At 55.2% G+C, this 269272-nt stretch overlaps 25 protein-coding genes and 3 long non-coding RNA genes across 56 annotated transcripts; 12 read left to right on the top strand and 16 right to left on the bottom strand.

Annotated features, from left to right (window-relative positions):
• The first annotated feature begins 34988 nt into the window (after positions 1 to 34988).
• PSMD7 (proteasome 26S subunit, non-ATPase 7) lies at positions 34989 to 38291 on the top strand. Its single transcript, XM_014889538.2, has 7 exons — positions 34989 to 35174; positions 35693 to 35784; positions 36044 to 36136; positions 36582 to 36679; positions 36964 to 37044; positions 37579 to 37670; positions 37806 to 38291. Exons 1-7 carry the CDS (start codon positions 35101 to 35103, stop codon positions 38242 to 38244), a joined length of 969 nt encoding a protein of 322 aa, XP_014745024.2. The 5' UTR covers positions 34989 to 35100; the 3' UTR covers positions 38245 to 38291.
• Positions 38292 to 38824: 533 nt separating this feature from the next.
• Positions 38825 to 70043, bottom strand: WWP2 (WW domain containing E3 ubiquitin protein ligase 2). The gene is made up of 24 exons (XM_014889533.2): positions 69983 to 70043; positions 67949 to 68032; positions 67241 to 67388; positions 66890 to 67008; positions 61698 to 61835; positions 60901 to 60997; positions 56395 to 56618; positions 54241 to 54457; positions 50047 to 50136; positions 49599 to 49773; positions 46846 to 46900; positions 45368 to 45449; positions 44991 to 45119; positions 44792 to 44870; positions 44608 to 44679; positions 44438 to 44526; positions 43254 to 43413; positions 42213 to 42346; positions 41985 to 42125; positions 41342 to 41462; positions 40946 to 41050; positions 40756 to 40852; positions 39887 to 39959; positions 38825 to 39752 (listed from the first exon to the last, which is right to left on the bottom strand). Exons 2-24 carry the CDS (start codon positions 68016 to 68018, stop codon positions 39653 to 39655), a joined length of 2715 nt encoding a protein of 904 aa, XP_014745019.2. The 5' UTR covers positions 68019 to 68032; positions 69983 to 70043; the 3' UTR covers positions 38825 to 39652.
• Positions 70044 to 70114: 71 nt separating this feature from the next.
• Positions 70115 to 72867, top strand: NOB1 (NIN1 (RPN12) binding protein 1 homolog). The gene is made up of 9 exons (XM_088172182.1): positions 70115 to 70272; positions 70354 to 70486; positions 70595 to 70728; positions 70803 to 70871; positions 70951 to 71085; positions 71193 to 71402; positions 71606 to 71703; positions 71782 to 71926; positions 72334 to 72867. The coding sequence occupies exons 1-9, from the start codon at positions 70195 to 70197 to the stop codon at positions 72601 to 72603; spliced, it is 1272 nt and encodes a 423-aa protein (XP_088028308.1). The 5' UTR covers positions 70115 to 70194; the 3' UTR covers positions 72604 to 72867.
• A 514-nt stretch (positions 72868 to 73381) lies between these two features.
• NFAT5 (nuclear factor of activated T cells 5) lies at positions 73382 to 127099 on the bottom strand. Of its 11 annotated transcripts, none has more exons than XM_014889532.2 (14): positions 126990 to 127099; positions 109798 to 109923; positions 98586 to 99144; positions 94444 to 94636; positions 91041 to 91231; positions 90047 to 90219; positions 86953 to 87087; positions 86746 to 86798; positions 86002 to 86134; positions 85421 to 85498; positions 84459 to 84571; positions 81506 to 83945; positions 80587 to 80829; positions 73382 to 79759 (listed from the first exon to the last, which is right to left on the bottom strand). In XM_014889532.2, the coding sequence occupies exons 1-13, from the start codon at positions 127060 to 127062 to the stop codon at positions 80591 to 80593; spliced, it is 4506 nt and encodes a 1501-aa protein (XP_014745018.1). In that variant the 5' UTR covers positions 127063 to 127099; the 3' UTR covers positions 73382 to 79759; positions 80587 to 80590. The 11 variants fall into 11 exon arrangements, with proteins under 11 accessions (XP_014745018.1, XP_088028298.1, XP_088028299.1 ...); XM_088172172.1 differs by having other exon boundaries at positions 84459 to 84568; XM_088172173.1 differs by lacking the exon at positions 126990 to 127099 and adding an exon at positions 99627 to 99688 and having other exon boundaries at positions 109798 to 109873.
• A 6297-nt stretch (positions 127100 to 133396) lies between these two features.
• CYB5B (cytochrome b5 type B) lies at positions 133397 to 142970 on the bottom strand. The gene is made up of 5 exons (XM_014889570.2): positions 142731 to 142970; positions 136721 to 136849; positions 136254 to 136280; positions 134935 to 134966; positions 133397 to 134072 (listed from the first exon to the last, which is right to left on the bottom strand). Exons 1-5 carry the CDS (start codon positions 142890 to 142892, stop codon positions 133982 to 133984), a joined length of 441 nt encoding a protein of 146 aa, XP_014745056.1. The 5' UTR covers positions 142893 to 142970; the 3' UTR covers positions 133397 to 133981.
• Positions 142971 to 144798: 1828 nt separating this feature from the next.
• LOC148222430 (uncharacterized) lies at positions 144799 to 146640 on the bottom strand. The gene is made up of 2 exons (XR_015806373.1): positions 146510 to 146640; positions 144799 to 145637 (listed from the first exon to the last, which is right to left on the bottom strand). It is a non-coding gene; the product is annotated as an uncharacterized LOC148222430 (long non-coding RNA).
• An 84-nt stretch (positions 146641 to 146724) lies between these two features.
• Positions 146725 to 152621, top strand: TERF2 (telomeric repeat binding factor 2). 8 transcript variants are annotated; one of them, XM_088172167.1, is made up of 10 exons: positions 146725 to 147066; positions 147172 to 147267; positions 147761 to 147891; positions 148087 to 148173; positions 148694 to 148840; positions 149048 to 149577; positions 150184 to 150414; positions 150856 to 150941; positions 151200 to 151246; positions 151707 to 152621. In XM_088172167.1, exons 1-10 carry the CDS (start codon positions 146880 to 146882, stop codon positions 151863 to 151865), a joined length of 1701 nt encoding a protein of 566 aa, XP_088028293.1. In that variant the 5' UTR covers positions 146725 to 146879; the 3' UTR covers positions 151866 to 152621. The 8 variants fall into 8 exon arrangements, with proteins under 8 accessions (XP_088028293.1, XP_014745042.2, XP_014745041.2 ...); XM_014889556.2 differs by having other exon boundaries at positions 151197 to 151246; XM_014889555.2 differs by having other exon boundaries at positions 150028 to 150414.
• A 625-nt stretch (positions 152622 to 153246) lies between these two features.
• TMED6 (transmembrane p24 trafficking protein 6) lies at positions 153247 to 155270 on the top strand. The gene is made up of 4 exons (XM_014889559.2): positions 153247 to 153490; positions 154174 to 154300; positions 154435 to 154586; positions 154743 to 155270. Exons 1-4 carry the CDS (start codon positions 153296 to 153298, stop codon positions 154965 to 154967), a joined length of 699 nt encoding a protein of 232 aa, XP_014745045.1. The 5' UTR covers positions 153247 to 153295; the 3' UTR covers positions 154968 to 155270.
• Positions 155271 to 155443: 173 nt separating this feature from the next.
• NIP7 (nucleolar pre-rRNA processing protein NIP7) lies at positions 155444 to 156685 on the bottom strand. Its single transcript, XM_014889560.2, has 5 exons — positions 156562 to 156685; positions 156294 to 156380; positions 156072 to 156210; positions 155854 to 155994; positions 155444 to 155781 (listed from the first exon to the last, which is right to left on the bottom strand). Exons 1-5 carry the CDS (start codon positions 156615 to 156617, stop codon positions 155662 to 155664), a joined length of 543 nt encoding a protein of 180 aa, XP_014745046.1. The 5' UTR covers positions 156618 to 156685; the 3' UTR covers positions 155444 to 155661.
• A 20-nt stretch (positions 156686 to 156705) lies between these two features.
• On the top strand, positions 156706 to 160815 carry COG8 (component of oligomeric golgi complex 8). Of its 4 annotated transcripts, XM_088172169.1 has the most exons (6): positions 156706 to 157047; positions 157298 to 157505; positions 157638 to 158456; positions 159111 to 159279; positions 159419 to 159617; positions 160580 to 160815. In XM_088172169.1, the coding sequence occupies exons 1-6, from the start codon at positions 156734 to 156736 to the stop codon at positions 160707 to 160709; spliced, it is 1839 nt and encodes a 612-aa protein (XP_088028295.1). In that variant the 5' UTR covers positions 156706 to 156733; the 3' UTR covers positions 160710 to 160815. The 4 variants fall into 4 exon arrangements, with proteins under 4 accessions (XP_088028295.1, XP_088028296.1, XP_014745002.1 ...); XM_088172170.1 differs by lacking the exon at positions 159419 to 159617 and having other exon boundaries at positions 160552 to 160815; XM_014889516.2 differs by lacking the exon at positions 160580 to 160815 and having other exon boundaries at positions 159419 to 159648.
• PDF (peptide deformylase, mitochondrial) lies at positions 159730 to 160627 on the top strand. Its single transcript, XM_088172171.1, has 2 exons — positions 159730 to 160270; positions 160489 to 160627. Exons 1-2 carry the CDS (start codon positions 159730 to 159732, stop codon positions 160521 to 160523), a joined length of 576 nt encoding a protein of 191 aa, XP_088028297.1. The 3' UTR covers positions 160524 to 160627.
• Positions 160816 to 161259: 444 nt separating the features above from the next.
• On the bottom strand, positions 161260 to 165046 carry VPS4A (vacuolar protein sorting 4 homolog A). The gene is made up of 11 exons (XM_014889558.2): positions 164917 to 165046; positions 164485 to 164596; positions 164254 to 164401; positions 164081 to 164142; positions 163711 to 163830; positions 163452 to 163608; positions 162669 to 162817; positions 162493 to 162574; positions 162200 to 162419; positions 161958 to 162098; positions 161260 to 161668 (listed from the first exon to the last, which is right to left on the bottom strand). Exons 1-11 carry the CDS (start codon positions 164935 to 164937, stop codon positions 161567 to 161569), a joined length of 1314 nt encoding a protein of 437 aa, XP_014745044.1. The 5' UTR covers positions 164938 to 165046; the 3' UTR covers positions 161260 to 161566.
• Positions 165047 to 165746: 700 nt separating this feature from the next.
• On the bottom strand, positions 165747 to 172772 carry SNTB2 (syntrophin beta 2). The gene is made up of 7 exons (XM_014889557.2): positions 172321 to 172772; positions 168702 to 168912; positions 168096 to 168306; positions 167544 to 167686; positions 167211 to 167407; positions 166956 to 167137; positions 165747 to 166762 (listed from the first exon to the last, which is right to left on the bottom strand). Exons 1-7 carry the CDS (start codon positions 172748 to 172750, stop codon positions 166670 to 166672), a joined length of 1467 nt encoding a protein of 488 aa, XP_014745043.1. The 5' UTR covers positions 172751 to 172772; the 3' UTR covers positions 165747 to 166669.
• A 603-nt stretch (positions 172773 to 173375) lies between these two features.
• UTP4 (UTP4 small subunit processome component) lies at positions 173376 to 178191 on the bottom strand. Its single transcript, XM_014889571.2, has 16 exons — positions 177941 to 178191; positions 177462 to 177653; positions 177300 to 177384; positions 177110 to 177199; positions 176733 to 176941; positions 176435 to 176606; positions 176263 to 176354; positions 175807 to 175903; positions 175584 to 175648; positions 175373 to 175495; positions 175100 to 175259; positions 174760 to 174866; positions 174448 to 174543; positions 174114 to 174299; positions 173926 to 174036; positions 173376 to 173602 (listed from the first exon to the last, which is right to left on the bottom strand). Exons 1-16 carry the CDS (start codon positions 178097 to 178099, stop codon positions 173486 to 173488), a joined length of 2061 nt encoding a protein of 686 aa, XP_014745057.1. The 5' UTR covers positions 178100 to 178191; the 3' UTR covers positions 173376 to 173485.
• A 564-nt stretch (positions 178192 to 178755) lies between these two features.
• On the top strand, positions 178756 to 179539 carry CHTF8 (chromosome transmission fidelity factor 8). The gene is made up of 3 exons (XM_014889521.2): positions 178756 to 178915; positions 178992 to 179109; positions 179178 to 179539. The coding sequence occupies exons 1-3, from the start codon at positions 178893 to 178895 to the stop codon at positions 179391 to 179393; spliced, it is 357 nt and encodes a 118-aa protein (XP_014745007.1). The 5' UTR covers positions 178756 to 178892; the 3' UTR covers positions 179394 to 179539.
• A 1215-nt stretch (positions 179540 to 180754) lies between these two features.
• On the bottom strand, positions 180755 to 183177 carry HAS3 (hyaluronan synthase 3). Its single transcript, XM_014889522.2, has 3 exons — positions 182557 to 183177; positions 181933 to 182034; positions 180755 to 181821 (listed from the first exon to the last, which is right to left on the bottom strand). The coding sequence occupies exons 1-3, from the start codon at positions 183175 to 183177 to the stop codon at positions 180898 to 180900; spliced, it is 1647 nt and encodes a 548-aa protein (XP_014745008.1). The 3' UTR covers positions 180755 to 180897.
• Positions 183178 to 186191: 3014 nt separating this feature from the next.
• TANGO6 (transport and golgi organization 6 homolog) lies at positions 186192 to 205659 on the bottom strand. The gene is made up of 17 exons (XM_088172162.1): positions 204952 to 205659; positions 204607 to 204723; positions 203749 to 203875; positions 202952 to 203076; positions 202347 to 202509; positions 201747 to 201829; positions 200234 to 200346; positions 198762 to 198938; positions 197179 to 197305; positions 196468 to 196647; positions 193882 to 194016; positions 192175 to 192642; positions 191937 to 191994; positions 190340 to 190492; positions 188215 to 188366; positions 187196 to 187309; positions 186192 to 186524 (listed from the first exon to the last, which is right to left on the bottom strand). Exons 1-17 carry the CDS (start codon positions 205651 to 205653, stop codon positions 186348 to 186350), a joined length of 3171 nt encoding a protein of 1056 aa, XP_088028288.1. The 5' UTR covers positions 205654 to 205659; the 3' UTR covers positions 186192 to 186347.
• Positions 205317 to 211667, top strand: LOC148222429 (uncharacterized). Its single transcript, XR_015806369.1, has 2 exons — positions 205317 to 205659; positions 210587 to 211667. It is a non-coding gene; the product is annotated as an uncharacterized LOC148222429 (long non-coding RNA).
• Positions 206164 to 214682, bottom strand: LOC106861285 (cadherin-1). The gene is made up of 16 exons (XM_014889564.2): positions 214554 to 214682; positions 214325 to 214439; positions 211036 to 211265; positions 210804 to 210935; positions 210557 to 210712; positions 210338 to 210482; positions 210050 to 210222; positions 209537 to 209665; positions 209247 to 209432; positions 208923 to 209167; positions 208676 to 208818; positions 208351 to 208578; positions 207630 to 207851; positions 207413 to 207543; positions 207175 to 207318; positions 206164 to 207094 (listed from the first exon to the last, which is right to left on the bottom strand). The coding sequence occupies exons 1-16, from the start codon at positions 214608 to 214610 to the stop codon at positions 206882 to 206884; spliced, it is 2649 nt and encodes an 882-aa protein (XP_014745050.2). The 5' UTR covers positions 214611 to 214682; the 3' UTR covers positions 206164 to 206881.
• A 3850-nt stretch (positions 214683 to 218532) lies between these two features.
• LOC148222428 (uncharacterized) lies at positions 218533 to 236927 on the top strand. The gene is made up of 16 exons (XR_015806368.1): positions 218533 to 219593; positions 219744 to 220779; positions 220930 to 221965; positions 222116 to 223151; positions 223302 to 224339; positions 224490 to 225525; positions 225676 to 226711; positions 226861 to 227898; positions 228049 to 229086; positions 229237 to 230272; positions 230423 to 231462; positions 231613 to 232648; positions 232799 to 233834; positions 233985 to 235020; positions 235171 to 236206; positions 236357 to 236927. It is a non-coding gene; the product is annotated as an uncharacterized LOC148222428 (long non-coding RNA).
• On the bottom strand, positions 236885 to 242733 carry LOC106852109 (B-cadherin-like). Its single transcript, XM_014874523.2, has 15 exons — positions 242591 to 242733; positions 240729 to 240925; positions 240544 to 240654; positions 240269 to 240424; positions 240042 to 240186; positions 239754 to 239929; positions 239540 to 239668; positions 239274 to 239459; positions 238920 to 239164; positions 238692 to 238834; positions 238144 to 238368; positions 237833 to 238051; positions 237610 to 237740; positions 237389 to 237532; positions 236885 to 237315 (listed from the first exon to the last, which is right to left on the bottom strand). The coding sequence occupies exons 1-15, from the start codon at positions 242727 to 242729 to the stop codon at positions 237103 to 237105; spliced, it is 2559 nt and encodes an 852-aa protein (XP_014730009.2). The 5' UTR covers positions 242730 to 242733; the 3' UTR covers positions 236885 to 237102.
• A 1109-nt stretch (positions 242734 to 243842) lies between these two features.
• Positions 243843 to 246892, top strand: LOC106852108 (5-hydroxyisourate hydrolase-like). Of its 2 annotated transcripts, XM_014874521.2 has the most exons (8): positions 243843 to 244206; positions 244298 to 244453; positions 244528 to 244672; positions 244748 to 244923; positions 244992 to 245081; positions 246130 to 246272; positions 246466 to 246601; positions 246735 to 246892. In XM_014874521.2, exons 1-8 carry the CDS (start codon positions 243940 to 243942, stop codon positions 246822 to 246824), a joined length of 1203 nt encoding a protein of 400 aa, XP_014730007.2. In that variant the 5' UTR covers positions 243843 to 243939; the 3' UTR covers positions 246825 to 246892. The 2 variants fall into 2 exon arrangements, with proteins under 2 accessions (XP_014730007.2, XP_088028287.1); XM_088172161.1 differs by lacking the exons at positions 243843 to 244206; positions 244298 to 244453; positions 244528 to 244672; positions 244748 to 244923; positions 244992 to 245081 and adding an exon at positions 245384 to 245542.
• On the bottom strand, positions 246874 to 253351 carry DRC4 (dynein regulatory complex subunit 4). Of its 2 annotated transcripts, none has more exons than XM_014874520.2 (11): positions 253288 to 253351; positions 252752 to 252844; positions 251820 to 252017; positions 251472 to 251678; positions 251106 to 251160; positions 250504 to 250709; positions 250140 to 250307; positions 249765 to 249851; positions 248595 to 248804; positions 247490 to 247555; positions 246874 to 247263 (listed from the first exon to the last, which is right to left on the bottom strand). In XM_014874520.2, the coding sequence occupies exons 1-11, from the start codon at positions 253288 to 253290 to the stop codon at positions 247114 to 247116; spliced, it is 1443 nt and encodes a 480-aa protein (XP_014730006.1). In that variant the 5' UTR covers positions 253291 to 253351; the 3' UTR covers positions 246874 to 247113. The 2 variants fall into 2 exon arrangements, with proteins under 2 accessions (XP_014730006.1, XP_088028283.1); XM_088172157.1 differs by having other exon boundaries at positions 253047 to 253309.
• LOC148222427 (uncharacterized) lies at positions 251920 to 253430 on the top strand. The gene is made up of 2 exons (XM_088172158.1): positions 251920 to 252042; positions 252851 to 253430. Exons 1-2 carry the CDS (start codon positions 251997 to 251999, stop codon positions 253393 to 253395), a joined length of 591 nt encoding a protein of 196 aa, XP_088028284.1. The 5' UTR covers positions 251920 to 251996; the 3' UTR covers positions 253396 to 253430.
• Positions 253431 to 253834: 404 nt separating this feature from the next.
• DBNDD1 (dysbindin domain containing 1) lies at positions 253835 to 257107 on the top strand. 2 transcript variants are annotated; one of them, XM_088172160.1, is made up of 5 exons: positions 253835 to 253958; positions 254909 to 255036; positions 255896 to 256042; positions 256358 to 256498; positions 256586 to 257107. In XM_088172160.1, exons 2-5 carry the CDS (start codon positions 254988 to 254990, stop codon positions 256744 to 256746), a joined length of 498 nt encoding a protein of 165 aa, XP_088028286.1. In that variant the 5' UTR covers positions 253835 to 253958; positions 254909 to 254987; the 3' UTR covers positions 256747 to 257107. The 2 variants fall into 2 exon arrangements, with proteins under 2 accessions (XP_088028286.1, XP_088028285.1); XM_088172159.1 differs by having other exon boundaries at positions 256358 to 257107.
• A 354-nt stretch (positions 257108 to 257461) lies between these two features.
• On the bottom strand, positions 257462 to 262773 carry DEF8 (differentially expressed in FDCP 8 homolog). 6 transcript variants are annotated; one of them, XM_088172152.1, is made up of 12 exons: positions 262721 to 262773; positions 261345 to 261463; positions 261151 to 261233; positions 260919 to 261068; positions 260571 to 260712; positions 260331 to 260495; positions 259659 to 259786; positions 259110 to 259223; positions 258602 to 258682; positions 258382 to 258522; positions 258174 to 258283; positions 257462 to 258098 (listed from the first exon to the last, which is right to left on the bottom strand). In XM_088172152.1, exons 1-12 carry the CDS (start codon positions 262744 to 262746, stop codon positions 257996 to 257998), a joined length of 1362 nt encoding a protein of 453 aa, XP_088028278.1. In that variant the 5' UTR covers positions 262747 to 262773; the 3' UTR covers positions 257462 to 257995. The 6 variants fall into 6 exon arrangements, with proteins under 6 accessions (XP_088028278.1, XP_088028282.1, XP_014730024.1 ...); XM_088172156.1 differs by having other exon boundaries at positions 261151 to 261228; positions 262721 to 262769; XM_014874538.2 differs by having other exon boundaries at positions 261345 to 261460; positions 262721 to 262732.
• A 484-nt stretch (positions 262774 to 263257) lies between these two features.
• TUBB3 (tubulin beta 3 class III) lies at positions 263258 to 266642 on the bottom strand. Its single transcript, XM_014874533.2, has 4 exons — positions 266425 to 266642; positions 265766 to 265874; positions 264867 to 264977; positions 263258 to 264558 (listed from the first exon to the last, which is right to left on the bottom strand). The coding sequence occupies exons 1-4, from the start codon at positions 266479 to 266481 to the stop codon at positions 263483 to 263485; spliced, it is 1353 nt and encodes a 450-aa protein (XP_014730019.1). The 5' UTR covers positions 266482 to 266642; the 3' UTR covers positions 263258 to 263482.
• A 753-nt stretch (positions 266643 to 267395) lies between these two features.
• Positions 267396 to 268340, bottom strand: MC1R (melanocortin 1 receptor). Its single transcript, XM_014874534.2, has one exon. The coding sequence runs from the start codon at positions 268338 to 268340 to the stop codon at positions 267396 to 267398; it is 945 nt and encodes a 314-aa protein (XP_014730020.1).
• Between the last annotated feature and the right edge of the window lie 932 nt (positions 268341 to 269272).

The following is a 269272-nucleotide window of genomic DNA, read 5'->3' as shown; positions in this document are numbered from 1 at the left end:
GCAGGAGGCTGACAAGACTGATGGAGCCACAGACAACAGGGAAAACTGTCTGAGACCTCCATGGAGAAACAACAGCCACCACTCCTGCATGGATGGCCAAGCAAGGGCTGAGCCAAGAAACAGCCCCAGTGGAGATCTTCTGGAGGAGATCCCTGGCAGGAAAGGAGATCTGGAAGCTGCAAGGCACCAGCGAGCTGAGCACTGAAGAGCAGCCAGGAGACCTCTTCAGCAACAGGTCCCACATTTATCTCTGGCAGAGAGAAGCCACTGCCCCTTGTCCTGGCACTCCAGGCCCTTGTCCAAAGTCCCTCTCCAGCTCTTTTGGAGCCTCCTTGGGATGTGGCCCAAGTGGTCCAGAAGTATCATAAGACACAGCACAAAGTAGGAAGGAAACATGACAATAAGAATGTGCACCCTGCAAGGGGAGGCAGGAGCTTATTGTCAAATATTAAATGTTTTCTAACTGCAATACGGAGACTTAAAATAATTTCTACATAGGCTTTCTGGGTAAAAAGCACAGTCAGGGAAAAGTTACACTAATTTAAACAAAATTAATAAAGAAATGTTCTGCTTCTTTTTATCATCTTTCTACCTCTCATCATTTATCATGCAAATTAAATTGCAGTAATAGAAAATGTAAAGAAAACAAACTCTGCAGTATATTGAAACCTCTATCCAGCAAGAGATAAGGTTGAGTATTAGAAGGAAAGGTGCAGAAAATTAGCTGTCCAGACAATAACTGGGAGGGAAACTGGTTTATTTAGCCTGGAGGGATTTTTTGTTGCAAACTGACTAAATTAAAATCCAGACTATTATACCCAGTATCACACCAGAAAACGCCTTTTCCTTGCACTTTTAGATAAATTTTCATTGATCTCATTTTATGCATGATTACATTTTTAATGAGATGTACAGTATTTCGAAGCTAATTTTAAATGCCTTCTCCCTCTCCTTCCTCTGCTCCCCTCCCTCCTCCCACCACATACACACTTATGCTTGTTGGATTAACATTTCTGATAAATTGCTCGGCCAGAAAGGAACATTACTGAGAGGAAATAAATTACTTCCATCTTTTGCAGCTCCGGCATAGTAAAGTAACCTTTAAAACGGCCACTGTCTAATTCTGCCACCTTGCAATTCCTTCCAAAAGTCATCATTTTATGTCATGGAATGATTGTATTTGTTGCTGGTCACGCTGAACAACATATGGAGCAAGGGAAGAAGTCACTTTCCTCCACTGGCAGTTCTGGCCAGAAGAACCAGCAATGCCTTGAAACTCAAAACTCTCCTGAAATAAAGAGTTTTATTGTCAGGATCTTTAACTCCTGTGAATAAAGTACAAAGCAGGTGAAGGTGGGTGAACTGGCCCGATGCCAGAGCACGGGGGTCTCGCCTTGAAAATATTGGGAAATAATTGATTTTCAGCATGGAAAACTTGGCTTGCTCCAAGAAGTTTTCAATTTTATTTTCTTCCTTTGACTATTTTTGGTAAAGTCACACCCTGTAAAACAAAGGGGGAAATTGCAGGGACAAAGTATGAAATAAAATGCTGCCTCCAGCCCATCATTAAGGACCCAGCAGTTTATTTCCCTCTTTGATTTCAGGCTGCTTTCTGCGAAGAGAGGCTGGTTTGTCCTGCCAGTTTCTCTCCAGTCTGTGCTCAGGACTGGAAAATAAAGGAATAAATAAGTATGGAGGCTTGGGTCTCTCCTAAATGAATTTCAACTCTGTAATTTGCAGATGTTTTGCAAACTCTCCAAGGTTGTTGTGCATTGCTGCCTTGCTCTCCTCTTTCCTTCCCCTGCCAGCCTCGCTCAGGATGCTCTGGAACTGGGCTCACTGGACACCATGTGCATTTTCCAGTGTGCCCTGTTGTGTTTGTCCTTGTGCCTGACAAGGGCCAGGAGCACCTCTGGCACTGCACCTGCACTGGGAGCTGCCTGGGGAAGAGCAGGGGAACCCGGGCTTCGAGATGGGACAGCCCAGTAAGGCAGCACTGGAGAACAGGAGAAAACTGGAGAGGACTGCAGGGGAAGGGAAGAGAGCTGAGACAGAGCCTGGGCTCTGCAAGCACGGAAATGAAGGAGTAACAGAGGAGTATCAGCTCCAGCTGAAGCACCAGGAGAGGGGATTAGGAGTTTAGACTTGGGACAGTGGAAATGAAGCTGAGTAAAATGTCCCACAGACAATGGGAGCAGGAAAGCATCTTAAATGCAAATCCACGTTTCACAAAGGATTTATCATTATCCAGCAGTGCTTTGAGAATTAAGTGTTTCCATCAGAATTCTTGTCCCAGTGCACTAACACGACAGACGGCGTGAGCCTTTCCAGATGTGCGAGTGCAGATGGGCTCACAGCCCTGCAAAGCCAAATCTTCCCACTCTCCCCAAATGCATGAATGGGACTGTTACACAACCTGTGAGCAATTATCACTGCCGAGAAGCCAGCAACAGACAATGGCATCTCCAGAGCAGGACCCGTGTGTGAAAACACACCAAACAGCTCCAGAAAAGTAAACAGCTGAAGAGAGGGAGTATAGATCATTGAGCAAAATATGGCCCTCAGGCTGCACCCCCAATTTTTGTTATCATAGAACCAAAGAATCCCAGCCAGTGTGGGATGGAAGGGACCTTAAAGCCCATCCAGTGCCCCTCCCTGCCATGGCAGGGACACCTTCCACTGTCCCAGGCTGCTCCAAGCCCTGTCCAACCTGGCCTTGGACACTGCCAGGGATCCAGGGGCAGCCACAGCTGCTCTGGGCACCTGTGCCAGGGCCTCCCCAGCCCCTGAGGTGGTTTAAGTTGTGTTATTATTAAGTTGTAGGTGTGAAGATTAAACAGTATCAGAGTTTTCTATGAATAAACGACAGGTCTTTGTGATGAAATCAAAAAGGTAACATTTCCACAGGTAAATGACTGCAAAGATCTGTTACTCCAGGTCAGTGGGTACCTCAGGGGAGCACAAACCCTTCCCACACACAAAAAGCATTTTAGTGTTTCTCCCACCAAAAAGGCTTTTCTGGCCCAGCTGCATCCAGGCCCAGCATTTTACCCCACTGCAGGGGTGGATCTCAGACTGGGGCTGCTTTCAACAGAGCGTGTTTTCCAAATAATCCCAGACGTTTGGCAGGGAAACTGCCAAAGCTGCTCGTAGGCTGGATGTAACTTTTAACACTTTTAACACACAAAGCAATGACTGCCTTGGTTTCCCTGGCTCTCCAGAAGGATCCCCTCGGTGTGCTGGCAGTGGCAGAGCACCAGGCCAGCATTCAGGAATGGCCAGTGCTGGATGGAAGGCTCATCCCGCACGGAGGGCAGCCCCTGCCTGGGGACAAGGGGCAATATCACACACAGAAACTCCTTCTCTGGACTAGGCACAACCAACTCCCCCCTGGTATTGCTGCTACTGCTTTATTAAAATGCATAAAGCAGCCAGAAGCAAAGACACCAATAAATTCTTCTGTAAAAGCAGAAATGTTTTTTTCAAATGGCTCCCCTAACACTAATAATCACAGCTCTCTTATGTGTACTTGACTCTGGTTAACCTTTTTCTGGCACTTTTTAACTTCTCCAAGTCAGGTACTAATATGGAACTAATGTGGGGTTTATTTTCCCTATAGGAATAGCAGAAAGAGCACTGCACATTAGCGTAATCACGCCGGCTCCTTCCAGAAACTGCAGGACTTTACATCAAAGCAGCCGCATTATGGCACAGGAAAAGAATTTAATAACAATTGGGGGACTAAGCATTTTTTTAATGTTAAGGGGGTTTTATTGAATATTAATCCTATAAAATGCTCCTGAAAGTTGGCAGGAGGAAAACTGATGTCCCAAATAGTTATGGTGGCCTTCCACGGTGCCGGCATGCAACTGCAGTGTAATCAGAATTCATCATGCCATTAGCAGAAGGACAACAGCAAAGGAGACACTTCCTCCTGCATCCTGGGGCTTGAACAACCAGAGCTGAGAACAGGCTCAGCATTGACAGCCTCAGCCAGGTTCTCTAACTTTACATGGTTTGGGGTTCAGAGCTTGCAGTTTCTTTCAATCCGATTTGATATTTGCACTCTGGATTTTATCTTGTGCCAAAGATTTCCATTATATTTCCCTCTCTGAGGGGGTCAGAGGTGCTGGAAACAGGTCTGCAGTGAAAAGGAACTAGAAGCACACAGAGTTTTTCTCCCTCTATTTCTAACTGCTGTATACTTTCCTTTTCCTTTTTTTTTTTCCAGGAGGAGGTCACTGCACTGCCCAGCACGGCTGCAGCCATGCTCCAGCCACATTAATCCCTGCCCTGCTGAGCTGCTGCAGAAACAGGAATTCATCTGGCACCAGTGGGGTAAAGACAGAAGGAAAAATGAAGGGAGGAAAAATGAATAAATAAATAATTCAGGCAGAGGATGAATACTTGAACAAAGCAGGGCCTGTGTGCAGGGGAATGCCGGGCTGCTCTGGAACAGAGAAGAGCAGCAGCCCACAGAGGTGCACGTTTATCCAAGCAGAAGCAGCGCTCCTGCCTGGGCACTGGGCAGAGCTGTCCCCAGGCACCACCTGGACACACAGACCGTGCCCTGGCTGGGACCTGCTCCCACTCTGGAGCTGAGTGCCTGGCACAGACCCTCCTGTGGGCACTGCCCAGGTTTGTGCCAGTCAGGGCAGCTGCTCCTGGATGGACTCGGCATGACTCCTCCTTTCCTAAGTGTCTCATGGCCCCCATTCCTGGCCTTAGGATTTTCAGAAAAACTTCTGAGGGCCACCCCTGAGGCTGGGCAAAGGACCCACATGTGGAAAAGGCCCTGAGCTTTAACCTCCATCTCAAATACCTCTCTTCTCTCTTTTTCCCGGGCCAAGCTCTGAAGGAGTGGTTCTTTCCCACTGCACATGCCAAAGCAAGGTCAGGAACAGAAACCACTGGTGCAGAGCCTGATGCTGGAGGGCAGAGCAGCACAGAGCCCACAGGGCCCCCCACACAGGGACAATGTCGAGACACACTTGGTGTTAGTTTCTTGCTCTGGGATGCCTCCAGCCTCTCCTTTGCTGGAAAAGGAAACTCGTTCATTATGCATCACAACAGTGTGTTAACAGCTCACAGCTGAAACGAAGCAAGTGCAGAAAACACTTTCATCACCATTTCCTCTCGTCAGCTGGGAGTTTGCTGGCACTCGGTGGAGATGTTTTCCCACCCGTTTACCATTCAGATACCCCAAAACAATGAGTGGAAGAGTGACTGACCAGGTGCAGTGCAGAGGATCAGGTGTTCCCCGTCCCACAGCCATGGTCAGTGCCATGAGTGCTGCTGTCACTGTGAGCTGCTGCCCTGGTGCCTTTGAGCAGCCCTGGCCCCACGGTGCTGGTGCCTGATTGATCTGTCAGGAGCATCGAGGCTGGGGTGGAGCAAAGAACACATTAATAAATCTTCATATCAGTGTTTTATCAATGTGGTCTTGTAAGTTTACGAGCATTTGGCTTTGTTTTACACCAGACAGCTCCACCCTGCTCCAGAGCAGGCTGCCAGATGTGCAGCATTTCCCTCTGCAGCTCACTGCTTGTGACGGGTCAAGTCCAACAGGAAGCTCCTGGGGAGCCCCAGTGCTCCCCTGGTGCCCCACAGCTCCTCTGGGCACTGCTGTCCCAACAGGCTCACCACACCTGGGACCTCTCTGGGATCACCGTGCAGACAACGTGCTGCTGCTGCCCAGCAGCTGGGCCTGGGATGCAAAATGGTGGTTGGAAAATGTGAAAGCCCAAGGAAGAGATGCTGCAGTAGGGAGTGAAGGTGTGAACTCCATGGGGATCCCATGCAGAGGCAGTTTCCATTCATATCCAAGGTTCTCAAGATAAAAAAGTTAAGCTTGCACCCGTGCAATACCAAAACAATCTGTGTGCTGCCAGGTGCCCACAGGAATCTCTGCACATTTGGCATTTGGGAATGGTGGGAACATCACATGGTTATGGACATCTCAGCTGCATCCAGCAACCTAAAGGTAAGAACTTTATTGTAGTGGGGAAAAGATCCAAAAGGAGATCTTGGCGATCTATGACAAAAACCCTCCCAAGGGAGAGTTCTTGCCCAAGTCCCTGTTTCCTGTTCCATAGAGCCCAGGTGGGTTACAGAAACCACAGACCCTCAAAAGCTGCCGACAGCTGAGTAGTTTAAAGTTGCTATAAGGCAATTTTTTGGCAAGTGGTCATATAATTGTTTGTTCTGGACATCTGCATTGACTGCAGGAGTAGTGAACACAAGATTGTAGGAGTTTTGCTTAAATGTGGAGCAGAAGGCAGGGAATAGCCTCTGTTTCCCAGCAGTCTATCCCAGCTTGGGCTCAACTACAAGAAATCTCTATTTTCAGAAATAAATTTTAGTCTTACAACAGGTGGCTTAAGGCAAAAGCAGGTGTTGGCTCTTGCCCTTTTCATAAGACCTTGGGAGATGCCCAATCCCAGACTACTGAGCACCTGAAGGAGAGGAGAGGGCTCTTGGATTGGCACATGCTGTGGGCAGGCCCTGCAGATGGGCAGGGAAAAGCTTTGATGGATATGTGCATCCATGGAACGTCAGCAGCTCCAAACTGCCTTTTCCAATGACAGCTCCAGACCAACTTTTGTTACAAGGTGTATCTTTTGTGACACCTCCTTGTGTTACAAGGAGGGACAAGAAACAGGAATTAATAGAGCTGTGGATGTTTGAGATGTCAGTCACTGACAGAAGAAGGCAGAAGTCTTGGCTGCCCAGACTTTGGACAGCAAGGAGTGTATTCAGTATATATTTTCAGTATATTAGGACCAAAAGAAATTCCAAGAACTGGTTTATTATTGGGTGGATATGATTATATTATTAATAAAGAAGCAGACAGGGCAGAAGTGGTCAATAAACATTTTGTTAGGAAACTCAGCCAGTGCACTCAAATCAGATGAAGACAGTGAACCCATCTGAGAATTTCTAGGCACAGGGAGCATTAAACTATCTGAAATCAAACAGCCTCTGGGTACCTTGTGCTCAGGAGAGATCCCTAAGCTGTCAATAGGAATGGAGAAAAGTTACCAGAGCAGGAAAATCGTGGAATTCTGGAAATGCTGTAGATTATATCCACACTCAACCAGAGCAAGCAGGACTTGTAACTACAGGTTACTTAACCTGACATCAATCTCAGCAGAAAGTCAGGGAAGTTAATATAGAATTTGATCAATAAAATATTAGAGGATGGGAATAAAATTAACTCAAGTCACAAATGTTTTGTACAGAGCCTTGTTGAGCAAACATTGATTTTTTTTTAAGTTTCATAGTGTTGTTTCAATTGACTGACTCAGAGTCGGAGCCTTTGGGCAAACAGGGCTGCTCCAACAGCAAAAGCCTCCCAGGACTTTCCCTGCCCTGGCCCCAGGTGGCCAGTGACAGCAGGTGACTGTCCCCAGTGCAGGGGCTGAGCACAGGGGTTGTCACAGCCCACCACTTCACCTTGGTTTGAGGGCAGCAAATCCTATCCTTGCCTTAGGATGCTCTCACTGAATCTCAGGATGGGGCACAGGATTGCATCCAGATGGTTCTGGGATATGTCCAGGGAGGGAGACCCCACTGCCTCTCTGGGCAATCTGTTCCAGTCTCGAGCAGACCTTGGAGTGCTGGGTTGCACCACTGACACAAACACACGGCAAAACCTCAGAAAATTGGAGCTTTATCACCTGATTGCAGTAGGGAAGCCCCCTCAAAGAACAGGTGGGACACTCCTGACAGCCACCACTACTGCCTGTGCCGCCGATCCCGCGGGGAAAACAAGGAGCCAAACAGAAGCCTGGCCTCGGTCCACTGGAAGCAGGGGCTCCTCTGTAAGTGCTCCAAGGTGCTCCCATCCCACGTTGTGGCTGGACTCCAATTCGTGCAGAAGCTGAAATCGTGGCTTTTACTAAGGGAGGCCGAGGCCAGTCCTTGGCTCACTCCTGTGTGAGATTCCAGAGGAGCAGAGGGGGGATGCTCACTCACAGGACACTGGAGCTCATGGAGCCACAGAGCTGAGCCTCCACTTGCTCACATAAACCCGGCTTTAGCCAAAATTTGATTGAAGTTAAATTCTCCTTACACAGATTTACAAGTGACCAGCTCAAAATTTTAATTGCAAGCAGAGAATGATTCAGCTGCTTATTTGAAAGGTAAGGCAGAGCAAGTCTGGTGGCCCTCAGGTAGCCCAGTAACAGGACAGGGAGCCTGGGCTGGCACTGGGCTCTGCAGCAGCCTCACCTCGGGCAGCACAGGAAGGATAAATATCTGCTGGAAAGGCTCCAACACTCATCTGGGCCTCCAGAGCCATTACTGCCTGGAAAACAGGGAAAGCTGGGGCAGCCAGGGAAGCCACACCAAGTGTGGGGTACCATGGTGAGCCGTGCCCTTGCTGGAGGGCTGAGTTTTGGTTGGGTTTTTTTATTTAAGAGCATTTTCTGATGCTGCAATGTCATATAGTCATTTAAACCACTGCACTTTTACTGCACCCACTATTGCCAGTCTATCTGTAAATTATTTAGTAATACAAAATAAAAACTCCTCTGCAATCTCCATCCCTTCATCCACCCCCTTCACCTCCAGCGTGACACAAGACACCCACTTCCAAACAGGCACAAATCCCCAGAAAACGAGATCCAGCAATTGTAAGATTCAACTTCAAAGACATTAAGAGACATAACATTTTATTTGCCTTCTGCGTTTTAACTTTTGGGGTCCACTCAGGTAATGCTTTTGAATTTTTAATTAAAAATAAAAGCAAGGCTGCTTCTGCTGTCGTTTCACTTTGAAGTTGGACATTTAAATATAAAATCTGTTACCTGAAGACTCTGCTAAAGCTAGGAGTTTAGGAAAACTGCCCAAAACATATGTTTCAGCAGATCTGGACACTTATTATGGTTTGAGCTGGTTTTATTTTGCCTAAAACTCTTTCTGTACATTCTTTCAGCAATTTTAAAGTGATTTTGATTTCCATGCAGTTCTTCTTTCTGCATTTTAAATTTAAGTCTGAATCATAGGATCACGAAATGGTTTGGGGTGGGAAGGGACCTTAAAGCCCATCTCATTCCACCCCATGCCCTGGGCAAGGACACCTTCCCCTAGTCCAGGCTGCTCCAAGCCCTGTCCAACCTGGCCTGGGGCACTGCCAGGGATCCAGGGGCAGCCACAGCTGCTCTGGGCACCTGTGCCACAGGGAGGGATTTCATTACATTTAATGTATGCATTAAATAAATAAATATCATGGCGATGAATTGCCTCCACTTCCATCCAGTCCCGACCCCCTTCCCTTGTGGCTGTGGCAGTTCCCGTGTGCAGAGGCACCACTGAGGACCTGCTCCCACTGACACCTGGGAGAAGAGCAGGGCCAGGGGCTGTGCTCTCCTAAGACCTTTGCAGCCAGGTGGGGATGGTGCCCACCTTGGCAAAGCCCCGCAGGTCCCGTGGGCCCGTCCCCAGGCAAGCAGCTGTGGCTGTGAGAGCCAGCCCCAGCCCCAGCCCCAGGGCTCCTGTCGTCCCCAGCACAGCAGCTCTGTAATGGGATCCAGCAGCTCTTGCTGCTGCAGCACTGCTGTATTTCATTGCTGAAAGAACTCACAACTTTTGAAGCCTCTCCTTAATTTTCAATGAAAAGCATTTGGTTCCAGGGTGACAGACGAGGCTCTTAAGAGCTGTTACCACCTCAGGTAATTATAAAATGACGGAAGGGGAAGGGAAAAAAGCGAGCGAGTGCCAGATTAACACTCAGTGTGTTTGTGCAGGGCTACAAAGGCGCTTGCACGGCTGCCTGAGCTGAGAGCTCGGCTACAACAGCTTCCAGTTGGAAAGAAAATTGAAAGAGGGTGGAAGTGAGGAAAGAAGAAATTGCAATTAAAAACTGAAATGAATTCCAAAATAACATATGAACTGGAACGCTACAAAATACTTTCAAAAAAAAAAAAAAGAAAAGAAAAAAGAAAAAAAAGAAAAAGAAAAAGGAGACTTTTGTAGCAAACTGAAACCAGCCCAGATTGGAAGGAAGAGTCAAAAAACTCTTGTGCAAGATTGGGGCTGGCTCAGACCCCAGGAGCTGGAGGAGGGCTGTCCTCTCCCTGGGAAGCAGGTAAATCTCAGCAAATTGGAATTTCACTTTGACACTTAACTTAATATACTCGATGTATAACTAGGGGGAAAAAGAATTAAAGCAAGACAAAACCAGGCAAACAGGCTGAGCAAAGCCCTATGAAATGAGATTAAATGGTTCCAGCAGTAATAATTAGTTCTTTAACTACAGAATCCCAGAATGGTTTTGGTGGAAGGAACCTTAAAACCCATCCAGTGCCACCCCTGCCATGGCAGGGACACCTTCCCCAGCCCAGGGTGCTCCAAGGCCTGTCCAGCCTGGCCTGGGACACTGCAGGGATGGAGTATGGTGAAACCCAGTGAAGTGAGAACACACAGACCATACAAGAAACATCTGGAGTAGAGGCACAACCCTTCGGTAAGAGAGAAAACACAGCAGCTCTCAGGGAGGAGAGGTGAGCCCTGATGTGGGATCATGCACTGAGGGACTGAACAGGGCAGAATCCGCAGACAAGAGGCATCATCAAATTCAGTAGCCTTCAACTTTGGATACCCTGCCCCCAAATCGAAATTAAATCAGAATAAAATGCAAGATTACTAGCCTATAGGTCCAGATAATAAATTCCTCCTGAATTCTGCCTCCTGCCAGCAGAGCGTTTATAGCTGCACAAGGAAAAGTTTGGAAATTCTGTATTTTGAGTGGCCGTGCCCAGTGCCAGCCCAGCAGCTGTGCCACCCATCCCAGCCCAGAGTGGCATGCACAGGGATGGCAAAGAAAGGGCCTTTAATAAACCAGCAGCATAATCCACGACTCTGTCCTCTTTATTTTTTAATAGAAGCCTTTCACGATATGGAACTAATTATCGCCATCTGCCGTCCCCGGTCTTATATTTCCTCTCTCACAGCTCATTCTTCAAAAACTCAGTAGCTTCCTCCCCTTACATTTGTAAATGCTGTTGACTATGGATAAAATCCATGTTTACTTTGTATTCAGGGCCCATAGGAAAGCTTGTTTTAATCATCAACAGATGTTACATTCTGCTCTGCTGTGCTTGGCACACAACTTCAGAGGGAAATAGAAGAAAAATCTTTATTTTAAATTTAAATTGTAGATTGTTACAGACTAAATAAAATGCCAAATTGTTATTGGAAACAACATGGCCACTGTAATAACTGTAACTGACATTTACTTTTTACAATTAGGGTTTTTTTTCTGGTGCTGTTTAACACAAGATGGTTTCCACATTTTGCAAAGGACTTTCTTTCCCTTTGCTCTGAAATGATTTGCAATCAAGCCACAGACATTTGTAATTTATTTTTATTTAATACTTTCCTACGAGCTTATGAAATACTGGGATTATTATGCTATATACAGTAGATAGTTTTTGAATACGTACTCTCCCTCCGGACTCATATTTCAATACACATTATCCCCTTGAACTCATTTATAAACACCCATTATTCCCCCAGACCCCGCTATAAACATGGAATATCTCCACGGACTGTTCCAGCCTTATGGTCCTTTTTATCTCTGGCTCTTTTCCTCTCTCTGTTCATCTTTGATGTCTCCCCCGCGGTGCCCTCGGGAGCCGCTGGCAGCGGGACCCGCAGCTCCGCCCGCTGCCTCCCCATCGCTCCTTGGGCAGCCGCCGGGAAAGCCTCGGGCACCTGCTGCCCGTGAGCGGATTGCAGCACGCCGGCATGGCCCGAGATGCCTTCACTTCGGGCAGTGAAGACAAAACAGTCCTAGTCCAGCTGGGGACTCGAGGACAATTTCTCCAAACTTCAGGCCCTGAGCATAAACAACGTGAAAAGAGGAGGGCGGGCACGCAAGCAAGGAGGATGAAACTTCACGATTTGAGGCTGTTAATTGGACAGTTCTGCATGCAAATGGACTAAAATCTATAAAAATGTGAGATCTCGTGACCAACCCCTCTTTTGTTTCCATCTTAGAGTCATCCAGGCAGGGGCCACGACTGCGGCACTGGCACTGCCAGGGTGTGACCTTTGAAGGCCCCTCAATAAATATCCATTTATTCCCCTTTAACTCTGTCCCAGCTCCTCTAGGCATCACCTGCCTGTGGAATTCCCTGCCTGTGGCATTCCCTGCCTGTGGCATTCCCTGCTGCTCTCCATCACTGTGCAAGCAGCACCAATACGATCCTGGAGCCTCCAGTGCCTGAGTGTTCATTCCTCACCCAGTTACCAAACTGGTGATTTCTTTGAGTGCTAACTTCTCATTTCAGTTTTATTTCCACACCAGTGCAGAAACTAATTATGAAGTTGTTTAGAGGTTTGGTATTGCTCAAAAGCAAAATGGAATAAAATGTTTGAAGAGGAAAAGCTGAAATATTAGGCAGGGTAGCTCTTCATTGTACCTGACTATGAGATTGATTGTGAGGGGACATCTTCCCCTAGACCAGGTCATTCCAAGTCCTGTCCAAATTGGCCTTGGACACTTCCAGGGATGGAGAAGATGGATTTCATGCCAAAAGATGTTTTAAATGCAAGCTTTGTGCATCCATGAGCTTCAAAGCATGCATCAGAGCGTCCTGGAGGTTTTAGAGCAAGTGTGTGAGGGAGCAGAAGGAGCTGTGCTAGACCTGCATGACATGGTGACACTAGTGGGGCTCTGAAGGATCAGAGGTGGGGACTTAGATGTAAGAGAATTAATTTACAAAAACACAGTGGTGCACACCAAGGTCAGACATCGCACGTATTTGGGCAAATATTGAGCACAAACAAGTTTTAAAAATTTTCCTCATGAAACTTTGTCATCTAAAAAATAAATCTCAGAAGGAAATAAATCCTTTTCCTTTAAAAATTGCAAACTCCAGCACAATGCAAACCAGCTTGGAAAGCATCAGATGGCTATTTTACATCGCTGGTGAATACTGTTATGAATTAACAGCTCATTAAGAAAAAAACCTTTGCAAACCATGAATCTCAAAAGAAAGTCAGAGAAACTGTCATCTGCAATCTCCAGTGTGTGAATAAATCTAAAATCCATCAGGGGACGGAGTTCTTCCGAGAGCCAAACAAACAGGTGTCCCCTGGCCTCCTGACCCCGACATCAACAGTGCAATAAAACTCTTCCCAGCCCAGCACCAAAGCATTTGGTACCAGTACATGGGATAATACCTGCTCCTTCAGCCACGGAAACGTGGATAACAAATGCCTCTAAAGTCCCAGAAGAAACAGAGACGTGCACTGTGAAGTATCCCCCCAGGAATCCTGTAAATCATACCCAAATTTCACTTGTCCTGGAACAGGTTTGAAAATCTGTTTGTGGTTTCTCCTACATATTTTGAACTGTATCTGGTCAGTTCAGAAATGAAAGAGTCCTTCAAACTCCAGTGGAAAGATCTCTGTACGTGTTATTTTAAAATAGCCTTAAACTGCAGACAAATTTGCTCTGCAAACTCAATTATTTTTATGGTTTTAAAAAATTTACTCCTTTTTTATCACATTTGATTGATCTGTACAGTCAAGTGCCATTACTTCATCCATTCATTCCTGTGTGCCAGATTTGTTCACGTTGGCACCCAAAGGGCAGTGCTGTGCTATTCTCTGCTGCCTGAGCTCCAGCTTTCCCAGCACAGCTCACATCACCTTTGGGCACCTGAGGGCACCTTGAGCTTCTCCTGTTGGCTTCTATGAGCCTAGTCTCATCTCAGCACCAGGGGGATGAAAACCTCTGCTTATGCAGAGGGTCACCCACATTTAATTTCCTTGACTACCTTTCCATCCATCCATCCATCCATCATCCATCCATCCATCCATCCATCCATCCATCCATCCATCCATCCATCATCCATTTCTCTGCACTTGAAATCTAATTCCAGCTTGGAAAGCTGTCCCAAGATAACTTCCAGTGGCATTTCCAAAAGGTCCCCTCTGAGTGAGGGTGAGAGCTCAGCTCCTCTCTGGGGCTGCATCTTTGTAACTGGCTGGGTTCACTTGGCACTGCAGCACAGCTCAGCCAGAGGAGGATTTTTAGGAGCACAAGTTTATGGGCAGTTTATTAACATATTAACATATTAACATATTAACATATTAACATATTAACATATTAACATATTAACATATTAACATATTAACTTTGTCTCCACTGTCACTTCTCCCAGCTCCTTGTGGTTTATCCCATCGCTACTAACACAACATTTACACACAGGTGTGGTCAGCACCAAATAATAAAATAGACAAACAATAAAACACACATTGTGACATGCACAGAAGGCAGCAGAATTAGAGCTGGGAATGTCACTCCAGGCCTCCATCACACCACGTGTGACACGGGGTGCCACCACCACACAAAGCATGGGAGAGTTAAAGAACAACAGGTAGCAATATACAAAAAAGACAGAAACTTCTTTTTTAATTATGTTTTCCTGACATCTCCTCACATTTATTTTTCTGTACTTTGTTTCACCCCTGAAGAAATCTCTGTTCAGACAATTCACAATGATGGACTAAAACATCATGAAAAGCTCGAGCTGGTAGGGCTGAGTTGTTCAAGAAAAAGGAAATCATTAGAGGTCGTGTTTATGCAGAAACAAAAGTGCCTTGTTAATTCACAGGACTCAAGATAATGTGATTATGTGATCCAACACTTTGCATAATACAGGCCACCAGAATTTTCTGTATTACTTCCAGTTTAAAGCTCAATAGTTGCACTTGAACTACAGGTTTAGAAAATCATCTGCTCTTGATATTGAAATATCCACCATAACAGCCATTAAGTTGTTCCCGTGATTAATCACCTTCCCTGATTAACACGTACATTATTTCTAGTCAAATTTTTGTCTACCTTTAATTCAATTCCCTGAATCTCTTTGTATTTTTTTCTTCTATTCTTAAGAGCTCTCTGTTTGCTAATTTTTTTGCCAGTATAGGCACTTACTGACCAAGCATCTCTTTAGTGCCTTTCTGATAACAGAAGAAGCTTGATTTTTTTTTAAAATCTGTCACCATAAGGTACGTTTTTTTACTTATTTAATCCCCTCTGTGGATTTTCAGTGCATCTGTTTCAGTGCCTTTTTCCAAGTGTCAGGGCAAGAAATGGACAACAACACATGAAGGCACCAGAGGAGCTGCAGGGACTCCCAAGATTAACTAAGGGAAATTATCAGCATACAAAAACTTTTCAGCAATTATTTTTAATTTTTCAAAAGAGCCATGTACTTTTAAAGTGCATTTCAACAAAAGGCTGTTGTCTGTTATTTAAACAGACAACTTTGAAATGCATTCTCTTTAAAAATTATACCACTTCTTCACATCTTAATTAATGCCAAAACTTGGTTTTCTTTCTTAGCAGCGTATTAGAAAACTGTTATTAATGTAATTTAATTTTTGTAAGGAGCAGCATTTGTTTTCTATTTAAAAAAAATAGGTGGTTCTGTAATGTTGGTCTGTCAACATCACTTAGAACATTCCCATTCCATGCCTCTATGTAATAAATTAAATCAGTTTTAATTGTGCCCATGCTTTGTGGTTCCTGGCAGTACAAAAAGATCTTCTGTGAATTCACGTCTCAAAAAGTCCTACTGAGTGATTAATTACTGGTCTGGAAGATATAAATATGCTTTTCAGGGAAGTCAGTATGGACTGCTGGAAGCTTTGGTCTTATATATGGCTGTAGGTGTCTCTCGCCCAGCAGACATCACCCTAATTCAAACAAGATTCCAGTTCCAATATTTACTGGCAGTACAAACCCCTTTCCTGTCCACTTGCCCTATTTAATTAATACAAGATCTATAGATCTGAAAGGGAGGAACATGAGATATGTTTATTCATATTTTAGATTTCTCTGAGTTTTCCTCAGCCTGGAAGAAGCCACCAGCACGGTGTCTTCAGTCCTGCACGCTGTGGACAGTGAAGTTCCTCCAGAACCTTGTTCTAATCAGCCCAGCTCAGCTGTCAGTCCCAACCCCACGGATCACTTTCCTCCCCACCTCAGGGCTGTCACAGCCAGGGCTTTGCCCTTTCCTCAAACTCTTTCTGTGCTCCAAATCAGCTCTGGGGGCAGCCCGTGGTGTTTGCAGCCAGAGATAAACACACAAGGAGAGGAGCTTTATTTCCCTTCCCACCAGAGCACCATCAATATTAAAACCAAAACCATCCCACTGCACATCTGGAGCGAGTCAGTGCCACCTGAGCCGAGTGACAGGGTCCAGCTGGAGCTCCCATCAGCCCAGGGCAACATCTCCCAGCAGGGTGAGGAGCAGCAGGCAGGAGATCAGTCAGCAAAAGGAAAACTGATCAAAACCAGCAGCAGTTTGGAAGGACCTGGAACCACTAATGCCACGCTGAACTTCTCACAGTTGGGCCACCAACACAAGCCACAGCAGCCCAAGTGGAGATTAGTGCCTAATGGGCTGGCACAGGCAGTGAGGGATCACAGTCCAGCTCCTGGCCCTAAGGAACACCATTTATGTCAGTACAAGCAAGAACATGACAAACAAAGACAAACAAAGACTAACTCCATCCTTCCTCTTTGAAAAGGTCTGTCCATAGTCAAGGAACAGAGTGAAATGTGAAAGAGAAATGTGTTCCTGTTTGGGGGATAGAAGACAAGAGCTTTGCAATCCTCTGAGCACCAAAATTCACTGAAATCACCGGGGCCATTGTGATTGCTCATTAACAATACACATCTTCCAGCTGACATTTTTCACTTGGACCTTGTGAAAACCACAAATCAAACATACATAAGAAGGTAGCCAACTTCAACCGAGGAAAGGTCTTTAAAAAACAAGAAAGAAAATAAACCTTTGATAAAATAATTGCTTCTACTGTTATTTTTTTTGCAATTGCTTCAAAAACAATTTCTCTTTCTTTCTTGTTCATCTATCTGGTGTCCTGCTGGTGTGCAGATGAAAGGTCCAGTCTCTTTAAAATTTCATGCAGGGCTCTTCAGAACATCTCAGTTTTAAATGCCCATGGCAAAGACAACAAAATGTACCAGTAAATGGGAAGCAGATGAAACCCCTGTTTGTACACTCTGTAAAGGTAGTGTGTGTGACAGGGTCTGTGTTCACACCCACGCAGACTGGCAAGAACCATCTGTAAAAATCACTTAATCACATCACTCATATTCACCCAGTACTGACCACAGCTCAGCATCCCAAAAACTACCTGGGACTTAGCAAACCCAGGTGGGTACAATTCTATCACTTGGTAAGGAAAGTTTTTTTCTCTTTCTGCCCTTTCAATACCTGAAGGAGCCTACAAGAAAGATGGAGACTATTTACAAGAATGACAGACAGGGGAGAATGGCTTCACTCTGCCAGAAGGCAGGATAGATGGGATATCAGGAAAGAATTCCTGGCTGTGAGGGTGGGCAGGGCTGGCACAGGTGCCCAGAGCAGCTGTGGCTGCCCCTGGATCCCTGGCAGTGCCCAGGGTCAGGTTGGACAGGGCTGGGAGGTGTCCCTGCCAGTGGGACTGGATGGGCTTTAAGGTCCCTTCCCAAGCCAAACCATTGTGGCACTCTGTGCTATCACTGACATTTCCTTAAGTGATTTTGCCACTCACTAAAAGCCTGTTCTGACCAAATTCAAGACAACAGATTCTCACAATGTACTTCAAGTTTCTACAGCTCGTGAGCCAGCAAGGTAACCACCATCATCCATGGCTGCAGTGCTCGAGTCTGACAGGTTTGTGTGGGTTTATAGCACCTTTTTCCATCTAATAAGTCTAAAGCATTTTGCCAGAACAGTCACTGAATTTCCAACCGGAAGCCACAGCATCTGTTTCCTATCTCTGTGCTGTTGCTGCTCTCATTTACAGTGTTCACAACTCGGAGCACTCGTGAGGAGATTTCTCAGCTCACTGTGGAGTTGAAGCAGATGATTCACATCTGTGGTGCTGAAGCAGCTTGGGAGAGACCACTGGACTCCCCACTCCAAAGTGGTAATATGTATAATTAAAAAAAAAAAAAAAAACAGAACAAAACGCAAAAAACCCATCAGAGGAACCAGCTGTAAAATACTGAGACACTTGAGGAAAAGCAGAAATTTATTGACTATTTTTCATAGAACTGATCCAATATCTAATGGCAATCTAAATTCCCTTAGGAATAGGGTAGTGTTGGGTGCATAAACTCATTATGAGTGGAGTTATGTTTTGTACACTAACAATGAAAAAAAACCAAAAACTGTATCAAAGTAGGTGAGATGGAAGGTTTGGACTCTCAGCATCCTGACCCAGAAAATGCTAAGGTGCAGGAGCCACCTGCATTAATCAAAGCACTCTGGCAGTGAACTGCACACTGAGAACAAAGGCCAACCACTCAGTGGGCCCAGGTGTGCGATGGGGATGGCTCAAAGTGAGGATGATTGAACCACCACACATCTCTGCTGCAGCCCAGGGGCCGAGCCTGGTGAGCACTGTGCATCACCCACAGGGAAACGTCTCAGTATCTGAAGGAGCTGCTGATGAACAGGCTCATCGTGGATAACATTGTGCCAAGGCAGTTCCAAGGAGAGAAATCAAAACCATCAGATGTTCAACAGAGCAGCCTTGTAGATGAAGGGTGGTATCACAGAGTGACACACAACAGTCATGGGCTACTCAAGGTGCTCTGGCCACATCCCTTTGTCACACAGTGCTAATGAGACCAAACCCCACTAATTGCATCAGCCAGGGCAGAGGAAATGATAAAACTCCTTCAGCCAAGCTTGAGCTCCTGCATGCAGAGCACCACCCCGAGGGATTTCACAGCCTTGCTGTGAGGTTATGAACAGGGATATGAAGCACAAACCACTTCCTATATTACCAAGTAACGACAGGGGTGAAAAAGCCTGGAGAGCCCCAAATGGGAATGAGCCCACTGTGATTAGCTCCACAGGATTTAATACAAGTCCTGCAGAATCACTCTCAGGAGTCTCTGCCCCAGCTGGGGTGGACACACTTCACTTTGGGCTTTTCAGGCTGAAAATAACACAGGTGAATTTACATGATAATTGGACCAGTGCAATATTTCCACCCAAATGGCATCTGTCATAATGGAAGGTGTAAATAAAAGGAAATCTGTACTCATCCCAGAACTTAATCAAATGAGAAGGATAAATGGTGTTTTCTGTGACAATCATGTCTACAGCACATGACCTACTGTCACACCAGAACAGCACTAAAACAAAATGAGCAACTCAGGGCTATCTTGTGTAAGTACTGAAGTAACTGGGGTTATCCTTTTAGCTCACTCATGCCTTATGGACTCAATAGCTCAGTGTTGGTTTTTCATGTGTTTCTGCTAATTAGACACCGTGTAGCCAGAGGCAGAAAGCAATCAGAAGCAGCAGCAGAGATGCAGAGTAAATATGTGCCCACCCCCCGTGCCCAGTCCCTGTGCCCACCAGCCCAAGCCCCAGCAGAGGGCTGGCAGGAAGGCAGCAAACCAGCCCACCTGGGCACAACCACCACACCCAGCAGCATCCTCATTAGAATCCTCGTTAGCCACTCCATGGAATTAGCTCCAGGTAGTTGAAAGCACATTTTTGCTTGGCCTTTCTACATCTGTGTTTTCCCCAAAGACTTAACTACCTGGTTTAATGCTCAAACACTAAAACTCAGCTCTCCTTCCATAAAATATTTTAATCTAAAAATAATTTGAACCATGTTTATTTTTAAGAACTTTTACCCTCCCAAAAATAATGTTTAAAAGAAAGCAACTTTAACCATGAATACAGAGTAAATAATTGCTGTTGCTTTCCTTGCAAATAAATCACTTTTACTCTGAATTTTTTTTTTTAAAGATCAAAAGTAACATTAATCATGCTGGCCAGGGAGCAAAAGGACATTCTCAGACATTAACTGCCTTCCAAATATGAAAAACATATTAAATATCTCTCTAAAACAAGATGTTTTCCTCATGTTTCCTTTGAGGGAAAGCTGCTGGGCACATTTCTGCCGGGCTAGGCTGGGGGGCACCTGCAGTGTGCCACCCCTCAGCACACCTGCCCCACAGGGCTGGCACCCAGCAGGCTCTGGGCCTGCCATGAAGATGCTCTGGTGGCACCAGGCCACCTTGCCTTTACAGGAAATCTGCACTCAGACTCATCCTGACTGTGCAAATTGGTTTTTCCCCAAACTTGAGCATGGAAACTCCCACTCATCCAGCTGCCACCACAGCACACGTGGATCAAACACGGCAGATTGTGCATTTATTTAATCATGACCTGTGATTTCCGTTGCTGCAGGATCAGAGGCACAGTGAAGAGAAACTGCTTGGGCAGTGCAAGGAAATACAGTCAGAGTCAGTCCCAAAAAAGACCCAGGAAAGCTGTTTGTCCCTCAGCCCAGGCTGGCCCAGAATCCCAGCACACCCAGAGTCAGCAGGAAGGCTCTGGCTGGGCCCACAGTCCCGGCAGGAACCCTTCACCCCACAGGGTGTGTTTGGTACCAGGACAAGAGCAGGGGGACCGTGCTCAGTGCAGGGCATCGCCCAGGGAGTGAAGGCCATTAGGAGCACTACATCTACACAGGGGCCTGATCATTCCCTTCCCACCTCCACAGACTTCTCATGCTTTAAAGACACATGAAGAGACCAGGAATGCTTCCTTCCCTGAACGGGAGCCCAGGAACTGAGTGGCCAGTGCAGCCCCACGCTGGCACACAGCAGATGCTGGCCACAGGAGATGCCACAGCCTGCCAGGCGGGCACACCCAGTGCCAGTGCCATTCCACAGTGAAATTCCCAGCTCCTGGCACACCTCCTCGCCCTGATCCTGGCAGCAGACACGTGTTACACCACTCCTGCCAGGTGCCCGCTGCCACACCACACCTGCACGGCGAGGCTGCTCCAAACCCAGAGCTCTGCCTGAAGGGACAGGGATGGGTTTGGTGCCCCAGCAATAAGGGCTTCTCAGCACCATCAGGACTCCTCTTCCCCTGCATTTCCCTGCTCCCCCCGCAGCAGGAGGGACACACAGACGGGGAGCCTGCGGAGCAGCAGCCAAATCTCTTGTTGGATTTGCTGTCTGTATTTCTTTGTTACTGAAGTCCCCCTAATTACTTTGAAAGTCTGTGGATTCTGGTGGCAGGAATGAGAGGTTTCTGTCAAAGCCATTTTCCAGAAAAAGCTGTTTCTCTGGAATAAGCTTCTCATCTGCTAATCCACCAGTGCCGCAGCTGTGGGCTGGCCCAAAACAAAGGAATAAGGTTTTCCTCCCAGATACCCTGAGGAAGAATTTTATTAGCAGCATACATGTATGATTAGAATAACAGAAAGAAGAGTTTATTTGTGAAAGAATTGACATCAAACCAATACCCAAGTCCTCCAAGGACAGGGTAGATGCCTTAGAGCATGAAGCTTTTAAAAAACTACCAAAAAGCACACAGGTCCCTCACTTTTTCCATCTAGTTTCTTCTCTGTGTCCTACTAGAATCCTTTTCTTTTAAAGCAATAGTATTTGAACTTGTACCAACTCCTAATACATCCCTCATAAGAAGCAATGCCCATATATCCAAGTGGGAAACAGCACACAACACACAGCGATAAAACTTGGGAAGTTCACAACTGTGAATCTTTAAAACGTTCCGTGTGAAAGAGCCGATAATGCAAAAGCAGGATTTGTAAATTGAAGCTGTTTGGCACCTGACAGGCAGCGTTCCAGGTCCTGTCAGAGCAGGAGTGGCTGTCCCTGACTTACCTGCGTGCCCAGAGCACCGTGCCACGCAGCCAAGGCGGGGGCAGAGGCTGCTGCAGCTCAGGGGTGTCACAGCACCAGGGCTGGCAGCGAGGCTCCCTCGGCAGCCCTCGTGTCCCCGGCGGTCCTGGCGGCACCGATGGAGTTCGGGAGGTGTTTGGGATCACAGCAGGACAACCTGACAACGCCTGTCCTGGGCTGTGGCGAGAGCACAGTCCTGAGGGGACCAGCCCAGTGCCCGGGCTGCTGGAATGTGTGCCCTTCACTGAATTGTAGCACCAAAAAAGGAGCCTACAGAAATATTGTTTTCTGATTCACTCTTAGACTAATACTCAAAGATATACAATCTCAAGTTATTTTCCAAACACTAGGAATATAAAAAACAAATATTTAATAAATTGATTAAACTTCTGTTGGGCAAAAGTACTTCAGAGCATACCCTGAGCTGTGGGGGTGTCTGTGCCACCCCCAACACTGCCAACAGACCTTGTGCAGAAGTGCTACAGTAAAAAAACAAAACAAAAAACCAACCAACCAAACAAACAAACAAAAAAAAACCAAAAAGAGAAAATATAAATACGTGAGACTTCTCCTCAACCTGTTTTCCTTTCCTAGGAAGGAGACAGTTATCCCTGCTCCAGCAGGACGGAGATAAGCACACGCAGAATGCCCACAGGCTACAGTTTTTCATTTTCCTCTTGGCCGATCTACAACTAAGCTGCCAAAATAAACAAACTTCGCCTTCCAGTCAGGCTCAAAATGAACCAAACTGAATTTTTATATCATAAAAGGAAGCAAAAAAATAAGCAGGAACAGTTAAAATGCTTAAAATATCAACACTTTTTTCCAGAAGGGAAAATAAATTTCTGAAGACAAGCTATTAAGTGCTGATTTCAGACACTAATTACGCAGTCCCCAACACATCCAACACAGTATCTCGGTCACAGTTGCCTTCCTAAAGTCAATGAGGTGGGAAAGCTTCATGACATCAGGGACCAAACCCAGACTTTTTAGGTCAGAGGAGGACCAAGCACATATTTTGACAGCTACCTCATCTAAACTTGTTCTTTGCAGAGGAACAGCTTCATTAAATGACAAGGTTTTTTTGAGTGACATTTCTGTGGCCCAATGAAAGCTCCAAAAAGATCTCAGAGAGAAATCCAAAGTCTCCTCACTGACTTAGAGCAGCAGGAATGCCCAGGGTCACCTGAGCAGCCAAGAGCCAGCTCAAAGAGCTGGTATTGATATTTTCTGGAGACACTGAAATTTCTCCAGAGGATCCAGACGACTTTCAATTTTAGACCTAAATGAACTTTAAAACATTAAATGTTTCATTGCGTACTGAAGACCTGAAGGATGAACTTTTCTAAAGTGCAGAAAACACAGTGAGCACGATGAGGGCTCAGACCTGGGGACTCCCCACGGCCCTGCCATGCTGCCATCAGTGCATCTGCATTTCCCAGGGCTCGGGACCAGCTCTGCCCCTGGCCGGCCAGGAGCCACAAGGAGAGCTCAGCCCAGCCTGTGCAGCTCACACGTCCTGCGTGGCCAACTCCAGAGCTTTCCCTGAGCTCTGTGTCCTGCACTGCCTCCTGCAAGGGATTTCTCCGAGCACCCAGCAGGACAAACTGCTCCTTTAATCACCTGGGAGGGGCAGTTCCCAGGGAGGAAATGCCCGTGCTGGCCACTCTGGCAGGAGCAGATGCCTGTGGAGGGTGAGGGCTGCTGTGTTTTTGGCCATGGCACAAGGGGAGAGCACTGGAGATTGCTCCAGCACTCCTCCCACCTTATCTTGGAGCAGCCCAGCACTGTTTTAACTTACCAACACTAAGGCACCAGGGAAGTTGTACACAGGCAGGAAATTCTCTGGCAGCAGATTATTTTATAGGATATCAAGGGAAAGGAACCCGAGGAGCAGCCAAGATCCCAGAGAACCCTTCAGAGGCTCCCTGCTCCTGGGCTGACTGTCCCCAGGCTTCAGTGACCTGCCAGCCGGCACAGGTACACCAATCCACCACGATGCCACATAAAACAGTGCAAAAATACCTATTCGAAAGAAAAGCCCATTTTGTGAGCTACGTAGACAAAAGTACAGACCCCAAGTGCCTGCTGTGTCAAGCAAAATACATAAAGCACAATCAGAAAAAAACACTGGAAAAATATGAATGCCACACAGAGCAGTCTGGAAGAGTAACTTAAAATGACTGATGTCACTTTTGTATGTATTCTTACTCTTCTTCCACTCACTGCACTCATTTCCCTTTTTTAAAACCCTATTCCCCTTATACAGTGTCTCTGATCCTTTCAGAGTATGACACAACATTAATAACAGAGGTACACAAACATCCAGACTAAAACAGAGCGTGCAATCTATCACACTTGGTTTCTCACAAAGTACAAACTTTAACTGGAATTTGTCTGGCCAGCAAGACTGAATTATCAAATTAATTCGCATTTTGCCATTTTTCCCCTTGCTATTCTAAAAGAAAAAAAAAAACAGAAAGAGGAATTATTTCCACAACATATGACAAGTGCAGATCCGGGCAGACAGCATGCCAGAAGGTTGGAGAGCAGCGAGTGGAACCAAGGCAAGTGTAGCCTCTCCTCTTTCCAAAAAGAGAGTGGAAGAACCCAGGTGCAAGAGAGAGGCAGGCCATGCCAAGCAAGCAGCATGGCACACCAGGAGTGAGCAGCAGGGTGTGAGCTGGGTCAGGCCCTGGCACCGGCGCTGAGCTCCAGCCCCAGCAGGGACACTGTCACTGCACTGCCCTACACCAGGGCCAGGCTGCTCTACCTGGGACAGGCTCACAGCTCCAGCCATGGCAGGGCTGGTGGCCGAGCAGTTGCTCCCCAAGGTGTGGCCTGTCTGTCCCTGCACGTGTCCAGAGCCAGGTCTGGCCCCGTTACAAACACGGCTGTTGACCCACGATGTCACTGAGCTCCGGGAGGGACCACGGCCACAGCTGGTGGCTCCTCACACTGGAGTGTCCAGAGCTTTGAGTCACACAGTTGGGATCATTTTCTATTCAATCTCATGAACATTCCAGCTGACCCCTGCTCCTGACATTGCCATAATTAGAAGCATTTGACATTACACTTGAACAGCATTCTTCTTAGTTGGCATTTTTGCGAGCAATTAATAACCTTGACTAAAAATAAAATGTATGTATATATACACTGCACCATGAAACCCACAATATTTCAAAATAGTGTTTCATCTGAATACTTTCTTGAGGTCATGTGGAACATCCATCTCTTTATATGGATAACTAGAAGCAAAGAGGGATCTGTCGTGATAACATGCAAATAAGTACGGTGCATTCATACGAGACCAAACGCTCCAGTAATAAAAGGGAAGGAAAACTACACAGCAGGACAGATATTTCCAGCATTAATGTAGCATTTTCACCTGCTGTGCAGACACAAATTCTGTGTACATGAATTAACACTTGCTCTTATTTGTTTTCTCACCTTCTTTATAGACTAGAAGCCCTATGTGCGTCTTTACTTTCAACTAATATTAAGAAGCATCCATGGCTGCAGAGATTATTTCCATTTATTCATGTGAAAAATGGGGCTGTTGTGTACACTTCCTGAGGGAAAAAATTTAAATAGTTATGCCAAAAACTAAGACGAAAATTCTGTTAGACTCTCATCATTTTATCACCAAGATACCTTTAAAAAAAATGACTCTTACATCCAAGCCTTGGTCACTCTATTGCCAATAATAAGGGCTAAATCAATTTAATCACAGAGCTTCTGTACTTGCTGGTTGAGCAAAGCTCAGCAGGAGCTCCTGTGCTTCATGGAGGTAGAGACTGTCCTCTAATTTCTTATCTTAATGTTTTACATTAAGATTCTTTGAATATTAACAGGAGCCTGAAAACAGCCCTGCATGTGCAACTGGATCATGTGCTTATTTCCATCAGCGTTCCTCTCACAAACAGCTCCTTGTAGATAAGATTTCTAAAATAATTAATACTTTCATGGAGTCAGCTATGTTTTAACGTCAGAGACACACAAGGAGATGGCTCTGAGAAAAAAAAAAAAGCCATTACCTAAACAGGTAATTTTTACTGAATTCCTGAGGGGCTGCAGCACACGGAATTCCCTCAGCTGTGCTGTTTGCTATCAGAACGTATATACCTCACTCAGCTTGGCTCATAAAATCCGAGTGTGTTAAATCTCTGGTGATAGAACAGTCCTGATTGCCTTTGTTCTGCTAATTAGCAGGGAAAAAACCCTTGGCACAAGTTTTTCCCAGTGAGTGCGTTAGGGCACACACAGTGCAGTAATAGCACCACAAGAAACTTGTGTAACAGAGAATTCTGGCTTCCTGCTTTCTTAAGCCTGACACAAAGCTGGAATAATTAGGGTGATAAAGTCGAAGCAGCCCGAGTAAATTCAGCTAAATCTGGTATCACCACAGTTGGGACACTTATTTGCATGTTTAAATTACTCAAGTGACTAATTTTATAATTTCCTTTTCAATTGCTGAATGCCTTACGTCTCAAACGAGTCTCCTGGGAGGCAGAGGCACAGCGCACGGTGTGTTAAACTTACAAACTTGTTATACTGCACCAGATTAGCATAATATTGCATACGTTATTCCTTATTTAATAAAAATTTAATTGTGCATATAATTTGATAATTCAATACCAATAATTTGTTGTACAAATCTAGAATACACTCATTTGGTTTCTTCCTTGGAAAAAAGTTACCTGTGAGTTCTGTGTGACTAAACATTGTCACTAGAACTCCCAATTTCGCCATGTTTTACCCGCAGCCTCCCTAAACAGGACACAGCTCACAGGCAGGGAAACCAAAGCGTTTTCTTGGCACTCAGCTGTCCTTAAAGCAGCCCCCTGGGCTTTGTGTGGAGGATGCAGAGCCCTGGGGCTGCGGCTCTTTGTTGATGATGTTCTGGTGATGCTCCTTGGCAAAGCCAGGCCATGACCATGGAACGTGACCAGAGCCAACAGCATTCGGTGGCCAAGTTCACTCAGTCTCATGTCATGTGAGGATTTCAATCACACACTGCAAACAGCCACTGGAAACATCTCGAAAACCTTTGGAAAATCCCATGGTTACATCATTCCCAATTACCATCCCTGGCAAAGCAGCCTCAACACTGATTTGTTGACATGCAATTTGGTTTTCCGTGTCCTGGGGAGAAACGGTGATCTTGGGAACCTCCTAATGAAAGTAAAACTCACTCAACAGGATCACAGCAATGACAAATTCGTTCTCTTCTGTAGAAAATGGCAGCAAATATTTGTCTCAGGTGTTCTTCTAACCTGTTATTTCTTCCCTGCTTTCCGGCTTAGCTCTCTGGAGCTCCTGCAAAGCTTGTGACACAAAAAGGAGGGCAGGCAGCAGCTCTGCAAGCCCCAGGGCAGCCCTGGGGGTTTAACACCCACTCAGCGTCCCCCTGGGAGCCACATCGAGTCCCAGCAATGCATTTTAATTGAGAGCAATCACTCCACCAGCAGAGGAATGCCAGAGAATGCATTTTTCCCATTGAAAAAGAAGTCCTAGCTAACAGCCACCTTCAGACAGGTGTTAAAGCCATTAACCCCCACAGCTGAGAGAGGAAAGGCTTCCTTCTCTCACATGAAAGCAAACTTTTGGGAGCAGGCAGTTTTCGCAGAGCTGCATTAATGTGCTCCCACAAAGGTCAGTGCAGCTGAGCCCGGAACCTCCCGGAGCCCGCTGAGAAACCCTTTCCATCTGCCGAGCCTGTTTGCAATCTCGGTGCACCACACGGGTCACCTTCCTAAGCCCCTCTACCTTCCCTGCATTTAAATTATTGGTATCATTGTATTTCAGTTTCCAACTTGCTGTGGTGTATTAGCATATTAAAATTAACTCTGCTGGCTGTAATCACTTTACTTTAATAAAACAACTTACGAAGGCAAATTTGATAAAATTATAGTACCCCCTTGTGGTGTTACCTTCGTGCCCCAGTAGAACACCTTTTAATATTATACTTTTAAAAATCTTTTTTTATCAAGCTCAGTGGAGAACTAATTAGCCTTTTCTAGAATGCAACAGGAGCAAAGGGAAGTAAAAGGACTATCACTGGAATCCAAGAATGGATGAGCTAAAACACCACTTTTCCATGAGCCGAGGAGGGAGTAATCTTCACTAAAACCGACTCATTTTTTACATCAACAAATACAGCTTATGACACTTTCATATGAAAACATCACTTGGGCAATTGTGTCCCTGATGTAAAATCAGTAAAGAATGATTTCCATTAAAAAAACCCACCAAACTCAACAGCCAGAACACAATCAGCACGATTAGCTTACCAGTTAAAAAGCAATTTGGGAGTTCATCAGTGATTATACCCCAAAGAAACATCTCCCAGCTGTACACACAGGTCTCAGAGGCACCTCCTGAATATCCTGTACCATTGCACCGCTGCTTCCAGCACTGTAAAAACTCACGTGGGACAGGTTTGTACCCAGGAGTTCAGGTGCCCTCCAGAAGCTGAAAATCTGGGAATGTGGGAGCACCCAAGAGCCTGCTCAGAGGAATTCCAGAGTCAGGGAACCTTGCCTCGACAGCCTGGACACAATTCACAGCTATTTTAAACCCATCACCTACCGAGCACGACCCATAACCTCCCATCACAGCACCCAAAAGTTACTGTGTCCTGTTCATGACAAACGGAGCTTTGCTGACACAACGTTCCCAATGTTTGGCTGCAGTCTGAGAACGGAAAAGAGAGCAAGTCTGGCAGAAACACGCCTAAGGAGATTTTATTCAGGGAAGGGAGGACCTCCTGCTTCACACACACAAGCCATTAAGAATTTTACAACCAAATCACATGGAGCTGCATGTCCAGAACGTGTTCCTTCTCCCTTCCAGCAGCCCTGATGAAGGAGCCTGGCTCTGGGCTGGATGTGTTTCCTCCTCCTTCAGGACTCGCTCTGCCTTTCTTTTCCCTACTGCCTCTCTGAAATTCCATGGCAAGCCACTGTTGTTAAACAGCAGTAAGTGTTACTCTCCCAGCAGTGTACACTAACAATAATTCAGCCCTGTGTCAGGGGAGGCTGTGAGTTCCTAGCTGAATTTATTTGAAAAATAAAGTTTGTTCTTTTTCTCCAAGATCTTTCCTAAAGCCAGCATGGAACTCTTGTAAAAGAAAAGTGCCTCTAAGTACCAACTACCCAAGGAACAGCCTTTTTATTTTATTTTTTTATTCCTTGCTCACCATGACAACATAATAAATGAGCCCTGAGAGACTTGCAGTGCTTAACTATTTAAAATTGTGTATTTTATCTTTCACTGTAGGCTTCCAGACATAACATCCACGATCTGTTTTTCAAACCCTCTTCAGTGTCTCTGAGTGAAATGCGTCAATTTTCACCTGCAACACGCAATGATCAGAAGGACACCTTGAGCAGGGACTCTGGCAACACTTTACAGAACTACTCTTACAGTATTTTTGTGATCTCTTAATAATTACTCGCTCCTGAAAAAGAAAGGCAACAAGGCAATAGTTTCACCATCTGCTTTTCCCATTTTTGTTTGGAATTCTGCTGGATGGCTCTGTATTCTTTCATACATGACTAATAGGAAAGATACAAGACTAATAGGAAACACAACTGCAACTTCACTTAGGGTTGGTTTCAGTTAACAGATGGGCTTTAAACTATCCAACATAAAAGCATTCATTTCAGAAAAACTGACCCCAAAACTGCTTCATAAAATGAAGTATTTCCATTTTTTTTCCCCCTCAAAGCTTTAGGATCTTTCATGACACTACAGTATAAGAGGCCCCTGGGTTAAAAAAAAAAAAATAGCGCACACACACAATTTCTGACCTTAAATATCAGAGACTAAAGGTTTTGCAATAAAAGTATCAGCAGTAACATACACGGCTCTACAAAAAGCCTCCACGACCACAGCTTTCCTTGCTAAATTTCGAGTGCCAACATAAAATTACAGCACAGACATCTCCAAAATCGCTTTTTTTTGGGTCAAGTGAAGCTCTAGCTTTCCAGCAGCTGCGGTGGGGCCGTGGCAGGAGCAGTTCCCTGCGGAAGTCCTGGGAGGCAGCCGTGGGTCTACATTTACCATTAGACATGTTCAGAATCATCCTCCGCAGTATTTCTTGCAACTCGGTTCTCCGACTTCTGTCCAGGTGCCATCTGGGGCTTCCCAGAACTTCCCGGCACAGCCCCGTAGGTGGCGGCATTTCCGTATGGAAAAACCAGAATTCCCGTTTCACAGTCACCCTTACACTCACATCCTGAGCCCGCTGGGATGGCAAAGGTTCTCCCCGGGGCTGGGCAGTGCCCAAAAGCAGAAACATCTCCCTTTGCCCAACTTTTCTCTCCACTGCTGCTAAGGAGCAGCATCGCAGAAGTCACCAAAATACAAATTTAGAAGCAGAGGAAGCAAGTGAAGCTTTCCAAATCTCACTGTAGCCCATGAGCATGGCTCCTCATTTTGAATGCTTTTATTACTTCCTAACCAGAATCCTCTGAGCCTTGCAGACAGGTATAGAACCACTCAAAAAATAATAATAAAAAAAGAACACACCAAACAAAACTCCCCAAAGCCCGTGCTTAAAAAAATGCTGTTAAAATTTCATACAAGAATTAACAATGGAGAAAAGTCAGCAAATAAGACTAAGTAAGTTCCTGTGTTTCCAACAGTGGCTTTGCCAGATGCATCATCACATCTGCATGTGAGCAATTTTTCATTATTTATAAATGCGTTATAGGAACACAGCCAAGCTACAAACCAAGGAGTCCAACACACATTAAAAAAAAAAAAAAAAAAAAAAAAAGAAAGAAAAAAAAGGAAAAAAAAAAACAGGGAATGTGTCTTGGTTATAGAACAAAAGAATTCATTTTATCACTTGGCTTTAGCACTGGAGAAAATGGCTCCTGGTGCGCTGAACCCCGTGATGAATGTGCCCCCTCCAGATCTTTATTGCCCCTGTAAATCACCGCACTGACAGCACTTAATAAGAAAGCTTTGGAGTGGGTTTGAAGTTTTGCTTTGTACAAATAAAATCTCATATTAAAGAATTTGCTAGTCCTCAAGGTGTGGAAAAATAAGTATGACTAGAACCTGTTGTGCTTGCTTTTTTTAACTGTTTGTTTCCACTATTATTTTTTAAAAAAACATTTTGTAGCAAAAGGACCAAAATAATATAAGGAAAACGGTCTGTATTAAAATAAAAAATTAGAGTCAGGACTTAGTTATTAAAACCCCATATTTCTGATATTTCTATACCCTGTGATGTCTGGACATGGTAACAAAATCAGAGGCATAGACTCTAAAACATTAAATATCTTCTATGGTGTGATATGACATGTTGACATTACTCCTGGTTTTTAACTAAACAAAGTGAGGATTCAGTGTCCACAGTTCTCAGTCAAAATCCCACTCTTTGATAGAGGGCAGGATTATCTGAGTCACCTGTTACCCCCCAGGTGGGAACAAAAGGCTTTAAATCCCTTGGCAGCAACTGCAACAATATTCACAGATGTGGTCAGTAACAACTTCTACACATATTTTATATATATATATATATATACACCACAGCTTTGGCCAAGCACCCTCTATAAATTACTACAACACAAATATTTAAAGTTCATATCAGAAAGTGAATAGACTCATTTATAATTACAGATTTAGTTGTTTGGAGGTGACGTTCTAGAACAGATATTTGAGGGGGAAATGGTGATTTGGAGATGGTCAAAAGCACTGATAGACAGTGTCAGCACAGCACTGAATTATACTTTAACCAAAATAAATCACAATTCATGTGCTGGTGGCTTTCTCTTCTGCCTCCATGGCTTGTGTTATCTTTGCTCAATTCCAGGCAGCATCATTCCTTCTAAACCAGTTTATGGCACACCCTGGCTGAGGAAATCTTAACAGGAAACTACAGTTATTCGGACAGAGCTAAATGTATTTATAGGGAAATAAATGTATTTCCTGTTCAAACTGGGAGCACAAAGGTTTTATGTGACAAACTATCAACAGGTCTGGAGGAAGTCCAGCTTCTCCTGACGGACAAAACACATTTGAGAAGGCACCTCAAGGAAAAGGCACACTAGTGGACATGGTCTGTAAGCATAGGAAAAATGAAGGGAGGTTTTTCCCTAAAAACAAACCCAACCAGTATGAAAGGAGCACATTAGCAAGAGTCCTTTAGGATTAGGAGCCAAAGTATCAGGTATCAATCTTTCCCAGCTGCATCGATCTTTCCATGGATCTTTTTCTACCTCTCACCACTGGAAACATCTGCAAAGCTGTGGCCACTGTGCCACCAGAAAGAGAAACCTGGCACTGGGGGCCAGTGCATGACCCCAGATCAAGCAAAAGGAGGAGAATGAGGGATTGTGGATTTGGATTTGGAAGGAAGTTTCCCCCGGGACCCCCTGAGCTGGACAGGGACCCAGCACAGCCCCCTCCCCTTCCAGGGACATTTCCCTGCTGCCCACTCCCCCTGCAGCTCACCGAGGCAACAGCCAGAGCCTCCTTTAACATTTATAATCATTACTTCGATTTTTAAACTACTTTAAGATGGTTTAGTCTTATTTTCCAAACCGGAAGCCATCCTTAAACCTCTGAGAACAGTTGTGGGTAACTTCTGGGGGCTGTGTATGGGTTGGATTGGGGTTTTTCTCAACAAAATAAAAGCCCAACAAATATTGCAGGAATCGCTTGTTCCATTTTAAAGAGCAGATCCCAGGTGCTCTCCTCCCTCCATCCCCACTGCAGGAGAGGTGCCAGCGCTCAGGGACAGTCCCAGCTCAGCACTCCAGGGAAGGATCCCCTCTCCGTGTGCATGTTTGCCACTCCACAGCTCAAACACCTCATTAGCTGCTTTTTATTGAGCACCAGCACTCCTTACTTACTTCAATTCTCTGATTAAGCATCACACTGCCGGGATCTCCAGCCTGCATCTGCCAGCTGAGTAGCTCAGTAATGGGAAGGGAAGGGAAGGGAAGGGAAGGGAAGGGAAGGGAAGGGAAGGGAAGGGAAGGGAAGGGAAGGGAAGGGAAGGGAAGGGAAGGGAAGGGAAGGGAAGGGAAGGGAAGGGAAGGGAAGGGAAGGGAAGGAACTGCGATCCCTGGGAGCTGGCTCCTTTTAAACCCTTGTGTACAGCATCAACACCCCGAACTCCAGCAGCACAGTCCGGAGAATCCAACCTCAAACGCGCCAAGAGTAATTTCAATAAAGAGCCCCAACAGGCGATTAAAATGCCCTGAATGCAGGTTCTAAGGCTGCTCGGGGAGCCGGAGGAGCCCCGAGGTGGCCCTGGCACAGCCCCCGGCCCTCTGCCCCCAGTCCATCAGCTCGCTGTCCCCCGTCACTGCCTGACATGATTTAACAACTGTAATTCCTTATTTAACGATGTCAAAGGTTTTTAGGAAATTGACTGTATTTCACCAACGATATATTTCTTCTCGATGACAGAGTGGTTAAAATGATTTTTAAACCAAGACAGCAAAAATAAAGCAGTAATAAAATCAATAAAAGGTGCTTAAAACATTCCTTCTATTAGGTAATGGCATTTAAAATATCCGTAGCTTGTAATGGCACTTAGGATATGCCCGAAAATCAATGAGCTAAATTACTTATTGAACTAGTTAATTTGAACATTGAGTTTTATATGTATATTGATAAAACAAGCGACAAGAACCCTGGCTGCGTTCGAATTCCACGGTCAGATATCTCCCTCTGCCGGGAAAAAACCTCGGAAAAACGCCACTAGAGACTTTTTTCCTTTTTTTTTTTTTTTCTTTTAAGCAGGAACACTAAAGGATGTAACAACTGAGAACTCCACGAGAGGTCTCAGACTCTGCAGGGTTTGGAAATTATTGTTGTTTTTGCCAAAATCTCCGAAGTTTTATGATGCTGAATAGCAACACAAAATGTTTAATTGCACCCAAAATACCATTTGGTATTCTGAAATACTAAAATATTACCACTATATACAGAAATATACAAAAAACTTGTGGGGATGGTGTAAAAAATAAGGGGATATAATAGCGCTTTAAAAACTGTCAGATCACTCTTGACAATTTTTGGTATTTTTCATGTTGGGAACTCCTCCGTGTAGACTCTGAAATAACAGCCTCAGGTAATTCTTTTTTTTTTTTTTTTTCTGCTAGAAATAAAGTGTGAAAGACAAGTTCTGTGTCAGCTCCTGCTCCTGAGGTGCAAAAACTCTTCTCCACAGTCTCACCTGAGCCTGTTTCTCCTTCACACGCAGCAAAAACCTCTACAAAATCTGAGACGCTGAAGGGCATTGGCTTTACCTGACACGGTTCCTGGGAAGAAACACAGGAAAACAAAGATTTCTACCTATTTTCGTGGGCTTTTATGGCTGCGGCAGCGGCATCCCCGCCGGCCCCGGGGGCTCTGGGGCGATGGCGCTCGCAAGGACAGCACCTGGAGGGAAGGGGAGGATTAAAGGCGGTGATGGCGCTTTCCACTGTGTGCCAGGCTCCCCCCCCGTGAGGGAAGGCAGGGCCGGGACCGGAGGGGGTTCCCGGAGAGGTCACGGTGATGCCGCCCGCACCTTCACGGGAGCCCCGGAGCCCCGCAGGACTGGGGACACTGAGGGGAGGGATGGGGGAATGAGGGGGAAAAGAGGAGGGGAAAGAGGGGTTTTAAAAAGCGGGGGAAGGAAAAGAGAGGTTAAAAAAAAAAAAGCGGAGGGATAAAAAGAGGGGAAAGGAGTGGAAAAGAGAGGAAAGGGATGAAAAAGAAGGGAAAGGAGTCAAAAAGAGAGGAAAGGGGGAAACGGGAGGAAAAAAAGAAAAGAAAGGGGAGGAAAAGGAAAAAGAGGAGGGGGAAAAAGGGGGAAAAGAGGGAAAAAGGTAGAGAAAAGGGGGAAAAAGGTAGAAAAAAAGGGGAAAAAGGTAGGGAAAAGGGGAAAGGGACGGGAAAGGGGCGGGACCGGCCGTTGAGGCCCGCCCCCTCCCACCCTTTCCCCGCCTCGGGGCGGAGCAACGCCCAAGATGGCGGCGGCACCTTCCCAAGATGGCGGCGGCATCGTCCCAAGATGGCGGCGGGACCTCCCAAGATGGCGACGAGACCCTCCCAAGATGGCGACGAGACGCTCTCAAGATGGCGACGGAACCTTCTCAAGATGGCGACGAGACCCTCTCAATATGGCGGCGTGACCTTCTCAGAATGGCGGTTTCCACGCCCCAGTGTGGCAGTCCCCTCCCAAGATGGCGAGAGCACTCTCTCAAGATGGCCGCGGTCCCTCCCCGGCCGGCGGTGGCCCCGCCCCGCGCGCTGCACGCCGGGCGCTCGGGGCGGGCTGAGGGCGCGGGGCCGGTCGGGCCTGGTGCGGGCGCGGGCGGTCGGAGCGAGCGGGGCCGGGCGCGGCCGGGCCGGGCAGGGCGGGCGCCATGCCGGAGCTGGCCGTGGACAGGGTGGTCGTGCACCCGCTGGTGCTGCTCAGCGTCGTGGATCACTTCAACAGGTGCGGCCGGGCGGGAGCGGCGCCGCGGCGCTGAGTCACGGCCGGGCCGGGAGCGGGGCCGGGCTGGGAGCGGGGCCCTAAAGGAGCCCGGGGCCGGGAGGGGAAGCGGCGGAGCGGGAGGGCCCCGGGACGGGGAGGGGACCCGGTCCCTCTGGCCCCCGCGGGTAATTCGGGCCTAACTCCGCTCCCTCCCGCCGGTGCCGAGCGGTTTTGGAGTCAAAAATAAAACCCTAAATGGCAGGAGAGGGCCGAGTCCGCGGTGGGTGACACTGGGGTCGGTCGCCGCTCGCTGTTCGCAGGCGGTGCCGGGGTCGCGTCCCCCGTGAGTGGCGTGGGCCCGTCCCTGGGGACAGGCTTTGGTTCCGAGGGCACCCAGCGCCCTTTTGTGGCTGTAAACACCGGCAGTGATAACACAATCATCACCTCCTCTCTTCCACCCTGCTGTGTCACCCCCGACAGGGGGTGGGGGTCCCTTCTCCCCGTTTGTGGCAGAGACTGACAGTCGTTTTTCCTTTCAGGATAGGAAAAGTGGGAAATCAGAAGCGAGTGGTTGGAGTGCTGCTGGGCTCCTGGCAGAAGAAGATCCTGGATGTTTCCAACAGTTTTGCAGGTGAATTTGGGTGTCCTGCCCTTCTGCAAAGCCACAGAATTATTTAGTGGATGGATTGTGTTGGGTTTTTTTGAAGAAACCCTTGATCCATCTACATACAAATCACCCCATATACAACAACAAATGCAAACTGTTGTTGACACCCAAGTAAGCCTCACACTCCTTTATCAGCCAAAAATATCCAAAGCCAGAGCATTTTGATAAACATTTTAATTCAGGAGGTTGGGTTCTTAAATGCTGGTGTTTTGTTTCTTTCCAGTACCTTTTGATGAGGATGACAAGGATGATACCGTGTGGTTCCTGGACCATGACTATCTGGAGAACATGTATGGAATGTTTAAGAAGGTCAATGGTGAGTTGAGACCTGTCAGTCAGGGATAAGCTCCCAGAAACTTTCAGGGCCGTGGAAAAGGGAATTCCTGTTAATCACAGAATCCTTAAGGTTGGGAAGGATTTATAAGATCGAGTCCAACCGTCAATCAGCACTGTGTTCTTCACTAACTGTGTCCCACACCCACGCAGTTTTAAACACTTCAGGGATGGGATTTGTATCTCAAGATGTCAGAGACCCTGAGAGCAGCACAATTAACACAAGCTGTTAATTACCCAGTGAAGGGGCCAGGAGAAGAGCTGTGGGTCAGTAAGGGTGATGAGTGAGTGTGGTCATTGCTCAAGCCCTGGCCTTGTCATCCACTTCCCTCTCCTCCACACGGGTCACACCCACCCAGTCTCTGCCCAGGTCTCTCTGCTGGTGCCTCCCCATGGTTATGATTCCAAATCCTTCCTGTTTTGCTCAGCCAGAGAAAGAATCGTGGGGTGGTACCACACGGGCCCAAAGCTGCACAAGAACGACATCGCCATCAACGAACTGATGAAGAGATACTGCCCCAACTCTGTAAGTGGGGCCACCTCTGGCCTGTGGGGTTCTTCTCTTGCTTTCCCTAAAAGGGGCATGTGGGAAACCTTGTCCCCCACCTTTTTGGCTGGTGACACAGCATGGTGGCTGTAAAGTGTTTGAGGAACTGGGATCAGGAGTTTATTGAATCACTGTCTCAGCGTCTGAGGTTACCCCTCTGAGTAGCCTCGTGCTGGTGCTGAGGAGGGAAGAGCTGGCTTGGGTATTTTTTTCCTACTCCTTGACCAATCTCCAATTTTCTGCACGTTTTCTTTCTCCCCAAGGTGCTGGTGATCATTGATGTGAAGCCAAAGGACCTGGGGCTGCCCACAGAAGCCTACATCTCCGTGGAGGAGGTCCATGATGTGAGTGTTGACTCTGAAGTGTCACAGCCGGCACTTGGAGGCTGTCACTCGTGGGTGTCACTGGCTGCAGGTGCTCCCAGGTGTGCCCAGTCATTGTGGGCCTGCCCTGAGCAGCTCACTCCCCACTGAGCCCCATGCAGACAAACAACACCCAGCAGTGAGTCATTGTAATTGTTGCATTTTAATTAATTCTGGATGCCTATAAAACACTGGATCCTTTTGCCTTTTCTGAGGCCGTCAGTACAGAGCAGGAGCTGCTTTCCCAAAATGCAGTGAGGGAAGAGAGAAGTAACTGTGATATTTAGAATTTGCATTGCTCCCTCCTGGGCACAGACCAGCAAAATGCAGAAATGGGAAGTTACCCAGAGCAGGAGAGATTGCTGGGGCAGTGGGTGACACTGATTAAATCAAGGACATCCCAGCTAGAGCTGTTCCTCTCAGATCCCCTGTGGCCTGCGTAGGGTTGTTTTTCTGCTTTCCTTGGTGCAATCCCTCGCCCCCTGGCTAAAACCCCCCCTTTGTGTGTCCCTGTAGGACGGCACCCCAACCTCCAAGACCTTTGAGCACGTGACGAGCGAGATCGGTGCTGAGGAGGCCGAGGAAGTGGGTGTGGAGCACCTGCTGAGGTGAGGGGGCAGCTCTGCTGTCCTGGGAGCCAGGATCCCACCAGCCCTCAGCCATGCTCACACAGAGCTGGAAAGGGCCCAGGGGACGGTGCCCAGCAGGGTGAGGTTCTAATCCCCGTTCTCTCTGGGTTTCAGGGACATCAAGGACACCACGGTGGGCACGCTGTCCCAGCGCATCACAAACCAGGTCCATGGCTTGAAGGGACTGAACTCCAAGCTTCTGGACATCAGGAGCTACCTAGAGAAAGTAGCCCAGGGCAAACTCCCCATCAACCACCAGATCATCTACCACCTCCAGGATGTCTTTAACCTGCTCCCAGATGTGAACCTGCAGGAGTTTGTCAAGGCCTTTTACCTGAAGACCAACGACCAGATGGTGGTGGTGTACCTGGCCTCGCTCATCCGCTCCGTTGTGGCCCTGCACAACCTCATCAACAACAAGATTGCCAACAGGGATGCGGAGAAGAAGGAAGGACAGGAAAAAGAAGAAAGTAAAAAGGAGAGGAAAGATGAGAAGGAGAAGGACAAAGAGAAGAGTGATGGCAAGAAAGAGGAGAAAAAGGAGAAAAAGTAAAAGGTGTAGTTTTTTTTATTTGTAAATTAAAAATCTTGTAAACTAAATCCCTGGTGCTAGGGTCTTGTATGTTGGCCTCAGCACTCTGCTCCTCCTCACACAGGCAGGGGTGGGGGGAGCCATGTGCAGGCTTTTGATTTGATTTGATTTGATTATATTGTTACACAGCACTTTTCCTTCCCCCAGCCTGTCTTTGGGGGTGTTGAGGCCTCAGCTCATGCACACTCTGCTCTCACTGACCATGTTCCCGTGTTCCAGGGCTAATCCTTTGCTATCGCCCAATTTCGTGCACCACAGCCCATCCCTGTGTTTAACTGTCTGTGCCTCAGCCCCTCGGGGTGGCCCTGTCACCCCTGGCTGGGACCAAGCAGCTCTAGGGGATGCAGGAGGCTGTGAGTCGAGGGAGGCACTGGGGCCATCACTGACACAGAGCAGGCAGGGACAAAATCCACGGCATTTGTGATCCCAGTGCTGAGCTCCAGGTGCCATTAATGCCCTGGAGCCCCAGAGCCCTGCACAGAGGCAGGGCAGGCACAGACAGACCCGGGACACACACAGGGAGCCAGCACACAGGCACAGCTCGGCAGCTGCTTTGTCGTTTATTGCACACGAAGCCGCGCGGGGCAGGCGGGGCCGTGCGGAACCGGCCGGTTCCCAGCCCGGAGCCTTGCAGGTCCCGTCTCCACAGGCTCCAGGACACACAGACACAGCCACGCCGGGTCTGTCACCCGCACACACCGGCAGGGACACGAGTGACATCCAGGTGATCTTGCAGGAGTGTGGGCAGAGCCCAGGATCCGAGCAGGGCAGGGCCCCGGCAGTGCCCGGGGCTGCTGTGGAGCACCAGCTCCGAGCAGGAACTACATCACTTAAATACAACGGCCCAGGGGCCACGGGCTGCACAGTGGGACACGCCATGGACACGCTCGGCCAGGCTCTGGCTCCAGTGGCTGCAGGGCTGGCCTGGGAAGGGGCTGTCCTGGTGCCCAAGAGCCCCTCACAAGCATCGCCTTGGGGGTCACTGTCACTGTTGCTGAATGGTGGGTGCAGGATGGGGCCCAGAAGTCAATCTGAAGCATTTTCCCCCTCGCTTGCAATGACCAAAATGCCATGAAAAGGCAGAAAACAGGAGGGGGAAGAAGAGCCTCTACCAAACACAACTGTGTCAAGAGAGGGAGCCCTCTGTGCTGTCCCCCAGCCCTCACAAGCCAAGCCCTTTTGTCCTCCTCTCCATCACACCTCGGATTTCCTTAGGGAGGGAAGCAGTGCCCCATTCCCCCAGGGCCGTGTCAGTGCAGACCTCGCCCAGGAACAGGAGCCACAGTGTCCACAGGGGCCTGTGCACATCCCGGGGAAGGCTCGGCCCTGGGCAGCGGCCACAGCGCTCCGGGAACGCCCCACAGCTCCATCACTCCTGTCCAAACCCTTCCGTCTCCTCGATGGCGTAAAGCAGCTTCTCCTTCAGCTGTTCATAGCTCTTGTAGGGAGGGAGATCCAGGCGGTTGAAGCTGGGGAGAGAGCGGAGGCTGGGACAGGCCAGAACAGCAGTCCCAGAGATCCCAGGGGATGGAGAGCCCCTGCAGCCCCACAGAGCTCCCCCTGTCCCCACATCCCCCAGCCAGGCTGAGGGACAGTCACTTACCACGTGTGGCTCCGTGGCAGCCACGTCTCTTTGCCAACTTTATCGATGCAGAATTTCTGGGGCCCGTTGCTGCCTGTTAATGACGAGCACAGCAAAGCTCTTTACATGACCAGGAGCTGAAAAATAAACCCCTCCCACACACACTAAGAGCCACTGTAATGGCCCTACGATCCCAGAGTTACACAGGGCATAAATCCACGGCATCAATCCCTGCCTGTTTGCAGAGAGGACGTTGAAAAAACAAAAGAGAAAGCAAAAAGCAGATTCACAGCACAGAGGGGCAAGAGCACCATCTCTGAGTATGGTGGTTCCATAGCAAGTGCTAAAACTTATTGATCTGTAAACCCTCAGGACTGTGCAAATCCATCTATCCAAGAGTTTTAAAGGACCTGGAACAGGAAGTCTGAGTCACTGAGGTGGCTTTTTTAAACACTGGGAATGCTGGAGAGGTTCCAGGGGGTGGAAAAAGCTAATACGACAGCAAGAACAACTGAGTGGGTTAAGCAACCTGGTTGGCTCGACATGAACACCAGGAAAGTCAGGGAAAGGCTGGTACAGGCCCCCAAAAGCAGTAAATTAAGGGTAAGTGGAAGCACACTGCAGTTTTCTGAAAAAGAGACTCTGTCGCACAGGAATCAAAATTGAATCAGAAATCCAATCTCACTCGGATCGAGATCACAAACCAGCCCCACAAAGTTAACCCTGGTGGGACAGTAACAGCTAAAGAACGTGTCTGGAAATGGCACAGCACCAGCTGGGAGCACTGATCACTGCACTCAGACCTCACAGCTGCCTTCCTGCTCATGTGCTGTGTGCCCTGTGTGGGGACAGGGACAGGAAAGTGCCACCCCCCGGTCCCCAGGACGCACCAATGAGCTCAGCAAAGCCCCCGACGGGCAGGCGGCAGGTCCCTGTCACAAACTGCAGCAGCCGGATCCTCTTCTCATTGTCCATCTCCTTCACCACCTGCAGCAGGAATAGCTCAGTGGGATCCTGGTCCCATCCTGCAGGATGGCTCCTGCCAGGGCACCCCACACCCTCAGCTGGGCTCACACTGACCTGCCAGAACCACTGGATCTGTTTGCTGTTCTTGGTGTAGTGCCTGTAGATGGTATTTTTCTGCCAGTCGTTCATGTCGATCTCCTGCATCCCGCACAGCATCAGCTGGGGACAAGGGACACTCAGCAGAGGACAGATGGGGCCCCGTGCCCACGCTCCGAGCACCAATCCCTCTGGTGCCAGCCTTCACCTGGCCCAGGCACCAGCACTGAGGTGTCTGGCACCAACTCCTCCCATCCAACGGGATGTTCTCTTGCTAATGGACACCACAAGCCACCCCCAGACCCAACACCCAGGGCTGAACCCTCATATCAGCAGAGCCGATGGGCACAGAGCATGAGCAGGGTCACCTTGTGCCACTTCCCGTCCCCCTGCCCAGCCCAGGTGCCAGCTCACCTCTAGCTCCTTCTCATCGAAGTAGCGCAGCCACTCCAGTGGCACCACCTCGTTGAAGCCATCCAGGAACGCCTTGGTCTGCTCCTCCACGCCCCGTGTGAACCTCCAGTCTGTCAGCAGCCTGGGGAGGCACACGGGGTCAGCACACAGCCAGCACTGCTGGCCTGGCACGGGGAAGCCCCAGGATCCCTCCCACCAGCAGGGAGGGCTCTGGGACCGTGGGCCATGGGAGAGGGGCTCCCTCAAAGCACCAGGGTTCCCCTCAGTTCCCACTGGTGGGTTTGTGTCTGCCCCCAAACCCACGAGCAGCATTCAGCCCCGACAGCGGCCTTAGGAGCTCCAGGGGTGCAAACCACATTCCCTGGCTGGAGCTGAGCTGGCCCTGGCAGCCCCCAGGCAGGCAGGGGGAACAGCCATGGGACAGGAGAGCCTCAGCCTCTCTCCCCTCTCCTTTTTCCTGAAAGTACTGGCAACTGCCCAGCCCGCAGCAATCCAGACCGCAGCAGAGCTCGGCCAGCCGCGCCAGCCCGGGCTTGTCACAGCCACGTAGCCCAGGGAAGCGGCCACGTCCCAAAGCCCACGGTCCCACCCCTGCAGCCGCTGGGGGCGGGTGCCTGACAGGACCCCTGGGACAGCCACTCACATGATGTACTCCTCCTTGTTCTCCTCCGTCACACGGATGCTCTCACCACCCTCCTTCAGCTCGTGGGTGGTCACCTTGCCCAGGATCTCCATGTCCTGGATGAAATACAGTTCCAGGCCGCACTCCTCCAGGCTGTTCTCCCTGTGGGGGACACCAGGATGTGATTCCTGACAGAGACACCGAGCAGCAGTGAGGGGAGCTCTGCAGGAGGGAGTGCAGGGCACTCACTTGGTCCAGACGATGGAGTTGTAGAACTCGGGGTCGATGGACTCCAGGTCCTTCAGTGTCGGGCGCTTGTTCAGCATCCGTTTGTAGAAGGGCAGCGTGAAACCAGTATCAATGAACTTCCCGTGGTACAGAGCCTGTGGCAGGGAGGGGAGGGGACATCAGCTCACAGGGGACCCTGGGGGACAGCCCTGGCGCAGCCACGGGGCAGAAGGGACTCATTCAGGGCTTCCTGAGCCGTGGTTTTGCTCCTGGCTGGCACACATGGAAGGGTGGGCTGCCCCACCAGCACTCTCTGGGCCGGGTGGGCTGCAGCCCCTCTCCCTCCCCACCACAAATTCCACTGCATCTCCCTCTCTCCTCACAGCTCTATTAAGAGCACTTGTTTAAACAGAGCTGTGCTGTGGCTTCCCTGAATCCCTGGCTTCCAGGAGCCCCGAGGCAAAGGCAGCCAAAAATAATGCAGACGCTTGTCTAGAACGGCCCAGCGGTGAGTAATAGTCTGGGGTTTTATTGGTATCCTGCGAGGCGGGGCAGGGCAGGGCAGGACAGCGGGGCCGGAGCCGCCCCCGCACACACCCCACCGGGCTGAGGGCCAGGGACCCTTCCCCGGGCTCAGGGAGCCCCCCTGCCAGCCCGGGGCACATTGGCCTTGAGCAATCCCAGACAAACGGGAGGAGCTGCTCTGGAGCTTGGGCAGCTGGAAAATCTCACACTGCTGGGACTAAAAATAGTCCCTGGAGCTGCAGACCCGACAGCACCTGGGGTGACAGCCAAAGACCTGGAGCCATCCATCCCCGCCACAACGCCTGGGAAACCAGGTCTCCTCTGGCCCCACAGCCATTCCAGGGATTTAAAATGCATCACCCCACCGCACACCCTTGAAAGCCCATCTCCCACTGACCCACACGTGGGCTCAGGGAGGGCAGCAGTGCCGAGCCCAGCACAGTCACGGCACGCAGAGCTGCCCCTTGCCCTGCTGACCACCCTGTCCCCTGCTCCCCACGGGGACACCAAGCCCCGGTGCCACCCCCGGGCTCTCACCATGGCGATGAAGCGGCCGATGAAGCGGAAGTAGGTGAGGTGGTCGGGGTTGATGGAGGAGGCGGGGTTGATCTGCAGGCAGTAGTTGTTCTTGCCCGCGTACTCGAAGAGACAGTACATGGGGTTGAGCACCTCGTGGGACAGGAGGAAGAACCATTCCCTGGGATGAGACAAGGTGAACATGGTGACAAGCAGCTCAGGGAGGGGACAGTGTGTGTCCCTGCACCAAAGGGGTGCCCATCTCCTCAGGGTGCCAGGCAGATTGGGCACTGGTGGAGCTGGGGAGGCTGTTCCCCTCCCCGGAGAGCTGTGTGGGGTTTGTGAAGTGTTTCTGGAGACACCAGCTTGCTGCAGGCCCCGCTCAGATCATCAAGAACCTTGGCAAATGCCACACACAGTCCCAGCTGGGCTGTCCCACACACACACCCCCCAGTGCCCCCAGCCCCTCTGCACACGCTGCCCCGGGAGCCCCACACCAAGCTGGGGACAGCAGCATCCTGGCTGTGCTCCCCGGCCGTGCAGGCAGACAGGAATCCTCAGACGTGGAGGCAGCCCCGGCATCCCGTCCGTGGTTCTACCCTGTGGTAGAACAGCATGACGTAACCTACCATAGGGTAAAACCACTGGCAGGACACGGAGAGAGCTGGAGCAGGAGCAGGAGCCGGGGTAGCAGCAGCCACACCAAGGGCACCAGACGAGCGTGGCGTGGCAGCAGGCAGGGACACGCCAACCCAGCCCCAAGGAGATGTCCCAGGTGAGCCAGAGGGAGCTCACAGGGACACAGCACCCCTTCCAGCCAAGCCACAGCCCTGTGGTAACATCATCCCAGGGCAGCAGCAGAGATGCAGCAACCACATCACACCCTGTCTGCCCTGGCACACACTGACTGTCTGGGAACACCAGGACCTGTTTACTGCAGGGAGAGAAAGCCACTCAGCCCATCATCCTCACATCTAGGGGCAGCAGGGGAGCCCCAGCTGGGTCCCCGGTGCTCTCACTACCAGGGACAGGTTGGTGGGATGTTTTCAGGGTGTTCCACCACTCCTAAAACTCAGTTTCCCATTTGAATGCCCCTGGACTCCCCTGCTCAAGGCCTGGGAGTCCCGAGTACAGCTGCCTTATTGCTGTGCTGCCCACAGGACACAGGCAGGCCATGGCCCAGTGGCCCAGCATGCCACACTCACCTGGCAATGCCACCGTAGTCCAGGCCCTCCTCCCCTCGCATGATGATGTACAGGCGGCGCCGCAGGTCGTATGGCTTCATGTTCATGATCTGGGGACGAGCAGGGCAGTGTCACCATGGCTGGGGCCAGCTCCCCTCCTGCCTGGCTCCCCAGCCCTGGCACCTCCTTACCTGCTGGAAGGAGTCCTCGAAGAGCGTCTGCCGAGACACGCTGATCTTCACGTGGCTGGGCAATGCGTTTGACTGCAGGCAAGGCAAAGGCAGGGCGCTGTGTGAGGCTGGCACGGCTCTCCTCACCCACAGTGCCCACGGGGCTCAGGGCACCCACACAGCTGCCCACAGCCGCTCTACTCACGTGGCAGAGGAAGCGGAACTGGTGGTACTTCCAGCGAAAGCTCCGGTCGTACGCGCCTGGGGACCCGCCGTGCTTGCTCCTGCCAAAGCAGCAGGGCCTCGGTCACACCCCTGTCACCAGCCAGGTGGGATGAGGTCCCTGGGGTGCAGCTCTCCTCTGTCAGAGCCCACACGAGCTCCCAGACCCACTTGGGGCTTACCCAGACTCGAAGCCCGGGCGCGGGTCCTTGAAGGTGGTGGTGCGGGTGTTGTGGTCCACGAAGTACCTCACACTCTCATTCGTGTACTTCATCTCCCAGCCCGGCGGCAGCGGCGGCTCCTGGATCATCCTGCTGGCAAGGAGAGGCTCACCACACAGTCCCCCCCTCACCTACAGCTCTGTGCCAGGCAAAAGGCAGGATTCGTGGCATGGGACTGGCGAGCGACTGTCTACACACCGGGAGAGGAGCTCTGCCTGGGCAGAGCCACGGCCCTGTCAGAGCTTCGCTGTCCATCTGTGGGGCACACGGCCTCAGTGCAGGCCAGGTCCCTGGAGAACTGCACCTTCCCAAACCCTGCTCCCCCCATGGCCACCTACCCCTGCGTGCGAGGGTCTTCCCACTGCGTGGTCCGGGTGTTGTGGTTCACGTAATACACTCGCCCGTTGTCCTGTCTCTTCTCTAGGAGCAAAGGGAGAGGAAGCGTTAGCTGGAGTCCGGGGAAAAGCCCTCCCCTTGCCAACTCACAGGGAAGCTGTCAGCTCCCCCATTCCACCTCCCTGGCTCGTTGGAAAAGGCAGGATAAACCCCACATTGCTTCCGCGTGCCCGAGCTGCCTCAGCATGGCAGTGCCAGCGTGCAGGAGGTGCCAGTGCACAGCCAGGCCAGCACAGGGGCTGTGCCCAGCCACACACCCTCGTGGCACACACACAGCAGTGTCCCTCCTCATGGATCCACAGGTGCTTCCCCAAGCTCCCTGCATTGCTCCTGTGCACACGTGTGTGAACACACACACCCTCCTTGTGCTGCACACAGGCACAAAACAGCTCCAGCACACACCCCAGGCACCCCTGCACACATCCCTGCCTCCCCAGCACTGTGTGTGCCCCACACCTCCTCCATGTGCTGTGTCACTCCCACATGCCCAGCCCTGCACCTTGTCACCTCTCTGCCACTCTTCTGACCAGTGCCAGCCCCTTGCTCCATCTCACTCCTGGACTGTGGGCAGCAGCCCACAAATGGTGGCCAGGACTGAATCCATCCCAAGGATCCCATCCTGGGCACCCCCACCCCAGGGTGCTCAGGCCCACGCAGAGCTGTGCCTCCCCAGCCTGCCCAGCTGGCGCTGGGGATGGCTCCCTTCTCCTTGCTGATGGGAGGTGGGACACCCAGCAAGGGCTCCACCACTGTCCCCATCAAGTCACTGCCCCTGCAGACTGCCTGAGCACCCTTGGCCCCTCTGTCCTGCTCCAAGCCCCCACAATTTTAACCCTTCTCCTGCCCAGCTGCACCCACAAGCATCCCACCCTGCCCTCTCCAGGGAAGCTCTTGCCACAGAGATCTCTCTATCCTGGGGGTGGCACAGGAACTTTTCAAAGTGTCCTGGCACACAATACTTGGGCCATGGGGACGACCAGCTCTGCTCCTGCCAGCTCCCAGCCCTGCTCCAGACCCAGGCAGAGCATCCCAGGAGGCAGCACAGCAATGGGACAGATCACCACAGGAGGGTCCAGGAACAAGCAAGGACTTCGATCCCCAAGTTGGGGATCTTCCCCAATGCAAAGAACAATCACAAGCATTTCTGCATTCAGCAGCTGAGAGAGGCTGGGAACTCCTCCAGGAGAAAGGGGAAAAAAGGCTGAATTTCACACCAGAGATTGTGCTAGTCACAAGCAGAGTCAGCCCCACGTGCAGCCCAGCACAGGGAGCAGTGCTGGCTCCAGGGCCACCCTTCACCCTTCCCAGTAATGCCAGGGAAGGGAGCCACTGGTGCTCCCCGCGGGATGGGCATGGTCCTGCGGGTGCCAGGAGTGTCCCCTGGGGCCATGCAGGGCAGGTGAGGCAGTGCAGTACTTACCCCAGCCGGGAGGAAGGGGCCCCAGAGGATCATTGTCCGACGGGGCTCCGGAGGACTAAAGACAACAGAGAGAGCAAAAACACGGAATAAACCCCAGAGCCGGGATGGCTGGGAGGAGCAGAACAGAGGTGAGCCAGCCAGCCCCGCTTCCACTCGCCTCTCTTTGGCCCTCAGCTCCCAGAGAACTAAAAAAAAAAAACTTGCACACTCAAGGAGAGTTAAAAAAAGAAACAAAACAAAACAAAAAAAGAAAAAAGCAAATTTAAAAAAAAAAAAAAAAAGGGAAAGAAAAAAAAAAAAGCCCAAAAGCTCAGGCTGAGCAGGGGCTGGGGCAGCCAAGGGGCAGCGGGGCAGGGGCAGGGGCTGTGCCGGCCGAGGGCAGCGGAACCGGCCCGGAGGGCTCCGGACGTGCGCGGCTGCTCGGCTGCGCCGGCGTCCCCTCCACATACACCTCCAGCCTCCTCCAAGAACCACACACAAGAGGGGAAAAAATATCGCAGGCCTTTCCAATGAAATCATTCCCACAAGCGCTGTCCACGCCCCGCGCTTCCTGGCGGGATGGCGGCCCCCTCCTCCGCGGGCAGGGCCGGGTGCGGGATGCGCTGCACTGAGCCCGCATTCAGCCCCGCACAAAGCCCCTTTCTCCCCAGCCGGGGCTGCTGTCTGCCCCGGGGGGTGCAAACCCCAGCTCCACTGGCCTCCCTGGACATGGAGAGTCCCCGGGGTCCAGGGTAGGAGGAGGCCTAGAAGTGCTTTTAATGGTTAAATAAGAAGCACATCGTTCCCCAAAAGGTAAAAATCCGTCTGCTGGAGGGAGGCTGTGTCCCAGCTTCCCATGCTGGGATGGATCTGAGTCAGCCTGGGCTCAGGGAATGCCACCCACAGCCAGATCCGACCCTGTGCATGGAACCAGGGGCAGCCCCGGCCCCTGGGGTGCCAGGGCCCCCCACTCTCAGCAAGGCACCAAAACCTGTGTGGGTACAGCTGACGGCAGCCCAGCACCCCGAGGATGGTCTGTGCCCCTCCAAGCTCTTGTACCAGCCCATACTGCCAGGACAGGCATGGCCAGCACAGCTCGGACTCGGGGCAGTGTCCATCCCGCCCCACCAGGACAGGCTGCCCACACACAGAGCTGAGTCGTACCCAGGGGTGCCACCTCACTGCCACCTCAAAATTGCTAATTAAAGCTACCAGAGCAGAGCTCCTGCAGCTCCCACAGCCCCTGGGAACACCCTAGACCCTGTGCCAGAGACCCTTTGTGCAAAGGATGTGGCACTGGGGCATCTGCTGGGAGATGGTCCCTGGCTTCACCCGAGCCCCCCAAACTGTGCCTTTCCCAGCCTCTGCCCCACGGCTCATCACCCCCTACCCTCCCCTCCAGCAAGGAGGGCCGAGGGATGCTGGGGGGCAGGAGGCAGAGCAGGAGCCATCACTGCTGGCAGCAGAGCTCGAAACAAAAAGTACAATCGTTTCATCAGGCTAAATTTGGAGCCCGAGTCCCTCCCTCGGCAGAGCACGGCCAGGGCGTCGCACGGCGCTGGAGCAGCTCCAGGGCTGGTGCTGGCAGGGAGAGAGGGACGGGCCAGGAGCCCTGCTGGGCACGGGGGGAGCCCCTCCCCGGGGAGCCCCTCCAGCACAGTAGAGGGGATCCAGCTCTGCCTGCGAGGCTTGGAAGGGTTGCAGAGACAGCCAGGGAGGGACAGGCAGGGGGAGACAGGGGCTGAGCTGCTCCCGCAGCCCCGGGAGTGGCCTCGGTTGTGTCCACACAGAATGGACTTTGCATTACACCCCCCAGAGAGCAGCTGAGCTCCACGATTGAGCCCTGAGCTCACTCCAGGTCCAGCTGTGACTCCTGGCTTTCTCTGAGGAGACAGAAGTCAATGAGAAGCTGGTCCCTGTACGCTGCCCACCTTCCCTCCACACCTGTTCACCTGCCTCTGGCACGAGTGCAGTTCCACCACTGCTCCAGGAGGCAGAACTGCTCCAGCCTGGCCCTGTCCCAGGCATTGTTCTCCCTGCAGCCCACGGCCACCAGCACTGCTCAGGTCAGCAGAATTGCTCACCCCCCAAAGCTGGGTCCAGATCCACAGCAAAGGTATGGGCATGGTCCCTGCCCAGGAAAAGAATGGTTGACACCATTCCCTGAGCAAGGAAACACAAAGACTCAGCACAAACCAGGAACATGGGGAAGCAGCAGAGGAAGCAGGAGGATGCTGGCCAAGTCCAGCTCATCCCCTGCACTCTCTGGTCCCTGGCTCCTGCAGCGCTCCCTACTTGTACCCCAGGCCTGCAGCTCCTGCTGCACCCAGGACCCAGCCACGCCATCCTCAGCCCAACAGAGACCCAGGGCAAGACAAGCTCCAGGTCTCAGAGCCTCCTGTTCCACTCACACCAGGCTGCCACGGCTCCCTCGGCAGGTTCTGCAGCCCCACAGGTCAGCAGCAAGGCTTGTGTGATGGGAGCCACAGGACAATGTGTGGCTGGCCACATTGGCACTGCAGAAACCTTGGAGACAGGCTGCTGAGGGACACCTCCACCCTTCTGGTCTGTGCAAACTGCTTTATAAAAAGCAAGTCACTCCCCCAAGGCCTCTGCAGGCAGCTGAGGAGTTTGCGAGCTCCCATCCATGCTCTGAGCTCACACAGACCCCACACAGCCCAGCCAGTGCCTTCCCACGCTCCGTGGCTCCCTGGTGACGCCAGCCAGGTGACATCAGGCAGGTGAGGCCCTGCCATGCCACGCCCAGCTCTCACCTGGTACAGGAACCTCTGGCTGAACTGCTGCATGGCCCCTTGCAGCTGGTTACGCTGTGACTGCCACTGCTCGTAGTTCCTGACGTACTCGGCCGTGGGGCGCTGCCACGTGGTGGTCCTGGTGTTATGGTCCACGTAGTAATACCTGCCCCGAGGATCCACGCGCTTCTCCCACCTGCAAGCACCCCAGGAAGCTGTCACACTGTCACACAAGTTCTCACACTGCTTGGTGTGACTGGCACCCTCCAACACCAGGTCTCCGTGCCCAGCTCCAGCACAACCACTGCTTTCACACCTCAAGGGGCTCTTCTCCACCAAAAGGAAATACAAAGGATGAGTAACTCTTGGAGTAGCTCCTGCAAGGGCACGTGAAGCCTGACAGGGTGCTGGGACACCAGCAGAGCTCCCACCAGGCTGAGCCAAGGCCTGGAGCCCCCCAGCCCCTTACCCTGGAGGAAGGGGTCTCTCCCACGTCGTGGTCTTGTTGTTGTGGTCTACATAGTAGACTCTACCATTCGGCAGCTCCCGCTGTTCCCACCTGCAAGAAAAGTAAAATCGTGAGGCAGGTGACACTTGGTGGCACTAAGAACATCCAGAGAGCTGCCCCTGGTGGGTCAGGGAGCCCAGCCCCACACACCCTTGGTATTCCAACCTTTATTTAACAGGTCTGTGTGGCAGCTACTGGGAGAGGGGCTGCAGCACTCTGCTTCCTCAACAGGAATAAGTGGAGCATAAATTCCTAATTTCCCCCAGAAAGGTCGGCATAGGATTTCACATAGGGTCAGTTTTATGCCTTGTGTTTCTGATGTTTTTGTTTGGTTTCTCTTAATACATCTTCAAAGGGGAGTGTTTGAGTTTGGGCTGGGGCTGGGTTCTCTCCCTGGCAGCCCTGGGCTTGCTGCTGACAGCTGTGGCTTAAACACACATGTGGCCACGGCACTGGGGCTGGGGTGGCCCTGAGGACAGCCCGGGTGACAGCGAGCCTGGCTTTACAGGGCCACACTGCAACCATTCGTTGTGTGAATTCATTCATGAATTCACCCTGGCAAAGGTAAATGCTCTGTGGAGCCTGTGCTTTCTTGTCAGCTTTTATCCTGCAGCAGAGGAGGCGAGCCAGCAGCTGCTGACAGATAAAGTGTTCTCCTGCCACACTTCTGCTCCCACAGGCCTCCCTCCCCATTCAATCATCTGTCTCAATTAATCACCACAAAAAGCTCTAGGAAATTAATACACCAGCTTCTGTGTGACAGCAAGGGAGCCAGCCCAGGCTGGCAGGGAGCAGGCAGCCCTGGGGATGGAGCTGCTCTGAGTGCTGGTGCCCCACGGGCTGGGCTCATCCCAGCTCAGCCCCACAGCTCCAGGGACAGCCATGCCATCGGTGACCTCACCACAGCCACCCCTGCAGAGCCACAGCTCAGCTCAGCCTCCGTGGAGCCAATGCAACACCTGCACATGCTGCAGCAGCACTGAACAGTTCAGAGACACCAGCGGGTACCCCTGAGGGACAGAGCTGCTACGACCCTGCACCATAAGGGTGATGGGCTGCCAAGCCTGGCACTGCCTGGTTTCCTGGTCATAAACCATGAACTTGGTGCTTCATGAGCATAAAAGCACCAGGACAGGTAAAACAAGAGTGAATTCTCTGAAGAGAAAATCAGCACAGCTGGGGTGCCCTAAGACATGAGCAGGTCTGCCCTATGAGAGGAATGGCAGAAGGTGCCAGGCACTTTTAGGGCAGTGGAATTGCCCTGGACAGCTCCTCCAGTCTCATTAACAACAGATTTTCTGATCCATACAGCTCTGAGGACTTAGAAGGTACCATTCCTGTGGCTATAGAGACCAGAATTCCCATGATGAGAATTCCTCCAGGTTTCTGGATCCCTCTGGATGCATTCATGAGGGAGAGCTGCTGGTGGTGGCAGCTACTGCCTGATGTCCCCTGTCCCCATCTCACCCCCTGTAAAAGCACTGATGAGCTCACAAACTCCTCACCAGCAGCTCCTGGGTGATGCGAGGAGTGAATCTGTTGAGGGCTGTCAGATTCCAGTGAGTCATCACTGGTGCTGATGCACCGTGGTTACTGCTGCCACACCAGAGGGGACACTGGGGACAACCCATCCTTGCTCAGACCACCTTGCCCAGCTCCACCCGCCCCCCAGCATGGGAGATCCATGGTTTTGGGAGTTCTGGATGGTGGGAGCTCTCCCCACAAGCACCACACTGCAACCACAAAGCACCCAACGTGCCAGTCCCCTGCCAGCTCTCCTCCAGCTGCCCACAGGCTGAGGATGGCCATGGATGCAGGGAGCCACAGGCACTGGGAAGTGGCAGAGCTGAGGCAACCCTGCAGTCCAAACAAAACGCCCTCCTTACGTAAGAAACCACAGCCCGTGGGTCCTGCCAGGCAGCATAAAGCACCTCTTTGTGCAGGCAAGACAGCGCCACACACCCCCTGCTCCGGCTGCCTGTCCCCACATGGGATCATCCCTGATAGGATCCAGATGCAGGAGCCAGCAGCCCCCTCCCCTCCCTTCACTGCCAACCCAGTCAGAAAGCCCAGCAGGAGAGCTGGGACCCCCGAGGGCTCGGGCTCTGCACACACACACTCCCCGCTCTGCAGGGGAACTGCCCGGAGGATGGGAAGAGGGTTTTGGGCACTGCTGGGGCTGGAATTACTCAGAACTCCTTCCAGCCCTCTCCAGCCCCTAGGACAGACTCCCAGTTGTGTGAGGGATGCCTTTGAGCCGCCACACCTGGTGCAGATGTTGAGACACAGAGATCTGAGCACAGCAAATCACTCGGGATCCCCACATGAACCCAACCGTCTGTCACAGCCTGGAACGAGCAGGGAGCCTGGGGCCACCCTCCAGAGGCTGAAGTGAGTGCTCCCCGTGCTCCCCAGGAAGGAAGGAGACACTCAGAGAACAGGGCAGGGCAGGGAGGGACGTGCCTGGCAGCTCTGCAGGGGCTCCTGTGCAGGGGCTCCCCATGGGCCCCACAGTGCTCTCACAGCCATCCCAGCACGGGGCAATCATGCATCCCCATCTCCCAAACTGGGCCCCAAACCACCAGTCAGAATAATTCCGTGGTGAGGTGAGCTCGCCAAAAAACAGCCTCTCTGGATCAGGGCTCAAGAGAACTGCAGGAGCTCATTCACCCCCACCCCAGGGACACAGCTTTGTGCAATCCCAGTTCAGCAAATCCCCGTTAGCCCAGGACCTGCTCTGGCAGCTCTCTGGAGACCTCGATGGATTCAACTCTCCACTCTCCTCCACTGGGAAGCCTTTGATCTCTGGTCTCCCCCTGCCCAGGCCAGCCCAGCACACCACATGCTGCCTTCTTTCCCCCCACAGATCCCACGGCCAGCACAGAAGGTGTTAATCAAAGGTGTCTCCAGAGATGCAGATTCCAGGAGCTCAGCCTGGAGAATGCCTCACTCCCCCTCCAATGTTCCTCTCCATCAATCTCCCAAAGCACAACAAAGCACAAAAGCTTTATCCTCCTCCCTGCTCTGACACACCCTGGTGTGTGAGCTCCACAGGGAGATGAGCAAGGACGGCATGGCCACCTTTCCACCTGGCTGGGCCAGGTAAACCCAGCCCGGTGTTAGAAAGCAGTGCCTGCAGCCTCCCAAGCCTCTGGAATCCTGAGGTATCTCAGGCTTCCCCACCCCAGCAAAGAAACAACAGCCTGTTTCCAACCCCAGGTGGGGAAAAGGAGACCTTCAGTCTACCTGGTAGGAGCAGAAAGGGGCACAAGCTCTGGCTGGAATAAAGGCCTTTTTGAGAGCCCTGGACTTTTCCAGCTGCCTGGAAACAGGAAGCGCCCAGGCCAGGAGAACAGAAACCCTCACACACCCGAATAAAGGCACAGTGAGCAGTTAACCCTAATTACCTGTGACTGACACGCGAGCAGGGCCTGACCTTGCAGGCATCGCCTCAGCCAAAGCAAAATAAACAGCTCCCTTCATCCCAAACACAGGCCATTCACCCCTCCCCAGGATTCAGGGCTCTGACACAAGGGGAGAACGGTGCAGCTGCAGCACACTGGGGGCTGAGCCCAGACTGCTGCCCCCCACCTCGAGCCAGCAGCTCCCACTCCCCTCCAGCCCCTTCCCAACATCCCCTGCAGGAGGAGGAGGATGATGAGCATCCACACCACAGAGACTGAGCACCACTACTCGAGAGTCCTGTCCCCAGCAGTGGCCAAGGCCTCTGTGCTGTCCCCAGAGCGTGTCCCTGCCCTCCTGCTCAGTGAGAGCTCCCTGAAAATCCATGCTCAGGCTCCTGGTGTTTTCCTCTGACTGATCCTGTGAAAGAGGAGCTCTACTGCTCCACGGGCACAGAAGCTGAGAGGCTGCTTGGCACAGAGATGCCACCCCGTGTTTAGTGCCCCAAACACCCAGCGGGCACAGGCCAGACCCCGGCCCAGACAGGCAGGACAGGGAGCACTGGCTGTGCCAGGCAAGGGGCACAGGATCCCTGGCACCTGCCCCAGGCTCTCCCTGCTCTGCTGAGCACCAGCATCTCCCCCAGCTCCTGGAGCAGCACTTTTCCTCCCTGGAACAGCCTCCCATCCCAGCACTCAGCAGTGCCCCAGGTGGTTCCTGCCCCCCTCCCCAAGGGCCACAGGCAGAGCTTACCCGGGGGGCAGAGCATCCAGGGCCAGCACAGCTGCCCGTGCTGGGGGAGCACTGGAGCCTGAGGCTGCCTCCTCTGCCTCTCTGGAGCTGCTCGGGGCAGGAGGGGCAGGAGCAGCGGAGCCGTCGGCCGTGCCGGACGCCGCCGGGGTCGGAGCGCTGGCACCTGCTGCTGGCCTGTCCTCATCCATGTCCACGGCACCCACGGCGTCCCCGTTCACTGCAAGGACACAGGGCACGAGGTCAGCACCAGCGAAGGGGCCAAGGCTGCCTGATTGTCCCAGGAAGCAGAGCACAACCCAACAGGGTGACAACCCAAGCACGGCACTGTCAGTGCCTGCTTCTCCCACACCCCGCTCTGGGAACCACTGCCACTGCCCCCATCCCGACACAGAATTTGCAGTTGTGCCCAGGGTCTCTTCTCCCCCTGGGAACATGCTGCATCCTGGATGGGAACTTGGGGAACGAGCAGGAGCTCCAAAACAGTGGGTACAGCATCTCCCCTGAGGCAGAGCAAAACCCAGGCTCCACAAGTCAACAGCACTGGAAAGACCTAAATATTGCTGGATTCCACTGAACTTCTGGAAAAAGGAAGAGACAGAGCAAAGGAAAACTACAAAGAAAACTAGTGAGGAGGAAAAATGCAGAGCAAAAAAAAGGAAAGGGAGTTTGTTAGAGGAATATTTATTAGATAGCCAAAATCCCCAAGACTGGGCAGCCCAGCCGAGGAGAACCTTTAGTACCAGACATCCTGGCTGGAGTGGTAAAGCAAAAGCTTTATAAAAACCCACTAACAAGGAAGAAAGGAGTGAGGGATACAGACAGATTTCCCTGAGTTAGAGGTGAGAAATGTAAGGTGAAGGCACCATGGTCAGTCTGATCTCAGTCCTGGACTGCCCAGGGAAAAGCTGATCCAAAGTCCACCTGATAAGGAAGAGATCCAGGGGGAACATAGCAGGGGCTGAACAGTGTGGCTGTGGGGAAAACACACTTGGGAATAATTTCCTTTTACTGTCAGCTGAAATTGCAGCTGTGAGTGACAAATGCAATGGTGATGTTCTTGCAACAACCTGCTTGATAAACATGGCAGTGTCACCAAAACGGACCAAACTGATGGGGAAGAGGCTGGTCTCTAGAGGCATTCCAGAGTGTCCAACACTAATGCCAGCCACACAAAACACTCCTCTCTCCATCCCAAGCCATTGCTGACAGGACCTGTGGGAGGCACGGAGGGTGGTAAAACAGCAACAAGGATGGCACAGTCATAAAGCCACAGGGGAGGCTGTGGCTGGGCCAGTAAAAAAGTGTTTTCAATAAATCAAAGCCAAGGAGTCAAAAGTTGTACTTGGGATCAAAATCCCTGTCCCCAGCCTGATGGACTGTGCACAGAGCAAGGAGCCTGGAGAGCGCTGGACTTTGGCAAAATTGAAATCACATTGCTCCAGGTTTTCCCAACAAAACATCAAAAAATACCAAGCTCTTTCTGGGTTGAACAGCACATTTCTTTCTATCCAGAACAAAGCACTCTGCCTCTTCTTCATCTCTCACAAAAGCAAATGCAGTGCAGAGAAGCAGGAGATGCACCACAAGAGCCAGAGAAAAGAAACAGATCAGCCATGTGTGACTTCATAGTCAGGTACTCAGCAGGTCCCAGTTCTGCTCCACAAAGGATTTATGACTTTGTGAACAAATCCAAGAAACAACAAGAAAAATATTTCCAAAAACAACCCTGGTTGAGAGGTGGGTTTGTGCCTTGTTTGGTGCTTGACAGGCGGCTGCTCCTCCCCACTTCAGAGCTCAGAATATTTTCACTGAAGATTGATGGGAAATTCAGCTGAATCCCGAAAAAAGTCCATTCAGTGGTGACCACTGCCCTCCTCACAGTGACATTAGTGACAGTGCTGTCCCAGTATCCTTATAAACACCTGGAGCTGGTGGCTCCAGAGTGGAGTCACAGAAATCACTCCTGACAGGCAGTACAGATCCTCCCAGTGCACTCTGCAGAGCTGCCTGGCTCATCAGAAGGAAAATCAATAAAAACCCATCAACCCACAGGGATGGAATTCCCGGGCACTACAAGGTGCATTATCTCAGCAGAGATTCATTTTCTCACAGTAAACAGCCCCGAGCTCTGTCCCCACCTGCCACGAGGCTCACCTGTGCCGTTGGCCATGCTGGTGGCCGTGCCGTTGGCCGTGCTGGTGGCTGTGCCATTGGCCAGGCCGTTGGCCATGCTGGTGGCCGTGCCATTGGCCATGCTGGTGGCCGTGCTGGTGTGCTGTGAGCTCTTGGCCTGCTGCCTGTGCCGGCTCCTGGCACCGGGACTTTGCTCTCCACTCCCCGCGTTCCCCCGGGCTGCTCCGGGCGCGTGTCGGTGCGTCCTGCGAGGGAAGGGAGACCAGGAGGTGAGAGACATCACATGGAAAATGCCACTGCTGTCTCTTTTCACCCTGCTCTTCTGCTGCTGCCACCCAGCACAGCCAGCAGTGTCCCCTGGGAAGGGTCAGGATATGGTTCTGTGCTCTGCCTGGGGCTTCATGCTGCCTGCTCAGACCTGCCCACAGTCCTGGCACACACCTGCTGCTGGCAGAGACCCATGGAGGAGTCACCTGGGTGACACAACCTTGCTCTACATGCCAAGGAATGGCCCTAGATGCTCACAGCCAAACACCTGCTCCCCACAGTGGATCCCAGCTTGCTCCATCCACCCCTGCAGATCCCAGGAGATCCCACACCAGCCCTGGGTCCTGCACCACGGTGGAGACCCTGTGCTCCAAGCCTAGCACAGAGGCAGGTGAGGAAGGGGATCCCAGGACAGCTGTGGCGTCCAGACAAGGAAGGAACAAGCAGTCGGGAAAGATGGGAGCTGAAATCACAGCACGAGTCGTGAGCAGCTCAGGCGCAGCTGCTCCATCTCTTGGGGGTCACTGCCACCCTGGAGCTCACCTGCCACCACTCTCCACGGCCAGGGCAGCCCAAGCTTCACTGGCAGAGCACCTGCAGCTCTCCCAAGCAAAACTCACTCCTTCGGACCATCCAGGACCCCCAGAGCAGCACAAAGGCATTCCCAAAAAAGCTGGGTTTCACCTTAAGAATTCATTCCTGCAAGCGAGGAGGGGAACAGGGCAGGAGGGGAGATGCTGCCATTACAAATCTGGGGGGACTGAGGAGCAGAGGCAGAGCCCAGGCACCTCCACCCAGGCTGGCTGCCCAGGCAACAACCACGGAGAATAGAGACTGCAGAGAACAGGAAATCAGTTTCTCCCAGCCAAAATCTACCTTAAAAGGGCAAAACCCACAAACTGTCCCCAAGTCTCAGGGCTGGCGCTGGGAGGGGACAGCAGCTTGGCAGCAACAGGGCACAGATCAGTCATGCCACTCTCAGCAGCTCCAGCAACTGGAACCCTCCCACTGCTCTCCTTGGGGAGCAGCTCACGGCAGGGCTGGGATCAGGAGGAGACATGGGAAAGCGGGAGATGGTTGTTGAAAATAGATTAGATGAGAGCCACGGGCAGAGCAGGAGCTGCTGTGACCATTTGAATGAGTCACAGACCCCTAGGAGGGCAAACTCAGCCAGGGGCTCCTCAGACAGGGAACTCCCTGAAACCTCAGCTGACCCCAGACACGGCTCCATGCTGGGGTTTCCTTGGGCCACCAGCACCCAGGAACATGGAGCATCCGTGGCTACAGAAGAGGCTCCTCTTCCCCCATCAGGAGGTGAAGGGGGCTCCTCACTGCCGTGGCTCAGCAGGGCACAGCTCCCAAAAGCTGGCTGGGACCTCTCCCCACAGTTCCCCCCATGGTGAGGCCAGGGGCAGCACAGCCCCCAGAGCCCTGGCCAGAGGGGAGCAGGCAGGTGGTACCTGTCCCACAGGGAGCAGCCTCTCTGGCACGGGATGGGTCTGGTCCCTGCCCTCCTCAGCACAGATGAGCTCAGAACTGCTCAGGGAGTTTTTAGAAACCAAAACAGGATGTTTCCAGGCTGCCAGCCGGCGGCACAGGGTTACCAGCCTGAATTAGCCAGCCCGCCCAGCCCAGCCCAGGCCTCCTACGAGTGCTCCCATCTGGGCATTGTCTTTTAATAGACACTGGAAACAAACCCAGCAAGGCCACAGAGCACGGTGGGATGTGAGCAAGCGCTTAAAATAGGAGCAAGGAAAAAAACAGGCAGAGCACGGACGGAGCAGACAGGGGTGGGATGGAGCGGGGTGTGGGGATGGCAGCCCCTCTCACCACACCAAGGACAAGCCCCTGCTGTCCCACATCGACTTGGGGACCTTGTCTGGCTGCCCCATTCCCCCTCCTGGGCTGGGGCAGATGATGCCGAAGAGTAAAGTGACATCAGCCAGGTGACATCAACCTTTCCTCTTCCCCTTCTGCCAAGGCGGAGTCCCCTCGCCATGGTGGCCAACACGGACCCCAGCCAGGAAAGCCAGGAATGGCCAGCTCCTGCAGCTGAGATGGCCAGGAGGTCCCCATGAGATGCAGCATGTCTCAGTCTCACTCGGCACACCAGACCCCAAGCTGTGGCCGAAGAGGAGCGAGGGCAGAGCACTGGGGCCAGCGCTGGCTGAGGGGAGCAGGGCACGATCTCAGGAAACAACCAGGAGAGCCTCAGTGCCACGCAGGCAGTGAGAGCACAGCTCCCAAAACACGGAGCTGAGAAATTCCCCCTGTCCCTGCCAATGTGGGGGGAGGCAGCCACATCCCCCAGCACCCACATGAGAGAATCATAGAATAGTTTGGGTGTGAAGGGACCTGAAAGTTCATTCAGTTCCAGCTCCTGCCATGGGCAGGGACACCTCCCACTATCCCAGGGTGCTCCAGGCCCCATCCAACCCGGCCTTGGACACTTCCTGGGACAGGGCCTCCACAAACAGGGGTTGTGGCACCCATGGCCCCAGCTCTCAGCCAGAGCTCCCTCTCTCTCTGCACAGAGGGCTGTGGAATTTCACACTCAATCACCAAGATTAGCAGCAAATCCCAAGATGACATTTGTTCAGGAGAAGAAAGAGAAGCCCTGACCAAGCAATTTCCCTTGCAGGGACAGTGTAGAAATAGCTGAGGAGCAAAGAATGCCCCTTTTCTTCCCATCCCGCCGCTGAGCAACTTTGCCAGCATCCATCACCAAGCCCAAGAAAATAAACACGGCTCTGTGTATAAACACAGCAACCATCAAACAACGTTCCCAAGTGCAAGGGACTCACATTCCACTCAGAGCATGCAGCTGCCTCCACTGTGGGTACAGAGAGCAGTGCTCTGCCCCACATCAAACTGAGCAGGTACGTCCAGAACAACCCCAAATTCAGGTGAGTGCAGCATGGATTGAGAACTAGCTCGGAGGTTGCCATACCAGGGCAGACAGGGGATTTGGCTGATGGCAGGCACACCTGGCAGGTGTCTGAATGTGCCTTGCACAAGTCCTGGCCAGACTTCACCACACCCAAGGAGACACCTGAAGCAGAAACTCCTCACAGCTGATGGGAAAGCAGCGGGAAATGAGCAACAAGCAGTGCCCGGGCTCAGCCTCCCAAACCAGAATTTTCTTTGCAGGTTTTCTAGCACCTCCTGAGAGCTGCTAAGTGCCTGCCAAGCCCAGCTCAGTCAGGTCACTGAGCACTTCCCACCCCTGGGGAGGCTCTAACTCCTGGACAGTAACAATCTACAGGAGCAGCCACCACAAAAGGGCACGATCTGTGTTCATAAACTGCTCCCAATTTCCATCCCTCTCCCTCCTCAGGTGGGAGATGCACACATGACATGGAAAGATAAGGTCACTTTTTGAGCCAAAAACATCAACTCTGGTGTGTGCCCAGCACATAAAGAAGGAGCCCAAGAGCTCGAGGTGTGGAGCTTGTAGCTGAGAGTGCTCCTGAGCCTGGGCCACGCAGAACCTCCCACAGACAAGCTGCAGGCGCCCTTTCCACAGCCACACTCCTACCAGAACATCTGCACAGGCTGCTGGGCCACTGCCATGCTCTGGAAATATAAATAGGTGTTAAATTCAACTCCATGTTGACAGTGTGACACGTCTCTCAGTAACCACAGCTCCAAAAGGAGCAGCGCTGAGCCACTCCAGCCCGGCTAGGAGGCAGGGCAGGGCAGGGAGCCAGCTGCAGGATGGCCTGCTGCCCAAGCATCTCACTTCCTTTGGAAGCAGCTGTTATTTCCCTGCAGCTCTGCTTCTCCTGCTCTCCCTGGACCTTTGTAAGCATCTCCCTGTGGCCATTGCCTGGAGGGGCATTGTGCTCCCCAGTCTGGCCAGGGCTGTGCTCAAGGGAAGAGCTGGGGTTCCTGTGATGCACATTTGGAGGGACTCCACTTTGCTGGTTTGCCTGGTCACAGCCTGCCCCACTCCCAGACCATTTCTTCAGCTGCCAGTGGAGCAACTGGTGGAAACTCTCTGAGCCATCACAGACTGGATACTCCTTGAGACACCAATACTTTAAGAGAGGCTCAGGCCAGCCACAGCCCAGCTGTACAGCCACCCCTCTGCACTCCCAGCTCTGCTGTCCCCCAGCACAGGCCACTCCTGCTCCAGACCTCCATGTGCTGCATGCCAGGGGCTCACTGGGAGATCTGCAGTGGGGTGCACAGCACAAGGACAATCCAGATACAGCCACACAACCCCTCAGTAATGAACACACGGCATGGGACCCTCACCTCGGTCTGCTGCCAAAGCAGTTGGTGCTGGGGGGTTGGTGCCGACCCTCCGTGGCCACAGCTGTGCTGCTGGGGTCCCGTCCAGGCACCTGGGATCCTGCATGGGGGAATAACAAGGGGTGAAGAAAACGACTCAAACACCTGTAGATCCACCCTCCTTCCCTCCCTCCCACCTTCCAGAAAGGAGTCCCAAAAAGCACCACAGCCCCATCCCTTGCAGGACAGACCCCCAGCACCTAAGGGCCCCCCACCTCACACCACACAGCCCAGCACTGCCCAGCCCTCCCAGCACCCCATAGCCCCCAAGTGGGACACAGGACTCTGCAGAGCTGGCAGTGCCAGGAGAGCACTGCATCCATAGCTCCCAGATTTCACAGGTTTTGTCTTCCAGTGACAAAGACAAGGAGCCAAGGGAAAGCAATGCACCAACTCCTGTTTTGCACAATCTTTGCTCCCCTGGCAACCCTGAGAGATCAGCCACCAGCCCACGACCCCATGCACACTTTGCCATGGGGAGTTCTCGTGAGAGCATCAGCAGACAGTGACACCATTTCCCCAGCCCTCACAGGCAGCGAGGGAAGGGGCTGATGCAGCCAGGGAAGAGGCTGAGCCGTGTGGAAGGCTGGAGGAGGGCTGGAGAAGGGCTGCTCCTCCCAGGCTGCTGGGGAGGCTGGGGTGAGGTTGGGCACGCTCCCGGGAGGCCACGGGGCTGGGGCCAGGGTGGGCAGGGGCCTCACCGGGAGGAGGAGGCGAGTGCTGGGCACTCACCCCCGGGCCGGGCCGGGCCGGGCACTCACCCTCCGAGCCCGCACTGCCGTCGGGAACGCTGCCCAGAGCAACAGCCGGCCCGTCCAGGAAAATCGTCAGCTCTCCTCCCGACACAACGCTGCCTTTGTTCTCCGCCTGCAGGTCCAGGGTCAGCTGCCTGTTCTCCACTGCGGCACACGGGACAAGCAGAGAGAGACCCCCAGTCAGCACCGGGGACCAGCCCTGGCGGGGGTGGCTCCACTGCCCCGGCCCCCGTGTCAGCCTCCCGGGCTCCTCCAGGCCTCCCCCGTCCCCAAAGGACAATGTGCCCGTTCCCTCAGGGCCACCTGTGCCAGTGAGCACCAACAGTGATGGCCCCACACCTACACACACCCCTACACACCCCTACTGGTGCTGCCAGAGGACTCTGTCCACTCCCACCCCCAGCTCCTAAGGAAGATCCTTCTTCACCAGCCCTCGGGATCCCTTCACTGGGGCTGCAGCTGCCCCAGGGGCCCTGGCTGTGACACTCAGACCCCCATTGCTCACAGATCCAGGAGCTGGGGCTGTAGGGCAGATCCCAACAGGAAAGCCAAGGGATTTCATAGAATCACAGAATCACCAGGTTGGAAGAGACCTTCATGTCCAACCCAGCCCTAACATCTCAACTAGACCACGGCACCAAGTGCCATATTCAGTCTTTTTTTACACACATCCAGGGATGGTGACTCCACCACCTCTCCGGGCAGACCATCCCGGCACTTTATCACTATTTCCATAAAAACTTTTTCCTAATATCCAGCTTATATTTCCCTTGATGCAGCTTAAGCCTGTGTCCTCTTCTTCTCTTAGCGCTGCCTGGAGAAAGAGACCAACCTTCCTAAAACGTCCTTCCTAAACTGAGGGGCTCCTTTAAGGTGACACAAGGGGCAAGAGGGGTCCTGCATGGTGAGCATCCCTCTATCCACATCACTGTACATCAACTCCACTGAACGAAACCAGCACAGAGAGCTGTCCCCAAACAGAAACACTCAGCTGCAGCACTAGACTGCACTCACTGAAGGTTCTGGAGAGGGTGCCATGGGCTGGGAGGCTCCTGGAGGCAGCTGCCAGCTCTGCTCCCTCCTGTGTGAGCCAGTCTGGCTGCATCAGCTTCAGCAAGGTTTTGCTGGTCCCTGGGGGCAATGGGGGCACAGCACAGCCCTCAGCACCCACCCCATCACAGCAATACCTGCCAGTGCCAGCCAGACTGAAACACTCGGCTCTGTCACAGAAGGCCAGAAAAATTTGGCTGCACCAGCCTGGGACACTGGCCCAGACGCTTCCTGACTCATTTGCTCAAATAATATTTTTATTATACACGGATTGCTCATGACAACAATGGCACCATTTTTTAGCAACCTGCTTTGTCCCGGTGTGACGTGGGGACGGGGTGCGGCTCAGGCCAGCAGGAGCAGGATGGGAGCACATCTCCATGGAACCCTTGTCCCACCTCTAGCTGTGAGCTGTCCTGCACTGGGGCTTGACGCTTCCTTCTCCGAGGCCCCTCAAAACCCAGTGACACAGGGTCTGCAGCGAACACTTGTGGATCTGAGGGAAGTCTCCATTTTTTAGTGCTAAGAGGGCAGGTGTCTCCTGCACAACAGGGGCACAGCTCTGTCACTGATCATCATCATCCAAGAAGGGATTCTGCTGAGCCTGGTCCTCCCCTCTGCCTCAAAGAGTTGCACTCTGCTTGCCTCCATGGGAAACCGACCTCACAGACAGTTTTAAGAGCCTGAGACAGAAGATGCTACTGAGCACAGCCAAAAACCAGGACAAACCCAGACCCTGTTTCCCCCCCTGGCTCCTCCAAGCCGTAGGAATCCACATTTTCTCCAGGGTGCCTCCATCCCCCTCCACGCTTGCCGCGCTCCGGGGCTGCACAAGCCCTCATTGTGCGGGCGCCCAGCTGAGGCGCAAAGACAAGGTGTCTCCAAGCGGAGGATGTGAACATGAACCTCCCAGCCGGCTTCCTCCTCCCCCCCTCCAGCTTTTTTAAAGAAAATAAACACTGGCAGAACCTTCCCCTCCCTGTCCCCGTGCAGCGTGCGGGACGCACAAAGGGACATTGCTGCTGCACCGACGGCGGGTCCCCCGAAGGGCCCGGCACAAAGGCTGCCTCTGTCCCGCCGCCTGCCAGAATGTCAGAGGGATTATTATTATTTTGGGAGGGGGTCTGGGGGTGATTTGGTCCTGAATAAGGTCTCAGTTCAGCCACTTCCAGTGCCCTGCACGCAGCATCAGAGCTCCCATTTAGCAGAGGTGAGCTGGAATTCCCACCCAGCCCATTAAGCGGATTTACGGTTCCACGAAACGAGGCTGGGAGCAGCCGGCGTGATAACGGCCCCGGGCTGAGCCCCAGCCTTGGGACCCCCAGGATCCACGTGTCTGACCCAAGGGAGCTGCCACACAGGACGGGCAGCCCCTCTGGAAGACCCTGTGTGAGGTGGCTCCATCTCCACAGCTGCATCCCAGATTTTCAGACAGACAGCCAAAACGAGCTTCCCAGTCTCTCAGCTTCCCAAACCTACTGCCAAGCTCTTTGCCCAGTTCCCATTCCAACAGCTCCATGTGATCATCCAGGTTTTGTCTGGGATGAATCAAAGCTCTCTGGTGCCAAGCAGGTGAAGACTAGCTCAGCCTTTGTGCGTTCCCACAGAAGGAATGACTCCATGCCGTGGCTACAGTCCCTCCAGGAACAAGCAAGGGACAAGTTAAAACTTCCATAGACATTCCCAAACCACGAAGGAACCCAGAGTTGAGGGGAAGGGATAATCTTTAGTGTTCCGTCAAAGTCTCCCCAGGGAAGCTTTGCCTTTGCTGCTGATCCAGCCTCAAGCACCAGCAAGAAAGACAACTGTGTCCCACTCCATTTGTCTGCCAGGGACAACCAGAAGGGCCTCAGGTTTCTGTATCTTTCCTCTAAAAGGTGACACAGGATGGGCACTCTCCAATCCCCCCAGTGACATACTGGCTGGAAGGCCAATTCTGCAGGATGACATCCTGGCCCTGGCAGAGCCAGCTCATGGAGCTGCTGGGACACACAGCACAGCTCCTTTGGCATCACAACCACACTGGGGTGGAGCTGCAGTTTTCCAGAGGCTGGGAACTGCTGCTCGTGTCCTGGAGGATCCCAGGAGGCTTCAGCTCCAGCCACTCGGCCTGGGGCACCGCAGCAGGGACTCTGTGGGATCTGTAAAGCCCTGGCACGTGGTGGCACTCAGCACACAGTGGGAACAGCACAAGCAGCAAGGCCCAGAATGGGCTCCCACACAGCCCAGGATGAGAGGCCAGTGGCGAGCAGCTCCCGGAGCTGGGAACAAAGAGGTGCCTCTGCAGCAGCAGCAGCTCAGGGGCCGGGCCAGGGGCCGTGCCTCGGCAAACGAGCTGTTTTATGGGAGCCCGGGGAGCAGCTCGGCTCCTGGAAGGCTCCAGCCCGTGCTGGTGATTGAGGCGGTGCTGACCCACCTCTCCACCTCCCCGGCCAATCCCCGGGAAGGCGGGAGGAGCTGCCTGCCAGCTCAGAGGCCCCGCAGGCGCTGCCAGGCGCTGGGCTCCGACCCCTGGCTCCGGAGCTCCTGCAGCAGCCAGGCTGTCAGCTCCAGAGGCTCTCACAGCCTTCCTGGGAGCCCAGACCTCACCACTTCCATGCTTCAGGCCTCAGAGCTGAGACCTTTCCCCCTGAAGTGAGGTGTGCTTGGCGGGAGGGCTGGCAGCAGCATCCTGGCACACACGGCCACAGCTGTCACCGGCAGTGAGGACACTGTCCTGCCCACTGAGGGGAATGACAGCAACAGCAACCCAAGGCCAGAGCTACACTCACAAATCAGTGTCTCTCACAAAGCCTCAGCAAAACCACAACAAACCCAAGGAAGAGAGGGGCTGCTGCCCGGCAGGAACTCAGAACTCACTCTTGGCTGAGCGCTTCTCAGCATGGGAGAGGAGAGCCAGGCCCCTCCAGTGGCAAGGGACACACGGAAAAGTACTGCCCTTCACATCAAGTGTCTGACTCAGGATGGCTTGAAATCCCAGCTGCCTACTGATCAGCCCCTTTCTCAGTCTGGCAGGCAGAGGGAACACAGACCCCTATTCCCAGGAGGCCAGGAGCCCCTGAGAAAGGGATATTCCAGGCTCCCATGGGACCCCCAGCAGCCTCTGGTCCACTCACACCTTCAGCAAAGCCCGAAGGCTGAGCATGAGCCTGCAGAGAAGAGGAGGGAGCAGATGCCAGCCCAGACAAGGGGGGCAGACAGGAGCAGACGGGCAGCACCTCCCCAGGCAGGGAAGGGCAAGCTCTGCAGCTTTAAGAGTCCTTCCTCCCTCCCAGCCCACAGTGTCAAGGAAAAATCTGACACGTTTTTTCTGGGGGATGTTAATGGACAAGCTAGAACAGCCAGTTGCCTTTTCCATTCATTTTCCACACAGCCCCCCGGGATGGCTGGGAATGAAAGAGCCAATTGTGCCCTGTGGCGGCACAGGTAGGGCGGGAACCACAGCGGCCCCGGGAGCCCAGCACGGCCCCTGCACACCTCGGGAAATAACGGCTGAGGGGAGGGTGCCCAGGGGCACAGCCCCACAGCTGTGGGGCTGGCTGGCAGCTACACCCCAACAGAGCCAGCCCGAGGCACACAGCCAGATCCCCCCAGACTTTGTGAGAAGACAGCAGTAGCAGCACAGCTCCCGTGTGTCCCTCATGGCCAGAGCACCTAGTGCCACCCAGAGCCCCAGTGGCACAGTGGGGAGAGCAGTGTGGTTTCAGAGATGGCAGCACCAGGAGAAGCAGCTCACCCCAGCCCCCAGCAGCGGGGAGGGTCTGAACCAGCCCCGAATCCCTGGGGGCGCAGGAGGCCCCTCTCCCTCTCCCCACTCAATACCAGGTCTGTGTCTCACAAGCTTTGCTTGGAAGAGACAGAGCCGGCCTTTTCCAGCCCCGCGCCGCCCCAGCCCTGAATGGCCGCCTTTATGTGGGAGCTGCTGTCACGAGCCACGCTCTGGCAACCGCAAACAGCGGCGAATAGCAGAGGGGTTTGTGTTTCCGAGCCCGCCGCGGCGCCCGGGCTGACGCAGGTACGGCTTCCGGCACGCCCGGCCCGGGACACACAACGGCACCTTGTTCCCTGCCAGGAGCAGCAGCCACTGCGGCCACCCCTGCCCCGTGCCCTGCCCGGGCAGGGGACACAGCCCAGGCCCCGGTACGTACGTTTGCCACCACCCTTGAGCAGGCTGCCGAGGCTGACGGAGGCGGCGCCCAGCAGCTCGTTCCTCAGCGTGTGGCAGATCCACACCTTCAGCTCCAAGTGGCTCTGAGCTGTGACATTCCTGCAGAGAGCGGGGACCGGGATGTCACCGTGGCCTCATGCCTGCTCCGTGCTTAGGGAGCAGGTAGTGCCACAGGCAAGGAGCAGAGGAATGTGGGCAAGGATATGGGATAATGGGAGACCTCCCTCCCAGCCTGGCTGTCTGTGGCTCTGTGACACCTGAGTGTCCCCAACAGCAGGGCACACAGGGCCAGCCCTAGACAAGCCCCACAGCAGGGGTCACACAGACTCACAGGATGAGAATCTCGTTCCACAGCAGCTCAGAGACCCCCATCTGCTTCCCTGTCTTCTTGGTCTCACTGGGCAGCCCGTCGCTGGCCACCTCCACGTAGCAGTTCATCCGTGCCGGGCGGCTCTGGGCCTTGGGCTTCACAGACACAACTGGGCAGAGACAGGCACAGGGTCAGGCTTGCAGGACACCCTGTCCCCCTGTCCTTGTACCCCACCCTCCCCTTGCCAGTCAGGGTGCCACGACTCACAGCAGAGTGCTGGGAGAGGGGCAGTGGGAAGCAACACTCCTGGTGGCAGCGATGGCTGGCACCAAGCCTTGACCATGCCTGTCCCCAGCTTCACCCCTCTGAGGGTGGCAGGACTGTCACTGTCCCCACAGACACCTCCCTACCCCAGGGCACGGGGGCAGCATGGGCCGGGGCACCCTCAGGCCAGCAGCGCCTGCGGAGGGGCAGAGCTGGATGTGGCTCCGAGGGGACGCGGCTCCGGGCGCCGGGAGCCATCTCGCGGCCACGGGAGCACCAGCGCGGCCCCGGAGCCACGTCCCCACGGCAGCCGGGCAGGGGGAGCGGCCGAGCCCAGCCCATGGCACTCAGGGCCAGCCCCAGCCCCTGCTCCCCGCCACGTGCCGTGTGCCAGCCCGCAGTGCAGGCAGAGCACACACCACATATTCCTGGCAGGGGCAATCCCAGCGAGGCAGCAGGACCCACCTTTCACGGAGAGCGGGGACTTCTCACAGGGCGGCCCGGCCCTGGCCCTGCTGGAGCTGGCAGCGGCCATGGCATCACCCCCAGCTGGAAGCAGAGAGAGAGGAGATCACCTCAGCACCGCTCCCACGGCACCCAGAGAGACCAAACACAGCCTCATGCTGCTGCAAGTGCCCAGCATGGCAGGGACATGGGGACAGGGCTGGGCAAGCCCGGAGACATATGGGCTCCCTCCCTTGATAATCCAACCCAGCACCAAAGGCAGCGCTGTGTCCATGGGACAGCTACCCCAGCACGGCAGCGCCACAGGCTGAGCTGGGCAGTGCCACCTCCAGACACCTCTCTGGGCACCTGAACCCCTGACCCACAGGTCAGGGCTTTTGGGGGACAGAGCAGCCATCAAAACCTTGCCCTGAGGGAGACACTGACTCACCACACATCACCAAGGTGACATGGCAGTGGCACTGGCTGGACAGAGGTCAGTCTGGTCACAGCATGAGGACCACACCTCTCAAGGGCAGCCCTAGTCTCATTAGGGTACCAAATCCCACAGGACCACTGAGATTAGGAAAGGCCTCCAAGACCATTGTGTCACCCCCCGAACAAGGACACTCTGTGATCCCAGGAAGGGTGGCAGGACACGTGGCCAGGGACTCTGCCCAAAGCAGCAACCACAGAGTGGAGGGATGAGGTCACACATCACGCAGGAGCACGAGCTGGGAGCGTGGAGTCAGCGTGGGCTGCTCCAGCCTCCTCCCTGCCATTCCCAGGAGCTGCACAGGACAGGGGCCAAGGTCACAGCCCAGCATCTGAGCCAAGAACTGCCTGGCCGGGACCACTGCCAACCTCCCCCTCCCCTGCTCAGGGGAAGCAAGAAAAGAGGGAAGCAGGAAAAGATGGAAGCAGCTCCTATGTGGGAGCCGCTTCCCTGCCCTCTCTTTACATCCTCCTTAAACTGTACCAAGCTCCATCCCACGGCACATTTCAAGTAAAATCCCCTCTCCCAGGGCCTCTGCTCTTCGTGCCAGCACAGCAAACCTGCCTGGCACCCCAGGACCTGGCTGTGCCTCGTACAGTCCCCCCCTCTGCCTGCAAGTCCCCATTTGGCACTGCCCGAGCACTGTCCTGGCTCCATCCATCAGCAGCCAGGGCTCCCGGGCACATCCCAGCTCCTGCCCCTCACCATAAGGGGGTCACTCCCATTCCAATTATCCCACCCACAAATCACCCGACCTTCCCTGAGGATATCGGATACTCCTGGTTCTCATGTCCTCAGCTCCACATGCCACGGATTCCATCGGGGCCCTGCCCCTCCTGTGCCAGCCCGTGCCCAGCCCTGTCCCGGCTGGGTTGTGTCCATCCCTCTTCTTTCAAATCCTCTTTTCCTGACCCACACCATTTCTCTGTCACTCGCTCTGACACCCCCCGGCCACGTCAACAAACACCTCCGGGCCCACAGAAACTCCTCGGTGCGCCGTGCCACTCCCCGGGCACAGCCTTCCTGTCCCGCGGCCTCTTCCCCCCGCGCACCCCTCAGCCCCTCAGCCGAGCGGGGCCGCGACCGGGCCGAGCCGGGGCGCTCCCGCATCCCACACGTGGCGGGATCCCCCCTGGCCAGGCCGAGGCCTCCCTTCCCTCCCCGGCTTCCCGTTTCCGACAGCCCGGCCTAGCCTCCGGCTCAGCCGCGGGGCCGCCGCCCCGGCAGCAAACACCGAGCCCGCCCCCAGGACCGGCTGCTCCAGCCCCGCAGCCCCGCACAGAACCGGTCGGGCGCTGCGGGCACCGCGCAGAGGAGGCGGAGGCCAAGGGCCCTCTCATGGCTCCGCTGTCCCGAGCCGGTACCGGCACAGACTGAGCAGCTCCCGGCAGCCGGAGTGTTCCACCAGGCCGAGTCCGGCGGACGGACGAGAGCGCCCCAGTGCTGGGCCGGGAAGCCAAGCCAAGCCAAGCCAAGCCAAGCCAAGCCAAGCCCAGCCCAGCCCAGCCCAGCCCAGCCCAGCCCGTCCCGTCCCGTCCCGTCCCGTCCCGTCCCGTTACCGGCAGCCGCTCCGCTCCCGCTTCCCGGCTCCAGCTCCCGCCGTCATGTGACCCCGGCCCGTCACGTGACCGCGCCGGCCGGAAGCGCTCCCGCGGCACGGCCGCCGCTCCCGGAGAACCCCAACTGAACTACAACTCCCGGCGTGCCCCGTGCCCGGACCACAACTCCCGGTGTGCTTCCCGCGGCGCTTCGACGGCGGCCGGGGTGGGCCATGGGGCATGCAGACATGGCGCGTGTTCCGCACGTCGTGGCCGACACGGGCGCGTTCCTGAGCGCAGCTCCGCTGCAGGTACCGGGGAAACACCGGGGAGACACCGGAGGGACGGGGGGTACAAGGGGTTACGGGCCGGTGTGACGGCGCTGCCCGCAGGACATCGCAGACGCGCTGTACACCGTGCCCGAGGTGCTGGCCGAGATCCGCGACCGGCCCACACGCCGCCGCCTCGCCGCGCTGCCCTGCGAGCTGCGCGTCCGCCGCCCTCGGCCCGAGCTGCTGCGTCTCGGTGAGTACCGGGCTGGCTCCAGTACCGGCTCCTTTCCCCCGGCGTACCGACCCCACGGCCCGGCCCGGCCCGGCCCGGCCCTACGGCCCCGCTCTTCCCCGCCCTTAGTGACCGAATTCTCCAAGAAGACCGGGGACTACCCGAGCCTCTCGGCCGCCGACCTGCAGGTGCTCGCCCTCACGTGCCAGCTCCAGGCTGAGATCGACGGCCCCGGCTGCCTGCGCTGGGAGCCGCAGGACAAGGTAAGGACGGGCACGGGCATGGGCGCGGGGTCCCGGTTCCAGCGCCCCCGCCCACGGCCCGCGCTGCCCCCCAGGTGCGGCTCAGCTCCACCCCACGGCACCCCGAGGCTCCCCTGCACCTCGCCGGCTTCCACCTGCCCAAGGTAAGGCACGGGGGAGGACGAGGGGCTGCGGCCGCTCGGAGCCCCCGGTGAGGGATGCACGCCCGTGCTGTGCCCGCAGCACAAACCCGCGGCCAAGGGCCCGCACCAGCCCGGCCCCGGCGACCCGGCCCCCGCGGAGAGCGACGAGTTCGGATCCTTCCTGTACTGGCGGCCGCCCCTGCCCAGCATCGAGGAGGAGCTGCGGGAGCTGCTGGTGAGAATCTTCTGGAGCCTTCTCCTGTCCTCTTTCTGCCATTTCTGGCTGGCGTTTCCCAACCCCTCTGTGCCACCCTGACCATCTCCTCCCCTGCCATGGCCCAGGCCATCTCTGATAGCCCCGAGCCCCTCGAGGAGCACCGGAGCTCTGCAGATGGGGCTAGTGCTGGTGAAGAGGAGGAGGATGAGGAGAGTGATGACGAAGGCTGGATAACTCCCAGCAACCTGAAGCAGGCCCAGCAGGACACGGGGCACTGTGACACTGCTCCCATAGGTATCCAGGTCGGCTGTGTCACGACAGACTTTGCCATGCAGGTGGGTGCTGCGCTGCAGCTGGGGCTCAGACCTCGGGGCTGCTCCCACCGAGGCAGGGCTGAGTCCCTGGGCAGGGGAGAGCAGCTGTGGGACAGCTCTGTGTGTCAAAGCAGCAGCGTCTCAGTCCCGAGGCCTCTGCAAAGCCTGTTGGGCTCTCACTGCCCCAGCTGCTGGCATGTCCCCGTGTGTCCCTGCTCTTGCAGAACGTGCTGCTGCAGATGGGGCTGCACGTGCTGGCTGTGAACGGGATGCTGATCCGCCGGGCCCGGAGCTACATCCTGCGCTGCCACGGCTGCTTCAGGTGCTGGGGCTGATCCTGGGCTCAGCCCGTGTTCCGCGGCCCCAGGAGCTCTGAACCCCCTGTGTCCCCCCCTCACAGGACCACCTCGGACATGACCAAGGTCTTCTGCCCCCACTGCGGTAACAAGACCCTCAAGAAGGTGGCAGTGTCAGTCAGTGATGATGGGAGTCTCCACATGCATTTCTCCCGCAACCCCAAGGTGCTGAACCCCCGGGGGCTCAGGGTGAGTACCTGGACAGAATCCCAGAGTCACTGAGGCTGGAAAAGACCCATCAGGATCATCAAATCCAACCTGTGAGCTTTCCTCACCTTGTGAGGCAGCCCAGAGCACTGAGTGCCATGTCCAGTCAATTGCTTGAACAGCTCCTGGGATGGGGTTTCCACCACCTTCCTGGGCAGCCCCTTCCCCTGTTTAACCACCCTTTCTGTGAAGAAATTCTTCCATTGGGATCCCAGGGATGGGAGCCCAGCCTGTGGCTGGCAGGTTGGAGGGAATCAAAGCAAAGTGAGAGCATCCTCCAGACGTTGCACTTGGACCCCAGGGCTTTCGGGCTTCCCTGCTCAGTTCTCCAGAGGGCTGTGGTCACCTGGAGTCGCTGGGAGCCGGGGCTGATCCCCTGTGTCCCGCAGTACCCGCTGCCGGCGCCGCAGGGCGGGAAGCACGCCAACAACCCCCACCTGGTGGAGGACCAGCGCTTCCCTCAGCAGCGCCTGTCCCGCAAGGCCAGGCAGAAAACCAACGTGTTCGACCCCGATTACCTGGCCGGGGCCTCTCCCTTTGCCGAGAACGACGTGCACAGCCGGGCCGCGCACCTGCACCTGCGCGACGCCGCCCTGGGCGCCGGCCGCCGCCGCCTCAACCCCAACGCCGTCACCAAGAAGTTCGTGAGGAGGAGGTGAGGGGCAGGACAGGCCCCACCTGCAGGACCCACCTGCCCAGGTGTGCTGGTGGCTCTGCCAGAGCAAAGCTTCTCCCAGTACCTGGGCACGGGCCAGGCCATCCTGTCCCCACCACGCTGGTGCTCAGAGAAGCCACCGTGACTGGGGTGATGGTCACTGGGTTTGGGGAGGGCCCAGCACGGGGGAGGGCAGGGTGGCTTCCCTGCCCATCCTTGGGCACCCCCAGGCAGGGGCTGTGTCACCCAATAAACGCCAAACCCCAAAGCACCGTGACTTGGTCCCATTTCTGCAGCTGCCTGTGCCAGGGGAAGATTTTCTCTGAGCCTCGAGGGATGAGGAGGCTGGGATAGAAGGAGGGAGGATTTCTTGGATCTTTTGCCTCATGGGATAATGAGCTCCAGAAGAACAAAAGGCCTGGGCAGGGAGTTGTGTCCATCCCTGGTGCTGGGCAATGCCCAGGGCTGAAGGGAGAGACTCTGGGGTAAAGCTTTTTGGATAAATCCGCTGAAATCTTTCACAATTGACTGCTGGGCCCAGCTCTTGCTGCAGTTTCTCCTTAACCCTGTTGAAATTGTTCAAATTAAGGAAATACCCGATAGCAGCTGTGGCCCCTGGTCCTGGGGAGGTCACGGGTTGCAGGGTGGGGGCAGCCCCCCAGGGGTTACTGGGGATCCCCACTTGATCACCAAGTCAGTGAGATTCCCAAGGACCTTTTCCTGCAGCAGCTGCAGTGCCCCAGGCATGGCTCTTGGAAAAACCATCACAAGACTTTACACTGTAAAATGAAAACTTTCATCGTTTATTCTCGACTGCAGCTGTTTACAGAAATATAGTTGCGAGTATACAAATGTCCCAATAGAAGCAAAATATTTTTTTTTTTTTTAATATTCAACAAGTTATCACAGGAGAGCTAAAAACATAGATGCAAATAAAATATCCCCTCATAGACAAACTGAAAACACCGGGAATCAGTGCTTGGAAAACCCACCTACGAAAGCCATATACACAGAACTGCACGAAGGAGTATCTGGTGCTACTTTCACATTGCAGGACACGGAAGAGGCAGCTCAGCGGTTGAGGGTGCACCCAGAACATCTGGCAGGCAGGGGAGAGCCCACCAGAGGTGCAGGGACAGAGAGGCTGGAGCTTAACTCAGCATCAACTCAGATGGAATTAATTCAAACTGGCCTCCTTTCATCCAGAATAAAAAAAGTTTCAGGAATGCTGCAGGCTGCTAAGGATACTGGAATGGGACCCCAGTTGTGCAACACCTAAAGAGGGAACTTCCCCCTGGACACGTTATCCCAACATGGCCATGGTCCTGCCCAGGGCACTGGGTCAGATCCAGGACCAAAACAAAGCCAAGGCCAAACGTGGACCCTTCCCTAGGCCTAGAGCTGGAATGTGTCACAGAGGGCTGCTGGGTGTGGGAGCCTTGGAACCTGAACAGGGAGCAGGGAATCCCGGGATCCCTACACAGACAATGTCACCAGGCAATTTAATGAAGTGTAACAGCAAAAATGACAACTCTGGAAAAAGCAGAGTTCAGCTCTGCAAATTCCAAGAGAACAAAGGAGGATATTGGCTCTCAGTGTGGCGGAGGTGATTTAAGAAAAAACTCTACCAGGACAACACTGATCCACTCATGACAAATTCCAGTGGAACACAGATTTGGAATTGAAAGTGATGTTGGACACAATACACACTATTCATTGTATGACCTGATTTAATGGCTGGAGCTGTGTCAGGGGAGGGTTAGGGTGGAGATCAGGAAAGGTTCTTCCCCCGAGGGTGCTGGGCACTGCCCAGGCTCCCCAGGGAATGGTCGTGACCCCAAAGCTGCCAGAGCTCCAGGAGAGTTTGGACAACACTCCCAGGGATGCCCAGGGTGGGATTGTTGGGATCTCTGTGCAGGGCTGGGGTTGGACTGGATGATCCCTGTGGGTCCCTTCCAGCTCAGGATATTCCACGATTCTATGATTCTTAGGGCTTAATTCCTCACACAAACAGCAAGAAAGAAATCAGCATGAGTTGTGGCATGTTGTCTCACGGACAGAATTCAAGGGGAGCTTCACTGGCTTTCAAGGAGTTCTCTAGATTTTGACTGTTGCATTAATGAGTCAGTTAAAAAAATCCGTTTAGATTCCTGCCCTCATGGGAATAAAGAGAAACGACAGAGGAGCTTCCCCTCCCTAACCCAGCACAACCAGGGACCTTTTGCTACACAATAACATCGGGCACAGCCCCTGGTGTCAGCACAGCCACCACCACTCCCTGTCTGCAGGAGCTGCTGCTCCAGAGTGACTTGAGGGAAGCTCAGGGCTGCAGGAAGCCCACCCTCAGCCTGGGTGTCAGTTCTACCCTAAACCACATCTGCAAGTATGAACTAAAAGATATAAAAATACAGAAGTGGCCACAGCTGCCCCCAGCCCACAGATCCCAGTGAGGTTCCCAAGCAGAGCAAGTTCTGGAGCCACATCACCAACAGGACCACACGTCCAGGACTGAGACGTGAGACACAGCTACTCATGAGTTACTACAAAAACCTCCTACTGAGGGAAAGGAATATTATTTCATGTTTATAAAAATGTAAATATAACAGTATTCTATGCATGTGTCTACTATTATTTATATATAATAATCGGACTCCTCTATATACATATATATAATCCTAGAATATACAGGCAGTGCATATTTACATCCCTATACAGACTGGGAGAGGAAAAGTCTCTCCTGTGTAACCCCCCGAGTCCCCCACGCCCCTAGAGAATTTCACAAGTTCCTTTTTGCAGGAGTTTACCCCCTGCTGCATTTTTCCTTGTTTCTAACACGTTTATCCCATTTCCAGCGCTGACCTTGGTGCCTGCCTGGGGCACCACAGCTGGCACAGCTGGTCTGAGCAGGAACACAACGTGCTCACAGGCTGCCACCAAAGACTAAACAAGCCCAAATTAAAACAAAGCCCCTGAACAAACACAGCATCCCACTGCTGCTTCCTTTTAGCTTCTACAGAATGGAGCGGCCCTAAGCCCCCCCAAACACAAAACCCACCAATTCCTTGAAACTCACTTTTCTCAGTTAATGAGAACTCACCAGTGACCAGGATTTCCTGTTCTCGCCTTCCACCTACAGCTCAGAGCATGCCAAGCAACTCCCTCTCCTCTCTCCTGCTTCCCTCACTCACATCCATGGCTGTGCTCCCTCTCTAAGCAGAGGCACAAGAAAACAGGAATAAAAATCCATTCGCACATACCTTCCTTCTAGAAATCAGATTCTAAGTCAAAAGCGCAATGGAATCTTTAAAAAATAAAGTTCAGCTTATGCAAGTGAGGGAAGCTGCCCAGACTTGGTGCTTCCAGTAAAAACCTGCCACAGTTATGTTTAACTGCTCATGCCTTGTTTTATCTCAAAACTACATGGGAAGCAACCACCCTGTCCGTGATTAGAAGTAATCACAACCACTGATCAGAGAGTGGTTATGATGATCCACTTCAGAACAGCCAGCCCGGAATTATTTCTTGAACCAGATTTGTATTAAAGTAAGAGCAAAGCGTTTGGGCTTGCTGCAAGATCAAGCAGTGAGGAGGCAATTAATAACAAAACAACTGTTAGTTAATGAAGCACAAAGCACCAGTAACTCCGTGCCAGAGGAGATGTTCAGCTCAAACTGTGCAGGGTTGGCTCTGTGGTTTCTGGGAGAGCTCTGGGCACACTCAGGGTAAAAGCTGAGGGGACATGGTGGGGGTTGGCAGCTCCATCTCCCTCCACTCTCACCTGTGCCCACAGATGGGTGCTCCGGGACCCCCCAGGGATGCTGGATTTACACAGACTGACACCTCAGGATCCTCTCTGGCACCCAAAGGGCCCAGACACGATGCCAGTGCTGCGTGTGCTCCTGAACACAGGGGTCGTAGAGAAGCTCTGCTGCCCAACCTCGACTGCTAAAAATGTCAGAAGTGCATGTTCAGGCCCCTGGTAAAACACAGGCGTGGCTCGGGCTGTGCTCCCTGCCCTGACACCCTGCAGCCTGTCCTGGAGCTCTCCTGGGGCTCATCCCAGCCCTGCACCCTCAGAGCTGCTGCCGAGCACGCACCAACCGCTGAGCGACCTCTTCAGTCACACAAATACTTTTTGTAACCAAATCACATGTTCAAAGTGTTGTACATTTAAACATTGACCTAAAATGAACAGGTAAATTTAACACGAGGAAAGGAAGGTGTTTCCAGAAGGGAAAACTGGGATAGCACAGCCCTTGGTTGGTTTTTTTGTGTTATTTTTTTTTTTCTTTCTTCTCTTCGTAAGTGACTTCAAACATGCCCACAATTCAAACATATCCTTCCCTGGAGCTGTGGCAGGCTTGGATTGAGGTTTCTCTTCTGGGCACTCATCCTGTTCCATGGAGAATTGGTCCCTGGTGACTTGGCACTGACCAACAGACAGATAGAGCCCTTCGGAACAAGGAGCGAACTGAAGCAGCACGCGAGCGAATCCATCCTTCCTGTCACTCCTCCCGTGTCCAACGGCTCATCCTGGGACACACATCCTGCAAACACCACCAGTTCCTTTCCCACTGAGTGCCTGTGGACTTCCACGGCCCTCTGGACGTTGTTGGGTCCGTTGTTGTCAGCCTGAGCAGCCCCACACAGCACCTGGGCACTGCTGGGGGCTGCTGCTTTCGTCTTGTGAACCACTACGAGATGTTGGTAAAGTTTTGTCTTAGCAGGGGAAAAAAAATAATAATAAAACACAGAAAGAAAAAGTCTAGGTCGGGGTTAAAGCAGCTCTGGACATGATGCAGCAGGGAATTCTTTCTGTCCTGATTAAAATTTCCAACGTTTGAGCATAATCATAAATTAGGAGTTAAAACACAGAGGCGCTAATAATAAAATATTAAATAGGCAATGAGAGCAGAGAAAAGCTGAACGGCTCATTCTGAGGGAAACCCCAATATTTCATATTTTATATAATCCTAAATGCCTCTGGGTTTCCTGGCTAGGCTGTGAGTGAGGGACACACCAAACACAGAGCAAAGCTTCTCGTGGCCAGCTGGACCAACGCTGCCTGATGGAATGGCGAGAGATGAACACGTTATTTATGTTGCAAAAAGTACTTAAATACTCAATAAAGACATAACAAACCCCACCCCACCCCACTGTTATCAGACGCCACGTTGTGGTAGAACATCAGACAAACTCACAAATTTACCACAAAAATGTGTGGCAAAAAGAATATTTTATATATATGTATATATATAAATTTTTTATATTTATGCCAATGTACTCACTCAGTACAAATAGCAAAATAGTTATACCATTTCCTAAATACAAAATATAGCTTTCCAAAAAAATGAAACACACATTAGATATAAACCATCCAAAACTTGAACGATTGAAAACTGTATTCAAAATTAAATGACCCAGAGCAGGTCTCTTTCTGAAAAGTTCCCTTCATATCGGCAAGAAGCCTTACTACTGAAAACGTAATTCAATGCCTCTCAATGAGAGAGAGAAAGAGAGAGACAGAAAGAGAAAGTGAACGTCGTGACAGACCAACAAACGGGGGGAATCCAGGAAAACCAACAAAAACTCTACACGGCTCAACTACGCACACCAGTTAAGGGGAAAACACACAGTAAACAGACTCGAGGAACTTAAAAAAAAAAAAAAAAAAGAAAAAAAACATTTACAGACTGTTCTTTTGTTATTTCAAATAACAAAAATGAAAAATGACACCAGCTACTCTCTACCGAGGCGGAACGGGGAGGAACATGGATCTGAGCGAGGCTCTAGTGAGAGATCACACACTGTCCGGAGAGTTGAAGCACCCAAAAAAATCCACATACCTCACAATACACCTGCATGGTCTGGAGTGGGTTGTTTGTACATTCGGTAACATCAGTCAATGGTTTATTCCTTGATTAAACATGACAATCTAGAAACCAGACTCGGGGCTCGGTGGTAGAAAAAGGAAAAAAATCACTTCAGAACTGCGATGAGCTCCATGTGCTACAAAGATGCAACAGCTCAGGATGAAGTGACCTTTTAAGAAGGCTTAAAAATGATGCAATTTGCCCCCTACTTGGAGTAAAGCCAAGCTGAAGATTTCCATCAGTCACAGCTGGAAGTGGCGGGTTAAGGGGGATTCCTGCGTTTAGAAGGTGGTGGAGAAATTGCTTCCTCTCTCCTTACTCCTTGATTATTTGTCAAAGCTTCTACTGACTAAGCAATTTACTGCCAAGGATTCCTAAAAGCTGTTTCTTTAGCTTTAAAGCCAGTAGGATATTTATGTCTTTTTTTAAAAAACACAATACAAAACTCAGGAAGATAAGGAAAACCATGGAAAGAATGGAAGGGAGAAGGCTGGTTTGGGAACAGCTCATGAGGCTTTACAGAGCTCTAACCCATCAGTCAGAACGAGAGACACAGAGGAGTCCCTTCCTCAGCCACACAGAATGCTCTTTTCAAGCTGAAGGTGTTTTAGAGAAGATTTTAAGATCAGCTGGAAGTTCCCCTTCATTTCTTCATTTTGAGGAGCCACCAAACCCTTGCTCTATGTACAGCTCCACGTAAGGGATGTGGAAAACCGTTAATCCCATTCTCAGATGGGAACTGGTTATTTACAGCAGCAATTCTCTGCTTGGTTCTTACAGTTCTCAATACTTTCAACTCATAAGGGGTGGGTTTGGTTCTCCTGCTCCGTGTCAACCGAGGGATCCCTTCACTGACTGACAGCCGAGTCACGGCTCGGGGCAGAGGCAGCTGCTGCTTCTGCTGCACGAGCTTCCCGAGGGAAAAAAGGGATGTCAAGAAGGAATGGGAGGGAAAAAGTAAACGTGGTAACATGGATTACCTTCCAACAACAATAATAACTGACCAGATATGCTTTAAATTCCAAGAGCCCCCACTGTAATGAGGTTTATGAACCTGGTAACAGCCCAACCCCATGCCCCAGTAACACAAAGCATAACTCCTCAGCATTATTGGCACTATGGAGCCCAAACTCCATGGTCATGGCCTCAGGTCTGCCACTGGCCACACGTGTGCTCTTTAAAGAGGCCACTTTTCCACAGAAGCAATTGGTTCCACGCAGCCTAATCCAGAGTTGGAAGGTCTGAGAGGATCTGGGGAATCGTCACGTTTTTTTCTTCACGGAATTTCTGCATGAGAAAACAAGCAGAGAAGTCACAACTAACCACAGTCCCCTCTTCCTTCTGTGCAGTGGCTTCATCTTCGGGGTGTTCCTCATGAGCAGGCACTGAATTGGGGGTGAGGAGTAAGAGAAGCTCTGGAGAGACTCCAAACTCCAATCACAAACCCCTTTAGATTATGGAATGAAGTGCATCACTTCAGTGAAAACTCAGGGGGGATTTAGAACAAGGACCAGCCCCAAGTTACACACCACAACCTACACTGGACTCCAGAGTCCTCCTGGTTCTTGGTGCTCATTTGTAGTCAAAGGCTCTTCCCCCCTCTGAAAAAGGCACCTTCTAGAAGCAGAATGTCTCCTAGCAACAGCTGATGCTGTTGGCTGTTTCTAACACAGCCTCAGCATGTGGCACACTCAGGAGCTGCCACATTCCACCAAAACTTGTTTTCACATTACGTTATTGTAACCCGGGGGAAGAGTTCAGATTTGAGGTGCTGTTTACTCAGTAAGTCTCAAGTTTTTTAACTACAGTCATGTTTCAAAAGGTTTTGATCTGCCAAGCTGCCAGTGATCCACTCTCCTCCCTAACAAAGTACCAGACTGCCACAGATGGCAAAACGTAGGAAAAATGAACAAGATACAGTCTCAACTGTTTCATACAAGTTCTGACCTCTGGCTGGGTTTAATACCTTCATTCTGGTATTACAGTCCTCATTCAGCCTCACTGATGTGTCAGCTGACCTCTAAAGCACGGTCACACACTGCAAGGTACAAATGTCCTGACCAAAGGCCCTGCATGGCAGTCCAGAACCCACACACCCCAAACTCAGCACTTACCTGATTAAAACGAGCCAGCCATGTTGTTCCCCTGGTTCTGCAAGGACACGAGCAGATCATCGATCTTCTCCATGTTCTGGTTGGTGGCCATGGCCGAGGGCAGCGGGGGGGTCTCGGGGAGCTGCTGGGACAGCAGCGCTGGCACCGCGGGCTGGGCCTCGCCCTGGGGCTGCCCGGGCTGGCCCATGGCCATCAGCTCCTCGGGCAGCGCCGCCGCGCCGGGGGGCAGCAGCTGCCCACAGTCTGGGGACAGAGGGACACGTCAGTGTGCTGGCACAGGCCAGGGGCTCCCACAGCAAAGAACAGGGCTACGACCACCAGCCGTGCAGCACCGTGAGAGCTGCTGCAACGTGCTGTAAGAAAACCTGCACCTCTCACTGCTGGGGCTCACAGGCACCCACAGACCTCTGCACACAGAGAAAGGATCTACAGCCCACAGAACTGGGCATGGAGGCTGGGTGCTGAGAGGAGACAGGGAAGAGTGCAGGTTTGTACAGCTAAGGACACTTTAACAGACAATTTTCTGAACTCTATAGCTTCTAAAATCCTTGCTTTCCTTCAGTAACGTGAAGAGAGGCAATGCGTGTATTGTGGAAACCAAAAACAGCAAGACAAATACTCTCTTAAAGAGAGCACCGTCACTCCTAGAGTGGGTATTAGGGAGGGACTCTTCCCTGTGAGGGTGGGCAGGCCCTGGCACAGGGTGCCCAGAGCAGCTGTGGCTGTCCCTGGATCCCTGGCAGTGTCCCAAGGCCAGGTTGGACAGGGCTTGGAGCAACCTGGGACAGTGGAAGGTGTCCCTGCCCATGGCAGGGGGTGGCACTGGATGGGCTTTAAGGTTCCCTCCCACCCAAACCATTCCCTGTTTCTATGGCAGCTCTCTGTACTGTAAGCTCAGCATCAGGCACTGGCCACTTACTGTTCTGGATGCCAAACAGGAATATTCCTGATGTCTGCTGGGACGAGGCAGGGGAATTCTGCATCTGGTTGATGGCACCTCCGGCTGTGTTGTGGAACAGAGGAGCCTGCTGCTGGGGAGGAGAAGCAGTTCCTGGCATTCCTGCCATGCTGTTTTGGGAGGAGTACATGGGGGACTGCTGCAGCTCCGGCTGGCTCATGCTGTTCTGGACAGACAGGGCAGACATGGAAGCTGAGGAGATGAAGAGGGTGACTTGCTGCTCTTGAGAACTTGGGGACCCTTGGACCAGCTGAATCTGGGGCGAGTTATGGAAGATGGTTGGCTGCTGTGCTTCGGCCTGGGTGGAGCCAGGATTCTGGAGAGGAGACACCGTGGTCTGACTCTGGAATTGCATGGGCTGCTGCTCCTGATTCATCGAGGCCATGTTGGACTGTGGATGAAAAATGGACTGGCCTTGCTGCTCCTGGTTGGTAACCGGGTTTTGATTTGGATTGAAAATCAAGTTCTGCTTTTGGGAGGCCATTGTACTCATTGCATTTTGATTGCTGAACATCATGTTCTGCTGCTGCTGCTGTTGCTGCTCCTGAGATGGAGGGCTGCTCTGGATAGCAACAATCGAATGCTGAGGCTGGAAGATGGCTCCTTGTTGGTTCTGAGGGATGGAGCTGGACTGGATGGAGCCCAATGACACCTGGGACTGAAACAAACCCTGCTGAGCAGGCTGAGTCTGGGGCTGCTCCTGGGGAAGCATGGAGCTCTGGATATGAGAGATCTGTGTCTGCTGCTGGAAAGAAGTCTGCTGTTCAGTGTTTGTTGCTGTCTGAAGAGGAGAAATGGGATTTGGGCTTGTAAAGAATGACATCTGCTCTTCCTGAGTGGCCGGGTTGCTCATGGAACTCTGGGAAAGGAACATGTTGGCAGACTGCTGGTCTTGAGGCACCGAGGAGCTCTGCAAGACACCCATGGCATTCTGTGAGTGGAATATCGGGGGCTGCAGTTGGTCAGAGGAATTAGTGTTGGTCTGGTTGTGGACAATGGAATTTGAGCTATGAAAAAGGGATCCTTGTGTTTCCTGGGATATATTCTGAGTGTCACCAATAGGGTTCTGAGAGTGGAAAAGCTGAGCCTGTGAGTGTGGAGACTGCTGGATGAAGCTTCCCGACTGAATGGACATCATTTCTCCACCTTGCTGGAACAGACCCCCGCCCTGCTGCTGAGTCCCACTGGCCTGGACACTCATCATGCTCTTGGTCGACGAGAAGAGATTAACCTGGGACTGACTTTCCCCACTGTGCTGCATCTGAACCATGGTCTGAAACACAGAGCTCTGCATCTGTTTGCTCTGCCCCGAGGCCTCCTCTCCCTCTGCAGAGCTCGAGGGCTGGAACATGGCAGGGCCGTTGTTGGACACCGGCTGCTGCGCGGGGGCGGCCGCGTCGCCGCCGGACACCCCCGGGGAGGAGGAGAACAGCTCACACTGCATCTGCATGTCCTCACTGCTGGACAGGCCCCCCATCATGTGAGACGCCTGCTGGTACACTGGGGACTGCTGCAGGGCCCCGTTCCCCGCCGTGCTGGAGGAGAACAGATCCGACTGCATCTGCGTGGCCGCCTGGCACATGTTCTGCTGCATCCCCATCACCATGGCTGCTGACGTGTCCATGGCCTGCTGCTGCTGCTGCTGCTGCTGCTGCTGGTTGGACAGGGCACCTTCAGGCTGGGAGTGAACGTTCTCAGCTCGCCCAGGCAAAAGGTTCTCCGCTCTGGAATGGACAGCTGTGTCTGAGGAGGAAAACATCCCGGGATTTACACTGTTCTGGATCTGGCTGACCTGCTGAAAGATATCTGCGTTCAGCTGATCCTGGACATCCTCGCTGCTGTCTGAGCCCGAAAACAGAACAGAGGATAACTGCTGCTGAGCTTCCAGAACCTGCTGCACCAAGTCAACGTTCCTGTTGCTGCCCGTGGCGGTGTTGGTGGGGAAGTTGCCAGCCTGGAGCTGCTGGATGGTGTTCTGGAGCTGGCTCACGCCGCTGGCTGACGAGAAGATGCTCGAGGAAATCTGCTGCTGCAGGGCCTGGGGCGGCTCCGAGAGCGTCGGCTGCTGCTGCTGGGAGGCCTCAGTGAGCTGTGACAGAGTCACCACTGTGCCATCCGACTGCAGCACCTCCCTGGGCTGGGAATCCCTGGGCTGGAACTGTGCAGCCTGCTGCAGCAGGGCATCGCTGTTCTGCAGCTGGCCCGGGGTGGACACTGCAGAGAAGCTGCCGGGCTGGGAAATGTCCTGTGTTTGGATCGTGCTCAGGGTCTCTGGGTTGTACACTTTGGGCTGGATTTGCTGCTGGTTTTCACTTTCGGAAGGTAAATGGGAAGCAGAAGTTGATATGCCAGACATGCTGTTTTCCAATGCTTGCTGAGTTGGTCCAACCACATTTGAAGCCTGAAAAGAATAAGACATTCAGTAATTTATAAACTTACTGGCCTTTCCCAAAATTTCCCAAAATCCCCTGATATCCAGGGAAGATCAGAGAGAGATGTGAAACCCAGACACCCCCAAACCAGCAAACAAATTATTTGCAATGGATCTGCTACTTCAAGGACAGAATCACAGCACAATTTAATGAAAGTAACGCTAAGAACTGATTAAAAGAATATTCTTACAGTAATTTACTAGTTCTGTGTCACAGGACAAAAATCCCCATCATAGGGTCACTAACCCATCAATCTGTCTGGGTGCAGGAACTGGGTGAGTTATTGAAGGAAATTGTTTTACTCATGCTCTGTGATTGTGTTTTGCCCAGACTAATCTGGACACGGCACTTTCCCTGTCTATCACTCTTCTCCACTACTAAGGCATGAACCAAGGAGCAGATGTAACTCAGAGTCTGAAGGCTGCTGTGCTCAGCCCCCAAGAGCCCTGGAACACAGGAGGAGAGCATTTTTGTGCACTCACTTCCATTGGAGCCACATCTTCGTTCTTGATCATACTGCTTGGCATGAGTGGAGTTATCAAGGCACTAGGAAGAATGTTCACCTTCTCCAGGTTACAGCCTGTGGCCTTCACTGCTGCAGCCACAAACAAAACGAGAACAAGAGGGGAAATGGTAAAACTCATCATTCTCTAACTCCCTTTAAGTAAATTACAGAATTACTCTTCAATGTAAAGCAACAGCTCTCCACAACCTAAGCAGATTTAAATCTTACAGTAACGTGGCAGTAAAATTTCTGTGTATGGAGTGAGGAAGGACAGAACAGACCAAGCACACACAGCAAACAAAATTCTCTGACCTCTGGTTCAGAGTCAACCTGGAGCAGAACAGGTACAGGAATGAAGCATCAAAGAGGAGCAGACACAAAAACCCCCATTGAGAAGGTAAATTCAGATTTATTGCATAAATTAACTGAGGACATGAAGGAACAGCAACAGCACACTGCATTCTGAGGAGCAGCAGCTGTTCTCCTGGAGCAGTTGGGATTTTCCCTCAGTTAAGCTCCACACAAAATTAGATGGATGTCAGGATTACCCTGTATATTAGTTTATATATTTGCCTAAATTAACACCACACAATTTCTAAGTCTTTGTATTAACTGCAATCCTAGGCTTCTTTTTTATTTTTCACTTGCAAACATACTAAATAAAGATTAGACTGCAGAGCCTAATGTATGAAAAATGAAAAAAAAATTAGTATTATTTTTTGCAACTCTTTTGCTCTCCATTAGCTTGTACTAAAAAGTCCTGATAGGAATACTGTTATAAAGTCCAAGTTTCAGAGTCAGAAAACAAACCTCCCTTTAAGAATAGGGCCAGATTTTATAAGCACAGACTTATCACAGGATGTCTGATTCATTTCACCAAATCTGGGTAGGAATTCATGGTTAAATTATTAAGAACACTGATAAGAATCAATTTAGTACCTTTTATAGCCTCTTCAAAAGAACAATGTTGGGCTGGGCTGGAGATTTCCTTCTTCACATTAACATTCAGAGTCCCAGCTGCCGAGACAAAACACATTGAGAACTTCCTTACGTTAAATCAGCAAACAAGCCAAAAAAACACAAAGCAAACCAAAACAATTCCTTATAGCTTAAAGAAATTCAGGTTCTTTGAAACCCACACAAACCTTTGCACTGTCCATTGTGATACAGATAAATAAATAAACTAAAATACATGAAGTGGGCAAATTGCAGCTTTCCTCAGGATAAAGCCTGGTGGGATTTCTTGGTTTATTCGGTGCATTGTATGGGATATGTTGATTTTTTTGATCCTTAAACTAGAAATGGATGCTGCTATATAAGAAAAGCTGTCACAAGACAGCTGGAATTTGAGGTATTTGGCACATAAATGAGCAAAGCAAAGTCTTTAGATTTTATTATTAACAGAGCAACACTCGCCAGCGAGAGGGGTTGGGAAAGATCCACGTTACTCAACATTCCTGCTGCATGGACTGCAGGCTGAGAGCTGAAATGGCCACTGGTGCCCCAGAGCACCCACACACCTGGCTCTGGAGTGTAGGTGAAGGGCTGCACGTCGTGAGACCTGCCAGCGTTGGTCACCACGTAAATTCCCACAGAGACAGCTGAGGTGATTTGCTGGTCATGATATGGTGGCACCTTCACAATAAGGTGATTCTGCAAGGCAAAAAACATCACATTTTATCACTACTGATCTTAATTCTACTTACTTACATCAAAAGAGAGAAATTGGCTGCTAAACCACCATAAAACCCCAATGCACATGTGGGATACTGCCCTCAGAGGTGGGAGCAGGATGGCACTTTCCTGACACCATTTGCAGACAGTCATTAAAGACACTTCTATGTGTCAAAAAGAATAAATATTCTGTAAAACATTTCCAAGTGGAACAAAAATTCAGCCAGTTATAAAGACTGTGCTGTACACACAATCTCCTTCCACGGAAAAGTGCTGGGAAAACTGAATTAGGCATTTTAATTCCACTGCATGTAAGGGGAACAAGCTGCTCACCAAACCCACTGTGGGATCCAAGCTCTCAGCTAGAAACTGAACAATTATACTGGTGTAAATCCAAAAGTATATTCTACCAGACTCACAACAGGCCTTATGTAAAGAAAATTAGTATTACTTCTAAAAATGAACAGACAGAGGGAAAGGCTTGATTAATTTTTATTTTAAACAGTCAGTGCATTTTTTAAATTTAAAATTTAATGATGATAATAGTAATAATAATAATAGTAGTAATAATAAAAGTAATAGAGAAGTACCTGATGAAATAATTCCATGTCAATTTCAGCTTCTGCCTTCCAAGAATTCTCATCTAAATCAAAATTAAAAAGCCCAGGTTATTGCACATCCTGTAGAGCAATTTATTTTAGTGCTCCTCAGTCTGCTCTCCACAGCTTTACCCAGCAGTGAAACCCCAACCCCAGGCTCTGCTCTGCACCCCAAGCCAGCACTGCTTTCACACTAACCAGAAACATTCTCTTGGAAAATCACTTTTGTTCCCTTTAGGAAGTTCTTGCCAATCAGAAAAACTTCCTCTTCACCCTTCACTGAACAGCTGTGGAGACTTTTCTTTAGGATCTCTGGGACTCCTGCTGGCTGAGCTGCAAGGGAAAAAAACAGAGTCTGGAATCAAGAAAATATCAACATCCAAACCAAACCACTTTTACCTACAGGGTTATGAAGGAAAAATTAAAACTCCTGAGCTTCTTTCTTTATCATGGATTTAAAGACAAACTCTTCAGAATATAACCACGTCTATTATTTCTTCACTAAAAGTAACAAACTCACAGAAATCACACTCAGCTCAATGATCCACTAATAATATTTTTCCTTTTCTCCTGCATTTATTAAATCTTCAAGATAAAACTCCCAGTGCTGGAGCCAAAGCTCAACAAGTGCTCAGAAGAGCAGGAAATGTGGTTCTGCAATTCCCTGGTGTAAAGTGATTTCCAGAGGCATCTTAGACACACCTGAAGCTTACCTGCAAATTCAGCCTCTGGGTCATAAAATTTTATTTTCTTGTGAAGCTTATTTTGTTCTGCTCTGCCAAAGAGCAGAAGGAGTAATTCTCCTATTACCTGGGGGGCTTTGCACAGATTTTTAATAACCCAGGGCTTGGAGCAACCTGGTGTCGCCTGGTCCCTGGCAGGGGGTGGAATGGAATGAGTTTCCAGGTCCCTTCCAAATCCTTGCAATCTCTGGAGTTGGGAATTTTAGCAATTTGAATCAAAAAAAGAAGCCAAGAGGATGCAGTTTTACAGGCACACACCCCTGGATGCCCCCGTGCCAGAGGGTCCAGATGATGGTTTATATCATCCTTATCATAAACTGTCCTTGCTGCAAACCATTCCCACACCAAACAGGACCACGTGTGCTAAATGCAAATGAGCACTGCAGACAATTTAAACAGAGAAACATTTTAAAATGATGTGCTTTGACACATTTGATATAAAATAATTCCAGTTTCCAGCAAAGGTTCCTCAGTCACCTTTTCTCACCACAGCTGCCCAGGGCACACACCCAGACTCGTGCTTCTGCACTTGCTTGGCCCACTTTGAGTGTTTAATAACAATATTCTCTGGGCTTACTACACAGCAGAACATACATCCTGTACCACTCCAAATTATTTAATGACCTTTCAGAAAGGATTTTTCTACAACTCTGGCTGCGGGTTCCCAGGCAACCGTTACGCAAGGACTGAATATGCTCAAGGCACATGAAAAGAGTAACTGGATTTAGGTTTGCTAACAAGTTAACAAAGCCTATTTAAAACACAGCCCTTAAATAAAGAGCCTGTAGCTCCTTAATGCCTTTTCTATGGTTTCAGGAACATTATAAAACACAAGATAAAAAGGCTCTGAGGAGTGCAAATGCAAACCTTGTTGTGAAGGTACCTTACACATCTGTAGTAAGGTTTATGTAGCAAACCAACCCAGAGTAATGTGCTCGAGGAGATGATTTATATTCAATAAACAACACATTTCATGCCATTTTGAATAGCTAGTAGCCATGTGCCAGCACTATTTTGCTTGGCCAAGGTCTACTGCATGTGCCTGTAGCTTTGGCCTAAGTTAAAACAGAAGCACAGAGTCCTGGAAGGAGCCTCAGGAATTGCCCTCTCAGCCTTCACACCGTGACCAGCTTTACCCATATATTCCCCAAAGACACAAGCCTGACCAGAGTGTTTTGTTTCTGTGATCTAAGACTTCCAGCACTGGAGACATGGTAAAATTCCTGGGCAATCTCTTAGCAACTTACACAATTGAGAATATTTTCTTAGCAAGTGACCAAACCCCAGCCTGCCAAAAACCAAACCAATTTACTCTGTGCATCAAATACAGCTTTTTTTTTTTTTTTTTTTTTTTTAGCTCAACAGCTTATTTTAAAAGCGGTCTCTAGATGTTTCATCTCAGACTCTCAGCTTCTACTCACAATAGCAAGTTTTGGACTGTGAAAGAAAACATCAGGAGACTTCCACTCCCTTTTCTTCTATGGGTGAAATAATTGTATCTTTAACCAGAAAGTTACAAACTAAGGAGATACGGCAATGGCTTTGACATTTTATAGAAAATGTTTTGATCTTAAATCTGAAAATTAGTATGAGATACTCCACTACTGTGAGATACCACCATGGTCTACTGGCTGGAATGGAGCTGCAAAGATAACTGTACTTCTAAAAAATAACTCCAAAAAATCCTTTTTATCCCATGGAAAGAGCACAGTAAGAGTGCCCAGGAGCTTCTCTACTCTTTCCATGCACAGACAAAGCTCTCCATCTCATTCATCAAGATAAGGGATGGAACAAGATGAGTTTTAAGGTCTCTTCCAGCCCAAAGCATTCCATGATTCCACAATCCCCTTTTCCCTGGTGGTCAGTGGAACCTCCCCAGCCAAGGCAGCCATCTGTGCTTGTGCTAAACAGAGCAGTTTAATAAAGAGCTATAAAAAGTTTTGTTCCTTCACTGAACCAGAACAGATTCAGCCTCTGGCCCATGCAAGGACCACAGCTGAGAGAGCCACGCTTGCTGACTTATTTCAAGACCTATCTAGCACTGAAAGCTGAGGCATGAATGTGACAATACAGAAGAGACTGAAAGTTGTATCATTTTTCAAAGCAATCATGACAACAATGGTTAAATTTCAGGAGGCAAAAATTCATTTAACTGAAGATTAGGAAATGTATAACTATTTTTCAATACTGGACAACAATTTTAACTAATATTCCTCCACAAGAAAAAAAAATCAATCCACTTGATTTTAGCTACAGCAATTCTGCAATTATCACAGATTAACACAGGGTTGGTTTTTTACCCTCCCCTCCAAGGTATTTTCACAGAATCACAGCATCATTTAGGTTTGAAAAGACCTTGGAGACCATCCAGCCCAAGCTGTGCCCAATGCCCACCTTGTCCCCAGCCCAGAGCTCTGAGTGCCACCTCCAGGCATGGGCACTCCAGACCTCCCTGGGCAGCCCCTGCCAAGGCCTGCCCGCCCTTTCCATGCTGAGACCACACCAAAGGCCAGGCCCCTGCGTTCCCAGCTCCTGGGCTGGACACTCACTGCACAGAATGGGGGAAGAAGGCGTCTGCAGGGTCAGCGTGGAGCCGTCCTTGCGCGTGATGTTGACGCGAAAGACGAGGCGAGCGCGGGTGCTTTTCTTCTTGGAGCCGGCAATGCCTATCCTGGCTTCCACATCAGCATTCCTCAGCTTCAGGATTCCCACACAATCAACCCTAACAACACAGAGCACAGCACAGTTTCATAGTTTACAAAGTTCGGCATCTTTAACAATCTCTCAAGTAGTTTCATAAGCCAAAGTCAAAAGCCTTGAGGTAATTACAGAAATGTTATTAGATTTCTTTTTATTTACATGAAATCTATGACCTTTTTCAAGTTTTCATTCAACCCTGCCTAATTTGGATGATGAATCATGGCAGAAAGGCATATGAAAGCATGAATAAAACAGAAAGTGCAATATAATTCTGGTAAGCATTCAATTTAGAATCACAGCTCTTCATTCTTCCATCCCCAGGGCGAGATCTGTGTTTGTAGGATTATTGCTTCAAAATATTCTGCATTCACTTAAAGAAAGCAGGAGTAGAAAAAAACTTACTGTAGTCATATTATTTATGTTCAGTGGGACTTGGAAGTGACAGATAAGTCCTCCCATAAGTGTGGTCCTAGGGGAGATGTACAGGGCCAGGTGAGTGATGCAGTGCTGGCTTTCAGACAGGCTCCATGCAAAATGATTTAAAGCAAAAAAACAGCCAAAAAAAAAAAAGAAAAAAAAACCCAAAAACCAAGAACAGTAGCAGCAAACACAGCGTGATGTGTTAAAAAGAAGAATATTGCAATTTACCCAGGATTTTGGGTTGTGTGTCCCAAAAGCACAGGGACCTCCTGGTATCTCCTTTGAGTACACTGAATTACCAGCAAGAGCCGAGGAGCCGAGAGCGCCGAGATGTTCAGACTTTACTATAACCCAATGGAAAAAGGAAACGGCTTCCCAAACCCAAGCTAATCAATGAGAACACTCCTGGGAAGAGCTACTCACGCCAGGGTCATGTTGTTGCTTGGGTCCAGCCCCACCTCGATGACGGTGGTGCCCTCGATGTCCACCTCCTTGCAGGGCGTGGTGTTCCTGCCCGTCACCCTGCAGGCCTGGTAGAAGCCGTGCGGCTTCACGCGCCCGGAGTCGTTGCCCACGAACACCTGCAGCACCACGGGCTCGTTGTGGCCTTCCAGCTGTAACGTGCCAGGTGGGCAATTAGCAAGGGAATGGCTGATTTCGTTGTTATTGTTAATATCTGGTTTCTAAAGCAGCCTGAAGCCTGTCTACTTTCAGGCAGAATGATCCCAACTGCAACTCTCGCGTCTCTTACAACCTCCTGCTCTCACCCCAGCTGGGACTATTCCCTTGTGTCTTGCCAGAATTCTCCTTCCCACCCCAGCATCCACCTCCACCAGTCAGCCAAGAAAGAGAGCATTTCCTGGGGCTGATGATCATTATGTGTACAGCCACTGGCATTCCAGGACCCCACCTCCATGCCAGATGCATTTTGAAACCCTCGTGAAACCAGATTAGAATTGTCCAATACTTGCAAAACCCCTGAAGGAGTTAGAATAGAACGAAAGGGAAGCAGAGGGAGAAATGGGATGATTGAATGGTCCAACCATCCAAGCACATAAACCCAGCTTTCCTTCAGACACCAAAACAAAAATTGAAAATGGTAACCTGACACCTCCTACTTAAAAGATAACAATGTCAGGATTCACTGAAACACTTCATAAATAAGAGCAGGTCAGACATTTTAACATCCTTCTGCAACCCCGTGTGCAAGCCATTATTATCCCAGAACATGTCAGTGAAAAATACATTTATTTTTGTTTTGTTGTAACATCAACACCCTGGTATGAAATGGTTTGTGTCCTCTTAATGCTTTTTTTATATTAGTGGGATCCCACTGGTGCCACAGGCCAAAAATTCTCTGAGGTAAAAGAAGTCCTGAGGTAAATATGATCATAGCACTACAAAGGAAATTCTCCTTCTTTTTAGGAAATAGTTAAGAAAAATACTCCAAGTGAAAAGAAACATTAGATTGTTGCCAAATTCCCAGGCGAGAGATGGAAATTCCTTGCCAGAGCATTCTAGGAGATAAAATGAGTATTTTAGTGTTTCCACTAAGACACATTTGTTCCTCAAGGACTTCTGGGTGACAGTGTTGTCTTTTGTCCCAAACCTGAAAGCCCAGGCAACACCTGCAGAGCTCCAGTTTTAGCAGTGAGGAGATGCAAATGAGAGCAGAATCCTCTGCAGAATCTCTTGGGGGATTATTCCCTGACACACTTTAAAAATGTAGTTCTGAAGTTTGTAGTAAGTTTGAATAAAGGAAAAAATAAATAAACCAGCAAATACTTTTAAGATCATTGTGTGCTCATATCCAAGAGGAGCAAATAGCAAATGTGACAGTCAGAGATAAGCAAAGCCCCAAGAACTCTGGAGGTGGCCCAGCACAGGAATCCACATGGGAAGCACAGGCATAGCTCACAACAAGGGGGCTCAGCAGCCAGCACCCTGATTAAGGATTGGTTATACAATTTTAATGTTGCATACTGATTGTAGACTCAGGTTCTAAGTGACCAAGGACAGAGTTTTATTTAAATGGCCACTGAACCTGCTTCTCCTCCTGTGTTAGGGCCACACACCTGAGCCACTCCCAAGCACCAGGTCTCTGCTGAGCACCAACATCTCTATACTGCTCTTCCCCACCAGCAAAACAAAAAAAACCCTTGTCTTTAACATATTTTTTTCTCACTAGCTCAGATTTCCTGAAGATTCACTGACTCATCTGTCTGTCCAGCCCTGGCAGAGTTTTATCTGCAGGGTATGAACTCCTCTGCCCACTGGTAAAGCAAACTGGAACTTCCAGGAATTCAGTAACATGAGACTCTTCCAAACAGAATTTTCACTGATGGGTGCTAAAGGGTAACTGGGAAAGGAGTTAAAAGGAAATTCAGATGAACAAAGGCCCATTAAGAAAAGCCACATAAATGAGCACTAAATCCCCATAGCAACAGGCTGATATGAATGGATTCTTTTCTTATGAAACTTTACTGGAGTTCTGCATTACTCAGGACTGAGCGAAGGACTGCTGGTGTTCCTAACACTGCTGAGCAGGACTTTGAAGATAAAACTACTTCTGTATTCTGTCAGCAACAGTCAGCACAAATTTTAAGGGCTGTGCCACAAACAAATTTCTCCTTGTGGACCTGGTAAGTTAGTTTGGGTTGAGAACTGCTTTGCTGCTTTCTCAAAGTGACATAACTAAGAAAAAATATGAAATGAAATATTTTTCACCCTCCTTATCTATGTGATAACAAACCTAGATGTCTACTCGCTCAACCTGCTGGCCACACTCCTCCCAGTATGCCCAGTATGCCATTTGCCATGGTGCCAGTGCAGTGCTGGCCTGGACTCGGTTCTCTGGTGATTCTCACAACCACTTGTGGGAGGATATTTGACATCAGCTCTTCTGTTTGTCACCCTAAGTCAAGCCCAGCCTCGCTCCTGGTAGGCCTCTCTACCATTTCCATTAGGAAACCTTCCCAAGTTCTCCAATAGATTTCACCAGGCTACACAGGGAAGAAACAAGACCTGCAAATTCCCACCCTGTGCATCCGTGTGCAGTCCCTGGAGGACACCCTCAGTCTTCCTTCCTGAGCAGAAACGTCAAAGATCTCCTTGTAACCATCTTGTATTTCTCCTCAGAGCAGGCCTTCAGCACCTGAATTTTAAGGCATCCAAGTCCATAGAGGAAATGGTCTGCCACTGTCAAGTGTGCACATAAATGCTGCCTCTTTCTTTGCCCCCTTTCTCCAGTTCTAATCCACATCTACCTCTACTCCACCTGTGCCATGCTAAACACACTGAGCAGTACTGAGTGTAAAACACACCTCAGTGAGATCTCCATGACTCACCTGAAAGACACTGTGTGTCAACTCAGATACTGCAGAATTAAAAACAGCAGAAAATAGCAAGTAGTAAAAAAATTATAAAAAAAAATCTCCCTTACCATTTATTTTTTTTAAATGAAGCCTGGTGTTATGTCTTTACTGTCACTGGGAAATGATGGCCTATTGTCACCATCTATCACACAGCCAGAGCATTTCACTATCTCACTTTTGTGGGTATGCAATGTTTTATGATCTGCATAGGTATGATCTGTAGCCTAAGAGGACGTGCCTCCCAGGTTTTATACCCCTGCCTTGGCATGGAGCTTCCCTCCTCCTGTTACTCTGTGATGCCAGGAGGACTCACGACCTGCAAGAAGAGACCCAGCCCAGCCCCTCCATCCCAGAGACTGCAAATGCTGCTCCCTCCCCACTCCAGAGACGGGAAGACCACGGAGCTGAGGCTGCCCTGGCCCTGGGGCAGCCCTCAAGTGTCCCCAGCCTACCTTGACGGTGGGGAAGCCCTGCTGCGTGCGGTCCTTGACGGAGCCCCGGCTGCCCTCGGTCAGGTACCGAGCCCTGTGCTGGGTCTCCGGCTGCACCATGATCTTCAGCTCCTTCCCCTCACTCTTAGTCGGGTACTGACCACACAACATTGGGGTCTTCTTCCCTCCAGCTCCCTTCTGGTTCTCTGATGCTCTGAGGAGTCAAAACACACCATCAAGATGTTAGAAGCAGCTCCTCAGTAAAAACGCTCCAAATCACAGAAAAGCTAAAAAGGCAAAGAGTGCGTATTAAAGGATGGAAGATTTGTAGTTGAGAGCAAACTTTGGAATTCTCTTTCTGCCAGAGGAGACCTGCAGGATGAAGAGGAATGGTGCTTCCCTGCCTCCTCCATCCAGAGCACGTGGGAACTGCTTTTCAGAGAGCAAACATAAAGGAAGGGAAAAGCAATTAGCATTAAACGATGTTAACGAACAGAAGGCAGCTCATAACCTGCTTTTTCAGAGTCTATGACACAGCCTGAACAAGCTGCTCTGCTGCTGTGACAAACACACACGTACACACACACTGGATGGATTTAAGGCTAAATGACACTTCTTTAAACAGGAAAATAGCCTCATGCCTGTCTCCACCTCAACCTGTATATCCATGCAAACTCCAGCTCCGATTTCTGTCTACACAGATTGACCAGTTTATGCTAAACCCCAGTTAGTTATTGCAAAAGCTCTGGCATAATTGCACCCATGTTAAATCAGTGTATGCACAAGGCCTTTCTTTGCAGGTGCATTCCATAAGATGCAGTGGCTTGTTCTCAGTTCCATAATTAAAACCAGGGTGAAGGAGCCCTCCCAGTCTAGCAGTACATGAGCCACTTTGTGTTCCCTTAGAGCACAATGGGAAATAATCCTTGATCCTACTCAGACCAGGATTTGGTAATGAACCTCAAGTCCAAGAAACTCCGTTCCCACCAGGAAACATGAATGTGCTGCAGTACATGGTGCAGGCAAGAAAAGGGCTCCATGATTCATGCAAATGTCATATTCTTCCTTCCTAGCCAAACATGATTTCTAACAGCTAATGCCTGGGAAGAAAGCAGTTTTAAATAACAGGTGTGGATTGCTTAAAAAACAAATCCCATTTCAACGTGCAAGTTACTGAAGTAATTTATCCAGGATTTTTTCCTTCTCAAAAAGGGTGAAAACTGCTTTTTTTTCAAAATTGCTCCCTGGGAGCTTTGCCATTAAGTCTTCCAAAACTATTGACTACACATTAAGAAAGGGTTAAAACAGAGACTTGGTGTTTTGGATATTTCCATTCTCATTTTCTGTCCATGAAGGTTAAGCACTTCACTGTGGATGGCCTTGGCTGCCTTCCACACTCATCTTCAACCATCAGTACTCAGCAGAGGCAGGAACTAGATAAAAACTAGCATAAAACCCTGCAAAATAATAATAATATCATCTTACAACAAAACTATCTTCCTGCCAAGCAGTCCTGATTCCTCTGCTCAGTGGAGTCATTGGGCAGACTGGGACAGAGTTGAATTTTGAAGGGAAATGTTGGGGAGCTGGCCTTCCAAATGAAATTCACCACTCCCAGTGCCACATTTCAGCAGAGTGACATTAACATTGACCTCTGCAGGAGAACTGTACCTTAAATCCCAACTACCTCAATTGCCACCACATTAATATTGTATCACTATCATATTTAAGCAGAGAGATGCTCCTCACAATTATTTAAGACTTTCCTCTAGAAACTTAATCATTATTTTCAATTAGTCAAACCTGGAGGCAATTTAAAGCCTTCACCAGGACTTCTCAGTGGTCTTTCTCCTCAAAATATGAGGCTGAATCACTTAATACATCCTTTCAATTAATGAATTAATTTTAATTGCGTTTATTCAGACTGCAAATATTCACACCTGTACATTTCATATGCACACATTTATTCATCTGATTGTTACCAGACAAAATATCCTCTAATCCAGCATTGCTTTTTTTAAAGGAATAAGTGTAAATCCTATGAATCTACTCCAACACATCTCCTGAGCAGTTTGGCCTGGTCCTGCTCTGCCATCAGGGCTGCTCACAGGGCAGACCTGAAAGTGAAAGTGAGACCACAGAAACCTGAGTCTCTGCCCTGAATCACCACCAATTCATCCACTTCTGAAAAGGCTTTCACGAATTCCAAGTTTCCACAGGAATATATTCTTTCTCTTCCTGGCTTTTAACAACAACTGTCTCTTTAGGGGCAAATGCCATTTCCATTCACCACGGAGCATGGCAGCTTTCCTTGCTCTTTTCTTTAAGCCAAAAGTAAATGAACTCCCTTGGCTGAGCTCCACCAGGCTGGGAAGTTTAAAAAACTCCAGTCACTGCAGTGACCCAGATTTGTAATGCCAAATCTCCATATTCCAACAGCAAAATTAAGTTTGCTAAAATCTTGGCCACTTCTTATCCCAGAGCATTTATTTCCAAGGATGGTTCTGTTACCTGGGAGTTTTCCTGCAGCTCAGTCTGGCCTGTGACACATAAGGAAAAACATTTCACTTTCCTCCCCTCTGCACTCACAGAACCCATGGATTTTCCTGGTCAGCCCAGTGCTCCTGGGGAAGTCTTGTTCTGTTTTTAGACCGAGATTTCACATATTCTTTCAGAGTTTACAAAACCTCCCTGAGATCACACTCAGAGTGGCACAGTTCTTGTGTTTTCATAAAGCTTTTCCCTGTCTAAGGGCCAGCCTGGTCCCTCGGAGCTGGGGGAGGCACTTTGCTCACTCCAAGCTGCCCAGGGTCTACCAGGTACTAATATTTTACTTCATTACCATCAATTTTGGCTGGTGAAAACCCCGAGGCCAGAGGCCACCATGCCCAGGAAGCAGCAGCAGCACACATGTTCTCAGAACTGCTTTTCACAGTGAAATTTTAAGCATGGAACTGCACTGACCCTGGGAATACAGACTCCAGGCTCTTTCCCTTTGGGATATGAGAAGTTCATCATCTTTGCCATCAGTCAAATTTTAATATTCACCGTTGCTGTGATGAACGTCAGAACGTACTGCAAGCACAGACACAAAAGTGAAACCAAAATGCACTCCTGCCCCAAAAAAAAGCCCAAAATAAAAGAGCCAAATCTATCCATTTGACCACTTTAAAAGTACTAAAGAAGCAACAAGTTAAAAAAAAATAAAACAAAAGAAGAAATGTATCAACGCACTCTTGCAAACTTATGGAACTGTCCTCTTTAAGCAGCTACTGGAATGCATTTAGTGAACAGTGTGGAGTGGGAGATGAGGGGCCACCACCCAGGCGTGCCCACGCAGACACACGCACACGACCCAGAAGCACAGAGAGAAACAGCATTAGAGATTTATTTCTGAAAAAATCAAATACAGAAGTGAATTCACAGGGAAAAACCAAAAAAACTGGTTCACCATATTGTCTTAACATTTCATTAAAAAGTAAAGCAAGCGGTAATTTAAATTATGAGGAATCTTAATGAGGTGTTAACCATTAGCTTCTACTCCCATACCTATCTCTATTTGACAAATAGAGCAGCAGGTGAAGTGTACAGACTGAAATCCTCACATAAAATCCTGCAAAAAAAACATTCAGGGTGCACCAACTTCACTCTGCCTTTCTTTTTAAATACATTTTCATTGCCATTTTATAAATGGAATTGTGTGGCCTTTTGGGAATTTCACTTAAAGAACAGATGAGCTCATCAGCGCTGCATTTAATTGCTGCAGGAAAGTTTAGCTGTCTCTTCTAAATAAAGGTTAACAAGTCTAATGAGAACTTGTCACAGAATCATGGAGTGGTTTGTGTTGAAAGGGACCTTCAAGAGATCCAGTTCCACCTTCTGCCACGGGCAGGGACACCTTCCACTAGCCCAGGTTGCTCCAAGCCCCATTCAACCCGGCCTTGGACACTTCCAGGGATGGGGCAGCCACAACTTCTGGGGGCAGGAAGAACTTATCCCGGGCTAGGACATGACAGGGACAGCAGAGAAGGGAGGGGTTGATGTGAGAACCTAAGCACAACATTTGCCGGGGCACGGGGACACTTTTATTAGTGTGGGTTTACATACGGAGACAGAATGTTTTTTCTTTAAAAAAAAACCAAAAAAACAAAACAGATACCAACCCATTTCCTGCTTTTGAGTTGCTTTTGCTGTCCGTGCTGAGCTGAGAAAGGACATAGTGAGGCGCTTTGGCACTGTCGGCATCAAAGATATCCATGTTGGACTCCTCGCAATCTCGGCGTTTGATCCCTGGCCTCTGCTTTGGGTTGCGCTTGCGCGATTTACGTGGCACCTCAGTGTTATCATTGTAGGAACTGGTACTCATGTTACTGAAGTTGGAGGGTGAATCCTCCATCCACATACTGCAGCTCTGTTCTGACTCCAATCCACAGCCCTCATCCTGGCAGGACATCCGGCTGTTGTCCAGCAAGTCCTCGGGAGGTGGCGAGATGTAGAGGACAGTGTGGCGCTTCGGCGTGGCCGGCTGCTGCTGGGCTGTGTTACTGGTTATCTGCTGCTCACTTACCCCTCGGGTACTTACCCCCACGGCCGCGGAGCAGCTCTCCACTTGCATAGCCTTGCTGTCGGTGACTGAGGTAGAGTAAATGGTAGGGCTGGAAGAGGTGGTAAAGGAGCTGCAAGCACCGCCCATGGAGGAAGAGGAGGGAGCTGAAGAAGCATCTGCGGTGTACAATTCACAAGTAAATACAGGACCCGTGGCGGGGCGTGCGCTGGCTATAGCAGTCCCAGTGAGATCAAGGTGATTTAGGAACCGATTGCTTTTCCCCCAAGAAATGTTTGGAATTTGGTTCAGTTTTGGAATGGAAGTGCTTAAAGCAATACGGCCTAGCCAATGCTTTGGAAATGTCCAAACGAGTCTTAGCACGATCCACTGTAATCAAATTTTTTTTTTTTTTTTTTTTTAACGACTTAGTGTTAATTCATACAAATGGCTGCGAGTAAACAGAGCTTTCATTGCCTCAGCTGGACTCATTATTGGTGTAGAAGCCATTTCATCTAAAATAGCCCCAAAGCAAAGTGCTTATAATCCACATTCAATGCCAATTAAACAATTTACTGTCGGAAATTTTTAATTTTTTTTTTTTTTTTTTGAAAAAGATGGGACTGTGCTTAGCCACAAAATATTAAAATAAGTTTCTAACCTATGAAGCAGAGAACTACAGGTCATTTTTAATGCAGACACTCCCTGCTTCAGAGGCAAATCCTGGAATAAAAATATGAGAAAATAAATGAGAAAAAGAGCTGCTGATTATTCCATCATAAATGAGAAATAAAATATAAAATCAACTGAGTTGGTAGGCAAAATGGAACTGGTATCAGTCACTATGAGTGAGCTGTCGACTTTGAAGATTCAAAACAGGGATTAAATATCTGTGTTGGAGACACACTGATCCAAGGACTGGGAACTTCTGTAATTTGACTTGTTCAGTCACTGGGACCAATTTCTCTCAGACTTTATTGGTCCCTTCCACAGAGGGAACAGAGAGACCTCTGAAAAATCCACATTAAACAGGAGATTTCCAACACTGTGACTGCGACTTCTGCAGAGGCCCCAGAGCTCAATTTGGTTTAGAAACACGAAAATTATTAAGCAAACCCCTGAAGATTTCTGCAGAACACCAAAATCGTTGCCATTGAAGAATTTTAATGGACAAATCAATGGAATACATAAGTGAAATATCCCAGGGGAAGCAGGCCATGCAAACATATGTATTTATTTCAATCAGCTGTAGCTCACTGAGGAATAACTGAATTTTATAGTCAGATTTTAGCTTCCTGTGGGGACACCCTGTTTTCTGTATTTCTGCACTGCCACCCACACCTGATAAACCAGAAGCACTGAAATAATAACCTAATTGTGGAAACAAATTGTACATTAACTATATACATAATAATACAATATGTTTGTTCAGCTAGTTACTGCTGTCATACAGGTAATCACTATTACCAAAAAGAACACGATGTTTTCCTTTTTGCTGCTTGGGATTTTTTTAAAATCCAAAATATTATAATAGTCTCTCAAGTCTAAAAGATTTAGAGACTGTTGGACTATTCTATGTAGTTTTAGTTATTTAAAAGTAACAGAATAAACTATGTTCAGCCATGATATACACATTTAATTAACAGCAAAAGTCAGCCCACTTTCCTATACTGGCAATTACTGGGAGTATCAATGATTGATAATAAAGAATTTTTAAACCTTTACTGTTTTCTACAGCTTTCCTGTGCTAAATGAATGAAGAAGCAAACTTACACCACTTCAGACTGTCAAATTTAGAGGTCATGACAGTTTATCAATAAACTATTCTGCCTTCCCCAAGCCTCCCAGTGAACCAGGAGCAGCTGAATGATACCAGTTCCATTTTCCAGCTTGTTCTTTGGCAAATACAGTGGCTGAAATTGGAGAATTCAGTCACTTTGCATTCCAATTTAAAGGCAAATTTCTCCTTTCCATATCATGCATTAAAGCAATGCTTCTTTCAAAAACATTTATAGGATTGGCAAGAACTATTAAATCTAGATATTCATTTCAGTGACAATATTTAGGAGCTGATTTGCAGCCACTTTGAGTTGAGACAGCCCGTTGCTATTTGAGATGTCCGATTTGGTGAAGAGGATTAGTTTCCACCCATCATTTATACCTCCAAAGAGAAGCACGAGTGTCAAGTGTGCCCAGGGAGGCCCTGGAGCTCAGGACTGGGGGGCTCAGTGCCAGGATTTGCCCCAGGAAAGGTCAGGAAAGGAATTGAGGGAAGAGCCCGAGGCAGCGCCAGGGTCTGTGGGCCAAGGACTCAGACCATGAATCCATTACACACACGGGGCAGGCACAGCAGGGCTTCCACTGCAGGATCCTCCTCCACCACATTAATATCACATTTATCTTTTCACAGCAATCCTGGGAGTGTAAGGAAACCTTGGACACTCCAGGCTCAGCTCTGCGGGGGCCACGTACACCAAGCCCTGGGCTCAGCTGGTGCTGCAGTGCATCTCCTGGCCAGGAATGCAAAACCTGCACTTTTCCCTCACTTTCCTAGGGAAAAAAATAAATATATCACTGAACCAAATGCTTTTCAGCACGAAGCTAAAAGAGCTGGTGATGGTAGTGCTGTTTTAGGGGGCAGCATTGTGGAATATTATCATTACTGCGATTATCATCATTGCTGCTCTCCAAAATAATTTCTCTGCCTTTCTTTTTCTAGAAGTTCAAAAGCACTTATGTGTATGAACACGTGTATGTGGGCTTTTAGACTTTCAAAAGTAAATAATCATTGTCCATTACAAATTGGTTACATTCTGCTCCATTTATCAGAGATGCCCTTGTGTAATGGTAAGATTAGATTTTGGAAATAAACCCAAATTGAACAGTAATGTCAAGGAAACTTCTCTTTAGCCTTATATAATAAATTAATGCCATTACCACCCATAAATAGGAAGTATGATAAATATTACAGCAAATGGAATAAACTGGCTGTATTGGAACAGTCAAATACACAGATTTAAAAACTTTTGGGGACATAAATTAGTAATTCCTTCAGTAACAGCAAGTTATGAAAATACTAAGAAACAGTGAAATCTATTTTTTCTGAGTATGCAGGCCTTGAGCCAACTCATCTTCCTTTGAACTAATAAATAAACTGGGTCAATCAAATAAGAATTCACCACGTTACTGCAATGAATAAACAGTGCTTTACATGGCTCCCATTTGGGTCCAGCATTTTATTCCAAAGCCAGTGACATTTGCATTTGACACCCAAAAGAGATTTCTAGGATGAATGTGCTGCATTTTGGAAAATAAGTTATTTAGTAATTTGAACTTAATTTGTGTTGCTTTACAAGGTGAGAGCGTACACACACCTTCCCCAGCTTTGAGCATTCCTTTTATTTTACATTCTTTTGACACATATTCATGGGAATTGATACAGGTGGCTCATGACAAATACATAGATCTATTTTTAAGTGAGTAGGTACATTCTGAAATAGACTAAAGATATTTCATTTAACACAGTCTCAAAATCAAACTTGCTTTCAGAGCAATGACACTGAACAGAAGCCAAGTGCTTGTCATGGCAAGTGTGCAGCCTCAGGAATAGAAATGAAATGTGCATCAGCATCACAAGGTGGGGTTTTTTTTCCTCCTTTTTTAAACAAAAACAAGAGAAAATAATACTGTACATTGGAGCAACTGTGATGACTGCTGAAACTAAACCGCCTGAATTTTTTCACTGCCATCACTGTAACATTAAAGGGAGTTGGAAGAATCAATTCAGATTTTGTTGACTGTGCTACAAATTCTTCTCCCCTAAAACAGGCAGAATTGTATCAATCAGTCCAGCACAAGGACTAAAAGAAAGGGAGCACACAGCAAAGAGTGAGTAAACCAGGGCAGGCTTTTTCTTTTCAGTACCAAAAAAACCAGAAAATTTATTACCTCCTGCATTAGCAACCAAGGCAGTGTGACATATTTTCTATAACCCAGTCTCCTATGAAGTCAAACAAGGCATTCAGCCTCTAAAAAAAAAGGGTTTGGAAAGGCAGGAGAGGGAAAAAAAAAATCACTACTTGGCATTGAGGGTGTCTTTTTAGGTAACACTTCTGTGGAGCCAATCCTGAAATCCTTGTTCACTCTTTTCAAATAGCCTTAAATACAACAAGGATTACCAAGTCCTCAAACAGAAACAGTGTCCTGATGACTCTGCTTTTTAATTGCAAAAGCAGGTCATTTCCCAGGCTGGAAAGCTTAAGATTATAAAGACAAATAAATAAATTGAAGCTATTTTTGGTTTCACAAGTTTTCCTGCCACCTGTGCATGGACAGCCAGGACAAAAAGTCAGTAAAGAAGTATTTTTTTTCTCATAACCTCCCCTGCATCCCATGGTATCCTCTATGTTCTGTGCAGAAAACTAGTGTCAAAAATGAAAACAACAGGGTGAGGATTAAGTGGTGCATAAGCTTAATATGTGAAGTATAACTTCTATAAATGTGTTAATGTATCTAACATGTCATGTCCTTGGGCAGATTTTTTATGTTAATTGGTTTATTTGAACCTCTGGACACAGAAGAACAATTTCAGGACAGACCCAGAAGAAAACTGTGCAAAATTTCCACCATCAACCTTTGTGTTGTCAAAGGTTTTAAAGGTAAAACCCAGAACTTACAAAGTGGCTGCAAACCTGCTTTCAACACCTCACATGCCAAACTTGGGGTTCTACTTTTCTTCTTCTTGTATTACTGATGTCATGTCAAAAACTTTTCCAAAAAGTTTAGTTTCAAATCAGTATCAATCCACTATTCAGAAATAAACAAAAAAAAAAATTTAAAAAATTAAAAAAAAAAAAAAAAAAAGAAAGAAAGAAAAGAGACTTATGAAGAAGTCTGAAAACAAGACCGACCTATACCCTGGGTGAGATTGGATGGGTTAAGTGTCTCTGGCACTATTTGTCTTCACTATTGACAGACACTGTCACACAACCCACCACTCGATGCCTGTCTCTGAATGGCGAAGCTAGAATGCAAGTTAAGTGTATTAATAGAGAAAAAAACTAGCATCCCAGCAAATATCATAAAGCAATCCAATTCACCAGTTATTAAACACACTCAGATTCAAGATAGGTAGGTTAATTTAATTTACATTAAGCCCAACAGTGTAAATTCCCCTTTACATTCCCATGCTGACCCAAGCAGTGTATTATTTATTATACTTTGGGTAAATACATCAATCAATGGTTTTGTTATGACTCCCCTTATGCAATTAACACTCGAGTTTAGGTCTCTGAGGAGGACTTTTGTTAGTGGCTCACACACAACCAATTCCATGGATCTTAGATCCTTCCCACTCAGTGTCAAAGGCTGATTCCAAGCAAGCAGAACTCTGGGACCCACAGCTGCTCTCTCCAAGCCCTGCCTGCCTCCCCAGCTCCCTGCATCCATGGACCTGGCAAAGAACACCTCCATTCAAGATTAAATTAAAATTAACTACTTTATCTTTTAGATACAGGGGTGGCTATTTCCTAAGAAATCAAGAATTGCTCTTGGCCCTCACGATGCTGCTACAGAAGGAGGTGCCCAAGTAGTGGCACAATAGGATTGTTCTTGCCCCTTGCTGCCTTGGTTTTCCATTATTCCTTACAGAACAGGGAATTCTCCTGTCACAAGTAATTTCTCAAATCCTTCTGATCTAATAACAGAAGCCATTTAATGCAAGCAATTGCTGTAAGAAAAAAACCTCACTGAATGATGAAACAGTTTCTGTTGGATTGAGCAGTTGTAGAAAATTGGGTGTACTGACAGTATGAAATCCATGAAGACTGAAAATAAATTTAATTTAGAAAAAAGATATGAACTAGATATGAACACCAATATAAATACAGAATTCTAAGGAAGCTCATGGAGCAGGAAGGCCCTCAACAGCTCTGTACAACTGGGATACTCCAACTCAATTTGGAGAGAACAGAGCTAAAACGTTTCCATAAAATAGAAACAGTATGAAAAATCTTTATCTCTGGCATTTCCCAGCAATGATGGGAATGATTTTGGAGTGATGAAGGAACCTCTCCAAGCTAAGCTGACCCTCATCCTGACCTGGCCTCTGCCATGGCTCTTCTGGGACATGAACTTCCAGGAGAAAACTGAAACCCACGTGCAGCAGCAGTGGGGGGAGTTTTGCACGAGCATTGGGGTCTGCTTGAAGCTGCCCTGTGTGAGAAAAGAAGTTCTTGACCCGTGGCTGCAGCTAGAAATCCCCGGAAGAAAACCTCCTGGAAATGACAGGAAGGCATTTCCAACTGGGAGGGCGGTGGGGAGAGGAAGGGAAAAGCCTACAAAGAAATGGAAGTTTTTACAGGCATGGGAGACCAACTACAAAGAAGAATCCTTTTTTTTCTGCTCCTTTGTTTACAACGTGCAATCGTAAGCCCGGGATAAGAGAACTGGGGACAGCACTGAGACCCCCTTTGAAACCTCTGGTAATTATTTCTGTATCAACAGGAAAAACTGACTAATGACACCAGGAAGGATGATAACTGAACAAAATATTTTCAGTAAAAATACAAATGAAGAAGCCTGAGAAGCCACTCAGGGAAAACTAAAGCAAAACAAAGCCATCTCCATTTTGAGGCTTTATTGGAATGTTCTGTTGGTGAAGGATGAAAAAGCCTTATTTTGGAAGCAGAAAACACGACCCCTCAGCACCCAGTCTCTATCCCACAGGCAATGCAGGTATCTTTAATATGTCTCAAAAGTAACAATCCAGAAGCAAAGCCTTATTTTCATAAGTAAAATGACCAAAGATGCTTATGGCAACATTTCAATTACAACTCCAATCAAAAAAAGTCAGTTATACCTGTTTGGACAACTAGATTGACCCTTTAATTAAAAATAAGGATAACAAGAAGCATAAAATTGCTCACAAAAAGATCAAGTTTCATCATTTACCCACTATTTTCCTAGGATGTAATTACAGCATTTGGCAGTGAGAAGACTTTACTGTATCACACATTTACTGCATGCCCCAATATGGAGAATCCAAAAGAAGAGATCAGTGAATACATTTCAGGAGCACAAAACCTGTTCCCCTTCTGCTGCAGCAAGAACATCACAGTGGAGAATTCCACTGGAGACTAAGAACTGGAAACTGGACAGCAATACAAAAAATATGGAAATATACATATATTTGCCTCTCTGGGAAATGGAAAGCAGCTTCATCAACAAAATGAAGCATCTCATTCCAAGTTTTGCTGCAGGAAGAACAAGGGATGGTCAGAAGGGAAGTGAGTTTCATTTCACTGGGGTTCAGAAGGTTTGAGCATTCCTGGCACTGGAGAGAAAAGATGAAAAAGCAAGTCATTTAAAGACTATGGTCGAAAATACTCCTCATCATCCTCCAAAGACAAGAACCATGTGCTACCTACAATCTGGAAAGACACCTTGAAAAAAGGACTTAAATTGGCAGAGTGAATTTCAAGCGTTTTAAGGTGCAAGGTGTCTTGACCAACACCAAACAACTGTTCAGCCTTTTAGAACCAAGTGAGAAGAGACTCGAGTAACTGGAGCTCACAAACCCTGGGCAGGAGCACTGGGAAAGCTTCAGGCACATTTATTCCATGTACAATCTCCAGGCAGAGCACACAATGACATTTCTCAGCATGACACCCTCATGCATTTCCAGAGTCTGGAGATGATTCATATTTAATGTGTTTATGGTGCTGCACCAAGCAAAATCCTCCTTTTCCTGTCCCCTTGAACAAAGACACTGGAATTGGAGCAGCAAGCACAGAGAATGGTTTGCAGGGGTAAAAACAGATCCATTCCCTCCCTTCTCTTTTCCAGAAGAACTACAGAGTTAGAAGCTTGAGATAGCAGCTCAAAATCCCAGAGTTCTATGAAATCATACTTGTCTGTTTGATATTCAGAGAGTGGGTAACACCTCTTTTGTCTGGATTAATGAACAGGAGATACACATTTATTAACAAAGTATTGAAAATCCAATCAGCAACATTCCATTTTCATACTCTTACAACTGTTCCGTAAATCACAAAACAAATTTCCAAATGGAAGAAGAACTAGAAGTCTGTCCCTGTGAGGTTATCACTGCTAAAACCAGCCTATCCTGCTCCTCCAAAAAAACCAGGAGTTAACTGCAGCAGTATTTCCAATGTTCAATATGATTTATATGGGACAAAATCCCACAGCAAGGTGACAAAAAAGCCTCGAATAAGCTGAATTTCAGCCAGATATTGCCTTGCTCTGCATTTCAGGAAGCACAGAACAAGCTGTGTGAATTACTAGAGGAGTAGTAAAAAGCTCTGAACACTTGGGCTCAAACCCTGTCACGGATCCTCTCATTACCCAGAGTAATCAGATCTGCAGGGGAATTCTACATGTGTGGCTAGCTGTTCAAATTAGCCCTTCCTTTTAAAAACAAGAGTAAATGAGATTACCTACAGCCCTGTGCAGACTGAACATTTCTCTCTTATTCCTGAAAAGGGAGGTTTTAAGGCAAGTGAGATGAAACAAACAAGCAAAAAAAAAAAAAATAGAAAGACACAAAACAAGGGAAAAATTTCAGATACAGAACAAGAGGTTGCCAGTTGCTCCTGTACAGTGTCAGCTCCCCAAAAATCTGCCTGCAGTCTGCTATTAAACATTTGATGTATGCAAATGCTAGCCAATCCTTTGAAATGTAAATGTAAAATATATGTTTGTTTCCCTGTATAAGCACCTGGTTTGCACAAAGCCCAGGATAATTTTTCTGGGAAGAAACCCCAGCCAGACCTCTCGTTAGTACTTGAGGCAGGGTAACAGAATAAATGTGGTGGCAACTTCTCCAAGACGCTGCAGAAATCCCACAGCAATTAAAGGAAATAGTAAATCACCCCTTTGCTCTACCAAGGGGGTGCAGCTACAGAAGAACACAGAATGTGCCACGTTCAAACAATGGAAACAAAAGGGGTCTTTGCTCCTCTGGGGTTCTGCCTTGTTGGGTGGGGGAGTTTAAAGAGAATTTTTAACATCTGTCCCTCCATCCCTTGTCCCAAGTCCCTCCCCAGGTCTCCAGGAATCCCTCTGGGCACTGGAAGAGCTCTGAGGTCACTCTGGATCCTTCTCTTCCCCACACTGAACAATCCCAGCTCTCAAATTGCTATCAGCTCAGTCTGTGGTCTCTGACATTGAGAAGTGTTCATAGGAGAATCATCAGGTCTCCTTTCAGTGTTAACAAGAAGCCTCAACATTAATTTTTTAAAGCTTTCAATTCCAGAAACTTGTGCTGCAGTTTAACCCAAACACACCTAATGAATGCATTTCAGGTTTTTTAAAGGATCTGGACTGGCTGTTGGCAGGCACCAAATACCTGGAGGCAACAGACTTTTAGTTCCATTCAAGTTTAAGTCTTATCTGTTAGGTACAGAATTAATTAGCAGTTCAGGCCTGTCTGTGGATTTAGAGTGTAACAGGGTTTGTGGGGTGTTTTTGTTCAGTTGTTTTTAGGATACATGTTTCTACAAGATTGGTTGCTGCTGTCCATGAACCAAACCCATCATGAAGCATCTTGATTTTAGAAACAGATGCCCAAATTTTTTTTTTTTTTTTTTTTTTAGTAAGTGATATAAAAACATCAAATCCTTTCAATATAATAAAAGCATCAAATTCTTTCAATGAACAAGTTCCACTGTGCACAGTTAAATCCACAGGTTCTCAGGAGAGGTCTGGCAAAACATGAATGGTGAGCAGTGCTGTAAAGTTTCTCTGACAAATCGACTTCAGGTTCTGATCAGGATTCTTGGACCATGCAAATCTGGGAAATATTCTCACACAAACATTTAATGCATATGAACTCAAAGAGAGAAAAAGGAATAATGCAGCTATCTGAATCCTCACCCTATGGACATTTTTTTCTCAAGCAATAATTTAAGGCCAATTAGGAAAGTGGAACGTGACCTTGTAAGAAATATGGGGACCAAATTATAAAAAAAACCAAAAATCTTTATCCAGTGAAGGGAGACACATCTATAATGGGCAAAATGATCTTTTTTCCCCATTGCACAGACGTGTACTAATATATACAAGTTACTGACAAGAATTCCAGATGCATGCCAGAACTGAGGCTAATCTCCCAAATGAAAGCTTTGCCCTTAGAGCCTCACTTTTTTACGTTTAATGAAGATCAGTGAGAGTCTTTAATGTCTAGAACATGGCTAGGAATAAGAAAAGGATGCAGATTAAAAGGTCATGCCTCTTTTCTAAATGTTGTCAATTAGAAAAGTAACTACACTGGCCATTTACAGAGTTAGAGCTGATGTACATTATATCCTCATGAATTTGAGGATTTTTTTACCACATCACACTAGAGATGTGTGTGAAAGGATTTAAATACTACACCTCCTCAGGCCTCAATGGAAAACATGGCCTTTTCTTCCTCCTCACATTTTGGTAAAAGCTTCATGGCCCAAAATGTCATCTCCCATTCCATTTTTATCCTAACTAGAATCCACTGGTTTACAGTCAGTCAGCATTCTGCCTTAGTTCCAAACAGGGATTTATTCCCTTGGAAAACAGAGTGCATTCTAGGAGTTAATTGCCTGTGTGGCATAACAGAATAGAGGAAGAGATAATTTATTTCTTATGGAGATGCATATATGCAACACAGCAACCATTAGCATAAACTACCTGAATTGTACCACCTCCATTCTCCTAGAATGAACTCTGTTACTTCCCCACAAGCTCTTTTTTTACACCCGGAACTTTCCCAGCACTGTTCATGTTGGCCAGAACGTTACAAACCTTAAGAAAAGACCAGAATAAAGGAGAATCCTTACCAGCAGCAACTACAGCTGGAGGCGGCGAACCGGCCTCGCCACCGCTTGTTTGGCTCATGGATGCTATGGATGTTTCTCTGGAAGGTGGTAACTGCAGCTCCTTTGGGAGAAGGTCATAGACAGATTCTGTGGAACGAAAAGAACTTGATCAAAAAGTCACCCGTATCCTACACAAGCAAAGAAATCATGGTTTTGCCTAAAAGATATGAATTATAACCCAAGCCTGTCAGAAGCTTTGGGGAAAGTTACAGTAAGTGCTTGGAAATAATAGCATGGAAAAAACTTATTTCAGAAAACAAACAAACATTAAGATGCACATTCTGAAGACCTAAACAAAGGACGCAAACTTGCTCAAACAAAGAAATAATTCATGAACTTCCAGAGAAACTGTTCTCATTCAGAACGAAGGGCTGAGGGCAGCACATCACATGAGAATCTGAGACAAACCTGTTTTCAGAATTCCAACTGTGCAACTGACTTCCTAAGGAAAAAAAGCTTTATTTAGCACCATCTTCCTAACAACATCCTATGGAGTCACAGAATCACAGACTGGATTTGGCTGGGAAGAGACCTTAAAGCCCATCCTGTTCCACCCCCTGCCATGGGCAGGGACACCTCCCACTGTCCCAGGCTGCTCCCAGCCCCAGTGTCCAACCTGGCCCTGGGCACTGCCAGGGATCCAGGGGCAGCCACAGCTGCTCTGGGCACCCTGTGCCAGCCCTGCCCACCCTCACAGCCAGGAATTCCTGCCCAAAATCCCATCCATCCCTCCCCTCTGGCAATTTGAAGCCATTCCCTGTGTCCTGTCCCTCCATCCCTTGTCCCCAGTCCCTCTCCAGCTCTCCTGGAGCCCCTTTAGGCTCTGGAAGGGGCTCTGAGCTCTCCCTGGAGCCTCCTGTTCTCCAGGTGAACATCCCCAGCTCTCCCAGCCTGCCCCCAGAGCCAAGGGGCTCCAGCCCTTGGATCACCTCAGTGACCTCCTCAGGGCTTGCTCTAAGAGCTCCATGTGCTCCCTGTGCTGTATTAATCCCATGGGTTTGAGCTCTCTTCCTCCTCATGTGTTACCCAGGACACCTCCCAAGGTTCCCTCCTAAGAGCTGGCTCCATCCTCTTGTATTTACAGCTCTCAGGTTAATTCCAGCCTCCTGCACAGCTGCAGCCTGAGGTGTGCTCCCCAGGTGTTTCAGCATAGAGGCTGGGTGTCATATGTTAGACCACATTTCAAGTAACTTGGTCTTTATCAATGAAGCATGAAATTAAAGATTTGCTCTTAATGGTCTTGTGATCTTTGGGAATGTGCTTCAATTCTAATGCTGGCTTTTCTTTCCCTCCCTCTTTATCATATCGTTGGAATTATTCACAAAGATTAGAATTGTGGATTACTGCAAAAATCATGTGCTCCCTGAGAAAGAATTATCCTGTGGGAGTCTTGGATGTAAGCATCTCTCTAAAGCAAAAGGCTTGACAGAACCTTCACCACATTGGAGAGTCAAAAATAAATTTCTTAAACAAAAAAACTCCCCAAGAACCAGCCCAAAGAGACAAGCTCTCAATTTCTCAATAACTTGGTGTTTGGAAAGGAGCTTTTGTAGTCAACTCTGAATATTTTATGAGTCATGACAGATGATGATGACAATTCACTCCTCTCAGAAGATTTCTTGAGGAGAAAGGAATGGAAGTGTGTGTATATATTGAACTCACCCATGAAATATAAAGTGTTCTAGCTACCTGCAGACACACACTGCTGCAATCCCTCATTTTGGAGCCCCTCACTAAACATTTTGAGCAGCAGCCCTGAACATCTGCCTGTGATTTTCTTGTCCTGCTACAGGTAGTAGTGCCAGTACCAGCTGGAGTAAAGGCTGGTGCTCACCTACAAGGGCTTGTACAAACTGCTGCACTCATCTCTGAGGAAAAGCAAACGCAGCTGCTCCTTGCAGTACAACAGGAGCAGAAGTGAGAACAAGGGCTGCCTTCCAATCCTTCCAAAGCATTCTGTGAATCTAGGAGCTCAAGGCAGAAGTTTATGGCCAAATCCAAGCTTTCTGAAGTAAAACAACTCTCCTGGCTGTTCTCACATCAGATGCAGCTTCACAGTGTCAAATACATCATTAGTGAACTGCACTTCAACACTTCCAGAGGAACCCCAAGTGCCTGGGTACCTTTAAGAACTCTTGCTGCCATAAACCTACTCCACACACATCCGACTTCAAATGAAACTTTGTGTTTTCACCTAAACACAGGCCAATGTTTATATATGCTGAACTATAAATAGCATTAAAGCAAAAACTGACAAATTCCAGAAACATGAGAGTTACTGCATTCTTCCCCAGAGGATACAGCTCCCCCCATGCCTCACACCGTACTGAGAGCTGAATCCACTGCTCAGCCCCTCTCCATCACCACGTTTCACACCAATACTGAGAACATGAAGTTTCCTGCTAGATTTTTACATTGATTCATGCAGAAAATACCCACTAAAGGGAAAGGCTGCTGCAGAAATGCAGTATTACATTTGGAGGCAAAATAGCATTTCAGCATCATTACAGATTTCTATATAATTAGCAAGAAAAAAATGTGTAGACAGAATTCCTGCTTGCAGCAGCCAGTGCTGAATCAATGAGGAAGTTTAAGCTGTCTGACAGCACTAAGTGTCTTGTAATTTACTGCTGATTCAAATTCCTTTGACGAATACATTGGTTGATCCCAAGTTTCTGGGTTTTTTTTTTCCTGGAAGTAGCTCCATTTACACTCAACATTTAAACACATTTTCTCTCTCCCTACAGGAAGCGAGGAACACGTGTTTCAGGATTAGTGTTATTATGAAATACAAACAAGATAACACACAAACAAGATAACCAAATGCTAGTGATCAGCCAGAAGTCCCACACACTCATTTCCCCACACAAATCTGCACTTGCATAGAATTAATCACTTATTAGACATATTATCTACAGTAAACTTCCAAATCTTTTATCTTTCCCCGAAATATCTCGCCTAGACAAGCCCAGCTTCACAAATTCTCCTCCCAAAACCAAGGACACACAGGGACAGGCAGATTTACAAAAAGTATTTTAAGTGTCAAATTTCTTCAACTGCCCTTTATCCGATTATCCTGCCCTTATAATCTCTCATCTGAGATCAGCTGCTTGGAACTTTGATCTTCCTGCCAGTTGTACTGATAGTCCAGAAAATTCTATTTCACATGGTTATACGGACCAGAACCACACTAAATATGGGATCAGGATCCAACAACTCAGCACTCTGAATGGGGAAAGAGGATTTCGTTGCACACTACTTGAACCTGCACAAAATATTCTGAATTTATATATTAGTTAAAAAAAAAAAAAATCATCAAGACGCTTAGGAAGGAATTTTTCCCTGTGAGGGTGGTGAGGCCCCAGCACAGGGTGCCCAGAGAAGCTGTGGCTGCCCCTGGATCCCTGGAAGTGTCCAAGGCCAGGTTGGACACTGGGGCTTGGAGCAACCTAAACTAATAAAGTGTCCCTGCCCATGGCAGGGGTTGGAACTGGATGAGCTTTAAGGTCGCTTTCAACCCAAACTATTCCAGCATTCTCTGGAATTGGGTCATTTTGAGTCAAAATAACTTCACAAAAGGTGTCTGTGGCAGGGCTGGACACATGACCACCAGCACACACAAAATATGTCCTTGGGTCAACATGGACCTGGATCAGTCCCAGCAGCTGGTGACAGGATCTCTGTCTTTGAGGGGGAGAGGAGAGGCAAGGCCTTGGGAAAAGTTAGGAAAATAACGCTGAGAAGGTACAAAAAATACTGTGTCAAACTGATGTGGTGATGCTGCAGTAGGAGCTGGTGGTTTGTGATGGCAAACCGAATTCTACACAGTCCTTCACCTCCAGTTTTACTCACTTCCCCCCAGTGCACATACACATTACCCTTTTCAAGGAATGATTTTGGGTTTCTGCACACAGTCTAACCAGGCTGAGTTACAGACCTGAGCCCACAGCAAAGTCCAAGTGCTCGGCCTTCTCCCATCCCCACCAGCAGCAACACCCCTGGAATTCCCAGCCCATCCTCATCCTCACAGCACCAAGGGACCTTTCAGAAACACAGCAGCTCCAACTCCACCACCACTTCTCCAGGGTGATCCCAGGCCCAGCCCTGAGGAGGTTGTTGGAATCCAGCCACAGCTCTCCCCCAGGGTCTGTTCCACCACGGAGATCAGCTCCTGGGACTTCATCCCTCGAGTCCCCACCCCTGCACTAACAGGTAATGACAGGTTTCCTGCTCCACAGAAAGCACGTGGAGAAGATGAGAACCACCCGAATTAGCACCACTAGCAGCAGAAATGGGGCATTTCCCACTTGCTGCTGACGTTTTTTTCCCCTTAAGGAAAGGTACATCCTGGAAATCCCTTACCACTTCCATGACCTCATGAACAGCAGCCAAGTTAATCCTTGTGTTTTAATAAGCTCCCTGCACTGAATGGCTGCCCATTTGATCCCCACTGATACTCGTCTCCTCAACATGGTTTAATACCCACACAGATTTGGCTGCTTCTTCCAAAGCCATTTCCTTGCTGCAGCACATGACAGTCACACCAGAGATTAGACAAAACCTTGGTGTCCTCCTCTAATCAGCTGGTGGCATCGGAGCAGAAATCTCTTCTAATGATGTTCACTAAGCTGATCAAAAAAACAAGCAAGCAAACAGGCCAAGAGAGTTGTTTATATGGAACTGAGATTAAAAAACAATTAGAAATCATGAAGCAGCAAGTAGCCTCTGCTACACGGGGGAGGTCAGTGAAGAGAAGTGAACACACGTGCCCAGCAAATTAAAGAAACTATGACGGAACAAAAACAGTGTCCATATTCCACCTCACCGCTGCTAGGGATGCAAATTCAGTTTGAGACCATCTTCACACACGTAAAGGTCCTATGATGCTAATCTAAAACAGTTTTGGGCTAAACCCTGTATTACCAAAGTTCCAATTGTCAGATTGTCACTCCTCACTCCAAAGGCCACTGCATTTCAATAAAACAATACATGTGACTTCACATATTTCAGAAACTTTTGTGGGTCAAGGGATGCTAAAACCAGAATCTATTATAGGCCTAAAAAATCCAGGCCAGAAGAAGCCTTGTGGTTGGTTTATCTTGCAGTTCAGCTCTACTCAGAATTCCAGTGCCCATGATAACCACCACAGCTTAGTGGTTGAGCTTACTGGAGGCCACTGATTCCACCACAGTATCTTAGCTCACAGAGAGGTTTTAGAGAATGATGAAGGAATGAGGGAGCTCTAAATATCTGAAATCTAATAAAAGTTTCACTTTGTTAAAAGATATTCATATCACATGGCCCTCAGGGATTTTTCGATACACAAAAGCTTGGGTGTGGGAAGACTTTGAAGCAGATTATTTTGCCCATCAGGAAGATCCTGTAAGAGCCAGCTGAGGAACCCTCCAGCTCTTCACCCCAAGATAAACAGGTTTTCCTGCAGACCCCAGGAACAGCATTAACTGACTAAGTGTGGTTATTACAACACAGAGAATTCAGAGCATCACAGAATCCTGGAATGGTTTGGGTGGGAAGAGACCTTAATGCACATCTCATTAAACCTCCTGCCACGGGCAGGGACACCTTCTGCTATCCCAGGTGGCTCCAAGCCCCTTCCAACCTGGCCTGGGACACTTCCAGGGATCCAGGGGCAGCTACAGCTGTTCTGGGTACCCTGTGCCAGGACCTGCCACCCTCACAGGGAAGAATTTAATCCCAGTACCCCAACAGAATTCCTAACAGAATTAAGGATAGATTTCAGGAAACTTAGGCCACCCCACTACAGAGAGTTCACATCCCACAGCATGGCTGCTCTCCCTTCCTCAAGGCTAAACCAGAAGTAACCTCAGGACCCACTGGAGTAACTCCTGCAGTGAAAATACAACAGTTCAATACCTTTTAATCTTGGAGAGAGCTCTGAGACAGCACACCCACACCCCCTGACAGGGAATGACAGGGAATCTGTCCCCAGCCCACGGAATGTTTTAGGCATTGAGATGGCAATACTGATAACAGGGCTGGCACAGGGACTGGCACAGGCACTGCATGGATGGAAGCCAAAGAAGGATAACAAGGATTCAGTAAGAAGCTCAACAGAGGAAGCTCTGAGAGTCTGAGAAAGGAAACTAAGAGAGACAAAGCTCAGTGCATAAACCAGAACAGAAACAGACTGAGACAGGCACTGCCCAGACAGATCAGTGACCACTAAAGCACTTCCTACTCCAGGACCGAGGGTTTGTTGTTGTTGAGGTTTGGGCTTTTTCCCTTTTTTTTTTTTTTTTTTTGGTTGGTTGGTTTTTCTGAGTACTCCTTAGGAGGTCCAAACTCTCACTTGCAGAAGTGAGAATAACCCATGATAACTGCAGGCCATGGCAGCTCTGCTTAAGGGGCAGCAGAGATTTTTATATTATAAAGTTACAAGAAAAAAAGATTTGGAAGACGAAAAGAACACAAAAAAAAAGAGTAAATCAGCTTTTGTTCTGTATCTGTCAAAAGGGGATTTAGGACATATTACAGACTATCATACTCCTGCATTTCCTAACATCTTTGCAACTTCACTGATTTAACATCACAAGCTTGGCAGCAGGGAAAAGAAGAGAAACAGTCCTGAAAACAGGTTTTGATTTCACACAGAGCAAAAATGGAGGACTATGTTTGAGCATACATAGAATAGATAAAATACAGCAGCTGTTCAAAGAATCACAGAACCACTAAGGTTGGGAAAGACCTTTAAGAACACTGAGATCAAACTGTTAACACAGCACTACAAAGTCCCACTAAACCACAGGGATATAGATCTTGATGGGATATCGGGAAGAAATTCTTCCCTGTGAGCGAGGGGAGGGCCTGGCACAGGGTGCCCAGAGCAGCTGTGGCTGCCCCGGATCCCTGGAATGTCCAGGTTGGACAGGGCTTGGAGCAGCCTGGGACAGTGGGAGGTGTCCCTGCCACGGCAGGGGGTGGGACTGGATGAGCTTTAAGGTCCCTTCCAACCTAAACCATTGTGAGATTCTGTGACACTTGTGACATTCTGTGACATAACTGCACGGCAAAAGCCAGAGAGCAAGAAGCAGCCTAGAGACAGAGAGACTGAGCAGGAGGACAACAGACACTACAGAACAGTCTTGATGCAGACACCCCAAAACATTTTACAGTTACCGGTCTTATCACTCCTATTTTTGCAAGAGTTGAAATGGAGTTGTAGTAAGATCATAACTCACAAGGTTCCCAGTCCTATCCGTCCTATCCCAGTGCAAAATCCACCAGGTTACACTTAATGAAATATTGCTTTTATTTCCTATTTTTGAGTACGTCTCAATACAATTAAACACAAGACTCAAAAAAATTGAGCACGCAACCTAAAATACGTAAAGACAAATGAGCGTGTTGTTCCTAATTGCCCTGCCCATGGATTTCTACAAAGCTCTAGAGGCAGGTCTGTCACCAGAGACTTGCCAGGCTGTCCTGACAGAGGGAACTAACTGCAGAGCAGTGTTCCCTGTGTCTGCCACACACCCTGAGCGTATCTGTGACGGTGCAGCAGGGAAACACTGGAAGCAGATCTTCCCGCCAGCACTCCTGCTATTGTCAGCCCTGGCAGGGCTAGATTGCTGCTACAGCAACAGTGGCAGGTTTTCAAAGAAACTGCAGTGTATACAAGGATGTTTTACACAGCCAAACAGAAAATCTTCCTTCCAGTTCCCCCTGGCTTCAGACAAAAGAGGCAAACCCTAAACCAACAGGCTTCACTCGCGCCGAGGGCAAGGCGGCTGCCACGGTGCTGCCTGTGCTAGAAAACTTCAGGGGGAAAAGGTGATGTTGGTGCAGCCCCGCTCTGAAGAATCCCCAGGGCATCCGTGTTGATGACATAGCACCGGGCACTAAAATTCAAATATTGCCACAAATGCTGCTACCCCCTGAAATGCACATTATAGCGTGTTAGTGAAGGAGAGAGAGGAGTTTTCTGAAAGGCTGTTGTTTTAGAGAAAGATGATCAGTAATATATTATTAATGATTAAAGTCGCTGACATTTGATCACAGCTCTGTATCACAGAAATCCACATTGCTTTGGGTGGGAAGTGACCTTAAAGGCCACCTCATTCCAACCTCCTGCCATGGACATCATCCCCTAGTCCAGGCTGTTCCAAGTCCCATCCAACCCAGCCTTGAATATTTCCACAATATCATTATTTCTTGTACTTAAAAATGAAATTTTAAACTAAAAGTTGTTTCTTGTATTTTTTTTTAAAGGACAAGTATTACTAGCAAAAATGGCAGTATGAAATAGGCAATTTTGCAAGCAATTCATAACCAGCTCCTGCACTATATGCCACCAACCTTCAGAAAAGTTCCTAATCTCAATATTCAGGATTCTGCACAGCGGGGTAGAGTTGAGAAATTAATCCTTTTAAAGTTGAATTTCAACAACTGACAAAGGCATGTGTTAGCTGAATTCTATTTATGGCATTCATCCAAATATCAAATAAAGCTTTCCTGGCTGTGTTTCAGTCATCCCCATTCACAGCTCAAAGAGGACTTTTATAAATGTAGACAGGCAGTATAAATCCTGGATCTTTTTTGCATCCAATTTTACACATCTCAGAAGGAGAGAACAACATTATTTAGGAGTTGTCACTTCAAGGAACGGACCAGTAATGACTTAGTAATGACTGAGACATCTATCCTATGTAGTTGTAAACTCCAGACAAAAACTAAAGAACGTCGAAATACTCCTAAGATACCACAGTGGACAAGGCAGGGCAGCAGATACAGGAACACACAATCATGGAATCACAGAATCCCAGACTGGCTGAACTTGGAAGGACCTTAAAGCTCACCTCAATCCACCCCTTGCCATGGGCAGGGACACTTTCCACTAGACCAGGCTGCTCCAAGCCCCATCCAATCTGGCCTTGAAATGTATAAAGAAACCCAAATACCAAGCGATCAAAGAACATCAGTAATAGCTATTTATCAACCCTTTTAAAACACCTGTGTTGTTTCAAAAATCAAAGTTCACCAGAAACAGAGGTAATCAGGCAGTTCCTTAGCTACAATGCACCACCCAAATTCAGAGACATACAGAATCCACCTGACCAACAGTTTACTGTTGTCTCACAGCATTTCTCAGCCTGTACAGGTTTGCACCATTTTTTCTGATGGGGTTATTTTTGTCACCTCTTACATTTGCTGTGAGCAAGAAAAGCAACAGCAGCAATGAAAAATACAAGGTTCTTTCTTTTGAGGCTGCAGCACAACATGCAAAGTGAAGAATAAAAGGCATTCTGACAGACTTCCAACACATTGCAGCCATCTCTTGGGTTCAGTATTTCATTATAAACCTGGAGGTGCTCCTGAGACCTGACCTGTCCTAGTAACTCTCAACACGACTTTCAGCATCTCCAGCCCACACCTCCCTGCCTTTACTCCCATTAAAAGGAATGTTCTTTAATCATCACCAAAGCTGAGAAACGTTTGTGTTTCCTACCATCACTTTGCATTCTACTGCTAACTCAGCTGTTGGATAAGCACTGTTCTTCAAACCACAGGTGATGCTCAATACAGAGCACTCCTGGCACAGTCACACAGAGCTCTGGTGAGAGTCTGACACCTCAAATGCTTCCAAGGCACTGAGTGATCAGGGACATGAGCAGCATGCTCAGATAAACCTGCAACAGCTACTGCACATGGAAGGGATTCCTCAGGGAAATACAGATGGAGAAGGCTCTTACCCATGGGTGGAAGCTCCTGATGAGAGGCAATGAGAGGCTCCTCTCAGCACTACCCCACAACAGGACAAGAGGCAATGGGCACCAATTAAAACACATTAAATTCCATCTGAATTATCTTATCCATGAAGACAGCCAAGCACTGGCCCAGGCTGCCCAAGATGGTTGTGTGGAGTCTCCCTGAGGACAGTCAGGCCCTGCTGGGCACGGAGCAGCACTGATTCCATGATCTCCTGCCAGCCCCAAATGGCTGAGACTCAGAGCTGGCACTGCTTCCAAAAGACTCACCCAGATCCTCTCCCACCACCAGAACACCTGACTGTTTTCAGAACTTTAACCTAAATCAGATTCCTGGGCTCTGCAGCATTTACTTGTGAGATAAAACCAAGACCATTAGAAACTGTAATTATAAATTCCTCAGTAAATCTGCTTTAATAGGGATACACATTCCATGGAAAGCTGCCTTTTTTCCTCCCTAAGAAACAAAACATACTCAAATATTAGCAGGAGACCTCCTCCTTCCTGAACTGAAAACAAAGTAAACTTTAAATGAAATACAAGTATTTCTTTACCACATATACAACCAGACTGTAGGATTTCTTGCTGAGTACAAAAACAGATTAAGAGTCAAAAAAGAACTGAGCTGAAGTCTAGATACTCCTATCCTGCCCCAAACAGTAAGGATTTACACATCTCCACGCTAGAGGATCCTCACTGCAAAGGCAGAAAACGTCAGTTAACAGAAGCTCTGAACTCTGCAGTTGATTATTCCCCAATCACCCCACAGTGCTCCTATCCAAACTCTCTGACTCTTCTGCTGAGTGAATCCATACACACAAAAAACCGTCAGGCCTCCACACAATGAGGGACTGAAACAACTGGATGTGGTGTCAGTTTTTGTGAACGGGAATGGAAACTCCAACGTTTGGAAACTTTTTAGGACTGTCTTTAAATCTCTCTTCCCTATCGTCACCCTGTCTGAGCACTGACAGGAACCACTGTTCATCTTCCCTCTGTCTGCCAAACCTCCTGACCTTCATCACAACTCAACCTGCTTTTAGGAACAAAACCCAATGTTTCTTCAGCACATCACATCAGTTTGATAAACTTTATAAGGTGACCCCAAATTCTGTCCAGTTATTTACAAAGCAACCATAAAACCTTTCCAAATGGAAGGGAATGGAGAACAATTACAGAGTGTATTTATGTAACCAGTGACAACATTCCTCAGTCTGGTTAAGCAGCATTCACCTCACAGATGCCTCAGAGCTACACAATATTGTAAAGTTGGACATGTGCATTTTAACACTGCTCGAGCACAGCTTGCTTTGCAAGCAGCAGTTACTGGAGATTTTACTGCCTGTCCATTAGCACTTGCTATTACTACACAGCTCAAAGTTGGATCTGAGAGTTTGTTCAAAGCTGGATCTGAGAGTTTGTTTCAGTCAGTTCCTAAAACAATTAATGACAAACTGGCCTGACTGTTCAGCCTCATCAGTTTACCCTCCACACACTCACTGAGATAACACACGTGATAACTGCACAGACATGACCACACACCTTACTTCACCTGCACTTTGGCCACTCACCAACTCCTGCTGGCATTCACCTGGCATTCTACACTTCATAATTAGTTCAGGCCTTTGTATAAAATAAAGTATTATTTCTCTTTCATTTTCACCATCCTGGGAGGCGTTCAAGGAATGACTGGACACGGCACTCAGTGCTCTGGTCTGGTCAACAAAGTGAGGATCATCCAAAAATTGGGCTCAACCTTAGAGGTGTTTTCCAAGCTAAAGGATTCTGTGAAACACATTTCATATACAACTACATAACCTATCTACCAGTGCAAAAGCCAGATCAGGGCTCCAGGATGCCAATCATTTTTAGTTATAGATACCAAAAGGTAACTGTGCTGTTGAAAATTTTATAAATAAATCAGATGCTTCATAAAAAATGAAAAATTTTATCCTACAACATCAGACATGTATGATGAGAAAATTCTTCTTGACAACACTAATCTGCAGTACAGAATCACAGAACCATGTTTGGGTTGGAAGGGAACTAAAGTTCATCTCATTCCACTCCCTGCCATGGGCAGAGACACCTTCCAATAGACCAGGCTGCTCCAAGCCTCGTCCTTGAAGTGGCCTTGGACACTTCAGGGGACAAAAAAATTGGGCAATGTATGGAGATTCTCTAATAGAAAAAACTACAACTTTCAGAGAAGGACAAAGTATCCAAAACAAGTAAAACTGACAATCGAAGAATCCAACTAGTCTTAGAACCAAAGAACTACATAGTTCTTCATGGAAAGGGCTGCCCAAGGCACTGGTGGAAGTGTTCAAAAACTGAGTGGATGTGGGACATGAGGACACCCTGAGGGGTGAACATGGAGGTGCTGAGCTGATGCTTAGGCTTGGGGATCTTAAAGGTCTTCTCCAACTCAACCATTCCATGATTTACACTTGGGTACAAGCAGAGAAGCACTGGGGAGCCCAAGGCAGGAGCAGTCTCACCAACACCTTGGCAGGGAGCCTTTGCAGTGTCCTGGCCACCCCTCCAAGCTCCAGAAGCAGATTCCCACCCCAATTCCCAGAAAGCTGCCCCAGCAGCAATCCCGTCTGTCCAGGTCTCGGCACAAGAGCACAGGCACAGCCAATGCTACAGAAGGCATTTCTCTCCGTGACAGGAGCATTTCCGTCCGTGGCAGAGCCAGTCCAGCAGTTTTAGCTCATCTGCTCCCACCTCCAACCCTTGATCCCAGTGCCCCAGAGCCCCCCTTTCCTGCCCTGACACCACTCCTGTGCAGCTGCACAGAAGCTAGACCAGGAAGCAGAACAATGTGAGAAAATTCGATCAGAAGTACAATATCCCCATTCTAGATAAGTTTCCCAATCCCATTCATCTCCCAACCACAAACAACAATTGTGCTGGCACGATTCAAAGCACAGTCCATGGGTGAGAACAGACGGCGAGGAAAAGGGGCTGTTCAGACAGCTCTGCCACCGGAATATTCAAATTACACCCTGGAAAGCTGTGAATTCAAAGTCCTCCCCCTACCCCCAGTACCACACAATCATCTTGCTGCAACACATTCCAGAGTTTTGTTTTGAAAGCCAATAAAGGACGAAGATTCCAAGGAGGAAAGGACATTTACGAGGCTGACGCACAAGTTAAGGAACTTTGGTTGAATCCATTTTGGTTAAGTCAGAACATCCTGGGGGCAGCTGGAAGAGCTGCAAGAGGTGGATGCAGGGATCCATCCCTCACGGAACACTCAGCACAGCATCCACCATGGCACCTTCTACCAGCTACAGCAAGAAGATAAAAATTACTACAAAAAGAAGCCAAGTCTGATTTCTCTTCCTAAAACCTGCTAGTACTGGTTCTAAAGTTCTAAGCTATTTTTCTAAAGTATCTTTTCCATCCCTCTTTGATAATTTAGTCACCGTCTTACTAGAGTTATCCCTCGGATCACAGGAAGAAAAGACTCTGGTAGGGAAAAAGAAAAATCACCTAACCCCACATTTTGCACCAGAATTCCCAGCAAACACAAGTGGATTACAGTCAGTTCACATTTATGCATGAAGAACGTTTGAGGTTTGGTTATATGACATTTTTAGGGCAAAAGAGCTATTTATCAGACTACCAACATTCTTCTCGTTGCTACCAAATTCCAGGATGTTTTACAGTCACTCCATTGTGAAAAGCAAAATCTGGGACATGAATAAAAACTTCTAACTGCACTTACTGCAGTGCAAAAATGCCATTTTATTAGTACTCACACATTATTGGGTAACTCCAAGTGAATGTATTAACGAAATTAATCCCACGTTTAATCAGATTTGGTACCTGACATCTGATGAACTGCTTTAATCACAGGTTTTCACCACTGCCTGTTGCCAACGAAGATCCAACTTTGCTCTATTTGAATGCTGCAGATGATATTCAACCACAGGACAACCAGCCTCGAGGTTTTAGGTTTTATGCTCCAGTGATTTTTCTACTACATTACTAATCTGTATGCACATTTGGGTTGGTTTATTCCAAAAAAGACAGTGTGTTATGTAAAGATGGGAAAGGAACATACTACAGCCTAAATATTTTCAGCATGAAGTGATGCATATTTTTTTTATATCTCTATTAACCTCTTAACAGGAGATGCCATCCTTCTGCAATGGTTACAAAGCATTTATTAATTGATTATACATTATTTAATATTGACTACACATTAAAAGACTGGTTTTAGTCCTTCCCACAAGTCAGCTCATCAGAGTCCGTGGGATGAGCTCCGGCAAAAGTCCTTGGAATCCACACTTCCCATTTCTTTCACTTTTAACAGCCAAAACCAATATGTAAAACATTTAGAGATCCTATGGCAGAGGCCTGTAAGTTAAGTACAGTTTCACTATCATTTCAAGCCAATATAAGGTGCTGAAAGAACCAGTCCCACCTTCCCCCAAGGCCAGTTTCCACATGTCCCTTCCTTGAGTCAGCATGAGCCATTCATGAAGACCCACAGCAAACACAGGACACTCACCCCATTAAAAATCAACATTTCTCCTCCCCTTTTCCTTTGGGAAAGGAGAAGGGAGAAGCTGAGTTAATTTTAACGTGATCAGTTCCCCACTCCAGCTCACTGTGGCCACGTCAGAGTTGGCGTGAGCAGAGCCACAAGGAAAAGAGGAGCACGCAACTGCCTGAACCGTGCACGTGGGAATTCATTCTGGCTGGAGCCGCTGGTGGAAACACACCTACAGGGGCAAAAAACTGCAACATGAAGTATTTAGATACTCAAAGAAAATATTCCCTGTCCCAAGGTAGGCATAAATGAAAAGAAATTACTCAAATGAGTTATCGGAGCAGAGTTTACATTATTGACTCACACTGCGGGGTGAGTTTATATTACCCACTCACACTCACCTGAGGTGTGGGGGCTTTTAGAGTTTTGTTTAACTTTTTTTTATGACAATATGAAAACAAAACTCTTAACTGAGATGGTGGTGCAAGCCAAAACTTTTAACACATGGCGCAGGAACAGGCAGATGACATAACTCAGCCTGTCCAGAGAAGGGGAGAAAATATACCAGAAAAAAAAAAAAAAAATAACGCTACTAAAAACTCCAGTCACTGGGGTTCCAAACGTAACTTCGCTGGTTTTTAATCGCTGCACGCAGGCTCTGCTACTTTAACTCCAACAAACCAAACTTTCTGTGTCAGGAACCCCAGTAACTCGGCAGAGCTCCCCAACCTGAGCTCCCCCCAGCACAGACCCATCAGCGATGGCTCCCAAGGCCGGGATCGCCAGCCACAGGCACAGGAATGCGATTCAGAGCAGAGGGACTGGCCCCAGTTCAACCTGGGGCTGGATTCCACCCGCGGGGCGGCCGCTGCTAAAAGCAGAGCAGTTAGAAGAAACTACTCGCTCTAACACACCCTCATCGTAAATGCATATTTGTGGTTGTCTCAACTGTGTTCAGACCTTTCCCTTTATCTCATCAGTTGTACTTGTACCCTGAGCCAGAGCACTTGTCCACGGGATAAACTTATCTGTATCTATCTAGGAAAAAAAAAAAAAAGGTAAACTGGAGCGTGTTCTGATCAGTCAGACAACCAGTCATACCTTTTCCCAAATCCAGCTAAAATCATACTCACAAATCACTTCACTATTCATCCTCAAGAAGTATATTCATTGCTTCTAAAGTTTAAATTGCATTTCAACTTATCATCTCCTTGATCTTTTGTTGTGACAAAATATGAAAAGCAAAACTTGCTTTAACCTCTGTATAACCCTTCTCTGCGTTATACACCTCTGTCGTGGCATCTCGCTTGGATCAAGCAGCTCATGGTGACCACAACATCCTTCCCTCGACCGCTTCCAGCTCTGAACCCACATCTATGCACCGGAAAAAAAAAATACACTCTTGATTAATCAGTTTGAGACTCTTTTCCAACCTGAAACACTCAATCATTCCATGAAATACAAAAAAATAAAAGAGAATTCACAGTAGGATTGGGCGGCTCAAAAGTCCTGTTCAATTAACAAGTCCTTGAAACAATTTTGTGACTTACAGGGACCCTCTTTATTTTCAATGTGTTACAAACTAACAGTCCACACTTCCCAAATTTCCAGTAGGATAAATCATAACTTCAATGGGGTTTATCACTTGTATTTATAATTTAACTATGCTGTTCCAAAATACTCTTCCTACTGCTGGCACTAGGACTGAAACCAACTGGAACACATTGTGCTGGGTAACCAGAGAGCCTTGAGCCCCTCTAGTAGCATCCTAAAAATTACTTACAAGCTACCCGTGATAACTTTAAAGACAGAGACAACTACTCTGAGCAGTTTGAGAGCATCCAATATGCACTTTTATTCATTAAAGTATTTTTATTTCTCACGTATTCATCTCTTACCAATATATAACTCGAAGTTAACGACCATAGTATAGTTCTAAAACAAGTAAATCTTTCCTGTAACAACATTAAATTGGTTTAAACCTCCAGTTAAGGGTAATAAGAGACTTTCCACTTATTTCGTCGTATGGCCCCAAAATTGCTCCCCTCACCAGCTGTACTGTGGGCAGGTTATGTTAAAAAAACTACTAGTAAATTACTAACAGGTACTTCTAGTATCACAAACTAATAGTAGTGGCTTTTAAGTCTTTTAAACACGAGAAAATGAGTTAAGAACTCCATAGTACGTAACACTTGTCCTGATGGACTTACCCATGTTCATGTGTACTTGTCAGAGCTCAAATTCGGTATTACGAAAACAGAATTTAATTTACTTTTAAGCCCACTTCATCCCCGCCGGGTCCGACTCCCCACAGACGATGCCGCTTTACCCCAGAGCACGGGGATAACGCCCGGAGATGCTCCGAGCTCCCGGCACCGGGACCCAGGACCCTCCGCTTCCCGGCCTTTGCGCCCGTTTTTACCCTAAACCAGGACATCTCGCCCCAAAAATCCCAACCGTCTCGTTCCACTGAACCGCGTTCCCGGGAGACTTTAATGAGCAGCTTTGGGGGTCCCCACCCGCCCGCGCTCCCCGTTAGTTCCCGCTCCAGGCCGGAGCGTGTCCGTCCCGCCGGCCCGAGCAGAGCCGGGGCCGAGCCGGGGCCGGCCGGGAGGGACCCCGGGAGGGACCCCGGGCGGGCCGCAGCCCCCCGCCGCCGGCCCCGCCGCCGGAACCTGTCGGGACACATTCTTGCGGCGGCCGCGGCCGGGCCAGGAATGCGGCCGGGGGAGCCGGGGCGGCCCCGCGCGGCCCCGGGGCCCCTCCGGACGCGCATCCCGGGGCGGGGGCGGCGGGCGGGCGATGCCCCGCGGGGCCCGGGGCGGCCCGGAGCGCGGGCCCGGCGGTACCGGCGCTGCCCCCCCCTCCGCTTTCCCCCACAGCCCGCCCCGATCACTCACCCTTGGAGTAGAGCGACTTGGGGGACTCGAGGTCGAGGTCGGCGCTGAGCAGAGAGATGAAGTCCGAGGGCATCGCAGCTCCGCGGCCCGGCGGGGGCGAGGGGGCGGCGGGAGGAGGGGGGGGCCGGGCCGGGGGGGGCGCGGCTGCCTCCGCCGCGCGCGGAGCGGAGCGGAGACACGGGCCGGGGGAGCGCGCGGTGCGCACGGCGGGGCCGCGGTCGGCGGAGCGGGCGGGCGGGCGGTCGGGCCGGGGCTGCGGGAGCGGGTGGCGCTCGCAGGGCCGGTGTGCAGCGGAGCGCGCCCGACGCCGCTCCGAGCCCGCTGCGCCTGCGCAGGGCACGGGAGGGGCCGGCGGGGAACGGCGGCGGCGCGGGCGCTCTGCGCGTGCGTGAGCGAGGACGGGGACCGGCGGGGGCGGACCGGCCGCGCGTGCGCACGCGGGGGGTGCGGGGGAAGAGTCTGGAAGGGCGGGGGGGCGCGATGGACCCTCACGGGAGACCCCTGCGCTGAGGGGAGCCGGGGTGACGGGAGCCCCGCAGGGGAACCCCCGGGATCAGAGGATCCGGGAGGGCCCTTCAAGGGCAGCCCGGGGATGGACTCTGAGGGGAGCCCCCCGGGGCCCCTCAGAGGAGCTCTCAGAGCAGCCCAGCGCGAGGGCAGCGGGCACAGACCCTCGGGGGAGCCCCCGCGGTGAGAGCGGCAGCACCAGGACCCCCAGCGGCCGGGGCTGTGTCCAGCTCTTCTCGCCCGGTGCTGGGGTCGTGAGGACACCCCGCGGGTCAGGGCTGGCTGTGGTGTCACCAGAGCTCCATCCACCCTCAGAGCTCTGCCGTGGAAACCCACAAGGCAGAGCTGGCAAGCCCACTGGTGGATATTGTCCCAAAAAAAACCAGCTATTTACAAATAAAATGAAAATGCAAAAGCAGTGTCAACAGCGCGTTATCATTGATACGGATGGCAGCTGTCTTAAGAAACAAGTGCCACACATCAGGAATCGGGAGAACCAGAGTACTGAGTTCTTGATAGTGAGTTTGGGACTCCCTTTCCCTGAAGGTATAAGAAAGGGGAGGAGGTGTGGAAAGGTGTCCCGCAGAGACGTACAATTGCTTTTCCAAAGTGTCCAAAATCTGCTTTGAAAGTGGAGAAGGGATGGGAAAGCAAGAGGGGTTGTGTGTGAGTGGATGGAGGTGCCAGGCGAGTGCTTAAGCTGTGAAAAATGGAGGCGGAAGGAGCTGTGAACAGCTGCCGCGTGCCTCCGGCGCCGCACAGGGTCCAGTTTCCCTGGGACACCAAAAGGTTGGCTCCTGTCCCTCCTGCTGCCAGCTCCTTGCCAGTCCGCTCTCAGATCCCACTGAAATCTCCCTGTTAAAACGCTCCGTAGCTTCCATGCACTCGCTGCAGCCCAACAGTGAACAACCCTTGAGGCTCATGCCCTGCTGGTCAGGCGGTCACTGTGGGATGGCCACACTGGTGTCCTCACCAAGCACTCGGTCACTGTCCCACGCTTGTGACACCACTGAGTTGGTCCCTGGAGCACCAGCTCTCTGTTCTGCCATGTTACCCTGTTCTGCTGCATCCCCTGTCCTGCAGTGCCCGTGGTGTCAGGGTGGGACACACATGGTGTCCGTGTCTCACAGCCATAGCAGAGCAGTGGCAGCTGCACGGTGCGTGGTTGGTGGCATTTGAAGTCGGTTTCTCTTTCATCCCAGACAAGCTGCTTTAATTCCTGGAGCTGCCCTGGCTTTTCGTCTCCTCCACCTGACTTCATTGATGGTGTGGCAGGAGGGCACAGGACTCAAACCTGACAACTTCAAAAGGAAAGGAGGATTCACCTGAGCCAGGCAGGGATTGCCCTGCCTTGCAAGGGAGGGAGCAATGTCTGTCCATGAGGAGAGGGAGAGCTACTGCTATGCTGTCACTACCAAACTGAATTGTTTGGGGAGCATCCAGGGAAAACAATGTAAGACTGTGCTATACTCACCTCCTGTCTGAGTGATGAGGGAGACAGAGGCTCTTGGAGAAGGTGACACCACCAGATGGGCTGTGATGAGGAAGGAAAACAGATCTTAGTCCTGAAAGGGAAGTGGCTGAGAGAGCACTCTGAGAGACGAAGTGCTCCGGGATGGAGCAATTCAGGATAGATAAAGTGCCTTTGGGAGGCATTTATGGCTGGGCAATGAAACAACAGCACTGAAAGCCCGGCCACTGCTGGCCCAGCAGCAGCAGCTCCACGACAGCTGCTGGAGCGTGTTTGGCTGTAAAGCGCTTTGCAGAGTCCTGGGAAGGGGAGCTGGGAGAACACCCTGATGCTCCCGGCATTCCAAGACAGGGAGGCTATGGGCAAAGGCCAAATCTGGAAAAAGAATTAATAATTCGGCTTTTTGGGAGGATCAAACAGTCCTGGACAATTACAATTTTAAAGGACTAAGTAAGCGATTAGTCAGTCCAGCAGAGAGCAGCAGGACTGGAGGGAATAACCACACTGAGGGAGGTCAACAAAGCACATGGTTTCCTGGGATCCAGTCAGAGCCATAAAACTCCTCTTGTGGGCCCCAGAACATGGAAAAGCCGTGGGAGCAGGCTGCAGTGGTTCTATGTCATTGAGGTATTTTCTCTTTATTATAAAGTTCCTCTTCCTGCAGAAGCAGCCGGAGAGCGGCAGGTGTGAGGGGGAAGGAGCCTAAAGTGGGATCGTGGGGACAAATTAGCAGGTGCCTGCAGAATATCACTAACCCCGTCTGTGATTCCGGAGCCTACGTAGGTGTTTTATTTTCTAACCGTGTTAGAAAGACTGTCAGAAAATAATTAGGCTCTGTCAACAGTTCCCCTATTCCCAGATTACTTACGACTTCCTGACTCATTAGAGCTGCCGAGGCTGGCAGGAAACCTGTTTTGTAGTAATTTTTGTTAGTAGTGTCCCTGGAGGAGAGACAACACGGTGAGGGTGACACCAGCGTGTGACACCAGCGTGTGACATTGGCGTTGACTTCACCCTCGTGACGGAGGCGCTGGGGTTGTGCAGGGTGGTTACTGCTGGCAGGAGACACCATCCCCCTCTGTCCCCGTCCTGGTGACAGGGAACAGGACACTTGGCTGCAGGGCCAATGCTGGGCAAGGTCCAGCTTTAGGTGCACGGGATTTGCTGGTGTCTGAAAATGTTCCTGGTTCGTGAGGGTTTTTAAACACAGAGGGGACATGTAAATCCCCTCAAATGGGTCTTTCCATTTAATCCTGGAATAAAGCCACCATAGCCTCCCTGTCCTGGAGAGTGCAAATACAAGTTGGCTGTGTCAGGATTATTCTGGGGCCCATTGGCCCCTGAATTTTACCATCTCTGTCTCAGGCACCCTGAAAATCCTCCTCAGTGCTCAGAGAAGCAGGACCACATGCAGTACTGACCCTGCAGCACTTGGAAGTAGATTTAAAAATAGTTCTGAAATCTTCTGTTTATTTCTCTGATTTTTGGATCCAATTCCTCTAGATCAAAGATAAATAAAGTTTACAGTGAGACAGTGCTTGCCAAGAACACAAGGCCCAACCTTCCTCCCCAAAACTTGCACTTCCCACTCAGTTCATGCCCTTTTTCCCTACATTACCTCAGCTGAAATACAGGACCAAAGCAGATGTTCCCATTGATTTTCCATGCCCTTTTCCCCAGTCAGCACCTTGCTGACCTCCTGCTCCCTCCTGTGAGGTTCCGACCAGGAACTGCTTCCCTGAGGCTGCTGATGGTACTGTGAGATCCATAATTAGGCAAATTTTAAGAGCCTGGTTCTGCTGACAGCCACGGGAGTGGGATGTTACACCCTTTTATAAGCAGACATGCAAATAAGAGACAAATTCTATGGTCTCTATGTCATCTCTCCATTGAAAACTACCCCCCTACACACTTCTCGTGGAGGTGTGAACAACACACCATGTGGCTTGTTCCAGAGAAAACCCATGCCCATGGCTGCTCTGCCACTTGCTCATGGCACTTCCTGAGAGGTGATTTGGATTATCAGGGTGATGTAGGGAGCTGCCTTGCTGCAGTTTTTGAAACTCTCATTGTAATTACAGCATGGAATATTGTATGGAATCAGGAGCTCTTAGTCCCAAACTGCTGCTTCTTCAACACCCACAGGGACCATCAGGTCACTCAGCCACACATGCTGCTCATGAACCTTGGCACAGGCTCAGCACCAACTTCTGCCAAGGAAAAGATTTGTCCTCTACCAACAGGAAGGCAAATCCCTTGTCTGCCATAGCTCACCAACGCTGGATATTTGAGCCCTGTAACATGGGGGTTACACACCCCAGGGTAACAGGGATGGAGTAACTAAACATCCCACACTTGGGGGAAGACAGGATCCTGCACCTGTTTGTTGTACACGTTTATTGAACACAGCAAACACATAGCCTGGCACTCCCTGCCAGACAGACAATCTCCAGGTACAAGAAATGGCATTTTGTGGGTGCTTGCATTACAGAACATGCACCAACTCCCCCCAGGAACACCCTCAGACCTCCCTCCTCCACAAACCATCAGCCCAATTAACAGTTACATTCTGCGTCATCGCGGAACTCGGGGTGGTGGAGAGGCAGAGAAGGCTGGCACTGCACTCCCTGCAGCCCTGCCACGCTCACATTCACCACAGGAGCTGCCTCTGTGCCCGCATTTCCAGCTCCTCACTCAACCTCTCCTCCGCAGCACCTGAAGGAAGCGGAGCACAGCCCAGATTGAATTCCACCCACAGAGGTTTCTGCGAGGTGAAAGCTGAGACAGCTTTGTCCCGGCATTGTGCGCAGACCTGGCGGCAAAGACGGGGACAGAGCCTGGCAATTGCCTGTTTTAATCCTTAAACAAAATGAGTAAACAAGCCTTGTTATGCCTCCCTTGCTGCCCAGGCGGTTTCACACCTGCGGGACCCATCCTTGAGTCCTTGAGCCAGCCAGAACAGAATGAGAAGAGGCAGCTTCACCACCACACCAGAGAACACCCAGGAGGCACTGGGCTCACTCCAACCCGCCTCCATCCCAGAAATTCTGCCCTTTGGCATTAATAGAGAAGTGAGAAGACTTCGATGTGGCTTCTGCAAATGCATCTCAAGCACCCTGAAGTCTTTGAAGAGCTGGCACATGTGCAGACAGAGGCTACTTGGAGTTCCACAAGGCACTGGATAAAGATCTTACCAGCTCCAAGAAGCCTTGGAACAAGCCTGAGAGTCTCCCCTGGGTAATTAATCCATTAAGAGGAAAAAAAGTTTCTGTAACATCGGAATTGACAGTCAACTTCCCCAATAGCAGAGGGTCAAGAGCTGATAGCAAGTGTCAATGATGGAAAGAAGTTATTCAGAGCAACCAAAATGAATGTAGACAGTGCCAGGAAAACGGTATTTTAAAAAAAGTCAAAAGTCAGGTAAAAGTGCTGCCTATGAAGAAAACAGGTGTGTTTCCAGCATCACCCCTGCCCTGTTCCTCAGGTGAGCCTGGTGCTCCTGGATCCAAACCAGGTGACCTTTGTGGACTCTTGCACTGCCCTGAACAACCCCAGCTCAGCAGGGTGATACTGTTGCCAACATGTGCCTTCCAGCTTCAAAACCTTTCCCTAATATGGAACTCTAAACTTCCCCAAACTGAGATCATGGTTCACAATTTTGTGTTAAATGTGAAGGCAGCCCTGGCAGTGCACTTACTCCAAGTTCCCTGGCCTTTGGTTTTAAAAAGCAGAGTGTAATTCCACATCCAAGAATTTCTTCTACACAATCTTCTGGAGGACACGGTACTTTTGTGGAAGAGAGAAGAATCCCCACAACCCATGGGAGGTTTTCACAGCAGGACCCCAGGTTATCACTGCCATTTTTGCTGCAATCCCAGAGGATGATCAGCTCTGCTGGAGGTTTGGATTGGGAGCCAGTGTCGATGGCAGGGCAGGGCACCAGGACATCGCTTCCCTTTAGGAGATCCCAAAGCCCCAGATCAAGGGGCTGGAAGAGCTGGAAAGGTTCCTGCCTCAGCACAGGAAGCAAACTGTGCACTGTCTGCACTTCAAGGCCAACTGCACAACACACAAAAACAGGGCAAGATGGAAATACTCTTCTCTATTCCCAGCCAAATCAATCATTATCCACAAATCCCAAATGCTTTTCTTTTCCCTTTTCATTTTGGGAGAAGAGACCAGATTTAATTGTTTCCCCCATCTGGTGCACATTCACAGTACGTAAGAATGAGTTTAGTTTCCCATACATGTGTCAGATCATGACCTCAGGGAGAAAGAAGAATCTGCATTTCCAGAAGCCACATGCCAGTTCCCAGTGGCTCTGCCACGCACAGCACGAAAACACCCAAACCAACCAGGATTCAATGTAAGTTGTTCACAGGATATACATTCCAAAGGGACAAGTACAAATATTACAAAATGAACAGAATCACTTTTAAAATCCATGTATTTGTTTAACCGTTAAAAACAGACAGGTACAGAAAGAGGTGGCCAAACCAACAATTCCCTGCCGCTCCAATTAGTGTTGCCTGCACGCTCCGGGGGATGTTCTTGTGGAACCAAAGCTCTGGACATCTTTTCTGGCAAGGGCTGGAGACAACTGGCAGATGATTCCCGACTGTGTGAAGGGCTGAGGGAGAGCCACAGGCCCAGGGCAGCTCTTTCATGATGTCTGGCTTAACGCAAAGGCATTGAGAGAAAAGGTGCTCTGGGGGTTATGTCAGAGAGCGAGAGAGAGCGAGAGAGAGCGAGCACGAGGGACACCACACCAATGCCAGGGAATACTGGAAGTTTCTCTTTCCCTGCCACTGCAAGAGGGAAGCACGACAGATCTGTGGGTCCCAGAGTTAGGATAGAGTTTGGAATTAGCTTGGTCCCATGGATATCAACATCACTTGACAGACTCAGAGCTAAAAGCAAGGCAGGAAGGCTAAGGGCAGCAGAACTCCACGTGTTGCACACACACACTCTCTCTCCCTCTTTTCAGGCTGTCTGAGGCCCCAGCAAGGCCAGCTCAGGAGCTTTTCCCATCCACCATGTAATAGCGATACATTAAACCTAAGACCAGTGCTCCGAAGATGGGGATCAGCCATGTCGACCAGAAACTACGGGGAGAGAAAAAGAAACAACAAACTAAAACGTACACACCACAGAAACCAGAAGAAAGCATCTAGTTAATAATCCATTCCCAGTGTTCAGCCCTTGTTACACGTGCAGGGAACACCTGGGAGCTGTACCCACAGGTTGGCCCCTAACCATGGCCACATGTGCACAGGCTCTGCCAGCCCCCAAGTGTGGCCTCGTGCCTTATAAAACAGCAGCTGGATGGCTGAAATTTCCAGCTTGGCACATCCAGAGACCAGTGCGGGGGGTTTGTTGTTGGTTTGATTTTCCTTAAATAAGTCAGGCTGTAATTCGTGTTGTACAAACAACACAGCTGACTCAAGGATGGCAACGGCTACAGCTGTGCCCCAGTAAATCTGCCTTGCCCAGACTCCAGAGACCACAAGCTCACCCTGAGCAGCCTCCTGAGCAAAACCTCCTGCACGAGCTGCAGGAGACCAGGGCCCTTTGCTGGCTTTAAGCATTTTCAACCAGACAAGGCTGATTACGGTAAAATCCTCTGAAAATCCAGCCATCCTTGTGTTGTGCCACCTCTCGGCCCACAGCGAGCACCCAAATAACCCCTGTGGTGACAGGGCTGCAGCCACTGCCGTGCAACACCAGCACACGGGGCAGAGAATTCCAAACACTGGGATGCTGGTCCTGCCCAGCACACAGCAGATCCAGGCTCACATCCAGCAAGGGAGGTGCACACTCTGGCACTTGCTTTGGAGTATCTGCTTGCCAGAAGGACACTGCAGCACATCCCCGGGGATTGTCCTGCCCTTTGGAGTTAATATGCAGCTCTACAAACAGGATCCCAACCCCTCCATTTCTCACCCTTATTTTCAGGAGATACTATACCTTGTTTGGCCTGAGGATGTCCTACTTGGATTCTGGAGGAGGAAAGAGGGAGTTAGCAGGGGAACAAAGAAACATTAAACATGTGCTAGAAAGACAAGCCTGAACGTGTGATTACAAATACAGAGGGAAAATAACCCTCCTCTCCCAAACACCCCCTGTCACCACTGTAGATGTTCCTGGGGATGTTTGCTGTCATCTTCATGTTCTTTACATCAATCCAATCTGTCCCACCCAGTCATCAAATTCATGCTAGAGCTTGCACCCCTCTCAAAATAAGGCCTTGCTTATTACATCACAGTTTTGGGGTGGTTTTGTGCTTGCTCCTTATTTATTTGTACATTATTGATTCCCTCTCTTGCTGCCATCTTTAAATTATACTGGAACCTCATTTTAAAACAGATTATGCCCTCTGGAGAAAGCCATCAGCTGTGCATAAAGTGCTGGACTTAGTGATCAGAAGAGAAAAATACTTGAATAAAGTATTTAACTCAGATCTAAGGGAGCTACTCTGATCATCACTGATTTCTGTGCACGTTTTCAGCATATGATTGTGTTCATGAATCGGAGCTGAATCAAACAATAAATTTTAAGATGAATATGTACATAATCACATAGCTCCACGTCATAACTAAGTATAGGCTTTAACCAGCCTGAGTTATCGTTGATTTCCATGCTGACAGTTCCCTTCTCCATTCCTGCTACTCTGCAAGTGGTCCTGCTCAGAGGAACATCTCCTGAAAGCCCTATGAAGGCAGAGCTGTGCCCTGTCCAGGCCTCCCAGCCCAGCCAGCTGTGAGGCACATGTTTACCTCCCATCACTGGGATTCTATTTATTGCCTTTTCCCTCTCCCCATCCCTTCCAAAGGCATTTTTGCAACACTCTGCCCTGTTCTAGTCCAGGAGTACCTGAGTGTTAAGCAACACCACTGATCCCTGAGGCAGTTAACAGAGAATTCCTGTTTGCCAGCTGGCCCCCGGCCGTGCTGTCTCCTGGCTCGAAGGGAACAACAAGGAAACCAGTTCCGTGGTCAGCACACAGCCAGAAATGCGAAAAATGGTCTGTGGCTCAAGGTGTGGAAAAAACATCGCTGCTGCCAGCAGAGTAAGGGCACAAAAACTCACTTCCAATTTCACACTGAGGTGCCCACTGAGCTTCAGAACAAAAACAAAGGTAGAGTTTGCTTGGGAAATTTATTCATGTGTAGTTTGCGTAAACACAAAGCCACAAGCCTCACAGGAAAAAAGAGGGGGAAAGAAAGAACCTCCAAAAGACATGTGACACTAAACAAAGGCAGAAAACTGAAATGCTGAGAGCTTACCTTAGAACCTTCCTTTCCACGATCGTTCTGTCAGGGGGAAAAAGAAGAAAAGAGGTGAGTGCTGACTTCAAAGGAAGGCTGCAGCCTTTATGAGGGAATTGTTCTGTACAAAGGTAATTGCCTAGGCTCAGTTTTCAAAGGAGTCCTTCCTTTGGCACCCAAAGGCAGGCAGGAAGGTGGTGTTTGTGCCCCTGGGAACTCTCACCCTCCAGAGCTCAGAATTGCAAGGCAAAGATGGATTATGCTTCCACCAGCTACAGAGAGAACCCATGAATTCAGCTTAAGTGCCCCGATTAAAATGAAGTGAGAAATCTGTTCTGAATGGTGGAAGGAGAAGATTAATTTAGTTCAGATTCCCCAACAGAAGCCTTGGACAACACAGGGACTGCCTGAACCCCCTCAACTATTAATTTATATTACAAGACACACCTTGGTGTCTCTGTTTGGGGGTTTCACAAGGCACTCACCGGGTGCACCTCTCCGATGTAGTACTGCTTCAGCATTTCCCTGGCGTCTGTGGAATGCCCCACATCTTCAAAGCTCTCAGTGGCATCTCTGCCAGCTTGCTCAAGCAACACCTCTTCTCCACCTGGGTGCTGGAAGAGGAGAGTCCAGGTGAGCCAAGGGCTGGATGTACAAAGGCACCGAGGATGTCGTCAGCCTTCCTCCCAGGCTGCACCGCTGGATGCCTCAACCAACACCATCAATAAAATCTGCCACACGTTCCATTGTCCAGCCTGGACCAGTGGAGGGAAGGATATTCTGCTTCTTCAGGTACTACAAAAACGCCGTTTGGCTGACTCTGCACATGGATGTGCAATTCTAAACTTGATCCTGTGTGCAACCACCAGTGACATGGGGGAAGGAAATCACGAAGTATCACAAAAATTGTACTGTTTAATGTCATATACATTTCGGAGATGCAGAGCTACAGCACCCCAGGGAGCTGCACAGTGACAGTGCCACTGCTGTGGGTGGCAGCTGGTCAGGGCTGACTCAGACGGGATGAACTGACAAAAACCCCGGGTGTGGTTCTGTTGTCTGTCGTGGGCTGGGCTCTGTCCACAGTCAATGCCACAATTCCAGGAACAGCGTGGCAATGGAAAGCACTAACCACAGACCTAGCAAAGGACAATCCCTTTACAGCCTGAGTGTCAACCACCAGCAAACCCAGTTATACCAATAAAGTGGTCACACGTCCCAGGGCACGCACAGGGACTAACCCAGTTTTCCAGGGTTTCAGACAGCCAGCCCTGAATTGGAGAAGAGACGTTGGACTACATTTCAGATCAAAGGACCAACACACCTGCTTCTCCCTCTGTCATATCCTTCTCCTTCCCACAGACACAAAGCAGTTGTCATCCCCCCTTCCTTCAGTTTGTCTGCTTTTGCTGCCAAAAATCTGAATATTCCCACCAGGCCATCCCACCTCGTATCAAACACAGATGGACACAAACCAGACCCATTGTTTGCTCCAGTGGGTTGCTGCAGACAATCCTGTAATCCTAGTATCACAGCTCTTTATTTGGAATAAATCCCTTTATTGTCCAGGTATGTCACTAAACCAACATGGAGCCTTCTCAGGAGCCACAAAGGGAAAAGTTTGTCAGCAGGCAGGTATCAGGTGGCTGAGCTCCATGGTTCATTCCCTGTGTCCAGCTGCAGTTCTTCTGGCTGCCCCTTCTCCCAGAACAACCCTCAGGCTCATTCGATCCCAGAGAAGTCAGATCAGGTTCTGCTGGGTGTTGTCTGTTCACATTGCTCAGAACAACTGTCCAATTTCCAGCCAAGATCCACTGAAAAGCTGCCCATTTATCTAGAAGAACTCCTTAGGGCTGCCTCACCAGAAATCTCATATTTCAGACAAGGAAATACCTGAATTTTAAGCAGACAACCTTCCTTTTCTAATAATTCACCCTAGAAAGATAGACAAAACCCTGCAACAAAAAGGAATGTGCAGTGGATCTTTCAGTGACATCCAGTCTCTCCACAGGCAAGAGACAAGAGGAAAGAAAAAATTCAAAAGAGAAGGAGAGCAGTAAAGTTCACTCTTCTTTACATCTCTGGTTCCGAAGCCTTTCTATGCACTTGCTAAATCCACAATTAGTTATTCATGCACATCTGTCTTTTGCTGCTATCTGAAAGCCTAAAAGAAAAATACCTTCAAAATATTTTGGCATCTCCTATTTCTGAAGGGTTCTGTCCTGCAGACAGCACTGCTGTAGCCAGACAATTCCTACCTTGTCCTACCCCAGTAAATGTAAACTCAGACTATTTGTACAGGAAGTCATTGACTCTGCCACAAAACTGCCCAAATCTGCAGCTCAGCTGCTGCAGGAAAACATGGAAACGGTGTTGCAAACTATGAGGGGGGGAAAAACTACTTCCAGGGGAAACAATGGCTGGAAAATGTCCGTTTCTGACAAGAAACAGCCAAAAGGCAAACAACAAACCAGAAGGAGAGAGGTGACAGTACCATTGTGTCCTCTGTGTCACTGGACCTTCAGCACACACAGTAACAGTGACTTGGAACTGGCAACAAAGGCTCTGAGAGCACATCCCAAACTTCCACAGGGAGAGAACTTGGAGTCCCCTCCCCACAAACTCCAAGGACCTGTCTGCAAATGTCTGCCTGGGAACTGCTGGTACAGACCTGCTGGAGACACAAACGAGCTCAGCAGCAACACTAAGCTCCAGGAATAATGAGATCACTGTGTCAGGTAAGAGTTAAGATCACCAGGTTGAAGAAGGGTGAAACTTTTCATTCCTAGTGCCCAGAGTTAACGAAATAAACCAGGAGAGGGAAGAGTAATCCTGTGTAATAATCATGTGCCAGCATCATCCAAGCCAGAACCAAGGAGGAGCAGTCCCCTGGATGAATGATCTGCACAGAGCTGGGTGTAAGGCATGGAACAGCTTTTCCAAAAACACCTCTGCAAAGCTGGAGCAAGTCAGCACGAGGCAACTCAGATGCCTGGTGCTCCTCCTTCTCTTGAAGAACACTACACCTGAAACCAACTGAGCGATTTGGGTCAGTGGTGTCACAACCCAGGCTCCTTCACTTGGAAACTGGAAATGGATTCCTGCTCACACTTATCACGGGGATCAGGAAGAGCAGCATGTGCTGGGACTCGGAGCTGTGGGGGCTGCTGTGCCTTGTGGGCTCAGGTAACAAGAGCTTCCTGGAGAAACGTGCATCTCCAGACTCTCCTACTCATATGTGAAAATGGAGAGAGACTGTATCCCTCCAGCAGAACTGCAAATAAGGCTCTTACAGATTGTGCACAAGTAAAAGCTCAGATTTTGATATAGTTGTGGTGAAGTGTGAGCCTGACAGAGCCCAGAGCACCTGCAGGAGGTACAGCTGCCTCCCTCCACCCCCTTTCACCCCCAGCACACAGCCCTCCTGCTCCAGCCACAGCCTGCATGTGCTTTTCTAGACCACTGCAACCAGGAGTAATAACAGGTATCCTGGCGTGGTCCAGTTACCCAGATTTGGGAGAAAATAGATCATCATAAGGCTCTCTTAGATTTTAAAATAATCCCATTTCATTTCAGGCACTCACAGGCTCTCTGAAGCAAAGGAGATTGTTTCTCCCAGAAATACTTGCAACACTTAAGTTGCTGTCTTTGCACATCTCCTGGTTTTGGTTCATGTTCTTATAATTCAATCAATTTTGTTATGTGATAGATGTCTTCTTACTCCTGGTACATATAATGTGAACTGGAAACTTAAACTGCTCTACACTTCCAGCAGCACATGGATTTCAGGCTGGCTGACCTGCATCATTTGCAGGAATCCTGAGGCCAAATTCAGCCTTCCAGCGGTGACTTCTTCAGGATTGCACAATCCCACCCATGGAACGTGCCAGTAGCCTCAGCAATGGCAGCCAAACAATCTGTGAGCAAAGGCCAGGAAAGGCACCCAGCAGATCCTGCTCCAGTGACCTCACGGGGCTGGGGGGACACAGGAGAGGACACCCCGAGTGCTGCAGCTGCACCACACAGAGCTCTGCAGCACCAGCTCCCCAGAAAACTGCAACTTTCAAAGTACACAAGCACTCCTGGTTCCCATCAGCTGCACGTCATTCCCTGGCACTCCAGAGGATAACAGATATAAAGAGGATTTTTGCCAATAAATTAGGCCTTGATCTACAGTTCCCCTGTGCCAGCAAGGGGTGTGCACAGCACAGCGTTGTGTCAGCCTGGCACAGCTCAACAGTGCCCTTATTCTTCTCCCTCTTCCTCGTCCAAGTAGGTCTTTTTATGTCAGAAAAACACAAATGGGAAAAAGGACCTGGAAAGGACAGAGTGAAATATCATCTCAGGGTGAAACACCATCTCAAGGTGACACTCAGGGCACTGCTAAACCTGGCCTGCTGGAGGGACCGGAGTGTTTTTCTGGGCTCACTTATAATTCCAAAGGTGTCGCAGGGAGCAGGTCCCAGACTCCATCTTACAGAGAACATCGAGCTGAAGACTCAACTTCCCTGCAGTGTCCACAGTGCTCTGAATCACAGCACAGACACAAGTGTAAGACAAGATTCTCAGCTCCTGCAACTGCTGTCCCAAGCTCTAGCTCGTTCTGGCTCTTCCTAAACCCTAGCCTAGCATTTTCTTATTCAGAAACAAGCAGTGAAGTATTTTTCTAAGTTTTTGCCTGGTTTTCCCCTGCATCCACTTAGCCTTTGTGCACCCACAACTCCCTTCCACCAAACTGTCCTGCTTCCACTTTGCACATTCCATCCCACCAAGCTGCCCTGCCTGGAGAAAAGGAGGCTCAGGGGGGACCCTCTGCCTCTCCACAGCTCCCTGACAGGAGGGGACAGCCCCAGGACGGGCTCTGCTCCCAGGGAAGAGGGACAGGAGGAGAGGAAACAGCTTCAAGTTGTGCCAGGGGAAGCTCAGATTGGCTATCAGGAGGAATTTTGTCATGGAAAGGATTGTTCCTTGGAAGGGGCTGCCCAGGGAAGTTTGGAGTCCCATCCCTGGAGGTGTCCAAGAAGGCCTGGACATAGCACTGAGAGCTCTGGGTTGGGGACAAAGAGGGGATCGGGCACTTCCTGGACTCCATGGTCTGGGAGGGATTTTCCAGCCTGGACAATTCTGTGATTCAGTTATTTTCTGCACCCAAAGAAGAAACCAGATTGTGTCCAACTTCAGAATGAAATACTGAGAGCTGCAGAGAAAGGCACAGCCTCCAGCTGCCAGGTGATCACTCCCTCCTGCCTGATGCACCTCTACCCTTGCCACGGCAGCTCTGTCACTCCACAGCACACAGGCTTCAACCACGTGGGCCTGGAGGGAAACCAAAGTTAAATTCAGACCAGCAGAACCAACAAGCTGGAACATGTGCATTTCAATGAAGTGTCTTCTCTGGAGCAGGTTCAACTCAAACTTTGTACATTGCCCTGCAAATGCCACAAAGTCTTTGCTGTTATTTTCAGCTGGAATAAGCCCCATTGAAATTTTCACAGAACCACAGAATAGCCTGAATTGGAAGGGACCCACAAGGATAATCGAGTTCAACTCCCAGCTCTGCACAGACACTCCAGCAATCCCACCCTGTGCATCCCTGGGAATGTTGTCCAAACTCTCCTGGAGCTCTGGCAGCCTCAGGGCTGTGCCCATTCCCTGGGGAGCCTGGGCAGTGCCCAGCACCCTCTGGAGGAAGAACCTCTCCTGATCTCTACCCTAACCCTACCCTGGAACAACTTCATGCCATTCCCTCGGGTGTTACTCTTTTGTTACTGTTTATTCCCGCTTCATTTCCAGCTCTCAACAGTTAGGACACCACTCTCAACCTTCTCAAAAAAAGAAGACATGAGAAGACAGTGACTCTTGAAGGAATTTTTGTCCCCAGAGCAAGGGAACTGGAGATTTGGCAGAAGCTGCATTGTTTGCAAAGCCCCGGTGCGTGGTCCCCGCTGGGCAGGCAGCAGAGTGGTGGCTGAGGTATCACTGTCACCTCCTCCTCCTGCGAGTTCCGGGGTGCCCCCGCAGACTTCACAATCAAACTGCTGAAGTGCCCCAATCCCGTGCACCCTTCAGGATGCGGAGTGAGGCCCCGTGACTGAAGGAAACCTGCACCTCCCCGGGACCTGCCTGAACAGATTCCCTGGGAAACCTGGAATTGCCTCAGAGCAGCCCAGCACAACCCCTGTCTCCGGCTGGCCGCGGCCACCGTGACCTGCCATCCCGCCCGTCCCTTGGAGGCAGAACCGCGGCCATGAGGCCCCTTAGAGCCCGCACAGCCCGGGCCGGGGAGCGGCCCAGGGACAGCGGGACCCCCCAAACCCCGGCGGGGCCTGCTCGCCCCCTCCTCTTGCATCCGACCCCGGGATCTCTGTCCCCCACGGCAGCCCTGGATCCTCCAGGGCCCTCCCCGCCCCTCTCGGCCTCACACGACTCCCCAGCCTCTCCCCGCTCTCCTCAGCTCCAGGGGCCGGGCCGGGCAGCCCCCACTCCAGGCCTCACCTCCGCCAGGAACCGGGTGACATCGTATACGCGCCCGTGGATCACCAGCCAGGCTTCACGGCTGGAGTTCCGCTTCGCCACCTCCTCCAGGGTGAACACGGGTGCGGGCCCATCCCCCGAAGGCGCCGCCGCCGCTGCCTCTCCGTGCCGCCCGCCCTCCATGCTGCCCGGCGCGGCTCCGCGGAACGCGCAGCTTGACCCGCGCCGGCCGCCGTAGCGATGGCAACGCCCCGCGTGCTTTCCGTCCTGGCCGGGGCCAATGGGAAGTAAGGCAGACGAGGGCGCTGCCGGCGCAACCAATGGGAGCGCGCGGCGGCGGGCGTGGGCCAATGGGGAGAGGCCGGGACGAAAGGCGGGAAATGGCGCGCGAGCGTCGGCGGTGAGGCGGCACCGGGAGCGATCCCCGCAGCCCCGGACACCCCCTCGGGCCCGCTCCTCCCTCAGCCCCGGAGCCCTCAGTCCCTGCTCCCTTCAGCGTCCATTCCCCCAGTACTGGCTCCAAGCCCTGCTATCCCCGTGCCACCAAGAGAGCACGGTGCCCGTCAGCAGCCTGCCTCAGCTTTTCCACTGTTCCTTTTGGTCCTTCCTGCGTGTATATAAAATAGATGTGATCCCACAGCCCTTTGAACCGAGCCGGTGGCAGTGCAGTGCATCCCCGGGTCCTGACTTTTCCCAAGTTCCAAAGTGAAGTTCACATTCAGGCCTGACAAGAAGCACTGAGTAATTCTCTCCTCCCTCCAGCCATGTTGAGCAGGTTCAGGGTCAGAGGCCGTTCAGAAGCTCAGGGATCCGAGTAACTCATGAACCAGATGGTTTCCCTTTATGAACTGGCATTTGTGGAATTTATTTCCTTGCACTTGTGGCACAGGTACAAGGCTGTGGATGTTTGTTTAAAACCTGCTGAGGAGGCAGAAATGCCATGATGTCAGTGCTAAACTGTGACCAGCACTGGCTAAAGGTTAAAGGTGTGTGCAGGAGAGTCCAGCGGGCTCCTGGCTGGCCAGGTCACAAATCTCTCTGATCCTAACGGGAGCTCAAGTGAAGCTCTCTATTTGGGCAAGTCCATACATTCACCTACCCTGATACTGGGATGTTAAAGGCTCAGCCTGTTCTGAAACCCCTGCACAGTCACCTAATCAATATTAAATATTAAATATTAAGCTGCTGCTTCTTTTGATCCTTTCTGTTTACCTTTTCCTGATCATCAGGGCTGTTTCCCTGGTTCTGTGTGTAACCCAGGATCCTGTGACATGGAAATGTTTCAGCTCCTTCTTGTGCCCAGGCAGCCCAGCTCTTGGCACCTTTCCAAACCAATGTTCTAGATCCTTCCCTATCCAACCCAGTTCCAATCTTTGCTCAGGTTGGTTCAGAGTTTCTGTCATCTACTTGATAGGTTTCTTAATAAGGGCCTTTGTGCTTCCTTCTCTCCATCCCTCATGCCCAGAGGGTTTGTCTCTGGATTTTCAAAGGAATCTCATGACCCTCTCCACATTTCCCTTGTCCCTTGTTCTACTGCTCCCTGGTTTTCTAAGGCCAGAATGGTCTTGGAAGGGACCTTAGAGCACCTCCAGTCCCACTCCCTGTCATGGACAGGGACACCTTCCACTAGCCCAGGTGGCTCCAAGCCGTGTCCAACCTGGCCTTGGACACTGCCAGAGATCCAGGGGCAGCCACAGCTGCTCTGGGAGCTGTTGTCCTGTCTGGTGCTCCAGCACAGTGAGAGCAGAGGTGATCAAGACCCTGGGGGTTTTCCTGTTCTGTTTCCTGCTTTAACTCCTCCAGAAGGATGTGACAGGCACGAGACCACAGCAACATGCAGATCCTGTTCCCTGGAATATTTTCTTTCATCTGTAATCACTTCATCAAAAGCCATAAATCAGTGAGGGGAGGCTCAAATGCACAAGCACGGCTGCAATTCGTGCCTTCCTGCCCAGTGTTTCATTTGGCACGTGGAACTCCAAAGCTTTTCCTGAAACATTGATAATGACACCACAGGAGAACTCTGAATAGTGGCCACTGGCATTCCTGCTCCTATCATCTCTACTTCCTTTTCATTTATTGGAGACGATTCAGGGAGCAAACCAGTGGGTTTATTTCTGCATTTAATCTGGAATTCACCATTCCAGACTTGTTTTCCAGTCCTGGGTGCTGTTACACTGTTGGCTAAGGCAGACCCTGAAGTGGTGTGGGAGAGAAGCCTGGATTGGGGTGCCAATGCTTGCCCTCCCCAGCTCCAGAAGCTTGTTGGGAATTGTCACCTTCTCCAGCTCTGCTGGGGAGGAATCGATGCTCTTGTGACATCTGGCATGTCACCCTATCTAAACCCTCCTAGGCGCTGCAGAGACCTTGTGGATCTCATGGGAAGCAAATCTATCTGATATAGGATGGGAGGTGAATTCCTGAACATCCAGAGGGGTGACGCCTTCACCAGGAGGGCATTGGAGGAGGAGATGTCAACCCAGAGGGGCACAGACAGGAGGCAGAAAAAGGATGCTAAGGGAGTTTTCCAATATGAAACCTGGCTTGGAGAAGGCAGGTGGCTCTCGAGTGGCTTTGTCCTGGTGTCTCAGAGAGGAATCTTACTTTGCTTCCCTTAGGACAGGACTCCAGGACTCTCTTTCCTGACCTCTGTGCAAAAATGAATTAAATTACTCAAAATCCTAAAGCTTGTACAGGGCTGATGGGACCTGCGGAAATGGCTGGCACATCTATTTAGAGCCATGTGGATTACAGGGGCAGAAGTTACTGAGCTCCCAAAAAAGCAGGGAATTTTCTGGCCAGGAGAGCAAAGGCAGTGTCTGAAGGGCTGCGAGCGTGACGCTGTCGCTGGGGCTGATCGGCCTCTCCCCGGATTGAAGGGACACTGCTGAAATTCTGGGGTCACGCCCTGACACCTCCTCCTGCATCCTGTGACAGAGAAAAAGCAAAGCCATTTTGCCCATGATTATTCCACGTGGAAAAGCATTTGACCCAGAGATGGAACTCAGTCTCCTCCCCTCAGCCCAGGAAGCAGCTGTATCACTCCTCTCATCCTTCCAGCACCCTCCACAGCATTCCAAACGTGGCTGTGCCATATCCTGCTCCCACCCTGCTCCCCAGGGTGGTCCCCCCCGCCCCAGGTGACTCTTCTGCCTCAGAGAGATTATTTCTCTCTTCCTTTGTTTGCCAGTAAAAATCCCTCCCAGTTTTTCTGTTTTCCATTTGACACGCAAATTTTTCCCATGTGTGTTTCCTCCTCCCCTGGCCTGGGGCAGGGGGAAGGGAGGATCCCGGATCACCTCATGCCAGAGGAATTTTCACATGCTTTTCCATCTCAGGTGAGAGAGCCTCCAGGACAGTGTTAGGAATATTCTCTGGGCTGAGGAGACATGTGTCCAAGCAGGACACCACAGAGTGGCACAGAATCACCCCATGATCCCGACGATCTGCTTCGCCTCCAGGCACCGGTTCGAAATTAGTCAGAGGGATCACTGGGAAGGCAGGACTTCTAGTTCCTTACCCCAAATCTGAGTGACTGTGGGACAATCTATGCCCCAAAATCCCGCCCAGGGGACCTGGTTTGCTGTTCCAGGTGAGGGGGATTAGCAGGTGGCTGGAGCACAGAGCACAAGAGAGTGGGGGTTGTTTGGAAGACCAGAATAATGACAAAAACCTGTGCCTGCAGGGTGCAGGCAAAAACCTGCCACTGCCAGAGTGGCACTGCCAGGCTTGGGTGACGTGAGTTTAACACAGCCAGACCTGCTCAGGTCAGACACTCACTCGGGGGTCGCAGCACTTACAGATGGGCGTTTCCCCGCTGTCGGTCCCGTCGGACGGGCAGCGGGCCGATCCCGATCCCGAGCCCTCACGGACCCGCCTGCACCCCGGCCTGCGCCTTTTCCCGCTGCCCCTCCCGCCGGGCCCGGCAATCCCCTTCCCGTCCGCCAGAGGGCGACCAACCCCTACCGGCTGCTTTGGCGCGATGTACGCCGGGAGCTGTAGGCGCGACTGAGTTAGCGCGATGCGCGCCAGGAGTTATAGGCGCTGCGGGGTTGGCGCAGTGCACGACGGGGGCTGTAGGCGAAGAGCCCGCTAGATAAGCCCGCGCGCCGAGGGGGCTCATAATGTCTCTTTAGCGTCGTCACTTCCGGCACGCTGGGTCTCGGCGGGATGGCGACGCGGCGGGCGGCTTGGCGGGACCGGGACCCGGACCCCGACCCGGACTGGGCCGGGATGGCGGCGCTCCCGGAGAAGACCATGAACGGCTGGGTCCTGCAGTTCTACTTCCACCGGGCCATAGAGGCCTACCGCTCCGGGCGCAACCGGGATTTTCGCCAGTTCCGCGACATCATGCAGGGTGCGTGGGGCTGGGCCGGGGAGCGCCGGGGCTGGGGGCGGCCGGGCCGGGGGCGCGAGGCGGCCGGACCGGCTGCACCGCCCTGACCTGCCGTTTGTCCCGCAGCGCTGCTCGTGCGGCCCCTGAACAGGGAGCCGGAGATGGCCCAAATGCTCCGGATAATGCAGCTGCTGTCGCGGGTCGAGGAGGGCGAGAACCTCGGTAGGTGCCCGGCCCTTCCTGCGAGCTCTGGGGAGCGCCGGTGCTGCTTGCAGCCCGCTCCCTTCTCCTCCCGTCTTGTGTCCGTGTCCCTGCACTCCTGGAGCTTTGTTCCTGCACAGAGCGGGGCTGTGGGGGTGTCCCTGCGAGTGAGGGGTATCTGTTCGTAGCTCTCTCACGGGGGGGCCTAAAGCAGCATCTGTGGTGCTTCGGGGCTGGTATGCCAGACAAACACCTCAGCCTGGTGACTCCTTAGCCTCACAGCTTCTAAAATGCTCCCCTGGGTTATTGCTGGGCACTTGGGAAGGTCTCGAGCGCTGCTTCCAGCATTTCCTATGGCTGTTGTGGGGCAGGAATTGCAGTTCAGACACTTGGCTGTGGAATTTGTGGCACACCTGTGCAGGTGGATGGCTGCCACCTGTGCAGGTGAATAACCAGCTCTCTCTAGGGAAGCGCCGTGATCCCCCCCCAAATGTATGGATGCCAATTCTTATAGATTGCACCTTCGACAAGGAGTCAGAGCTGACCCCACTTGAGTCGGCCATGCTTGTCTTGGATTTCATCCGTGAGGAATTCTCTGTGGCGGACAAGACAATGGAGGCTGTGCAGAAAATGGTGAAGGAAGCTGTAAGATCTTTTTCTTTCTCAGTAAATATCTTGTGCAGCTTTTGTCTTGGAAAGGCCTCGTGTGGATGGTGGTGGGAGCTGCCTTGTGTGTGAGATTCCCTCGTTATGTGCACGCTCATACCTGCAGTGATGTGGAAGTTGGCACTGAGCTGTTCTCTGTGACCTGCTTCAATCTGTCATTGTTTTCCTCTGCAGGCTGTTGTCGTTTGTATCAGAAACAAGGAGTTTGAAAAAGCTTCTAATATTGTCAAGAAGCACATGGGGAAGGAGCCCAGAAATCAAGTAAGTCTGTGCTGGGATAAAGTGGGAGCTGCTGGTATGTCCAGTGGGGGTCTGATGTGTCCTGGGAGGTTTGGGATGAGGAGGCCAGAATGGAAACAATCCTTCTGGAGTGCTGGTCCCTCAGTGTTCTATGTTTGAATTGTCACCCTGGAGCCTCCTCCGTTACTCACCTTTCCTCACACACCTTTGTAAGCCTTCCAGGAATCACCATTTATACCTTGGTGAGCCTCCAGCTCACCTTCAGAGCAGGTTCTGGGAGCAGCAGGAGTTCCCATTCCTGTTTCTGCAGGCAGTAGGGTGCTGGGGCACTGCAGGCAGGGAGAATTCCTGAAATAAGCTGGTTCTGTTGCTCTTCTGTTCCTCTGGCTTTTTCCTGGCCTCATCTCGGTGTCAGTTGGTTGTGCCTGGAGAATGCCAAACAGGCCAAGCCCAGTCCTTGCCCATGTCCTTGCTGTGGCTGTCACTGATCCCTTGTCCCTGTCCAGAGTGTTCTTACCTGATCTATGAATCCCTCCTCTAGAAAAAGAGAAATGAGTGGCTGGCTGTCATCCGAGAGAAGAATCCCTCTCATCCAAAGGTGAAAAACTTCTCCTATGAGAATTTCCAGCAGAGCATCTTTGAGTTCCTGAAGGGCTACATGGATGACTCGGAGCCAGCACTACTCACAGTACGTGTCCACCCTGCTGCCCTGGGGGTCAGGTGCCTGATGACAGCAGGTGAAACCTGGAACACTCTAAATTCAGTCCATTTCTAGGAGGTTTATATGGTCAAACATGTTTTTCAATCCATGAAGTGACTTTGGGAGGGGATAAAATGGAATGGGAGTGCAAGAAATCCTCTCTCTAACGGTGCTGTGCTTTTTCTCTCTCTTAAGTTATTGAAAAAGACCTTGAATGCAGAACGTGTTGACAAAGCAAAATCTTCGCTGGAGACTTCTGAGTTTGCAGATGGGCTGAAGGACCAGGCAGCAGCTCCAGAGGCCTTGGGAAGGGCAGAGGGCTCAGCCAGAGCTCCAGAGGCTTTGAAAAGGGCAGAGGGCTCAGCCAGAGCTCCAGAGGCTCTGGGAAGGGCAGAGGGCTCAGCCAGAGCTCCAGAGGCCTTGGGAAGGGCAGAAAGCCCAGCCAGAGCTCCAGAGCCTGCAGGAGCAACAGAAGACCTGGAGGGAGCTGCCAGCCCTGCACAAAGGGCAGCTGGTCCCACAGCAGCTCCAGAGATTATGGAAGAAGACAGTGGCCCTGCAGCAACTATGGAATCTATGGAAGTCACTGACCCAGCAGCAACACCTGAACACTTACCAGCAGCATATGAAATTCTGAAAGGCACTTCAGAGTCTATGGAAAAAGCTAAAGAACCAGCAGCAGCAACCCCAGAACTCCCCAGAGTGTCCACCAGGGAACCAGAAAGGTGGGCAGAGGAGTCTGGCTCTAGACTGGATGCAGTGTGGCTGCGAGTTCTCTTCCAAGGGATAATCCCGTGCCCAGGCAGTTCCTAATTCCCCAAATGCCTGCCCGGGCCAGCCCAAAGGTGTTGGTGCAGGACTCTGAATCCTGGCAAAGGTGTTGAGGTGTTTTGGTTCAGTTGCTGACAGGAAGTGCTGTTGTGACCTGGGAGGAGGCCGTGGCTGCTCTTGTGGAGCAGCGTTGGGAGTAGCAGGAGGCAGTGAAGCATGAACCTGTGTTCTCCATACCTGCTTCCTGGGGCACTGTGCTGTTTGGGAGGGAATACTGGGGGGTTGGGAATGCCCTCGTTTATGGATTTGCACTCTGGGATGCCAGTGAAGGGAAAGGCTGGATTTTGGGGTAGCAGAGCTCCCTCGGTTTCCCTACAACCCGCTTGGTTGTGTTTATTTTATAGGCAGCCCCCCGGAGCTGTAACCTCGTATGGGATTTCTGTTCTGAGAGAAGCTTTCAAGATCCTGTCGGACTCCAGGGACCCGGACGCACTTTTCACCAAACTGGACGAAACAGACTTGCCTTCCCCCAAGCAACTGTCTCCTTCTGTATCCCACAGAACCAAGAGACGCAGAGAAGAGGAGAATCAAACTTCTGAGACCTCAGAGCCTCCTGAAATACCCCGTAACGTCAAAAACTTGTTCAGCATAAGCAATCTGATCGTGGACTTGGATGGCTCCTCCAGCAAGTCGAGCGAGTGCCCTGACTCCTCCCAGGAGCACGTGGTCTCTTCTGCTTCCAAACCTGCTCCGAAATTGCCTGATGAGCCCTTGTCTGCTCAGAGTGAGAAGTATGAAACCCCTCTCGTGTGGTCTTGTCTGCTCTGCCCCCAGTCTTGTCTTGCTAATGTTGGTAGCCTGAGCATCAAGCCCTTGCCCTGTGTCCCAAGATGAGTGTTGCCCGCCAGCCCGTGTGGAACTGGGCAAAGCAAACCTTCTCTTGTCCATACATTTGGCTTTAAAATTAATTATGGGTTAATGGAGAGGAGAACATGATCAGGTCCTGCTGGTAATGAGGTGCTGCAGCTGGTCCTGGCAGGTGATTCCAGTACAGGTAACACATATTTTTCCACACTTCTCCCAGCCTCAGCATCATTGGCCAGAAGCTGTAGGAGCATGCTTCTCTGGCTTCCCACCTCTACAGAAATAGTGTCCAGAGGCTGGCTCTGCACCTGCTCCCCAAAAAACCTTCGCTGAGCCAGTATCCAGAGTAAACCCTCACCTAATTTCAGGTCCATCCAAGGAAGGTGGAACAGCTCGTGTGGCACAGAGGAGAAGGACAGTTGGAGTGATGAGGATGAGCTTTTTGCAAATGCAGGTATGAAAATTCCCCTAGTAAGGGATTACCTGTGCTATTTCTGGCATGGGAGTCACTCACAGGGGTCCTGCTGCTGCCTGGGTGACTGAATTTTGAAACCAGAAATCCTGTGGAAAGGCTGGGATAAAGGAAGTGGGGTGTATTGCCTGTCACAGGGTGCTCTGACTGCACAGCTCGGCAGTTAAGCCCAAGGCAGCCTCTCAAATCTGTACCTCCCAAACTATGGGAAATGTAACTCTCTCCCTTGTTTTCCAGCAGCACTGGAGAAAAGCAATGTTACCAAAAACTCCAGCTCCAAGAAACAGGTACGTGAAGCCTTAGGTGCTTCCTGCAGGCTCTGCAGTGGGGCAGTGTTCCTACAAATCTCCATGGTGAAACAGGCTGGAGCTGTGCCTGTCCTGCTCCAGGGCACTGGGAATGTGCCTCAGGTGCCTTTGTCCTGAAGGCTCAGAGCAAGGTTTGCCAAATTCCCGTCATGCTGGAGAGGTTCAGAGTCTTGGTCAGGTGAGGGACACACATCTGGCAGCTGTTATCCAGCAACAGGTCCCACCTTGGTGCCACCAGGAATTCTCTTCCTGACCCATAGGAAGGCAACTGCTGCACCATATCTGCAGTGCTGGAGTGTTGTGTGCAGCTGCCAGGACCTGTCTGCCTTCCCTGCTGTTCCTGGCACGGGTGCTGAGAGAAGGAACGTGCCAGGAAGGATTTGGCAGCAGGCTGTGTGCCATGCAGCACCTCCCTGCAGCTGCTTCCTTCTCTTTGCAGAAATGGACCATGCAGGAGAGCGAGTGGATCAAGGAAGGGGTGCAGAAGTATGGAGAAGGGAGGTGGAAAGCCATTTGCCTCAAGTACCCCTTCCAGAACCGCACCTCAGTGATGATCAAGGATCGCTGGCGGACCATGAAGAAACTGGGAATGCTCTGAAGCTGGGAGCCACAGGACTTTCTTTACTTTAGTTTTTGGACCTCAGTTTGTTTTTGGAAGCTGGACCAGAGTGTTGTCTATGCCAGTGTGGGAAGCCCTGTGACACCAAAAGCATGACTAAGGAATCCAAAAGCCTTGTGCTCCAGGTCTATGTGCAAAGATCAGTGTGCTGCAGGTGGCAGGGGCTGTGCAGCCTCTCAAAGTGAACTTAGAACCACCTGGGTTGAGCCTTCCTTGTCCACCTGACCACTGCAGCCTCTGGAATGAATCCCAGCTGTTTGCTCTGCTCAGGTGTGATCAGTAAGATAATCTCATAGGTGACTATTTTTTTGTATTTTAGTTGTCTGTTCTCTGAATCACGTGCATCATCTGTTTGCCATCATTCCCTTGTGGAAGAGAGGCAGCACTGAGTCCCAGAGCTTCTGTGGGGAGGAGATCCAAGCAATAGGATCTACTTGGATTTTTTTTTCCCTCCCATTCATTTCTGCTTTGTAAATAACTAGTCAGTGATGAGAAATTCCTCCCAGCTCTGAGGCTTTAAAAACTAAAATATCTTTGTGTTTCAGTACTTGAAACTGTTTGTTTCCATGCTAAAAAATTTTAGTTCTGTCTGATTTTGGTCATGTTTTCTTTGCACTTTTCCTGGTAATATCCTTAGTGTGTGTGAGCTCCAAGGGTTCCACGTGTTCCTGCCTTCAAGTGCCAAAGCTGGAACACTCATTTGTAAAATAAAGTTCCTTTCTTGTTTACTATCAAGAGTTGTGTAAGTGTGAATTTCTACCTCGTGGTGGAAAGGGGCACAGACTGCCCTAGGAATGTGGGGCTTGCCCTTGCTCTCTGGGAGTGTTGGGTCCGGAGCAGCACTGCCCTGGAGGTGTGACATGCAGGTATAAATGGGAAATGGGAGTTTCTGGATTAGATTCCTGTGGAAAAACAAGTTGGGGTGATACCAGGGAACTTTCTAAACTTAGTTTCTAGGTTTCTCTTGGCTGCATTCCAGCAAAGCCAGGGCTGGGAGAAATCTTGTCTAGGAACAGCTGCTTCCTCCTCTGTCCTTCAGCTGCAGGTGCTGCACTGAGTCTCCCTTGTTCCGTGGCTGTGGCCATGCCTTTTCCCCCCTTCTCTAAATCCCTTCCCTCGGGAGCCCTGGGCAGCAGGAGCACCAGGTCAGAGATGTGGGCCACTACTGGCCAGGGCGAGGCAATGCCCCAGTGGCAGGAGCTGTGTCCCATTCCTGCGTCTCCCTGGCAGGCTCTTGCCCTGGCAGCACAGGGTGTTGGAGCTCCAGCTCTGCACCAGGATCACCTTGAGCCGTGGCTCCTGTGCTGGCACAGCCCTGGTGCTGCAGAGCAGTTAATGATTACCCCCTGTGCCTCCTCTTGCACTGCCCTGTGTGGGGAGCAAATGCTGGAGCCTAGGGAAGGAGGAGGATGCTGCTGCTGCTTCTCCTGGCACTGCTGGGCCCGGCTGGCTGCCCCAGGACAGAGCCCCTGAGTGGCTCCAGCCAGGAGCCGCTGTTCCGCGGCGCCGATCGCTACGACTTCGCCATCGTCATCCCTGCTGGCACCGTGGAGTGTTTCTGGCAGTTCTCACACCAGGGTGGCAACTTCTTCTTCAGCTACGAGGTGAGTGCTGGGGACATGTCTTGGGAGGCTGCGGGTACAGCCAGGGAACGGCTGTGCTGGATCCATCCTGTGCTGGTTCTGTGGCACACAGCATCCCAGGGACTGTGCCTTTCTTAAAGCAGGATCATGGAATTGTTTGGTTTGAAGGGACCTTTAAAGCTCATTTCCTTCCAGCCCATGCCATTGGCAGGGACACCTTCCACTATCCCAGGGGGCTCCCAGCCCTATCCAGCCTGACCTTGGACACTTCCAGGGATCTAGGGGCAGCCACAGCTTCTCTGGGCACCCTGTGCCAGGCCCTGCCCACCCTCACAGGGAAGAATATCTTCCTAATATAACCAACGTAATCCATATCCATCATCAATCCTATGCATTTTTAAACTACCTGGTTTAAACCCGTGAAGTGGTGCTGGGGGCTCCAGCTTTGCCCTTCACTGCCTGAGCAGAGGCTGTGGCACAGCCAAAGGTCCTGGCACAGCATGTCCCTGAGCTCTGTCCCCTTCCCACAGGGAAACTCCAGCCTTTCATCTCCTGTTTACACTGGGCTGGCTGAAAGAGAGCCAGGGCATAGCTGTGCCTGGCACTGGCAGCTTCCCCCAGGAACACGTCCTCAGGGCTTAGCACAGCTCCATCCCCAACACAAGAGTGACCACAAATTCCCCTCGGGTGTTCCCTGCCTCCAGGTCCAGCGGGCCACGGGGATTGGAAACAGCAGGAACATCCTGGTGACAGCGAGTGATCCCAATGGCTTCCAGCTTGGAGCGTCCCAGGATGTGCGAGGACAGATCAACTTCCTCACCAAGGACACAGGTCACCTCAGCCCCTACAGCAACTCTGAGCCTGCCTGGCCAAAGCTTGCTCTTGTGGAGGGAGGATGAGGGCTGAGCACTTGGGATGTGTCTGTACCTTCCATCCAGGGACCAACAACCCCCTTCCCTCTGCAGGTTTCTACCAGCTCTGCCTGGACAACCAGCAAAACCACTTTGGCCTCATGCAGGTGTATCTCAATTTTGGTGTGTACTATGATGACTTCAATATGGAACACAAGCAGCCAGCAGAGAGGAAGGAGTTGAATGACACCCTGGAGGCAATTGGGGTGAGGGTCAGGGAGGCCACAGGGTGCCCTGGCACAGCTGGGATGGGCATGGCATGCCCAGGACACTGAACAGGGCATTTGCTTGGGCTGAACTGCAGCTGCGTTCAGCACTGAGCCCCACGGGCAGCTCTGAGTGTGGCTCTGCCTCTCCTGCAGGTGAGCATCCAGAGGCTGCAGATCCACACCTTCCACATGTGGCGCTTCTACAACTTCGCCAGGATGCGGAAAGGAGCCGACTCCTTCCTCCTGGAGTCCAACTACAACTATGTCAACTGGTGGTCAATGGCCCAGAGCTGTGTCATTGTCCTCTCGGGGGTGCTGCAGCTCTACTTCCTCAAGCGCCTCTTTCACGAGCAAACCTCGGGCAGCCAGAAGTGCTAGGACAGGGCAGGGCTCCCCTCTGCAGAGCCAGGTGACCTGGCTGCCACTCTGTCCCACCACGGAGTGGGAGGAAAGGCTGGATTTTGCTTCCAGGAGGAGGTTGGAGAGTTCACCCTGCTCCTGCCTCGTCTCTAGCCCTGGCATCACCCCAAGAGGAGTCAAAGGCCACACTGTCACCTGAGTTCTATGTGCTGTATGGGTTTGTCACATCCCTACCAATTTTTAGTATCTTAATGGGCGTTTTCTACCAGACTCCAAATAAAGAAACTCCTGGCAGAGTCCAGGGAGTGACTGCTGCCTGCAGCTGCTATTCAGCCTCTGTGAACCTAGAAGCTACTGGCCCCTTCCTCCCTCCCTTCCTGAAGCTCAGCCTCACACTCTGAGGTCCCCCCCAAACACATCCCAGTGTGTCACATTCCCCACAGGATGGGCGAGGACTGATTCCCCCCGGGTCTCCACACCAAACAACAGGCATGTAAAAAAGAAAAAGGCTTTATGTCACAGGGCTGGGGCCAGGGCCCCTCCTCTCGTGCTGGCAGCAGCCCCCTGAGGGCTCTGGGGCTCTGTGCTGGCAGCTCCCCACATCTCCATCCCACTCTGGGTGGGCTTCCCACACCCACAGTGCAGGACAAAGTCCGTCCTACCCCGGAACACTCACAGAGAATGAGGGTCCCTTGGGGTCCCCGAGGGTCCCTTATGTCAGCGTGTCCTCATTCCGCACGTACTCCCCAACGTCAGCTTGGTGGAACACCACGATGGCCAAAGGATCGACCTTCCGGCACTCCTGTGTGGACTTGGCAGCCACCCCGAAACCCTGGGGGACGAAGGGGAGGTGAGGGAGGGCCGCCCATCCCGTATCCCCCCGCCCTGGCTCACCCTGGCTCACCAGCGGGACATCAGCCATGGAATACACCACGACACCCTGGTACTGCGCCGTGTTCTCCGTGATGCGGCCCAGCCCCGACTTCAGCACGTGGTTACCGTAGAGGAAGGACTGCTCCGAGCCCGGCTTCACCCACACCTTGTACTGCAAGAGAGGGGCAGGGCTGTGAGGGGCCGTGGGGCTGGCACGGGGCCGGGGTCGGCTCGGGGGCCGTGACCCACCTTGGCATAGGGCGCCAGGAAATCCAGGGCCGTGACACTGAGCCGGAACTTCTGCGACTTGGTGAACTTCCCGAAGCAGGTGCCCGGGGCCACCAGGCTCTCCCGGGGGATGCTGGCCGCCAGCTTCAGTAGCTTCTCACTGCGGGAGCAGGGTCGTGCTGGGCGGCGGCCGGGCCCGCACCCCGCGGGGTTGGCCCGGTCCCCGCCCGGCCCGGCCCTCACCTCAGGTAGTACACGCGGTCCCGGTGCAGGCGGAAGCAGTAGGTGCCATCGGGCCGGTCCACCAGCAGCTGGATGTTCTCCCCGATGCTGCAAGGCCAGACCCCGTGAGCACGCCCGGCCCCGGTACCTCCGGGGCCCAGCCCTCCCGGTCCCGCTCCGTGCCGCCAGATCCCCGGTGTCCACCACCCCCTCGGTCTCCCTTGGCCTCCCCGTTCCCCGGGATCCAGCTGGCCCAGCCCTCCCAATCCCCCCGGTCCCGGCCCCTCACTATTTCCCGAGCTTCTCGAACACCGCCCGCGTCTCCGCCTCCGTGAGCGGCCGCATCTCCCGCGCCGCGCACGCGGGGCCGCCGGGGCCGGAAGTGCCAGACCGGAACCGGCGGTAGCGGAAGTGACAAACCCGGAACCGGCGGGCCAGGAGGTGACGCGGCGGCTGCGGCGATGGCGGCGGCGGCGGAGGAGGCGCGGCTGCTGGCCTGGCTGCGCGGCCCGGCGGCGCCCGGTGGCCCCGAGCTCGCCGCTTATGTGTCGGAGCTGGCTGCGCTGGGGCTGGCGGAGCTGGGCCGGGAGCCGGCGCGGTTGGCGGCGGAGCGGGCGCGGGTCGGGGCTGAGACGCGCCGCCTCGCCTTCGAGCACTACCGAGCCTTCATCCGCTCCGCCGAGTGCACCGGCCGCGCCGGCCGCGGCTTCGGCGGTATCGAGAGCCGCCTCGGCAGCCTGCTGGAGCGGCTGCCCGCGCTGCAGGACGCCTGCCGGTACGGGATGGACACCGGGCACTGGGAGCGGCGGGCAAAGCGCGGGTGGAAACGGGACAGGAAGGGCCGGGGATGGGGTGAACTGGGCTGGGTTGGGGAGCGAGAGGTCCCAGGGTTGAGCGCATTGAGGGTCGGGGCGGCTGGGATTGGGCAGGAGGCAGCGCTGGGAGCGGCTGGTGTGGGTGGGACGGTCCCTGGACCCACCCGCTGCAGGGAGGACTCTCCTGCTGATGCCATCCCGGCCTCGCAGGACCTTCATGCGCGATGCCGAGGCCATCGCCTGCAGCCGGCGCATGAACAGCCTGACCCTGAACCGGCACACGGAGATCCTGGAGATCCTGGAGATCCCGCAGCTCATGGACACCTGCGTCCGTAATGGCTACTATGAGGAGGCACTGGAGCTCACGGCCTATGTGCGCAGGCTGGAGAGGAAGCACAGCAGCATCCCCGTTATCCAGGTGAGCCCTGCACTGTCTGAGCTGAACCCCCTGATGTCCCACACGCTTATCCAGGAGAACTCTCTGCTGACCCAGCCCCCTGATCCAGGTGAACCCCACACTACCCCTGACCGAAAGCTCTCTCTTCCCCAGGGCATCGTGGAGGAGGTGCGCCAGTCTGCGCAGCTGATGCTGAACCAGCTCATCCAGCAGCTGCGCACCAACATCCCTCTGCCCGCCTGCCTGCGGGTCATCGGCTTCCTGCGCCGCATGGACGTGCTCACCGAGGCCGAGCTGCGCGTCAAGTTCCTGCAGGCGCGGGACGCGTGGCTGCGCTCCATCCAGGCCTCCATCCCCGACCACGACCCCTACGTGCACATCACCAAGACCATCGAGGCCTGCCGGGTGCACCTGTTCGACATCATCACCCAGTACCGCGCCATCTTCTCGGATGAGGAGCCGCTGGTGCCGGCCGAGGGCGCTGCGCCCGGCGAGGGGGCCATCTTCCACGGCTGGGTGCTGCAGAAGGTCTCCGAGTTCCTGCGGACGCTGCAGCGCGACCTGGACCGCGGGGTGGGCGGCCGGCTGGACTCGCTGCTGGGGCAGTGCATGTACTTTGGGCTGTCCTTCAGCCGGGTGGGCGTGGATTTCCGTGGGCAGCTAGCCCCCCTCTTCCAGCGTGTGGCTGCCGATGCCTTCAGGAAGGCGGTGGAGGAGGCGGTGGAGAAATTCCGGGAGGAGATGAATTCCTACACGCTGATCTCAGCGCCGGCCGTGCTGGGGGGCAGTGCAGGAGTGCCGGTGCCCACAGCCCAGCCCGGGACACTGCAGCCCCCCATGGTGCTGCTGGACTTCCCACCCCTTGCCTGCTTCCTCAATGGGCTCCTCGTTGCCTTCAATGACCTGCGGCTCTGCTGCCCCATTGCCCTGGCACAGGACGTCACCACCTGCCTGGACAGTGCCCTTGGTGAGGTGAGTCCAGGGGATGGAGCTGGGATTGTCCTGGGAGATCATGGAGCAGGTTTATTCTGACTGGGTTGGGAAAGATCATCCAGTCCAACCACTCCCCCAGCACTGCCAAGGCCACCCCTAGCCCATGTCCTTGAGTGCCACATCCACACAGCTGTTAAATCTCTCCAGGGATGGGGATTCCACCACTGCTCTGTGCCAGGGCTGGACAGCTCTTTCCATGAGGAAAAATTCCTAATATCCTAATAACCTAAACTTCCTGTGGCACTTTCTTCTTGTCCTGTCCCTAGTTCTTTGGGAGCAGAGCCTGTCCCCACCCTGGCTGCCCCTCCTGTCAGGAAGTAGTGGAGAGCAACAGGGTCCCCCTCAAGCCTCCTTTTCTGCAGGCTTAGCCCCCCCAGCTGCCCCTTGTGCTTCAGCTCCTTGTCCAGCTCTGTTCCGTTCCCTGGACACACTCCTGCCCCACAGTGTCTATCTCGGAGTGGCCCAGAACTGACCCCAGGATTCCAGGTGTGGCATCACCAATGGCAAAGGAAGATGGGCACTGCCCTGGGCCTGTGGCCACACTGCTGCTGGTACAAGCCACGTGCCATTGGCCTCCTTACTAACCTGGGACATGCCTGTCATCAGGTGACCTATCTGCCTCTCTCTTCCCAGGTGACCAAAACCATCCTGGCCTTCCACCGTGCAGAGGAGGCAGCTTTCAGCGGGCGGGAGCAGGAGCTCTTTACCCAATTTTGCACAGCCTTCCTGGAGGACCTGCTGCCCTACCTGAACCGCTGCCTCCAGGTGCTTTTCCCTCCAGCACAGATTGCGCAGGCACTGGGTGAGATTTCAGGGTTTCATTTTCGTTGCAGGGGGAGGACACCCGTGGCTTCCCCTTGGCATTGAGCAGGCCCTGTCCTGCTCTTGCTCCCTCCGTGGGGCTCTGCAGACCCCCTGACCCCTCTCTCCCCATCCCCAAGGTGTACCCCCCACGCAGCTGCAGCGTTTCGGCCTCCTGGGCCGCATCGACGTGGCCGCACTCAGGGAGCCGCTGGCTTTCCTCCTTCCGCCGACACCGGGCGAGGAGGATCCATCCCCGGAGACCGCCGCAGAGCCGGAGGGGGAACACACCGCCGTGTCCACCGAGCCCCCGCAGAGCCCCTCCGGGGACGCTGCTGCGCTGCCGGGTGACCCGGTGGCCACGGGCTAGCCCGGCCGTGTCACCCGTGGGAGCGCCCGGGGCCGCCAGGGGGCGCGGCGGCGGCGCGGGTGCGCGCGCACGCGGTGCGCCATGGCGGCGGCGCTGGGGCGGGCGGCGGGACGGGCCCTACCGGGGCTCCCGCCGCTCCTGGTCCGCGGCTGCGGACACGCGGCGGGCTGGGACCGGCGGGAGCGCTCCTACTGGCGGGCGCTGCGGCGCCGGGTGCTGGGCCCGCCCGTGCCGCCGTTCGCCGCCCCGGTGCAGGTGGGAGCCCCGGTGCTGCGCGGCGCCGCCGCCGCCGTGTCCCCGGAGCAGCTGGGCGGCCCCGAGCTGCGGCGGCTGGCGGCGGCGCTGGCGGCCGGGCTGCGGAGCAGGCCGTGCCTGGGACTGAGCGCTCCGCAGCTCGGGGTGCCGCTCAGGGTGTTCGCCGCAGAGCTGCCACCCGCCCGCTGTGCCCGGTACCCGCCGGCGCTGCGCCAAGCGCACGGCATCGAGCCCTTCCCGCTCCGCGTCCTCGTCAACCCCGCGGTCCGCGTCCTCGACACCCGCCTCGTCACCGGCCCCGAGGGCTGCGCCAGCATCCACGGCTTCTCCGCCTACGTCCCGCGGCACTGGGCCGTCCATGTCACCGGTACGGACCGATTCGCACCTGCCCCTCCCTCACAAGGTCCCCTTCTTTTACATGCGTCCCGCAGTCTCTCCCGGGTCCCCCCACTCTCACAAATTCTTTGACGGGTTCCCTGTTCTCTCACAGATCCCTCCACTCTCTCAGGGTTCCCCCCCATTTTCTCACAAATCACACCACACACAGGTCCCCCACTCTCACACAATCACCCTATTCTCTCACAGATCCTTTCACACGGGTCCCCCTTTTTTCCCTTTAATCACCACCCCCAACCCCCCCGGCCGCAGGCGTGGACGAGTGCGGGGCGCCGGTGAGCTGGGAGGCGTCGGGCTGGGCCGCCCGGATCATCCAGCACGAGATGGATCACCTGGATGGGATCCTCTACATCGACCGCATGGACACCCGCACCTTCACCAACGTGAGCTGGATGGAGCTGCTGGACTGACCCCAGTGTGCCCACACGGGCCTGCCCTGACCCTGGTGAAAGAACCAGCGCAGCTCTGGGGGCTCCCACTCAGCTTTATTGCAGCCAATACAGACCTGTGGCCTCAGTGTGGCTCTGGCCCTTCCTGCCCACACTCTCCCGGGCACTGGGAATTCCTTTGTGGGTTTAGGGAGAACCTGCTGCCAAGGCTGTGCAGGGGAGGGGCAAAGGGGGGATCCTCCGCTCCGGGGCTTGTTTGGGGCTCATGATGACAGCATGGGCAGCAGTTGGGCACAGCACAGGGGGCACGGGGCTGGGGGCAGTGAGGCTGAGGGGAGCCCAGGGATTGCACGGAGGACATGGGGTGTGGGTATCAGCTGGTGGCTGCTCCCTTCAAGTAGCCCCTGCTGTAGGCACAAATCCCTGTCTGAGATGGTTCGAGTGTGAGGAACTCCCAGCCCCTTGGGACAGGCAGAGGCCTTGGCCCTGGGTCATTGCATTTTGGGGGGTGGAGGGCTGGGCTGTGCCCCCTGGTGCAGGCAGAGTCCTTGGGGAGTGGCTGGGCACTGGCTGAAGCTCTCAGATTGTTTTTATTTTCATATAAACAAGACAGAACCCAAAGCAGCATTAAGTTAAAAAATAAAAAAAGAGCAAGAAGAAGAGTGGGGTGCAGCCAGGGGGGAGGACCCGGCCGCCCAGGCCATGCTCAGACCCACCCCCCGTAGTGTGAGCCCCCCGGGCCGTGTCCCCGCGCCTGCCGGGTGCTGCAGTGCAGTGGGGCAGGAGTGAGCGATCATGAGTCGGTTTGGCACGGCTGGGGAGGGGGGCACAGCGGGGCCTGCAGCTGCCCCAAAACCCCACACCCCCCATGCCCTTTCTCAACCTTCCTGTCCAAAGTCCTCCGTGAATTTCTTCACTTTGAGGAGATCCTCATCATTGACGGTGGGGCGGGTGGTGGCCAGCGAGCGCAGCATGTCTGACTGTAACACGGGTGGGCACGTGGCTCAGACCAGGCAAGGGCACGGGATAGGGGCCCCCATGGCAGTGGGGTACCTCTGCCCTATGGCAGCAGCACTGACCACAGGTGGGAACTGCCTGGCAGACCCAAGGCCCTTTCTTGTCACCCAGCCATCCTCTGGGGGGGCTCAGGACTTCAGGGTGGCAGACTGGGGGTGTGCGTCCACCCCCAGGAGCCACAGCCCTGCCTGGCCCTTGGATGGAGGATGAACAGGGAAGTGACCAGGCCAAAGCTGCGGAGGGGACACTTACCATGCAGACAATGGGCTCCATCAGCTTGTCACTGGGCACCTCCATCCAGGTCATCTCGATGGCCCCAGGGTCACCGGGCGAGCATGGCGTCAGGAGATCATCCACGAGGGCACCGGGGGTGGTGCGGGAGGGGCCACAGACCTGCACAGAGCCAGTGGCACGTGGCACAGAGCTCGGGTTGGGGGGACAGCAGCCACAGTGCCCATCCCTCCCCAGGACCACCCTGGGCAGCCTCCTCTCACCTTCTTGAAGTGTGTGGCCGACTGCACCTTGCGCACGGGCTGCATCAGGGCGTCCCTCACGATGATGCTGATGTCGGCCCCCGAGTAGCGCTCGGTCTTGCGGGCGAGCTCCTGGATGTTGGCGTCGGTCAGGGAGTGCGGGGTGTTCCCCAGGTGCAGCCGGAACATCTGGGCCCGCGCTGCCTCGTCGGGCAAGGCGATGTAGATCCTCTTCTCGAACCTGGGGACACGAGGGGTGAGCCCCAATTCCAGCCCTGCTGGGAGGCTGGCACAGGGGGCTGTGTGGGGCTCACCTTCTCCTGATGGCTGAGTCCAGCACCCAGGGGATGTTGGTGGCACCCAGCACCAGGATCCCGTCGCTGTTGTTTCCCACTCCTGCAGTCAGATGGCTCAGAACAAGCTCCAGGGATTCTCTGAATGCCCAGGTTCTGCCTGTTCCCACCCATCCCTGGGACGGGCCCCCACCCACCTTGCATCTGCACCAGGAACTCGGTCTTGATGCGCCGAGCTGCCTCACTCTCGTTCTCATTGCGAGAGCCACACAGAGAGTCCACCTCATCGATGAAGATGATGGAGGGTTTGTGCTGCCTCGCCAGCTCAAACAGGTTCTTCACCAGCCTGGGAACAAAGAAGGGGATGGGGTCCCCGCTCAGAGACCCTCCTCAGTTCCATCATGGCAGCCCCACGTTCCTCCCATCCTGGGAACCCCACTGTGGCAGCAAGGAAGTGCCACACCAGGGGCTGTGCTCTCCCCTGGGACCCTGCTGGGGATTGAAGTCTAATTATAGGTTATCAGAAATTAATAATGTAGAGTTAAGTTTAATTATGAGTTGCTCACAGCTTGGCAGGGGTGAGCCCTCCTCAAATCTCGCTGTAAGTGAGCTGTAAGTGAATTCTGAGCATGGACAGATGGGAAACCTTCAGGAAAGAGCTGCAACTCTGGAGAGCCCCAAAGCTGCCCCAAGCTGGAACATGGGAGCAGTTAATTAAGACAAGGAGACAGAATCCAGTTAAGTGTTAGAAGACCCCAGCTTAAAGTTGCTGTTGGACTGAGAGACCTGTGAAGATGGGAGAGCACAGACTGGAAGAGAAGAGGCCCAGGGATTGCTTTGCTTAGACTCCCTCTCTGAAGGCACCAGCTCCCAATTCTTTACCAGCCCAGTTACTGGGGCTCCCTGGTGGCCCCTGCCCCAGCCTGGACAGCCAAACCACCAGGAGCCAGGCTGTGGCCACATCCCTGCTGCCAACTTACTTCTCGCTCTCCCCCAGCCACTTCGACATCAGGTCAGAGGATGACACAGAGAAGAAGGTGGAGTTGTTGGCCTCGGTGGCCACGGCCTTGGCCAGGTAGGACTTGCCCGTGCCAGGCGGCCCAAAGAGCAGGATCCCTCGCCAGGGTGTGCGCTTCCCTGCAGCAGAGAACGGGGTCAGGCCTCCCCATGCCTGCACCTAGATCCGTGCTGGAATCACCCAGGGAGGTGCACAGCCCCTTCCCACTACCATGGCCTCACCTGTGAACAGGTGTGGGAACTTGATGGGCAGGATTACGGCCTCCTTCAGGGCTTCCTTGGCTCCCTCCAGCCCAGCCACGTCATTCCACCGCACATTGGGCTTCTCCATCACGATGGCACCTGTGAGGGTGTGACTGCTCACACGGCCCCACAGAGGTGGGCACGGAGAGCAGTGAGAGCCAGAGTCCCTATCCACACCCCCAATCCTGCCTCCCCTCAGCACAGCAGCTGTCTGGGGTGAGCAGGCCACAGGAACACACGCTGGACCTCAGTCCCACAGCCTGTCCCCCTCCCCACAGCCACCCCTCAACAGGGCTGTCAGTGAATCCCTCCCCAACCCCAGAGGGTCGAACCCACCACAGCCTCTCACCCATCAGCTGCTCCTGCAGCTTCTTCTTCTCAGGATTCTCGCCCTCGCTGTCACTGTCACTCCTGGGGAGAGGGGATAGGGTTCAGGAGCGGGATTGGCACTGGTGGGGCAAGAGGGGTCCAGCCAGCTCCGCGGCCAGACGGAATCCCTCACCCCCCTTGTCCCCCACGCACCCCTTGTTGTAATTCTGTGCTTCCCTGACAGGCCTCTTGCCGTGCCTGTCCTTGCTCCTCAGGTACTCCTTCAGCTTCTCCGCCCGGTCCAGATACTGCATGCACTTGGCCCTGATGCTCTCCTTGGCCTTGTCGCTATGAGCCTCATCTGCAGGGACCGCCAGGGACCGCAGGTGTCACCCGGAGTCCCCGAGCCCGGAGCCGCCCGCGGAGCCCCCCGGCCGGACTCACATTTGATGGCGTGCAGGAAGTACTCCACGGCGTGCTGGTACAGCCGCAATGCCTCCTCGTAGTTCTTGGCCTTGTCCTCCTCAGTGGCTTTGGTGACCAGGTCGATGGCCTTCTGCGGTGGGGGGGAGCGCCGTGAGCACCGGGCACCGGCGGAGCCCCTCCCCTCCGCCAGCGGCCGGGCCGGGCCCGCTCGCACCGGGGCTCCCCCGCTGCGTCCACCTCCCTCCCCACTACGCCGGCACCGGGGCTCAGCAGGGCTCGGCTACTTCAGCGGGGCCCTGCACCGGAGCCGGGTGAGGCCTTTCCCCGGCCGGCACGGCGCCGGGGCCCGGTGAGGCCCGTCCGCTGGGCCGTGAGGAGGCCCGGCGGGAATGGGGCGCGGTGTGGGCGCGGCCGGAGCCCCAGCCCCGTGGCGCTGGCCGCGGTCCGTACCTGCAGGGTGGACGTTGTCATCGCATCGCCCGGTGCGGCCGCTCCGGCGGCCCCGGGACGGCGGCGGCGGCGACTGCGGCTGCGCCCGGGAGCGCGCGCCCCCTGGCGGCACCGCCGGCATCTGCACAGAGGGGAGGGGCCGCAACCCCGCCCAGAGCGCGTGGGAGCCACGCCCACGGGTGGGGCGTGTCTTGCCGTGGCCACACCCACAAGCGATTATGCATTTAAGGGCGTGGTCTCGTCCATTATGATACGTAGTGTTATGTAGGCGTGGTTTCTTTCCAGTCACGCCCATTGAGGCCCCGCCCCACGTGTACCGAGGGCGTGCGAACGCCCCAAAAACACGTGAACGCGTGTTTGTGCGTTCATATGTGCTTATGTGTTCATATGTGTTCATGTGTTTGTGTTTGCATGTTCGTGTGTTCCTGTGTCCGTTCATGAGTGTTTATGTGTGTTTGTGTGTGCACATGTGCGTGTATATGTTCATGTGTGTATATGTGTGTGTGTGTGCCCAGCTACACAGCCCTGTTTGTACAGTATGTGCACACACACTGTGCACATGTGTACAGTATTTACCTGTGCACAGATACACAAACACACACACACACATACACACACCTCTCCAAACACCTCAGCTACCTGTGCCCACTGCTGTACACACCTGCCCAACAGGTGAACTGGCCCCGCTTCCCTTGCTGTAAAAGTTGCCTCAGCCCTCTCAGAAATCCCCATAGAGACCCTGCCCCAGCTTCCCCAGAGATCCCCCCATTCCTTCCAGACACCCTCACTCCTCCCACCATCCCCAGGCCAGACTCAATGAGACTCAGAGCCCCTGGAAAAGGCAATCTGATATAAATAGCGATTTACAAAGAATACAAAAATAGAAGGGGGGGGAAGCACCCCAAAGGACCCCAGAGCACCCCAGAAGCGCAGAACCGTGCAGGAGTTTGGCTGGGGGGTACTGGGTCCCGGCAGGAGGGGGGAGCCCTGGAGGCCCGTCCCACTGTGGCCCTCCCTGGGCCTCCCAACCCCCAGGGTGTGGGAGCTGCCCCCAGGGGGAGGGAAAGTACAAAAAGCGAAAAGTGCATCAATCTACATGTCCTGCCCCAGGGGACCCCCGGTGGAGGGGCACAGGGACAGCCCTGAGAGGGCACAGGGACACCCCTGGCCCAGGGCAGAGACACGGCGTTTGTTCAGCCTTTGGGAGATTTGGGGGTCACTGCAGTGGGGCATGCGGGGAGGCCAAGCCCCAGGGACCAGGACTCTGGGCCAGAGCACCCCCTTTGCACCCCTGACTGCCCCCTGTAAGACAAATGTGTCCCCCCAGCCTGATTAGGGCGTGGAGACCCTGTCATGCAGCAATGGGGAGTCTCACAGCCCCAGCCCTGTCCCATGTGGGGACAATGTGACCTCTTTGGGGGAAGCCCCAAGACAGGGGGACACTGGCTCTCCTGGACGTGAGTTGGGGGCACCAGGGGTCCCCCAGGTGGGAGGACCGAGCTGACCCCACTCCAAGGCACAGGCGGTGAGATCAGTGATGGCTTCAGCCCCAGGGGGATTAAAGCTGGTGTGTGTACCCCGATCCCCCGGGGCACTGGGGGGGCCAGGAGCGCTGGTGTGGGGCAGAAGGGGCTCACTCCCCACTCTCAGGGCAGCGATCCCAGCCCCAGCAAGGCACTGATTGGGCAGGAGAGGTTGGGGGGCCTTCTGCGACCCCCAGCTGGTTTGTGACAGGGCGAGGAGGCTGGGGCACCTATGCCAGCAGCCCCATGCGGGTGACTTTGGCCGAGAGGAAGGTGTGCAGGACGAAGACGATGGGCTTGGGGCAGGAGTGCAGGTCCAGCGCCTGGGGGGGAGATGGAGAGTGATGTCAGCCTCCCCCACATCCCACTGCAGACACTGGGGACTGCAGGGCTGGGGGTTCCAATCAGCCGAACCCAGTGGGTCTGGGCAGCTGGGATGCTGCAGGGATAGGGAAAAGCAAGAGGAAGCAGGGAGATCCCCAAACCGGGGGGTGAACCTGGCTGCCCCCTCCTCACCAGCTCCCCCTCAGGGCCCCCGAAATCCAGGTAGAGGGTCCTGATGCCGTCATCCGCAGACATCTTCAGCCGCTCGTAGGGGTAGCGGAAGAGGACGCTGGAGCCTGGCTCGTCCCGGGAGATGGTGAACCCGCCCTCGTAGTGGATGGAGAGCTGGACCTCCTGCCCTCCCAGCGTGCAGCCTGCGGGCACAGCTGCTGTCAGCCCTGCAGGGGAGCACGGGGAATCAGGGGGTCCCAGCACCGCAGCACTCACCCACAGTCACCTCCTTGATGAGCTCAGCAGCGGCGTGGCAGCCCTGCACCAGCACACGTGTCCAGGCAGACAGGTCCCGGTGGGTCTCCACGCGGAACACGTGCATCTCCACGCCCTGGCGAGAGCCCGTCCGAGTGGCAAATGTGAGCTCCGAGCCTAGCGCGGGCGAGCGGCGCCCGGAGCCCGAGTGGACCAGCCTGGAGGGGAGGCAGAAGGACGGGGGTCAGGGGTACGATGGCAGTGTCACCACCATGTCACCCCGTCAGCGTTTTGGTGTTTCTTTCCAGCTCGGAGGCAGAGCCACGACGTGAGGGGGGCCCATCCCCGGCTCACCTAGTGGCCACCAGCGGGTAGCTGTGGCATGGCGAGGCCCAGGCGTCCCTGGTCCAGGGCATCCCATCGTAGAGCAGCAGGTCCTTCTCTGTCACTGCCATGAGCACCGGCCGCCACTGCTGCCGCCCGCCATCCAGGCGTGCCTGCCGGGCACCAGGGCACGTGAGGGGTGCCAGGGGCTGCAGGCACCTGCCACAGCCCAGGAACCCAACCCCTGAGCCCATGGTCAGATGGTCACATGCACCCCAACCCAGGGCTTCCTCATTGCTAGGCAATATCCACAGCACTGCCATCCTGGGAAAACAAGCTGGGAGCAGCCCCCAGGGATCCTGCTCACCACACTGCCGGGGCTGGCTGCAGCTCTCAGGCAGTGGATTCATGGAAAAGGGAGGGTGTGATGAGGGGTTCCATCTGGAAAATCCCAGTAGGAGAAGGGGCCGACGGCACGGGAAATGCTGCCATCACCGGGGCACTGCCCCAGTGGCATCCTCAGCACATCCTCTTGGCACTGCTGTTCCTAGGAGCACCCCAGCTCATCCCATCAGTGCGTACCTGCTCGGCCAGCCAGGCGATGTGCTTCACCTCCCGCCCGCCGGCCGTGGGGCTGCCAGAGCCCAGCGTGGCATTGAGCTCGGCCAGGACCTGGGGCAGCAGCGCGGTGATGTTGGCGTGCAGGGCACTGAACCAGGCGTGGGCCGTGGCCGTGTCCCGGCACCGCAGCACCAGCGTGTTCCGGCTGTCCGGGGAGTGCAGCTCGATCAGCCTGCGAGGGGACAGGGACACGGCCCAGGGTGGGACATCAGCACCACCTGAGTGAGCCCCTACCTGTGCCCAGCACAGCAAACTGGCTGCACTGTGCATTTCCACCTGCCAGGGGTTTTAGCCCTCATTTTAAGGCAGAGGGGTTGCCAGAGGTCTGGGAGGGAACACGGCATAGCCCTGGCCCTGGCCCAACTCTCTGGAGTGTCCTTCCCCAGCTCAGTGGGAGAAGCAGGGGATCATGGCCTCAGTGAGGGGCAGCCCCCAGCTGTGTCCAGGGTGTCCATGGGGTGCAGGGTCCCTCACACTGGCACTGGTGGGCAGACCCAGTCCTGTCCCGGGGGTCTTTGGGGAGCAGGATCTCCCACTCAGGCACCCGCCGGCAGCTCCTGCCCTCACCTGTTCTCCAGGTCAGGCATGCTGAGGTTCCGGGCGGCGAAGCACATCTTGAGGGGGATCACCTTGCGGTCACGGGGGCCCTGGTGCTGGGGGGACCCCGAGTCGTCGCTTCCACTCAGGCTGGGGGACTGTGGGGCCGCCCCTTCCCATGGCAGGTCTGACACCAGCGATGGCTTCTTGATGTAGGGGGTGACCTCCCGCATGAACTTCACTGGGGGGGAGCAGAGGCACAGTCAGGCCTGGGGAGGGTCCTGCACCCCCACACAACAGCCCTGTGCCCCAGGGTTGATCTGACAGGGTGACATGGCCCTCGCACACCAAGGCTTGGAGGGTCTTGGGGGGGTCCCACCCTGTCCGGGTCAGGGATGTCCCGAGTGAAGGACGATGCTGGCAGCTCATCCCGCCGCCGGCGCGGGTGTAGGAAAGGGAAGGCGCCGCAGGACAATGGTGCTGGGCGGGAGGTCAGGCTGCAGCCCATCCTGGTCCCATCCTGCCCTGCTGCTGTCGGAGCAGCCAGGACTGTGCCCGCCAAGTTTCCAGCACTGCTGGCGATGCTGAGCCGGCACTGCCGCTCACGCCCTGACAGCAGCACAGGGCGAAGAGGAGGAGGAGGAGGGTGTGCAGCCAAGACATCCCGGCTCCACACGCCTCTCCAGGCCGGGAAGGAAGGAAGGAGGCACCAGCTCCAGCTCCTACTCCCCCTGGACCGTCCCACCCCAGCACCACCCCGCTGACAGCAGCCCTGGACCCCCGCCCGGACACAGCTCTCGGCCGGCCCACGCCAAGCCCCGGCTGCCAAGGCCAAGGGAGGGACGCGCTGGGGACAGAGATGGGGCAGTGAGAGGGAAAACCAAACCAAAACAGCAAACAGGCTGTACTGCACTGGGAAGCAAGTGGTGAAAGGATCCTGGAGCCGGCACAATGCCACAGCCAGGCCCTCTGGAGGGGGAGCAACACTGATGGTGGGGCCCAGGCTGTGCTGGGCTGCTGAGTGGGAAGGGGGAGCAAGGATGGGACAGCAAGGATGGGGAGCGGGCAGGAGACACCAGCCCTTCCCACCAGCTCTGCTGAGCCACAGGCTGCCGCGAGGTGCTTGCCCTTGCTGTGGGCAGCACAGGAGTTAATATTAGCTGCTGCCGCCGCGCTGATCCCGGGATTACTGCCGTCCCCGCACCCCTAATCCCGCTGCCGGGCCGGGCAGGGCAGGGAGCGCCGCGGGCAGCGGCACGGCCGGCAGCTCCCGCTGCGGGGCCGCGCGGCAGATGTTTGCCAGATGTGGGCAGCTGCTTCCAGCACTGGGAGGGAGCTCAGCCCATGGGGGCTCCAGCTCACAGCGCTGCGACCCTGCGGTGCAGGCACTGACCCGGGTGGGGTCAGGAGGGTGAGAGGCCAAGCTGGGCAGCCAGCAGCTCTGGAGCCTGAGTGCTGTGCCACGGCGCTGCCAGAGGAGTGTGAGTGTCTCGTAGTGACTGGGAATGGTGGATGCCCAGGATTTGTCTCCCCGTGGTGGGGGCAGCAGAACTGGCTCCCATTTTTCAGTGGGATGCATCCATGGTCCAGGAAGGACAAGGAACACCTTATGCCAGCAGGCATATGGCTGACACTGGGGTGGGGGCACCTGCAACCACCCCTTCTGCTTCTGGCGAGCTGGTGACCAGCACACAGCTGCACCAGCACTGTCACCGGCACAGCCAGCATCACCCCGGCACAGCCACTGCCGCTCCACCCACGCGCTCTCCGCAGAGGAAACCCAGCTGTCGCCTGCACCCCTGGCCTGTCCCGCTGCAGGAAGGCGGCTGCTCCGGCTGCACACTGGCCTCACCGGGGCTGAGCCCCCTGCACCCAGCAGGGAACACCGACCAGGTTCCCTTAGGAACGGCTGTGCCCGGCCGTGCCCTAGGCAGTGCCCATGGCTGGCACCGCACCCACAGCTTCCCGCAGGGGCGGAAGGGCTCCCTTCCCCCAGGGCAGCAGACACAGGGCCTGTGGGCGCCCGGGGGAGGTGCTTGGCGTGTGGGCCCCGAGGCCAAACCCAGCTCCCAGGATGGGTGACACCAGCCCCACGGAGATGCTGGTGCAGGGCTGATGGTTCCCCCTCAACCACTGCACAGAGCCTGGGAGAAGCTCTGGCACCTGCCAGGGTGGTCACAGCTCCAGGGCTGGTGAGGAGGGATGGGGCTGGATGGCACGGCCAAAGTCCCCCACCAGCTCCTCTCCAGGGCCTGCTGGTGCCAGTTGACCAGCAGTGTCCAGCCACAGTGAGAAAGGAAAGGAAAGGAAAGGAAAGGAAAGGAAAGGAAAGGAAAGGAAAGGAAAGGAAAGGAAAGGAAAGGAAAGGAAAGGAAAGGAAAGGAAAGGAAAGGAAAGGAAAGGAAAGGAAAGGAAAGGAAAGGAAAGGAAAGGAAAGGAAAGGAAAGGAAAGGAAAGGAAAGGAAAGGAAAGGAAAGGAAAGGAAAGGAAAGGAAAGGGGAAAGGAAGAGGCGTCTGCCGCGGCACCCGTGCCCGTGGCGGAAGCGAGGGACAAACACAGCACGGGGCTGGAGCTGCTGCGGGACAGGATCAAACGGCCGGGCAGCAGGAGGAAGGACGTGCTCAATCTGGCGCAGGGTCCCGTGGGGACTCTCACTCAGCAGCCCAATGCTGCTGCTCCACCTCGGCCCCTGCAGTGCCCCAGCCGTGGCCAAGCACCTGGTGCCAGCTGTGACAGCACTGGGGAGCCCAGCCGTGTCCCCTCGTGCCAGTGCACTGTGCCAGGAGCATGTGGCAAAGCAGCAGCACCCGTCCCTGTACCCTTTGTCCATTGAGCAGCCTCATGCAGCGGAGGACAGACGGACGTGCCAGGACACCAGGACGGTGTGTGTGGCACCACAGGGGACTCGTGTCCTTGCTGTGCCCTGTGGCACAAGCCCCGTGCCGCACCGCTGGGCTGGGCAGGTCCTGCCCGAGCTTGTCGGGCTGCTGGGAACAGGTCGGGCAGGAGCCCGTGTCTCCGTCGGGCCAGTCCCGAGCCAGCTGTGCTGCGGGCACGGGGCCCACGGGGACACCGAGCCTGCGGGGAGGCTGAGCCCGCAGGGACATGGGCAGACCCTGAACCAACACCCGGGGTGTCACAGCCCTCCCTGGGGACGATCAACCGGCCTGGGGGATTCTGTCAGCAAGCATAGGGGACAACCTGTTCAGGGGGATGCCACAGCCAGGCGAGACCTGGTCTGTCCCTGGGGACCCCAAATCTATCTCTGAGGGACCCAAGTCCGTCCTGGAGGAACACAACCAGTGGAGATGTCCTGTCCTGATCCCCAGGTGTGAAGGGTCCCCATCCTGCCACAGAGGGGACAGCCCGACCGGGAGGGGGACACTCCAGTCCCTGTCCCCGTGCCTGGGGGCCCACCGTGGGTTGGGCGTTTTGGGGGTACACACACACACGCGCCAGGACTGGAATGAGTGGAGAGTGGAGTCCCACATCCGGAAAAGGGACCCAAAAGGCGTTCGGGAGTCCGGTGACAGCGGCAGGGAGGTGTGGTGGGAGCACACGGGTGCGGGAGCACCGGGGCGGGGGACAGGAGAGCACCAGGGGCCCGTACCGGGGATTCCGGGGGAAAGGAAGGGGTTTAGGCGTTACCTTCAAGGATGACCTCCCTCCCGGCTCTCTTCAGCGCCTGCACAGCTTGATCGTGGGTGGCATCGCGGAGATCGACGCCGTTAACAGCGAGGATGGCGTCGCCTAACCGGAGCGCCCCGCTCCTTTCCGCCGCCAATCCCGGGAAGATCCGTGAGATCAGCACCGGCATCCGATTCTCCCGACCTCCCTTAATGCTGATCCCGAGCCCTCCCGCCTCCGCTTTCACCACCCGCACCCTCCTCACGCCACCGGGTGCCGCCGCCTCCGCGTTGCCGTTCACCACGCCGTTCACCACCGACGGATCGCCGGTTCCCGGTTCCGCCGTTAAGCTCAGCGTTTCCCCGGTCAGTTCCGCCGACACGCGGACCCAGCGTTCCCGCAGGAGCAGCTCCAGCAGCCCCGTTTTACAAGCCCGGGTCCACACGGCCATGCCGCCGCCGCCGCCGCCGCCGCCGCCGGTCACCGGGGAAGGGGCGTGGCCTGAGGAGAGGGCGCGGCTTGCGGCCACGCCCCCGCCCGCATGGCGCGCTGCGGTAGGCTCTGGGGTACGGGGGGGACGGGGTGGGGCCGCCCCGCCCCCAACTCCGCTGCAGCCAATCAGAGAGGAGGCGGCTAAGCCGCTTCTGCTGTGATTGGTCGCTCTGAAGGGCGGGGCCCAGGAAGCCCCGCCCCCACACGCCATGTCTGGCGCCGAGATTTATTTCACGCGCTGCGATTTATTTAATGAGCTGCGCTTTAGATCTCCCGTACTCTCCGGGGATTCCCTATTTCTCTTTCTCCATCCTCGGGGAATGACGCTTCCCTGCCCCACGCAACACCCACACACCCCTGTCCTTAGGGAATGAGGTTTCCCGGCCCCAGGCAGCACCCATGGACCCTTGCGGCCTCTGGGGAGAGAGAATTCAACACTGGGATTAGACACTGTGAAGGAAAAGGGATGGAATTTGGGGTGTCATCGCAGCGCTGGGGAGGGCAACTGGAAGGATATGAAAATCATGATTACATGATGGTGGTGTGACAACACGCACAACAAGGATCAGCCCTGAGCCTGGGCATGTAGAGAACAGTGAGGTTTTATTCCTACAGCACCTTAAGAAAATTCTTACAGTGCCCCAGGAAGGCAGCACAGAGACAGTTCCCGAGGTTGGAGTGGCTTCTTCTGCTCTCAGGTGCCAAATTTCTTCTGTTGGACAGGCAGAGGCAGCTGGGTTTTGAAGTCCATGATGGGCCGTTCCACCACAACCAGGCAGTTCTCGTCCAGCAGATCCATGAAAAGCAGTGGCTGCAAGGCAGGAGATGGGAATCATGGAATCAAGGAATGGTTTGGGGTGGAAGGGACCTTAAATGGATCTTGTTCCACCCCCTGCCATGGGCAGGGACACCTTCCACTATGCCAGGTTGCTCCAAGCCCTGTCCAGCCTGGCCTTGAACATTTCCAGGGATGGGGCCTCTCCACCCTCACAGGGAACAATTCCATCCCGCTATCCCATCTATCCCTCTGGCAGTGGGAAGCCATTCCCCCCTGTCCTGTCCATACCCTTGTTCAAGTTGTCTCTCCAGAGCCTAAGCACCTCCCTGACCCTGCTCCCCGACACCATCACCCACCTGGAACTTCTTGCATATCTTGAAGGCGTGGAGCTGCCGCTTCCTGGCCATCTCTGGAAGCTGTTTCAGGGTGCTCTGGTTCATCAGGAGGGCGCTGTCATCGGGCAGGGGCTGCAGAGGGGGCACAGCCTAGGTCAGTGCTACCATAGAACACCCCCCAGGCACCCCCAGCCCTCCTGCCCGCTCACCAGGGACTTGTCGAGGACGCAGAGCAGGTAGGTGTCGTGGAGCAGGATGTGTGCAGGGTTCTTGGGGTTGAAGGTGATGTGTGTGATGGGCGAGTCCCGCTCCAGCCAAGTGCGGTGCAGCCCCCGGCTCTGCACGGCGCGGCTCCAGCTCGTGTACTGCTTCTCAGGGATGCAGAACTCCAGCAGCTGTGCAGGACAGCAGGCACACGGGGGGTTCAGGGTGTCTGCTCCTGGCAGCACCCCCATGCCAGCAGCTCCAGCCAGTTCCCTGAGCCAAGCCAAAAAGCCCTGAAGGCAGGGAGACAGGCACAGGGAAGGGTAGGAGAGCTCCTACCTGCTGGTCCGAGTAGGCGATGACGAGGTTGTTGGTGCTGGGGTGGATGGCAAGGGCTGATACAGCGCAGTTGTAGGTGGGCACCATGCAGTGATGCTGCAGGAGGGGACAGTGCACTGATGAGACCACTGCTGACACCTGTCCCACACACCCACCCCTGAGCAGAACCTCAGGACTGCCTCTGACTCCCTTTCCCACACACCCATCCCAGCCCTGCTCTAGGTATGCAGTGATGGCTCCCAGGGGGGGGCCCTTCCTGCTAAGCCCCCCATCCCACATCCCCTGAGGCTTGGGGGTCACTCCCAAGCTCACCTTGAAGCATTTCAGGTTGTAGATGTGGATGGCCCAGTCGCCGCTGACAGCTGCCAGCCAGTGCCCGTCCGCGCTCGGTGCCAGCAGGTAAACGGCCTCAGAGCAGCCTGCAGAGACCCTCGGGCTGAGAGGGCTGCTGGGAGCCCCAAACCCCCGGACACCCAGCCCCACGTCCCCACTGACTGTCCACTGCCAAGCCATGAGAGCACAAATACCCCCAGCAGAGACTCATACACCCCTCAGGGCAGGAAAGGGGGACACTCCACTCTGCACCCACAGAGGAGGGGCATTGCAGGGCCCAGGAACCCCCAGCATCACCCCAGCTCCCCTCAGCCCACACCTGAGGGTGGCCGCAGTGTGTGCAGATGTTTGCAGCCCCCCGGCTCCAGCAGCTGGAAGACGTGGACAGATCCTCGAGCAGAGGCGACAAAGAGGCTGTCGGAGTTGGTGGAGAACTGGAGCTGGTAGGCTGGAGGCAGCAGCTTGGGCACTTTGGGGACCTGGGAGTGGGGAGAACACAGCCCTGGCAGCCACCCCACTGTCACCCACACGCCCCACGAGTGGCACTGGCCACGTCAGCCCCCAGGACCCCGCAGCCCCCTACCCCTCTGACCTTCCTGAGGCTGACGCCGTCCCCGTCACAGCGCACGCGGTACAGCTGGAAGCGGGAGGCCGTGGAGTAGCCGATCCAGGTGCCACAGGGTGAGACGCAACTGCAGTAGATGTGCTCCGGGCCCTGGGAACACCACGGGACTGAGGGGGGCCCCAGGGACCCCCAGAACCCACAACACACCCCAGGGGCACCCCAGTCTCCTCAGCCCTACCTTGCTCTTGAGCTGCACGAGGTGCTCGGGCATCCGGCACAATGAAAGAACCTCACCGTCTTTTCCTAAGAAAGAAACCACACGGGGCTCTTTGAGCAGCTGGGGATCCTGGGGAAATGCCCAGACCCTTCCCTGAGGCCCAGGACAGCTCAATCCCAAAATCCTGTTGGCAGCATGGGCTCTGCCAGGGAGCCGACACTGGAGAGCTGCACCTGTGACTCACCAGTCTCCTCAGTGGAGCCAAGTCTCCAGAGCTCCAGGTACTGGGAGAACTGGAAGAGGAGCAGCCGAGCTTTCCTGGCGCAGGAGACGAGGCGTCGCTGTATGGAAAAACGGGCAAGATGTCATGGACCCACAGCCTGGCACAACGGGCTGGGGCACTGCTGGAATGCCCTGGGGTGCTGCAGACTCCGCAGCGGGGGAGAGCAGGGAAATTAGGTCCCGTGGGATAGGAGCCTGAAGATGGAGACTCAGCAGGACCAGCAATACCAGCTTGACAACTTCCACTGCTCCTTAGCATGAGCCTCCATGTGTACCAGGAAAGGGGACACAACAGGGCAGAGGAGGAACCCAGGGACAGGGAAGGAACCCTGGCAGGGTAATGAGGACACCTGGAGAGGCAGGGAGATCCAGTCCTGCCAGCCCCAGCAGCTCAGACCCCAGCCCATGCATCACTCACGTGGGGGAAGGTGAATTTTCGGAGCACTGCATCGTAACCCTTCTTCTGCAACTTGTCCATCAGCGGGCGGATCACCAGCTGGGCGTCCAGGCCTGCAAGCCAAGCACAGGTCAGCTGGGCCGGTACTGGGAGGGGAGATCCAGCCCAGTTCCGGTGCCACTGGCAGTCCTACCCCCGGAGATGAGGGCGGTGGGGCTGTGTGCCACAGCCCGCACGTCGTGGCTGTGGAACTGGAAGGGCTTTGTCCGCACCCAGCGTTTCTCCTTCCCATCCAGCGTCACTGGCAGCAGCTGCAGCTGGTAGGTGGCCCCAGTCGAGGTGCCCACGACAATACTGTCCTCCTTCTGCAGAGGAAAATGGGATAAGGTTGTGGCAGCAGACTGGGAAAAACAGGAGGGCACTGCAGGGAGGCAGAGAGCGCAGCAGCTCCTGCTCCCTGTCAGCCGGGGGGCCCTGGGGGTGTCACCCACCTCTGACACGGCCAGCGAGAGCGCAGCCGAAGTGCTGACGGTGTGGGACTCTGCCAGCGTGCCCTGCTCCCAGTCCCAGAACTGCACCCTCCCAAAGGAGTCAGCACTGACCACGGTGCCGCTGGACAGGAGGGCGATGGCCCACACCACGCACTCACGCTTGGCCTTCTCCACGTGGTGGTTCACCATGATCCTCTGCACAGTCTGGCCTGGAGTGGGAGAAGGTTGGGGGTGGCTGGGGGATCCCCCAGTGCATGGTGGGGCCGGGGATGGGATGGGATGGGATGGGATGGGATGGGATGGGATGGGATGGGATGGGATGGGATGGGATGGGATGGGATGGGATGGGGCGGGGCTGCTCTTGGGACAGGAGGTACCTGAAGTGACGTCAATCACACGGAAGAAATCGATGGAGCCAGCCACGATGTGACTGTCCGAGGGGTGCCAGGACAGGCACAAGACACGGCCTGGGAAGGGAAGCTCCGTGTGAGAGCCCGTGGGCTCACAGCCCCTCAGTCACCGGGACGCCCAGCGAGACAGAGGGATGGTGCTGCAGCCAGGACCCACCTTTCCGCCTGTCCAGGTTCCGTTCAAACTGGATCCCTCCAGGAACGACTTGGAAGATCTTAACAGAGCCATCCTCGCAGCCGATCTGCGGGGGTCGGGATCAGCGCGGGGCACAGCAGGACCCTCTCCCCCCGCCCCGGAGCCGCTCCCGGGTGGACTCACCGCCAGCTGCGTGCCGGTGCTGTTGGCCACCATGCTCCAGATGGGTCCCCCGCCGCCATCGATGCTGCGGGCCACGCTCAGCCCGGACAGATCGTACTCGGTGATGTCCCCGCTGAGCCCGGCCCCGAACAGCCGGTCCCCGGCCGCCCAGCACAGCGACTCCACCGACCGCAACTCGTGCCCGGGGATCACCTGTGCGGGGACCGGGTCATACCACGGCACGGACCAGTACCACTCGGTACGGATCAGCAGGGTCACATAAAGCCCGGTACAGCCTCGGTGAGGCTCGACACAGGCCCAGTACAAGCTCGGTACGGATCCGCAGGACCAAGGAAAGCCTGGTCCCGGCTCGGTACGGCCCGGCTAAGCTCGGTAGAGGCCCAGTACAGGGTCGGTGCCGATCGGAAGGACCATGTAAGCATGGTACGTGCCCGGTACAAGTTCGATAAAGCCCGGTACAACCCGGTACGGCCCCTCACCTTCTCCTGGAAGTAGTTGGCAGCGAAGTTGTACACCTCGACGGCGCCGTCGGTGCGGGCCAGGGCCAGGCGGGGGTCGCGAGGGTGGCAGGCGAGGCAGCGCACGCCCGCCGGTACCAGCCCGAAGAACCGCACCCGGTGCACCTCGAACTCGCCCATCGCGCTCCGCCGGCCCTGCCGCCGCTCCGGTGCCGGTCCCGGTGCCGGTCCCGGCCCCGCTCCGCCCCACGTGCGCGCGGCGCGCCGGAACCGGAGCTGCCCCGGGGCCCGCGCGGCACCGGAAGCGGAAGCGGCGGCGCGGCGGGAGATTCGGGCACTGCCGGCGGCGGGTGCGGGAGCGGGGCCGGAGCGGCGGGGCCGGGGCGCGGCCCGGGGCGAGCGCACGGTGCAGGCGGGAGGGATCTGGCCCCGATAGACCCGGCCGGGCCGCTCCGGGCCGTCCCCGCGGCACCGGCGCCGCTGGAGGGCACCGGCGCCACCGGGCGGCGGCACGGAGGGCGCAGGGCCCGGGGGGGCCCGCGGAAGAGATCCGGGCCCGGGAGTCTGGGGTGTCCAGGGCAGGGATCTGGGGGAGGCTGCAGGGCCCGTAGGGGGGGCTGGGTCTAGGGGTGGTATCTGGGCAAGGGGGGGCTCTGGGGCGCGGGGAGGGGATGGGGGTGCTTGGGGCTGGATCTTGGGGGGCTGTGGGGGCAGCAGGACCCGCTACGAGGAGATCTGGGTTTGGGGGTCAGTGGGGTTCAGGGGGGCTGGAGGACCTTGGGGGATTCTATAGGACCTGGGGACATGGATCTCAGGATCTGTGGGCCCAGAACAGGGTCTATGGGAGGGTCTGTGGGGCCCAGGGGCAGAAGTTCGTCCTGGGGCCCCCAGAAGGGAAGGGCCAAGGGCTCCTGTTCCCCTGCCCACTCCCCCTGCCCTGACTGTGTCTCTGCAGCCCCTGGCAGAGCCCAGCATGGTGCAGATCGTCATCTCCAGGTGAGCCCCATGGGTCTGGTCCCCGTGGCCCCTGTGCCTGCTGGAGCCTCGGTGACCGTCCCCATCTGTCCCACAGCGGTGGCACTGGGGCCCTGGCACAGTGGGTGCTGGTGGAGCTGCAGGGCGAGGTGCAGCCCCGGCAGAGCGGGGACCTGGCTGGGAGGCTGCTGGGAGACCTGCACTACACCTGTGAGGTGAGGACAGACACGACCGGGATCTGCTGGGGACAGTCCAGCCCATCCTCACCCTCTGCTCTCCTCAGGGCGTCCCCGTGCTCATCGTGGGTCACCACATCCTCTATGGGAAAGTGGTGCAGCTGGAGAAGCCGTTTGCTGTGCTGGTGAAGCAGGGAGGAGCTACCCAGCCCAGCCCCACAGGGCCCCATGGCCACTACACCGTTACTGCCCTCATCAAAACCAAACTGCTCTTCAAAACCCGCCCCAAGCCCATCATCACCCACGTGCCCAAGAAGGTCTGAGGGGAAGGATGTGGGCTTTGAACTGTGATCTGCTGCTGCAAAGAGCAGCAGGGACCAGGGGAGATCCAGGACCTCATCCCTGTCCTGCACAGGGGACTCTGGGGCTGCTGTGTCCTGTGTCTGAGCACCCAGAACCCTTCCTGGGTTGCTTGTCTCCCCTAAAATGACTCTTTTCAGAGAGCAACCAAGTTCTTGGCCACAGACCCTGTGGATCACCCCAGGGTGATCCTGGGCAGGTGTGTTCCAGCCCAGGGGCTACCCACAGTGTCCAGCAGATCCCAGGGATCCATGGAGTGTGGTGATGTCTCCTATACTCTCTCTGCAGCTGTAGGGACACGAGTGCCACGCAGGGATTCAAGACCAACCTCCTTCAAATCGGGCAGGGGGACCAGGGACCATCCCCAAAACACACCATGTATCCTCACTTCAAGTCTTTATTTCCACAACTCCATCAGGATATAAAAACCAGCTTTTTCCGCCCGAAATATGGAAAAAAATCCCCCTGGCAGGTTCAAAAATAAATAGATTTACAAACCATCTGCGACAATACCAAAGAGCTACAAAAGTCTTCTAAAAAACCTTGTATTAAATTAAACAAAAACCAGCTAAAAGCTCCGTCATAGAAAGGGGTTTTTTTCCAAGTCCCGAAAAAAGGACCCACAGGTGAATTCCTTGGGGAGGGGAAAGTTGGGAAGCACCTTTCCTAAAATCCCCATCTTCCCCCTGTTGGGAAGACAGTGAGCTGGGAGTGATGGGGCTGTGGGTTGGCCAGAGCCGTGACATGGCCCCAAAGGATCTCCAGCAACACAGCCCCTCAGTTTTCCCAGTTTCTCCATGCCAGGATCGCCCCCTTGGCTCTTTGGCAAAGCTGAAGGACCCTGCTGCCCTCCTGGAGCAGCCAGACCCCCCAAAAGGCCTGGGGGGCTCCCCGTGGGTACGTGCCCGCACGCAGCCGTGGGGCAGAGGCAGCACCAGCCAGCAGTGCTGGCACCGTGCTGGACGGAGACTGTGTGTCCTGGGGGTGGGAAGTGCTGTAGCACCATGGAGGTGGGACTGAAATCCCTGTAAAAAGCACCGGAGGGTGGAAAATTCTGGAGTGGGGTGTGGGGAGCGCGGCCAGCAGCGCTCCACACCAGGATGCTCCATAGGGCACAGCTGGGATGTAGCTGGCAGCACCTGGCTGGGTGACGAGCAGCCCTCGCTCGGCTTCTCTGTGGCCAGCTTGGGATGGAAAAATGAAAATATAGGTAAAATGTACATCTTAATAAAGGAAAAAAGCAAGATTTCAAGATCTGATTAGAAATGCCAAGGGTTGGGAGCGCTCAGCGCTGCCCAGCATCTCCGGGATTGGGAAAAAGGGGACTGGGGGTGTTCAATCCAGCATGTGGGATCACCCCAGCACCTGGTGGTTCTGGCATGGGGAAGAGGGGGTGGGGGGTGGTTCCCCTGACGCATTGGATTGCCATGGCACATGGGATGACCCTGTCACGGGACCACCCCACGGTCACACCTCAGTGAAGACCAGCCCACACTGCTCCTGCCTCTTGCCGCAGCGGCGGGCGACGATGGCCAGGTAGAGGGTGAGCAGGGCCACCCAGTAGCAGGCATAGAGGATGGCACCTGAGACGAGGAAGGCCACCTCGGTCTCGCTGAAGAGGTCCTGGCTGTAGGCGGTGTAGGCCAGCCCGCCCAGCAGCACCGCCACCCACACCGACACCGGCAGCAGCCCCACAAAGTTCACCACGATGGTGCGGCGCCCCGAAGTGCCCCAGCCCGACTTGTTGATGGTGGCAATGGCGAAGATTTTGGCGGGCAGCAGGCTGGACATGTAGAGGAGGGCATAGAGGGACATGAAGATCATCTCAGCATTGCCACGCAGGAAGCAGGCGTAGGTGGCCTTGATGACACCCACCAGCTGCACCGTCAGCAGGAACAGGAGGATGTTCCAGACGCGGCCGCGGTAGAAGAGCTGGATGACGGTGGCAATGAGGAAGAAGGGGAAGAAGCCCGTGACCACCGACTCGTAGGTCATCCAGAGGTGATGCTTGTGGAACCAGAGTGCGTTGTAGAGCCACTCGCGGAAGTAGGACTTGCTCCAGCGGGTCTGCTGGTTGAGCCAGCGCAGGTACCTCGTGGGCGTCTCCGTCAGGCACTTGGAGCGAGCCGTGTACTTGGTCCGGTAGCCCAGGCTGAGCACGCGGTTGGTGAGGTGCCGGTCGTCCCCGAAGCTGCACTTGCTGCCCAGGAAGGTCTGGTGGTACCAGTCCTCGAGGAACTGCTGCAGCAGCGCGTTGCGGTACATGCCCAGGGGGCCGCTGATGCACTGCACGCACCCGAAGTACGACTGGCACGCGCGCTCCACGTTGAAGGCCATCCAGTACCGCACGCTGCTCAGGAAGGAGAGCCACGAGTCGTACTTGTTCAGGATCTGGGGAGGGGATGGGATGGATGTGAGCCCCGGCAGTGCTGCAGCCCCCCAGGACCCCCAGCCCTGCCCTCGCCTCGCCGCCCCGGGGCACCCTCCCTCATGCCAGGGTACCTGGACATCGCCGCCGACGCCACCGACATGGGGGTCGGCCTCCAGGATGCGGAGCATCTCGGCGGTGCAGGCGGGGTCCAGCACCGTGTCTGAGTCACACACCTGGGGGCAGAGGGAATGTCGAGCCCCGCTCCCGCCGCCCACGCGCGCCCGGCAGACAGCCCAGCCCACAGCCAGGCAAGCCTGAGCCACGGACGGCGAGACCAGGCAGAGCCCCGGAGACCGGCAGGCGATGGCAGGGAGCGGAGCACCCGGTGGTACCGGGGCACCGCTGCCCAGGATACCCAGCTCTGGCTGCTGGCACTGAGGTAGGACCTGTCCCAGTCACCACGAATGGGTACGTGGCACCCTGTGCCACACTGTGCCACGGGATGACACCATGTGCTGAGGAGGTGATGGGACACCCATGGGCAGCAGTGTGGGCAGAGCTCAACACCTCAGCCACCCCAGTGCCAGTCGCCCCCAGCCCTGGTAGCTCATGGCCAGTGCACCGGGCCAGATCAGTGCCAGGCACCCAGGCGCTACTGAGGATTCCCGGGGCTGCTCCCGTTCCGCCCAGAGCCCCCTGCCCGGCCACGCAGGCAGGACACTCACTGCCCACATCCCCCCAGTACATGCATGCACCTGGATATAGTCCACGGAGTCTCCAAGCGCCCGGAAGGCCGTGTACATCACCTCCCGCTTCCCGCCCCACTTCTGGAGGATGCAGGAGTAAGTGTTGCTGCGGACCAGTTCCTGAACACGGGCCAGCCCTTCCCGCAGCCCGGCCTCCGTCTCCCCCTCGCCCTGCGCGTGGAAGTTGCTCCTCCAGACGTAGCTGCCAGAGCGCTCTGAGCCCATCACGTCGTGGAAGATGTCCAGCATGTAGGTGTCGTCGGGGCCATTCCCGTCCACTACCATCACCACTTTGAGGTCGGGGAAGGCGATGCGCTTGACGGAGCGCAGGCACTTCGTCAGGTAGTCGGGATCCTCCTGGAAGGCGGCGATGCAGAGAGCCACCGAGCGCCCCGGCCGCACCGGCTGCCCCTCGCCCCGCATGCGCCGGTGCTCCAGGAAAGCGAAGAGGCTCTGGATGAAGAGGTGCAGCCCCAGGATGGCCCCGTAGAGCCCGAAGGAGAGGTAGTGCTTCTCCGTGTGGATGAACTGGTACCCTGTGACGTAGGCGGCCAGGATTCCCCCCAGCACCGCCACGGCGAAGAGGCTGGTCCCCACGACACGCAGGGCCGTGGAGAGGCTCCCTGGCATCTGGGGAGACACGGGGCACCATCAGGGCAGGGGGACATCCACTCCGTCAGGTCACCCAGAAGGCAAAAGCGGGGTGGCTCTGCTCTTCTGCCGTCCCACGGCCACCCTGTCGCTCACCGGTCGCTGGTTTGGGAGGTGACACCTTCCCAGTGCCTCCATGGGGCCAGAGGAGGTGCGGGGGTCCCCTACACCCCACTGTGTGTGGTGCCAGGTGAGGTGTAGGGGTGCCAAGTACCCCACTGCGCACAGTGCCAGCACCCCTCATCCACCCGAGCAGGAGCACGGCTGCTCGCGGGCGATGGCTGGGCTGGAGGACAGGGAAGGGCACGGAGATGTCAGGGACCAGGGTGTCCCCGGGGAAATCACGGCCGCCCAGAGCCCTCCTCCACCCCAAGCGCGTGCGGTGGCGGTGGGACCCCCGGCTGCGGGGATGGCAGCGGCCAGACCCCCACCCCGCTGCGGGATGGGACGAGCAGCGCAGGCAGGACGGGACTGCGGAGCTGCACCGGGACGCGGGCAGGGGCTGCGGGCAGGTCGGGGCTGCACGAGCACGTGCGGGGGTGCGGGCAGGGCGCAGAGCCAGCCCCAGGGACCCCCGGCGGCACCTCCCGGGCAGCCCCCTCCGGCTTCCCCCCGGTCCCGCAGCCTCCGGCGCTCCTGGCTCCTCCCGGTCCCGCAGCCCCCGGCGCTCCCGACTGCCCGTTACCCCCGGCCCCGCCGCCTCCTGTGCTGCCGGTCTCGCAGCACCGCGGGGGCACCCCGAGCCGGCACCAGCGGACCCGGGAGGGAGAAAGAAGGACCGGGACTCACCGTGGAGGTGCCGGTGGTGGTACCGCCGATCCCCACCCGCCGCCGCCGCTGTGCGCCCGGCCCGGCCCGTGCGGCCCCTTTATACCGCGGCGGGGCCGGCACCGCCCGCAGCCCGCGGGGGCCCCGCCCGGCACCGGCACCGGCACCGGCACTGCCGGCACCGCCCCCGGCACCAGCACCGGCACCGGCTCCAGCTCCGCCCGCAAAGCCCGGGAACCCGCCCCGCACCGGCAGTACCTGGCACCGGCCCCAGCCCCGCACTGCGGGAGTGATGACCGGCACCGGCAGCACCGGCGGCATCAGCGACACCAGTGCTGCACCGGCACTGGCACCATCACAGGCGTGACGGCACAGCCGCTATACCGGCAGCACTGGCAGCGGCTCCGGTGCTGCACCGGAACCGGCATCACCAGCACCCGGCACCGGCATCAGACGCCGCGGGCACCGCCAGAGCCACGGGGCAGGGACCGGCCACTCCATTTCCCCCGCCCCGCTCTTGGGGCCCCTCTCATGACACCCACGTGTCACCTTCCTGTGTCACCGTGTCCCCCCACGGCATAAACCACCCGTGTCCCCGTGGCCGGTGGGCGCCGGGACAGGACCAGGGTCATCCCGGGAACAGCAGCGCTTTGTCTCTGTGCCGGCCGGATAGCAAGGGACAAACAGCTCCTGGAGGGCCATTCTGAGTTTGCAGGAGGCACAGCCTCGACTCGGGGCTCAAATTCAGCACTTTTGGGTTTCTCACCACAATCGTGTCCTGCTGTGCTGGGAGTTGGGTGCGAGGAAATGCCGGGATTGGGCCGGGAGACTCCAAGCACCAGGAGCTGGGAAAGGGGATCCCTGCAGCAGGAGCACCCTGTGCAGGCGGATCCCCCTCGCTGCCACCCTCGGCACTGTGGTAATGTTATCTGGGAGCTCTCCCAGAGCCTGGAGTAAGTGGTGAGGAACCGGTGAGCCCACGGAAGCGACAGGGACATGCCAGGACCCTCAGCACCGCCAGCAGGGCTCCCACAGAGCCACGGTGGGGCTGAAACCCAGCAAAGCGAGGCCAGACTGGCACAGCTGTGCCTGTGCCATCACTACAGTGCTGGGACAGGGGACAGGGGCAGCGTGTCTGCAGCCCTCCCTGTGCCTTCACAGCTTTTTGCTGTGCCTGTGGCTGCTCCAGGTGGAAACCAAACTCTCTTTACCTCTGGCACAGCTGCTGCCTTGCTCCCAGAGGCAGGACGGCTGCATACATTCTTGCTCCTGGAGGCAGGATGGCTGGACGGTGCCCAGCCAGTTCATCAAATCAATAGATTTTTCATTCCAAATTCCTCCTCTGCCATTCACAGAAGGCCCTGGACAGGCACAACTGGTACAGGTGTGCCTGTGATCCAACACCAGTGCCAGGAGTGATGAGTGCTTGGCCATCACTCTTGGAGTGAGGAGAATGAGCTCCTGCTGCTTGTGCACACACAGCAAGATATGGCAGGGTGGGGACATGGCCAGGACTCCCAACCTTGCAGGGAAGGAGGGTGCAGGACCCCCGCCCCATTTGGCAGGACACAGGACAGCTAGGAAATGTGCCCGTGGGCTGTGCATGCTGGGGCTGGGCTGCCTGGTGCCAGGGGAACGAGGGGGCCACCAAGCTGGGTCTCTGAGGACTCTGCTCCCCCCACACTGTGGGTATGCAGCAGCTCCCGGTGCAGGAATGGGGCCCATGGTGCTGCAGCACTCATGGAGACTGTCCCGTCTGGAGGGAGGAGATGATTCTGATGTTGGAGTATCCCTGAGCACATGGTGGTGAATGGTGGTTCCAGACAGGTACTCTGTAGGGTTTCTCAGCCTCTCCTCAGCATGGAGGGGCTCTTGGTCTCACACCAGAGGGGCCCATCCTCAGACCCTGTGGTGAACGAGCCCCTGGACCCTTCCTTCACCATCCTTGTGGTGTGAGTACAGTGCCAAGGAGGGGCCATGGAATTTCACTCTGTGGGTGCAAACAGCAGAGCCCCTCTCCCTCCTGACTCCCCTCGGGGACAGACACACATTCGGTGCTGCCTAGCCACAAGAAGCCTGAAGCAGTGGCCCTGCCAGCTGCTTTCCCAACTCAGGGCTCACCCTGGGGGTGATGCCCACCCTTCCACAGGACTCGGGGTTTGGGACAAGACCATGACGGCACCTGTGAGCTTCACGTGGCCTCACAGACATCACAGACACAGGGCTGAGATGTCTCTGTTTAATCCCACACCTCGTTCCAGCGAGGTTTCCCCCCCACCATCCGACACCGCCAGCAGCATCCTGGAGGGCACAGCGAGCCCTTCCCTCGGGGAGCCACCAGCCCTGAGCAGGAACAGTTCATTTCCACGGGCTCAGCCCCACTATGGCAGCACCACGATCTTCTTCTCCAGCGTCTGTGGGGGGAACAGGACCCTCCTCACGGCGGTGTCCAGCTCCTCCAGGGCCAGCTGTGCGTGCAGCACCGTCGCGGCGTCGCGCTCGGCCGTCACCACGTGCTTCAGCAGGCGGTACAGGTCCCGCAGCACGTCCTGCAGCACCTGGGCACGGCGGGCAGGGGCAGGGGCAGCGTCAGCACCGCCGAGCCTCGCCCGCACCGCCCTTGCCCCCCGTGAGTCCCGGCAGGCGCGGGGCTGCCCCTTCCCTTCCCCCGGCCCAGCACCAACCATGGCCACTGCCGGCCGCAGCCTCGGACCCTCTCAGTGACTCAGTTTCCCCACAGCCAGCAGTACATTGTGGTGATCCTTCAGCACAGGGGCAGCAGGGCATGCTGGGATCCTGGCTGCGGGGATTCCCGTGGGGAACTGGCTGTTTCCTCCACGGGAGCTGAGTCCCAACACGCTTGTTACTGGGAACTGCGGAGGGAGGCCACAGTGGTGGAAAGACTGGGCATTTCCAAGTCAAATCAGCAATGAACAACTCCCACGGCTCCCAACAGCTGGCACTGCCCCCAGCATGGTGTAGCACTGCCCGTGGGACAGCCCAGCAGCTCAGAGGACACTCTCACAAACCTCCCTTTCCCCAGGATCTGTTGAGAGAACCCTTTAGTGGGAGATGGCCAAACTGGGCATCTCAGTCCCTTGGGACCTTCCCTGGAAGCTGCTTGGGAATGAGCCCTGCAAGCCCTATAGAGCAGAGGCTCTCCCCAGGAGATGCCCAGGAGCCCCTTGGGGGCTGTTCCTGCCTCGGGGACAAGCAGGGGGTGACCCACCTCAGTGACCTTCTCACTCAGCCCTCGTAGCAGCAGCACCACCACGTGCACAGCGGCTCTTCGCACTTCAGCCTCAGGGTCTGTCCGAGCTATGGCCGTCACACAGCAGGTGAGCTGTGGGGACAGGGCAGGGGGGTATCATCAAGGACTGAGAGATGCAGGGGATCCCATTGGAGCAGCCACTGAGGTGCTGGCAATGTCCCAAGAATGAAGATGGTACTCCCATGCCCTGTGGAGTGTGGGCTCCGAGCAGCTCCCACCAGGGCCAGGCCACATGGATGCCTCAGGAAGCTGTATAACAGTCTGTATGAAAATCAGGCAGAGCCAAAGGAATTTAATTAAATCCCGGCAGTGACAGCCGGGAGAATTAGCAGAGCTCGCACCTTCCCAAAATAGCAGCGTGTGGCTCACTGGCATCACATCAACTGCTGGGATCCACAGTGCTGAGTGAGAGCCGAGGGGAGCAGCCCGAGTGCCAAATCCAGGATGTCTCACTCCAGGAGCACGAGGGGGTGAAGCTCTGGCTCCCCGGGGCACAGACCCATCGGCTCCAGGGCCGCTGGGAGTTGGGCTCACCCCACTGGGATCTCCCAGCAGCTACCGAGCTGTATCTCACCCACAGCCTGCAGCCGGGGCGGGTGAGGGCCAGCGCCGTGATACTGATGATACTGATAATGATAATTAAGATAACGGGAGGGTAACAAGGTATCATTAAGCGGGAGGTGCCTCTGGCAGGCACCACTTGTGCCCCCAGGTCTCCTCTGGCAGTGGCTGCCATGGGTGGAGAAGGCACCTAAAAATCAGGGCTAGAACCTCCCTAGTGTTTGCTTCAGGCCCCACGACTTTTACACTCCACAGTATCACCAATTATCACTCGTGTCCTTTATGGAAATGCCCCGTTTCCATATAGAAATGTCTCATTTCCATGTCCTCAGCTGCCCAACCATGTGCTAACAAATGCGCTCGTTAAGGAGAGGCCACGCTCCCCAGGCAGTGTCAGGGAAGGATGGAGCTGGTACCTCCTGGATGATGGATCCCAGCTGGAAGCCGAGGTGCTGGCAGAGCTCGCCCAGGTTGGAGAGGCTGCTGGCCCTCAGGGCACTGTCGGGATCCCGGGCACCTCGCAGGAAGGCCCGAATCAGCGGCTCCCGGTGCTGGAACACCATGTCCCCTGCAAGGGAGAGCAGAGCCCTGTGTCACCAGCATGGAAAGGCCCCACCCTTCCTGCCAAAGCCCTGGCTCCTTTGGGAACAGATGGGTTGGGCATCTGCCTTGCAACACCACTGAACAGCTGGATGTAACATCTGGAGTGTGGCTTGTGTCCCTCAGCACACACCCCGTAGCACAGACCTTGGGGCTCTTTGGCACATTCCTGTCCTCCCATGGGGTCACTCATGGTCCTGCAAACACACCAAGTGTGAATCTCAAGTTCCCACATCATCCAGACCCAATCCCCTGCCCCAATTAGCACACAGAGGTGCTGTGGACGTGTGAGCTGCTAATGAGAGCTCAGGCCCGTGCTCAGCATCCACAAGCATCCCAGGAGTGTGGTCATCTCACAGCAGCTGTGCAGTTGTGTGCCCCACGGTGTGGACACACCTCCTACCAGGCAGGGCCTTGAGGGGTGGAAAGAAAGCTCCAGAAGGCCAGCTGGCCTGTGAGTTCTGTTTTTCCAGCTCTCTCAAGCTCTGAAAGCTCCTCAGACAATGGTGTCTTGCAGCAGAAGGAGGCAGTGAGATGGATGCCTTCGGATGCCCCAGGGTGTGGAGACAGGAATGATCCTTGTGGGCAGTGGAAGGTTCCCAGCATCCTGCATGTGGGGGCTCAGGGCTGGGGGCTGGCACAGGGTGGGGGAGCACAGGGAATGAGCCCTGCAACTCCCATGTGAAGGGTTGGATCATCCCTATGATGCCAAGTACTTGCTGGGAACGTATCCTGCTCTGTGCCTGCATCCCAGGACTTGGAATTCCAGCAGTATGAGCAGTGCAGGGTGATCCGAGTAGGATCCCCTGCAGCAGTGCACCAGCCCCTGTGCCAGATGGCTACAGGAGTGTGCAACATTCCTTTCCCCTCCTAGGTAGGGAAAGCTGCTCCAGTGGGACAGAAAACAGGGATAGGCACAGAGCAGGAAGGAGGCATGATAATCTCTTGGCAGAGCAGGAGAGCTCAGAATCACAGAGGGCTGTGGAGCCATCCTGGAAGCGCTGGGTAAATGCTTGTTCTCAGATGCTGAAGCTTTGCAACAGAAACAACTTGGTGCAATTTGTTCTATAAATACGCTGGCGAGCCGGGACGCGCCGGAGCAGCTGCCCGCGGCAGCGGCACCACAACGAGCGGGGAGAGCACGGTGGAGAACGTGCCACCATCCCCAGGGCAGCTGGGAAACCTGCTGCCACCATCCCCAGGGCAGCTGCCAGGGCAAACTGCACTGGGCCAGACACACGGACATTGCCCGGGGAGGTCCGGGACCGAGGGGCTCTGAGCTGATCGCTGGAGCCACACAGGACACAGTGGGGCGTCCTGTCCCCATTCCAGCAGAGAGGATGGATGATGGCACAGCATGGCACTGATGGGATGGCACAGCTGGCAGAGCCCAGGGATGCCACTGGTGCCAGGAAATGTGGCACAGGAGAGTCACAGTCCTGGGGTTCAGGGGGTCCTGGCTCTTCAGGGGCATCCCCAGGCAAGGCACACAGCACCCACCCGGTGACCAGGGAACTCTGCCTGGCTGCCCCAGCACTGAGGACACCGGCTGCCACCTCCCTGGCAATGCACAGCTCCGGCTGTGTGCTCCCGCTGGCCAGGCCTCCTTCACAGAGTCAGACAAGGTATTTTAGGACATGTCCCAACAGCAGATGCCGGAAAGGCTCATCCAGCTTCTACCTCTCAGCCCAGCGTGTCCGGGCGCTTCCCGGCAGTCGCCAAGCCCAGTGCTGCTGACCGAGGGGATGGTGGGCTCCTGGCAGGACCTGTCATCCTGCTCCTGCTGCTGGCAAACCCCAGCCAGCTTCTCTTCGGCTTTTGGACCCTTCCCACCTTCTGACAACAGAAGTCCCCTGTGGGCTCTCCCCCGGTAATGGTGAGGCCGAGCAGTGCTGTGGCTGCTGGCAGTGGGCAGTGCCATGCCCACGGCCATGGACTCACCCAGCACCCGGGTGACACGCATCAGCACCTCGCCCAGCTTCATCCTGGTGACAGCAGCCATGGCATCCTCCGTGCCCTGTGCTGGGCGCTCGTACTGTGCCAGCAGGACGGGCAGAATCCGCTCTGGATACTCACTGGAGAGCAGGGCAATGCCTGGAGGGGAGAAAAACTGGAAAATCAGTAATTTAGCAGTTGGCAGTTAAGTTCGCTGCTGCTGGGTGATGCCCTTTGACCCAGTGGGGACTTGCTGCACTGAGGGCAGCTGAGCACTGCAGCCAATGCTTGGGCACAGAGTCTGGTCACTGCTCCCAGCTCTTGGCAATCAGAACATTGTGCCAGCATGTCTGTATCCCTGCCAGATTTGCCTGGCCCAGACTGGGAGCAGGAGCCAGTACGTGCTGCATGCCTGCTGCATCTCCCTGATGAAAGATCAGATCCCAGACGCAGGGATCAGACCCTTCTCTAGCTCCAGTGCCCTCCCTTGAACACACTGCAGCCCCTCAATGACTGTCTTGTCACGAGGGGCCCAAACCTGACCCCAGGATTCCAGGTGTGATGTCCTGTCCATCAGGAATACATCACTGGAGTCTGGCTCCATGAAATCCAACAGTGCCACAACAGCTCAGCCCCAGCCCTGCTGCTGTGACAGGGAGCAAGTGGGATATGGGGACCCATCTGGCATGGCCCCCAGCCCTGTGCTTGGCACGGCACAGCTCAACATGGCACAGGTGCCCTGCCACGAGCCGGGTGAGTTAGTGCAGCGAGGAACCGCAGCAGGGTTAATCTCTGCCAAACGTGCAGCAGCTGCAGCGGCGCATTAATCACCGGGACGGGTACAGCCTTTGTGCTCCAGCCGCGGGCAAGGACAGACCCGTCCCTCTCAAGACCGTACAGGCAGCGGGAAGCACAGCATCAGCTCCTTTCCCAGCTGCTGCCAAAGGTTACCAACCCAACAGCAGCAGTGCCAGCATCGCTGTGGGCCAAGGGAATGAATGGCACGTCCCTTCCAGGGAACCCAGGGGACTGTGACACATTGGGACATTGTCACACGGGGCACGCACGTCACCCGGGGGGAAGCACCTTCCTGCAGATGCCATGGGCAGCCCGGTGCTGTGGGGCTGTGCTGAGCGTGCTGGAGCAAGCACTGACCTGAGGGTTTCCTGGGAAGGGGTGTGAGTACTCAGGAGTTGCCACCTTAGCAGAGCCCTGAGGGAGCACCAGTGGGTCCCCCTGGTTCTGCTCCTCTGCTAACCTCAGCTGAACAGAGCCCTTCGTGGGTGCCAGGCTGGGGTGCTGGGGCTGTGCCCATGCTGTACTGGAACTGCAGCCCCAGACCTTGCACAGGGATGGTGACCAGCTCCAGGGAGTAAGAATAATTAGGAGATGAAGTCTCCAGCTCCAGGAAGTCAGTATGCAGCCCAAATGTGGCCCTAGGCCTGATGGAACAGCACAAAGCCACAATCTGGGAGGGCAGGAGATGCCAAACCCTCAACCTGGCCATGGCTCTCCTGCTCTTCATTCCCAGTGCCCAGAGCTCCCACAGCACAAAAGCTTCCCCGACAAAGTGCTGGCACTCGCCCTGACAGGCACTGCTCACCTTGGATAGCTGAGAGGTAGACAAAGGCATCCTCGTGCTGCACATTCTCCAGAAACACCTGGAAGGAAGGAAAGTGCCATCAGCAGTGACCCTGAGCTGGGCCAGGCAGGCCAGAGGGCTCCAAAATTGTGCCCATCTCCAGTCCAATGGCGCATTCAGCACCAGCTCTGCTGGTGTGGGACACAGCAGGGGACAGGGACCAAGGCAAGGGACAGGGACCACAGCAGGAGCCTGGTACCTGCAGTAGCTTCTCCTGAAGCCGAAGTGCCTCTGGATCCCGCTGGGTGACGAGGCTGGCGAGGTGGCGCAGGGCAGCTGCCCGGCTGGGGGGCTGGGGGTCGTAGGCTGACACCAGCAGCTCCTGGAGTCCAGCTGGGTCCAGGCTGTCAGCACATGGAGCTGGAGAGGCACTGGAGGCACTGGGCTCACGGCACCTGCTCTGCCCTTTGCTCCTCTCCCTGGGAGCCGAGGGGCTGGGGGCTGTGCCAGGAGGGCCAGCAGGGCTCTGTGCTGCCATGCCAGGCTTCCTGCCCAGCACGCTGTCGGCAGCAGAGCCCACCGTGCCAGGGGAGCAGGCGCCGTGGGTGCAGATGGCGATGCGCAGGTCCGAGGCCAGCTCCTGGGTCAGGGGGTCGGGGTAGGTGCGGGACAGCTCCTCCAGCAGCGGCACCAGCCGCTTCAGCACCGCAAAATCGCTGGATTTGAGCTGTGGAGGGAGAAGAGCAGCGCTGGCACCAGCGGAATGAGGGTTCACTCCCTGGGATGCTCCCAGGAGGGTGGGCATGGTGGGGAGGAGCCCCAGAGCCCGATCCCCAGCTCTTGAGTTGGGCTCCAGGCACCATGAGCTCCTCTCAGCCCAGCGTCAATCCCAGCCCTGGCAGCAGCCACAGGAGAAGGTGGGAAGCACATGAACCTGAAGAACAACAGTGTCCGGGTATGGGGACAAAGCCAGGGACATCCCTCCCACCAGCACTGTGCCAGACTTGCCATCAGTCTTGCCTGGAAGTCCAGCACAGCAGTCATGACCTGTCCTGAGCTTGAGAAGCTCCTGCCCTAACCTGGATTTAACTGCTAACATGTGGGATGTGAGGCCTGAAAAAGGGTGCTTTAGCAGAGATTTTGGATGATTGCATAAAACCCTTCGCCTGCTGAAACCCAAGCAGTTCTGCAGCTGCTTCCAAAACCTTTCACATTCCGTTTTCCAATTTATGTCACTCCCATTAACACCAAAGTGGGAGGAGGAGGGGTCCATCACAGCCACAAGACTCTGGCTTTAACTTCTCTTCAACTACTGTTCTTTTCCCAGTGTTTGAAATTAAGCAATAAGAGACAATAAATGATCTTTTTCTGTTAACAGCTACATTTTCCTGAGGGCAAATCCAGGGATGAAGCAACCCCAGCAGCTCAGTGATGGCAGCACGTTAATGGATGTGCCACTGTTCCCCATGGCAGTTCCACTGAGTGACACAGAGCTCATATATATATATAGGTATTACAAGTACCTGAGAGATATAAATAACAATATAAATATGTATAAAATGTAAATATAAAAATATAAGGGGATTTTCAAGGGTACAGCCCACGTAAGAAGTTCACAATGCTCTGCAGCCAGAGTTTGTGACCATGTGGGGATGCAGAGGGTGCAGTGCTGGTATTTAAAGGTGCTGTATGTGACTGCACTGCTCTGTCAGTGCCCTTTTAGGAGAGATTATAAATTAGTTAATTGGGCTCTCAGGGGTGCCCTGCTCAGATTAAATCCTTGGTCATCACCCTGGCAATGCCTCAAGGAAAAAACTTATATATATCTCTAAATATTTATTTAGAGGCTGTGACTGAGTAGGGACTCTGAGCCAGGGCATCCAGCTGTGCTGCAGCACCTCAGCTGGGCATGGCAGTGCCCAGCCCTTCACCCCACACCCACCAAGGCCCCAGGTTCACCCCTCACCTGGACGGCCCCGCCGAGCACGGCGGCCACGAGCCCCATGGCCATGGCGAGGGTCTGAGCCTCGGCCGCTTCGCCGGGGCCCTGCGCAGGGTGGGCACAGGCTCGGTGCAGCACGGCTGCCAGGAACTCCTGCACCTGCCGAGGGAACAGCCATCAGGAGCAGGGACACCCCAAAACACCTCCCCGGCAGCTCCTGCTGCCTCTGCTCCCAGCTGGGTATCCCCAACCCACACAGTTCTCCAAATTCAAGGATTGCTTCAACAACGCTCTCAGGGAAGCACAGGGTGGGATTGTTGGGGTGTCTGTGCAGGACTCAATGATCCCAGTGACTCCCTTTTAATTCTGTGAAACCCTTCCCATTTTCCTCCTGTTGCTGCCACCCCAACCCCAGCGTGGGCTCAGCCAAGTCACGTCCACAACTGGGACGAGGTGATGGTTAAACTGGTGGGGTCTCAGCAGCAGAAGCCCCCGTGGAGCTGGAGGAACAGAGGGATCCCAGCTCCATCCCCGCCTCCTGCCTGGATCCACCATGGGATGGAAGCTTTGGGATAGTCCCAAAGGGAAGCTCAAGGTGGGTCTGTATGGAATAGCCCGAGGTAAAGGCTTAGAAATTCCAGAGCCAAGAAGGTCCAGCCCCTGTCCACAATTCTCCACACGAGCCTCCCCCTTATCCTGCACAGCTGATACTCCACTTGGGACATTTCCTGTGTTCTCACTTACTTTGTGATGTTTCCCACAATATTTTTATTCCACATGTAACGATTCTGCCTGGCTGGCATTGGCCTTCTCCACACTTGGCACCAACACCTTTGATCCCACAGGCTTTCTGCCTTCCTAACAGATCTTCAAATTAGGGAGTTGATGTTCGCCATGCCTTATCTGCTCCCAGACAAGCCTGGGATGGGTTTGGATCAGGGTCATTGCTACCTAACAGGTGTGTTGCAAAAGAGGAGGAACTATTGTTTTCCTATTTCAGAAAACAAAGTAAGAGGGCAACAAGGTCCTATTGCACCAAATTCCAAACTTCCACCCCCAGGGCATTGGGTGCACGCAGCATTTCCTCCTCAGCTGCCAGATTCCTTAAGGACATCCCTTAAGCAGGGAGGGAGGCTGTGCAAAAAGGCTTTGGAAAAGGCTGCATAAAAGGCTCAGGTACCTTCTGGGATAATTATTCCAGAGAAGAAATTCCATCAAATAGCAAGTAAGTAAAAAAAAATTGGAATATTTACCCTCACAACACAATGACACATAATCTGGAGGGGTTAAAGTTATATTTAATATTAAAAAAAGGAAAATTGTGAATGAATAACAGTAGATTACAACTGAGAAAATTTAAAACTTAAAAAAAAAATCTAGAAAAGAAAACATTTTAAAGTGGGAGGGAAAAAACTGAAAAATAAAACACTGGGGCACAGTTGTGTCTCAGGCAGGAGGAGGAGAGAATCCTTGGTGCAGTGAGGAAATCAAGTTGACCTTGGTGATGGAGGAAAATATGTAAATAAAATAAATGTGCAGTTGGGGGGGGCACAGCGGCTGCTGCTCCTGGGCTCCAGCTTTGGAAGGATGGATCCCACTTGTTCCCACCCCATTAGGGCCCCCCAAACGCCCCAGGGAACCCCACAGTGCAGAACCTGCTCAAAGCCTGTCCCTGTCCCAGCCCGGGGCCTCCCTGAAACACAACCCCAGGCAGGAGGATAATGGATTTTTTGTCTGGATTTCTTTGGTGGTGGGTTTTTATCCCAGACTCCTGGCTGGACCGTGAAACCTGGCAAAACTCTTCCCCATTCCCCAGCCAGGCTCTCCGGCCTCGGTGGGTGGGTGTGATGGGGAGGCAGGTGGGGACAAAGCGCCGCTGGCTGTGTCCCCTCTGCTGCTGAGCACACAAAGGCTCTTTTGTCCCAAAGGAAATGTGAGGAAACCTGCCTGAGCATGGCAGCACGGGGAGCTGGCATGGCTGGGGCACTGGGGGAAAAAACAGCAATAAAAAACAGGATGAGGAAGTCAAAAGCCACCGCATCTGCAGGGGATCCAGAAGGGAATGGCATGCTGCCCTCAGTGTCCAGCTGCCTTCCCAACCAACACAGCCAACCCCCTCCAGGGTGGGCTCAGGGGGAAAAATTTTAACAATCCTATTTGGGACCAGGGTCAAGGGGACCAGTGGCCTTTGAAATTACAATATTTAATAAACTTGGCACTGCCCATGCATGAATGTAGGAGCACAGTTATGCCAACCAAGTTGCTCCCATGCAACATGGCCTTGGGCACTTCCAGGGATGGCACAGCCACAGCTTCTCTGGGCAACCTGTGCCAGGGCCTCACCGGCCTCACCATCCTCACAGGGAGGAATTTCTTCACTGTATCCCTTTTAACTCTGCCCTCTATCAGGGGGAAACCATTCCCTGTCCTGTCACTCCAAGCCCTAGTACAAAGTAATTCTCCTGCTCTCTTGGAGCACCTTTAGGCACTGGAAATCTCTCTAGAGGTCACTCGGGACCCTTCTCTTCCCCAGGCTGAGCAATCCCAGCTCCTTCAGCCTTTGCTCCTGGAAGCATTCAGCTGATCCCCCCGGGCTTTGCCACGACCAACCTGCACAATGTCAGTGAACACGGTGTCGGAGACGCCCTCACACAGCGCAGCCACGAGCTGCAGGACCAGCAGCTTCCTCCCCTGCCTGGCCTGGGACTGCTCCAGCTCCAACAAACTCCCTGCAGGCTGCACAGCTGGGTTTGGAGCTGCCTCATCCTCCGCAGCCACCTGAGTCAGCTCCTGCCGGGAAGGGAGCGCAGGGCACGGAGAGGCAGCGGTTAAACACCGGGAACCAGTGCCAGGAATGCCAGATGACTCCTCACACCACCACCACCTTCCAGCTGCTAGATGAAGGTTTCTGAGAGCTGTCCACAGCTCCTGGGTGTCCCATCCCTATCCTCTCCTGGGGCTGGGCACAAAATCCCAGTCCAACCCAAGCCTGGAGGGAACCGTGGGGGGCTCCAAGTGAGATCAAAGGGAGCAGGTATGGGGCCCCTCTTCTACAGCCAAGGAAGCAACAGGGATTATTCCCAGCCTCCAACACACTTCAGACATGCTTCTGTTGTTAAAACAGCCCAGGGGGAGGATGAGGGTTAACTCCTTCAGGGACAGGGCTGCTCCCACTCCTTGGCTTCCCACCCAGCACACAAGGCTGCTCCAGCACGTGCCATACCCCAGAACACACAGGGGGACGATCCCTCTTTTGGCTTCTGCTTGTCCAGGGAACCCCTTCCCACAGGTATGTCCCTGGTTGGGACTGGCTGCCCTCACCTTCAGGCAGTGGATGAAGAAGTCTCCAGCCAGACCACTCTTCTGGCAGTGGGACAGGAGCTCCACCAAGCTCTCTACATGGCACTGCTCCAAGGAGATCTTCTGGTACAGGGCTTCATCTTCATCGCTGGAACAAGTCACTGTATCACCAACACACCCAGTACCGCCTGACCCCCAGACTCCAGGGCATGGTGAAATCCCAGTCTGCATTTCCCTGGAAGTCTTCCTTCCCAGCACTTCCCAGCAGAGCCTGGAGGCAGCTGAGCCAAACATTGCCCAGGTCATTTGGGCTCTGCTTATTAACTAACCTGCACTCATTAAGAGAAACCATGAGCCCAAAACATACATTTAATCCAGCCCATAAATAACAGGATTAGAGCTAGCTAAGTTAGGCAATGGTCAGAGCCGTGGCAGCAGGGGCATGGGCAGAGCCAGGGCCAGTATGGAACAAGTTTAAAGTAGTCCCAGTTTAAGCAAGGCAGATCTGCTGCTATTTCTGGCCTTCCAGTACCTGAACAGAGTTTGTAAGAAAGCTGGAGAGGGACTGTGAACAAGCATGGAGTGACAGGACAAGGGAGAATGGCTTCCCCCTGACCAAAGGTGGGTTAGATGGGATAATGGGAAGGAATTCTTCCCTGTGAGGGTGGTGAGGCCCTGGCACAGGGTGCCTAGAGAAGCTGTGGCTGCCATATCCTTGGAAGTGTTCAAGATCAGGTTGTATGGGACTTGGAGCAACCTGGGACAATGGAAGGTGTCCCTGCCTATGGCAGGGGGTGGAGCAAGATGAGCTTTAAGATCTTTTCCAACCCAAACCAGCCTGTAGTTCTAACTCAGGTCAGGAATAGCTTGAAAAGAAGCCAAACCAAATGTACTTGTGGGGATTTTGCTGCAGGTGCTCCCAGCACACCCCTGGGCACAGCTGTGCCTCTGCCTGCCCCACAGTGCTGCCCTGGGCCCGTGTACCAGCTCACATCCCCTTTCTTTAAATCCAGCCTCCAGGGTTTAAATGGATGGATGTCTCCTGGATATCCCAGCGGGACATCCTGACCTGCATGGCTGGAGACTAAAAGCTGCAGTTAATTCCCAGCATGGTCAGCTCTGCCTCTACTTAGAGACCATCTGCCCACACCAGAGGAGCTCCGTGGCTGCTCCGCGACGCTGGCACTGCCACAGTCTGTGCTGTGGCTGTGCCACCTGTGCCCGAGGGACTCTGCTCACTGTGACACCGGACAGGCTCGGGCTGGAGATTGGAAGCCGAATTTGGGGGGTGCTGAGATTGAGAATGCACATCCCATTCCCAGACACTGGGCTGGCAGGGCTCAGGAGTCAGGAAAAGCAGGCAGGGAGTGCACACCAATGCTCAGGTGGAGTGTGATACTTTTCAGGGCTGGAAGTCAGAGCTTTTGCACCATGGGGGCTGTGTTGGCTCTGTGGGCTGTGTGGAAGCATCACCAGCCTGAGCTCGAGGGGATGAGACCCTGTGGGATGGCACTGGCAGCTCCCTGCTCGCCCAGGCTCTCTGCAGTCTTCCATGGAAAACCCTGGCTGCTGAATGACCCAGGGTACTGTCCCACAGCACTCACCTGGTGGCTTCCTCCAGGACAATGGCAGCACCGCCCTCGCTGCCCACACGGAGCTGGCACTGAGGGTGAAGGGTGGGCACGTGGCTGCTCAGCCTGGCCAGGCCTTTCAGCACAGCCAGGGACTGCTCCCGTTCTGCCTTCTCCAGGAACCACAGCAGGATGTCCTGGCACGGGGAGCTGTCAAGGAGAAAGGAGCCGGTGGTGACACTGCTCTGCCCACTGCACCTTCCCTGCACACACTTTGGGATGAGGGACATGACTGGAGTGCTCTGGAGCAGCCACAGGCTCTTCTTGGGATGCTCCAGTTCCTGGCTCTGGCAGCTGAAAGCATTTGCGCCTGTTTCTAAAGGGATCAGCAGCACATCCTGCCCTTCTGGCGTTCCCAGATGGAAGGATTTGGGTTCCTCCACACTTCAGGCTGGCAAGGAAGCACTGTGAACACCCCTGGCACGCCCTGCCTGTGCCTCATGCCGAGGTGACAAGGGCTGGTAGCAGTGCCAAGGGAGAGGAGGAAGGAGATGGGAGCACTGAGGTGGCACGGGGAGCCCTGCCAAGGAAAGAAGCAGGTTAATGAGGTGAAGCAGCTGCGCTGGGCTGTGCCAGGGGTCTGGAAACCTGAACACTCCCAGGCAGCCATGGGTTCAGTCATCCCTGCCAAGTTCTTTAGCAAAGGAAGCAGGGACTGCTGGCCCAGCAGCAGCGTGAACTTGGCACGTTCCACCAACTTGTCACGGCACTCACTGCTCTTTGAAGTGATTAACGAGGCCTTTAGTAACAGCAGAGGCCGTGTCTACACACACCTTTTAGGGAAAGCCTCCACACGCCAGGATCACCAGAGCACTGTGTAACCCCACCAGGAATGTTTTCACCAGGCTAAAAAACTCCAGGGAAAGCCTGGGGGAGCAAGGAGAGGACAGCCAGCACCTGGTCACCTCTGTCCCTGCCAGAACTGGCACATGCGGTGCTTACCACTGTACACCAGTCATGGGGAGCTGGGCACGGTATGGGGGATCATCTGCCAGGAGGCAGGTCCTGATTGTACCAGAAGAGAATGATCCCAGATTGCAGAATGATCCTATACTTTCAAGAGGCAGTGCTTAAACTGTTTGTCCAGTTTTTATGCTATTTGTAGATTACTCCATCCAGTTTCCAGCATCACTACCTCCATCCATGGACAACCACAATCCCTACTCTAGGCAGAGCCACCCTGTGCTCCCAAGGGCATGCTCACTCTACACAGAACATTCTGGCTTCAGGGAAGACAAAAACTAACATGAGAATGGCTTCCTCAGGCAAGGGCTGCCAATGAGGTCGTGTGCCCTGCCTGTGGTTACTGCCTGCTTGGAATGAGAGTGCTCTGGGATGAGAAGATGAATCTCTGCTCCTGCCTGTGCCCTGAGCGTGGCTGTTGGAGGTGGGCAGAGCCCAGCACATGAAACCCCAGCAGAAGCTGAGTACAAATCCTCCCTTACCGTAAGTATGACACATTCTGCTTGGCGAAGGAATAGAGGGAAAAAACCACTCCCAGGACTGACTGTAAGGATCCCAGCAGCAGGCTCGAGCTGTCATTCCCAACCACATACACCTACGGAGAGGAGCACAGGGAGGGGAGTCAAACACCTGCGTGGGGCAGAGGGGATTCAGGAACACGTCCGTGCACAGGGCAGCTATCAGGGATGATGGTGGAAGGTTCTCAGCCTCTTCCTTCAGTCTGGAGGCTGTCTTCCCTGATTATGCCACATTCCCTATTAAAACCTGCCTTCAGCACCTTCTTTCTCCAACAATTTGCTTAACCACAGCAGGGCTCCAAGCTACAGGAAGGTTGCAGCCAGCTATTTGGGAAGTCTGCTGCTTAGGAGTAAGGTCCTGCCTTACCCAGGGATGTAACAGGCTCTCTGGAATGAGCAAATCTTCGTTGAATTAATGTAAATCTCAAACACAGAGATCAGTCACTAGCAGGGAAGCTGGGCTAGGGAGTGCTGAGTTGAGGCTGCTCTGGGGGGGAATTCAGAGGCTTTGGGAATGCTGTTGGTGTTCCGGGGATATTGCAAGGGCTCTGGGGATGCTGTAGAGGCTCTTGGGGGGGTTGGAGGGGCTCAGGGGTGATTGCAGAGCCCTGCTCCTATCCTCCACCTCATCTAGTACCCTCCCAAGAGGCTGAGAAGTGGTCCCCAGGGGCCCTGCCCTGCTCCACTGATGCACACAGACCTGATTCCCTGTGCTAATCCCGACGGAGCCATTCCTCCTCCCCAGACCCTTGTGTACACAAAGCCTCCCGATGAAGCCCCAAAGATGTTTTCTCACTAAGGATCAAATGACACTTGCTAGGCAAGAATCCCCCCCAAACCTGGGATCCCCTCACTAATCTGGCTGCTGTCAGGCCCCCAGCGCTCTGCCATTAAGGAGGGACCCACCCCAACCCCCCCAGCACTGCTCTGGGAGGGAGCAGCCCTCCAGACCCGTCTCTGCCTGCCAGCCAGTTACAACAGATCATTACTGGGAAAATTGACAACAATCCCAGCATTTAAGAGCTTAGCCTGCCTCGGGGCATGCCAGGAAGCAAGTCACCAGCTTCTGAAATTTGAATTCCTGGACTGGAGATGTCCTTCTGGGTTGGAACACGCAGCAGGAAGCTGCTGGAGCCTGCAGCGTGGCACTGGGGTTACTGGTGGGAATGGTAGGAAATGGAGTTATGAGAGAAGGTGTCACAGGAGAGACCTCCATAAAAAGCCCTTATCCTTCACAGGAAGCACAAGGATGGACCTCACCAATCTCCCAAATGCCAGAAACAAGATCTGTGCTCCAGGGAAAGCTTAGAGCTCCTTACAGCATCTAAGGGGGCTCCCAGAGGGCTGGCGAGGGACTTTGAACAAGGACCTGGAGTGACAGGACAAGGAGCAGTAACTTCCAACTGCAAGAGGACACAGTCAACTGCTCACCAGGTCTCAAACCAGCTCTTTTTCCTACCCAAAGCAGACATGGTACCTTGAGCACATCTTCCACACAGCTGCCCAGCTCTGCCTCTGGCACCAGCACAGCCCCTGCTGTCAGATCCTCCAGTGCCAGCTCTGAAAGCAAAAGGCAGAGACATGAGCCCCTCAAAACAGGCCAGAGCCCCCAGCAGCAGAACTACCTCATCATTCTCTGCACCCAAAAGCACTTCCACAGCTCCCTTCCCTCCCCATGGGAACAGACCAGCCCTCATTAGCTGTACTAATTGTGCTGCAGTGTTGTAAACCCCCAAGGACACATGGAAATCAACACAGACCACAACTCCAAGATGGATGACTCCCCAGAGAGCTGCTGGTCAGTGTGGGGAACCAACGGCTTCCCTCTGGAAGTCCAGAACAAGGATATCAGACTGGGAGAGGTTCCCAAGGAGCACTGGGCAGAACCAAACTGTTCAGCTCCCACACTGCAGTAACTGGACTCAAGTAGGGGTAAATACAGTGTACCCAGACAAACTGACAGGGTCAGCACAGAAAGCTGAGCTCCCACACTCCACAGCCTGGCTGCCAACCTGAGAAAATTCAGATGGAATGACAAAAACCAGTGAGGAGCAAAACCAGACCCCTCCCCAGGTACCTGCAGCCTCGGAGCAGCGATGGAGCGGTGCCAGCAGGGGCTGGAGCAGGTGCTTCTCTGCCAGCTGTGGCTGCTCCCTGGCCATGGTGAGCAGCGTGGTGGTGGCCACACGCTGGAACTGCCGTGCTGCCACTTTGTCCTGGATGTGCAGCAAGTCCAGAATCTGCAAGGAAAAAGAAACAAGGATCAGCACTCCATCATAGGGGGCCTGGCGCCTCGCAGCAACCAAGGAGCTGCCCATGTGCTGCTTTGCTGGGCAGCTGACGTGGCATTCCACGTGTGGATGAGCCAGTGTCCTTCCCACTCACACAGGACACCTTTCTGGGCTCAAAACAGGAGCCTGCACCACTCCCAGAGCCAAAGGCTGGAAGCAAGAGCTACACACAGAGCTCTGTGTAGCACAGTGCTCGTGTGATCAGACAACATCATCCAGCATTTCAATAAAACATGGAAAATTCAAGAGTGGAAAGGTCCTACTGCCAGAAAAACATGTCCACGTTGTGCTGGCTTGAGCCAGGCTACACTGAAGTAAAAGGAGCAGCCCCAGCACTCTCCAAGACAGGAGCTGGCTCTGCATTCCCCAGCAGAGGGGAGCAGGGACTTACCTGGGGGCACACCTGTCTGTAGTAGTCCTCGAGGGACAGGCACTGCTGTGGGCAGGCAGCCAGGATCTTCCCAACTGCATCACACTTTCTCCAGTCCAAAGCTGCTGCTTCAGCACTAGCACCACCTATAACAGCAGCAGAAATCCCAGGTCGGCTTCAAAATATGGCCAGCTCTGGCTGAAGCCAGGTGTTCCTAGCCAAAAATTGGCCTTTGAGTTCTTGTTAAACCAACAATTGTTCAGGAGACACCTGAACTTAAGAATAGAAAGGGGAAAATTGCTGTGCAAGAACTCTGATAATGGAAAAAACTCCTACAGCCAGGTGGGTGAGCCAATAGGTGGGGAGAGGTTCTGCTTGGATGATTGGAGTTGGCTGGACGAGATTTTGGCACTAAAAACTGTGGGAAGAACAGCTTCCCTCCCTGGTAGGGCATGGAGAGCAGGAGATGGGATGGGTGTCACTGACCCTACAGTTCTCACAGCCCAGTGCTCAGCACAGCTCCCACCACACTGGCACTGGGACACTGCATTGCCCAGGACTGATCCCATTCTGGACACACACGAGGCGTGACCCCTGTCAGTGTGGCCCTCAAACACATGTGTATCCCAAATTAGAGCAGTTTGAGAGCTCAGTGCAGTCAGAGGCTAAGTCTGTGTGTCACCATGTCACCTCAGCCTAGCATAAGCCAGTTTTTAAGTCTAGCTCTTGTGTCTCTGCTCTTCTGGGCCTCTCATGGGATGAAGTGTCCCAAGACACCTCTGAATCTGTGATGCTTGCACCCAGAGCCCCGCACTCACCGTCTGTGCCCTCCAAGATACCCCGAACCACGGCCTGCACCCCGCCAGGCCTCAGCAGCCTCTCGGAGAGCAGGTGCCCACAGAGCCGCCGCAGCCAGGCTGGAGCTGCCCTGGCACCCAGAGACCTCTGGAAGGGAGCAAAGGAGCAAGGTAAAGAGTGTACTTGCACACACCTGTGCCAACCACACCTCTGGGCAAACAGCCCATCCTCTGACAGACAGCACAGGACACAGGCTGCCAATTGCTGCTTCATACAGTGGCATAAAGCAAATCAGGAATCAATGAGAGAGGTCAGCCCTCAGGTGCTTAGCATGCTATTCCATCTCTGGAAGGGTCCAAGGCCAGGATGGATGGGGTTTGGAGCAACCTGGGATAGTGCAAAGTGTCCCTGCCCATGGTAGGGGGTGGTTATGACATGAACTTTGGGTTCCCTTCTGAAATTCTATTATTGTATTAGGGGCATTATCCCATGGGGACTTTTCTAAAATAATGCTTAAGAGATTCCCCATCTCCTCCTCCCCAGGAGGCTTTGGAACAGCGCTAAAGAGCAGCAGGTGCCCTTTGTCATCCCTCGAGTGAGAAGGGTGAGGTTTGGAGGAGCAGAGGCTGTGCTTGGCCGGGCACGGCAGATGTCGGTGCCAAGCCAAGGTGGCACGTGCGGCGATGACAGTCCCTGACACACCCACACTCCTCTCCTGCACAGCAGGGCTTGAACAGCGCACACCCGGCAGCCTCACCAGCGCTCGGGACTGGTTTTTAAGGTGCAAGGAGATTTCCAGAAGAGCAGCATCTTGGGAGTGTGGGAATCACGGGGGTACGGAACCCTGATAGCCCCGTGCCGCGGATGGCTCCGGGTACCTGCTTAGGCTGTCCCTGCAGGACGAACAGCTCCTGCACCGCCAGCGGCTGGTAAACACGGTCCAGGATATCCCTCAGGGCTTCCCGGCACTGCGCTCGCTCTGCTTCCGAAATACCCTGGAACAAAACATACCAGGGCTGTTGAGAACACTTGGCTGGGCACTAAAGCCCCGGTGCCGGCGGTGCGCCGGTGCCCGGCAGCCCCTCCGTGCCTCCCGTTCATTCTGTCACATGGAGCACGGCGGGCAGGACGCGCGAGGGACCGCCTGAGGAGAGGGCTGGGGCTCGGCTCAACCCGCAGCACCACCGGGGAGCGGGAACACGGGCGGCGAGTGTCGAACGGACCTGGCACAGGGCGGCGGGGCCGTGTCCCAGCCCGCAGAGCCCGAACAGAAGCAGACGGAGGTGCCGGGCGAGCAGCGGGGCGCCCAGGGCCGGCAGCCGGGCCAGCTCGACCAGCGCGGCCACAACGGCGAACAGCCGGACCCCACGAGTGCTGGGCGGCGGCCCCAGCCCCGGCCCCGGCCCCGGCCCCAGCTCCGAAGGCAGGTGCGGCAGCAGCCCCAGCCCCACGGCGGCCCGCACCGCCCGCCGCACCGCCCGCTCCTGCCCCACGCTTAGCGTATCGGCGCCGGGCGGCGGCGGCGCCCCGGGAGCGGCGGGGGTGGCGGAGGGGGAAGCGGCGAGCGCGGCCAGGCGCTCCTTGAGGCACAGAAGCAGCGCCAGCAGCCCGCAGGCCGCCGCCCAGCCCGGCTCCGTGCTCGCCACCCCGGCCGCCAGCGCGGGCGCCCGGGACAGCACGGCCGCCCTAAGCTCGCGAAGCGCGGCCCAGCCCGCTGCCCCTGACAGCCGCTCCTCCAGCGCCGCCGCGTTCCTGCGCAGCGTCTCCGGGCACAGAGCGGTCTCCGGGCCGGGCTCGGCAGCGTTGTCGCCATTACTGGGCGGCCCGAGCAGCAGCTCCAGCGCCTCCACTACACGGGCAGGCTCCGGGCCCGCCTGCGCGCCGCCCGCCATGTCGGGACTGCTGTGACCGAGCGCCGCCATCATGGGCAGGTCAGGGGAAAGGGCGGGGCGGCGGCGGCCGCCATGGTGGGGAGGGCGCGTGAGGGGCGGGGCCGCGCTGCTGGGCGCCATCTTGGGGAGGTCGGGAATGGGAGGAGAAACCGGCCGGAGAGCCGGGGCGGGACTGGGGACGAGGGGTGGAGGAACAGGACAGGACCGGGGAAAAGGCTTGCCGCTGCCACAGGGAAGCGTCAGATGCGTTATTGGGAAGGAATCCTGCTTACTTAAGAGTGATGAGGCCCTGGCACTTGCCCAGAGAACCTGTGGCTGCCCGCTCCCTGGGAGTGTCCAAGACCAGGTTGGACACTGGGGCTTGAAGCAGCCTAGAACAGTGGAAGGTGTCCCAGGGGAGTTGGATGATCCTTCAAGTCTCTTCCAACTCAAACCAATCCATGATTCTGATTGCCCGGTTGTCCTGTGGAGGAGGGCTATGGGCACACCGGCACAGCAGGTAAAGCCTTGGAGGAAGGGATTGCCTCACACACAGAAAAGTGGTTTGGTTTTCTTAAAACAATTTATTTTTGCAATTTTATATAAAAACCATGCAATCAACACTTAGCCACTGCTGGTTTCCCAGCTGGCGTGAGACCCTTTTCCCATGATAAAAAATACAAACCGTGATGACAGCTAAACACAGAGGTCAGGATTTTGGGATAGCCCTTTGATTTTCGAAAGCACCTTTAAATGAGCGCACGCTAATTACAGCTGACACAACACGGGAGGAAATCAAACCATAATCGGGGATACAGAAAAATAGAAATCTGGCTGTACATACTGTAGTAAATACAATTCCATGTGATGATGCATCTTTGGTGTATGTTGATCGAGTGCCTCATCACATTTCTCCATCACTGGGTTCACGATCTGAGCCTATGTGGGGCTGGGAGCACGAGGTATTTTGGAGAGCGCCAGAGAAACCCTTTTTCCCCCATGGAAAAGGGAAGAAGGACCTGATCCTGCCCCCCACAGCTAGGAGCACCTCAGTTCCAGGATGGGGAATGGACTAAACTGTTCCATGCCCTGGAGCCAAGGGGACCAGGATACACCCAGACTACCCCAAAACCCCCCATCCCCAGCGATCCTGAGCTTTTCTCAGTGAGGGAGATGGGGGCACAGGATTCAGGCGATGTTGGAGGGAGTTTGGCCACCCCGGACATAAACCGACGTGAGTCCAGAGGGGTGAAATGAGGTGGCAGCAGCAGGCTGGGGGTCCCTAATCGTCCTCCTCGCCGCCGCCATAGAGCTCGGCCAGCTTGCGGAAGCGGCCGCCCCATTCGTTGAGGTAGTCGTAGTCCTGGTCGCCGTCGGAGGCAGAGGAGTTGAGGGAGCTGAGCGAGGTGGCCTCCGAGCCACTGCCCTCGTAGTCGAACACCAGCAGCGAGTCGTACGGAGGGGCTGTGGGGTCCGTGTCGGCCGCCTTCAGGTTCTGGGGGAGCAGAGGGGTCAGTACCTGTGTCTCCTGCGCTGGTGTGGCAGGGATGTGTCACCCCCTGGGCTAGGACTCACCTCGTCAATGAAGTTCCCGATCTCGTCGGGGTTGGCAGGGCGAGGCCGGTACTGAGGGGCTGCCATGAGCGGAGGGGCCACGTCATTGCGGATCACCTCGGGCCGGGCATCGAGCCCCCGGTGCAGCTGGCTCAGGTCATAGTCCTGGAGGGACAGGAGGAGGCAAGGCTCGAGGGACAGCCATGGGCACCACCACCACCACTTAGTGAGCCAAGTCCAGCAGACACAGCCATCCCACCTGGTCCTCCTCGCCACCGCCCTCCTCGTCATAGTGGTACACATTGTCCCTCATGTCATCCTCAGGTGGGAGCAGCGGCTCCTTCACCACCTTCCTCCTCTTCACAAAGAGCAGCAGCAGCAGCAGGAGAACTGCAGGCACAGGGATAGGGTATCAGGGCAGCAGGGAGAGGGTGACCAGCACTCTGTCCCTCCCATCCTCGTCCCCGGGTACTCACTGAGCAGCGCCAGGATGCCCCCCAGGATGCCCAGGATGGCGGGCACGCCCATGCCACCAGAGATGTATGCTCGTCGCTCGCAGTTCTTGGCTGGCCCCTCGCAGCTGCAGACCTGGGCTCGCACGGGCGTGATCTGCTCCTTGCCCTGACCATCCAGCAGCTTAAGGAAGATGTTGTACTCGCCTGGCTCCAGCTCCTTCTTCATCTTCAGCTTCACTTGGTCTTGGTGAACCACAGAATCATTTGCGTTGGAAAAGGTCTCCAAGATTGAGTCCAGCCATCCATCAGCACTGCCAAGGCCACCACTGACCCATTTCCCCAAGTGCCACATTCACACAGCTCTTAAATCCCGCCAGGGATGGGGACTCCACCACTGCCCTGGGCAGCCTGTTCCAATGCCTGACCACCCTTTCCATAAATTATTTTTCCCCAATATCCAACTTAAATCTCTTCTGGCACAACTCGAAGTTGTTTCCCATTGTCCCATTCCTTAGGACAGATCCTGACTCTCACCTGGCTGCACCCTCCTGCCAGGGAGTTGTGGAGAGTGAGATGGTCCCTCCTGAACCTCCCCAGCTCGCTCAGCCACTCCTGGTGCTCCAGCCCCTTTCCCAGCTCTGGTTTGGGAACACCCTTGCCACTGGCACAGGACTTGGGCCAGTGGCAGGTCCCCAACCTAGTACTCACTGCAGGGCCCAGCACTAGAGCAGATGGCACCTACCTGTTGACATCACCTTGACAGTCCAGTTGCTGCTGGAGCCATGCATCAGCTCTGCCTTGAAAGGGTACGTGTTGGGGGGCAAGTCCTTGTCAATGATGGTCAGGGTCTGCTCCTCAGGTTGCCGGTTGCAGATGTCAAAGCTCCGGGGCTCTGGCACAGGCCCATTGTCGTTCACATCCTGAAGCAGGAGGAGCAGTGTCCCCGTGCCAGTGGCAGCTTGTGGTGACCCTGTGGGACTGAGATTCAGCAAGGCACCCAGGGAGGGGCCTGGACCCCATGGGGGGACATGGAGGTGGGCACAGGGACAGCACTTGGCTACCCTCACCGTTGTCCACAGCCAGGACGATGGCCTTGTAGGTGCTGTTGATGGCATGCGCCGACTCCCGGTCCAGTGGGTGGGCTGCCGTGACGATGCCATTCTCAGGGTCAATGGCCAGCCACCCTGCAGGGTCACTGCCCATGCGATACCTGGGGGCAGCCAGGGGTCAGCAGGGGGAGAGGAGGGGCGCACAGTGCAGCGCAGCCCATGAGACACCCCAGCAAAGCACCGGCCACTGTCACCCTCCACTCACGTGATTTTCTGGCTCTGCTCCTTGTCGGGGTCCTGGGCTGTGTAGGACGTGACATGGTATCCCACTGGCACATCCTCCATCACCTCCACCCGCTTGACCGGGGGTATGAAGATGGGGGCTTCATTCACATCCCTGACCACCACCAGGACATTGGCTGTGGCAGGAGTCATGTTCACGGTGAAGGGGACCTCGTTTTGCACTGACACCACGAGCTTGTACCGGTTCTGGGTCTCATAATCGAGGCCCTGGGGGTGGGAGAGAAGCCGGGTAGTGCCAGCAGGGAGTCAACTGGTGCTGAGCCAGCCATGCAGCAGCAGGACTCACCTTGGCAGTTTTCAGGAGCCCATCGTTAGTTTTGGGGTCAGTGGTGATCTCAAAGTTGCCCTGCGGGTCCCCGCTCTGGATGCGGTAGACAGCGTTCCAGGCTGGGGAGCCTGGCAGGTCCTGGTCTGTCACGTACAGCCGGGTCACCAGCACCCCCACCTCGTTCTCATCCACTGAATCCTCATACTGCAAGATGGGACAGGGACAGTCACCTGTGTGGCCCCAGGCACCCCAGGTGGGGGCTCGTGCCACAATACCCCTGGAGGGAAGCGGCTGGGGCTGGGTGATACCATGGTGGGGTCGAAGACAGGAGGGTTGTCGTTGGCATCAGTGACTTTGATGATGGCAGTGGCGGTGTTGGTCAGGCCATTGCCCTCCTGGTCTGCAGCCTGGATGATCAGCGTGTAGTTCGGAGTGGTCTGCAGGGCAAAATCACCCCAGTTAGGATTAGGGTGGGGACTGGGTTATTCCCCTCCTCCAGGCATCACCTGCCTGCTCCTCCACTCTTCTCCAGCCGCACTGTTCCCTCCCGGCACACGGGCAGCCAATGTTCCAGCTGTGTATCTGAGGGGCTGGCACTGCACCCACTCCACACTCAGCAAGTCTGGGGGTCCCTAGAGTGTCCCCAGCACAGCTCCTGGGGGACTCAAGGCTGCAGACACCCCTACAGCCAGAGACAGTGACCCAGGGATGGCACAACTCAAAACCAGATGGACCTAAGGACTTGAGTATCCCTTTCTCCCCATGGCACATCCCACTGTGGAGGAGCGGCAGGTTGCCCTGGTCCATGGCAAGGTGCCCACCTCTCGGTCCAGTCCTGTGCCAATGACACTGATGATGCCCTTCTCGGCATTGATGGTGAACATCGGCTGTGCACCCTTGGGCTCCTCGCTGAGGATGGAGTAGCCAATGATGCCATTGTTCACATTGATCGCATCATCTGCATCCGTAGCATTCACGGTCATCACAGATGTGCCTGGACATGGGGACAAGCCAGGGAGATTTAAATGATAGGTCAGGATCCACCAGACACCCTGGCACTGCTCCTGCTCAGAATTCTGCACAGTCCCAGTTCAGAGTACCCCCCATACCTGGCTTGGCGTTCTCCTCAATGTAGCCGACAAAGACTTGCTGGGTGAAGACGGGCCGGTTGTCATTCTGGTCAGTGACGGTGATGATGATCTCCATGGGGTCTTCCACGGGCTGCCCGTTGGCTGACACGGCGTGGGAGTAGAGCTGGAAGGGTACAGTCAGTGTGTGTGCAGTGCCCAGGACCGTCCCCGTCCTGCCACAGATGCCCCCTCACTCACCACGTATTTATCCTTCTTCTCCCGGTCCAGGGGTTCTGTCACCTCCAGCCACCCCGTCTCCCGCTCGATGATGAAGACACCCACGGGGATGGTATCTGCTCCCTGCCCCGTGATGCTGTAGAAAACCTTGGTCTCTTTGTCCTTGTTGGATTTGATCTGGCAGCATGGCAGGAAGAAGCAGGTGGAGACGTGTCCCAGCACTCTGGGGACCCCCCTGACCCTGCCTGGTCGCTGTGGGGACACATACCTGCACCAGCTTCTTGGGGAAGGGTCCTCGCTCATTCTCAGGGCAGTTGATGGGGGGGATGACCCAGTCCCTCTTCTGCCGCCGGAGGCTGTGTCCATGCTCCGGGAAGATCAGCACATCAGGTACTGTGACCTGTTGGGACAGTGGCTCTGCTCAGTGCCAGGACCTTGCTGAGCCCTCTGCACCAGGGACAGGAGCTGCTGTGACCCCAGGGAGTGGGTCTGTACTTTACCTGCTGCATCCGCTCGTGGTGGCGGTGCTGGTGCCACCGCCGGCGCAGAGTCACCTTGGATGAATGCTTCTTGCCCGTGGCATCCCAGGTGTGCACAGCAAAGGTGATCTCCCGCTGCTGGAGCTGCAGGGGCCGGGTGGCAGAGACGATGCCATCCCTGCTCACCTTGAAGCGTGTGTCATCCGGGAGGAAGGCAGCACGGCGTGACTCGCCACAGTCCACAAAGTTCACTGGAGACAGGGGACTGAGTGTCAGAGGGCTCTGGGGACATGGGCACACAGAGCACAGCCACGCCCCAGCAGCCTGGGGTGGTGGGGATGCTCCACACACAGTGACACACGGCCTGCCAGAATTCCATCCTGGGCACAGCACACAGTACATCCCTGCCCTAGCTCTGGGACACGGCAGGACCGACTGTGCCACAGGATCCCTGCTAGAGTGTGACAAGGGAGCAAGTGGCACCTGGCACACTATATCCCTGTCTCCAGCACCATGTGTGCCATGGCACCAGAGGCAGCACATCGCCATATGGGTGTACGCCTGTGGAACAGCATGTCCTCAAGTCTGACATGTCACCACCACCATGCCGGTCCAGCTGCTTTTCCAATAAAAAAAAGTGCAGCAGTCACTCACCTGCACTGGCACCCAGTGTCCTGGCAGCCAGGCCCGTCAACCTGTCCGGTACCTTCGGGACCCCAACCCCAGGGACAGGGGGCAGACGGGGTCCCGATGTCACTAGCTTGGCACAGTAAGAGCTGGGCCGCGATGAGGCAGTGGTCAGCCAGCATCACATGAGCCGAGCCGCGCTCCCGAACAAACACCCTTTGTCTGGGAGAGTTGTTGGAGACAGCAGCACCCAGGATCCACAGCCAGCACTGCCACCATCGCCCCGGTGTGACCCGTGCCTCGGCAAGGGGACGTGCCAGGGTGGGCGGGAGGCAGCGCCGAATGGAACGGAGCCGGTGGGGCTACGTCAGCCCACGAGCAGCCCAGGAATGCGGGGTGGCTGTGGGATGGAGGGAGGGGGGAGCAATCGCTGTCCCCCTTGCCCACCACGGTGCTCCCGAACCAGCCCAGGAGGATCCACCGGCGCGATGCCAGTCCCGCTCAGCCCCACGGCGGGACCCTCGGCCAGGGCTGGGGGAGCCGGTGGGGCCGGCTGGGCAGGAACGTGCCGGAGCAGGCGGGGAAGGAGAGGCAGCCGCGGGCGCAGCCGCATTACTTGGCCCTTACCCTGGCACGGGGCCTGATGGGTGCAGCCAGAGGTGGCACGAAGCCCCCAGCCTCACGCTGGGTGCAATGGATGTTCAGTGCTCAGGCCGCACTGAGTTCAAAGAGGGTGCTCAGAACCGGCTCCCCCTTTCCTGCTCTCCCCCGTTCCAACTCCCCCGCTTCCCACCTGGCCATGCACAACCTGTTTTTCCAGCTTGGCTGAAGGAGGGCCGGCCCCAGCCCTCCTCTCCCCGGGGCCGGGAGCTGAGGGAGTGAAGGGGGGGGGCCCTCTCCTGGGAATGATGGGGGTGGGAGAAAAGGAGAGTTCAGGGAGTCCTAGAGAGGGATCCCCCCCCCGCACTTCAGTCCCCCACAACCACCTACAGGGCACTGGGACAACCAGACTGCCAAACAGGGTGAGGGGCTGAGACCCTACATAGGGGATCAGGGCAGCGCCCTAAAGCCGCCCCATGTCCTGTGAAAATTCAATGGGGCTGGGCAGAGGTAGAGCAGGGAGTGACCACCCCTGCAGTGCCACCACCCCGTGTGTTGTGCACATGCAGCTGGGCCAGGACAGGGGGATCACCTTCATCTGGTGAAGGTGCTGCGGGTGACACATGCCACTGACGTCACCCCAGTTTCACTGTGACTTCAGACTCTCGAGGTTTCTCCACCCAGGGCTGACGGGAACTGTCCCAGGTCCCACCACATCCCCACCCCCCCAGAGCCCCCAGACCCACGGAGCAGCGCCCTGTTGATGCAGCAGCCCCCATACAGGCGTTGTTTGCCGCCGCGGCGCCATGTGGGGCCTGTCTGGGCCTGTTGGATGGAAAACACCGCGCTCAACTCATCAAGCTAATTAAAGGCTGGCTTGTCAGCCTGGCAACAAGTTTTGGGGTGCTCTGTAGCCCAGCATGGCCTGACATCCACCAGGCTCAGCCCCCCCATGGCTAGCATTGTGGTGGCACAGCTATGAATCACTGGGTGCCACACAGGCCTCAAGGGCAGATGGTCCCTTCCTTCCTCCTACGCCCTGACTATGACCGGAACCCAAAACTGAAAGTGCTGGTGGCACAACAGAGAATTTCCAGCAGGTCTCAGTGCTGCAGGGAAGTTACAGGGCTGGCCGTCACCCTGGTATCAGGCCCAGCCCTGATGGACATCGACTTCTGCGTTAATAATCAACCACAAGGCAAACAAACACAATTCCTGCAGTATGGGGCAGGGTCCAATTCCTGGCTCTCCAGGCGAAGCCGTTAAGGAGCTGAGGTGCAGCACTGGATGCTCAGTACCCCTCGGTTCTGTGCCCACCCAGCCACTCTGGCACACAGACAGCGGTGCCAGCATCACCCTCAGCCATGAACTAGTGCTGATGGTGACAGCCATTGCACACAGCCTCAGAGCCCAGAGTCCCTTTTGGAGACCCCAGAGTAGCAGCAAGTTCCCAGCACATGGGTCCCCAATGCCCCTTTGCTACACCAGAACAGGGCTTTAGTGCCAACATAGGGGGATACCAACGTCCCCAGAAGCCCATCCTGGGGCCCATCTCCATGCCAAAAGCTACCCTGGGGGCCTATATTATGGATCCAAAGGGAGGCTCACCCTGGTGAACCCAGAGTGCCAGGTGAGGCATGGGGCAGGGCAGGCGCCTGCGCGCCCCACACCCCAACCTGCCGGCCCCGACAGGTCTGCGGTGCCTGAGTCAGCGCCGCCCGCGCCGACGCACCCCGGGGAGCGGCTTCCACTGCCCCCGCGCCATGACACTGTACCAGGTGCCGGGACCACCAGTGCCTCAGTGTGGCCCCACCGCTGCGTGTGGACACACCAGGCTCTGTCCCTCATGCCACCTACCATCACAGCGAGCCTGTACCCACCGTCGCGGCACTGTCCCCACAGCCACAACGCCATCCCCATGGCACCATCCCCACTGCCAAAGCACTGTCCCCAGGGCCCCAACCCCATGGCCACGCCAGCACCACTCAGACACAGCTTTATGTCCCCCATTGCCCACCCCTGTCCCACACACCCCCCTGTACCCACAATCCCGTTCCCGTCCTTGCAGCCACCCTGTCCTCACCTCGTCCCAGTGCCCGTCCCGCCGCCACGCTGTCCCGCGGCACCGTCAGAGAAAAGGTCTCGGCAGTGAAGCCGGGCTGGCACGACGCTGCCCGCTGGCACAGCCGCTGCCCGCTCTGCACGGAGAGAGACGTTAGCCACAGGGCAGGGTCCCAAGCAAGGTCCCGCTGCCCCGGGCAGGGTTCGGCGGGATCCCAAGCAGGGTCCTGCCGCCCGATTCCGTGGCTCACCTGGAGCAGGAGCAAGAAAAGGCAGAGCGGGACCAAGCAACCCACTCGCCGCCCCATGGCCGGTGCCAAATGGATCGGGCGCTGCCCCCGCGGAGTCGCAGGTGCGTCCGGTCCCCTCCTAATCCCTCCCTGCAGGTGTCGACCCTGCCGAGAACCGCCCCATCCCGCCCCGACAGGAGGCAGTCCCGCCCCGCCCACGCCCAGAACACCGGTATTCCCGGTAACCCCCACGATACTGGTGTCGTATTTCTCCCACGGTCCCCGGTGCCATGGGACCCCCATTACGCCTTCAGCCCCTGCTAGTCCCAGTGTCCCACCAGCCCCCAGTACCCTCAACACCCCTGGTGCTCTGCCCGGCCCGGGTACCCCCAGCTCCCCGAGCCCCTGATATTCGCAACCCCGCAGCCCTCGTGCTTTCCATGCTTCTCCTGTCCAGGGCAGTGGGAACAAGTGGTATTGGTGGGTGACAGAAACCAGGAGTACCCCAGGGGATCCCCACGCTGCGGCCCCACAGATCCCACTCTGTAGCAAGGGGCAAACATACCCAGGGAGATCCTAGGCAAGAAGGGCTCCTCAGGATGGTGCAGCTTCCTCCATACCCCTCTGTCCTAAAGCACAGCACATCTGGGGATGACCCTATGAAGGAGGACACCTAAGGATCCCCAGTACCATCAGCTGCACCCATGCCATGTCAGAAGCTGATCCTGTAGCCAAAGTCAGACTCCCAGACTTCAGGGTCCTTGCCAAGCTCAAAACCTGCTGTGCCCACTTTTGCTAGGACCCATGGTCATCTCGGCAAATGAAGCTGGCCATGGCAAGCAGTGGCCAAAGAGGCTGCAACCCTGCCTACAGGGGGATGCAGATGCTGCCTGCCCTGACTTCATATGGCTCATTGACACTCTAGGCCCTCACCAAACTTCACAACACCTGCTTCTACCGAAGTGAAACACAGGATACCTCATCTTAAATCCCACAAAAATCTGCAGTGTATCTCAGGATTCCCCTGGGAGAACTTCATTCTATCCCTCAGAATTCACCTCAGATTTCGCCCTAAACCCTACGTTCTGAACACTATCGACTATCTCTAAAAATATCCTTCACCAAATAATTCAGCATTTCCCTGCTACCACTTTATTCCGTCCTTCAAAATTCACCACCCTAAAACGCTGATTCTGAACCCTATCGACGTAGGGTTTAGGGCGAAATCTGAGGAGAATTCTGAGGGACAGAATGAAATTGTCTCAGAGAAAAGGTGAATTATTTCGTGAAGAGTGTTTTTGGGGTAAATCAGGGATAGTCGATAGTGTTTAGAAGGGACCTTTTAGGGCGAAATCTGAGGGATAGAATGATGTTCTCGCAGGGAAGAGCCGAATTATATTGTGAAGAGTGTTTTCGAGGTAAATCAGTGATAGTCTATATGGGCAAGGTAGGACGTTTTAGGGCGAAATCTGAGGTGAATTCTGAGGGACAGACTAAAGTGGTCGCAGGGGAAAGCTGAGTTACAGTGCAGGGGATTTTTGTGGGATTCAAGATGAGGTATCTTGTGTTTCACTGAAGGAGAAGCAGGTGCTGTGAAGTTTGGTGAGGGCCGGGAGGGACACGAAGGCAGACGCAGGAGCCGCGAGTGCGGTTCGAGTGTCCTGCTGATCACGGAGGGGCAAAGTGGCTGAGGGAGAGGCAGGTGCTTGAGGGACGCGGAGAGGCCATGGGGGTGCCCTGAGGGAGACGAGACAGGGCGGGGCTTTGCCCCTGCGGCGCGAATTTTCCCGCTCCGCAAGGGGTCGCCCCGCCCACTCCGCTCCCCTCAGCGCCCTCAGAGCCGTCGGCGTCGATCCCCGTGAGGGGAGCGCAGCGAGAGGTGCTCCGAGCGGCTGCAGAAAAGGTGTTGCAGGGGACGTGGGGCAAATTAGGAGACAAGGAGTGTTGGGCAGCGGCATCAGAAGGCAGCAGCGTGGGTTGCTGAGGGAAAAGCGGAGGTAGTTCAGGCGAGACAGAGCAGCTTCTGTAGGGGAAAGCTGAGGGGATGTTTGAGGTAAAATCTGAGGTAAATTCTGAGGGACAGAATGAAATTGTCTCAGAGAAAAGGTGAATTATTTCGTGAAGAGTGTTTTTGGGCTAAATCAGGGATAGTCGATAGTGTTCAGAAGGGACGTTTTAGGGCGAAATCTGAGGAGAATTCTGAGGGACAGAATGAAGTGGTCGCAGAGAAAAGGTGAATTTTTTCGTGAAGAGTGTTTTCTGAGTAAATCAGGGATAGGCGATAGTGTTTAGAAGGGACCTTTTAGGGCGAAATCTGAGGGATAGAATGATGTTCTCGCAGGGAAGAGCCGAATTTTATTGTGAAGAGTGTTTTCGAGGTAAATCAGTGATAGTCTATATGGGCAAGGTAGGACGTTTTAGGGCGAAATCTGAGGTGAATTCTGAGGGACAGACTAAAGTGGTCGCAGGGGAAAGCTGAGTTACAGTGCAGGGGATTTTTGTGGGATTCAAGATGAGGTATCCTGTGTTTCACTGAAGGAGAAGCAGGTGCTATGAAGTTTGGTGAGGGCCGGGAGGGACACGAAGGCAGACGCAGGAGCCGCGAGTGCGGTTCGGGTGTCCTGCTGATCACGGAGGGGCAAAGTGTCTGAGGGAGAGGCAGGTGCTTGAGGGACGCGGAGAGGCCATGGGGGTGCCCTGAGGGAGACGAGACAGGGCGGGGCTTTGCCCCTGCGGCGCGAATTTTCCCGCTCCGCAAGGGGTCGCCCCGCCCACTCCGCTCCCCTCAGCGCCCTCAGAGCCGTCGGCGTCGATCTCCGTGAGGGGAGCGCAGCGAGAGGTGCTCCGAGCGGCTGCAGAAAAGGTGTTGCAGGGGACGTGGGGCAAATTAGGAGACAAGGAGTGTTGGGCAGCGGCATCAGAAGGCAGCAGCGTGGGTTGCTGAGGGAAAAGCGGAGGTAGTTCAGGCGAGACAGAGCAGCTTCTGTAGGGGAAAGCTGAGGGGATGTTTGAGGTAAAATCTGAGGTAAATTCTGAGGGACAGAATGAAATTGTCTCAGAGAAAAGGTGAATTATTTCGTGAAGAGTGTTTTGGGGCTAAATCAGGGATAGTCGATAGTGTTCAGAAGGGACGTTTTAGGGCGAAATCTGAGGAGAATTCTGAGGGATAGAATGAAGTGGTCGCAGGAATAAGCTGAATTATTTGGTGAAGGATGTTTTCAGAGATAGTGGTTAGCGTTCAGAACGTAGGGTTTAGAGTGAAATCTGAGGAGAATTCTGAGGGACAGAATGAAGTTCTCACGGGGAAAAACTGAATTTTTTTGTGAAGAATATTTTCGGTGTAAATCAGTGATAGTCTACATGGGCAAGATAGGACGTTTTAGGGCGAAATCTGAGGTGAACTGTGAGGGCCAGACTGAAGTGGTCGCAGGGGACTTTTGTGGGATTCGAGATGAGGTATCCTGTGTTTCACTGAAGGAGAAGCAGGTGCTGTGAAGTTTGGTGAGGGCCGGGAGGGACACGAAGGCAGACGCAGGTGCCGCGAGTGTGGTTCGGGTGTCCTGCTGATCACGGAGGGGCAAAGTGGCTGAGGGAGAGGCCATGGGGGTGCCCTGAGGGAGACGAGACAGGGCGGGGCTTTGCCCCTGCGGCGCGAATTTTCCCGCTCCGCAAGGGGTCGCCCCGCCCACTCCGCTCCCCTCAGCGCCCTCAGAGCCGTCGGCGTCGATCCCCGTGAGGGGAGCGCAGCGAGAGGTGCTCCGAGCGGCTGCACAAAAGGTGTTGTAGGGGACGTGGGACAAATTAGGAGAGAAGGAGTGTTGGGCAGCGGCATCAGAAGGCAGTAGAGTGGGTTGCTGAGGGAAAAGCTGAGTTTGGAAAGTTGGGTTGTGGCGAGGTTGACTGGGATCCGTGGTGGAGGTTTACAGAGCTGCCTCTGGGGCTCTAGGGTGTCACCTGCCTTGAGTTGCTGCATGTGGAGCCTCTGTGGTGTAACTGTGTCCTCCTGTCCTCCTTCCGTGGCAGAAGCCATCAGGGGAGAAAGAAGAGACCTGGTGAGGGACAGCGAGACAAGAGCCAGCAAGAGGAGCAGCTGCTTCGAGATCAAGAGTGCAAGCGGCGAGGCAAGAGACACCAGGAGGAGCAGCGGCTTCAAGGCCAAGAGGTGGCACGTGAGACCCTCTGGGCAAATGGCATCCCTGGCCTTTCCAGGGCACAGATTGATCCTAAGAGTGTGATGGGCACCTTCAGGGTGCCCTGAGTCCACTTGAGCTGGGCGACCGCCCTGTAAGCAGGGCTGGGTCTTTGCTTTGCTGCCGTTGGCCTTTTGTCATTGGTGCATGTTTAGGTGGCTGGAGAGCGGGGCGACCCTGTAAAAGGAGGGTGAGAGCCCCAGGCTGTGCAGCCTAAGGGGCTCCCCCAGGCCACCCTGTAAGCAGGGCAGGGCCTTTTGCCCGTGGCCCATGGCTTTGTGACCCTGGCCAGCGTGACACCCTGTACTCAGGGCAAGTCACAGCCTTTTGTGCCTTGGCCAGCCCTGAAGGCCGTCCCTGCAGCCCCCCTGGGGCAGGCCTGAAGCTCTGGTCTCCTGCCCAGCGGAGGCAGAGCCCCCACAGGCTGTGTGGACAGAGGCTTGCTCTCTCTCCTGGCACCTTGCCCTTGTGTGTTCCCTTGTCATGGCCATGTAAGTGAGGCAGTGTGTGTGTGTGTGTGTCCCTTAGTGTGTCCCTTAGGAAGAGAGCAGAGTAGGTTAGAGCTGCCAGGAGAGAATGAGGAGCGCTCTGTGACTCAGCCAGGGGTGCCCTGCCACAGCGCAGGCAGAGACAGGGCCCTGGCCGGCCCCTTGCTCCTGAGGACAGAGCAAAGCCGCTTAGTGGCAGCGTGGGCACAGGGACCCGCCTGTAGCCAGGGCCTGGGTGTGTGCCCGTGCTGCGGGGCTGCCTGTCCTGCACTCAGAGTAGGCAGCAGCTGCAGCCTCTTTGGCCACTGCTTGCCATGCCCAGCTTCATTTGCCCAGAGGGCCTTGCTCCCACCGTGTTTGGGCCTTCGACATTCGAAGCCAAGGTGAGACAGCCTGAGTTTGGAGAGTTTGGTGGGGGGGGGCGTGGGGTTTGCAGACCTGCCTGTGAGGCTCTTGGGTGTCACCTGCCTTGAGTTGCTGTATGTGGAGCCTCTGTGGTGTAACTGTGTCCTCCTGTCCTCCTTCCGTGGCAGAAGCCATCAGGGGAGAAAGAAGAGACCTGGTGAGGGACAGCGAGACAAGAGCCAGCGAGAGGAGCAGCTGCTTCGAGATCAAGAGTGCAAGCGGCGAGGCAAGAGACACCAGGAGGAGCAGCGGCTTCAAGGCCAAGAGGTGGCACGTGAGACCCTCTGGGCAAATGGCATCCCTGGCCTTTCCAGGGCACAGATTGATCCTAAGAATGTGATGGGCACCTTCAGGGTGCCCTGAGTCCACTTGAGCTGGGCGACCGCCCTGTAAGCAGGGCTGGGTCTTTGCTTTGCTGCCGTTGGCCTTTTGTCATTGGTGCATGTTTAGGTGGCTGGAGAGCGGGGCGACCCTGTAAAAGGAGGGTGAGAGCCCCAGGCTGTGCAGCCTAAGGGGCTCCCCCAGGCCACCCTGTAAGCAGGGCAGGGCCTTTTGCCCGTGGCCCATGGCTTTGTGACCCTGGCCAGCGTGACACCCTGTACTCAGGGCAAGTCACAGCCTTTTGTGCCTTGGCCAGCCCTGAAGGCCGTTCCTGCAGCCCCCCTGGGGCAGGCCTGAAGCTCTGGTCTCCTGCCCAGCGGAGGCAGAGCCCCCACAGGCTGTGTGGACAGAGGCTTGCTCTCTCTCCTGGCACCTTGCCCTTGTGTGTTCCCTTGTCATGGCCATGTAAGTGAGGCAGTGTGTGTGTGTGTGTCCCTTAGTGTGTCCCTTAGGAAGAGAGCAGAGTAGGTTAGAGCTGCCAGGAGAGAATGAGGAGCGCTCTGTGACTCAGCCAGGGGTGCCCTGCCACAGCGCAGGCAGAGACAGGGCCCTGGCCGGCCCCTTGCTCCTGAGGACAGAGCAAAGCCGCTTAGTGGCAGCGTGGGCACAGGGACCCGCCTGTAGCCAGGGCCTGGGTGTGTGCCCGTGCTGCGGGGCTGCCTGTCCTGCACTCAGAGTAGGCAGCAGCTGCAGCCTCTTTGGCCACTGCTTGCCATGCCCAGCTTCATTTGCCCAGAGGGCCTTGCTCCCACCGTGTTTGGGCCTTCGACATTCGAAGCCAAGGTGAGACAGCCTGAGTTTGGAGAGTTTGGTGGGGGGGGGCGTGGGGTTTGCAGATCTGCCAGTGAGGCTCTTGGGTGTCACCTGCCTTGAGTTGCTGCATGTGGAGCCTCTGTGGTGTAACTGTGTCCTCCTGTCCTCCTTCCGTGGCAGAAGCCATCAGGGGAGAAAGAAGAGACCTGGTGAGGGACAGCGAGACAAGAGCCAGCGAGAGGAGCAGCTGCTTCGAGATCAAGAGTGCAAGCGGCGAGGCAAGAGACACCAGGAGGAGCAGCGGCTTCAAGGCCAAGAGGTGGCACGTGAGACCCTCTGGGCAAATGGCATCCCTGGCCTTTCCAGGGCACAGATTGATCCTAAGAGTGTGATGGGCACCTTCAGGGTGCCCTGAGTCCACTTGAGCTGGGCGACCGCCCTGTAAGCAGGGCTGGGTCTTTGCTTTGCTGCCGTTGGCCTTTTGTCATTGGTGCATGTTTAGGTGGCTGGAGAGCGGGGCGACCCTGTAAAAGGAGGGTGAGAGCCCCAGGCTGTGCAGCCTAAGGGGCTCCCCCAGGCCACCCTGTAAGCAGGGCAGGGCCTTTTGCCCGTGGCCCATGGCTTTGTGACCCTGGCCAGCGTGACACCCTGTACTCAGGGCAAGTCACAGCCTTTTGTGCCTTGGCCAGCCCTGAAGGCCGTTCCTGCAGCCCCCCTGGGGCAGGCCTGAAGCTCTGGTCTCCTGCCCAGCGGAGGCAGAGCCCCCACAGGCTGTGTGGACAGAGGCTTGCTCTCTCTCCTGGCACCTTGCCCTTGTGTGTTCCCTTGTCATGGCCATGTAAGTGAGGCAGTGTGTGTGTGTGTGTCCCTTAGTGTGTCCCTTAGGAAGAGAGCAGAGTAGGTTAGAGCTGCCAGGAGAGAATGAGGAGCGCTCTGTGACTCAGCCAGGGGTGCCCTGCCACAGCGCAGGCAGAGACAGGGCCCTGGCCGGCCCCTTGCTCCTGAGGACAGAGCAAAGCCGCTTAGTGGCAGCGTGGGCACAGGGACCCGCCTGTAGCCAGGGCCTGGGTGTGTGCCCGTGCTGCGGGGCTGCCTGTCCTGCACTCAGAGTAGGCAGCAGCTGCAGCCTCTTTGGCCACTGCTTGCCATGCCCAGCTTCATTTGCCCAGAGGGCCTTGCTCCCACCGTGTTTGGGCCTTCGACATTCGAAGCCAAGGTGAGACAGCCTGAGTTTGGAGAGTTTGGTGGGGGGGGGCGTGGGGTTTGCAGATCTGCCAGTGAGGCTCTTGGGTGTCACCTGCCTTGAGTTGCTGCATGTGGAGCCTCTGTGGTGTAACTGTGTCCTCCTGTCCTCCTTCCGTGGCAGAAGCCATCAGGGGAGAAAGAAGAGACCTGGTGAGGGACAGCGAGACAAGAGCCAGCGAGAGGAGCAGCTGCTTCGAGATCAAGAGTGCAAGCGGCGAGGCAAGAGACACCAGGAGGAGCAGCGGCTTCAAGGCCAAGAGGTGGCACGTGAGACCCTCTGGGCAAATGGCATCCCTGGCCTTTCCAGGGCACAGATTGATCCTAAGAGTGTGATGGGCACCTTCAGGGTGCCCTGAGTCCACTTGAGCTGGGCGACCGCCCTGTAAGCAGGGCTGGGTCTTTGCTTTGCTGCCGTTGGCCTTTTGTCATTGGTGCATGTTTAGGTGGCTGGAGAGCGGGGCGACCCTGTAAAAGGAGGGTGAGAGCCCCAGGCTGTGCAGCCTAAGGGGCTCCCCCAGGCCACCCTGTAAGCAGGGCAGGGCCTTTTGCCCGTGGCCCATGGCTTTGTGACCCTGGCCAGCGTGACACCCTGTACTCAGGGCAAGTCACAGCCTTTTGTGCCTTGGCCAGCCCTGAAGGCCGTCCCTGCAGCCCCCCTGGGGCAGGCCTGAAGCTCTGGTCTCCTGCCCAGCGGAGGCAGAGCCCCCACAGGCTGTGTGGACAGAGGCTTGCTCTCTCTCCTGGCACCTTGCCCTTGTGTGTTCCCTTGTCATGGCCATGTAAGTGAGGCAGTGTGTGTGTGTGTGTCCCTTAGTGTGTCCCTTAGGAAGAGAGCAGAGTAGGTTAGAGCTGCCAGGAGAGAATGAGGAGCGCTCTGTGACTCAGCCAGGGGGGCTCTGCCACAGCGCAGGCAGAGACAGGGCCCTGGCCGGCCCCTTGCTCCTGAGGACAGAGCAAAGCCGCTTAGTGGCAGCGTGGGCACAGGGACCCGCCTGTAGCCAGGGCCTGGGTGTGTGCCCGTGCTGCGGGGCTGCCTGTCCTGCACTCAGAGTAGGCAGCAGCTGCAGCCTCTTTGGCCACTGCTTGCCATGCCCAGCTTCATTTGCCCAGAGGGCCTTGCTCCCACCGTGTTTGGGCCTTCGACATTCGAAGCCAAGGTGAGACAGCCTGAGTTTGGAGAGTTTGGTGGAGGGGGGCGTGGGGTTTGCAGACCTGCCTGTGAGGCTCTTGGGTGTCACCTGCCTTGAGTTGCTGCATGTGGAGCCTCTGTGGTGTAACTGTGTCCTCCTGTCCTCCTTCCGTGGCAGAAGCCATCAGGGGAGAAAGAAGAGACCTGGTGAGGGACAGCGAGACAAGAGCCAGCAAGAGGAGCAGCTGCTTCGAGATCAAGAGTGCAAGCGGCGAGGCAAGAGACACCAGGAGGAGCAGCGGCTTCAAGGCCAAGAGGTGGCACGTGAGACCCTCTGGGCAAATGGCATCCCTGGCCTTTCCAGGGCACAGATTGATCCTAAGAGTGTGATGGGCACCTTCAGGGTGCCCTGAGTCCACTTGAGCTGGGCGACCGCCCTGTAAGCAGGGCTGGGTCTTTGCTTTGCTGCCGTTGGCCTTTTGTCATTGGTGCATGTTTAGGTGGCTGGAGAGCGGGGCGACCCTGTAAAAGGAGGGTGAGAGCCCCAGGCTGTGCAGCCTAAGGGGCTCCCCCAGGCCACCCTGTAAGCAGGGCAGGGCCTTTTGCCCGTGGCCCATGGCTTTGTGACCCTGGCCAGCGTGACACCCTGTACTCAGGGCAAGTCACAGCCTTTTGTGCCTTGGCCAGCCCTGAAGGCCGTCCCTGCAGCCCCCCTGGGGCAGGCCTGAAGCTCTGGTCTCCTGCCCAGCGGAGGCAGAGCCCCCACAGGCTGTGTGGACAGAGGCTTGCTCTCTCTCCTGGCACCTTGCCCTTGTGTGTTCCCTTGTCATGGCCATGTAAGTGAGGCAGTGTGTGTGTGTGTGTGTCCCTTAGTGTGTCCCTTAGGAAGAGAGCAGAGTAGGTTAGAGCTGCCAGGAGAGAATGAGGAGCGCTCTGTGACTCAGCCAGGGGTGCCCTGCCACAGCGCAGGCAGAGACAGGGCCCTGGCCGGCCCCTTGCTCCTGAGGACAGAGCAAAGCCGCTTAGTGGCAGCGTGGGCACAGGGACCCGCCTGTAGCCAGGGCCTGGGTGTGTGCCCGTGCTGCGGGGCTGCCTGTCCTGCACTCAGAGTAGGCAGCAGCTGCAGCCTCTTTGGCCACTGCTTGCCATGCCCAGCTTCATTTGCCCAGAGGGCCTTGCTCCCACCGTGTTTGGGCCTTCGACATTCGAAGCCAAGGTGAGACAGCCTGAGTTTGGAGAGTTTGGTGGGGGGGGGCGTGGGGTTTGCAGACCTGCCTGTGAGGCTCTTGGGTGTCACCTGCCTTGAGTTGCTGTATGTGGAGCCTCTGTGGTGTAACTGTGTCCTCCTGTCCTCCTTCCGTGGCAGAAGCCATCAGGGGAGAAAGAAGAGACCTGGTGAGGGACAGCGAGACAAGAGCCAGCAAGAGGAGCAGCTGCTTCGAGATCAAGAGTGCAAGCGGCGAGGCAAGAGACACCAGGAGGAGCAGCGGCTTCAAGGCCAAGAGGTGGCACGTGAGACCCTCTGGGCAAATGGCATCCCTGGCCTTTCCAGGGCACAGATTGATCCTAAGAATGTGATGGGCACCTTCAGGGTGCCCTGAGTCCACTTGAGCTGGGCGACCGCCCTGTAAGCAGGGCTGGGTCTTTGCTTTGCTGCCGTTGGCCTTTTGTCATTGGTGCATGTTTAGGTGGCTGGAGAGCGGGGCGACCCTGTAAAAGGAGGGTGAGAGCCCCAGGCTGTGCAGCCTAAGGGGCTCCCCCAGGCCACCCTGTAAGCAGGGCAGGGCCTTTTGCCCGTGGCCCATGGCTTTGTGACCCTGGCCAGCGTGACACCCTGTACTCAGGGCAAGTCACAGCCTTTTGTGCCTTGGCCAGCCCTGAAGGCCGTTCCTGCAGCCCCCCTGGGGCAGGCCTGAAGCTCTGGTCTCCTGCCCAGCGGAGGCAGAGCCCCCACAGGCTGTGTGGACAGAGGCTTGCTCTCTCTCCTGGCACCTTGCCCTTGTGTGTTCCCTTGTCATGGCCATGTAAGTGAGGCAGTGTGTGTGTGTGTGTCCCTTAGTGTGTCCCTTAGGAAGAGAGCAGAGTAGGTTAGAGCTGCCAGGAGAGAATGAGGAGCGCTCTGTGACTCAGCCAGGGGTGCCCTGCCACAGCGCAGGCAGAGACAGGGCCCTGGCCGGCCCCTTGCTCCTGAGGACAGAGCAAAGCCGCTTAGTGGCAGCGTGGGCACAGGGACCCGCCTGTAGCCAGGGCCTGGGTGTGTGCCCGTGCTGCGGGGCTGCCTGTCCTGCACTCAGAGTAGGCAGCAGCTGCAGCCTCTTTGGCCACTGCTTGCCATGCCCAGCTTCATTTGCCCAGAGGGCCTTGCTCCCACCGTGTTTGGGCCTTCGACATTCGAAGCCAAGGTGAGACAGCCTGAGTTTGGAGAGTTTGGTGGGGGGGGGCGTGGGGTTTGCAGATCTGCCAGTGAGGCTCTTGGGTGTCACCTGCCTTGAGTTGCTGCATGTGGAGCCTCTGTGGTGTAACTGTGTCCTCCTGTCCTCCTTCCGTGGCAGAAGCCATCAGGGGAGAAAGAAGAGACCTGGTGAGGGACAGCGAGACAAGAGCCAGCGAGAGGAGCAGCTGCTTCGAGATCAAGAGTGCAAGCGGCGAGGCAAGAGACACCAGGAGGAGCAGCGGCTTCAAGGCCAAGAGGTGGCACGTGAGACCCTCTGGGCAAATGGCATCCCTGGCCTTTCCAGGGCACAGATTGATCCTAAGAGTGTGATGGGCACCTTCAGGGTGCCCTGAGTCCACTTGAGCTGGGCGACCGCCCTGTAAGCAGGGCTGGGTCTTTGCTTTGCTGCCGTTGGCCTTTTGTCATTGGTGCATGTTTAGGTGGCTGGAGAGCGGGGCGACCCTGTAAAAGGAGGGTGAGAGCCCCAGGCTGTGCAGCCTAAGGGGCTCCCCCAGGCCACCCTGTAAGCAGGGCAGGGCCTTTTGCCCGTGGCCCATGGCTTTGTGACCCTGGCCAGCGTGACACCCTGTACTCAGGGCAAGTCACAGCCTTTTGTGCCTTGGCCAGCCCTGAAGGCCGTTCCTGCAGCCCCCCTGGGGCAGGCCTGAAGCTCTGGTCTCCTGCCCAGCGGAGGCAGAGCCCCCACAGGCTGTGTGGACAGAGGCTTGCTCTCTCTCCTGGCACCTTGCCCTTGTGTGTTCCCTTGTCATGGCCATGTAAGTGAGGCAGTGTGTGTGTGTGTGTCCCTTAGTGTGTCCCTTAGGAAGAGAGCAGAGTAGGTTAGAGCTGCCAGGAGAGAATGAGGAGCGCTCTGTGACTCAGCCAGGGGGGCTCTGCCACAGCGCAGGCAGAGACAGGGCCCTGGCCGGCCCCTTGCTCCTGAGGACAGAGCAAAGCCGCTTAGTGGCAGCGTGGGCACAGGGACCCGCCTGTAGCCAGGGCCTGGGTGTGTGCCCGTGCTGCGGGGCTGCCTGTCCTGCACTCAGAGTAGGCAGCAGCTGCAGCCTCTTTGGCCACTGCTTGCCATGCCCAGCTTCATTTGCCCAGAGGGCCTTGCTCCCACCGTGTTTGGGCCTTCGACATTCGAAGCCAAGGTGAGACAGCCTGAGTTTGGAGAGTTTGGTGGGGGGGGCGTGGGGTTTGCAGACCTGCCTGTGAGGCTCTTGGGTGTCACCTGCCTTGAGTTGCTGTATGTGGAGCCTCTGTGGTGTAACTGTGTCCTCCTGTCCTCCTTCCGTGGCAGAAGCCATCAGGGGAGAAAGAAGAGACCTGGTGAGGGACAGCGAGACAAGAGCCAGCAAGAGGAGCAGCTGCTTCGAGATCAAGAGTGCAAGCGGCGAGGCAAGAGACACCAGGAGGAGCAGCGGCTTCAAGGCCAAGAGGTGGCACGTGAGACCCTCTGGGCAAATGGCATCCCTGGCCTTTCCAGGGCACAGATTGATCCTAAGAATGTGATGGGCACCTTCAGGGTGCCCTGAGTCCACTTGAGCTGGGCGACCGCCCTGTAAGCAGGGCTGGGTCTTTGCTTTGCTGCCGTTGGCCTTTTGTCATTGGTGCATGTTTAGGTGGCTGGAGAGCGGGGCGACCCTGTAAAAGGAGGGTGAGAGCCCCAGGCTGTGCAGCCTAAGGGGCTCCCCCAGGCCACCCTGTAAGCAGGGCAGGGCCTTTTGCCCGTGGCCCATGGCTTTGTGACCCTGGCCAGCGTGACACCCTGTACTCAGGGCAAGTCACAGCCTTTTGTGCCTTGGCCAGCCCTGAAGGCCGTCCCTGCAGCCCCCCTGGGGCAGGCCTGAAGCTCTGGTCTCCTGCCCAGCGGAGGCAGAGCCCCCACAGGCTGTGTGGACAGAGGCTTGCTCTCTCTCCTGGCACCTTGCCCTTGTGTGTTCCCTTGTCATGGCCATGTAAGTGAGGCAGTGTGTGTGTGTGTGTGTCCCTTAGTGTGTCCCTTAGGAAGAGAGCAGAGTAGGTTAGAGCTGCCAGGAGAGAATGAGGAGCGCTCTGTGACTCAGCCAGGGGGGCTCTGCCACAGCGCAGGCAGAGACAGGGCCCTGGCCGGCCCCTTGCTCCTGAGGACAGAGCAAAGCCGCTTAGTGGCAGCGTGGGCACAGGGACCCGCCTGTAGCCAGGGCCTGGGTGTGTGCCCGTGCTGCGGGGCTGCCTGTCCTGCACTCAGAGTAGGCAGCAGCTGCAGCCTCTTTGGCCACTGCTTGCCATGCCCAGCTTCATTTGCCCAGAGGGCCTTGCTCCCACCGTGTTTGGGCCTTCGACATTCGAAGCCAAGGTGAGACAGCCTGAGTTTGGAGAGTTTGGTGGGGGGGGGCGTGGGGTTTGCAGATCTGCCAGTGAGGCTCTTGGGTGTCACCTGCCTTGAGTTGCTGCATGTGGAGCCTCTGTGGTGTAACTGTGTCCTCCTGTCCTCCTTCCGTGGCAGAAGCCATCAGGGGAGAAAGAAGAGACCTGGTGAGGGACAGCGAGACAAGAGCCAGCAAGAGGAGCAGCTGCTTCGAGATCAAGAGTGCAAGCGGCGAGGCAAGAGACACCAGGAGGAGCAGCGGCTTCAAGGCCAAGAGGTGGCACGTGAGACCCTCTGGGCAAATGGCATCCCTGGCCTTTCCAGGGCACAGATTGATCCTAAGAGTGTGATGGGCACCTTCAGGGTGCCCTGAGTCCACTTGAGCTGGGCGACCGCCCTGTAAGCAGGGCTGGGTCTTTGCTTTGCTGCCGTTGGCCTTTTGTCATTGGTGCATGTTTAGGTGGCTGGAGAGCGGGGCGACCCTGTAAAAGGAGGGTGAGAGCCCCAGGCTGTGCAGCCTAAGGGGCTCCCCCAGGCCACCCTGTAAGCAGGGCAGGGCCTTTTGCCCGTGGCCCATGGCTTTGTGACCCTGGCCAGCGTGACACCCTGTACTCAGGGCAAGTCACAGCCTTTTGTGCCTTGGCCAGCCCTGAAGGCCGTCCCTGCAGCCCCCCTGGGGCAGGCCTGAAGCTCTGGTCTCCTGCCCAGCGGAGGCAGAGCCCCCACAGGCTGTGTGGACAGAGGCTTGCTCTCTCTCCTGGCACCTTGCCCTTGTGTGTTCCCTTGTCATGGCCATGTAAGTGAGGCAGTGTGTGTGTGTGTGTGTCCCTTAGTGTGTCCCTTAGGAAGAGAGCAGAGTAGGTTAGAGCTGCCAGGAGAGAATGAGGAGCGCTCTGTGACTCAGCCAGGGGTGCCCTGCCACAGCGCAGGCAGAGACAGGGCCCTGGCCGGCCCCTTGCTCCTGAGGACAGAGCAAAGCCGCTTAGTGGCAGCGTGGGCACAGGGACCCGCCTGTAGCCAGGGCCTGGGTGTGTGCCCGTGCTGCGGGGCTGCCTGTCCTGCACTCAGAGTAGGCAGCAGCTGCAGCCTCTTTGGCCACTGCTTGCCATGCCCAGCTTCATTTGCCCAGAGGGCCTTGCTCCCACCGTGTTTGGGCCTTCGACATTCGAAGCCAAGGTGAGACAGCCTGAGTTTGGAGAGTTTGGTGGGGGGGGGCGTGGGGTTTGCAGACCTGCCTGTGAGGCTCTTGGGTGTCACCTGCCTTGAGTTGCTGTATGTGGAGCCTCTGTGGTGTAACTGTGTCCTCCTGTCCTCCTTCCGTGGCAGAAGCCATCAGGGGAGAAAGAAGAGACCTGGTGAGGGACAGCGAGACAAGAGCCAGCAAGAGGAGCAGCTGCTTCGAGATCAAGAGTGCAAGCGGCGAGGCAAGAGACACCAGGAGGAGCAGCGGCTTCAAGGCCAAGAGGTGGCACGTGAGACCCTCTGGGCAAATGGCATCCCTGGCCTTTCCAGGGCACAGATTGATCCTAAGAATGTGATGGGCACCTTCAGGGTGCCCTGAGTCCACTTGAGCTGGGCGACCGCCCTGTAAGCAGGGCTGGGTCTTTGCTTTGCTGCCGTTGGCCTTTTGTCATTGGTGCATGTTTAGGTGGCTGGAGAGCGGGGCGACCCTGTAAAAGGAGGGTGAGAGCCCCAGGCTGTGCAGCCTAAGGGGCTCCCCCAGGCCACCCTGTAAGCAGGGCAGGGCCTTTTGCCCGTGGCCCATGGCTTTGTGACCCTGGCCAGCGTGACACCCTGTACTCAGGGCAAGTCACAGCCTTTTGTGCCTTGGCCAGCCCTGAAGGCCGTCCCTGCAGCCCCCCTGGGGCAGGCCTGAAGCTCTGGTCTCCTGCCCAGCGGAGGCAGAGCCCCCACAGGCTGTGTGCACAGAGGCTTGCTCTCTCTCCTGGCACCTTGCCCTTGTGTGTTCCCTTGTCATGGCCATGTAAGTGAGGCAGTGTGTGTGTGTGTGTCCCTTAGTGTGTCCCTTAGGAAGAGAGCAGAGTAGGTTAGAGCTGCCAGGAGAGAATGAGGAGCGCTCTGTGACTCAGCCAGGGGTGCCCTGCCACAGCGCAGGCAGAGACAGGGCCCTGGCCGGCCCCTTGCTCCTGAGGACAGAGCAAAGCCGCTTAGTGGCAGCGTGGGCACAGGGACCCGCCTGTAGCCAGGGCCTGGGTGTGTGCCCGTGCTGCGGGGCTGCCTGTCCTGCACTCAGAGTAGGCAGCAGCTGCAGCCTCTTTGGCCACTGCTTGCCATGCCCAGCTTCATTTGCCCAGAGGGCCTTGCTCCCACCGTGTTTGGGCCTTCGACATTCGAAGCCAAGGTGAGACAGCCTGAGTTTGGAGAGTTTGGTGGGGGGGGGCGTGGGGTTTGCAGACCTGCCTGTGAGGCTCTTGGGTGTCACCTGCCTTGAGTTGCTGTATGTGGAGCCTCTGTGGTGTAACTGTGTCCTCCTGTCCTCCTTCCGTGGCAGAAGCCATCAGGGGAGAAAGAAGAGACCTGGTGAGGGACAGCGAGACAAGAGCCAGCAAGAGGAGCAGCTGCTTCGAGATCAAGAGTGCAAGCGGCGAGGCAAGAGACACCAGGAGGAGCAGCGGCTTCAAGGCCAAGAGGTGGCACGTGAGACCCTCTGGGCAAATGGCATCCCTGGCCTTTCCAGGGCACAGATTGATCCTAAGAATGTGATGGGCACCTTCAGGGTGCCCTGAGTCCACTTGAGCTGGGCGACCGCCCTGTAAGCAGGGCTGGGTCTTTGCTTTGCTGCCGTTGGCCTTTTGTCATTGGTGCATGTTTAGGTGGCTGGAGAGCGGGGCGACCCTGTAAAAGGAGGGTGAGAGCCCCAGGCTGTGCAGCCTAAGGGGCTCCCCCAGGCCACCCTGTAAGCAGGGCAGGGCCTTTTGCCCGTGGCCCATGGCTTTGTGACCCTGGCCAGCGTGACACCCTGTACTCAGGGCAAGTCACAGCCTTTTGTGCCTTGGCCAGCCCTGAAGGCCGTCCCTGCAGCCCCCCTGGGGCAGGCCTGAAGCTCTGGTCTCCTGCCCAGCGGAGGCAGAGCCCCCACAGGCTGTGTGGACAGAGGCTTGCTCTCTCTCCTGACACCTTGCCCTTGTGTGTTCCCTTGTCATGGCCATGTAAGTGAGGCAGTGTGTGTGTGTGTGTGTGTCCCTTAGTGTGTCCCTTAGGAAGAGAGCAGAGTAGGTTAGAGCTGCCAGGAGAGAATGAGGAGCGCTCTGTGACTCAGCCAGGGGGGCTCTGCCACAGCGCAGGCAGAGACAGGGCCCTGGCCGGCCCCTTGCTCCTGAGGACAGAGCAAAGCCGCTTAGTGGCAGCGTGGGCACAGGGACCCGCCTGTAGCCAGGGCCTGGGTGTGTGCCCGTGCTGCGGGGCTGCCTGTCCTGCACTCAGAGTAGGCAGCAGCTGCAGCCTCTTTGGCCACTGCTTGCCATGCCCAGCTTCATTTGCCCAGAGGGCCTTGCTCCCACCGTGTTTGGGCCTTCGACATTCGAAGCCAAGGTGAGACAGCCTGAGTTTGGAGAGTTTGGTGGAGGGGGGCGTGGGGTTTGCAGACCTGCCTGTGAGGCTCTTGGGTGTCACCTGCCTTGAGTTGCTGCATGTGGAGCCTCTGTGGTGTAACTGTGTCCTCCTGTCCTCCTTCCGTGGCAGAAGCCATCAGGGGAGAAAGAAGAGACCTGGTGAGGGACAGCGAGACAAGAGCCAGCGAGAGGAGCAGCTGCTTCGAGATCAAGAGTGCAAGCGGCGAGGCAAGAGACACCAGGAGGAGCAGCGGCTTCAAGGCCAAGAGGTGGCACGTGAGACCCTCTGGGCAAATGGCATCCCTGGCCTTTCCAGGGCACAGATTGATCCTAAGAGTGTGATGGGCACCTTCAGGGTGCCCTGAGTCCACTTGAGCTGGGCGACCGCCCTGTAAGCAGGGCTGGGTCTTTGCTTTGCTGCCGTTGGCCTTTTGTCATTGGTGCATGTTTAGGTGGCTGGAGAGCGGGGCGACCCTGTAAAAGGAGGGTGAGAGCCCCAGGCTGTGCAGCCTAAGGGGCTCCCCCAGGCCACCCTGTAAGCAGGGCAGGGCCTTTTGCCCGTGGCCCATGGCTTTGTGACCCTGGCCAGCGTGACACCCTGTACTCAGGGCAAGTCACAGCCTTTTGTGCCTTGGCCAGCCCTGAAGGCCGTTCCTGCAGCCCCCCTGGGGCAGGCCTGAAGCTCTGGTCTCCTGCCCAGCGGAGGCAGAGCCCCCACAGGCTGTGTGGACAGAGGCTTGCTCTCTCTCCTGGCACCTTGCCCTTGTGTGTTCCCTTGTCATGGCCATGTAAGTGAGGCAGTGTGTGTGTGTGTGTCCCTTAGTGTGTCCCTTAGGAAGAGAGCAGAGTAGGTTAGAGCTGCCAGGAGAGAATGAGGAGCGCTCTGTGACTCAGCCAGGGGTGCCCTGCCACAGCGCAGGCAGAGACAGGGCCCTGGCCGGCCCCTTGCTCCTGAGGACAGAGCAAAGCCGCTTAGTGGCAGCGTGGGCACAGGGACCCGCCTGTAGCCAGGGCCTGGGTGTGTGCCCGTGCTGCGGGGCTGCCTGTCCTGCACTCAGAGTAGGCAGCAGCTGCAGCCTCTTTGGCCACTGCTTGCCATGCCCAGCTTCATTTGCCCAGAGGGCCTTGCTCCCACCGTGTTTGGGCCTTCGACATTCGAAGCCAAGGTGAGACAGCCTGAGTTTGGAGAGTTTGGTGGGGGGGGGCGTGGGGTTTGCAGATCTGCCAGTGAGGCTCTTGGGTGTCACCTGCCTTGAGTTGCTGCATGTGGAGCCTCTGTGGTGTAACTGTGTCCTCCTGTCCTCCTTCCGTGGCAGAAGCCATCAGGGGAGAAAGAAGAGACCTGGTGAGGGACAGCGAGACAAGAGCCAGCGAGAGGAGCAGCTGCTTCGAGATCAAGAGTGCAAGCGGCGAGGCAAGAGACACCAGGAGGAGCAGCGGCTTCAAGGCCAAGAGGTGGCACGTGAGACCCTCTGGGCAAATGGCATCCCTGGCCTTTCCAGGGCACAGATTGATCCTAAGAGTGTGATGGGCACCTTCAGGGTGCCCTGAGTCCACTTGAGCTGGGCGACCGCCCTGTAAGCAGGGCTGGGTCTTTGCTTTGCTGCCGTTGGCCTTTTGTCATTGGTGCATGTTTAGGTGGCTGGAGAGCGGGGCGACCCTGTAAAAGGAGGGTGAGAGCCCCAGGCTGTGCAGCCTAAGGGGCTCCCCCAGGCCACCCTGTAAGCAGGGCAGGGCCTTTTGCCCGTGGCCCATGGCTTTGTGACCCTGGCCAGCGTGACACCCTGTACTCAGGGCAAGTCACAGCCTTTTGTGCCTTGGCCAGCCCTGAAGGCCGTTCCTGCAGCCCCCCTGGGGCAGGCCTGAAGCTCTGGTCTCCTGCCCAGCGGAGGCAGAGCCCCCACAGGCTGTGTGGACAGAGGCTTGCTCTCTCTCCTGGCACCTTGCCCTTGTGTGTTCCCTTGTCATGGCCATGTAAGTGAGGCAGTGTGTGTGTGTGTGTCCCTTAGTGTGTCCCTTAGGAAGAGAGCAGAGTAGGTTAGAGCTGCCAGGAGAGAATGAGGAGCGCTCTGTGACTCAGCCAGGGGTGCCCTGCCACAGCGCAGGCAGAGACAGGGCCCTGGCCGGCCCCTTGCTCCTGAGGACAGAGCAAAGCCGCTTAGTGGCAGCGTGGGCACAGGGACCCGCCTGTAGCCAGGGCCTGGGTGTGTGCCCGTGCTGCGGGGCTGCCTGTCCTGCACTCAGAGTAGGCAGCAGCTGCAGCCTCTTTGGCCACTGCTTGCCATGCCCAGCTTCATTTGCCCAGAGGGCCTTGCTCCCACCGTGTTTGGGCCTTCGACATTCGAAGCCAAGGTGAGACAGCCTGAGTTTGGAGAGTTTGGTGGGGGGGGGCGTGGGGTTTGCAGATCTGCCAGTGAGGCTCTTGGGTGTCACCTGCCTTGAGTTGCTGCATGTGGAGCCTCTGTGGTGTAACTGTGTCCTCCTGTCCTCCTTCCGTGGCAGAAGCCATCAGGGGAGAAAGAAGAGACCTGGTGAGGGACAGCGAGACAAGAGCCAGCGAGAGGAGCAGCTGCTTCGAGATCAAGAGTGCAAGCGGCGAGGCAAGAGACACCAGGAGGAGCAGCGGCTTCAAGGCCAAGAGGTGGCACGTGAGACCCTCTGGGCAAATGGCATCCCTGGCCTTTCCAGGGCACAGATTGATCCTAAGAGTGTGATGGGCACCTTCAGGGTGCCCTGAGTCCACTTGAGCTGGGCGACCGCCCTGTAAGCAGGGCTGGGTCTTTGCTTTGCTGCCGTTGGCCTTTTGTCATTGGTGCATGTTTAGGTGGCTGGAGAGCGGGGCGACCCTGTAAAAGGAGGGTGAGAGCCCCAGGCTGTGCAGCCTAAGGGGCTCCCCCAGGCCACCCTGTAAGCAGGGCAGGGCCTTTTGCCCGTGGCCCATGGCTTTGTGACCCTGGCCAGCGTGACACCCTGTACTCAGGGCAAGTCACAGCCTTTTGTGCCTTGGCCAGCCCTGAAGGCCGTTCCTGCAGCCCCCCTGGGGCAGGCCTGAAGCTCTGGTCTCCTGCCCAGCGGAGGCAGAGCCCCCACAGGCTGTGTGGACAGAGGCTTGCTCTCTCTCCTGGCACCTTGCCCTTGTGTGTTCCCTTGTCATGGCCATGTAAGTGAGGCAGTGTGTGTGTGTGTGTCCCTTAGTGTGTCCCTTAGGAAGAGAGCAGAGTAGGTTAGAGCTGCCAGGAGAGAATGAGGAGCGCTCTGTGACTCAGCCAGGGGTGCCCTGCCACAGCGCAGGCAGAGACAGGGCCCTGGCCGGCCCCTTGCTCCTGAGGACAGAGCAAAGCCGCTTAGTGGCAGCGTGGGCACAGGGACCCGCCTGTAGCCAGGGCCTGGGTGTGTGCCCGTGCTGCGGGGCTGCCTGTCCTGCACTCAGAGTAGGCAGCAGCTGCAGCCTCTTTGGCCACTGCTTGCCATGCCCAGCTTCATTTGCCCAGAGGGCCTTGCTCCCACCGTGTTTGGGCCTTCGACATTCGAAGCCAAGGTGAGACAGCCTGAGTTTGGAGAGTTTGGTGGGGGGGGGCGTGGGGTTTGCAGATCTGCCAGTGAGGCTCTTGGGTGTCACCTGCCTTGAGTTGCTGCATGTGGAGCCTCTGTGGTGTAACTGTGTCCTCCTGTCCTCCTTCCGTGGCAGAAGCCATCAGGGGAGAAAGAAGAGACCTGGTGAGGGACAGCGAGACAAGAGCCAGCGAGAGGAGCAGCTGCTTCGAGATCAAGAGTGCAAGCGGCGAGGCAAGAGACACCAGGAGGAGCAGCGGCTTCAAGGCCAAGAGGTGGCACGTGAGACCCTCTGGGCAAATGGCATCCCTGGCCTTTCCAGGGCACAGATTGATCCTAAGAGTGTGATGGGCACCTTCAGGGTGCCCTGAGTCCACTTGAGCTGGGCGACCGCCCTGTAAGCAGGGCTGGGTCTTTGCTTTGCTGCCGTTGGCCTTTTGTCATTGGTGCATGTTTAGGTGGCTGGAGAGCGGGGCGACCCTGTAAAAGGAGGGTGAGAGCCCCAGGCTGTGCAGCCTAAGGGGCTCCCCCAGGCCACCCTGTAAGCAGGGCAGGGCCTTTTGCCCGTGGCCCATGGCTTTGTGACCCTGGCCAGCGTGACACCCTGTACTCAGGGCAAGTCACAGCCTTTTGTGCCTTGGCCAGCCCTGAAGGCCGTTCCTGCAGCCCCCCTGGGGCAGGCCTGAAGCTCTGGTCTCCTGCCCAGCGGAGGCAGAGCCCCCACAGGCTGTGTGGACAGAGGCTTGCTCTCTCTCCTGGCACCTTGCCCTTGTGTGTTCCCTTGTCATGGCCATGTAAGTGAGGCAGTGTGTGTGTGTGTGTCCCTTAGTGTGTCCCTTAGGAAGAGAGCAGAGTAGGTTAGAGCTGCCAGGAGAGAATGAGGAGCGCTCTGTGACTCAGCCAGGGGGGCTCTGCCACAGCGCAGGCAGAGACAGGGCCCTGGCCGGCCCCTTGCTCCTGAGGACAGAGCAAAGCCGCTTAGTGGCAGCGTGGGCACAGGGACCCGCCTGTAGCCAGGGCCTGGGTGTGTGCCCGTGCTGCGGGGCTGCCTGTCCTGCACTCAGAGTAGGCAGCAGCTGCAGCCTCTTTGGCCACTGCTTGCCATGCCCAGCTTCATTTGCCCAGAGGGCCTTGCTCCCACCGTGTTTGGGCCTTCGACATTCGAAGCCAAGGTGAGACAGCCTGAGTTTGGAGAGTTTGGTGGGGGGGGGCGTGGGGTTTGCAGACCTGCCAGTGAGGCTCTTGGGTGTCACCTGCCTTGAGTTGCTGCATGTGGAGCCTCTGTGGTGTAACTGTGTCCTCCTGTCCTCCTTCCGTGGCAGAAGCCATCAGGGGAGAAAGAAGAGACCTGGTGAGGGACAGCGAGACAAGAGCCAGCAAGAGGAGCAGCTGCTTCGAGATCAAGAGTGCAAGCGGCGAGGCAAGAGACACCAGGAGGAGCAGCGGCTTCAAGGCCAAGAGGTGGCACGTGAGACCCTCTGGGCAAATGGCATCCCTGGCCTTTCCAGGGCACAGATTGATCCTAAGAGTGTGATGGGCACCTTCATGGCCGGGTTGGCACTCTGAGAGTAGCTGGACTCTAGTTGTCGAGGGCAGTAGGGATTTAGCACTGGGATTTCCCAGTGCCATAAATGTTACTCCCATGAAGGATCCATTGTCCGTCAGTGCCTTGCTTATGACTGTCAGTCTGTATTGGGGACCAGGACATCCCGAGGACTGGGCATGGGCACCTCCCCTGCATGTGTGACAGTGCAGATATGCTCTGAGTTCTATACTGCAGCAGGGAAGATTGAAAAGGGCTGGGGGCAGTGCCAATATTTAGAGTACGAAATTATACAGAGCCTGGAACATCTAAAAAAACCAAATCCTTTATTAAAACTGACCCAGCTCCCATCCCCTTGTCTGCAGCATTACACTCCATCATTCCATACCTCAAAAAATAGATAATAACGAGAAAAACGCAGGCAAAGTGGTGGTGGGGGTTGCACTGGGGTGCGGGGCACAGCATGCGGAACCCCCAAGGCACAAAAGCAGCAGTAAGGCAGGGGCAGCAGCAGGCTGGGGGTCCCTAATCGTCCTCATCGCCGCCGCCATAGAGCTCGGCCAGCTTGCGGAAGCGGCCGCCCCATTCGTTGAGGTAGTCGTAGTCCTGGTCGCCGTCGGAGGCAGAGGAGTTGAGGGAGCTGAGCGAGGTGGCCTCGGAGCCACTGCCCTCGTAGTCGAACACCAGCAGCGAGTCGTACGGAGGGGCTGTGGGGTCCGTGTCGGCCGCCTTCAGGTTCTGGGGGGGCAGAGGGGTCAGTACCTGAATCCTCTGTGCTGTCACCCCCTGGGCTCTCCAGGTCAAGACTCACCTCGTCGATGAAGGTGCCAATGTCGTCGGGGTTGGCGGGGCGGGGCAGGTACTGGGGGGCTGGCAGGAGGGTGGGGGCCACGTCATTTCGAATCACCTCAGGCCGGGCATCCAGCCCCCTGTGCAGCTGCCGCAGGTCATAATTCTGGGGGGACACACACATGGCAAGGAGTAGAGTCAGGTTGCCCACTTTGTCACCAGCCCCCTGATCCCCTCACCCACCTGGTCCTCCTCGCCACCACCCTCCTCTCCGTAGTAGAAGATGTTGTCCCTTGTGTCATCTTCGGGCAGCAGCAGTGGTTCCTTCGTCGTCTTCCTCCTCCTCATGAAGAGCAGCAGCAGCAGCAGGATGACTGGGGGGAAAGAGTGCCATCAGCAGATACATGCGTCCCCCAGCATGTGCCCACGGCAGAGGTATCCCCACAGCCCCAGAATCCCCACTCACGCAGCAGGGCCAGTAGCGCGCCCAGGATGGCGAGGACATAGGGCAGGGCCGTGACAGGCTGGGGTCTCTGGGGACAACCCTGTGCCATCCCCTCGCACGCGCAGACCTGTGCAGTGACAATGGTCACTTGGGCTCTGCCTGGCTGGTCCAGGAGCCGCAGGTACACGCTGTAGGTGTCTGGCTCCAGCGGTGCTGCCAGCTGCAGTGTCACTGTGTCACCTGTGTGAGATTGGGGGTTCACAGATGATGCACCAGGAATGCAGCCGTGGCTGAGGATCCCCCTCACATTATGTTGAGCCCCACTGTAATACCTGTGTCCCCCACTTCGACAGTCCAGCTGTCCCCTGAGCCATGGGTGAGCTCGGCACGGAAGGGGCCCGTGTTGGGGGGCAGGTCCCTGTCGGTGATGGTGAGGAGCTGGGGCTGGGGGCTGCGCTGGCACACAGTGATGTCCCGTGGCTCAGCCTCGGGGCCGTTGTCGTTCACATCGAGCAGAGTGAGGAGTAGCGTGCCCGTGCCCGTTGCCGGTGGTGAGCCTGGTGGGGACAATGCTGGAGGGAGGACCCCAAACCCAGGACTCTCATGGGGATATGGGTGACTGAGCAGGCTTGGAGACTGGGGGCGCCTAAAAACCGAGACTTTCCCAGTGACCGAGACTCTCTTGTGGGAACAGCAAGGATTGATGCTAGAGGGGGTAGTCCCAAACCCAGGATCCTCACGGGGCTGGGGTGCCCCGGGCAGGGGTGGGGCCAGGCAGCCTCCGCACTGCTCCATGCTGCAGCTGGGATGTTTTTCCTGGTGATGGCAGCACGTGGCCCTCACGAGGGAGGGGGAACAAGGGCCCTTTCATGTCCCTCACCATCATCCACTGCCAACAGCATGGCCATGTAGGTGCTGTTCTTGACGAAGGGGGACTCTCGGTCCAGGTGGTCTCTTGCGGTCACCAGTCCGTTCTCGGGGTGCACAGCCAGCCAGCCTGCAGGGTCGTGCCCCACTAGGTACCTGGGGGCCATAGGGGAGCTGGTGCTGCAGCCAGGGACAGCACAGACCCCCCCCAGACCTGCACTGCAATCCTGTCCCTGCTCACTTGATCCTCTGGCCCTGTGCCTTGTCAGGGTCCTTGGCTGTGCAGGCGGTGAGGGTCTGCCCTGGGGGCACATCCTCTGACACCGTGGCCAGCTGCACTGGAGGCACAAACACTGGGGCCTCATTGACATCTTCCACAGTGACTGTCACTGTAGCCGTGGCCATCGGCAGCTTCACGACAAAGGGGACCTCGTTGGCCACTGCCACGTGGAGCACAAACTGCTGCTTGGCCTCGTAGTCCAGACCCTGGGATGGGGGAGACACAGGCAGTGAGAGTGGGACACGCAGGACCCTACTGTGGGCACCGATGGCGTACATGGGTCAGAGGTAGAATGGCACATGGGGTGACACAGACCTTGGCAGTGCGGAGGATGCCCTCGTTGCTGGCAGGGTCAGTGGTGATGGCAAAGGCACCGTCGTCATTGCCGCGCAGGATGGTGTACACGGCTCGCCAGGCCGGCGTGCCAGGCTCGTCCAGGTCAGTGACAGCCAGCCGGGCAACCTCCCGCCCAGCCACGTTCTCTGGCACGGCCGCCTCATACTGTGGGTCAGGGGCACCATCAGCACCACAGGACAGCCGGCACCAAGGAGGGTCACACCCCCTACGGGCCCCCACATTACCATTTTGGGGTCAAACTCAGGGGCATTGTCATTGACATCAGCAATCTCGATCACGGCCAGCGCTGTAGTAGTCAGTCCTTCACCATCCAGGTCGGCTGCCTGCACTGTCAGTGTGTACTCCCGTACACGCTGTTGAGGACAGACAGACATAGAGACACTCTGTCAGCCCCTGCTTGGGGCTGGGACCCCTGCCCCACGGTGCTGAAGAGCCCACCTCCCGGTCGAGGCCACTGGCAATCACACCGAGGGTGCCAGTGGCCCGGTTGATAGTGAACATTTGGGGATGGGGCTCCCGTGGCTCCTGGCTGAGGATGGAGTAGGCGATGACACCATTGTAGCTCTCCACAGCATCATCTGCATCCGTGGCTGTCACCTGCATGATGGAGGTGCCTGAGGATGTTAATGTGCAGTTAAGTAGGATGCTGGGATGGTCAGTGCCAGGGCTGTGCCCAAGGAACATGGATGTTGGGATGCAGAGCTTCCCCAAGGCCCAGGGTCCTACCTGGCAGAGCTCCCTCTAGCACCGAGCCCCTGAACACCTCCTGTGTGAACTGGGGCTTGTTGTCATTCTGGTCTGTCACTGTCACGATGATCTCCATCGGTTCCTCCACTGGCTTCCCATTTTCAGACACGGCATGGGAGAAGAGCTGCGGGGTGGGGTGTGAGTGGGGGGAGAGTGAGTGGCAGAGCACCCCACCATCCCCCGGTGTCCCCCAGGCAAGGACCTACGTGGTACTTGTCGATGTGCTCACGGTCTAACGGCTTCGTCACTTTCATCCAACCTGACTCCTTCTCAATGGTGAAGATACCCTCGGGGGGGGCATCTGCTCCCTGCCCTGTGATGCTGTAGAAGATCTTGGTGTCTCTGTCCCGGTTGGATTTGATCTGGGAGGAGACACAGACCAAGGGGATGGGGTCAGCATCCCCCCAGCGTACCCTGCCCCGATGCAGTGGGGATGCACCCCCAGCAACCACCTCCATGCCCAGAAAGATCAGCCTCATACCTGAACCAGTTTCTTGGGAAAGGGACCCCTCTCATTTTCAGGAACCTTGATGGGGGGAATCACCCAGTCCCTCTTCTGCCTCCTGAGACCAGTGTGAGCCCTGGGCAGCTCCTGTGGCACGGAAGTGAGTGAGGGTACAGCCAGCTGGGGGAGCAGAGGGTGGGGGATATGGGGTGCAGCATTACCTGCGGGTAGCGCCTGCTCTCTGCGGGAACTGAGGCAGGATCTGGCTGGCCAGCTGCATACCATGGGGCACCAGCATCTCGGGGGGGTACGGCGAGTGCCCTGCCCACCCGCGGTAGCCGCACGGGGCCCCCGTCCTCCCGCAGCCCTACATCGGGCTTCTCCGTCCTGTGTGGCCCCGCGCAGCCTCGGGAGTTTCCTGCGAGGATGAGGGGTCACGGGATGTGGGGACCTCTCCCCCGGCACCCCCCAGCCACAACCATCAGCTCCAGGACCCTGCAACGCCCCAGAGTCGCGAGGGGAAGTGAGGCAGGGGACGGTAGAAGAGGGGGAAGAGGACACCAGGAGCGGGGCAGGGAACACCGGGCGCCGTACGGGAGCGCGGTGGAAGTTTCGGTGGAAGTTTCGGCTTTGTTTCACAGATGATGGGAAATTCCTCGGCGGCCAGAGCCCTGCCCCAGCCCCCTCCCGGTGTGTCACCCCCTCGGGGCTCCCAACCCCCCGTGGCCAGATTATTGGGCACTGAATCTCCCTCCCCCCGCCTCCCACGCTGCATCCCTCGTGCTGGACACAGCCCGGGCTCCGCACCCCCCGGGGGAAGGATTAGGGGATTAGCGGAGCTGAGCCAGCTCCGGGCGGCCGAGCGGCCCAGAGCGGGGCTGGGGGGCTGCGGAAGGCGTGGAATGGGCCAGGGAGAGCTGTGCCCCATGGCTGCTCCACACCGGAGGGAGCGAGCCCAGTGGCGACGGTGGGGCCATGTGGGGAGCAGCAACCGTGCCCTGAGGGCAGTACCGGGGCCCCTTCCAGTCGCGATGGCCGCGATAAGAGACTTCACTGGGGCTGGAGGGGCATCAATCACCTTGGCAAGCGGGGCACAAGGAGCCCGAGGAATCCCCCAGTCCCGCTCCCCAGCTGTGGCACGGGTTGCTGTTCCCACCGCAGGGCCAGGCGGCACAGAGAGTACCCCACTATGTCCTCGGGGGTCCCTCCATGGAGGCAGGGCACCATGCCCGCTGGGTGCCAAGGTGGAGCCGCACGGGCGGTGCTGGGGCCATGTGCTTCCCACGGAGGGGCGCCGCAGGGACACGGCCAGACCCCAGCGTGAGCCCACAGAAAGGGCCTGGCAGCACCCACCTCCAGTCCTGGCAGGCTTAGCTGATGGAAACGGGATGTGGTGTCCACAGCAGGCGGAGGTCGAGGCCTCTCCCTGGCATTTACCGCCAAGGAGAGCTTTTAGTGCTCCCGCGGCCATTAGACGAGTGCTGGCTCCGGCCGCGTTCCCGGGCAGCCCCAGTCTCCCGGGACCCGCCGAGCGAAGAGGGCAACGGGCCCGGGCCGGCAGCGGGCCAAGAGCTGGCAGCAGCAAGACCCTGCCCAGCCTCGGGCCAGCCAAAGCCCGCACCCCACGGCCGGAGAACCAGCTCCAATGCCAGCCCGGCTCCGGCAACCCACCCTGCGGGGACCCAGCCCTGCTCGCTGCGGGCGCCCCACGGCTGGGCCAAAGGCACTGGCATCACAGTCACACGGCCACCAGCCCCGTGAGATCAGACGGACACCGCCAGCTCCGTGGGGCACAGCCAGCCCTATGGCAAAGTCCCACAGCCGGGGGTGAAGCACAGACCTAGACCACAGGAGCGCAGGCATCCCCAGGCGCAGCCCCACAGCCGGGGCGGGCACCGCGAAGTCCTCCCGAAAAGCAGCGGCCCCAGCCCCGGGGGCAAAGAGATCCTGATGCCGGCAGTGAGGGAGGCCCTGCCAACCCCCAGTGCTCGGAGTCCCTATCTCGGTCCCGATCGCGGCCCCAGCCCGTCCTCGAGGTGCTCCGGGGGTTTCTGTGCCGCCTCGCCCCGACAGTGCGAGTTACCTGGTGCGGGGAGCGGCCCGCGGCGCAGCCCCGGGAGGACGCACGGCGGGTCTGGGGACAGGGCGGCCGCCGGCAGGAGCGGGGAGAGGAGGAGGATGAAGATGGAGCGCGGGCAGAGCCCGGAGCGCTCCCCCCGCATGGCCCGTCCGTTGCTGCTGCCGCCGCCGCCGCCGCTCCGGTCGCCGCCTGCCGCGCCCCGCCCCGTCCTTCCCGTCCCGCCCCGCAACGCCCCAGGTGAGGCGGCGGCCGCGCAGGTACCGCCCTGCCCCGGAGAGCGCCCCCGGCACGCCCCAGGCATCCCCCAGTAAGGCCCTGAACGCTTCCATTATCCCCCGACGCTCCCACCAGGGGTTCAGCCCCTACAACACCCCCGGCAATCCCCGTTACACCGTGGTACCCCTCTGGAAACCTCCGACAGCCCCCGATACAACACCCCGATACCACCCGGGCAACTCCAGTATTCCCCTGGAACTTCGCGGCAATCCCCAGTACCCCATGTTATCTCCCAGGCACCCACCCGTCAAATCCAGGCAGAGCCTGGTACCCCTCGGGCACCGCCCAATACTGGAACCTTCAATACCCTCCGGGAACACCCGGCACCCCTCTGAAATCCTCCTGTGAATCCATAATACCTCCCGGAAACCCTGGGGCACTTCTTGGTAACCTCTTGGAACGCCCTGGCAACCCTCGGCAATCTGCGATACTCCCCGTTAACCCCTGGTCACCCCCAGTTACTCGTGGGGCACCTCCCCAGTCTGTACCCATCGGTATCGCCTTGGAACCCCTGGCACTCCCCGGCAGGGCCCGGCAATCGTCGGACACCGCCCACTCCCCGCCGGGCACCCCCCGCCTCTTAGTGCCGCTCCCCGGTGTCCCGGGCCCCTCAGCGCAGCCCCGTGGACACTCTCGGGCATCCCGGTATCTCCAGGCACCTTCGTGGTGCCGCCATTCTTTCCTCCCCGTGTTCCCATCAACCCTGGCACCTCCCACCATCCCCACCGCAGGAGCACCCTCCCCTCCCCATTCCTCCGTGCCACCGCCGGCTGCCTCCTCCCCCCTCTGCCATCTATGGGTGCACTGGAACTGCCGGGGGGGGGAAATCTGTGTGTGCCCCCCAGCCCCACTGTAGTGGGGGTTCCCATGGCCACCGAGGGACAGCCCCAGGGGGCTCATGCCCCCCAGCCTGGAGCAGCTTCTCGTGTGCTGGGTCCCCCCATACAGCGCCCCCAGGCCCCCCCCGGGCTAGCAGCTCTGGAAAGGCGGTTCTGCTTTCCTGGCCAAGGTCACTGACGCAACAGGGAAGGTTCTCAGCTGGTACCTGGGTGGGAAGAGCCAGTGCAGCTGCAGCCATGGCACCCTGCCCCTGCACCTTCCTCCTCCTACTGCTGGTGGGACCATCGCAATGGGGCCGGGGATGTTGCATGGCCACCCCCCCGGAGGTTCCAGGAAGAGCCGTGTCTTTCCATGGCCCTGCAGCCCCGCTCTCCATCCCACAGGACACGCTGATCTTCCCAGAGCATGGACACGGCCTCCAGCGGCAGAAAAGGGACTGGGTCATCCCCCCCATCATCTGCCCTGAGAATGAGCGAGGACCCTTCCCCAAGAAGCTGGTGCAGGTATGTGTCCCCACAGCGACCAGGCAGGGTCAGGGGGGTCCCCAGAGTGCTGGGACACGTCTCCACCTGCTTCTTCCTGCCATGCTGCCAGATCAAATCCAACAAGGACAAAGAGACCAAGGTTTTCTACAGCATCACGGGGCAGGGAGTGGATATTCCCCCTGTGGGTGTCTTCATCATCGAGCGGGAGACGGGGTGGCTGGAGGTGACAGAACCCCTGGACCGGGAGGAGAAGGATAAATACGTGGTGAGTTAGGGGGCATCTGTGGCAGGACGGGGACGGTCCTGGGGACTGCACACACACTGACTGTACCCTTCCAGCTCTACTCCCACGCCGTGTCAGCCAACGGGCAGCCCGTGGAAGACCCCATGGAGATCATCATCACCGTCACTGACCAGAATGACAACCGGCCCGTCTTCACCCAAGCAGTTTTCCACGGTTCTGTGCTGGAGGGAGCTGAGCCAGGTGGGACCACTGCCACCACCTGGCAGGCAGCACTGGAGAGATGTGTGACAGCTCACCAATAACCGCCTGTTCCAGGCACATCGGTGCTGCGGGTGCTGGCCACCGATGCAGATGACGCCGTGAACTCCGACAATGGAGTTGTGAGCTATTCCATCCTGAGCCAGGTGCCGGAAAAGCCCCAGCCTGGGATGTTCACCATCGACAGCAGCTCTGGGCTGGTCTCTGTGGCCATGCTGGGGCTGGTGGCACAGGTGAGCCCCGGACTCAGCTCCCACCGAGCTCATCCCCCACTTGTGGCTGACACAGCCTCTCGCCCTAGGAGGTCCCTGAATACACACTGGAGATCCAGGCTGCCGACTTGGGGGGATACGGGCTGCGAGCCACCGCCACTGCCCGCATCGCGGTGCAGGTGAGACATTGAGCCCCCCCCTGCCCCAGCAGTGCAGAAGGGCAGGGAGAGGCTGTGCTGAAGCCGGTGCTGCTCCCACGTGCCCGGCTGCCGCAGCTCCGATGCGCTCCAGGTGCTTTCCAAGGTGGGAGGCGAGGCAGGGATGGAAGCTGTGCTGTGGCTCCTCCTGGCCCGGTGCCCCAACTTCCCACCGGGCTCTGGGTCACCAGCCTCAGGGCCACGGTGCTGCCGGAGAGGGGGTGCCAGCGGGGCTGGGCGGGAAGCCGCCCGTGCCGGCTCGGCCCAGTTGGGGAGGAGCACCCGGTTCTGCGGGAGCCCCGTGCCAGGATAGCGGCATCCAGCCACACCAGCTCCACGGGGAGAGGCCGTGGCGCCAGGAAGGGAAGCCAGGGCCAAGGATGGCGTTTTGTGCGGGGTCACCGGCCACAGGTCCCTGTCTGAGTGGGACAAAGGACAGCCAGGTAAGCTCGCCGGGGTGTCTCTGTGGCACCCCCACTTCAGCCGGTGCTGATATCAGGCTGGCAGTGGGAACTGGTCCAGCTCCAGGGAGGCTGCCCGGTCCTGCTAGCTGCTGGGACACAGCCTCAGATCGTGCTCCCACCCCAGCCTGGGAGCTCCGGAGAAAAAGGGGCATGGCTGCCCTCAGCAGGGCTGACCTTGACGCCAGACAGCTCCAGAGAGCTGGGCAGGGTCAATGTCCGCCTGCACGTGACTCCATGGGCAGGGATGAGGCTGCTGGGACGGGGCTGCTTCCTCACCGGGTCCAGGCTGGCTGCTGTGCTGTGCTCAGGCTCATCAGGACAGGCAGGTGAGCGGGGAGCGTGGTGCTGCTCACCAGAGTACCTGCATCCTGGTGGGAACCAGCTGGCACCCACGCACAGCGGCTGCAGTGCCTCGGGCTGAGCACCGTGGCATGATCAGGACGTGAATTTCCATACCCCAGCTCTGGGGAAGAGCAAGGTGCAGGGACTTGGCTGCAGCACAGTCGAGGAGAAGGTAGATGGAGCTGCCAGGACAGGTCCCAGCGCTGCTTCCCCCTCTGCCACAGGCTGACGACATGTCTGCGGTGGGAAATGGCACCCTGACCACTCACGTGCTGAACACGGCCACGGGGCTGCCGGCAGCCGGCCTTGTTGTCCGCCTGGCCCAGCTGCAGGAGCCGGGACCGCAGTGGATGGAGCTGGCACAGAGGTAGGAGAGCTGGTGGCACTGGAATGGGGCAGGGACACTGCTGCCAGTGCTCTGTGAGCTTGGCCAAAGGCTCCTGGCACAACTGCTGCCCAGCCTTCATCTGGGGTTTATATGCTGGTGGCAGGGCTGGTGTTTCGGGGTGGGGCAGGGCTGCATTTTGGGATACAGCCGGACTGGCTTGGTCTGGTTTCAGACATACGGATGCAGATGGGCGCTGCCAGCCCCTCCTGGCACCGGGACAGGCCAAGTCTGGCACCTACAAGCTGCATTTTGAGACGGCTGAGTACTGGCAGGGACTGGGGCACACCAGCTTCTACCCCTTCGTGGAGGTATGGAGTGGGGGGGGACTGGGACAGGTGACATGCAAAGTCTGGGGGCTGGGGCCAGGCTCAAGGGGCTGCACTCCCCAGGGCCTCGCTCCAGGAGGGGGATTCCCACTGCTGTCTCCTCACGCTTCCTCAGGTCGTCTTCATCGTCAGTGACCCAGCACAGAAGCTCCATGTCCCGCTGCTGATCAGTCCCTACTCCTATACAACATACCGGGGCAGTTAGAGGGGCACAGCCTTCCCCTGGGGATGCAGGAATGATGCCACCGATGCCATTAAAAACTCCAAACAGCACTGTTTTTCTCAAAAAATCACCTTCCACTTTTAGGGGGACAGAAGGAGCCCCAAGGGCAGCCTGGTGGGGTGGACGGGATGCCTGGAGCCCTCCAGCTGTGGTCCCCCTTGGGAGGAGAATCTCCTAAAGATGCTCACTGGGGTCTGTTGGAAGGCATGGAGCAGGAAAAGGGGACAGCCCTACTATCAGTGTGCCAGTGTGACCCTTAGTGCTGCTGGCATCAAGTGGGCACTGAAACGAGTCCAGCAGGGCCTTGCCCCAGTTCCTGCCCTGGGAAGGGGAAGGACAGTGGCTGGAAACCCAGGTTATCCAGGGGGATGCCAAAGGCTGTCAGCTTTGCCTCGAAGGTCTTCAGCATGTCATTGTGTGCCTGTGAGGAAAGGGTCCCTGTCAGCCTCTGTGTCGGCAGAGGGGAGCTCCCTGCACCCCCTAGTTTCATTTCTAAGCCCCAATCCAAAGCTATGGAATCACAGAATCGTTTGGGTTGGAAATGCTTCTAAGATCACCGAGTCCAACTGTTTTCCTAGCAGTGCCCAGGTCCCCAAGTGCCACATGCACACAGCTCAAACCTCTCCAGGATCCCTCCCCACCCTTACCTTGCAGACTCGGGCCAGCTGGAACTGCAGGTCCTGGATGGTGGCATTCTTGGATTGGAGCACATCCTGCAAGAGGAGATTGGGATGAGGCTGTGCTGCCCAGCCCTGGGGACATGATGGCCATGCTATGGGCGGGTGTGGCGTGGCAGAGCACACAGAGGAGCTGCAGTGTGAGCAGAGCAGCCAGCAGCATGGCCTGGCAGGTGGCCACCACCCTGCCCCCTCTGAGTGGCACTGCCAGGGACAGCCAGCCCCAGGCAAGGACAGGGAGCTCCCACAGCCATCCCAGTCTGCCCCACTGTGCAGGGAGTGGTGGCGGCACCTGCTCCAGCAGCACCACCCTGCTGCCACGGCACCACGGGAATTACAGAGAGCCAGGCTCCCTGAGGCAGCTGAGAGCAGGAATTCAAGGATCCCAGCAGCTGCAGGAGAGCCCGACGCCAGTGATGCCATCCCAGGAATGTGTTTTCCTTCCACCTGCTGGGAGGTGACACATCCGCTGCCTGTCCCATAGGCCTCCCTGACTCCCCCTGCGGCAGGGACCTGGGCAGGGACAAGCGGGAGGGCACCAGGTGGTGGAGCTCTCCTTCCCTGTGTCTGTACCAACCCGCAGCAAGCACTGCTCCCTGGCTCCAGCTGCGGCAGGCTGCAGGAATGTGGGTCTCCAGGCTCTCTGCAGAGGTATTTTTAGCACAGCAGACACCGCAGAGCCCCAGGATCCTGTCTGCACTGTCCCCATGGCCAGGTGAGGCTCACCAGGTGTGACACCCCCCTCAACACACAGAGCCCCTGCGTGCCACCAGACCCGCTGGCACCCAGCTGTGTGGCAGCACAGGGTTCTGGCAGTGCCATGGGGCCTGCGGCCATGCTCTTCAAAACAGGCCCCACCTGAGCTACAGATCAGTGCCAGACTCTGCCACCCACACGCTCCACTCTCGAGGCAGAGCTGAGTGCCCCACGGCACCACACGTGGCCCTGGGAGTGCTGGGAAGGAGTGATGTGCCACCTACAGCCATGTAGGATGGGGACTGGTGCTTTCCAGAGGCAGCAGGCATCCCACCGTGGCCTCTGCCCCCCAAATCCAGCCCTAGCTGGGCCCCAGTACCTCCAGCTTGTTCGTGACCAAGGAGAGAGCACTGGGATCGAGGTTGGAGGCTGCAAGGACCTCACTGAGCTCCACCTCCTTCTTCTCCAGGAGGTCGAGGAGTCCCTTCAACTTCCGCTCCAGGAGCAGGTTCTTGAACCCCGTTTTTTGCTGTACCTCGTTAATGGCTCTGGTGAACTTCTGATAAAGCTCATCTCGCTCTTCCTGGACCTGCTCCGGGAGACAGCAGAGTGTCCCAGCACCCTCAGGGCCCCAGGGGGCACAGGGGCCTGCACGAGGCTGACTGGGATCTGTTAATGGTGTGGAACACAAAGGGGGCAGAAAACTGGTCCAGCAGCTCAGCCTGGCTGTTCCCCACGGCACCTGCAGCCCACAGGGAAGGCAGGTGCTGCAGCACAGCTTCCCCCCTCCCTTCTTCCCTCCCTGTCTCCCTCCCTACATGGCGCAGCACCTGCGCTTCTCCCTCCTCCTCCCCTCCAGGCCTGGAATGCCCCAATGGGCTCCCTGCAGCACTAATTCAGACCCCAGCGAGGGCCCCCGGCACACGGGGGTCTCTCCTCTCATCCCCACAGCTGGCAGCAGTCCCTGGCTCACAGCTAGTTAATAAGTGTCCTAATTAGGACACAGTCTCTCCTCCAAAGCCTATTTCTGAACGCTCCGAATCTGGTGCTGTCTTAATGATGGATTGTTAATGAGGCCTCGGATCAATGTTCATATTCCTGGGGATTTCTACGAATTGCAAATGAGCTCTCTCCTACCTCTTAAGATTTATCTGGGTTAGTGGGGGGGAGCACTCGTTCTGCAGGGCTCATCCCCAGCACCCCAGAACAACGAGAGGAAGTGACCCTGGAACACTGGCAGAAGGAGGGGCCCGTGGCAATCCCCCCTCTCCCAGCTCTGCCCCATGCAGCCCTGGCAGCCTGGGGCCCTGCTGGAGCGTGCATGATTGCTTAGCAAAGGACAAAGCCAGGCCTGTCTGCTGACCGTGGGAGAGGCCGGAGCTGGGAGCAGCTTTGCTGGGAACAGCGGTTATCACCCGGCTCTGGATTAGCTTTGGAAAGCCCAGGGCTAAGTACAGGCTCTGCTAAGCCCCACGCCCTATTCCCTGCTGAGGGTTTAGAGAAGGTTTGGAGAGGGAATGGGATGCCCAGCCCTGCTTGCAGATCTCACCTTACTGAACCGCTGCTCCAGAACCTCGTGTTCCCACTGAAGGTCCTTCAGCTCCTTCTGAGTGATTTTCAGATGGGCTTTCGAGCTCTGTGAACAGGCAGGGAGGGTTAAAAAGCACAAGATTGTCTAGAAAGTGGTGTAGATGTGTTCTGGGAAGGGAGGAGAGTGAGCAGCAGAGAGAAAAAACAGGCAACACCCCCCCTGCAGTGGGGTTGATCTCCCTTCCAGTCTCTCTTTGGATCCCCATCGAGATCACAAATACAGAGTAAGCAGAACAGGACTTGCTTTGCCCATCAATCACAGTACACCAAGTGGCAGAGGTGAGTGTTTTCCCTCCAGGAAGGAGACCATGAAAGGACAGGGCTGGCCACTCACCATCAGGGCCTCCTTGTCCCTGTTATAGTGAGCCAACTTCTTTTGCAGCTCAGCCACCAGGTCCTGGGCCTCCTGCAGAGGCTCTGTCAGCCCCTTGTTCTGGAGCAGCACTTCTGCCTTCTCCTTTTCCAAGACAGCCTCCTTCTTCTTCAGGTCTTCCACCTGCTCCTGTTCTTGGGAACACAAGTGCTGGCTCCTGGGAGCTGCCCAAGCCCCTCAGTCCCCCGCAGGACACTCTCCCCACTCATGTGGCAGTGTACAGGCCACCAGAAGCACCCACACTGACACCAAAACTGCCAGATCCAGCTGACACCCTGGCAGCAGCAGTCCCTGGGTGAAGGGGTGACACAGGGACAGGCAATACCTTCAGGAGGTTGATGAGTGCCAGGTTTTTGGCAGTGATATCGTTGTAGTAGTTCTTGATAGCACCAAAAGCCTCCTCATGGTTCCCCATCAGCTCGCTGATCTGAGTGTTCTTCCTCTCCTCCAGCTCATGGATCTCTGTCTTCCTCCGCAGGTCCATCTCATCCCGCAGTGCCTGCATCTTCCTGGTGTACTTGGCCTCCATCTCTGGGGGAAAATTGTCAGGGCTGGGGAAAAACTGGCTGAAACTGGGGAGGAAGAGTGACTGGAATGGGGAAGGGAAAAAAACACAGCTATAACTGAGGGAATACTCGCCAAAACTGTGTGGATTGGGACCAGCTGGAATTGGGAGGGGAAAACAGACAGAACTAGAGGGCAAATTAGACAGATCCAGGGAGAAAAAACAGCTGGAACTTGGGGGAAAACTGGCCAGAACCTCGGGTGGGGGAGATGAGCCAGAACTGGGATGTGAAGGTGACCAAAACTGGGAAGGGAAAAATGGCCAGAACTGGGGAGAACCTGCTCCCTCATGCTCAAGGTGCTGCTTGGGAACCAGAAGTAGCTCTCTGTCATGCTCCTCTAGGATCTGCCTCACGTCCTGACCTTTGGTCTGCAGCTCGAAGTCGCTGCGTAGCCGGGCCATCTCCCCCTCATGTTTCTGTGAGAAGAAACTCCGTGTTGGAATAAACAACCAAATCCCAAGCCAGCCCATCCCCAGGGATTCCCTCCTGCTCTTTGGGAAAAGATTCTGATCCCATGTTGATGCAGAGAGTGGTTTGTAAGCTCTCCAGCTGCTCTCATAGCCCCCCACTGTGGGAGAATGGTTACCCAGGAATCCCTTCTCCCTATTCCTGCACCAGAAATCCCATCCCACCCCATGGAGAGAGTCAGGGAGGCAAAATCCCACTCCTGCTCCCAGCCTGGGGTTGAGGCACCTCACAGGTGGCTCCAGCCCAGCTAGAGACGTACCAGGCAGAGGTTTGTAATGGCTGCTTCATTGGCCAACTCCTGCTCCTTCAGCTTTATGTTCAAGGCACGCTTTTCTTTCCACAACTCCTGTTCCTGGTCCCAGTGATCCTTCTGGGCCCGCTTCAGGGACAGCACTCCCTCCGCCTTCAGCTCTGTCAGGTTCTCCTGCTGCTCGTGCAACAGGTGCTTCACCTTCTGCTTGTACACCTAAGGGCAGGCCAGAGACCGGGTGAGGGGCTCAGCAGGAGACAGCTGGAACTGGGATGCTGGTGAGACATTCCTGGATTGCATCCTGCCCAGCTCCTCCTCAGAGCTGCCCAAGGCTCTCCTGGAGCCCTTCAGCCCCACCTTGATCTCCAGTTGGTGCCGCTCCTCGGCCTCCTCCATCTCCCGGTCCCGGTTCCTCAGCTCTGCTTTCTTCTCCTCCAGCTCCCGGCGGGTGATTTCCCAGTAGCTCTGAATCCTGTTACACTCGAGCTGGAAAGAGTTCCGCTCCTGCCGCTCCCGGTCCAGCTCCTCCCGGACATGTGTGATATGCTCCAGCAGCTGCGAAGCCAAGAGGAACAGACAGGTAAGGGGGAAGGGAGGCCTTGGACAGGTGCCTTTGGAGACTCCATGTCCCAAACCTAGCAGGACGTGGTGGTTGTCACTCGTGTGGAGATGTGGAGGTCCCTGACTGAACCCAGCAGCTTCTGCAAAAGGAGTCACAAGACCTCATCTGACTGCCTGCAGCCTGGGATGGGGCTCTGGCTTGCAATATCCAGTAACCATTCTAGGTACTTAGATATGTCTGGTTCATAGAATTGTTTAGGTTGGAAAAGTCTCTAAGATAAAGTTTAACTGTTCCTCCAGCACTGCCAAGGCCACCCCTAACCTATGACCCAAGTGCCACATCCACATGACTCTTAAATCCCTCCAGGGATGGGGACTACACTAGCTTCATTCCCTTCTCTCCAGCATGCTCCCCCTTCCAGACCCTCTCAGGGTCTTTCTTGTCATGAGGGGCCCCAAAATCACCAGTGTGGCCTCAGCAGTGGCCAGAACACAGGGCTAGAGAGCAGAGGGTGGGATGAGGAGGCTGCTCCTTCCAGGAACAGCAAGAACGCCCCTCCCGAGCCCCAGCCAGGCGTCAGTGACACAAACCCCGGCTGCTCGTCCCTGTCTCCCTCTGCACCTGTTGCTGTCCCCGGAGCCGGGGCCAGGCGCCACGCAGGAGTCCTCAGAGCTGTTCTCACATGTTCTTACCCCTCCTCCCCGGGGTGGCCCGGGGGACCTCTCACCTGCTCCCTGCTCATGTCCTCCGGGGCCAAGCCATCCACCACCGCCGGGCCTTTGCCCCCTTTCCCTTTCTTTCCTGCTTTCTTTTTGGGTGCCTGAAGACAGAAAGCCAACCACAGGAGGTGAATGGGTGAGGAGGAAAATGCGCTGTTCAGGGCCCCCGTGCCGGGCCCGGAGCATCCCGGCTCTCACGGCAGGGATGGGGCGACAACGGCGACACGGAGCCTGGAAGAGGCACAAGCACTGCCACTGCGGACCCAGCTCCGTGGTGAACCCCTCGGCACAAAACACCTGTACCCAAATAACGCCTGAGAAGCATCACCGCAGTGCTGAGAACGGCGTCCAGGGCTCCGTACACTCCCCGGGAGTGGACCGGGACACCATGGGCATTGCAGACATCGGGGCGCGGGGCTCCACCGCCCTCCCCTGCCCGCACACCCTGGCCGCAGGACACCCTTCAGTAGTCGCCGCAGTTCTCCCCTTGGCCCCGGTTCTCCTCCCGATCCCGGCCCGGGCGCGGGCCCGGTTCCGCTCTCACCATGGCGGCGGCCAGCGGCACCAGCGTCTCCGGGCAACGGATGGCAAATCCCGCGAGAGGATGGCGAAATTTCGCGAGAGCCGTACAGCGGGGAGACGCGCCCCCTAGCAACGCCACGCTCCGCCCTGGCAACGGAGGCGGGGCCAGCGAGACCGGAGGGGTCGGGGACGGGACCGGGAGGGGACACCGGGGAGAAACGGGGGGACATCGCGGGGACCGGGCGGGGAGGAAGCGGCTGGAGGCGGTGTGAGGGAACGGGGAGGCGGGGGAGTTCGGGGAGGACTGGGGGGGACAAACCCGGGAGGTTCCGCTGTGCCCGGCATAGGCTCCTCCCTCCCCCGCGCCCACCGGTGTGACCCGGGCTGTCCCCACATCTGGGGCCCCCTGGTTCAGCTCCCGCACCCCCCCGGTCCCAGCTGCACCCCCGGTCCCCGTGTACGCCCCCCCGCTCCGCTCTTCCAGGTTCCCTTCGCGCCCTCTCTTGTCCCCCCGGTGCCTCCCGCCCCTCGGCTCCGCCCATCCCGGTGTCCCCGCCCCCGCCGCGGCGGGCAGGACCGTACGGGCTGCGGGCTGGCACCGGGCCCACCCAGCACCGGACCGGCACCGGCACTGGCACCAGCATCAGCCTCAACCCCGGCCCATGGCGGCTCCGGCAGCGGCCGCCACCGGAGGTGAGGGCAGGGGGACAGAGGGGGAGGCACGGACCGGCACGCCCATCACCGTGGAACCGGGCCGGGCCCCGCGGGGCGGACAAGGAGATGTAGGGCGGGGGTGCAACGGGAAGAGGTGCATGGGGGCGTATTGGGGTGCAGAGGGGGGCGTGGGGCCGTGCTGGGGGTGCCCGGCTGGAGGGGGAGAGGGATGTTAGGGGGCGGGGACAGGACATCGCAGAGGGGTCTGTTCAGAGAGAGTCGGGGATGGAGGGAGACAGCAGAGGGGTACCCAGAGAATGTGGGGAGCACATGTGGGTGTTCAGGGGTCTGAGGGAGCACAGGAGTGCCCTGGGAACTTGGGGGGCAGTGGGATGTTCGCAGGAGGTGGGGGTGCAGTGGGGTGACAAGGAGAGGCAGTGGGGTCGCCAGGTGATCAGACGGAGCAGGGGAGTGCATTGGGGACTTGGGGTTGCAATGGAATGCCCAGGGAATGCGGGGGGACAGTGGGGTGTCTGGGGGTGTAGAGGAGCAGTAGGGCGCGCACAGGACATGGAAGAACTCTGGGGTGCCCAAGGGACGTGGGGAGCAGTGGGCTACCTTGCAGACATCCCGCACAGCTGTGCCAGTGCCGGTGTGCGGAGGGGTTTGGGGACAGGGAGTTGGCTGTGCTGCTGCACCTGAGAGGGGCCCGGTATTCTGGGGGGGCTGCACCTGGCGACAGAGTCGGTGCCGGGGCTCCCCTGCACGCCCGTCCCTCCCCCGTATGGCCCGTAGCCGCCAGCACGGGGCAGGCCCGGCCGTGGCACCGGGGTAACGGCGGGACACCGGTCCCTTGAGGGGACAGTGCCCCTGGGGCGGGTTGCCGGTGCCGTGGGGTGCCGGTACCGGCGGCTGCCCGGCTCTGCGGTTGCCGTGAGTCAGCACACGTCGTGCGGGAGAGAGCCCTGATCCGGCCCCGCTCCCGCCAGGCAGCCGGTGAGCCCAGGCCGCAGCGGGCGGTGTGGCTGGTGACACTGCTGGGGACACGGCCCGTGGCACGGCGGGACCATGCAGGCAGAGGCCAGAGGGGAATTCTGCAGCCGGGACCAGCACCCTGGTGGGTGGGGGCGTGGTGCGGGCAGGGGGGGCCGTGCTCCTTACGGTGACACGCACAGTGTCACCCACCGGGTCTGGGCACTGCGCGGGGCGAGGTGGCGAGAGCGGGCAAGAGCGGGCGAGCCCCCGTGTCCGCCCCAGGAGGATCTTCTCTGTTCCGGAGTGGGATGAGGACCCCAAATCCCGCCTGATCCCCCGCTGCGGGGTCAGGATGTGGCAGAGCCGGTGTCGGGCAGAGGGCTGGTGTCCCACTGGTGTCCTGCCCATGTCCTACAGCTCCACGTGGCAGCAGCAGGAACACCCTGTAACATCCCTTTCCCCTTTGGGTTGGAGGTCTCTGTCCCTGCCCCGCTGTCACCATCCTGGTGGGAGGGAAGCAATGCCCATCCCTGTGCCCTGTCACCCGGTAACTCAGGGCTGGCACGGTTTGGTGGCCGCACGTGGCGCCAGGGCGCCGGCACCGACCTCGGAGGGACGGGGTGCTGTGTCCCCCTCGTGTTGCCACAACCACGGGCTGTACCACCGCCGTGTGCCATGACCTGTGCCATGACCATGGCCATGTGCCACGGCCGCCTTGTCCCTCCAGCTCTTCCCAGGGACAGTCTCTGCACAATCCGCCCTTGTCCGGGCCCCGGCACAGGCTGTGCTTTGTCTCGCCGACACAAAGGGGCTGCGCGGAGAGGGGGGCGCGGGGCGGGGGCTGCCAGCTTCCGACACGAGGGTCTCGGGTAGCTCTGCCCGTCTCCCCAGTCCTCCCCGGGGGTCCTGCTGTCCCCGGCCCCTCAGCTGGGCACCCCGTGAGAGCTGGGGGGCCCCGAGAGGAGCTGCCCTCACTGACACAGAAGGTGCTGATGTGGCAGAGCTTGGCAAGGAGCCACTGGTCCCGGAGCGCCCTGCAGGGACCCCCACCCACGGGCCGGCCCAGGAGACCCCCCGAGTCCCCGCGGAGGAGCAGGGTGGCATCCCCATCCCCAGCGCCGGCCTGCTGCAGGTCACCGAGCGCCGACGTGAGTGAGGCCCCGAGCTGGGGTCCCTGCCTGTGCCTGAGGTCCCCTGCTTTGTCCCTGGGATGTCTGCCTGGCCCTTAGAGTCTTTTGTCAGCCCATGGGGTTTCCTGCCTGTCCCCAGTCCTCTGTCATCCTCTGGAGTCTCCTTCCTGTCCCTGGGGTCCCCTGACACTCCTAGGGTCCCCTGCTAGCCCCCAGCCAGTCATGGCTTCCCCAAGCCCCTCATACCTCTAGGTCCCTGGGTCCCAAGCACCAAACCCCCGCCTCCCCCATGGGGACAGCGGTGGGTCCCCAGCCTGTCCCCGGTGCCCGCAGAGCCCCTGAGCAGCGTGTCTTCGCTGGAGGTGCACTTCGACCTGCTGGACCTGACGGAATTGACGGATATGTCGGACCAGGAGCTGGCCGAGGTCTTCGCCGACTCCGACGAGGAGAACGCGGCCGGAGAGACGCCCGGCGGTGAGCGAGGGTCCGGGGCCGCCGGTCCCGGTGTGTCCGCCCGTCCCGGTGCATCGCTGACCGCCCACTCGCCCGTGCGTCCCGCAGGGCTGCAGCCGCCGGCGGTGCCGCGGGCCGGGTACCTGCGCTCGCCCTCCTGGACCCGCGCGCGGGAGCAGGGCCGGGACAAGAAGCACCTGAGTGACCCTGAGCTGCCGCCGGGACCCCCGGACGCCTTCCTGCCCGCCGAGCGCCCGCGGGAGCCGTAGGGGCAAAGCCCGCCGGGGGACACCGGGATACGGCGGTGCTGGTCCCGTCGGTACTGATGGAGCCCGTCCCCGGGCGTAGGACTCCCGTTAGCCCGTCCGGAGGGCAGAGGCGGCCCCAGCCCCGCGGCGGGGACGTACCGGGGCTGCTCTCAGCCGCTGGCCCGCGGCCCCGGGGGGAAACCGGGCCGGCCCCGCCGGCCCCCGGGAGCGGCACGGCCTTGGTTGCCGGGAGCGGCGGGTGGGGCAGGACGGGACGGGTCGCACGGCTCAGCGCGGCCCGACGGAGCGCGGCCGGTGCCGGCGCCCGCCCGGTTCTAATGTAGCAGTGCTGTGATCCGGTAAAACCGACCGACCGACCCACCGCCGGCCTCTGCCCGTCTGCGCCGCCGCCTGGGGGAGCGGGAGGAGTTGGGGACACCGAACAGCTCGGGAGCAGGGGGAATGGGGCGTGCCCGGCCGGTACCGGGGCAACGTGGCCGCGGCCATTCTCGATGGGCTGGAGACCGGCGGTGACTGCGGCACATCCCCGGTAACGCCGCGCAATTCCACCCCGCGGGCGGCGCTGGCCCGCGGACCGGCCCAGGACGGTCCCGGTGCTCGTCCCCGGCAGCCCCAGCCTCGGCGGGAGCTCCCGGGCTGCCAACCCCGGGCATTCGCACATCCTGCCCGTGCCCCCGGTGCCCCCCACCGCCGCCCGAAGCAGGGACACGAGTGCTGGGTTGCGCAAAGAGGCTCGTTAATGCTACAGGAAACACCGGGGAGAAAGGGAGGCTCCACACCGCACCCGGTCCAGCCCGGGGAAGATCCCACATCATCCCCTCCGGGGCTCGGCCCCGGTAACGGTGGTGCCGTGGGCTGGAGAAAGAGCGTGTGTGGGAGGGACTCGGTCCCATCCCGGTGCCAGGGCTGAGCCCTCCTGACACAGCTGTCACCCCAGGACAGCACAGCACCAGCCCTGGCCTGCACCCCGGTTCCAGGCAGGGACGACAGGAGCCACTGTGGGGCCTTAACCGGATCCCAGTAAACCCAATCCTGGCCCCTCCGGTGAGGCTCTCCATACTCCCGGGAATGGCTGGGGTCCAGCAGTGATTTCCTCCCGGCAGTGCTGCATTTCCATGAGCAGAGGATCCCAGAGCCAGGCCATCCCAGTCCCCAAACCACCACTGGGCTGATTGTGTCCATCCCAGGGCCCTGCGGTGGGTGAGGGGCAGTCTTGGGCCTGAGACCCCATAATGGGGCCACACCCTCCTCAAGGCTCTGCCTCCGTGCCGGAGTCCTGGAACAAGGATTGCTTCCGCAGGCTCAGCCGGGCACACCGGGGACAGGTGGTGGAGTTGTCGTAGTAGCAGTCCCTGGAGGGGTGGGGACAGTGTTGGGTCACCCCCTGCCACCCCCATGTCCCCATACCTCCCCCAGCGTGTCAGTACCTGTGGAAAACAGCAGAGCAGTCGGCGCAGACGGAGGTGTGGCTGTCGAAGGGGAAGAGCACGTCGCCCTCGCGGCACAGCTCACAGACGAAGCCCTTGGCCTGGCATCGCTGGGGGAGCAGGCAGGAGGTGACAATGGTGACCACGCCAGCCCTCCAGTAGCCCTATGAGGGTGTCCCCATGGCTCTGCCCCACAACATGGGCTCACCTCACAGTCCAGCTTGATGTGCTTGGCAAAAAGCGTGTGGATCTCAGTGAGGGAGCAGCCGAGGCGCCCGGCCTCGATGTCGATCAGGTCCTGCAGCGAGTACATCTCGTCGTTCTCCACAAAGTGCTGCCTGTCCTGCAGCTGTGGGCAAAGGGGGCACTGTGAATGCCACCCCTGTGTGACCGCCACCACCACGCCTGGCCCCGCCCCCCGGCCTCACCTGCAGCAGCAGCCGCGCCTCCATCGCCTCCTTGCAGGTGATGAAGTAGGGCTTCATCAGCAGGATGTCCTGGCGCAGCTTCTGCAGGGGACGGCATGGCATGAGGTGGGAATGGGGACAGGAATGGGTGTAGGGGCAGCGATGAGACAGGGACAGGAAAAAAGGCAGAGGCAGGGGCAGGATGAGGACAGGGGCAAAGATTGGATGGGATGATAATGGGGACAGGGATTGGATGGACATACAGACAGACAGGAATGGGGACAGAAATGGGAGTAGGAATGAGGACAGAGTTGTTAACAGGAGCATGACAAAAAAGAGATCAGATTGGGTCAAGTTCATCCCTGTTACAGTCTGGACACCCTCTGCGCCCCAGACCTCCCACTTCACCTTGCTTCCTCTCTGTGGGACCCAGTGGGTGCCACTTGGTTCCCCCACTCCTGCTCACCCCACAGGCCCTCTGTGGTGTCCCCTGCCCTTGTGGGGTGTCCTCCCCAGATCCAGCACTCACCCGGATTTCCACCAGCTCCTCCACGTAGTTGAAGAGCAGTGGGTTGATCTCCCGCAGCTTCAGCACCGGCCGTGACACCATCAGTGCCAGGTACCTCATGCTGCACCGTGACACCTGCCCAACACCACCAGGGCCACCATCACCCCCTGCACCTGCCAGCCCTGCTGCTACCACAGACCCCTGCCAGGGACCCATCACAGGGACACAGCCCTGGGGACACAGCCCTGGGCCATGGCTTCCCCTCAAGTGATCTCTGCCCAGCGACCCCCATAACAAGGGACATGACCCCCATGATCAGGGATGTGTCCCCAAAGTGACATCTACACAGGCCATGGTCCCCAGGGACATACAAGTTCAGGGACGGGACCCCCCCAAGTGACCTCTACCAAGGGACATGCTCTCCAGGGATCCCCATGACAAAAAGGACATGGCTCCCAAGTCACCTCTACCCACGGATGCACCTCCCAGGGACCCCCATGACTAAGGACATGGCTACCCAGGACCACTGTCCCAAGGGACTTCTGTGCCCCCACCCCATGCCAGGGGCACCTTGCGGGGCTCGAAGTCCCAGTTGTGGATGGCACGGGCGGGCACCACGGCCAGGTCGTTCCAGTGGCAGCTGGAGCAGTAGTAGAGGCCAGTGTAGTCGCACTGCCGGGCCTCGCTGGGCACCCCCCCTGTGGTGGCACAGGGCTGGCATGGGGCTGGCACTGCCACCGCCCTGCTCTCTGCTCACCCCACACCCTGTGCGTGCTCCCAGGACACCCAGCAACACCTGGGGACACGGCAGGGCCCCACTGTCACCTTCCCCAGGTCCCCATAACTCCCAGCCCCCAGAGCCCAAACCTTCAGCTCCTACCAGCCCCACACACCTCCCAGCCCACAGCCCCTCAGCCCCAGCAGCTCCCCCCAGCCTCCCAGAGCCCCCCTAAGGGAGCCCAGCCCCACAAGCTCTCATCTCCCCCATGGTTTTACAGAGCTTCATGAAGCCCCTAATCCTACACTCCCCAGCCCCACAGAGCTCCCAGCTCATCCCAGCCCTGTATCACCCACAGAGCCCCAAACTACCAGTTCCCCCCAGCCACTCCAGCCCTCCCAGCCTTAGTTTCCTCAAACCCCACAGAGCCCCATTACCCACAGGCTGCCCAGCCCCAGAGCCCCCAGCTTCCCCCAGCCCCAGAGCTGGCCCCAGCCCCCCTGGCAGCAGCAGCAGGGGCTCACGGAGGGAGATGGGGGCCCGGCACTCGGCACAGCGATAGTCCTGGCTGTCCAGTCCGCTCTCGGGGCAGATGCTGAGCTGGTACTCGGCCTGGTGGCTCACCTGGGCCCGCACACACGGCCGGCTCACCAGCGGCAGGCACTTGCTGTGGCACCGGTAGTAGCAGCCTGGGGGACACAGGTCTGGGTGTCAGTGTGGGCATGGGGGAAAACAGGGACGTGGAGGGGATGCCCCAGACTCACCTGTGCAGGTGTACCAGGTCTGGATGAGCCCCCAGATGATGGTGCTACACTTGTCACACATCTGCTTGACGCTTTTACTCTTCTCCTTGTAGAAACGATGTTCCAGGACCACCCGGATGTTGGGCTCATCCTCAGCAGGGTCCTGCAGGGGGAAAGTGGGGTCAGAGAACTGAAGAATGATGGGATGGCTTGGGTTGAACCTTGAAGCTCATCCCATTCCATCCACAGGGAGACACCTTCCACTATCCCAGGCTGCTCCAAGACCTGTCCACCCTTCCAGGGATCAATGTCAGCATGAAGCCCCAGGCATAGAGACCCCCCTGGCCCCAGCTCCAGCCTCAGCCCCACCTTCAGCTCCTGCAGCTTGAGGCGGAGGTGGATGAGCCGAACCACGGCGTCCTTCTGCCGCTCCGAGTGCTCGGGCAGAGCCAGGATCACCCTCTTGCACTCTTCAATGGCCCGGCGCAGCTGCGGCACGTCCGACGCCAGGATCAGCCCCTGCCACCACCACCAGAGAAGGAGGAGGGTGAGCTGAGCCCCCCATATCCCCCCCCATCCTCACAACACCCGCCCCACTTACCACGGGGCGGGAGAAGTGGTCCTCGGCCAGCCCCAGGTCCAGGGCGCCCTCGGGGTCCCCTGGGGTGGGATCCGGCTGCTGGGCTGCAAAGTGGGGTCTGATGGGGGGCTGAACCCACCCCCAGAATAGGGGGTACCATAGAGGGGCCATGTACCAGTGTGGGACAGGGAGTGGGGTGGGGGATCAGCACCCACCTGGGGCAGGGGATTCTTCATCAGGGCGCTCCAGCTGCTCTGGGGTCTTGTTGAAGGGGTTCAGGTGGGCCTGGCGGAAGCGGGCCAGCCGCTCATCTGACGCCATTGCCGCCGTCCTGCTGGGGAATGGGCACTGCCTCAGTTACCCCAGTACTGGCACCATCCATCACCAGGCACCAGCACCCCGTCACAGGCACTTGCACTGTATCAGCAGCACCCACACCCTGGCACGAGCACAATCACCCCATCACAGGGACCAATAGCACCTCAGCAGCACCGACACCGCCACCAGATGTCCCAGCACCAGCACTGACATGCCAGCACCAGCAACGCTGTCACCAACACCTTGTTACCAGCACTGACACCCCGGCACCAACTCCCTGGCACTGCCACCTCATCACTGGCACTTCCTCACCAGCAGCAACACCCCAGTACATCCACCGAGGGTACCAGCAGTGCCACCGACACCCCAACACCAACGCTGAAATCCTGTCACGGGCACTGACACCCCTGCACCGACACCTCCTCACCGTCACTGACACCCTGGCACACCCACTGAAACCCCAGCTAGCACAAACACCGACACCGGCACAAACACCGGCACACCGGCACCGGCACAAACACCGGCACACCGGCACTGCCATAAACACCGACACACCGGCACCGGCACAAACACTGACACCGGCACACCGGCACCGGCATTCTGTCACAAGCACCAACACCCCAGCACCGTCCCCGTCCCCAGCCTCCTGGTCCTGGCACCCTATCCCGTGTCCGTTCCCGTCTCCGTTCCCGTCTCCGTCCCCGCGAACAGACGCGTCTCTCCGCCTCCCACGCCCGTGCCCCCGCCCTGCCCCGCCGCCACCGCCCGCTTCGGCCCACGGTCAGCACGTACCGGCACCGTGCACCCATCCCAGCGCCCCGAGGGCCCGGCTGTCCCCGTTGTCCCCGCGCTGTCCCCGTTGTCCCCGCGCTGTCCCCGCAGCCCCCGCCGAGCCCCTCCCGCGCGCCCGCCAGGGGGCAGCGCCCCCGCCCCGCTCACCGCCGCGCGCCGCCGCGCCCGCCCGCGCGCCCCGCCCCGCCCCCTCCAGGCCCCGCCCCTTCCAGGCCCCGCCCCCTCGCTCACTGCGTGCTGCTGCCCCCTGCCGGCCGGCAGACCGCACTGCGCCGCGCCGCGCCTGGGCGGGGCCGATCCGCGACATCCGCACTGTCCCCACCCTACAGCCCCCGGCCCCACTGCTGCCATCCGCACTGTCCCCACCCTACAGCCCCCGGCCCCACTGCCGCCATCCGCACTGTCCCCACCCCACAGCCTCCCGGCCCCACTGCTGCCATCCGCACGGTCCCCACAGCTGCAGCTCCCAGCCCCACCATACCTTGTCCCTACAGCCCCCATCCCCATAATCCACAGCCTCCATCCTCACTGTCTCCACCCCTACAGGCTCCACCTCTAAAGCCTCCATCCGCACTGTCCCCACCCCACAGCCCCCAGCCCAACTGTCTCCATTCATACAGCCCCTTGTTCCTATACCCCGCAGCCCTGCTGGCCAGTAGCCTCCGAAGCCAGGGGGCTCAGAACCAGGAGTCTCCTGGGTCCTCTACAGCTGGGCACACACCTAGCCCTGGGGAAACACCCTGGGGTCCCTGGGGTCTGTGCTACCACTTCAGCTTGGGGAACAAAGGGCCAGCTGTGTCCTGGCACAGGGAGGTGGCTGCCACACCCCCCCAGCATGGAGAAGGGTGTCAGCGGGGACAAAGGCACAGCTTCTCTGGGGCAGCTGGATCTGAGGGGTAGAAGGGTGGGGGGTAGTGCATGGGGGCTTCCCATTTGCCTCCTCTAGCTGGGAATGGCTGGGGGGCCGAACCGTGTGGGTGTCCCCTGTCCCCCCCACCCAGCAGCCACAGACAGGTAGTACCTGGACAGCAATAAATTTATTAAGTATTCAAAAAAAAATAATAAGACACAAACCAGTAAAAAATGAAAAGGGGGGAGGTAGGAAGGGGGGCAAGGGGCCGAGCCGGCTCAGGGGGGGATGGGGTCAGGAGACACTGAGGGGATGGCGGGGGAGCAGCACCTGGGGGCTGCAGCAGCGCGAAGCCGGGGGGCTGCGGGCAGTGTTGGGGGGCGGCGCCGGGCGTCACTTGGCGCCCTGCGCCTCCGACTCCTCCTCGTCGTCCTCGTACATCTCGCCCTCCTCCTCGGCCGTGGCGTCCTGGTACTGCTGGTACTCGGACACCAGGTCATTCATGTTGCTCTCGGCCTCGGTGAACTCCATCTCGTCCATCCCCTCGCCCGTGTACCAGTGCAGGAAGGCTTTGCGGCGGAACATGGCTGTGAACTGCTCCGAGATGCGCTTGAAGAGCTCCTGGATGGCTGTGCTGTTCCCGATGAAGGTGGAGGACATCTTCAGCCCCCGTGGAGGGATGTCGCACACGGCCACCTTGACATTGTTGGGGATCCACTCCACAAAGTAGGAGCTGTTCTTGCTCTGGATGGCCAACATCTGTTCATCCACCTCCTTCATGGACATGCGGCCACGGAAGACGGTGGCCACGGTGAGGTAGCGGCCATGGCGGGGGTCACAGGCAGCCATCATGTTCTTGGCATCGAACATCTGCTGGGTGAGCTCGGGCACGGTGAGGGCGCGGTACTGCTGGCTGCCACGCGCCGTCAGCGGGGCAAAGCCGGGCATGAAGAAGTGCAGCCGCGGGAAGGGCACCATGTTGACAGCCAGCTTGCGGAGGTCAGCGTTGAGCTGGCCGGGGAAGCGCAGGGAGGTGGTGACGCCGCTCATGGTGGCCGAGACAAGGTGGTTGAGGTCGCCGTAGGTGGGGGTGGCCAGTTTGAGGGTGCGGAAGCAGATGTCGTAGAGCGCCTCGTTGTCGATGCAGTACGTCTCGTCCGTGTTCTCCACCAGCTGGTGGATGGACAGCGTGGCGTTGTAGGGCTCCACCACCGTGTCCGACACCTTGGGGGATGGCACCACGCTGAAGGTGTTCATGATGCGGTCGGGATACTCCTCCCGCACCTTGCTGATGAGCAGGGTGCCCATGCCTGAGCCGGTGCCCCCGCCCAGCGAGTGGGTCAGCTGGAAGCCCTGCAGGCAGTCGCAGTTCTCACACTCCTTCCGCACCACATCCAGCACCGAGTCCACCAGCTCGGCCCCCTCCGTGTAGTGCCCCTTTGCCCAGTTGTTCCCGGCACCGCTCTGCCCTGGGAAAGGAAAGAGGCTCCGATGGCCGCTGGCCCTCCACGCCCACGGCCCGAGGGGATCGGGGAGAGGATCAGGGCTGGGACCAGCCGCTGCCGCCGGCAGCACCGGGGAGATCTGACGCCGGGGCGGGGTGGGAAGCAGGAACCGCAGAGGTCTGGCGGCGTGCCGGCAGTGCCGAGCCCCGCGGCGCGGGAGGGGTGCGCCCACCGAGTGCCCCGGGGATGGCGACTGGCCGGGCGGGTCCGAGGATGCAGGGACTGAGGGGAACATCGGGGGACGGTGCACCCCTCCCTCCCCGGAGACCTACCAAAGATGAAGTTGTCAGGGCGGAAGAGGTGGCCGAAGGCACCCGAGCGCACGCTGTCCATCGTCCCCGGCTCCAGGTCCACCAGGATGGCGCGAGGCACGTACTTGTGAGCTGAGAGAGACCCCATGACGGGAGGGGACCTGCTGCCGCCCCCCCATCCCACCCCACAGGTGTTTCCCAGCACCCTGCAGGGTCCTACGGGGCTGGGTGCACAGGTCGTATCCCCCTCAAATCCTAGGAGCTCATAATGTGGGTGCACGTCTCAGGTCCCCCATACAATGGGGGTCACACGGGGTGGGTGCACATGTCTGTCTCTATTCCCCTCCGCACCCCGCTGCCTCCGTGGATGTTCGTGTTTTGTCCCTCCCACACCACAGGATCCTGCAGGTTGAGTGCAGGTGTCCCTCTATCCTTAAACCACAGGGTCCCATGGGACTGAGTGCATGTGTGGTGTCCTCCTCACACCACAGTGTCCCATGGGGTGCGTGCAGGTGTCATGCCCCCACCCAAACTACAGGGTTCCATAAACCTGGAGGCACATGTGCACCCACTCCCTCAGACCCTCTAGTCTGGGGGGGGCAAGGGGGCACATGTCTGCCCTCTTGGGGTCCAACAGGGCTGGGGTGCAGGTGTTGTGTGTGACCCCTCCCAAATCGCAGGGTCCATGGAACTGGGTGTACATGATTTCCCATGCCCCAAACTAAATGGTCCCATGGGGTGGGTGCAGTGCCTGCCCGCCCCACACCCCCATTGGGTGGGTGTGTCTATCTGCCCCCCCCTCCACCCCAGCAGATCCAGCCTCTCCTGCACTAGGGGTCAGACTGGGGCCTCACCCCCCAGCCCGGGGTGGGGGTGCCCGGCTACCCCGCCAGGGGAGGTTTCGAGGGGGAGTCGCTTACAAGAGGCCTCATTGTAGTAGACACTGATGCGTTCAAGCTGCAGGTCCGAGTCCCCCACGTAGTTGCCGCTGGGGTCGATGCCGTGCTCGTCGCTGATCACCTCCCAGAACTGGGGAGGACGAAGAGCTCAGCAGGGCGGGAGGGACTGGAACACCCCCAGGTCCCCGGGCGAGGCACGGGGCACCAGAATCCTCCCAACACTAGGCAGGGCTGGGTGGGGCAAGAGGCACTGGGATACCCCGAACACTGAAATCCCCGGGCAGGGAGGGGCGGGGGGCACCGGGATCCCCCAAACACCCAAAACCCCGAGTAGGGCGGGGGGCATCAGGACTCCTCAAACCCCGGGACAGGGTTCAGCGGAGCGAGGGCAGGGGTATCCCCCAAACACTCAAAATCCCGAGCAGGGCGGTGGGCACCCCCAAACACCGAGCGGGGCTCAGCAGGGCGGGGGGCACCGGGACCCCCGAACGGCGGGCGGGGCGCGGCGCGGGCGCTGTCCGCGGTGCTGACGGACAAAGGCGGGGGGCGGGGGGCGCGGGGGGGGGCGGGGCGCTTTGTCCTCCCGGTGCGGCGGCGGTAGGGGGGGAGGGGAGCGGGTCTGTCTTTGTCCGCCGCCCGTCTCCGCCGCGGCGGGCGGAGCGGGGCGGCGGCGCCGTTACCTTGGCGCCGATCTGGTTGCCGCATTGCCCCGCCTGGATGTGGACGATCTCCCTCATGGTGCGGCCGGGCCGGAGCGGAGCGGGACGGGAGCGGGCTGGGGCCGGGAGCGGAGCGGCACCGGAGCGGAGCGGCACCGGGAGCGCGGGGGGAGGCGCGGCCGCCGCCGCATCCTTTATAGGCTCCCGCCGCCGCACCGGACCGGCCGCTGACGTCACCGCCGCCCGCAGCCAATCAGCGGCCGCCGCCGCAGCGCCGCAACAGCCCTGCGGCACCGGCACCGCCCGCCACGCCCCGCCCGGCCCCGCCCGCGGCCACGCCCCGCCGCGGCGGAGAGGGGACCCCGGCACCCGCGGGGAACACGGCCAGGGGGGCACCCCCGGCACCCGCGGGGAGCGGGGACACCCCCGGACCCGTGCGGGAGACATGGGACCACCCGGCGGCGGCGGGAGCATCCCGGGGCGGCGGCGGGGTGGGGGGACACACGCGTGACACCCCTCCCAACCGCGTCCCGGAACGGGGAGGGATAGGGACAGGGTACGGGAGAGGCATCCTGGGGGTCCCGGTCGCCGGTAGCCCCCGCGGGACCGGGGACAGTGACGGTGCCAGTGACGAGGTGGGCGGTGGCAGGCGCGGCACGAGAACAAAGGCGACGGTGATGGGCCCTTTGTCCCGGGGCGGCCGGGGCCGCCCCCGCGTGAGGTCCAGCCTCCCGCCGCCCAGCCGGTCCTTCCCGGTTCCCACCAGGAGCAGGTGACCCTTGACCGACCGGCGGGACCGGGAGGGACCTCTATCCCGGGGCTCCCTGGGGCTCCCCGATGCCAGCCACAGCGTCACTGCAAAGAGCCTTTATTGGGAACCGTGAGTCTCTCGCACGGAGTGGGCACCCCGCGGCTCGTCCTGTCCATCTGTCAGTCCATCCATCTGTGCATTTCGGGGTGGGGGTGACCATGCCGGTACCGTGTCCCCCTGCCTAGAAGGAGCACGTCACCACCTCCCGCAGTGTCCGCCGGAGCTCCTGGCTCCTGAAGGCGTAGATGAGGGGGTCAATCACCGAGTTACAGATGATGAGGATGAGGAAGAGATTGAAGTAGCTGAAAAAGCAGGTGCAGAAGGGGTTGGTGGGACAGGTGACGACGAGAATGAGATGGAAGAAGAAGGGCCCCCAGCAGATAAAGAAGACGCCCAAGAGGATGGTGAGGGTGACAGCACCCTTCAGGCTGCCACCACGGTGAGCAGTGGGTGGCTTTTGCTGGCTGGAGATGCTGTGGAGGTGGTGGCGGGCCAGGGCAAACATGTGGATGTAGAGCACCAGCATGAGGACCAGCATGAAGAGGAAGAAGCCGATGAGGCAGAGCAGGATGGTGTTGCTGCTGAAGTTGATGATCAAGGTGGTGCTGGAGATGGTGCTGGCCAGCCAGACGCTGGCCATGGTGACCACGGCACGCTGCAGCGTCATGATGCTGTGGTAGCGCAGGGCATAGAAGATGGTGATGTAGCGGTCGATGGCGATGACCCCCAGGAAGGAGAGGGAGGACACGACAGAGCTGCAGATAAGCATGTCGATGACGCTGTCCATGTGGCGGACGATGCTGGGGCGCATCACCAGCATCCCGTGCTCCAGCAGCAGCATGAAGAGCATCTCCGCTAGGTTGCTGATGCTCACCAGCATGTCCGACACCGCCAGGCAGCAGATGAAGTAGTAGGTGGGCGAGTGCAGGTTCCTGTTCTTCAGGATGGCGGCCACCACCAGCAGGTTCTCCACCAGGCTCACTAGCCCCAGCGCCAGGAACAGCTCGTTGGGAATGTCCAGCCCCTGGCACCAGCCACCACTGGCCCCGACCGTGGTATTGCTCTGGTTGCCCTCGCTGGCATTCGAGGGCTCGCGCAGCAGACGCAGGGGGGCCAGCGTCGACATGGCCCCCTCAGCCCCGGGGCCACCCGTGGCACCTGCACAGCCCCCGAGTCCCCGTTGTGCCCCGCCAGTTCTCCCGCGGCGCCCGGCGGTGAGGCCGAGGGAATGCCGAGGAATTTGGGACGGGAGGCGTGGGACGTGCTGGGGGTTGTTGTGTGCCCGCGGGGACCCTCCGGTGTGGCCGCCGCTCTCTGTGCCAGCACTGCCCCGAGTCCCACGCCCGCTGGCCCAGGGTGCTGGGGAAGAAAGGGCCCTTTCTCTGCCCCACTTTAAAGCCAGCTCCCGGCAGCTCCTCCTCCGAGGAGGGTGGGCACCTGCATGAGGGAGGCACCCTGGCAGTGAGGGGGGCCGCTGCTGAGGCCAGCCTGAGACACCTCCAGGATGGCCCTGGGGAACCCAATTGCTTGGGATCACCGTGTGCCCAGGGGTCTCAAATGCCCTGGCGTGGTCCACGCACCCCTAGGGTCATGCACCTTGGGGTCTTCTGTGCACCTTAGGGTCTCCACGTGTCCTGAGGTCCTGCCTCTGCTGGGTGTCTTGGGGGGGTCCCATCTGCTGTGGGGGTCATCCACACACCCTGAGCTATCCATACACCTTGGGGACCCCTGCAGGACCCTCTGCACTGCATGACTCAAGCTGTCCCACGCATTGGGACTGGGAGGGGTCCCACTGCCATGGCCCCAGGGAAGATGTTGTACAATGGGGCAGGCATGAGATGTGACAGGAATCGTCAAAGGCACGATTAAATGGGATGCTGCAGAGCCCGGATCCCAGGCAGGCAGGGTGGGGACAGGACCCATCTGACCATCATGTGCCTTAGGACCATGTTGATGCCTGAAGCCCAACGGCTGCCAAAGAGCCATTCACAGCTCCACAAAAAGGTTGATCCCACGCTTATCCACTTCCGTTGGGAAGCCCTTCCCTCTGGCATGGAT

This window comes from Sturnus vulgaris, chromosome 12 (assembly GCF_052056855.1).
Source record: "Sturnus vulgaris isolate bStuVul1 chromosome 12, bStuVul1.hap1, whole genome shotgun sequence".
NCBI classification, from domain to species: Eukaryota; Metazoa; Chordata; class Aves; order Passeriformes; family Sturnidae; genus Sturnus; species Sturnus vulgaris.
Note: the sequence above shows the minus strand (reverse complement) of the source record. Positions and strands in the feature narration are given on the sequence as shown.

Bases quoted from the DNA above. Each gene is read 5' to 3' on its own strand.
- LOC106861285 (XM_014889564.2), bottom strand. From the start codon at position 214,610: ATGGGGCGGCGAGTGGGTTGCTTGGTCCCGCTCTGCCTTTTCTTGCTC. The intron at 210,483-210,556 runs GTGAGTGAGGGG...GTACCCTTCCAG, and splicing joins AGAAGAAGGATAAATACGTG to CTCTACTCCCACGCCGTGTC. The intron at 208,819-208,922 runs GTGAGTGGAGGG...GGCTGCCCCCAG, and splicing joins GAGCAGAGCCAGAAAATCAC to GTATCGCATGGGCAGTGACC.
- TUBB3 (XM_014874533.2), bottom strand. From the start codon at position 266,481: ATGAGGGAGATCGTCCACATCCAGGCGGGGCAATGCGGCAACCAGATC. The intron at 265,875-266,424 runs GTAACGGCGCCG...CGTCCTCCCCAG, and splicing joins GCAACCAGATCGGCGCCAAG to TTCTGGGAGGTGATCAGCGA. The intron at 264,978-265,765 runs GTAAGCGACTCC...GGTCTCTCTCAG, and splicing joins CTACTACAATGAGGCCTCTT to CTCACAAGTACGTGCCTCGC.
- DBNDD1 (XM_088172159.1), top strand. From the start codon at position 254,988: ATGCAGGCAGAGGCCAGAGGGGAATTCTGCAGCCGGGACCAGCACCCT. The intron at 255,037-255,895 runs GTGGGTGGGGGC...CTGATGTGGCAG, and splicing joins CAGCCGGGACCAGCACCCTG to AGCTTGGCAAGGAGCCACTG. The intron at 256,043-256,357 runs GTGAGTGAGGCC...CGGTGCCCGCAG, and splicing joins GCAGGTCACCGAGCGCCGAC to AGCCCCTGAGCAGCGTGTCT.
- WWP2 (XM_014889533.2), bottom strand. From the start codon at position 68,018: ATGGCCGCTGCCAGCTCCAGCAGGGCCAGGGCCGGGCCGCCCTGTGAG. The intron at 67,009-67,240 runs GTGAGTCTGTGT...CGCTCTCTGCAG, and splicing joins TGGAACGAGATTCTCATCCT to GAATGTCACAGCTCAGAGCC. The intron at 56,619-60,900 runs GTGAGGGTCCCA...CTTCCCTCGCAG, and splicing joins TGCTTTGGCAGCAGACCGAG to GACGCACCGACACGCGCCCG.
- MC1R (XM_014874534.2), bottom strand. From the start codon at position 268,340: ATGTCGACGCTGGCCCCCCTGCGTCTGCTGCGCGAGCCCTCGAATGCC.
- UTP4 (XM_014889571.2), bottom strand. From the start codon at position 178,099: ATGGGCGAGTTCGAGGTGCACCGGGTGCGGTTCTTCGGGCTGGTACCG. The intron at 175,904-176,262 runs GTGAGTGATGCA...TTTTCCATACAG, and splicing joins GAAAATTCACCTTCCCCCAC to CGACGCCTCGTCTCCTGCGC. The intron at 175,649-175,806 runs GTGAGTCACAGG...TTTCTTTCTTAG, and splicing joins TGGCTCCACTGAGGAGACTG to GAAAAGACGGTGAGGTTCTT.
- LOC106852109 (XM_014874523.2), bottom strand. From the start codon at position 242,729: ATGCGGGGGGAGCGCTCCGGGCTCTGCCCGCGCTCCATCTTCATCCTC. The intron at 238,052-238,143 runs GTATTACAGTGG...AATCTCACACAG, and splicing joins TGTCGAAGTGGGGGACACAG to GTGACACAGTGACACTGCAG. The intron at 237,533-237,609 runs GTGGGTGAGGGG...GTGTCCCCCCAG, and splicing joins GTGGTGGCGAGGAGGACCAG to AATTATGACCTGCGGCAGCT.
- CHTF8 (XM_014889521.2), top strand. From the start codon at position 178,893: ATGGTGCAGATCGTCATCTCCAG. The intron at 178,916-178,991 runs GTGAGCCCCATG...TCTGTCCCACAG, and splicing joins GTGCAGATCGTCATCTCCAG to CGGTGGCACTGGGGCCCTGG. The intron at 179,110-179,177 runs GTGAGGACAGAC...TGCTCTCCTCAG, and splicing joins ACCTGCACTACACCTGTGAG to GGCGTCCCCGTGCTCATCGT.
- TANGO6 (XM_088172162.1), bottom strand. From the start codon at position 205,653: ATGATGGCGGCGCTCGGTCACAGCAGTCCCGACATGGCGGGCGGCGCG. The intron at 198,939-200,233 runs GTAAGGGAGGAT...TCTCCTTGACAG, and splicing joins CAGAATGTGTCATACTTACG to CTCCCCGTGCCAGGACATCC. The intron at 196,648-197,178 runs GTGAGGGCAGCC...CCTTCCCGGCAG, and splicing joins TCTTCATCCACTGCCTGAAG to GAGCTGACTCAGGTGGCTGC.
- PDF (XM_088172171.1), top strand. From the start codon at position 159,730: ATGGCGGCGGCGCTGGGGCGGGCGGCGGGACGGGCCCTACCGGGGCTC. The intron at 160,271-160,488 runs GTACGGACCGAT...ATTCTCTCACAG, and splicing joins CTGGGCCGTCCATGTCACCG to ATCCTTTCACACGGGTCCCC.
- CYB5B (XM_014889570.2), bottom strand. From the start codon at position 142,892: ATGGAGGGCGGGCGGCACGGAGAGGCAGCGGCGGCGGCGCCTTCGGGG. The intron at 136,281-136,720 runs GTGAGTGCCTTG...TCCCCCTGACAG, and splicing joins ACATCGGAGAGGTGCACCCG to AACGATCGTGGAAAGGAAGG. The intron at 134,073-134,934 runs GTATAGTATCTC...CTCTCCCCGTAG, and splicing joins ACATCCTCAGGCCAAACAAG to TTTCTGGTCGACATGGCTGA.
- SNTB2 (XM_014889557.2), bottom strand. From the start codon at position 172,750: ATGGCCGTGTGGACCCGGGCTTGTAAAACGGGGCTGCTGGAGCTGCTC. The intron at 167,687-168,095 runs GTACGCACTGAT...GGTGCCCGGCAG, and splicing joins TCGCCTGGCTGGCCGAGCAG to GCACGCCTGGATGGCGGGCG. The intron at 167,408-167,543 runs GTGAGCCGGGGA...CCTCCCCTCCAG, and splicing joins TACCCGCTGGTGGCCACTAG to GCTGGTCCACTCGGGCTCCG.
- TERF2 (XM_088172163.1), top strand. From the start codon at position 146,880: ATGGCGACGCGGCGGGCGGCTTGGCGGGACCGGGACCCGGACCCCGAC. The intron at 148,841-149,047 runs GTACGTGTCCAC...CTCTCTCTTAAG, and splicing joins CGGAGCCAGCACTACTCACA to TTATTGAAAAAGACCTTGAA. The intron at 151,247-151,706 runs GTACGTGAAGCC...TTCTCTTTGCAG, and splicing joins ACTCCAGCTCCAAGAAACAG to AAATGGACCATGCAGGAGAG.
- DEF8 (XM_088172152.1), bottom strand. From the start codon at position 262,746: ATGGGGATGGGGGCTGTAGGGACAAG. The intron at 259,224-259,658 runs GTGCCCCTGGCA...GGTGTTGGGCAG, and splicing joins GGGACTTCGAGCCCCGCAAG to GTGTCACGGTGCAGCATGAG. The intron at 258,284-258,381 runs GTGAGCCCATGT...CTGCTCCCCCAG, and splicing joins ACATCAAGCTGGACTGTGAG to CGATGCCAGGCCAAGGGCTT.
- COG8 (XM_088172168.1), top strand. From the start codon at position 156,734: ATGGCGGCGGCGGCGGAGGAGGCGCGGCTGCTGGCCTGGCTGCGCGGC. The intron at 158,457-159,110 runs GTGAGTCCAGGG...CTCTCTTCCCAG, and splicing joins TGGACAGTGCCCTTGGTGAG to GTGACCAAAACCATCCTGGC. The intron at 159,280-159,418 runs GTGAGATTTCAG...CCCATCCCCAAG, and splicing joins ACAGATTGCGCAGGCACTGG to GTGTACCCCCCACGCAGCTG.
- NOB1 (XM_088172182.1), top strand. From the start codon at position 70,195: ATGGGGCATGCAGACATGGCGCGTGTTCCGCACGTCGTGGCCGACACG. The intron at 70,273-70,353 runs GTACCGGGGAAA...CGCTGCCCGCAG, and splicing joins TGAGCGCAGCTCCGCTGCAG to GACATCGCAGACGCGCTGTA. The intron at 71,704-71,781 runs GTGCTGGGGCTG...CCCCCCTCACAG, and splicing joins CGCTGCCACGGCTGCTTCAG to GACCACCTCGGACATGACCA.
- HAS3 (XM_014889522.2), bottom strand. From the start codon at position 183,177: ATGCCAGGGAGCCTCTCCACGGCCCTGCGTGTCGTGGGGACCAGCCTC. The intron at 182,035-182,556 runs GTGCATGCATGT...CTCTGCCCCCAG, and splicing joins ACTCCGTGGACTATATCCAG to GTGTGTGACTCAGACACGGT. The intron at 181,822-181,932 runs GTACCCTGGCAT...TCCCCTCCCCAG, and splicing joins GCGTCGGCGGCGATGTCCAG to ATCCTGAACAAGTACGACTC.
- LOC106852108 (XM_014874521.2), top strand. From the start codon at position 243,940: ATGGCACCCTGCCCCTGCACCTTCCTCCTCCTACTGCTGGTGGGACCA. The intron at 244,673-244,747 runs GTGGGACCACTG...CGCCTGTTCCAG, and splicing joins GCTGGAGGGAGCTGAGCCAG to GCACATCGGTGCTGCGGGTG. The intron at 246,273-246,465 runs GTAGGAGAGCTG...GTCTGGTTTCAG, and splicing joins TGGATGGAGCTGGCACAGAG to ACATACGGATGCAGATGGGC.
- DRC4 (XM_014874520.2), bottom strand. The intron at 247,556-248,594 runs GTACTGGGGCCC...CTCCTCTTGCAG, and splicing joins TGGTCACGAACAAGCTGGAG to GATGTGCTCCAATCCAAGAA. The intron at 247,264-247,489 runs GTAAGGGTGGGG...CTTTCCTCACAG, and splicing joins AGCTGGCCCGAGTCTGCAAG to GCACACAATGACATGCTGAA.
- NFAT5 (XM_014889532.2), bottom strand. From the start codon at position 127,062: ATGCCCTCGGACTTCATCTCTCTGCTCAGCGCCGACCTCGACCTCGAG. The intron at 87,088-90,046 runs GTGAGTGTCCAG...TTTCCCTTGCAG, and splicing joins TTCTTCCCCCATTCTGTGCA to CTCAGCCAGCAGGAGTCCCA. The intron at 85,499-86,001 runs GTGTGTGGGTGC...TTGTCTCGGCAG, and splicing joins CACCTACACTCCAGAGCCAG to CTGGGACTCTGAATGTTAAT.
- NIP7 (XM_014889560.2), bottom strand. From the start codon at position 156,617: ATGCGGCCGCTCACGGAGGCGGAGACGCGGGCGGTGTTCGAGAAGCTC. The intron at 156,211-156,293 runs GTGAGGGCCGGG...CTGCTCCCGCAG, and splicing joins GACCGCGTGTACTACCTGAG to TGAGAAGCTACTGAAGCTGG. The intron at 155,782-155,853 runs GTGAGCCAGGGT...TTCGTCCCCCAG, and splicing joins CCATGGCTGATGTCCCGCTG to GGTTTCGGGGTGGCTGCCAA.
- TMED6 (XM_014889559.2), top strand. From the start codon at position 153,296: ATGCTGCTGCTGCTTCTCCTGGCACTGCTGGGCCCGGCTGGCTGCCCC. The intron at 153,491-154,173 runs GTGAGTGCTGGG...CCCTGCCTCCAG, and splicing joins ACTTCTTCTTCAGCTACGAG to GTCCAGCGGGCCACGGGGAT. The intron at 154,301-154,434 runs GTCACCTCAGCC...TTCCCTCTGCAG, and splicing joins CTTCCTCACCAAGGACACAG to GTTTCTACCAGCTCTGCCTG.
- PSMD7 (XM_014889538.2), top strand. From the start codon at position 35,101: ATGCCGGAGCTGGCCGTGGACAGGGTGGTCGTGCACCCGCTGGTGCTG. The intron at 35,175-35,692 runs GTGCGGCCGGGC...TTTTCCTTTCAG, and splicing joins GTCGTGGATCACTTCAACAG to GATAGGAAAAGTGGGAAATC. The intron at 36,680-36,963 runs GTAAGTGGGGCC...TTTCTCCCCAAG, and splicing joins AGAGATACTGCCCCAACTCT to GTGCTGGTGATCATTGATGT.
- LOC148222427 (XM_088172158.1), top strand. From the start codon at position 251,997: ATGTGTGATATGCTCCAGCAGCTGCGAAGCCAAGAGGAACAGACAG. The intron at 252,043-252,850 runs GTAAGGGGGAAG...GGGTGCCTGAAG, and splicing joins AAGCCAAGAGGAACAGACAG to ACAGAAAGCCAACCACAGGA.
- VPS4A (XM_014889558.2), bottom strand. From the start codon at position 164,937: ATGACAACGTCCACCCTGCAG. The intron at 164,402-164,484 runs GTGAGTCCGGCC...CGGTCCCTGCAG, and splicing joins CTTCCTGCACGCCATCAAAT to ATGAGGCTCATAGCGACAAG. The intron at 164,143-164,253 runs GTGCGTGGGGGA...CCCTCTCCCCAG, and splicing joins GCACAGAATTACAACAAGGG to GAGTGACAGTGACAGCGAGG.